The following is a 288,358-nucleotide window of genomic DNA, read 5'->3' as shown; positions in this document are numbered from 1 at the left end:
TTCTTTGTTTAACAGTTTTAACTTGTTCCTCTAATTTGTCCAAATTGGACATAGTTTTTTCGCTTAATTCCTCGAAATCCCTAGTCCCAACCACAGGTTCTAATTTCCTATGTATATCCTTGATATCATTGTCTATTTTAATCAGTGATTCAGATCTACATGCTATCACTATATCCATCATCTCAAAAGCAAACCTCTCCAGGGCATTGTTCCAAATGGTCATATATTTCTGATTGTCCTCATTCTCAAAAGTGGGTGTTTTCATAAATCTAAGCCCACGTGGTGTGATTTTTTCACTTCTATACTTTTCTAAAGTGGCAACCTCCCACTTATACTTAATTTCCTTTGCTAAAAGTTTCTCCAAACTATTGCACACAGTCTCTAGATCATTATCTGTGGATATATTTTCTCTAGTATTAGTCACTTCTATGGTTTCTACCTCTTCCAACTGAAAATGTAATTTATCTCTGTATTCAAACAGAGCCATATTTTTATGTGCAGCCTAGCTCGTGCAGAGCTCAAACAAAATACAATATAACCAAATAACAAGCTAAAATGGCGCAATGTATTTCAAGTGACTAAAAATTGTATATACTAAATAATAGCAGCACCTTATAAGTGTAAAAGCTCATAAAACACTAAGATACAAATGGTTCAAACATAAAGTGCGCTGTGCCTTTAAATAACTGTGCATTCACAAATCTGTGCAAAACACAACACTCATAAAAGTGCTAAAGTGTCAAATGTGCTAAATACCCAATATTGTGACATATATCATATGCACTATCAATTATACAATTTATTAAAGTGCAAAGTAGAAAAATTATTCTGTTTTAAACAATGATTAATAAGTGCTAGTTTGTGAATCAGTATAGCTAATTAGGTATACAAACCCAAATTTGATAAGAATAACTTGATTCTCCACATGTAAAACAAAAAGAGACAAAATGCAATAGTATAATATTGTTTTGATACTAATAAATATTTAAAAAATGTAATGAACACTCACAAACATGGAGCAGGTAAAGAGACTGCTCAGGCTATCCTCGCTTTCTCACTGTTACACAGTGTCTCCAGGAAATGAACTGCTTACAGATTCCAATGGGGAAAAAACGATCGGGCGGCCGTCAAATATAAAATAAATTTTATTGGTAAAATATTCCGCAGACTTTTGTAGGTTAGATTTGAGATCGCTCAGACTTTCATTCAAACAAATCGTTAAACATCCGGACACCGGTATCTCTGGATATCATAAAACTTGTCCCACAGTCTTTCGAGCGTCCAATCTCCCTCACGTCCTGCGTGCTAGCGTGATGACGCGTTTCGCCGTATAGGCTTCCTCAGAGCGTCCAATCTCCCTCACGTCCTGCGTGCTAGCGTGATGACGCGTTTCGCCGTATAGGCTTCCTCAGATCACGTGTTCCTGTGCCGACCATCCCGTTTTTAACAGTCTCAAAAAGTAGGCGTGCTTCTATTCTCGATAGTGCCCAATGTGTTCCTACAGCTGTTAATTCAATTTGTATACCCAGACTATTCCAACTCTTAAAGAGACATACTTAAAACATAATTTAAATTTAAAAATACATTATAAGCTAAAAATATAAATCTATTATAAGTCAAGTCACTTCTTACCAGTTTCATAATAGACAAAATACATCAAGTAAATATAAAAAAAAAAAAAAGCACAACAAAGAGAAGAAACTACATTACATGAAATTAAAAAGGTCAAATTCGATGTTAAGACCAGAGGGTTTTAGGGTATTCAACCTATATACCCATCTCATTTCCACCTTTCCTATTTGTTGTATAAAGTTGCCACCTCTCCATGACTTCTTAACATTCTGAATACCTAAAAACATAAGGCCTTTTGGGTCCATATTGTGAAATCTCTTAAAGTGGGCTGATACACTATGTGCCTCATACCCTCTCCTTATGTTATAAACATGTTCCGCTATTCTTTTATGCAGAGGTCTAATGGTTCTACCCACATATTGCAATCCGCATGGGCATATCAATAAATAGATCACATTTCTCGTAAAGCAGGTAATAAATTCGTTAATCTGGTGTTCCTCATTATTGTACTTATTTTTAAATTTATTAATTCCTTTCAAAGTACTATTGGCGCTACACTTGCAGCCTATACACCTATTACAAGAATAAAAACCATTCTTGTTAGCTAAGAAATTATTAGTTAACCTATTAACACTATGAAAGGATAGGGAACTCAATGTTTTATTACCTGATAAACCCTTCATAACATTTAGAGGAGCTCCCAGTTTTAAAAGTATTCTAACAAATGTTTACCCAAAAGAGGAAAGTGTTAATAGGTTAACTAATAATTTCTTAGCTAACAAGAATGGTTTTTATTCTTGTAATAGGTGTATAGGCTGCAAGTGTAGCGCCAATAGTACTTTGAAAGGAATTAATAAATTTAAAAATAAGTACAATAATGAGGAACACCAGATTAACGAATTTATTACCTGCTTTACGAGAAATGTGATCTATTTATTGATATGCCCATGCGGATTGCAATATGTGGGTAGAACCATTAGACCTCTGCATAAAAGAATAGCGGAACATGTTTATAACATAAGGAGAGGGTATGAGGCACATAGTGTATCAGCCCACTTTAAGAGATTTCACAATATGGACCCAAAAGGCCTTATGTTTTTAGGTATTCAGAATGTTAAGAAGTCATGGAGAGGTGGCAACTTTATACAACAAATAGGAAAGGTGGAAATGAGATGGGTATATAGGTTGAATACCCTAAAACCCTCTGGTCTTAACATCGAATTTGACCTTTTTAATTTCATGTAATGTAGTTTCTTCTCTTTGTTGTGCTTTTTTTTTTTTATATTTACTTGATGTATTTTGTCTATTATGAAACTGGTAAGAAGTGACTTGACTTATAATAGATTTATATTTTTAGCTTATAATGTATTTTTAAATTTAAATTATGTTTTAAGTATGTCTCTTTAAGAGTTGGAATAGTCTGGGTATACAAATTGAATTAACAGCTGTAGGAACACATTGGACACTATCGAGAATAGAAGCACGCCTACTTTTTGAGACTGTTAAAAACGGGATGGTCGGCACAGGAACACGTGATCTGAGGAAGCCTATACGGCGAAACGCGTCATCACGCTAGCACGCAGGACGTGAGGGAGATTGGACGCTCGAAAGACTGTGGGACAAGTTTTATGATATCCAGAGATACCGGTGTCCGGATGTTTAACGATTTGTTTGAATGAAAGTCTGAGCGATCTCAAATCTAACCTACAAAAGTCTGCTGAATATTTTACCAATAAAATTTATTTTATATTTGACGGCCGCCCGATCGTTTTTTCCCCATTGGAATCTGTAAGCAGTTCATTTCCGGGAGACACTGTGTAACAGTGAGAAAGCGAGGATAGCCTGAGCAGTCTCTTTACCTGCTCCATGTTTGTGAGTGTTCATTACATTTTTTAAATATTTATTAGTATCAAAACAATATTATACTATTGCATTTTGTCTCTTTTTGTTTTACATGTGGAGAATCAAGTTATTCTTATCAAATTTGGGTTTGTATACCTAATTAGCTATACTGATTCACAAACTAGCACTTATTAATCATTGTTTAAAACAGAATAATTTTTCTACTTTGCACTTTAATAAATTGTATAATTGATAGTGCATATGATATATGTCACAATATTGGGTATTTAGCACATTTGACACTTTAGCACTTTTATGAGTGTTGTGTTTTGCACAGATTTGTGAATGCACAGTTATTTAAAGGCACAGCGCACTTTATGTTTGAACCATAGTTTTGTTTCAAACAAAATTCAGGTGGGACAATTCTATTTTTAACCTTTCACTAATTTCTGGTCAGTTAGGGTTTTAAAATTGAATCTGCAATGAAAAACTTTTTTTGTTGTTGTTTTGTTTTTAATGACTAACCATGATGAAAAGAACATTTAAGCAAAGAGCAGACATTGGATGGTAAGTAGATTTTCTTTTTACCGGTTCTAGATTTAATGTCCACTCTCACTAAACTTAAAGTGATAGGGATAGGTAGTTTTTAGGACCTCTAGCAATCGATGGGGTTAAAAATGGCACAGTTTTGGTGGTGAACAATGGCCTGTCAACCTCCCTTTCTATATTAAATGAGTAGCCCCAACCTGCTGGCAATAAGGATGGGCAGGGGAAAAATTATTTTGCCATGTGCTTAGAATTAATTTAATAGAGACTCACACACACACACACACATACACAAGCTCACTACATACAGCTTACTACAGACACACATACACAAGTTCACTACACACAAGCTTCCTGGCATATACATGTAAGACCACACAGCTCATTAAAGACAGCTCCCTAACACACACACACACGCTCACTACACATAGATTACTACAGAAAGCTCACTTTAGGTCCCCCTTTCATTATTAAATTGTGAGCACCCACCCATTGCCTATGGGTGGGAACTAGAGTGGAGATTAGATTCCCCTGGGTTATCATAATTATAGACCACACCCACTGTACCATAGGTAGGGGCCGGGGAAAAACGTAGTCTCCCTTTTAACATTTCATTAATGGGCCCCTCTGTGAGGCATGTGGGAGATACAAGAATGCTCCCCCTCCCCACACACTTTTTATTTTATAGTTATTAAATAGACAAATAGCCTTGGTAAAATAACATATTTGTCAGAATCAAAATGTACAAATGTAGTAAATATAATATAAAATACTCAGCAACTGAATTAACCAGTGCCCCAGTCATTATTTTAAGCTAGGTAGATAAAGAAAATATCGTAAAGTCAAAATTAAGCACATTGTTTACAATCAGTGCATACAAAAGCCAAAACACAAAAAGTGTGTGGGTTATTTACCTAATCATAAATGTTTTAGAAATGTAAAACTGCGTATTACAGATGAATGCAAACAAAGGCAATACAAGCATATGAAAGGAATCGTATTTAAGATGTACGCAGTCATACTTCAGTAACGTTAATCAATGCATAATCAATAAATTCCTTTTGGCATGCAGTTCCAAGCATTTCATCCTAAACTTGCTGATGAAGATGTTTAGTCCTATATCAGCTTCTCAAAAGTCAGAGTAAATTATCAAAGGTAATTAATATTACGGATGGGAATTCGAGGCGATATGTAGAAAACTGTTGAAGCATCAGCAGTCTTTTAATGAAAGGCTGCTTTGATTCTCGCCCTTGTAGTTTAAATACCATTTAGTTCAAATACAGTGTGACATAAATAATGTATTTTTGCTGTAGTTTTTACATATATTGCACTTTATTACAGAACTAGACATGCAGATATGCTAAGTAATACTGTGTAAATATCAGAAGTACAGCAATTATTTTTAACATTTTTAGTCCATAGACTAAATTGAATTTTGAAGTGTGCACCAGGGGATTGTAACTTTAAAATGTCATTGTGTTTGTAATACCTTGGAACGTGCAGCAAATTTCAATTTACCGTTGGGAAATCTTTTCTCATTTATTTATACTTCTCAATGTGTCCATTTGGGGAAAGAATTCATATTTGTACTCTAAAGCATAGACTACTGTGGGTTCTTTCTTATCACAGAAATATAGCAATGTTATATTTTCTAGAAGGGTAAACAAAGATTGCTGCCTTTTACATCTGTTCTGCTTACCAAATAGCTAACCTGTCATTTATGTACCTACAATTTACACAGTGTTAGCTAGACCACATGAACAAGATACAAGCCTGGTTATCAATATAAAAACACATATAATAGAATCACAGCTTTTCTTAAAGGAATGCTATCCCTCAGCTGGTGGAATTCATTCTAAAATAAAAATAGTTAAAGGGGATTAATGTAGCATGTCTTTTCAATCTTTACCTATCTTTTCCACATCTGTTATTGGCATCCATCCTCTACCACACTTTTAGTAAATTATGGAAGGTTACTTTTTTTTTCTCTATGTTATATTATACTTTATTTATGACACAAATTTTCTTACATCTAAAATGATAATGCCCAGATACTACAGTCATGACCACCGAAAAAGGTTTCCTGGCATGCCTTGGAAGTACCTTACATATAATTGGATATATTTTAGATATGTAGTGTCAAATAGTAGAGACATTGAGAAATAGTATTTTCAGCAATTTCATCCTATCTCTATCACTGAATGAAGATGTAATGTTAAAGTGACTCTTGTACTTCATGTTATTTATTGTTTCACAAAATCGTTATGCATTGGAATTTAATTGAAATTCCAATGCAATCAAACGATATATAAGACAAAGTTGACGAGAGGCAGATTTCACCCTAAATTTTTAGCAAATCCCACTTCCGTTGCTAGAGATGGCTGTCTCAGGGGATAGTCCATAGACTCTAATGTTAGCTGCTGGAAATTAAACTGAATACAGCATAGTAGTTATGGTGCTTAGAATTTCCATTTAATTAAAAGGGCACATCAAATAGGTATGTATAGCCTCAAATCTTTAAGTCTTGCATTGATTGAATTTAGTTAGAGAAGTTATTGGAATAAATAATACTCTGCACTTATTTTCACAAATGAAATGACTTTTAACAGCATAGATTTGTAAAAGTTACTGTGGTTATAAGACAACCCACAAGATCTGTTAGTCAAACTGCACAATGCTATTCTTGCATGGTATCTGTGTTAGTTACGTACACAAGCCACACACACAACGGGGACTGATTTTTCTCTCTCTGAAAAAAATGATGCACAGTTTTCATCTCTGATGTTTTTTGCACACAGCCCATTCACAAATCTATGAACCAAGCAGTGCTTACATTGAAAGCAGCCACACTATGGTTAGCTGCACAGATAATCAGTAGATACCCATGCATTTATTTGATAGACATGTCTATAAGAATATAACCCATCTCTTTGTCAAAGTTAGTGAAGAGGATTTTATTATTTCTGGTGCAAAAATTGACCACTGCCAAGCATATAGGCAGATATTAATCTTGGTGGACTAGGGTCCCAGCCCAAGCAAAGGATCTACAGTTCTGCGTGATATCAAGGAGCATTCTGTCATGGATGGCTATGGCAATGTTTGAAGTTGCCCAGGGCCATAGGCAGAGTGCTAGATTGGAGTCCCTTCCCAGAGCTCTGGGCTCTGTTTCTGTGAGTGGTATGTGCATGTGTTTGTTTGATTGAGTGTTATGTGTGAGAGTGTGTGCAGTGGCTGTGTGTTGTGTGTGGAGTAGGCTGAGAGCTGTGTGGAGGGGCTGAGTGTGTCAGTGTGTGCTGGTTGAGTATTGTTTTAGTGTTGTTTGTGTGATGGCTGGATTGTGTATGTGTGTGTGTAAGTGTGTAAAGGAATCGGGGGGTGGTTCAGAATTGTTTATAAAAAAGCATATATATATATATTATTTTTTTTTTTCTGAGAATTAAAATGCCCTTTACTATGCATGCCTATATCCTACTGACCTTAGAAACTGCCAATTGACACTGGAAATTGTTCCCTAGTTTCATGTATATAACTATTCCTTAGTCCTTCTCATGTGTTGTTTTACCTAACTCACTGCTATTTAAGGTGGAAGTTGCTTGTGCATTCCTCAACCTAAAATGCATAACTTTGCATTTATCTACATCAAGTTTAATCTACCAGTTTAGTGCTCAGCCCCCTAACCTATCTAAATCCCTAAACCCCTGAGTAGTAATATTCAACCCACAATGTATAGTTTTGTGTAATCTGCAAACACTGACACACAACTTTCAATGCCTATTTCAAGATAAATTATAGGTTGAATAAAGGTGGCCCATAATCTATACTTCTGTGTACTTCTTTGAGAAAATGTGACTAAGTTAGTTTTAATGATCTATGTTTCATAAAACCCTGCTAATTTCTGTGAATTACATTTTTGTTCCCTTTGAATTCCTGAATATTATCCCTTAATAACCGTTCAGATACTTTCCCAGCCACACATGTTTAGCTTACAGGTCTATAATTTCCAGGCAAAGATTTTGAACTGGTTTTGAATACAGAAAACACATCTGCCTTCCTCCACTCCTCCGGTACAATTCCTGAAGAAAATAATCCTGATTAAAATGTATTTGAGAAACCTTTTCTATATTGGCTAATGCTGTTGTAAGCCTGGGCTGTAGATGTAAAAGTACCGTCATTAATTGACTTGGCATGTATTTATCAATGTTCTGTGGTCTGATGTACTGAATGTGGAGAAGTGGAATTTAAACTCATATTACTTAAACAGCCTTCCTAAACACTTCCTGTAAACAGTCATCTAATGTTTAAACTTCCTTTATTGCAAATTCTGTTTCATTCAGAATTTTATGTGTTTTCTTCTGTTAATAACTTGCAGGACCTTGCAGAAGCCTCCTGTATGTAATTATAGTTCCATTTACAGCAGGGGATACAACCTTTTAAAGTAAGTTAACATCTGATTGATAACTGAAACCTTTTTTTTTCCATACAGGCTGTATCAGTCAGAGCTAGGGGAGCTAGGGCTGTATAAACAGAAACAAAAGTGACCTAACTTCTAAATGGCAGAGAAGGAGATGTGAGACGTCAGGGGCTTGATATCTGCACTAAAGCTGCTGTATTAAGCTAAAGTTGTTTTGGTGACTGTAGTGTCCCTTTAATTGCAATGGTCTCCAAATTTGGTAAATTACAGATTTCTTTCTATTTCTCTATTAGTGAATAGGTTTGCAGGATATTTTGCACATTTGTCTTTGAGTCACAATAGTGGTAAACGAGAATTACTTACAATATTACAGATCAATATTGAGTCAAAAGTAAGTAAAGGATATGTCAGAGCTAAAGTGTTCTACCAATGGCTTCTAAGAGGTTGATTTAATAAACAGTTGGTTACAGAAAGTTGACAAGTCCAAATAATCGGTTTAGAGAAAATCTAAAACGCAGATGAGTTAAACATTTTTTTAACTCAACTGTTTTTCCTAAATGTGCTTAGTGATCAAAAAGTAAGGTAAATTATATGTTCGTTTACAACAATCTATAAACAAATTGGTTGTTCTACAAATAGTCTTAAAGCTTTAGACTTTAGTCTAGAAGACAGTCTACAGGATAGATAGAACTATAATTTAGAAGGAGGCTTGAATTATTAGCTCCATATATTAACATACATTTTGTTTCTTTTAAACAAGCTGTAGATAATGATCAGAATAATTCATTTTAATGTGGTTGTAAATTTCTAACAATCTGTGCTCATCACTGCCTTAAAAAAGCAAGCTGTGGGTCACTGTAATCCTTTCCTATTGATTTACATTTCACAGCTAAAATAAAACAAAATAAATCCTTGCCAGTACTGTAAATCACAATAATTGTGGTTAGTTCTTCCATAAACAGTTCATTTGTTTTACAACCATTGAATACTGAATGTACAAATGTTATTTGCTGCACAATACCTTATCTTTCGCATTGCTTAAAACAATCACAATTGTTCCCCCACCATAACCTTTTTGGTTTTTGCTTCCCAAGCACTACCAAGCCTCAATAAGCAAACCAGTAACCAACCTCATGCTGATGATTTGCATTAACAATGAAACAGCTGTCCATTAATGGTTTACTGGCTTTGCATATTTTCCTAAGTTGTGTTTCAAAGCTGTTGTATACAGCAAACACAGACTCAAAGGAATCCATGTTTAACCCCTTAAGGATCAAACTTCTGGACTAAAAAGGAATCATGACATGTCACACATGTCATGTGTCCTTAACCCCTTAAGGACACATGACATGTGTGACATGTCATGACTCCCTTTTATTCCAGAAGTTTGGTCCTTAAGGGGTTAAGGGGTTAAAATGGAATGAGGTAAAAATGTGATTCTTTGTGAAACTAATTTGATATGTCCACCCAGAATCCTTTGCGGTAGTAACATCGCTGCAAATTTGTGATTTATGTGTGCAGATTTTTGTTTAACATTGTATTAACTATCCGCATTGTTTAAAGGTATGCAGGAAACAAAAACTTTGAAACAATGCAAAAAAAAAAAAAAACAAGAAGACACAATACAAAAGGTAAAGCAAACAAAAACAACTATGTATAAGTTAAAGATGTATTTCACAATCAAATATTTCCCAACATATATAAAACTCAGCTTTGGAAAAGGTATATTTAGAAATCGAATTAATTGTTCTTTTTTCCCAATTTATTTATATTGTATTGTCATTTCACAACATACTGGTTAGGTGTGAGAGAATACAAGGGGAACATGATGCTTCTTACATTTTTTCTAAAGGAATGCTTTACCCATGTGTTAGTTTAGTATAACCCCAAAGGCAGGATAATGAATAGTTATTTTGGATTGAGGAACAGAAATCCTTTAAACTAAACCATGATCTTTCAACTTGCACTCATTAAATGTAAGCGGAATAGCTTGGGGGTTTGCTGTAAAAGTAGAGAAGAGCAATAAGATCAAGTACTCTTTTGTAAGACATTTACTAGATACCCGATACTACAAAAAAAATCTGTAGTGTGAGATCTCTCTCTCCCCCCCCCCTCTCTCTCTCTCTCTCTCTCTCTCTCTCTATATATATATATATATATATAGTTAATTGTTATATATATATATATAGTTAATTGTTATATATATATGTATATAACAATTAACTATATATATATATATATAGAGAGAGAGAGAGAGAGAGAGAGGGGGGGGGGGGGAGAGAGATCTCACACTACAGATTTTTTTGTAGTATCGGGTATCTAGTAAATGTCTTAAAAAAGAGTACTTGATCTTATTGCTCTTCTCTACTTTTACAGGCAAAAGTTATTATATCTGTTATAGATATGTAATACTCAAAACATAGGTTTGTTACAAAGTAAATATAAATAGAAAGTAAAATGTTCATTTATGTTTGTGGAACATATATTAATGAAATACTTTTTTTTTTTTACCCATATTGGTGGCATATTTCAGGTTATGCTTAAAAAATAATTAAATTAGGATGTATACTAAACCAAAGTCGTCAGATTACCTGCAGGCTAATATTGTTTTCTTACAATTGTAACGTTTTTGTTTCTATGTATCATATTTATTGAAGCATTTTACAGGTAAAACATGACACATTCTCTTTAACATATAATACTTAAGAATGGTACATACACTGGCGAACATGAGCCACACAGAACTTGATACTGCCATGCACCATGGTAAATTTGAACCACAATCCTTACACACAAACAGTGTGAACTTCGCAAGTGTCCTAGAAACACAATAACAACCAACATTGGTGAAAGGCAGATCCTGGAGTGGATTATAGATTATAGGAGAGAAAGGCTGGGAGAGATAGAGATAGTGAGATGAAGGTTTGGAATGGTGTCTTAGAGTTAGCTAGGAAGCAATTAACAATCAGAGACAACATTTTATTTTAATTATTTCTGATTGGTAATTGCTTCCTAGCTAACTCAAAGACACCATGCAAGGTAAATTTTTTAAATTATCTTTGTTTTGCTTATTTCTTTTCAGTTTTACAGTTCTCATATAGAACTTTACAAAATTATATCAGTTGATCACAGGCATTGTTACAGACAGAGGAAATATAATTAAACATAATGGCACAAAATGAGCAGAGTCTTACTCAGCTCATGAGCTTTCAATCTAAATGGAAATACAATATAGCAGGGTAAAAAAGGATTGAAGAGCATTGCAGAAAAAAAAAGTATTTGCATTTATAATGTTTTCCAGTAGAATCTGATTTTTACTAAATTTCAGATCTGCCTAAATAGTACTTGTTTTCATAAATTAGATTCCAATACATAAAAGTAGTGACTGATCTGTGACAAAGATAACGCATTAGCTTATTTATTATTGGTAGTTGTTGAATAAGTATGTTCTCTGATGATCCATTTTCATGCTTGATGGAAATGGTTAAATTCAATTTTGCACCTTGAAAATGAAGAATAATAATAATTAAAAAAAAAAAATCTGAACCTGTAATGACTGCTTCCTTCACTGATTCCACCAATATTGTTGCAGAACTATTTTTATTCCAGATACCTCTTTACAGAAAAAAATCGATAGACACACAAAAATAAGCCACAGCATGAAACTTTATTAAAGGAACAGAAGAAATATACCTTTACTACCAGAATTGTCTCCTGTGCAGCATGATCAGCTAATGATCTCTAGAAATGCCTCTCCTTACAGAAGCAATCATGCAATCTGCCAAGCCTGTACTTCTCGTAGAGATGAATTAAATCCAATGCTTCTCTATCACAAACACTCACTTCCTTTTTAAACAATACTTTAAAGCAAGTGAACCAGTAAATCGTCGTAGCTGTCTTATTGAGAGCTGGGAGATGTGACAAAGGTGATTTATAAAACTGTCAGCTTCTCTTGAAATCAACACTATTATAAAGGCATCATGTTGAAGTGCTTTAGGTCTTTGCAGTGTTCAGTTAAAGTGTCCCATAAGATTCATTTGCGTTACCTCTTATCCGTTGTGGAATGTTCTGTATAACGTAGCTGATTTCCAGTGAACCTAATTTATTATGTGTATCGGCGTACTGCTACTGGATGCGGTACTTATTGAAATGGATGTCCTAAATAGGAGTCAGGGTCCCAACCTAATCTAATGCAAGGAGTACGGATGTAGAACCGCATTAGAAGTAGTTAGGGGATTATTTAGTAGATCAAGTGTCTTGATTGTCTGGTTTGAATGTTGGCGTGACATAAGTAGTGTCTGTACCTTCTTAAATCTTCCTAGAGGAGACATGACTTGCCAGTCTGATTAGCTGTGATCGTGAAGTTGTAGGGCTCTGGAACCCTTGGAAGGTTAAAGGCACAGAGGTTTAATACAGGGTTGTGTGGTACGGATGCTGTCTAGGGAGTCTGATACTGCCCGGAATTCCCATCTATGGATGTATGTTATTGTGGAGTGATGAACCAGTTATTTATACCTTGATATCTTATGGTAAGCATTTAAGAAAACGGGATATGGTTTGAAAGGCTTGTCAGAATGTGTTGTTGTATGTATGATTGGTATAGTGCGTTAGTGTTGTATGGAGGTTTGAATGCCCCCTTGGCATTTTTCGTATTTTGGTCCCAACCTGGAATTAACATGGATTGTTTGAGGATTTGCATCATTTAATTTACAGAACATGCCCACAGCTTTGAAGATTTTTTTTTTTATTGTGAAGCAAACAACAAATTGGACAAAATAACAGAAAAAGTCAATGTGCATAACTATTCACCCCCCTAAAGTCAATACTTTGTAGAGCCACCTTTTGCGGCAATCACTGCTCCAAGTCGCTTTGGATAAGTCTCTATGAGCTTGTCACATTTTACCACTGGGATTTTTGCCCATTCCTCCTTGCAAAACTGCTCCAGCTCCTTCAAGTTGGATGGCTTGTGCTTGTGAACAGCAATCTTTAAGTCTGACCACAGATTTTCTATTGGATTGAGGTCTGGGCTTTGACTAGGCCATTCCAACACATTTATCTGTTTCCCCTTAAACCACTCAAGTGTTGCTTTAGCAGTGTGTTTGGGGTCATTGTCCTGCTGGAAGATGAACCTCCATCCTAGCCTCAAATCATGCACAGAGTGGTACAGGCTTTGCTCAAGAATATCCCTGTATTTAGCACCATCCATCTTTCCCTCAACTCTGACCAGTTTCCCAGTCCCGGCTGCTGAAAAACATCCCCACAGCATGATGCTGCCACCACCATGTTTCACTGTGGGGATGGTGTTCTTTGGGTTATGTGATGTGTTGGGTTTGCACCAGACAAAGCGTTTTCTTTGATGGCCGAAAAGTTAAATTTTAGTCTCATCAGACCAGAGCACCTTTGTCCATACATTTTGGGAGTCTCCCACACACCTTTTCGCAAACTCAAATGTGCCTTTTTGTTTTTTGCTGAAAAACATAAAGCCCAACTCTATGGAGCGTATGGATTATTGTCCTCCCATGTACAGATACTCCAGTCTCTGCTGTGGAACTCTTCAGCTCCTCCAGGGTTACCTTAGGTCTCTGTGCTGCCTCTCTGATTAATGCCCTCCTTGCCCGGTCCGTGAGTTTTGGTGTGCGGACGTCTCTTGGCAGGTTTGCTGTTGTGCCATGTTCTTTCCATTTGGTTATGATAGATTTGATGGTGCTCCTGGGGATCAAAGATTTGGATATTTTTTATAACCTAACCCTGACTTTTACTTCTCAACAACACTTGTTTGTAGAGTTCCTTGGTCTTCATGGAAGTGCTTGGTTAGTGGTGCCTCTTGCTTAGGTGTTGCAGCCTCTGGGTCCTTTCAAAAAAGGTGTGTATATGTAATGACAGATCATGTAACACTTAGATTGCACACAGGTGGACATCTTTTCACTAATTATGTGACTTCTGAATTGGTTGCACCAGAGCTTTTTATGGGCTTCATAACAAAGGGGGTGAATACATACACACATGCCAATTTTCTGTTTTCTATTTCTAAAAAATAGTTTTATGTATATATTTTTCTCATTTCACTTCACCAGCTTAGACTATTGTGTCCTGATCCATCACATACAATTCAGATTAATACACCATTGAACTTAAGGCTGTAATGTAACAAAATAGATAAAAAGTTTTATCTTTTTCAAGGCACTGTATATAGTTCCTTTGGCTAAACTTTTTACACACAGTGGTGAAGGTGCCAGAGGAAGAGGTTTCCTAATTGAGAAGCTACCTAGGATATCTTATTGGGGGGGTGGGCTGATGGATGTCATCAGGGGAGGCATCCTGATTTTGGGACACACAAAATATATCAATGCCCTAAATATGCACACATATGTAAAGAAATGTCTATATCGTTATGACCTTTACACATGGAAGTCACAAGATTGTTGTTACTGGTTTTACTTTTACTTTTCTTTCATACTCTCTGCTTACAATACAAATGTACCTACACATACTGTGTCTTGCATGCACAATACTTGTTGGAAACCTGGAGAGATTCACCAAGTATTGAATGTAACTGTTAATTTTTCCTAAACAAAACCTCAAGGCGATAGTTATAAACACTGGATTGCAATTTATAATACTTATAATACCTTTGTAATATATGTACTACAAACTACAATAATTATTGTGCACCGTGCAAGGCAATAATCACTGTATAATACAAAATGCTAAGATTAATGGGTACTGTATTCTGAAAGCGTTCTCAATTAAAAATAAAAAAAGGTTTGCAATGTGAGGTGAATGCCAATTAGAGACTTTATTCCAAGGTGGTCTAGCATTGCAAGTGATTCTGGGTGTTAATACAGAAACCAACAATATAATTGAAAAATAAGCTCCTCGTGTTTTAAAGTGGTATAATTAAATGGCTTGAAACTATCCACTTTAAAGTAAGTATGTTACCGGTAATAACATTGAAAAATAGGAATGCAGGGAAGTGTGTGGGTAGATTTGCTACCTTTGATCTATGTAATATGTGAAAGATTGGAAAATAAGCTAAACAAAAATTTTTCATTACCGTAGCTCACACAAAAGACTTTTGGTAATAATGGTAGGAAAGTTATAAGGGAGTGCAACATCTACAAAGAAAATAACTTTCCCTTTTTAAAGTACAGTTCATTTTAAGGAGAGAAGAGAAGGCATTCGATTTATGTGTAAATTCACCATAATAAATTACATTGCTGTCAAACTGTTGGGAGATGTTTGAAAGAGAAGATCACATAATTGAACACAACAAAAAAAGTTATCTCTAGGAGAGGAGCTGATTGCTAAACTGAATACATTTTGTTGAAAGCTCCACTGAAAGAACTGCAGGAGCATGGGCATCCTCAGGAAAGTTTTCGGGGGGGGGGCATAATTTTAATGACATTCATGCTGAAGGGGAGGGGCATATTCGTTATCATATAAAACGCAGGCATGGAAAAGATTTGAGAAACCTGATGTAAAAGCTTAAAGGGACACTCCAGGCACCCAGACCACTTCTGCCCATTGGAGTCGTCTGGGTGCCAACTCCCACTACCCTTAACCCTACAGCTGTAAATATTGCAGTTTTCATAAACTGCAATAATTACATTGCAGGGTTAACTTCTCCTCTAGGGGCTGTCTACTAGACAGCCACTAGAGGGCACTTCCTGGTTTCTAGCACAGTGTGTGTGAAGACCTCCAGCGTCGCTCAATTCCCCATAGGAAAGCATTGAAAGCATTTTCAATGCTTTCCTATGGAGAGGTCTAATGCGTGCGCGCGACATTGCCTCGCATGCGCATTAGGTATTCCCCACCGGCGGCCGCACATGCGCGATCGGTCTCCCCCGCCAGATGACATCAGCGGGGGAGGAGCATGGGCGGACCCGAAACCACCGTTGAGGGACATCGGCGGGGGTCTCAGGTAAGTCATTGAAGGGGTTTTCACCCCTTCAGCAACATGGGATGGGTGGTGGGAGGGAGAGGGTACCTGCAGTGCCAGGAAAACGGTTTGTTTTCCTAGCACTGGAGTGTCCCTTTAATAAAAGGATCAAGTTGCCATTGTCTGATTTGAGTGTTGTAATTTCTAATCTGTTTTAATGTTAACATTATTCAATGCACCACATGACAAGTGCATAGTCGCCATATATATATATATATAATCTTTTTTTATATATATTTTTTATTTTTATTTTTATTTATTTTCATTTTTATTTATTTTTATTTTCATTTTATTTTATTTATTTATTTATTTTATTTTTTTTATTTTCATTCATTTATTTTTATTCTATATTTATTTTCATTTATATATATTTTTATTTTTTTATTATTTATTAAGTTTTCATTATTCATCAAGTTTATTTAATAGTTTGTGTATTCCAATATCGCTCCCTTAATGATCATAAGTCACCTTTATTATTTTATGTGGATCATTATTTTATTCTGTGTTAATCAACCCTGTTTGGATAACTGATATAAATTTTAATATGTTAGTATATTCATTCAATCATTGTGTATGCTGAACCAGTTTTGGGTTTATCAGCATTTTGGGCTCTCTGCACATGCGTTTAAATATTATTAACTGAGATATTTACACATATGTTTTTCTCCGTTTTTATTTTTATTTTATTTCTATCCCTCTTTGGTGCCGCGGCTGGGGTGGAATGCATATGCATATGCGTTCCAGTCGCGGACTGATGACGTTTTTATAGAGACGCGAAACGAAGGTCTCTTCCTGATGGGTGGAGCGCATGTGCGTTTCACGGCGGCCGGACGGAAGTCCATATGTGGACTTGAACTTTAGAGAATACCGAACAGCTGTGGTAAGACACACGGATTGGCGGACATGGCGTGGAAGAGGGCAAGAGGGACATTTAAAAGAAGATAGAAGATCTGGACTTTTATTGAAGTATTTCTATTTGATTGTATCACTTGTATTTTACTATTTCTCCTGATGAAGTCTAACCTTTAGACGAAACGCGTAGAGCTACCTGCAATTCTGTGACCTGCTCCTTCCATTCACCACCTTGGAGAGAGGGACACAGATTTTTGATGAGCATTTTTATTTCCTACTGTTTGTAAGTTTTTCAATTAAAAGCATATTTTTTTACATCATTAAGATTTTACACTATGTCCAGTTCTTCTTTTCTCTGCATGTACCCTTGAGGAATTTCATTGCAAGATCCAAAGATAATCTGATGGGCTTGAATTACTCCTTTATTCTGTGAGTGCAATATTTTTAGCAGGGACATCTCTACTTAATGGTGTTTCCCTATGAGTGTTCTCTGCTTTTGTTTTTTCTAGGTGTATCTTGTTTTGTATACTGGTTTGTGAGGATTTGAGGAATCCTTTTGTTACAGCCTAGATTTAAAGGGAAGTAATTCATCTTTTTTCCTACAATATACTGCTGCACCTGGGTGGTCTTTTTGTCTATTTACACATTACCCCCAAAACACACTGACACTAATGTATGGGTCAATATGTCCACAGCTTTATTAATATTGATAACAATAAATTAAAGTCATTGCCCAGCCCCCATCCCACCATGTAACATCATATGTCCCCAGAACAAAAGGCAATGACCCATTATTTCAGTAAATATAAATAACATAAACAACAGTAATAACAAACATCATAAACATAATATAAGTGCCAAACTTTGTTAAATAACCATGATAGGGTTATACCCAGATACCCCTACCACCCACCAGGTTCTGACCACCACCGAGCTCGAAACCTACCGAAGTTCATAGCGAACCATTTAACCAAACTCTTCACCAGCTGCCTAACTGCCCTATTCTATACACTAGCAAAGATCCTGTTTGTCCCCTAACTTTTCTCTCTCTAGCCCACCACAAGCTCAGACCTTGATCCCTTAAGCCATCTGAGCTCTGCTACCACTAAGGAACAAGGCCCTACTCAATCCTTCTTGGAACCCCAAATTCAAGAGATCCCACCCCACGTCCGCGAGGTGGACCCCAGGGACCAAGTCCGGTTAATGTCCTGCTTCATCCATTTTATCAAGCGTCTTTGGGACACCAGGCCCAAATCATTGCCCCCTGCATGTAACAGCAGGAAATCAGGAGGCCTTCCCCTTTTCCCCTTTCCACTAGCCTAAACATTGCCCCAATAACAACACCCCAACTAGCTCCCCTGTAACCGAACCACTGAATCGTGATCTGGTCCATCGGAAAGCCCAGCTGCGGTCCCTGTAAACGAGCTGCAGCCATCCTCTTTGCCCAGAACACGAACGAATGTCCCATGATCCACGCAACTCGACCTGTGGAAACAAAACAAAACCATCAGCATAGGGGCACCAGCGGAGAATCCCCAAAACCCCACTTCACTCACTCCAGCATCCCTAGCCGCACATAGGAACGAAACCGAACCGATTCCCACCTCCCTATTTTCTTCACCAGCTCATCATCAAGCCCAAGACGCGTGGCCTCCGTAGCTGCCCCAATCCGAAATGAATGCCTACCGAATTGTTCCAGCCTCAGACCCAACCCCTGAAGCCCCAAGAGAAAAACCCTGGCAAACTGGAAGCGCGACAGCACCAAACCATCCTCATGTAAGAAAAAGGCATCCTCACCTGCTGGTCGCAACGCCTGATACCGTGAAATAATGGTAACTGGGCACAACCATGAACCTGGGAGAGAGTGCAACACCACATCCGTCCGTTTGCCCCGCACATCTGTTTTTGACCTATGTGACAGACCCTCTGTCCCTGAATTTTAAAGTTTATACGTTTTGTTCACCTATCCATTCACATTAAATTCAGTCTGCCTTATATTGCCGTTTACCATAGAATTACCGAACGCTCGACCACCCAAAGAGAGAGTGTGGTGCCAATTAACCTCGTTGACCCTCTTAACACCTCTAAACCCCAAACATGCTAGCATTCTAAGCAGTCAACTGAGTGGTCAGCGTTCGCATGCACAAACACATGGTGGCGGACCTCTTGGGAATCGATCTGGGGCCACTCACCTTCGCCTGCACACCTACCGAACCAGCTCCACCAGATCCACCAAGTAGCTTGGGCTTGTCACCAGTGGGGTACCTCAGGGATCTGTATTTGGACCCATTCTCTTTAATATTTTTATTAGTGATATTGCAGAAGGTCTCCAAGATATGTAAAAGGGTTGATGTTCCAGGAGGGATAAGCCAAATGGCAAATGATTTAGGTAAACTAAAAAAATGGTCAGAGTTGTGGCAACTGACATTTAATGTGGATAAGTGCAAGATAATGCATCTTGGACGTAAAAACCCAAGGGCAGAGTACAGAATATTTGATAGAGTCCTAACCTCAACATCTGAGGAAAGGGATTTAGGGGTGATTACTTCTGATGACTTAAAGGTAGGCAGACAATGTAATAGAGCAGCAGGAAATGCTAGCAGAATGCTTGGTTGTATAGGGAGAGGTATTAGCAGTAGAAAGAGGGAAGTGCTCATGCCATTGTACAGAACACTGGTGAGACCTCACTTGGAGTACTGTACACAGTACTGAAGACCATATCTTCAGAAGGATATTGATACCTTAGAGAGAGTTCAAAGAAGGGCTACTAAACTGGTTCATGGATTGCAGGATAAAACTTACCAGGAAAGGTTAAAGGACCTTAACATGTATAGCTTGGAGGAAAGACGAGACAGGGGGGATATGATAGAAACATTTAAATACATAAAGGGAATCAACACAGTAAAGTGTATGTGTCTATGTATGTCAGATTGTGTGTGTACGTGCCAAGGTGTGTATATGTATCAGAGCCTGTATCTGTGTCAAGGTGTGTGGGTGTGTGTGTCAGTGTGTGTGTGCATCTGTGTTTCAAGGTGTGTATATGTCAAAGTGTGTATCTGTGTTTTAGGGCATTTGCATGTGTCAGTGTGTGTGTGCGCATCTGTATGTCAGTGTTTGTATCTGTGTCCCTTTGTGTGTGTATCTGTGTGTCAGGGTGTGCATCTTTATGTATGTGTGTGTCATTGTATGCATGTGTCAGTGTGAGTGTATGCATCGGTGAGTTTGTGTATCTATGTGTCATAGTGTTTATTGATTTTGTGTGTATGTCAGTATATTTATATGTGTCTATCTATATCTGTTAATGTGTATGTATATCTGTGTAAGTATGTATGTATGTGGCACTGTATGTGTACATGTGCAATCAAACACCAACACAACATGCTAATATACTCCTGCAATCTTACACAAATATTACATATAAACACACCTCTGCATTCAAACTCCAAAATTATACACAAACATACCCCTTAATTTAAACACCGATACACACAAATGTTCATCCGCATTTGACAACATGCTAATATACTCCTGCAATCTTACACAAATATTACATCCAAACATCCCCTGCAATCAAACATAAACATTACACACAAACACATCCCTGTATTAAAACACTAAAATTAGATACACACACCCCTTCATCCAAACACCAACACTACACACAAAAGCACACTTTCATTTAAAAAGCCAACACTACATACAAACACACCACTGCATTCAAACGCAAACGCTACAGACAAGTACATCTTGCATTCCAATGGCAACAGTACATACAAACACCCATACATGCACACATATATTTTCTTGCACTTGGGCCCTTTCTACATTAGTTCCGAGACTGTATTTATAACTGTACATATAGTCAAAAATGTAAAATCTTGCACTCTACCTTAAAAAATACATGTATCCAAATGACCACGGTGCTACACAGCATTTTATAAAACAGAAAATTAAGGGATGAGAGCACTCCTTGGATTAAAAAAAAATAAAAATCCAATATTCCAATATATTTTAGCAAGTGATGGCAATGAACATTTCGACCTGCAGGTCTTTATCAAGACACATCTTGATAAAGACCTGTGGGTTAAAATGTCTATTGCCAACACTTGCTAAAATATATTGCATTTTTTTGAAAATTCAATGAATACTCTCATCTCTTCATTTTCCATTAACAATATATATATTTGTGTGTGTGTGTGTATGTGTGTGTATGTGTGCTATACATATCTATTTTTAAATATGTACAGAACAACATTACATATAAATAACAACTAAAATAAATGAACAAAAAAAGATAAAGCTTTTTTCAAAGTTTTGCTTTGCTTATAATAATTTCTACACAATTGGTGCAACTAAAAAAAAGTAACTCAAAATACATTTACTTATTAGTCCAACTCATATATTGAGGATATGACTGTTAGGGTTAAACTTTAGATAGGACAATTTCAGTTTTTGATTTTCCAATTTTCACTGATTAATTTACTGGACTCATGTCTCTTTTTAGGACAAGATAGTAGCCTGCCAACTGCACTTTATCCCCATCATGACATATCGTTTGTAAAACTTGGGCTATTTAACATGAATAATTTGCTGGCTTTTCACTTGGTCATTTTATCACCATTTTCTACTGAATTTAGAGGGAAATGTTGTTTTTATTTTTTTTTCCACAAAGATTTTGAAATGTAATGGTGATGACTAGCATAGGCGTAGGAACCCAAAAAAATCTGGGGGGGATAGCATTTTTACTCGCCGGGTATATTCTTATTCCGTAAACTAGGAGTTGTTTATCCCATTGTACAGCGCTACGGAATTTGCAGTCGCTATATAAATGATTAAATAATAACATTAAAGGGTCACTACAGGGAAGGGGTTTTACTTACGCGGATACAGCGCCGGGATCCTCCTGATTAGAACCACCCCTACCCTTCCCATGAATATTAGAACCACCCCTACCCCTTCCATGCACAAAAGAACCCCACCTACCCCTTCGACGAATATTAACCCCCTACCCCTTCCATGCATATTAGTACCCCCCTAGCCCCTTCCATGCATATTAGTACCCCCTAACCCCTTCCATGCATATTAGAACCCACCCTACCTCTTCCATTCATATTAGTACTCCCCTAACCCCTTCCAATAATTTTTCTACCTCCCCCCTCCTCCCATCCATATTAGTAGCCCCCCTAACCCTTTCCAATTATTTTTCTGCCATGTTAACTAATGCCAGTGCTGGAGTGCCGCCGTGTTTACATTAAAGGCATGCAGGGACAGGCTATAGACACCAGAACCACTACATTAAGCTGCAGTGGTTCTGGGGACTATAGTGTTTCTTTAATGTGAGGTAAATTAGAGATTAGTGCCATGAATAATATGCTAGATTGCCTACTTACAACCAGATGAGGATGATGATGGGCTCTAGCTGCAGTCTGGCTCCACTGGTCTGGTGTAGAACAGGCTCTCTGGAGGCTGTTTGTAACTGTGGTCACAAAAATCAATGTTCTGGGAGAACGGGAAGCAGCTCCATTTTGTGGGGGCCCTTTACACAGCTCAAGGTCTGGGACCCAGGGCCACCTTCATGTTCCACCAATGAGTTTGTTCACAGGGGGTGGAGTGTGTAGGGGATGTCCTGATATGTGTGTAAGGAATGCATTGTGTGAATCTGTGTTTGTATGTGTAAGGGCTGCAAGGTGTGTTTTTGTGTATTTACGGGATGCAGTGTGTGCGTCTGTAAGGGGTGCATTGAGTGTGTGTACGGGGTGCATTGAGTGTGTGTAAGGAATGCATTGTGTGTTTCTGTGTGTGTAAGGGTTGCATGATTGTGTGATCGTGTGTGTGTGTGTGTGTGTGCACGGGGTGCATTGAGTGTGTGAAAGGAATGCATTGTGTGTTTCTGTGTGTGTAAGGGTTGCATGATTGTGTGTGTGTGTGTGTGTGAGAGATGGATGTCAATCTCTCTCCCTCCCTCCCTTGTCACTTTCTTTCTCCCCCTCCCTCCCTTGTCACTCTTTCTCTTTCTCCCCCTCCCTTGTCACTCTTTCTCCCCCTCCCTCCCTCCCTTGTCACTTTCTTACTCCCCCTCCCTTGTCGCTCTCTTTCTCCCCCTCCGTTCCCCCCTTGTCACTCTCTTTCTCCCCCGCCCTCCCTCCCTCCCTTGTCACTCTCTTTCTCCCCCTCCCTCCCTCCCTTGTCACTCTCTTTCTCCCCCTCCCTCCCTCCCTTGTCACTCTCTTTCTCCCCCTCCCTCCCTCTTCACTCTTTCTCCCCCTCCCTCCCTCGTCACTCTTTCTCCCCCTCCCTCCCTCGTCACTCTTTCTCCCCTCCCTCCCTCCCTTGTCACTTTTTCTCCCCCTCCCTCCCTGCCTTGTCACTCTTTCTCCCCCTCCCTCCCTTGTCACTCTTTCTCCCACTCCCTCCCTTGTCACTCTTTCTCCCCCTCCCTCCCTTGTCACTCTTTCTCCCCCTCCCTCCCTTGCCACTCTCTTTTTTCTCCCCCTCCCTCCCTTGCCACTCTCTTTTTTCTCCTCCTCCCTCGTCACTCTCTTTTTTCTCCCCCTCCCTCGTCACTCTCTTTTTTCTCCCCCTCCCTCCCATGTCATTCTCTTCCTCCCCCCTCCCTCCCTTGTCATTCTCTTCCTCCCCCCTCCCCTACCTATGTTGTAGCGTGGCCGAGCTCTGTATGGTCCGCGGGTACAGGGAGCTTTTGTTTCCTGTACCCGGCCAGACTAAAAGGAAGTGCACACTCAGTGTGCACTTCCTGTTAGTCCGGCCGGGTACAGGAGACAGATGCTCCCTGTACCCGCGGACCATACAGGGCTCGGCCACGCTACAGTGAGGGAGTGACAGGAGTGAGCGCTGAGCGCTTCCCTCCTGTCAGCCCCTCTCCTCATGCTGCGCCCGGGGGTGCACCCTCATGGACGCACCAGCCCAGGCAAAGCTGCAGCCGCCTGAGGCTCTCTGCAGAGCGCTCGGGCGGCTGCAGCATGAGGGGGGCCAGGGGAACCAGGGGGGATTTCCCCATAACCTGTCCCCCCTGCATGATTTGCTGGGGGGGATGCGTCACCACCGCCCCCCAGTTCCTACGCCCATGATGACTAGATTTGTAAACTGCTGCGTCTTTCAAGTACAGCAGTTCCTTACATATATACCTTTGCCAGTTGTGGGAGAACTTATTTGAACAAATTAGAGACATGGCCTAATTTTGACATGTATCTTTGTTTGCTTCCTAACACTGTTGATTAAAGTGACATTTGAACATGTGTCATCATACTGACCAGCATCAAAATTGCTGATGTTGTTTTTAACCCTATCTTGTGTAAACTTTAGCTAAACACTATTTAACCCTAAGTGTACCACTTTCTAACTCACATTCTAGCTAACCCTATCAAACCCTAACTTTAGGTAACCCAAAGTTAACCCTAAACCTAGCTAACCCTAACTAAACCTAAAATTCGCTCACACCAAACATAGCTAACCCTAACTCTAGTCATAGCTAAGCCTAAATCTTGCTAAACCTAACCAACCCTAACAATTAAATGTTTAATAGACTAGCCCCAACCTTTACATCAGTTGCCTTAAATGACAGCCCAGGGAAGTGCAAACAGCCTGGGAACCATTCAATATCTGTTGCTAGGCTGCCTCAATGCTGAGGTGACCAGCAATTATCAAATGTCAACATCCTTTAGAATTCAATATAGCAAAGATGTCTGTATTTAATAAAGCCTGTATCCAATTAACCACTGAGTGCCCAATTAACCACTGAGTGCCCTGAATCTTTGCTCTTATTGTACTCTGGATGGAGGTTTGCCACCTTTATCTGTGAGGTACCTTAGGAAGATTCAGGAAAAATATGTGTGCAGCCTGAAAGCTTTGTTTAATCAGCCTCTAGGGTTGGCATAATGCCAACTGGAGTCATATCTCAGTGTCTACTATCACTTGTGTATAACCAGTCTTTATCACCACAAGTAAGTTAGCAGTTTCTAATATGCTGAAACCACAATATACAGAGCGGTCCCATCATGGTAAATATAGCTCGTCACACTCCCATCAGCCTCAGTCAGCATCACCAGGACCCCAAGCAAGCCACTCTCCTGGACAGGATGATGGCTGCAAATATTAAAATTACAACATGTATGTGTCTATGTCAGATTGTGTGTGTGTATTTTTGCATGTCAGTGTGTGTATATATTTGTATGTGTATTTGCCAGTGTGCGTACCTATGTGCCAGTGTGTGTATCTGTGTGTCAGTATGTCTATCTGTGTATGTGTGTCAATGTGTGTATATGCTTGTCAGTGTGTGTATCTCTGTGGATGTGCCAATGTGTGTATCTGTGTCTCAGTGTGTGTTTCTGTGTGTGCCAATGTGTGTCAGTCTGTTTATCTGTGTTTGTGGATGTGCCAGTGTGTATATCTATGTGTATCTGCGTGACTGTGTGTGTATTTATGTGTGTTGATGTGCCAGTGTGTGTATCTGTATGTATCTATGCCAATGTGTGTATATATGTATCTGTGTGTGTATATGTGTGTTGATGTGCCAGTGTGTGTGTATCTGTATGTGTATATGCCAGTGTGGATCTCTGTGTATGTGTGGCAGTGTGTGTATATGTGTGGCCGTCTGTGTGTGGCAGTATGTGTGTATGCATGTGTGTGTGTGTCAGTATGTATCTGAGTGTGTGTATGTGTCAGTGTGTGTATCTGTGTATTTATGTGCCAGTGTGTGTATCTGTGTGTCAAGATGTGTGTATGTGTTAAGGTGTGTGCGTGTGTCCTGGTGTGTGCATGTGTCAGTGTGTTTATATGTGTTTATCTCTGTATTATTCATTCAATTAAGTATAGAAAAAGGAAGGCAGAATCAGAAAATTTCTAACAGTAAAGCAAAATATGTCTAAGACAGATCTTCAAAGGAATAAAGTATACCAAACAGGAGAAATTGACTATAATTAACCTGTCTGACATTACTCTGTCTGAAAAGGCCGATCAAAGTGTTAGACAAACAGTCCAGTTTTTCTCTTTCTTGAAATGGTGATCATTTTTATATATGCTAATAATTTACATCTGCTTGGTAGAACATGCTCCTAAATGTTTTTATTAACCACGAGCTGGATAACAGATGGAAGCAAAGACATTATTTAGGGACCAGGAAATTATTTTCTTATGCATTCATATCCTACATTTTGTCTTTATCTCCAGTTTCACATTGTTAAATGATTTATACCCTAACTTTCAACTTTTTTTTTTTTTTTAAAGAAAAAATCTAACCTTGCGTATCTCGTCTTTTTAGAAATTCTAGGTAAACTTTGAGAAAAAATGGTACAGAAAGTTATTCTGGCTTCATAGTAGTAGAGGCAAGCAAATATTGAATCTAATTTATGAAAATGTCCAAATGGACACATTTATACTTTTCAGTTATAGATAAAGTATAGATAGTTAGATATAAGATATATCTAAGAAAGTTAGATATAAAGTATATTTCATCAATCACAGCAAGACAAGACCTGAATTGGAGAGAGGAATTTCATAATTTAAAGGTCATGCTTCATTAAAATAATATTTTTTTTTACTGTAATTCCATAGGTTTTGATTGGGTATAGATTATATTTTACATTTGAAGCTCTACATATTCTTTAGGTCTATTTTTAGACCCTTTCAGTGGGAAGACATTGACAAACGATTTGATTTGAAAATAGCAAGACAAACAGAATAATTATAAATTTATTGGATTACATTTGTTCTGTGTTCATAACCATTCAGAGAAGTTCTCCTCTACCCTTTCGAATACAAAAATTATTTATATAAATAGTGGGTAGGTTGAAAAACATATTTAATGTTTATATATTTTATTTGTATAGCGTGCACATGGCAAATGATGGTGTGGTTGCAAACTAATAATCTATGCTGTATGTGTAAACTGAATAATGGCTACCTACTAAAACCTCCTAACCTATGCAGTTCTCCTAACAACTCTTCTAGTAGATCACTACACGGATGCATTGAATGGAAAAGACTATGCACCCTAATATTTTAATTGTGGGAGCTAAAAGCCCAATTACAAGAAGAGTGATGATTTGTTTCAAAGTGAAGCGCGTGAACAATACAAAATGAACAATACAAAATAACTAATTAGGCATTGCTAGGTTACAAGGTCTGCTGTTGTATTAGAAAAAAATGTTTTGGATCCCACCTTCAAAGTCACATCTAAGTCTTGTTCCCAATCTCTACCCTTTAACACCTGTGATTCTTTATCTCTCATGTCCAATCCTGAGCTACTCCAACCCTTTTGTGTAATATGCCCTAGTGGGCACTATGAAAAGAAACTCTGTTTGAGCTCCAACAGAGTTTTTTTTTTCAGTTTTTTTTTTTTTTTTACTTAAGAAGCTTTTTATTTACCTGGATTCCAGGAATCTTCCTTCCTAGTAGACCAGCAAAGTTCAAATTCTAACACTTTTCCATGTGACATAAACCAGCTGCTGCTATTATTAGCAAATATAAAATAAGAAAAAAATATAAGAACTACTATCCTGCTGCCTAAAGGGATCTGGTATTAAAGATACACACATAAAAGACTTTAAGCTCTAAAGCCACCCCTAGCTATTCCTACAAAGATAAACAATACATAAGTGGATTAAAGCACAGCAATATGGTTCAGACATAAAGCAAGCATTAAATTACTTAGAATGACATAGACATTGAATAGTCATTAAAAGCCCATGTTTACTTAAGGGAACATTTTGCAGTATCATTTATGTAATTCTGTGATAGTGCTGATTAAACTCAAATATCTAGAAAATAAATCAAACTGACCCAATTGTTACTGTAAAACACGGCACATGCTAGATAAACTTCTGAGGCAACCATACATTTTGTAAAAGTATCACATCATTTGAAAATTTGAGATATTTTTAAAAGCCCTAAACATACACAGGTATCTTTAAACATAAATCATAATACGCTAATGAATAAAGTTCAAAAATGTTGAAACAGTAGGGATGGATACAATTACCTCTCAAAACTGGTAAACATTGAGACATATCCTATTCGTAGTGCATCAATGTATTTATTTTTAAAGTTTATTGGTATACATTGGTGCATAGTATTAGATGAGGGTTGTTACACAATAATATTTCATGAAATCCTTTGCTATACATGCTATTTTATCGAGTTACAAATGAAAGGATATTATTTACATACTAATATATGCGTTGAAAATGGTGTATACACCTCAATTATTATATCTCTCTGTATGTGGTGTGGCACAAATAAACCGTCTTGCAGAGTTTGGTGAAGTAAGTGAAAAGTTTTATATTTTATTTCAATATATGCATTATATTATCATTATTACAAGGGATATTTATATATACCACGACCAGAAAGAGAACTTCGCCAAGCCTTCAGGAATTTAGTTATGTAATCAAATGCAATAAAGTGGGTTTTTTTTCGAACTTCTCTTTGCCCTCTTTTATTTACAGGCCCTCTCGGACGTTGGTTTTGGCACACCACAACCAACTTTTATCTCTGACATTATCCATTACATATTAAATTCCGAGCACAAGTAGAAAGGCCATTAGGCCTGAATTTGTGGGAGGAGTAAGTCCCCTACTTAAACACCCAGCCCCTACTCACCTCTGACCTTCAAGTTCAAGTGTTCCCCACCCACCGGCACCCTTAGTACATACAATTCTCCTTGGTGGGCCCTCTTTTATTTACAGGCCCACTCGGTCGTTGGTTTCGGCACACCACAACCAACTTTTATTGCTGACATTATCCATTACATATTAAATTCAGAGCACAATATATATATATATATATATATATATATATATCTATATATATACACATTATTATTGTTGTCCTTATTTGTCCTTATTTTTGTTTATTTTATCTATATATATATATATATAGATAAAATAAACAAAAATAAGGACAACAATAATAATATAATTACAGTATTATTGCTTAGTTTATATATAACAATGAACCTTTTATGGGGGAGGCTAAAGAAAAATGTGTTTATGAAATTAGTACAAGGAGAAAGAGGAACAGGAAAGGAGGGGATAGGAGGGAAAGAGGGAATGTTGGAACCCTTATTGTTTACATTGTGATATGAGAATTTTTTTTAGTTGTGGTAATCTTTCTATGATAATACCTTTTGGCATCTCATAGGTATGCATGACATTTTTGTAACAACTTCAAAGGTTTTATATCCTATTGACTTGATCAAATCGAAGTATTATCAATGAAAAAAAATGCATAAGAAAAGAAAATGTGGATCCGGTAAAATATAGTAATTTATTTGTAATAAACCTTTTTTCTTTGTTTTTAACCTTTTTTTGTTTACTGTGCATTCCCAATAATCCTAAAGTGCACTCAATTTTGTATGTAAGAGGGATGGCAGTCTGACTGCGAGTTCGTAACTCTTATTTTCACTGATGAATGACAATATTCATAATTAGGATAATCGGATGTTGAGTTCTTCCCACTTTTTAGTGTAGGAAGGTAAGGAATTCCATTTCACTGTTCCTAAGATTTTATACATGTAAGAGTGCATGGGGGATGCACAATTGTGTACACATGTTAAAAGTTCAAAATACCTCTAGGGTAGGAACAAGTGAGGTGCAGAGATTGTCAGAAGTGTTGGTGGTATTTAAACTTGTCAGCAAAGGTTGGTTGCTAGCTAGGCAGTATGTGTGTTACGTCTAATAACCTTTAAAAATATCTTTGAGAAGCAATTTCTTTGTTTCCGGGATTATAGAAGAAATCCATTCTCTCGTCTCTTTTGGTAGCTGAGGGATATCTGACATGGGGAGGAGTGGGGAACTTGGGATCTAGATATTGTTACTGGTTCGTTATTTATGCCATATGGTCAGTGTGGGATAGGTTGTAGGGTGCCAGTGAGCACAATGTAATTAAATATTAATTTCTTTCCAGGGTAGTGTGTGCAAGGATACAGATAGAAAACTTATTTCAAGGGTCTTCCATAACTTTAGAGCATTCTTGTCGACCATTCCTTTATCCTAGTCAACATATTAGCCATATAGTATTGCTGTATGTCCTGATAATCCAACCCACCCATGTTCCTTGATTTAGTTATATCTGTGAAACATATGTGAGGTTCAGTATTATGCCACTGTCACATGTTCATCCTTACCTCGTGGTGTCTGTAATGGTTACTACCTTCCTGGCTTTAATGAAGATACTAATCAGCAGCCCTGTGCCGGTGTATCTGACTCCTCCAGCATGTTGAAAGACGCTGGTGTCAGGATCAGGACAGGGATCCAACACGCAGAGTACAAACAGTAGCCAGATACGTATACCGGACCTTAGAATGGCCGGACTAACGTAAGTAGTACAGTAGAGAATGGTCAAAGACAAGCCGAGGTCGAGGGTAACAGAAGACAGGTAAGCGGTAGACAAGCCGAATCAAGGGTAACAGAGATAAGCAGAGAAGAGCAAACAAGCTGGGTCAAAACCAAAAGGGATAACTAGAAAACACGAGCACTGAGTGACTAGAACAAGCTAGAACCACGACAGGGCAATGAGCTAATGAAAGAAGCACTGTTAAATGCCCTGTTCAGATAAGTAGACACACCTCCGACGAGTCCTGATTGGTCCTGAACCAATTGAGTGACAGGTCGTTCCGGGTTCCTGACGTCAACTTCCGGGCGTCATGCTATAAAAGGGAGTCACTCCCTCGCGGCCGGCTTTGCATGACCGGATGGACCGCGAGAAAGAGGGAAATCAGGCCGTCCGGATGGATGAACGACTAAGTCTCTACCTCTCTCGGAGGTAGAGGCCTCAGGTACCCTGACAGCTGGCCGCTGAAATTCCATACTAATTTGTAACCCCACGTTTACACACGGTATTGACGATGTCAACGTGCATGTGACATCACGCAAATGACACACACGCATGTTCTGGGGTCAAAGGCCGGGTGCGGCCAATCGGATCTAAAGCAAACTTAAACTACTTTTTACTTTTCCTCATTGCCCTGTCGTGGTTTCCCTTTGTATGTTATACGAGAGTGTGTTCCTGAACATTTATTTCTGGTTATTGACTTTGGCTTTGTTTTGACTGTATTCTGGTATCATTGACTTTTGGTTTTCCCTCATCATTGTGTCTTATTCTGTGACCCCAACCTCGGCAAGTATTCTGACTATTCTCTGGTACGTCAAGTCCGGCCATTTTAAGGCCCGGTAAGACGTTACCTTTACTCCTAGGTGTGATACAGATCTGCGTGCTGGATCAACTAGTATCCTGACAACCACACATACTATGAACAATTTGAATTGAGGTCTTTGAAAAATAATTTAGGTACATGGACTGGTTACAGCCATCAACAAATAAAGGAGTCTAGGTCAAGATGTTGGCATCAATTTTATTTATGTATTTATTTAAAAACTTTTATCTCCTGCTTGAAATCCAATGGACTGTGATTAGGAGATCAAGCAAGTAAACAAGTATTCCCCATGTAAAAAAAAAAACAAAACAAATAGCATACTAGATAAAAATATAGTAATCAAATTTGAAATTTCTCACAAACACCCATAGTTTAAAGGAACCTGCAGATGGGTGCCGGTCAAACCGAAACAGTTACTATGGAACTTTTAAGAATACACATTTGTATTGATAGCGCTATCATGTTTCTTTAAATATGTACTCATTATACTACATATTGCATTGCAAAGACTAAAAACTGACTATTGTTGAAAAAGTGATTATTAAAAAAAATTCAGCAAAAATTGAATTTTTATAAATTTATTTGTATAGATTTAGTTGAAGTACATGCAAGAGGCTTTATTTTAGCACATTAGCAAACTGTTTGTTATATAAAGAATACCACATGTGATCCCTCACAATTGGGCATTTCAATGTCTTTCATTATTTTAAATAGTTCAAGGCTTCCGAGTCTGTATTGCTGTCATCAATTTAATCTATAATAAGCTACCACAGAGATGAAATGTGGCAATTATATGCATTTTAACCTTGATGAAGAACATATACTTTTTGATTATATTTTCTTTTATATTCTATTAGTTTTATTAGTTATATTAGTTTTATTTCAAGTTCACCAAATAATGCCTAATGCAAGGAGGTGGTTTTGAAAAGTTTTCTTTTTGTCCTTGATTTTTTTTATAATTAAATGCGGTATATATTGTACCATTTTTTTTTTTAAATACTCATATTTAGCTGAGTAAAACAAAACAGGAACTGACTCTAGTTTAACTTAATATTTTATTTTTAAAGGGACACTATAGGCACCCAGATCACTTCATCTCATTGAAGTGGCCTGGGTGCAGAGTCCTGTAGAGTCCTGCCCCCTTAGTCCTGTAATATAAAAAGTTGCACCTTTAAAGAAACTGCAATGTTTAGATTGCAGTGTTAAGACTGCCTCTAGTGACTGTCTACCAGACAACCACTAGAGGCACTTCCTGTAGTTTCACAGAGATTGACTCTGTGAAATGACGCTGGACATCCTCACAATTTGCATGAGGACATCCATCATCAAGCAAATTCCCATAGGAAGTAATTGAATCAATGTTTCTATGGAAAATCCCTATAGGAAATAATTGATTCAATGTTTTCCTATGGGGGAGAACCTAATAGACATGCAGAAGTAACGGGTACTTCAAGGCTCAGCCGGACAGGGCAAAACCACTACAAAGAAAGACATTTAAAGAAGGTGATTAGGTAACTCTAAATCAGTTTCAGATGGACTTGAGAATGGTGGAGAAGATTTAGTAGGCAAGTGCACATCTTCCGATGTATATGATATTGATGACTGTGGGTTTGTTTTTCATATTAATACATTGGTGATATAAGTTACAACTTAATTCAGCAAAAATAGGTGTTTTTTTTTTTTCAAACTGCGTTGGTGCTTAGTGGATTTACTATTGAAACATTATTTTACTATTGAAAATTTCAACAACTCTATATTGGTATCCTAGTCTCATACTAGCAACTATGGCAAAATTGCAATCTCAAGTGCCCTTGACTGTAGTAAGCTAGCTAGCTATAAACAGCAGCAAACTAAACCTAGTCTCACACTAGAATCATTGGCACAGGCTAGGAAAGAGGAACTTTGTATCTTTTCACTGAAATACACACTCCCACCTAAAAGGGTTTCTTTCATCAGTTAACAAAAACAACAACTTTTAACAGCTGTATATTAGTAACCTAGTCTCGCACTATGATCAATGCCAAAATGGCAGTATTCTAGCTCCCACTAAAAGTTATTTTTAGTGCCCCTGTAGCTAGTTTGCTAGATGGAGCAGTAAGCTAAGCCTAGCCTCACACTAGTCTCCCACTCCCATGCATATACAGTAATGAAAAACACATAATATGATATTCACCTGATAAAGGTGGAGGCAAGAAGAGCTCACTACTGGACCAGAAGGGATTTCATATAGTCTGGTACAGGAGGACATTTATGGGTTGTGACTAGTCTTTCTCCCTCAGTAGCTGGAATTAAAGTGCGTTTCTCTCTTTTGGTCATATGTCAACATTGGACCTCTTAATTTGATGGAAGGTCCAACCCACATGGACTTGCACAAATCATTTCCTCCAAAATTATGAGATGTGGTGACTCTGAAATCTGATTTTCAGTTGATCACCCGATTGGCTCAAATTACAGTTCGGTCCTAAATTAATCTCCAAACCTATTAAACAGTGTAGGAAAGATTTTAAGCAAACTAAAATTCTTCCTGATACCAAGAGACCACACCCTCCTTAGTAGCATTGCATATGTGGAGCTAACACATTAGCATTACCAATGTCAGTTTCATAAAAACTTGGATGTAATTAGTTGGCTGAAAGTCCTGGGATAACCTACCTTTTGCACTCTTAGCCATTCATTGCAGGAAGGATTAAATTGACAAATGGAAAGGTTTTTTTTTTTAGAATTATTAATAAAGCAGAGGAGGGGGGTGGTTTTCAGGCACTAGGTAGCCCGTGTTTATGTTAAACTGCTCCTAAACACTTTGATATTAACCCAGTTGATGATAGCAGGACTACAATGCCATATTATTATTATTATTATTATTGCCATTTATATAGTGCCAACAGATTCCGTAGCGCTTTACAATATTATTAAAGGGGGGATTTAACTATGAATAGGACAATTACAAGAAAACTTACAGGAACGATAGGTTGAAGAGGGCTCTGCTCAAACAAGCTTACAGGCTATAGGACGTGGGGTATAAAACACATTAGGACAGGAAATGGCAATCAAATAAGGTGGGAGTAAAGCAGAGCTGGAGGAGAGAGTAGAGTGCTGCCATTTAGGAGAGAGGTTAGTTTGGGAGGCCATAAGCTTTCCTAAAGAAATGGGTTTTAAGGCACTTCTTAAATGATTGAATACTAGGGGGGAGTCTGATGGCAGTAGGCAGGCTATTCCATAGTAAGGTAGCCACCCGTGAGAAGTCTTGCAAGTGCAAGTTGGCCGTACGGGTGCGAGCAGCGGGCAGGAGAAGGTCATAGGCAGAGTGGAGAGATCGCGAAGGGGCATACCTATGGACCTGTGAGGAGATATAAGAGGGGATAGAATTGTTCAGTGCTTTATAGGTATGGGTTAGCACTTTGGCTTCCTATATCCTATAGGAGTCAATTCAATGTCCTGACAGAGGGGTGAGGTCAACTAGAGAGGAAAATCAGTCTGACGGCGGCATTCATTACAGACTGTAGCGGGGCCATACGGCTATTGGGAAGACCAATTAGGAGAGAGTTACAATAGTCCATGGGAGAGCTTACTAGAGCATGGACAAGCTCTTTAGTAGTATCTTGTGTAAGAAAGGGGAGGATGCAGGCGATGTTTTTAAGGTGGAATTGGCGTGATTTGACAACAGGTACACACACATATCAATGTACATCACATATTAGCCACCCTCCTGTCTCCTTACCTTTTGGGTACAGTAGGGTGGCTTCCCTGGGATCCAGTGGGAGCTGGGTGGCCAAGGCTGATGGGAGTCTGACTTCCTCAGTCCCTCTCCTCCTTCTGTGTATGGCTCCTCCACCTCCCCAGCAGCACTCTGTTACTTGAGAAGAAGTTATCTCACCTCATTTCCTCCCAGCAGGTCGTATGAAAGGGGCTGGTCCTGAGCACTCTTAAAGGGCCTTGGGGCCCCTGATTACAGGGTTTGAACGCAGGCAAGGGGCCCATGGGGAAACTTTGGGCCCCCCAGGAGTAACTGGGCCTGGGGCAACTGCCAAGACAGCCCTGATTATATGACAGGTGGCTAAGTTGTCTTAAAAACATCTCACCGCCTGACCTGACCATGCTGCACCCCATGCCACTGCAGCAGCTACAACAGGATAGAGCTCCAACAGGGCAGATGTGGTAGAAAAACCGAATACATTGTGTACTTCAATAGGCCAAACCCCACATTGCCAATTATTGCAACAAATAGCAGCAAAGCCTGAGGTGGCAGCCGCAGTTGTAAAAATAGTAAGGGAATCAGAGGTAAGTAAAGGGATAAACATGCTTTTCACATTCCATCTCATGAGAAATTCCTGCCACATTCGTAAATCCAAGGTAGCTGGAATGTCCAGTGAAATACGAGAAATATCAGACTGAATGCGGGGAAACAGATTGAACAGTCTAGATTTGTGGAATAATTTTCATGGCAAAGTTGAGGGAGCCTAGTAGAGACTGTAATTCTTTATGATTACAAGATCCCGCAAAGATATATAGATCGATGCTGGATAGAATGTGGCCAATCTTCTCTCTAGGCAAGCTGGCTTGCATATTAACAGAATCTAGTGTGATACCCAGGAAATTTATCAACGTGTCGGGTCCTTCTGTCTTTCTAGGGGAGACTGAGACCCCCAGGTATTGGAAAAGCTGGATCATTGCTCTCAGGCTACTGGGTGGAAATTGTAAATATTTTTTTATATCTTTTCGAGTGACAACACACTCAAGAAATGACACTCTGCTACAATGTAAAGAAATACGTGTACAGCCTGTATAACAGTGTAAATTTGCTGTCCCCTGAAAATAACTCAACACATAGCCATTATGGCAACAAAAGTGAGTACACCCCTAAGTGGAAATTTACAAATTGGGCCAAAAGAGTCAATATTTTGTGTGGCCACCATTATTTTCCAGCACTGCCTGAACCCTAATGGGCACCAGAGCTTCACAGATTGTCACTGGAGTCCTCTTCCACTCCTCCATGACGACACTTTACAGAGTTGGTGGATGTTAGAGACCTTGCTCTCAATAGCACCCCACAGATGCTCAATAGGGTTTAGGTCTGGAGACATACTTAACCAGCCCATCACCTTTACCTTCAGCTTCTTTAGCAAGGCAGTGTCAGGACTTAACATAGAAACATAGAAACATATAATGTGACGGCAGATAAGAACCATTCGGCCCATCTAGTCTGCACAGTTTTCTAAATACTTTCATTAGTCCCTGGCCTTATCTTATAGTTAGGATAGCCTTATGCCTATCCCACACATGCTTAAACTCCTTTACTGTGTTAACCTCTACCACTTCAGCTGGAAGGCTATTCCATGCATCCACTACCCTCTCAGTAAAGTAATACTTCCTGATATTATTTTTTTTTTTTAATTCTTTATTTTAGACGTGCAGGGTTAGATACAAGCTTTGTCGAGATATACTGCACTTTTTTTTTTATAATAACAGAAAATGAGCTTTGCGCAGAAAGCTTAGACATGGTGAGATAATAGAAAGCATGCATATTATCAGTGCATTAGCTTACAGGTATATAAAAGTGAACAATGCAGTCAGCACATGGAGGTCTCAATGTGGTATATTCAAATTACCAGCTAGCCCAAACATTTTCTAGCCGCTCCTCTAGTGTGATAATGGTGGAGTAAACGATACTAGTGAGTGAATTTACACTGTGAGTCCCTGCTTTATGTAACCTTTTCGAGCTAAGCCGTACAGTCAGAACGGTAGGGTGACTATGAGCGTGTGGACAAATAACGCTTATCTACGCTTTGTTTACCATCCCAAGACAGTTGTGGTGTCGCAAGTTAAACATGCTGCTGAAATCCAGGGACATGGCGTTGTAGTTTTCCCCAGTAAGCAAAGGTACGTTTGTACCTACACCGCTGTGGATCTGAGTAAAAGTGATCCCCGCTATTTGGGCAGGCCTGCATATGTATACCCATGTATACTTATCCTGTTCATAACACTTATAGAGACCATTCGCTTTTCACGAGTGTGGGTAGCATTTGTGTAGGTCAATTGCACAAAACATTTGCGTAATAGTTGCATAAAAAAGAAAAAATAACAAAACATATATAGTACATTTGCATAACTTAGTGGCATATAACATATATTGAAAATAGGTGCCTATATCTATTGCTTAGAGCGGCTACCTAAGATATCTGCCCATGTTAATTGAACAGACTCTGTGCATTTAACCTTGGTCTATGTCGACTGCACAGGATGTTAGCCTAAAACGTTTGCATTTATCGGTTGTATAAGATAGTAGCCTGTAGCAATTGCACAGACCGTGTGCACCTACTATTCGCGTAAATGATTGTGTAGGATGTCTGCGTGAGATGGTGGTATATAGTGGTAGCCTACAACTGGTGCATAAAGTGTTCGCCTACAGCAATTGCAGAAGTTATTGGCTCCTACTGATCGCCTACAATAGTAGTGTAGACCGACCCCAGGTGTGGGTTGTGCCCCACTGGTTACCGTGGCGGTCTAGTGCCGCTAGGGTAGGCTGAAATAAAATTAAATGCATGTAATTAAGGGCAGACTGCCCAAGGTTAACCAGATATATATGAAAACTGTAACGGTAAAAACAACAGTAAGTAACCTCTGGATAAGTCCCATAGAGTGATATGCTGTGGAGATTCCTTTGTGGCATACCCAACCTTGTCAGCTTGAGACCGCGCTGGAGTGGAGGCTTAGTCCGCCTGTGGCCTGCGTGTGATGCCGAAGGTCAGGTATGTCCCTGTAGCAAGAGTTCGTTCCAGACCAAGTCCGAAATATTTTGGAAAGGCAACGTGGCGGGCAGTGCCATCCATGTTTGGCGTTGGTGAGTTCCGTGCGGTAGAAGAGTTAAGATGTGGCCGCTGCATAGGCCTCCGTGATTCTCTGTCTGGGCCGGAATTCCGCTGCGTGTACGGGGTCTAGGCCTCTAGAGTTAGTAGGTGCCTCCTGTCCGAGGGAGTCCGAGGGGAGATCTAGGCCTCTGAGAGCTGCTGCCGCTTCTTGTAGGTCATGTATCTCGTGTGTTATATCCCCTTTGGCGACAAACAGGGTGTTGGCTGGGCCCCATCGGTACTGCATTTGATGTGTGCGCAGTAGGGATGAGAATGGTCTCAGCGACCTCCTCCACGCTAGTGTTCCACCAGAGAGGTCCGCATAGAAGGAGAGCTCCATCTCCTCGAAGTGGTAGGTTGGCCGGGCTCTGGTGGCAGCTAGTACTGCAGCTTTGTCTCTGCGGTTTAGAAATTGGACCACCAAGTCCCCAGTGGCAGTAGTCGGTGCCTTGGCTGGTTTCAGCATGCGAAAAATGACCGTTAGTTGGGTCGCTTTGGCCGTCTTGGGGGACAGAAGTGCTGTTAGGAGCCGCCTGGTGAAATGTGGTAGTTCAGCTCCGGTAATACTCAGAGCAACTCCTCTGATTTTTAAGTTGTTCTGACGCCGCTTATCTTCTTGGGCGTTGAGTTTGCGTTCCATGAGGAGATTTTGCTGTTTAAGCTCCGAGACCGCCTGCTGCAGCTCTTTGATTTGGTCTGCCTGGACATTGGACGAGCTTTCAACTACTCCCAGTCTGCTTGACAGACCGCGCAGGTCGTCCCGAATTGTGGCCACCTCCGTTGAGATCTTTTGGTGGTGGTCCGCCATTAGTTTGCTGATTGCCTCCATCGTGACCGGCGTGGACGTCGCTGTGGGTGGTAGGGGTACCTGTCGTGCCGTCGATCGCCTTTGTGGTACCGGTAGGTACTCCCCCTCCGTTTCGTCCAACATCCCGTCGTCGAAGTCGGAACAGCCGCCGTGCAGTGACGCCATGTTGGGGCCTTGTGCGCTCAGGGCCTGCTTCCACATCTCCCCGATGTTCATGCCCGGTCGGGGTATGTCGGGCTTGTGCTTTTTGGATTTGCGACCCATGGGGTACGGGTGAGGTGTATGTTCCCTCCGGTGTATGTTTGGGGTGGGGTATCCCCCTTTTCGTGGGTGCTTTTTGCAATTTCGTCCCGGAGCTCTGCGGCCATGCGTCCGATCGCTTCAGTGGTTCCCTGATATTATTTTTAAACCTTTGTCCCTCTAATTTAAGACTATGTCCTCTTGTTTTGGTAGTTTTTCTTCTTTTAAATATAGTCTCCTCCTTTACTGTGTTGATTCCCTTTATGTATTTAAATGTTTCTATCATATCCCCCCTGTCTCTTTCCTCCAAGCTATACATGTTAAGAGAAAAAAAAAAATAAGGGCTGCGCCTGATAAAACTAGGTACAATAGTCCAAATAAGATAAATGGATAAAAAAAAAGTCTTATCTAAGAACGTCTGTTGAAGTTGTATTGAATGGTAGTATTCAGTCCGGAACAATTATCCTTATTATGTTCTTCCTTATGGATCAGCTCATATGTAAGAGACAAGAAAATATATAGGAAGCCAAATAGTGTAGTATGTTTGTGTTGTGTCTAAGGGTTTTTGAGGGACTCCCTTACAGGGTTGCTGCCATATTGTGTTATCTAGCACTTACTTGTTGTCTTGTTTTTATACATGTTAAGATCCTTTAACCTTTCCTGGTAAGTTTTATCCTGCAATCCATGAACCAGTTTAGTAGTCCTTCTTTGAACTCTCACTAAGGTATCAATATCCTTCTGAAGATATGGTCTCCAGTACTGTGTACTAGTGATGTACCGAACTGTTCGCAGGCGAATAGTTCCTGGCGAACATAGCTGCATTCTTAGATAGAGGACGGAAAGTGTAGCTGCTGCTCATTTGATAGGGAAATGGATAGCTAGGCTAGGGTATTCAGTGTCCACTACAGTCCTGAAGGACTCATCTGATCTCTGCTGACAGGACAGCACCCCAAAAAGCCCTTTTTAGGGCAAGAACATCAGTCTGCTTTTTTTTTTCTGTGTAATGTAATTGCAGTTGCCTGCCTGCCAGCTTCTGTGTTAGGCTCACAGTGGATACTGTGCCCACTTGCCCAGTGCCACCACTCATATCTGGTGTCACAATAGCTTGCATTTAAAAACAATTTTTTTTTTCACTGTAATAGATTGAATAGCAGTTAGTTGTCTGCAAGCGTCTGGGTGTCAGGCCTTCAGCGTCTACTCTGCCAACTTCTGCCAGTCCACTTTGCCACTCATATCTGGTGTCACAATAGCGTGCCTTTAAAAAGAAAAAAATGTTTTCACTGTAAGCTAATAGCAGTCAGTGTCCTTCAAGCGGGTGTCAGGCCTTCAGCGTGTACTCTGCCAACCTCTGCCAGTGTACTTTGCCACTCATATCTGGTGTCACAATAGCGTGCCTTTAAAAAGAAAAAAAGTTTTTCACTGTAAGCTAATAGCAGTCAGTGTCCTTCAAGCGGGTGTCAGGCCTTCAGCGTGTACTCTGCCAACCTCTGCCAGTGTACTTTGCCACTCATATCTGGTGTCACAATAGCGTGCCTTTAAAAAGAAAAAAGTTTTTCACTGTAAGCTAATAGCAGTCAGTGTCCTTCAAGAGGGTGTCAGGCCTTCAGCGTGTACTCTGCCAACCTCTGCCAGTGTACTTTGCCACTCATATCTGGTGTCACAATAGCGTGCCTTTAAAAAGAAAAAAGTTTTTCACTGTAAGCTAATAGCAGTCAGTGTCCTTCAAGCGGGTGTCAGGCCTTCAGCGTGTCCTCTGCCAACCTCTCCCAGTGTACTTTGCCACTTTAATCTGGTGTCACAATAGAGTGTAGTGATGTACCGAACTGTTCGCTGGCGAATAGTTCCTGGTGAACATAGCGTGTTCGCGTTCGCCACGGCGGGCGAACACATGCGCGGTTCGAACCGCCCCCTATTCGTCATCATTGAGCAAACTTTGACCCTGTGCCTCACGGTCAGCAGACACATTCCAGCAAATTAGCAGCAGACCCTCCCTTCCAGACCATCCCACCTCCTGTACAGCATCCATTTTAGATTAATTCTGAAGCTGCATTCTTAGATAGAGGATGGAAAGTGTAGCTGTTGCTCATTAGATAGGGAAATTGATAGCTAGGCTAGGGTATTCAGTGTCCACTACAGTCCTGAGGGACTCATCTGATCTCTGCTCTAAGAAAAGCACCCCAAAAAGCCCTTTTTAGGTCTAGAACATCAGTCTGCTTTTTTCCCTGTGTAATCTAATTACAGTTGCCTGCCTGCCTGCCAGCTTCTGTGTCAGGCTCACAGTGGATACTGTGCCCACTTGCCCAGTGCCACCACTCATATCTGGTGTCACAATAGCTTGCATTTAAAAACAATTTTTTTTTCACTGTAATAGATTGAATAGCAGTTAGTTGTCTGCAAGCTTCTGTGTCAGGCTCACAAAGGATACTGTGCCCACTTGCCCAGTGCCACCTCTGGTATCACAATAGCTTAAGCTTGACATTTAAAAACAAAAGCTTTTTTCACTGTTATAGATTGAATAGCAGTTAGTTGTCTTCAAGCGGGTGTCAGGCCTTCAGCGTGAACTCTGCCAACCTCAGGAAGTGCACTTTGCCACTCATATCTGGTGTGACTATAGCGTGCCTTTAAAAACAAAAAAGTTTTTCACTGTAAGCTAATAAGAGTTAGTTGTCTGCAAGCGTCTTGGTGTCAGGCCTTCAGCGTGTACTCTGCCAACCTTAGCAAGTGTACTTTGCCACTCATATCTGGTGTGACTATAGCGTGCCTTTAGAAACAAAAAAAGTTTTTCACTGTAAGCTAATAGCAGTTAGTTGTCTGCAAGCGTCTGGGTGTCAGGCCTTCAGAATGTACTCTGCCAACCTCAGCAAGTGCACTTTGCCACTCATATCTGGTGTGACTATAGCATGCCTTTAAAAACAAAAAAAAGTTTTTCACTGTAAGCTAATAGCAGTTAGTTGTCTGCAAGCGTCTGGGTGGCAGGGCTTCAGCGTGTACTCTGCCAACCTTAGCAAGTGCACTTTGCCACTCATATCTGGTGTGACTATAGCGTGCCTTTAAAAACAAAAAAAGTTTTTCATTGTAAGCTAATAGCAGTTAGTTGTCTGCAAGCGTCTGGGTGTCAGGCCTTCAGCGTGTACTCTGCCAACCTTAGCAAGTGCACTTTGCCACTCATATCTGGTGTGACTATAGCGTTCCTTTAAAAACAAAAAAAGTTTTTCACTGTAAGCTAATAGCAGTTAGTTGTCTGCAAGCGTCTGGGTGTCCGGCCTTCAGCGTGTACTCTGCCAACCTCAGCAAGTGCACTTTGCCACTCATATCTGGTGTAACTATAGCATGCCTTTGAAAACAAAAAAAAGTTTTTCACTGTAAGCTAATAGCAGTTAATTGTCTGCAAGCGTCTGGGTGGCAGGGCTTCAGCGTGTACTCTGCCAACCTTAGCAAGTGCACTTTGCCACTCATATCTGGTGTGACTATAGCGTGCCTTTAAAAACAAAAAAAGGTTTTCACTGTAAGCTAATAGCAGTTAGTTGTCTGCAAGCGTCTGGGTGTCAGGCCTTCAGCGTTTACTCTGCCAACCTTAGCAAGTGCACTTTGCCACTCATATCTGGTGTGACTATAGCGTGCCTTTAAAAACAAAAAAAGGTTTTCACTGTAAGCTAATAGCAGTTAGTTGTCTGCAAGCGTCTGGGTGTCAGGCCTTCAGCGTGTACTCTGCCAACCTCAGCAAGTGCACTTTGCCACTCATATCTGGTGTGACTATAGCATGCCTTTAAAAACAAAAAAAAAGTTTTTCACTGTAAGCTAATAGCAGTTAGTTGTCTGCAAGCGTCTGGGTGGCAGTGCTTCAGCGTGTACTCTGCCAACCTTAGCAAGTGCACTTTGCCACTCATATCTGGTGTGACTATAGCGTGCCTTTAAAAACAAAAAAAGTTTTTCACTGTAAGCTAATAGCAGTTAGTTGTCTGCAAGCGTCTGGGTGTCAGGCCTTCAGCGTGTACTCTGCCAACCTTAGCAAGTGCACTTTGCCACTCATATCTGGTGTGACTATAGCGTTCCTTTAAAAACAAAAAAAGTTTTTCACTGTAAGCTAATAGCAGTTAGTTGTCTGCAAGCGTCTGGGTGTCCGGCCTTCAGCGTGTACTCTGCCAACCTCAGCAAATGCACTTTGCCACTCATATCTGGTGTGACTATAGCGTGCCTTTAAAAACAAAAAAAGTTTTTCACTGTAAGCTAATAGCAGTTAGTTGTCTGCAAGCGTCTGGGTGTCAGGCCTTCAGCGTGTACTCTGCCAACCTTAGCAAGTGCACTTTGCCACTCATATCTGGTGTGACTATAGCGTTCCTTTAAAAACAAAAAAAGTTTTTCACTGTAAGCTAATAGCAGTTAGTTGTCTGCAAGCGTCTGGGTGTCCGGCCTTCAGCGTGTACTCTGCCAACCTCAGCAAATGCACTATGCCTCTCATATCTGGTGTGACTATAGCGTGCCTTTAAAAACAAAAAAAGTTTTTCATTGTAAGCTAATAGCAGTTAGTTGTCTGCAAGCGTCTGGGTGTCAGGCCTTCAGCGTGTACTCTGCCAACCTCAGCAAGTGCACTTTGCCACTCATATCTGGTGTGACTATAGCGTGCCTTTAAAAACAAAAAAAGTTTTTCACTGTAAGCTAATAGCACTTAGTTGTCTGCAAGCGTCTGGGTGTCTGGCCTTCAGCGTGTACTCTGCCAACCTCAGCAAATGCACTTTGCCACTCATATCTGGTATGACTATAGCGTGCCTTTAAAAAGAAAAACAGTTTTCACTGTAAGCTAATAGCAGTCAGTGTCCTTCAAGCGGTGTCAGGCCTTCAGCGTGTACTCTGCCAAATTCTGCCAGTCCACTTTGCCACTCATATCTGGTGTCACAATAGCTTGCCTTTAAAAAGAAAAAAAGTTTTTCACTGTAAGCTAATAGCAGTTAGTTGTCTGCAAGCGTCTGGGTGTCAGGCCTTCAGCGTGTACTCTGCCAACCTCAGCAAGTGCACTTTGCCACTCATATCTGGTGTGACTATAGCGTGCCTTTAAAAACAAAAAAAGTTTTTCACTGTAAGCTAATAGCACTTAGTTGTCTGCAAGCGTCTGGGTGTCTGGCCTTCAGCGTGTACTCTGCCAACCTCAGCAAATGCACTTTGCCACTCATATCTGGTATGACTATAGCGTGCCTTTAAAAAGAAAAACAGTTTTCACTGTAAGCTAATAGCAGTCAGTGTCCTTCAAGCGGTGTCAGGCCTTCAGCGTGTACTCTGCCAAATTCTGCCAGTCCACTTTGCCACTCATATCTGGTGTCACAATAGCTTGCCTTTAAAAAGAAAAAAAGTTTTTCACTGTAAGCTAATAGCAGTTAGTTGTCTGCAAGCGTCTGGGTGTCAGGCCTTCAGCGTGTACTCTGCCAACCTCAGCAAGTGCACTTTGCCACTCATATCTGGTGTGACTATAGCGTGCCTTTAAAAACAAAAAAAGTTTTTCACTGTAAGCTAATAGCACTTAGTTGTCTGCAAGCGTCTGGGTGTCTGGCCTTCAGCGTGTACTCTGCCAACCTCAGCAAATGCACTTTGCCACTCATATCTGGTATGACTATAGCGTGCCTTTAAAAAGAAAAAAAGTTTTTCACTGTAAGCTAATAGCAGTTAGTTGTCTGCAAGCGTCTGGGTGTCAGGCCTTCAGCGTGTACTCTGCCAACCTCTGCCAGTGTATTTTGCAACTCATATCTGGTGTCACAATAGCGTGCCTTTAAAAAGAAAAACAGTTTTCACTGTAAGCTAATAGCAGTCAGTGTCCTTCAAGCGGTGTCAGGCCTTCAGCGTGTACTCTGCCAAATTCTGCCAGTCCACTTTGCCACTCATATCTGGTGTCACAATAGCTTGCCTTTAAAAAGAAAAAAAGTTTTTCACTGTAAGCTAATAGCAGTTAGTTGTCTGCAAGCGTCTGGGTGTCAGGCCTTCAGCGTGTACTCTGCCAACCTCTGCCATTGTATTTTGCAACTCATATCTGGTGTCACAATAGCGTGCCTTTAAAAAGAAAAACAGTTTTCACTGTAAGCTAATAGCAGTCAGTGTCCTTCAAGCGGTGTCAGGCCTTCAGCGTGTACTCTGCCAACTTCTGCCAGTCCACTTTGCCACTCATATCTGGTGTCACAATAGCTTGCCTTTAAAAAGAAAAAAAGTTTTTCAATGTAAGCTAATAGCAGTCAGTGTCCTTCAACTGGGTGTCAGGCCTTAAGCGTGAACTCTGCCATCCTCTGCCAGTCCACTTTGCCACTCATATCTGGTGTCACAATAGCGTGCCTTTTAAAAGAAAAAACATTTTTCACTGTAAGCTAATAGCAGTTAGTTGTCTGCAAGCGTCTTGGTGTCAGGCCTTCAGCGTGTACTCTGTCAACCTTAGCAAGTGTACTTTGCCACCCATATCTGGTGTGACTATAGCGTGCCATTAAAAACAAAAAAGTTTTTCACTGTAAGCTAATAGCAGTTAGTTGTCTGCAAGCGTCTGGGTGTCAGGCCTTCAGCATGTACTCTCCCAACCTCAGCAAGTGCACTTTGCCACTCATATCTGGTGTGCCTATAGCGTGCCTTTAAAAAGAAAAAAAGTTTTTCACTGTAAGCTATTAGCAGTTAGTTGTCTGCTAGCGTCTGGGTGTCAGGCCTTCAGCGTGTACTCTGCCAACCTCAGCAAGTGCACTTTGCCACTCATATCTAGTGTGACTATAGCATGCCTTTAAAAACAAAAAAAAGTTTTTCACTGTAAGCTAATAGCAGTCAGTTGTCTGCAAGCGTCTGGGTGGCAGGGCTTCAGCGTGTACTCTGCAAACCTTAGCAAGTGCACCTTGCCACTCATATCTGGTGTGACTATAGCGTGCCTTTAAAAACAAAAAAAAAAGTTTTTCACTGTAAGCTAATAGCAGTTAGTTGTCTGCAAGCGTCTGGGTGTCAGGCCTTCAGCGTGTACTCTGCCAACCTTAGCAAGTGCACTTTGCCACTCATATCTGGTGTAACTATAGCGTGCCTTTAAAAACAAAAAATGTTTTTCACTGTAAGCTAATAGCAGTTAGTTGTCTGCAAGCGTCTGGGTGTCAGGCCTTCAGCGTGTACTCTGCCAACCTCAGCAAGTGCACTTTGCCACTCATATCTGGTGTGACTATGGCATGCCTTTAAAAACAAAAAAAAGTTTTTCACTATAAGCTAATAGCAGTTAGTTGTCTGCAAGCGTCTGGGTGGCAGGGCTTCAGCTTGTACTCTGCCAACCTTAGCAAGTGCACTTTGCCACTCATATCTGGTGTGACTATAGCGTGCCTTTAAAAACAAAAAAAGTTTTTCACTGTAAGCTAATAGCAGTTAGTTGTCTGCAAGCGTCTGGGTGTCCGGCCTTCAGCGTGTACTCTGCCAACCTCAGCAAGTGCACTTTGCCACTCATATCTGGTGTGCCTATAGCGTGCCTTTAAATCAAAAAAAAATTTCACTGTAAGCTAATAGCAGTTAGTTGTCTGCAAGCGTCTGGGTGTCAGGCCTTCAGCGTGTACTCTGCCAACCTCAGCAAGTGCACTTTGCCACTCATATCTGGTATAACTATAGCGTGCCTTTAAAAACAAAGCAATTTTCACTGTAAGCTAATAGCAGTCAGTGTCCTTCAAGCGGGTGTCAGGCCTTCAGCGTGTACTCTGCCAACTTCTGCCAGTCCACTTTGCCACTCATATCTGGTGTGACTATAGCGTGCCTTTAAAAACAAAAAAAGTTTTTCACTGTAAGCAAATAGCAGTCAGTGTCCTTCAAGCGGGTGTCAGGCCTTCAGCGTGTACTCTGCCAACTTCTGCCAGTCCACTTTGCCACTCATATCTGGTGTGACTATAGCGTGCCTTTAAAAACAAAAAAAGTTTTTCACTGTAAGCTAATAGCAGTCAGTGTCCTTCAAGCGGGTGTCAGGCCTTCAGCGTGTACTCTGCCAACTTCTGCCAGTCCACTTTGCCACTCATATCTGGTGTCACAATAGCTTGCCTTTAAAAAGAAAAAAAGTTTTTCACTGTAAGCTAATAGCAGTCAGTGTCCTTCAAGCGGGTGTCAGGCCTTCAGCGTGTACTCTGCCAATCTCTGCCAGTGTACTTTGCCACTCATATCTGGTGTCACCATAGCGTGCCTTTAAAAAGAAAAAACGTTTTTCACTGTAAGCTAATATCAGTCAGTGTCCTTCAAACAGGTGTCAGGCCTTCAGCGTGTACTCTGCCAACCTCTGCCAGTCCACTTTGCCACTCATATCTGGTGTCACAATAGCGTGCCTTTAAAAAGAAAAAAGTTTTTCACTGTAAGCTAATAGCAGTTAGTTGTCTGCAAGCATCTGGGTGGCAGGGCTTCAGCGTGTACTCTGCCAACCTTAGCAAGTGCACTTTGCCACTCATATCTGGTGTGACTATAGAGTGCCTTTAAAAACAAAAAAAGTTTTTCACTGTAAGCTAATAGCAGTTAGTTGTCTGCAGGCATCTGGGTGGCAGGGCTTCAGCGTGTACTCTGCCAACCTTAGCAAGTGCACTTTGCCACTCATATCTGGTGTGACTATAGAGTGCCTTTAAAAACAAAAAAAAAGTTTTTCACTATAAGCTAATAGCAGTTAGTTGTCTGCAAGCGTCTGGGTGTCAGGCCTTCAGCGTGTACTCTGCCAACCTCAGCAAGTGCACTTTGCCACTCATATCTGGTGTGACTATAGCATGCCTTTAAAAACAAAAAAAAGTTTTTCACTGTAAGCTAATAGCAGTTAGATGTCTGCAAGCGTCTGGGTGTCAGGCCTTCAGCGTGTACTCTGCCAACCTCAGCAAGTGCACTTTGCCACTTATATCTGGTGTAACTATAGCATGCCTTTAAAAACAATAAAAGTTTTTCACTGTAAGCTAATAGCAGTTAATTGTCTGCAAGCATCTGGGTGGCAGGGCTTCAGCGTGTACTCTGCCAACCTTAGCAAGTGCACTTTGCCACTCATATCTGGTGTGACTATAGCGTGCCTTTAAGAACAAAAAAAGGTTTTCACTGTAACCTAATAGCAGTTAGTTGTCTGCAAGCGTCTGGGTGTCAGGCCTTCAGCGTGTACTCTGCCAACCTTAGCAAGTGCACTTTGCCACTCATATCTGGTGTGACTATAGCGTGCCTTTAAAAACAAAAAAAGGTTTTCACTGTAAGCTAATAGCAGTTAGTTGTCTGCAAGCGTCTGGGTGTCAGGCCTTCAGCGTGTACTCTGCCAACCTTAGCAAGTGCACTTTGCCACTCATATCTGGTGTGACTATAGCGTGCCTTTAAAAACAAAAAAAGTTTTTCATTGTAAGCTAATAGCAGTTAGTTGTCCGCAAGTGTCTGGGTGTCAGGCCTTCAGCGTGTACTCTGCCAACCTTAGCAAGTGCACTTTGCCACTCATATCTGGTGTGACTATAGCGTTCCTTTAAAAACAAAAAAAGTTTTTCACTGTAAGCTAATAGCAGTTAGTTGTCTGCAAGCGTCTGGGTGTCCGGCCTTCAGCGTGTACTCTGCCAACCTCAGCAAGTGCACTTTGCCACTCATATCTGGTGTGCCTATAGCGTGCCTTTAAATCAAAAAAAAATTTCACTGTAAGCTAATAGCAGTTAGTTGTCTGCAAGCGTCTGGGTGTCAGGCCTTCAGCGTGTACTCTGCCAACCTCAGCAAGTGCACTTTGCCACTCATATCTGGTATAACTATAGCGTGCCTTTAAAAACAAAGCAATTTTCACTGTAAGCTAATAGCAGTCAGTGTCCTTCAAGCGGGTGTCAGGCCTTCAGCGTGTACTCTGCCAACTTCTGCCAGTCCACTTTGCCACTCATATCTGGTGTGACTATAGCGTGCCTTTAAAAACAAAAAAAGTTTTTCACTGTAAGCAAATAGCAGTCAGTGTCCTTCAAGCGGGTGTCAGGCCTTCAGCGTGTACTCTGCCAACTTCTGCCAGTCCACTTTGCCACTCATATCTGGTGTGACTATAGCGTGCCTTTAAAAACAAAAAAAGTTTTTCACTGTAAGCTAATAGCAGTCAGTGTCCTTCAAGCGGGTGTCGGGCCTTCAGCGTGTACTCTGCCAACTTCTGCCAGTCCACTTTGCCACTCATATCTGGTGTCACAATAGCTTGCCTTTAAAAAGAAAAAAAGTTTTTCACTGTAAGCTATAAGCAGTCAGTGTCCTTCAAGCGGGTGTCAGGCCTTCAGCGTGTACTCTGCCAATCTCTGCCAGTGTACTTTGCCACTCATATCTGGTGTCACAATAGCGTGCCTTTAAAAAGAAAAAACGTTTTTCACTGTAAGCTAATATCAGTCAGTGTCCTTCAAACAGGTGTCAGGCCTTCAGCGTGTACTCTGCCAACCTCAGCAAGTGCACTTTGCCACTCATATCTAGTGTGACTATAGCATGCCTTTAAAAACAAAAAAAGTTTTTCACTGTAAGCTAATAGCAGTCAGTTGTCTGCAAGCGTCTGGGTGGCAGGGCTTCAGCGTGTACTCTGCCAACCTTAGCAAGTTCACCTTGCCACTCATATCTGGTGTGACTATAGCGTGCCTTTAACCCCTTAAGGACCAAACTTCTGGAATAAAAGGGAATCACGACATGCCACACATGTCATGTGTCCTTAAGGGGTTAAAAACAAAAAAAGTTTTTCACTGTAAGCTAATAGCAGTTAGTTGTCTGCAAGCGTCTGGGTGTCAGGCCTTCAGCGTGTACTCTGCCAACCTTAGCAAGTGCACTTTGCCACTCATATCTGGTGTAACTATAGCGTGCCTTTAAAAACAAAAAAAGTTTTTCACTGTAAGCTAATAGCAGTTAGTTGTCTGCAAGCGTCTGGGTGTCAGGCCTTCAGCGTGTACTCTGCCAACCTCAGCAAGTGCACTTTGCCACTCATATCTGGTGTGACTATAGCGTGCCTTTAAAAACAAAAAAAAAATTCACTGTAAGCTAATAGCAGTTAGTTGTCTGCAAGCGTCTGGGTGTCAGGCCTTCAGCGTGTACTCTGCCAACCTCAGCAAGTGCACTTTGCCACTCATATCTGGTATAACTATAGCGTGCCTTTAAAAACAAAGCAATTTTCACTGTAAGCTAATAGCAGTCAGTGTCCTTCAAGCGGGTGTCAGGCCTTCAGCGTGTACTCTGCCAACTTCTGCCAGTCCACTTTGCCACTCATATCTGGTGTGACTATAGCGTGCCTTTAAAAACAAAAAAAGTTTTTCACTGTAAGCAAATAGCAGTCAGTGTCCTTCAAGCGGGTGTCAGGCCTTCAGCGTGTACTCTGCCAACTTCTGCCAGTCCACTTTGCCACTCATATCTGGTGTGACTATAGCGTGCCTTTAAAAACAAAAAAAAGTTTTTCACTGTAAGCTAATAGCAGTCAGTGTCCTTCAAGCGGGTGTCAGGCCTTCAGCGTGTACTCTGCCAATCTCTGCCAGTGTACTTTGCCACTCATATCTGGTGTCACCATAGCGTGCCTTTAAAAAGAAAAAACGTTTTTCACTGTAAGCTAATATCAGTCAGTGTCCTTCAAACAGGTGTCAGGCCTTCAGCGTGTACTCTGCCAACCTCTGCCAGTCCACTTTGCCACTCATATCTGGTGTCACAATAGCGTGCCTTTAAAAAGAAAAAAGTTTTTCACTGTAAGCTAATAGCAGTTAGTTGTCTGCAAGCATCTGGGTGGCAGGGCTTCAGCGTGTACTCTGCCAACCTTAGCAAGTGCACTTTGCCACTCATATCTGGTGTGACTATAGAGTGCCTTTAAAAACAAAAAAAGTTTTTCACTGTAAGCTAATAGCAGTTAGTTGTCTGCAGGCATCTGGGTGGCAGGGCTTCAGCGTGTACTCTGCCAACCTTAGCAAGTGCACTTTGCCACTCATATCTGGTGTGACTATAGAGTGCCTTTAAAAACAAAAAAAAAGTTTTTCACTATAAGCTAATAGCAGTTAGTTGTCTGCAAGCGTCTGGGTGTCAGGCCTTCAGCGTGTACTCTGCCAACCTCAGCAAGTGCACTTTGCCACTCATATCTGGTGTGACTATAGCATGCCTTTAAAAACAAAAAAAAGTTTTTCACTGTAAGCTAATAGCAGTTAGATGTCTGCAAGCGTCTGGGTGTCAGGCCTTCAGCGTGTACTCTGCCAACCTCAGCAAGTGCACTTTGCCACTTATATCTGGTGTAACTATAGCATGCCTTTAAAAACAATAAAAGTTTTTCACTGTAAGCTAATAGCAGTTAATTGTCTGCAAGCATCTGGGTGGCAGGGCTTCAGCGTGTACTCTGCCAACCTTAGCAAGTGCACTTTGCCACTCATATCTGGTGTGACTATAGCGTGCCTTTAAGAACAAAAAAAGGTTTTCACTGTAACCTAATAGCAGTTAGTTGTCTGCAAGCGTCTGGGTGTCAGGCCTTCAGCGTGTACTCTGCCAACCTTAGCAAGTGCACTTTGCCACTCATATCTGGTGTGACTATAGCGTGCCTTTAAAAACAAAAAAAGGTTTTCACTGTAAGCTAATAGCAGTTAGTTGTCTGCAAGCGTCTGGGTGTCAGGCCTTCAGCGTGTACTCTGCCAACCTTAGCAAGTGCACTTTGCCACTCATATCTGGTGTGACTATAGCGTGCCTTTAAAAACAAAAAAAGTTTTTCATTGTAAGCTAATAGCAGTTAGTTGTCCGCAAGTGTCTGGGTGTCAGGCCTTCAGCGTGTACTCTGCCAACCTTAGCAAGTGCACTTTGCCACTCATATCTGGTGTGACTATAGCGTTCCTTTAAAAACAAAAAAAGTTTTTCACTGTAAGCTAATAGCAGTTAGTTGTCTGCAAGCGTCTGGGTGTCCGCCATTCAGCGTGTACTCTGCCAACCTCAGCAAGTGCACTTTGCCACTTATATCTGGTGTAACTATAGCATGCCTTTAAAAACAAAAAAAGTTTTTCACTGTAAGCTAATAGCAGTTAATTGTCTGCAAGCGTCTGGGTGGCAGGGCTTCAGCGTGTACTCTGCCAACCTTAGCAAGTGCACTTTGCCACTCATATCTGGTGTGACTATAGCGTGCCTTTAAAAACAAAAAAAGGTTTTCACTGTAAGCTAATAGCAGTTAGTTGTCTGCAAGCGTCTGGGTGTCAGGCCTTCAGCGTGTACTCTGCCAACCTTAGCAAGTGCACTTTGCCACTCATATCTGGTGTGACTATAGCATGCCTTTAAAAACAAAAAAAGGTTTTCACTGTAAGCTAATAGCAGTTAGTTGTCTGCAAGCGTCTGGGTGTCAGGCTTCAGCGTGTACTCTGCCAACCTCAGCAAGTGCACTTTGCCACTCACATCTGGTGTGACTATAGCATGCCTTTAAAAAAAAAAAAAAGTTTTTCACTGTAAGCTAATAGCAGTTAGTTGTCTGCAAGCGTCTGAGTGGCAGGGCTTCAGCGTGTACTCTGCCAACCTTAGCAAGTGCACTTTGACACTCATATCTGGTGTGACTATAGCGTGCCTTTAAAAACAAAAAAAGTTTTTCACTGTAAGCTAATAGCAGTTAGTTGTCTGCAAGCGTCTGGGTGTCAGGCCTTCAGTGTGTACTCTGCCAACCTTAGCAAGTGCACTTTGCCACTCATATCTGGTGTGACTATAGCGTTCCTTTAAAAACAAAAAAGTTTTTCACTGTAAGCTAATAGCAGTTAGTTGTCTGCAAGCGTCTGGGTGTCCGGCCTTCAGCGTGTACTCTGCCAACCTCAGCAAGTGCACTTTGCCACTCATATCTGGTATGACTATAGCGTGCCTTTAAAAAGAAAAAAGTTTTTCACTGTAAGCTAATAGCAGTCAGTGTCCTTCAAGCGGGTGTCAGGCCTTCAGCGTGTACTCTGCCAACCTCTGCCAGTCTACTTTGCAACTCATATCTGGTGTCACAATAGCGTGCCTTTAAAAAGAAAAACAGTTTTTCACTGTAAGCTAATAGCAGTCAGTGTCCTTCAAGCGGGTGTCAGGCCTTCAGCGTGTACTCTGCCAACTTCTGCCAGTCCACTTTGCCACTCATATCTGGTGTCACAATAGCTTGCCTTTAAAAACAAAAAAAGTTTTTCAATGTAAGCTAATAGCAGTTAGTTGTCTGCAAGCGTCTGGGTGGCAGGGCTTCAGCGTGTACTCTGCCAACCTTAGCAAGTGCACTTTGCCACTCATATCTGGTGTGACTATAGCGTGCTTTTAAAAACAAAAAAAGTTTTCACTGTAAGCTAATAGCAGTTAGTTGTCTGCAAGCGTCTGGGTGTCAGGCCTTCAGCGTGTACTCTGCCAACCTCAGCAAGTGCACTTTGCCACTCATATCTGGTGTGACTATAGCGTGCCTTTAAAAACAAAAACGTTTTTCACTGTAAGCTAATAGCAGTTAGTTGTCTGCAAGCATCTGGGTGGCAGGGCTTCAGCGTGTACTCTGCCAACCTTAGCAAGTGCACTTTGCCACTCATATCTGGTGTGACTATAGAGTGCCTTTAAAAACAAAAAAAGTTTTTCACTGTAAGCTAATAGCAGTTAGTTGTCTGCAAGCGTCTGGGTGTCAGGCCTTCAGCGTGTACTCTGCCAACCTCTGCCAGTGTATTTTGCAACTCATATCTGGTGTCACAATAGCGTGCCTTTAAAAAGAAAAACAGTTTTCACTGTAAGCTAATAGCAGTCAGTGTCCTTCAAGCGGGTGTCAGGCCTTCAGCGTGTACTCTGCCAACTTCTGCCAGTCCACTTTGCCACTCATATCTGGTGTCACAATAGCTTGCCTTTAAAAAAGAAAAAAAGTTTTTCACTGTAAGCTAATAGCAGTCAGTGTCCTTCAAGCGGTGTCAGGCCTTCAGCGTGTACTCTGCCAACTTCTGCCAGTCCACTTTGCCACTCATATCTGGTGTCACAATAGCTTGCCTTTAAAAAGAAAAAAAGTTTTCACTGTAAGCTAATAGCAGTCAGTGTCCTTCAACTGGGTGTCAGGCCTTAAGCGTGAACTCTGCCATCCTCTGCCAGTCCACTTTGCCACTCATATCTGGTGTCACAATAGCGTGCCTTTTAAAAGAAAAAACATTTTTCACTGTAAGCTAATAGCAGTTAGTTGTCTGCAAGCGTCTTGGTGTCAGGCCTTCAGCGTGTACTCTGTCAACCTTAGCAAGTGTACTTTGCCACCCATATCTGGTGTGACTATAGCGTGCCTTTAAAAACAATAAAGTTTTTCACTGTAAGCTAATAGCAGTTAGTTGTCTGCAAGCGTCTGGGTGTCAGGCCTTCAGCATTTACTCTCCCAACCTCAGCAAGTGCACTTTGCCACTCATATCTGGTGTTACTATAGCGTGCCTTTAAAAACAAAAAAAGTTTTTCACTGTAAGCTAATAGCAGTCAGTTGTCTGCAAGCGTCTGGGTGGCAGGCCTTCAGCGTGTACTCTGCCAACCTCAGCAAGTGCACTTTGCCACTCATATCTGGTGTGACTATAGCATGCCTTTAAAAACAAAAAAAGTTTTTCACTGTAAGCTAATAGCAGTTAGTTGTCTGCAAGCGTCTGGGTGGCAGGGCTTCAGCTTGTACTCTGCCAACCTTAGCAAGTGCACTTTGCCACTCATATCTGGTGTGACTATAGCGTGCCTTTAAAAACAAAAAAAGTTTTCACTGTAAGCTAATAGCAGTTAGTTGTCTGCAAGCGTCTGGGTGTCAGGCCTTCAGCGTGTACTCTGCCAACCTCAGCAAGTGCACTTTGCCACTCATATCTGGTGTGACTATAGCGTGCCTTTAAAAACAAAAAAAAAATCACTGTAAGCTAATAGCAGTTAGTTGTCTGCAAGCGTCTGGGTGTCAGGCCTTCAGCGTGTACTCTGCCAACCTCAGCAAGTGCACTTTGCCACTCATATCTGGTATAACTATAGCGTGCCTTTAAAAACAAAGCAATTTTCACTGTAAGCTAATAGCAGTCAGTGTCCTTCAAGCGGGTGTCAGGCCTTCAGCGTGTACTCTGCCAACTTCTGCCAGTCCACTTTGCCACTCATATCTGGTGTGACTATAGCGTGCCTTTAAAAACAAAAAAAGTTTTTCACTGTAAGCAAATAGCAGTCAGTGTCCTTCAAGCGGGTGTCAGGCCTTCAGCGTGTACTCTGCCAACTTCTGCCAGTCCACTTTGCCACTCATATCTGGTGTGACTATAGCGTGCCTTTAAAAACAAAAAAAGTTTTTCACTGTAAGCTAATAGCAGTCAGTGTCCTTCAAGCGGGTGTCAGGCCTTCAGCGTGTACTCTGCCAATCTCTGCCAGTGTACTTTGCCACTCATATCTGGTGTCACAATAGCGTGCCTTTAAAAAGAAAAACAGTTTTTCACAAGCTGGTGGAGTCTGAGGTGTTCAAAAGATTTGTGGCTATTGGGATACCGCAGTGGAAGGTACCCGGCCGAAATTTCTTTGAACAAAAGGCAATCCCCAACCTGTACTCGATTGTGCAAAAGGAAGTAATGGCATGTCTGGCACACAGTGTTGGGGCAAGGGTCCATCTGACCACTGATACCTGGTCTGCAAAGCATGGTCAGGACAGGTATATCACCTATTCTGTGCATTGGGTAAACCTGCTGACGGCTGCCAAGCATGGAATGCGTGGCTCTGCAGAGGAGATGGTGACACCGCCACGACTTGCAGGCAGGCCTGATGCCACCTCCTCTACTCCTCCTACTCCATCCTCTTCCATAACCTCCTCAGGTGGAAAAGTGGCTGACTCCGCAGCAACTGGATATCGGCAAAGTGGTTTGTGACAACGGAACAAATTTGTTGGCGGCATTGAAGTTGGGCAAGCTGACACATGTGCCGTGCATGGCACATGTGTGTAATCTGATCTACAACGATTTGTGCATAAGTACACAGGCTTACGGGACATCCTAAAGCAGGCCAGGAAGGTGTGTGGCAATTTCAGGCGTTCCTACATGGCCAGGCGCACTTTTCTGATATCCAGCGGCGAAGCAACATGCCAGTGAGGCGCTTGATTTGCGACAGCCCGACACGTTGGAATTCAACACTCCTAATGTTCGACTGCCTGCTCCAACAAGAAAAAGCCGTTAATGAATATTTGTGTGACCGGGGTGCTAGGACAGCCTCTGGGGAGCTGGGAATTTTTTTGCCACGTTACTGGACGCTCATGCGCAATGCCTGTAGGCTCATGCATCCTTTTGAGGAGGTGACAAACCTAGTCAGTCGCACCGAAGGCACCATCAGCAACATCATACCATTTGTTTTCTTCCTGGAGCGTGCCCTGCGAAGAGTGCTGGATCAGGCCATAGATGACCTTGAAGAGGAAGAGGAAGAGTTGTGGTCACCATCACCACCAAAAACAGCCTTATCAGCATCGCTTGCTGGACCTGCGGCAATGCTGGAAGAGGATTGTGAGGAAGAGGAGTTAAAGGAGGAATGTGGCTTTGAGGAGGAGGAGGAAGACCAACCACAACAGGCATCCCAGGGTGCTCGTTGTCACCTATCTGGTACCCGTGGTGTTGTACGTGGCTGGGGGGAAGAACATACCTTCATTGAGATCACTGAGGAGGAGGAAAGGGAAATGAGTAGCTCGGCATCCAACCTTGTGCAAATGGGGTCTTTCATGCTGTCGTACCTGTTGAGGGACCCTCGTATAAAAAGGCTGAAGGAGAACGACCTGTACTTGGTGTCCACGCTACTAGACCCCCGGTATAAGCAGAACGTGGCTGAAATGTTACCAAATTACAACAAGCCGGAAAGGATGCAGCATTTGCAAAATAAATTAAAAAGTATGCTTTACACAGCGTATAAGGTTATGTCACAGCACAACGGGAATCTAACAGGGGAAGAGGTGAAAGTCATCCTCCTCCTCCCACGACCACGCCGGCAAGGACAGGACGCTTTAAAGACGTGTTGTTGATGGAGGACATGCAGAGCTTTTTAAGTCCTACGCATCGCCACAGGCCTTCGGGATCCACCCTCAGAGAACGACTCAACCGACAGGTAGCATACTACCTCGCCTTAACTGCAGACATCGACACTCTGAGGAGCGATGAATCCCTTGACTACTGGGTGTGCAGACTTGACCTGTGGCCTGAGCTATCCCAATTTGCGATAGAACTTCTTGCCTGCCCCGCTTCAAGTGTCCTGTCAGAATGGACCTTCAGTGCAGCAGGAGGTATTGTTACTGAGAAGAGAAGTTGCCTAGGTCAAAAAAGTCTAGATTACCTCACCTTTATTAAGATGAATGAGGGATGGATCCCGAAGGGACTGACAGTGGGCGATACATTCGACTAAAAAAGGCCTGATGCGATGAGCTGCCTTGGGCTCAAAATGGTCCACACGCTGCTGTATTTTAGCTCTGAATGCCGGTTGACTTGCGTGACATATCCGTCACCAACTAGAGTTCAAGCCACAATGTTTTAGGGCACTTTCTGCCTGGGAAACAAACATCAATTTTTCTGGCCGCTGCTACAGCAGCGGCTGCAACAATACCTAATTTTTCAGGCATGTGTACATGCCTAATTTTTCGGGCCTCTGGTGCTGCACTGTGGCTTCAAAAACCAAACCAAAAAAAAGGCACATAACAGGGATTAAACTGATAGGAATAGTACTACTTAACACACCACTCCTATCTGGAGGCACATTGGATTGCATGCGCAGTGACCCAAATTTGAAGTAGGAGGACCGACCAAGCATCTTTTTCCATTTCCCGGTTCCTAAAATCGATGCCATATACACGTCCCCTGATAGGGCGCCAGCTAGTTATTCTCTTGGGCGCCAGCTCGTTATTCTCTTTTTCTCTTCACTAGGGACACTTTACTGCACTATGGGCACTTAGACCCACTCTTTGTCTTGCACAGTGTTATTCTTAGCCAGCATCTGTGATGGGAAATCAGGCAGTCATCTAAACGTTTAGATTGAGCTTTAGCTTAGAACACCCTTGAAGGTGTTTAAGGAGATAAGGGCTAGATTAGAGGATTCTTCTTAGACCTCTCTGAGTCTTTATAGCCCTTCTACCTATCCAGCATTTCTGGAAACTAGCTAAGAGAAAGGGTGGCTATGTGTCTGTGATACATTTAACTTTATATCACCTTATTGACACTTTATCACTCCGGTCTCCATACTCTCTGCCTATACCCATCTATTTAGAGGGAATTGCCTTGCCCCTGCCAATATTATATAATAGGTAATAGTATTACCATTATTACACAATTAGCCACTATAGGGGAATGAGTATAGTATCCCTTTGTTATTTATAAATGATACAATAAAGACTTTTGTCCATTACTCAATTCACTTTAACAAAGGGTACTAACCACGGTATTAGGAAGCATTACTCTGCTTTCCCTTTCTCCCTCTATTATACACCTATGCTCACTAGGATTTGTAGGTATCACTTTATTATAGTTGTCTAACCTTTTCCTATGCCACTTTTAGATCTCCTTCTTGGGAGATTTTTTTATTTTTTCAGTTTATTAGCATACTTTCAGGGACCCTTTCGTGTTGTACGTGGCTGGGTGGAGGAAGAGACCTTCAATGACATCAGTGAGGACAAGGAACGGACATGGCTAGCTTGGTATCCAACCTTGTGCAAATGGGGAGTTTGCAGTTGTGCATATGGACTGTTTGCGGTTGTTTGTGGTGCGTTAAATGGGGAGTTTGGTCTGTCACTGTGAAGCGGGCATAACCCTTACACTACCTGATCGATACAACATCATACAGTAGGTCCCCCCTCATTATTTTTATGGCCCCCACCCACCGCTCACGGGTGGGGGCGGGCGGGAGGACAGTAGGTCCCCCCCATTGTGATTTATGGCCCCCACCCACCGCGCAGGGGTGGGGGCCGGCGGGGAGGACAGTAGGACCCCCCCTTATCCTTATTTACTGAATATTCCCCTGTATAACAATGTTTGGCATTTAGTGAATATTCCCTATTCTGCTCTGTGTCAGTGTGTATCAGGGTCTCTGAGAACAGGTGTCAATCCATATCTGCCAAGTGACCCTATGTAGGGGGAACAGTCCCTATTCTGCTCTGTGTCAGTGTGTATCAGGGTCCTTGAGGACAGGTGTCAATTCATATCTGCCAAGTGACCCTATGTAGGGGGAACAGTCCCTATTCTGCTCTGTGTTAGTGTGTATCCAGGTCCTTGAGGACAGGTGTCAATCCATATCTGCCAAGTGACCCTATGTAGGGGGAACAGTCCCTATTCCTCACGCATTTCAATTACGTGCTCACTTATAGACCTGGTTCTAAGAATTCTAAAGCCGATGCTTTGTCTCGACAATATGAACCTTCTGCGATATCTGAGCCGGTTTTGTCTTCTATAGTACCCAGGTGCAATATTATCGCCAACACGAGTCTTAAGATTCACTCTCCGTTGCTTGGTCAGATCATGAAGTTGCAGCATCTGGCGCCTAGACAGACTCCTGGGGCAAGGCATTTCGTTCCTCCTGAACTCCAACTGGAACTCTTACAGTGTTTTCACAACAGTAAGGCGGCTGGGCATCCGGGTATTCGCAAGACATGTTCCTTGATCTCTAAAGATTTCTGGTGGCCTTCTTTACGGAAGGATATTAGGGATTTCATCGGAGCATGTGAGGTCTGTATGAAGACTAAGCAACCTCATACGCTTCCATGTGGGTTGTTACATCCCTTGAATATTCCAGAGAGACCATGGTCCTGTTTGGCTATGGACTTCATTGTAGATTTGCCTGTTTCTAAAAAACAGACTGTGATCCTCACGGTGGTTGATAGGTTTACTAAGATGGCTCATTTCGTGCCCTTAACTAAACTCCCGACTTCTCCTGAATTGGCGGAGATATTCGCGAGAGAGATTTTTCGCTTACATGGGATACCTTCCGAAATTGTTTCCGATAGAGATTCCCAATTTGTTTCACGTTTTTGGAGATCCTTCTGTTCTCAACTAGGCATCAAATTGAATTTTTCTTCTGCCTATCACCCTCAGTCTAACGAAGCTGCTGAACGTACCAATCAAAAGATTGAACAATATTTGCGTTGTTTTGTTTCTGAACACCAGGACGATTGGGTCGGTTTGATTCCTTGGGCGGAGTTTGCACACAATAATCTCGTTTGTGATTCTACTCGTTCCAGTCCCTTCTTCATGAATTATGGCTTTCATCCTTCCATTCTTCCCTCGGTTTCTCCTTCCCAAGGGGTACCGTCGGTTGATGTTCATGTTGCCAATTTGAGGAAGTTGTGGGATCAGACTCGACAAATTCTCCTACATAATTCCATGTTGTTCAAGAAACACGCTGATAAGCACAGAAGGGCGGCTCCGTTTTTTGTTCCAGGTGATAGGGTATGGTTGAGTACTAGAAACATTCGTTTGAAGGTTCCTTCTATGAAATTCGCTCCTCGTTACATTGGCCCTTACAGGGTTCTGACTCGAATTAACCCAGTTGCGTATCGCCTAGCTCTTCCAGCTGCCTTACGCATTCCTAACTCCTTTCATGTTTCTTTACTGAAACCGCTAGTCTGTAACAGATTTTCCTCCACTATATCCTCTCCTCGCTCTGTTCAGGTTGAGGGTCAGGAGGAGTATGAAACTCCATCATCGATTCTCGAATCTCCCGGGGGAAGTTTCAATATCTTATTGACTGGAAGGGATATGGTCCTGAGGAGAGGACTTGGGTACCTCAGGAGGATGTACATGCTCCTCGCCTCCGCAGGGCTTTTCACTCCCGTTTTCCATCTCGTCCCGGTTCCTTCCGCCCGGTGGGCGTTTCTGAGAGGGGGGGTACTGTCAGGGTACCTGTAGTCTCTACCTCAGAGGAGGTGAGAGACTTAGACGTTTATCCTCCCAGAGGGGTTGTTTCTTCCGTTCCTCGCGGTTCTCTCGGCCATTTACAACCCGACCGCGAGGGATCCACTTCCTTATATGACGCGACCCTCAGTAGTCGACGTCATGACGCCAACCCGGGTCGACCTGTCAGTCAAGTCCCGAGCACTAATCAGGACTCGTCGGGGGCGTGATTACCCTCTAGAATCAAGGTATAAAGTAAGGCTTTTGGCATCTGCTCATTGCCCTGTCGTGGTTCTAGCCTGTCTAGTCACTCAGTGCTCTTGTATTCTAGTTGTCTCTTTGGTTCTGACCCGGCTTGTTTGTACTACCCTGTTTATCTCTGTTACCCTTTGACTCGGCTTGTCTCTCGCTTACCTGTCCTCTCGTTCCCTCGACCTCGGCTTGTTCCTAGACCATTCTCTACTTACTCCTTACGTTAAGTCCGGCCATTTTAAGGTCCGGTATACGTACCTACCACCTGTTTGTACTCTGCGTGTTGGATCCCTGTCCCGATCCTGACAGACAGGTGTCAATCCATATCTGCCAAGTGACCCTATGTAGGGGGAACAGTCCCTATTCTGCTCTGTGTCAGTGTGTATCAGGGATCCTTAGGATAGGTGTCAATCCATATCTGCCAAGTGACCCTATGTAGGGGGAACAGTCCCTATTCTGCTCTGTGTCAGTGTGTATCAGAGATCCTTAGGATAGGTGTCAATCCATATCTGCCAAGTGACCCTATGTAGGGGGAACAGTCCCTATTCTGCTCTGTGTCAGTGTGTATCAGGGATCCTTAGGATAGGTGTCAATCCATATCTGCAAGTGACCCTATGTTGGGGGAACAGTCCATATTCTGCTCTGTGTCAGTGTGTATCAGGGTCTCTAAGGACAGGTGTCAATCCATATGTCAAGGTGTCAATATGTCATATGTCAGGTGTCAATCCATATCCATTGTGATTTAAGAATGTTAGGTGATTTATGCCCTTTATGGATTAAAACCAGACTCTGCATCAACTGTGTAATTTTCCATGGGAGTTTTGCCATGGATCCCCCTCCAGCATGCCACAGTCCAGGTGTTAGTCCCCTTGAAACAACTTTTCCATCACTATTGTGGCCAGAAAGAGTCCCTGTGGGTTTTTAAAATTTGCCTGCCCATTGAAGTCTATGGCGGTTCAAAAATTTTGTGCTCGCGACATCACTACTGTGTACAGTACTCCAAGTGAGGTATCACCAGTGTTCTGTACAATGGCATGAGCACTTCCCTCTTTCTACTGCTAATACCTCTCCCTATACAACCAAGCATTCTGCTAGCATTTCCTGCCTCTCTATTACATTGTCTGCCTACCTTTAAGTCATCGGAAATAATCACCCCTAAATGCCTTTCCTCAGATGTTGAGGTTAATACTCTATCAAATATTCTGTCCTCTGCCCTTGGGTTTTTACGTCCAAGATGCATTATCTTGCACTTACCTGTCAATTCCTCTTCTGTTCCTTTTCTTAACCTTCCAGGTAGGCGGAACAGTCCTCACACTCTTCTCTGAAGCGGCTGTCTCACGCCTTATAAGGAAACCGTGACAGTTTTGAAATTGCTTAGTAATTGTGTTTGGTTACCTCCCTGTTCCTTGTGCTGGCTAAGCTCCTCTTTGTTGTTACACTGTGTACCAAACTCCTGGACTGTCAAACGGATTCTCTGCCTTCTCCACTCCTTGATCTCGGACTGAATATCATTCAACCTGCTCTCTCTAAACCTCAAAGACCCAGACTGCTTTAATGTTTATGCTCCTTCTTGACTACAGTGACCCAGCTTGTGGAAGACTACTCCCATCATACTCTAAGTATAGGCTTTTTCTATATTCTGGGAATTGCATTATTATTGAACTTTATCCTGCTTGCTAACTATCTCTTGCTACAACATTGTTGCTACTGAATCTGCTACATTTGCTTTTGCTTTCATCTAATTGCTTTCAATGTCCAGGAAACCTTAAAGCTACAGTAATTGTGCAAACCTACAGGACTTCTCCCTACCATTAGTTGTATCCTATTAAATAAAGGGAAATAATCTAATCTGCAGTTGTGTTCCTCATCTATTCATTTGTAGCATAACAGGCAGTGGTCATCTAGGAGGTGTGTTTGGGGTCATTATCATGTTGGAATACTGCCCTGTGGTCCAGTCGCCAAAGGGAGGGGATCATGCTCTGCTTCAGTATGTCACAGTATATGTTGGCATTCATGGTTCCCTCAATGAACTGTAGCTCCCCAGTGCCAGCAGCACTCATGCAGGCCCAGACCATGACACTCCTACCACCATGCTTGACTGTAGACAGGACACACTTGTGTTTGTACTCCTCACTTGGTTGCCGCGACACACGCTTGTCACTATCTGAACCAAATCAGTTTATCTTGGTCTCATCAGACCACAGTACATGGTTCCAGTACATGGTTCCATGTCCTTAGTCTGCTTGTCTTCTGCAAACTGTTTGTAGGCTTTCTTGTGCATCATCTTTAGAAGAGGCTTCCATCTGGGATGACAGCCATGCAGACCAACTTGATGCAGTGTGCGGCGTATGGTCTGAGCACTGATAGGCCGATCCCCACCCCTTCAGCCTTTGCAGCAATGCTGGCAGCACTCATACGATTATTTCCCAAAGACAACCTCTGGATATGATGCTGAACATGTGCACTCAATGCCAGGAATTTATTAGTTTATTACTGGCCCTTTAAGATGGCATGGAAGTACACACCCCTTTGGTGATTTAAACTCCAATCTCCAACACCTCAGGGCACAATTAGTGTGTTAATCTGACTGATTGCATCAACTTCCTTGCTAATCATTTGGATCACTCCTAGAGAGACCGTGTGTTCCATCACCGGACCCTTTTCTGAATCTCCTCTTCTTATCCCTATATCTTTGATTACCTGGTTAACTAATTCGGACTGGCCTTGACTCTGCTTTTGGGATTTCCTTCAATACTGCGTGATCTCCTATTGAATGACCTCGGACTGGATAAAGGACATTGCTTATGGACTAACCCTGGACACCACCTAAACTTCTATGTTCAAGGACTGTCAGTTTATCTTTCTGCTTTGCTGCCACATCAGTTTGCCGTGCTGAAACTGCCTCAAAATAAAAAGTGAGTGGTTCTTATATTCTTTGGTCGATGATGTCGAGGCCTGTTCTGAGTGGAACCTGTACTGTGAAACTGCTGTATGGTCTTGCCCACTGTGCTGCCGCTCAGTTTCAGGGTCTTGGCAATCTTCTTATAGCCTAGGCCACCTTTATGTAGAGCAACAATAATTTTCTTTCAGATCCTCAGATAGTTCTTTGCCATGAGGTGCCATATTGAACTTTAGTGACCAGTATGAAAGAGTGTGAGAGCGATAACACCAAATTTAACACACCTGCCCCCCCATTCACACATGAGACCTTGTAACACTAACGAGTCATATGACACCAGGGAGGGAACATGGCTAATTGGGTCCCAATTTGAACATTTCCACTTAGGGGTATAGGAACAAGAAATTATGTATCTAATGTATAGTATGGGATATATATATATATATCCAAGGGATATAGAGATAACCAGCGGAGACTCTGTTAAGTAGACCAATTATTATCAAATAGGTAAAAATAATAAAGTTTTATTAAACATAACAAAAAAAATATAAGGAAAAAACCCCAATCCGTGCTGTAAAATAAATACCCAAGAACTGTGAATTAAAATTCTGGTGCTAGATCAGTGTCACTCTAACTGATAGATGCAAACCAATATAGGCAGCAGGTAACTATCAATAGTGGCAAGTGGGTAATACTGTCACACTAGAGGGAAAAACACCTATCAGGTGGTTTTGTGACTGATTTAGGCAGTCTGTCTTATCAGATGTCAGTAATTTACTGTAAAGACCCTCTAAAGATCGGCAGCATTGGTCCCTTGATAAGTTGACTTAGATGAGATATCCCCAGCATCTGCCTATGAGTGGTTATACTGACGGTTGCATAGAACAAAATTTGTCTCTGTCAGTGATAAATCATCGATAGTGTTGCAAATAGGGTACTGGTCTGACGACTAAATGATTGGTTAGATAGTCTGTCTTATTCACATAGTAGTGTGAAATTTTATATACACCCAGGAAAGTCTCATTGTTCCTTCCTGGAATCCGTAAGCCGGTAACTGCCCGCAAATAGCTGAGCTACCGGTTGAAAAGAAAGGAAAGGAAATTATTATTTGCAGTGGTAAATGGTAGGTGATATAATCAAAATACGGCTCTAATCTAATGACTTAGCGGTCTGTGAAGTGGTCTTGATTCAAAGAGCTCAGTGTATCCTCTATATTCCTGCCACATCTGTGGGTTATCCTTATCTAGTGCTTTGCACGTCTGTTCGAACGTTAGTCTGATCATCTAATGTATCACCTTCCTGCTACTATGTATCGTCATATCTAACCACAGAGCTGATATATGGCAGGAATATAGAGGATGCACTGAGCTCTTTGAATCAAGACAACTTCACAGACTGCTAAGTCATTAGATTAGTGCCCTATTTTGATTATATCACCTACCATTTACCACTGCAAATAATAATTTCCTTTCCTTTCTTTTCAACCGGTAGCTCAGCTATTTGCGGGCAGCTTACGGATTCCAGGAAGGAACAATGAGACTTTCCTGGGTGTATATAAAATTTCACACTACTATGTGAATAAGACAGACTATCTAACCAATCATTTAGTCGTCAGACCAGTACCCTATTTGCAACACTATCGATGGTTTATCACTGACAGAGACAAATTTTGTTCTATGCAACCGTCAGTATAACCACTCATAGGCAGATGCTGGGGATATCTCATCTAAGTCAACTTATCAAGGGACCAATGCTGCCGATCTTTAGAGGGTCTTTACAGTAAATTACTGACATCTGATAAGACAGACTGCCTAAATCAGTCACAAAACCACCTGATAGGTGTTTTTCCCTCTAGTGTGACAGTATTACCCACTTGCCACTATTGATAGTTACCTGCTGCCTATATTGGTTTGCATCTATCAGTTAGAGTGACACTGATCTAGCACCAGAATTTTAATTCACAGTTCTTGGGTATTTATTTTACAGCACGGATTGGGATTTTTCCTTATATTTTTTTTCGTTATGTTTAATAAAACTTTATTATTTTTACCTATTTGATAATAATTGGTCTACTTAACAGAGTCTCCGCTGGTTATCTCTATATCCCCTGGATATATATATATATCCCATACTATACATTAGATACATAATTTCTTGTTCCTTTCATTTTCAATTTGGGGTTACCCCCCACCTTTGTGTGTATCTAATGTGGCTCTACTAGTTCGCTTTTTTTTTCACTTAGGGGTATATTCACTTTTGTTGACAATGGTTTAAACATTAATGGCTGTGCTTTGAGTTATTTTGAGGGGACAGCAAATGTACACTGTTATACAGGCTGTACACTTACTACTTTACATTGTAGCAGAGCGTCATTTCTTCAGTGTTGTCACATAAAAAGATATAATAAAATATTTGCAAACATGTAAGGGGTGTACTCACTTTTGTGAGATAGTGTGTGTGTGTATGTATGTATGTGTGTGTATTTGAATAATGAACACATATTGTAAATACATTGTTTTTGTATATGCAACATGTTCTCCATTTAGAAGTCAGTGAATACATTTTGCATTATTGCTTTGGCCTTGTCCCTTTAATGGTAGCTGTGATAACATCTTCATCTGAGCATGTCTGGGAGGCTCCATCAGCACTGACTGTGCTGTGCACTGCAATAATAACAAGATTGGATGCAAGCTGCTTTCAGCCCTGTGAAGTGCAACCTATTCTGCTTTGCTTCGGTATGGGTAAGAAGATAAAAAAAGGAAATAGCATTCTATGGTTCTTACAAAGCAAAATGCATGTTGTTATACTGGCAGCTTCTCATGTATGAGCTGATAATGGGCTGAACAAGAGATGGTTTAAAGAAGGTATATCAATACTGAATAATGTTTAGGTCATTTAAGTAAACAGCAGGATACCCTTGCAAACCTGCAATCTTGATTTATATTAACAGATATCTCTTCTGATTGTCAAATATAATAGGTATGTGAAATACAATGTGTCAATCACAGTGTGCAGGCAGAATGGAGGTGGTGAGATTATTGCAAAGGCAAATCTGAAAGTTGCTATTTAATAAGAAAATGAAATAGTGTTTACAGGCACATTGTGATTTAGATATTATACACTTAGAATTGAAAACCTTACGTGAGTTTTGCATAAATCTATTGATAGAGTTATGCAGTTTATATGCTTATCTATTGTGTGTTTTCTCTGCATAGTTATATTTTTCGAGAAACTAAGTGGATAGATCATTGGTTGGGTAACAGTGATTGTTGAAAGATTTGTCAAGCAATTTAGAATTTGATGACAAGACAGGAGACTTCATATTTGCTTTACTTCCTTTACTGAATCCTCCCAGCAGCAAATAAATAGTTAAACAGTTTGAACAAAAAACAATCAGAATACATCTAGTTGGTAATATATGGCTGTGAGACTCCTCCCAGCTCCTCTTTCTTTGCTGCTTGCCTCCCAGGTGAGTCAATTCTAATTTACAAGCCTTTGATTATAGGTTTATGTATATTTATATGGTTTTCTGAAACACTTTACACTTTAAATAACTCTTTAATTTTATTATCTCTATATTTTGTTTATATTTTGGCTTATTTTTCTTTATCCCGTTTGTTTACTGGGTCTCTACCCTTGGGGCCGACCTTTGTCGGCCCACAGGGCCTTGGTCCTCACTTTAGGATCCCCACAGCATTCCTTGTGTTACCCACTGTGTGTTGTTCCTACTCCACTATTACCATCCCCTGTCTTTTGCCGACCGCGATTTGGCCGCGGTTTTGTTTCCTAGTTGCTATTCACGCTCTCTCAGATGTATACTGCCATGATCTGTTCACGGGTTTGTTTTTTCCTTTCCCGGCCTTTTCTGTGACGCTCGCGGTTTTGGAGCTCTAGTGACGGTGGCCATCTTAGTGTACGCCAGTTTATCTTGTCGACAGAGCTTATTCTGCCTGTCTTGCACTGGGGACTTAGCGTTTTGGCAGTTATTTACCTATTCCTACTGGTTCCAAGGTAGGTTCTATAATTTCATTATTATTTATTTATTTAGATTTTATTTTATTTAATACAGTTATTCTGAGCACCTCTCTCTCTCTGTTTGCCCCACAGACAGGTTCAGACAACTTGCTTGATAAAAGTGTTTTCTCCTGCAATATCTGTTACCATCATTAATAAATCCAAACAATAAATCTGCCACAAGGGTGACCCCTTTTTTTATAAAAGGTGACCCCTGGTTTTTTTTTTGTTTGTTTTTTTGCTACAGAGGTACATTGGTTTCCGCTTGTTTGCTTCTGCGTCTTATTATTGGTAGGTGACCCCCACTTATTACTGCACTTTGGGTAACCTCCATTTGCCCACTTGACTTCCACTTGCCCACAACCTCCAATCGATGCTGAAGGCTATTGCAGCTTATCACGAACAGGCTAAACCTGTTTCCGGACCACATGTTGCTAGGAATATTTCTGACTCGGAAGAGTCTCATAATGATTCTGATCATGAAGGGGCTGCGCAAATGTTTCTGGAAGGACAACAGTGCCCCAGCCATTAAAGGCAAGGCACCAGTAAAAAAAACCTAGACTGTCTCATTCCTCCACAATCCATGGGTCATACTCTACCCCTTGGAGGGTTCAACATCGCATCACAACCTCCAAGTCGTGGATGAGTACTGCGCAGGGTACTCTGATGAGGAACACCAAAGCAATACTCCCTTTGTCAGGGATTCCTTTGTTAATCATCCCCTGGTGCAGACTTCTACCCTGGATAATCCTTCCCAAAACAAGGATAAATCATCAGACATCCTGTTGGATGCTTGTGGCAAGCCCCAGTTTGATCCAAGGATCATCAAACATCCCCGCTCGGCTTAGTGGGCACCACCGGCCCATATAGCCCAATTCTGCAGAATGTGGCTCTAGAAATCTCTTGTAAAAGAGATTCAAAACAAACTACTGGCAGAATTCCCTCATCCAACGATACTAGATAAGGTGGCTCTTAAGCCTGAGTGTGATCCTCTCCTAATTACATTCCTCAGCAAATCAGGTAAAGAGCCCCACAAGGGCCTGGAACAGGGCCTAAAAATTGTCCAGGATAAGTTATTGGGCATTGTTGGCCCCATTATTCAGATTTGTATTTTGGTGGATGAAGTCATTGCTGAAGGTACCTTGGATCCCCACTTGGTATGTGAATGGGCACAAAGAGCTCTATGTTTACTTAGGAATGGTAATGTGGCTATGTCCACGGAACGAGGAAAAGCTTCTCTCTATAAAATAGATGCTAAACTGGCAGATTTAAGTTCTAAAGAACTCGGTCCGAACGTCCTATTGTTTGGTGATCAGTTCATGCTGGACCTCAACAGGCAAGCCTGTGTTCACCATGTTGAATAAAGCTCAGACCTATCTCCACAGAGTGTTTAGCTCAAATCGTTTTTCTGCCAGGGGTGGGCACCAAAGAGGCCGAGCTACCGGCATATCTGCCTTCATAGGCTACAGGCCTCGCCCTGCTGAGCCTTAGAACTAAGGTTATACCCGCCCCTATCACAGACAACTGTTCACCAATAGAGGATAAATCAGAGGACGTCGGTCTGCTTCTCTCCAGGGTCGCTCTGCTCAAGGTAATGCACCTACCTAATTCTCTAATACATATTAAAAGCCGTCTAACTCTTTTTTTTTTTTTGTGGTCTCTTCTCACTCGGGATCCTTCAGACTGTTTCAGGTTTTCTCATAGACTTCACCACCGACCCTATAAAAGAGTTCCCTCCTTGCCCTCTAAGCTTGTCATAGAAACATAGAAACATGGAATGTGACGGCAGATAAGAACCATTCGGCCTATCTAGTCTGCACAATTTTTAAAAATACTTTCATTAGTCCCTGGCCTTATCTTATAGTTAGGATAACCTTATGCATATCCCAGGCATGCTTAAACTCCTTTACTGTGTTAACCTCTACCACTGGAGAGGTCAGCTGGAAGTCTTTCCCATGCATCCACTACCCTCTCAGTAAAGTAATACTTCCGGATATTATTTTTAAACCTTTGCCCCTCTAATTTAAGACTATGTCCTCTTGTGGAGGATTACTTGATTCCCTTGCATTTAAGTGTTTCTATCATATCCCCCCTTGTCTTGTCTTTCCTCCAAACTATACATGTTAAGTTCCTTTAACCTTTACTTGTAAGTTTTATCATGCAATCCTTGAACCAGTTTAGTAGCACTTCTCTGAACTCTTTCTAAAGTATCAATATCCTTCTCGAGATACGGTCTCCAGTACTGCGTACAATACGCCAAATGAGGTCTCACCAGTGTTCTGTACAATGGCATGAGCACTTATCTCTTTCTACTGCTTATACCTCTCCCTTTACAACCAAGCATTATTCTAGCATTTCCTGCTGCTCTATTACATTGTCTGCCTACCTTTAAGTCATCAGAAATAATCACCCCTAAATCCCTTTCCTCAGATGTTGAGGTTAGGACTCTGTCAAATATTCTGTACTCCAAGATGCATTATCTTGCACTTATTCACATTAAATGTCAGTTGCCACAACTCTGACCATTTTTCTAGTTTACCTAAATCATTTGCCATTTGGCTTATCCCTCCTGGAACAGCAACCCTGTTACATATCTTAGTATCATCAGCAAAAAGACATACCTTGCCATCAAGACCTTCTGCAATATCACTAAAAAAAACATTAAAGAGAATGGGTCCAAGTACAGATCCCTGAGTTGCCCCAATCAAACACCGCCGTACTCCATGCAGAACTCTTCAAGCTCAAAGACAAGTGTGCAGTCGAACCCTCGCCATCCCCTTCCAGGTTTGTAAGGAACATTTTCCTAATTTGGAAGAAGTCAAATGACTTTCGCCCGATCATCAACTTGAGAAGTTTGAATCAGTTCATAGTGTATCGACATTTCAAAATGGAAGGCATACAGCTGCTCTGAGACCTGCTTTGCGAGGGGATGCGAGGAGATCCTGTTTCGATCTCAGGGATGCTTACCTTACAGTGCCCTTAGAGCCCTCTCACCGTCCCTTCCTCCAATTCATATGGCAACAAGAGCTTTGGCAGTTCATTTGCCTTCCTTTAGGTGTCTCGTCCGCCCCTTGATGCTTCACCAAGTTAATTAAACCAGTTATGGCCCTTCTCCGGTCTGAAGGTATCAGGTCCATAATCTACTTAGACAACATATTAATCATGGTGCAGGACCCCCATACTCTTCGGAAACATACAGATATTACCAAATTTCTCCTACAAAACCTTGGTTTTGTAATCAATTTAGAAAAATACACACTAGTACCATCCCAGTTATCATTTTCTGGGGTTTTTAGATCGACTTCATTCTGTCGATCCTTCAACTCCCGATGTCAAAGATAAAAGCCATACATTACAGGGCAATGCAACGCCTCAAGACGTGGTATCTTCGCAGATCCCGGTCTTACCACTAACCAGTTTTCCTTGCAGAGGAGGTCCATCTGGAATTAGATTGATGGCTCCAGAACATGGAGGCCTGGAATGGGAAAGCTATATTTGGGAGCCGACAGGATTTTGTCCTCGAGTGTGATGCCAGCATCCTAGAGTGGGGAGCCACTTGAACTGGCCTTTCTATGGGACGTCTCTGGACCCAGTCAGAGCGCTCGATGCACATCAATTGCCTCGAGCTGATGGCAGGTGCCTTTGCGATTCGCAGTTTTTTGCAGGGACGGTGCTTTGATTCTCAGAATGGACAACGTTCCCGCTGTCCGCTATGTCAATTGTCTTGGAGGCTCTCGATCGAAGCTCCTGTCAGACCTTATGAAAAAACTCTACCAGTTCTGTTTAGGGAGGAATCTCTCTTCTAGCAGAATATCTACCTAAGTCAGACAACCTTGTGGCAGCCTGGTTCTCCAGTTACTGGAGGGATGCCAGCAACTGGCATCTAGAGCCGGGTGTCTTCCATCATCTCCATTGGCTTTGTGGGCCCATCCCGTTCGATCTGTTTGTCTCCAGGCTGAACCATCAGAAAGATTACTTCTTCAGTTGGCTACTGGACCCGATGTCTCAAGCCGTCGACTCCTTTCTACAACCTTGGCCGTCGATGGGAGCTCATGCGTTTCTACCTTTTTCCATGATACCTCACACTCTCCATCACCTCAAGGTTCTGGGAGTTACAGTCCTGTTAATAACTCCTCTCTGGAGAACCCAACATTGGTATCCCAATCTCTTAGAAATGCCCACAGATAACCCTCTGCTTCTGCCTCTGGCTCCGGATCTCCTCCGAGATCACTCCAGAGCTTTCCACCCTCTCGCCATCCAGGGACGTCTTCAGCTGGTGGCCTGGACTGTTTTGGGGGATCCTGGTACATCTTAAAACATCCGGACCCTGCTTGAAGTCTCTTCTGGGATTCATGGGCCCCAGGAACTCGCAGATCTTACCTTTCGGCATGGAAGTTCTGGGTTTGCTGGTGTTTGGAAAGGGATATTGATCCCTTTTCAATGACTCTGGTGAATATCATGAATTTCCTATGATCTCTTTTTGACAATGGCAAGTCTTACCGTACGATAAATGTTTTTTTTGTTCTGCTATTTCAGAGGCTCATTGTCCGATTGATGCGGTTCCTGTCGGACAACACCATCTGTTTGCAGGCTCCTACGGGGTATTCACTTCTCCTGACCTCCAGCCCCTCTTATATCCATTTTTGGGATGTTGCACAGGTCTTGTCCTTCCTGGAAGCTTGGCCTCCTAACTCGGAACTGTCATTACGGCAACTCTCTGCCAAACTAGCCCTACTGCTTTGTTTGGTCTCCTTTCGATTGTTCTCCGACATCAAAGCTTTTGACCTTGATGCTATTGCATTTAGTCCTGAAGGTGTATGTTTCTCTATTGCTCTACGCACTAAGGTCCCATCGTTTTTTTTTTGTTTTTTTTAATCCAGATTTCCCTGACAAGCCATCCTTGTGTTGCCCATTGTTTGCAACGGTATGTCTCCTTTACCACTCCTCTTCGAGCTCCATTGGCTCTTTTTGTGTCCTATGTTCATCCTCATAATCTGGTGTCCTGTCCCACGATTGCTAGGTGGATCTGGTGGCTCCTCTGTGTTGCAGGCGTTGAGGTCTCCTTGAGCACTTATTTGGTGCAGGGCGCAGCTGCCTCCTCTGCCCTTAATGCAGGGATTTCCCTTTTGGACATTTTTGCCTCCACAGATTGGTCAAGGGAATCTACCTTCAGTACCTTCTATTTCCAGCCTTAATCTCATCCGGGTTTTCATTTACTCGCTGGGCGTTAAGATAGCAAATATGAAGTCTCTTGTCTTGCCATAAAATTAGGGATTATTCTAATATCAGTGACCAAATTATCTATTCTAATCTTATTCTAATTCTAAGACAGAATGCAAATATTTTCTCACCCTATGTCTTCTCGGACATCTTTTCATATCGCCCCCCCTCCAGGTTTCATCTATGAAGGGATACTCAGGTAAGGTGTTTGAGAGCTTTATGTGCCTCATTCTTTTCGTATTCAGGTAAGGTATTCAAGAGTTTTGTCTGCCTTATTCTTGTCGTGTTTCAGGTTCTTTGTGTTACTTAAGCACTAACCTGTTTAGGCATTTGATTGTATTTAAACATCTACGTGTATATAGTGATGTATATAACATATCATATCAAGTTTGTCAACCTGCCAGTCAAACTAGACTTGCACGACTTTTCTTCTCTTTCTAGTGTGAAACTATCTTCATACTCTTCATGACATCCTTGATTTGTGGATCTAATGGTTTGACTACCTTTCGTTTATATGTTTGACTACTGCTCTTTGAAGATGATTCATTTTCTAGTTAACACGGTTGACATCACATTCCGGTTGCATCAAGAAAGAGAAGTTGGGAGGAGTCTCACATACATATATTACTGACTAGATGTATTCTGATTGTTTTTTGTCCAAACTGTTTAACTATTTCTTTGCTGCTGGGAGGATTCAGTAAAGGAAGTAAAGCAAATATTTGCCTCCTGTCTTTAATAAAATTTCGATTTTTTTGGTTACAGGCGCTAGAATAATCCCTGATACTTCGTCACACACACAGATCTTCAGATCACACAACAGACTGTTGCTGTAACCCAGTGTCCAAAGACTGAGGGAAATTGCAGCACTCTGTACTTATAAATTTTTTATGGGGCATTTAAGCCAATACACAAGTGGAACAGCAGTCATGATCATGGTATCCAGATAATTGCAAATTGCAAACAGATTGGTCTTATCGGTGGCATCCAGAAGGACATTATGGCTTCACGCATGGGGTGCAGATTATACATCAAAAGCATCCTTATGTTCCTCTTCCATTTCAAAGAGAATTGCTTTTTGGTAAAATTCTAGACCAAGGCATACAGAAAGCTGCAGACCGTAGAGGCCTTTCTCCCTCCAGAACCAACACTTCATCTTGGAAGGACAGATGGTTTAGAGATTGGTCATTTCTAGAAAGCAGAACTTACAGAGGATTGTATTATCTGGGAGATCATACAATAGGTATTCTAACTGGAGAAATGTTTACATCAAATTCAAAATCTACCAGAGATCGAGGATTACGTACACCAAAGAACATATGAAGGTGCAGCCAGGTCTCATCGGTGGAAGTCTACATTTCTTTTGCTCTATGTGGACCCACAGCATTTTAGACTTATGGGCTCTGAATAAAAGAGAAGGCTACAAGCTGGGATTTGAAAAATTCCCATCTTCAAATATATTCAAGGTCTCAAGAAATGCAAATCCTATAATACAAGAAGCCATGCATCAGATTATTTCAAGAGGTCAGAGAAGGCTCCAATAGAGGAAATTCAAAGGTTGGTAATCAAGATTATTTTTGCCACCAAAACCACAGGGGAAACTGAGACTCATTATAGACCTAAGACATAAACCAGGAATTAAAATAAGTTAAAAGGGTAATCCAGATGTGGACCTCATGCTCACTGTGCCTAGTGGGATATCAGCTACACCGCACTTACATGTTCTCTCTGTAATGGCACAAGTGAGCAAAAACTATTTTGAGACCTGAGCGGGTATGTAGCGGAGGGCAGGCTATTAAGCCTCTCTACACTTTTGTCCATGCTCAGAGTTTTCAGTCTTTAATTTTTGCTTTAATGCATTAACTTGGCTTGCCCCAAGTTAAAAGGGTAATCCAGTCGTGGACCCCGTGCTCACTGTGCCTAGAGGGATATTGGCTACACCTCACTGAGGCCCAAAAGAAGGACAAGACTATTGTCTGGGGTTGCTGTATCTCTCGTGCAGAGGGAACTTGCTGGTATTTCTGATCTGGACTGCCCATACTGGTGGGACCAGTCTGATATGCTTCAGATATGTTCTCTCTGTAATGGCACAAGATGAGCTAAAACTATTTTGAGACCTGAGCAGGGATGTAGTGAAAGGCAAGCTATTAAATCTCTCTAAGCTTTTGTCCATTCTGAGTTCTCATTCTTTCTTTTTTGCAGGAATTAAAAAAAAAATCTATCTGTTAAGATGGAATCAATCTCCTCTATTATCCCATCAATAAGCAAAAAGATTGGATTACCTCTAAAGATCTCATGGATGCTTAATATCAGACTCCTGTCCATCAACATTTCGAGTTCCTGAGATTCTATATCTTTGGGAAACACTTCCAATTCAAAGGTCTTCACTTATGTTTAAGTCTGACTCCCAGAACATTTTCAAAAGTTCTGGTGACTGTCATTGCCTTCCTGAGAAAACAAGGAATACGAATATACCAATACTTGAATGGCATCCTTATTGGTTCACCATCCATCAGAGCAGAAAAGCATCCTACAGAGAGAGCTCCAAAATGTCTACAAGACCATGGTTGGGCCATAAACAGGGAAAATAGTAATTTTATTCCTTCTCAGCAGATCATATATTTAGGAGCAGCAATAGACACCATATTTTCTTCAGTAAAAATTTTCAAAATACAGATTCTCATATACAACTAAAGATGATGGAGGAAAAAAAAAGATCCATCACAGCAAGAAATTATGAGTCTCCTGAGATCTCTCACTTCTACGATAGGTCTGGTGTGATGGGCCCAATGGAATTTAAGACCCATTTAGATTAATTTTATCAATCAGTTCAAGTAAAAACAGAATGATTGGGACCAATTGATCATAATTCCTTTTTTAAGTGGGAGCTCATCTGAAATGGTTCATTACTAAACCTTCGGAAAGGATTTTCACTATAATGACCATATTGGCAAGTAAATACCATAGATGCCAGTCTTCAAGGTAGGGGAGCCAATTTGAACTCATGGAGTTTGGTCACTTCAGGAAATTAAACTGCACTGAGCTTAGAGCCATCTTCAAAGCCTTGAATGTTTTCTACTATAATAAACAATTGGGTCCTAATGGGTACAGACAATAGAGCTGTAGCAGCGTATGCCAATCTCCAAGGGTGTACAAGGAGCAAACGACTACTCAAATAGCTGAATCCCTTAATGAAATTTGCCATGAAACATCTTTTGGGTCTAAAAGCACTTTATCTTACAGGCCTGAAAACATCCTGAAAGACTATCTGAACATTCAACAAGGAAAATGGAGCCTACATCCAGAAGTATTTAATATGATGCACAAGTCTCCAGATTTAATTCTCTTACTACAGATACTATGTCAGGATGCTCTTCTCAAACACGGAATTTCAATCTGGGTATGTGTTCTCTCCCCTACCTTTAATACCTTGCCTATTACATAAAATTAAATCAGAAAGGAAGAAAGTAATTGCCATTGTCCCATTATGGCAAAGGAGTATCCCCTTTTGTGCAAGTTGGACATTTTCCATCCTTGGAGTTTACCTCTCAGACCAGATCTCCTAGTTCAAGGCTTGCTGTTCATCAAAATCCTTCTCATTGAAATCTTGGAGCCTGGCTTTTGAAAGTTATTAAATCAAGGACTATCAAACCATAGTGGAAACACTCAGAAAATCCAGAAAAGATTTTACATCTTCTTGTTATTAGAGTGTGTTAAGCATCCCAAGAATGGTCACAACTGAAGTTTTTTGATTTCCTCTATCTCTCTCACCTACAAGTACTGGAGTTTCTTCAATCTGGCCTAGAAAAGGGACTGAGTCTAAGCACTCTTACAGTCCAATCTATGTCTGCCCTCTTTAAAGCTTTAAATCACCCATGAGAATCAAGCCTCTGAATTGAAACACCTCTCCACCACTCATTGATGGATCCACTTAATGCTCCTCTACTGAAAATTAATACTTAATAAATAGTCTTTCTAATTGTAATATCCACAGCTAAATGCAATTCTGTACACCAGTCTATTCATGTCAAGATACTCACACCATGATATTCCATGACAGAGTGGTACTGAAACCATCTCCACATGGTTCAAGAAATTGCCCTACCCTTTTTCCCCAATCCTCACACTCCAGATGAATTTAAAGTTTTATGAATTGGATGTTCAGGATTATCTGTCCAGTACTTGACAGTTATCAAAAGTTTCAGGAAAACTGACACATTAATTTTCCTATCAACAGTTTCCAGGAAAGACAAAGCAGCCTCATCCTCTATACTAAGCTGTTGGATTGCAGCAATCATTTCAGATGCAAACTGCAATAATAACCTTTCTCCTTCAGCAAAGGTTAAAACTCATTCTACTAGATCATTATCTACTTATTGGGCTAATTGGGCAGAGGTTCCTCCTGATGATATATGCAAGACAGCCACTTTGGTTCTCTCCTCTCACATTTATAAAACACTATAAACTGGATCTGGCTTATTCCTCTACATCTTTTAGTAAAAGTGCATTATCTTCTGTTCAGAATTTGTAATAAAATATCTACATTTGCAGCATGTTTGCTATTTTCATTTACTTGGCCCTGTTGGCTTTATCTTAGGGAATACCCATAAGCGATGCTACCATGATTAGCCAGGAAAATAAAAGTATGGTAAGTTTGACTTAAATGTTCCTTATTTCCTTTATTTGCAGGGATTAGTCTATCTCCACCCAATGGGTAATGTTCCAACTGCTGTAAAGCATTGCCTCAGCTACCAGCATCTACTTAAAGACCAAATTTGGATCAGCGATGCTACTTCTCCTCCTGAGCAGGTAAGACTTTAAAACAAAAGGAGAAAGATGAAACAGCAGTTTCTTAAGACCTTAGCATTATATGCTGAAATACCCAAATTTGTTTGTATAACCATCGTGATATCTTATCTTTTGAGCTGTCCTGCTGAAGCTCAGTGATTAAGCTGAATTAGGTTACTTTAATCCAGGCTTCCCCAAACTCTGGCCCTCCAGATGTTGCTGAACTAAAACTCCCATGATACAATGAATGAAATAGGCTGAGAATCATGGGATTTGTAGTTCAGCAACATCTGGAGGGCCAGAGTTTGGGGAAGCCTGCTCTAATCAAATGTGATTGTTTATACAAAAAACACATTTTGTTTCATATGATAAATATCAGTACTAGTGCATATACCAATATACCATGTACCCTTTCTCAGTGATCTTATGTGCTCCCAGCCTGCACTGTTGCAATTTATAATGAATGCGGCAGTGAGGCTCCTCTTACTTTCCAACCGCTCCTCCTAAGCCTCCCCTCTCTGGTGATCCCTACATCGGCTTCCTGTAAGATATAGGGCTCAATTTAAGATTCTGGTGCTTGCTTACATGTCTCCACATAATGCTGCCCCAACCTACCTATCCTCCTTAAAACACAAGTATGTCCCGTTTAGGGCTGTGATCTCTGCTGAAGACCTAAGCCTGTATCCATACTACCTCCTCTGATGTTCACCTTCAAGACTTCTCCAGGGTTGCACCTTTTCTGTGGAACTCCCCTCCCTTCTCCATTAGACTTTCACCCAGTCTCCATTCCTTCAAAAAAATCATTGAAAACTCACTTCTTCAGGAAAGCATGTCCATTAAACCGTTAACAGCATTAAATGCCCACACCCTCCTTCCTCTCCTGCAACTGTCAAAAATAACCTACTAAGCCCTCAGTGAGTATTTTTCTAGCACCCTACTTTTCTACCTTAACCTTTGAGTCACTATACCCCACTCCCTCTAGCATGTAAGCTCACTGAGTAGAGCCCTTAACCCCTCTGCTTCTGTGTGTCCAACTTGTCTGGTTACAAGTATGTGTCTGTTAGTCCACCCATTATACAGCGCTACGGAATTTGATGGCACTTTATAAATAATATACTGCTGCATATACATTTCCTGTGAATTCTGTTTTGCATACCCATAATAAATTATCACATAAAAAGAAGCAAAATAGAATAACACATGCAAAAAAATAAATTAAAAAAATAGTTTAATTTGTATAAAAACATTTAAAAATATGTATATAGTGCACGCACTAAAAAATAAATGTATTATTGTATCTATATCTACTCTTGTACCAAGGAATGCATTTGTTTTATAGTTATATGTGGTCTCCAATATACTTTAGCATATATGCATTGCTTGTAAACTTTCAATTACAATTGCTTATGTCAAGAACATATATTTGTATTGTTCTGATTCACTTTTTAGTTGTTTGTTTGCTTTTTTTTAATTTAGTTTCATCTGTATATTGCCAAAATACTTTGGTACAGCAAAGATTTTACCTGCATCTGTTACCCTTTGAGAGATTGAGATATTCTGTGGAAGCTGTATCTGTATAATTAATTTTAATTATTGTGAATACATTTCTTAAAAATAATTTCAATTTATAAATAGCATAACAAACTCTCTCTCATATTGATCTTCCATGGAATCCTGGAGAACCCAGTAATGCACTGCAAGTTGTCCTTGATACAAGTGGATCAATTGACATGCTGCTATATTTCTTATATTTCTTATATATGCTATTATGTTATATTTCTTATTCTTGAGAGCGCACTATATACTTTTTCTTCTTATTCATAACATGCATTATACACTATGATATTTTTCTGTTTTTTTATTTTTATTTCCCTATTTAGCAGCTTTTTGTGTGATTTTTTTTTAAAGGTAATAGTGAGAAGACCAATACTTTTTTATCACATGCTTGGGTCTAATTGATTTAGAAATGTATTTTCCTTTCCATCAAACAGGCTATATTCTGTTCTCTACAATTGTACCAAAATGATTAATTCAACTGTAGGAAGACTGGTGTCATGCATCTAATGGGAGCCTATAACTCATCCTGCCATGCTTAGCAGTTACTAATAAATATTAAAAAACAGTCTGTTTCGCTCTTATAAACCTGTAACTTTAGCATATATGCATTGGAATCAGAATTTCAATGGCTTCCCAAAGAGTAGTTTCTCTTCAGTCAGAAGCATTTTTTTTGTTTTGTCGCTAACTTATATCACCTAATAAATATCAGGTTGTCCCAACTTCAAAAAACCCAGCACAAGGCTCTAGCAAATCAAACCCAATGTGTGGCATCATATTAAATATTATATACAACAGGTAAATCAGTCATGCTGTTGGTACAGTAGGCATACTAAGATACATTATTTATAACTATTGTACTATTATAGGAATCCTATGCAGCTGGACTCCCTCAACATGTTAAAATAGTAGAAGTGGGACCAAGAGATGGTTTACAAAATGAACAGGTATTTTCTAATCATACTATTTTTTTTCTTTCAAAAAATCAAATCAACAAAGAATATATCACAGTATAATATGTTAACTGTTATTTTTTGTAATCTTTATTTTTTTTTATTTTTTTTCCATTCATCAAGTCCCAGTTATGTTTCATGTATAGTTTAAATTCATATATATAGATATAAAAAAAAATAGCTACTTATAATGGTTAAAATAATGTCAGTAAATGCGCAAGGTTTAAATACCCCAGCTAAACGGCTGATGAATGACAATTCACTTTATTCTGAAAAAATACAAGTGGGTTTCATTCAAGAAACCCACTGGATAAAGTCAAATATCCAGAAATGGGGTGGTAGAAAATTTCCAAATATACTTCAAGCCTCATTAGAAAAAGAAAAAAAAAGAGGAGTTCAATTTTCTCTACACATCAATATTATCTATCAAGATGTTGATATTGAAGCTAGATATATGATTGTGGTGAGTAATATAAACAACATTGTATATACTTTAGTTAATATTTACTCACCAAATATGAATCTTACGGCTCTACTTTCAAAAATTATGGAAAGAGTCCAGAAAATAACCAGTGGCACCTTAACTATAGCTTAATTATAGCTGGGGGTTTTAATTGTGTGTATGACTACAAAATTGATAAAACATCCCAAATACTCCCTAATACAGAAAAATAAGTTATTAAACAATCATTGATATTTAAATAGCACATGTAGAGGGTATGAATTATATGATGCATGGCGCACCATACACCTAGAGGGTAGAGACTATACGCATCTGTCGAAGGTTCACGGATTATACTCAAGAATTGATATGTGTTTGGGCAAAATTATGAGTAATCTCCATAATATCCAAATTAAAGACAATACTTGGTCGGACCACAGTTTTATTATAGTAGAAATTGGCAAACTGATGGTAACTGGCAGATCTACTTGGAGATTAGATGATACAATAATTAAAAATGAAAGAAATAAAGAAGAACTAATAAAGCTATCAAGATTTTTTATGAGGAAAACAATACACTAGATGTAAATGATTCTACAATATGCAGCACATACAAGGTGGTCATGAACGGTTATTTTATTAAATTTGACAAAATAATAAGGATAAAGACCTGGCGGATTTATATATACAATTTTTCAATTTAGCAAGCTTAAATAAACAGAACCCTACAAATCAAAATAAAATAAATCTGAGCAAACTTCAAAACAAAATCATTTTAAAAACAGAGGAAAAAGTTAATATTACTTTAAACAAACTTAGAATAAACAATTACTACACGGGGAACAGAGCAAGTAAAAACCTGACAAAAAACTGCAAAAAAGTAAATCTAAAAATAGAATAGATAAAATAATAGATGGTAAGGAAATATTTTCCCTTTTCCCTTTTCTGAGAAAATAGGCCAAAAATTCAATGCATTTTATAATAAACTACATAATCTCGGTCTGTCAATGGATGAACATAATATAAGAAACTATTTAAACAACTTGAATATTCCCAGCATAACAAACTCTGATCTACAATTATTAACACCCGGTTCACTAATAGTAAAGTGAACAAGGAAATACAAAAATTAAATGTATAAAAAACACCAGGCCCAGATGGATATACTAATTTCTTTTATATAATTTTGAAACCAGAACTTATCCTACCTTTGACCAACTTATATGATGAAATAGTGAATAACTTAAATACACCTAAAGAGTTACTACAGGTTAATATACTCCCGATACTAAAAACAAATAAGAATCCAACAGATGTTTGAAATTATCGACCCATATCACTTATAAATACCAACATTAATATTTACGCCTCTATATTAGCAACCTGATTAAAGATGATAATATAAAAAATTATAAACTTGGATCAGATAGGATTTATCCCGGGTAGATCTGCCAGCCACTCCATAAGAAGAATTATAGATATAATCAATCAAATGAGCAGAAGCCGACGGCCTCTTCTGGTACTCTCATTAGATGCCGAGAAGGTCTTCAACAGGGTCAGTTGGAACTCTCTCAATAATGTGTTAAGATCCTTTGGCTTGGTGGGATGGATTCAAGGTGCTCTAATGGCACTATACTCAAATCCCTTAGCCAGAACCATAGGTGCAAATATATGTGCAGGTTAGTTTGACTTACAAAATGGTACAAGGCATGGTTGCCCCCTGTCTCCATTACTATATACTTTAACAGTCGAACCATTGGCTATCAAGATTAGAGAAAACAAAGAGATAAAAGGTTTTGCTAGTAAAGAACAGGATATTAAAATATTCATATATGCTGATGACCTATTACTTTCATTAACATCACCCGCTACTTCTCTCAGAGGTTTAATGGATGAAATTGACAGATATAGTGTTGTTGCAAACTACAAACTAAATGTGGCTAAATCAACAGCAATGACTATCAACATTGATACAGTAATTATTGAAGATCTAAACAGAAAATTTTATTTTATTTGGACCAAGAAAGAACTAAACTGCTTAGGAATAATTATAACGGCAAATGTAGAATGAACTATGGAAACTAATGTTGAATTATTATTGAAGTACACCAATAAGACACTGAAAGAATGGCGATCTTTGGATGTTTCTTGGCTATGTGGAATCAATACTATAAATTCATATATAGTACCAAAATGGTCCTTTTTATTTTGGATGCTACCACTTAAAATACCTAAGAGTTGGTTAGATATGATCCAACATAGCTTTGTTACATATATCTGGAAGGGAAAAAAAAACAGAATAAATTCATTGCTTTTAGCTAAAAAAAAAAAAACATTGTAAAGGAGGTTTAAATTTCCCTATTATTAAAAGCAGTTTTCCTAACCAGGAGATACGAATGGTCAGATCCTAACGTTACTACACAATGGGTGAAACTGGAGGACTCTATGTTATGAGTACCAATATATACTGCCCCATGGCACAAATCAGGCAGGGCATTAGTACTTCCATAACATGTCACCCATCCGACTATCATTCCTATACTGAGGAGCTCTTTTTCTCACCGGCTCATTTACCATCTTTCCAACAACAATCGAAAACTGTTGGCGTTGCAAACAGGATATTGGTACTCTAGGTCCTATATGGTGGACATGTCCAACCATCCAAAAATTTTGGGAAAACATAAGTAGACTCATTCTAACTGTGGCCGAAGTTCATATCCACCTATTCACACCTCCTGACAGCCGCCAACCTTTTAACTCCCCTAAACTGGAAGACACCATGAGCACCCACTATTCGTGAATGTATCAACAAAGTAGAGTCAATCCAAATCATGGAGGAACTTAGTTTCTCCATTTCACATAATTATTCCCTTTACAAAAAATATGGGACTCATGGCTGAACTTCCTACAGAAAGAACCTAGGTTTTATACTTCCTCCCTACCTCTTTCCTCTTCCCCCTCTCCTTACCACATTCCTGCATACCTCTCACCCTACAGAGGTAACAGAGTGCCAGAGCTCTATAGTCAGCCAGTTAGCTAAGATATCACTGAATAAGTAGGGAATAGCCTTCAATGTATATGAACATTAGTATATAATCCCTCCGCTCTGACAATATACCAGAGGCATTATACAGCCTCTAGTTTTCCGTTAATATATGGAAGTATCTCCTATAGTTCCTTTCTATTTTTTATTTTTGTGTGTTGTTTTTTTCTTATATGGCTATGTTAACTGGATACCTACACTTCCACCGAACCAACCTTGCTACCCAGATACCTCAGTTAATGTTGAAGCATAATAACACAACTTATATACAAGTCGAGTGGACCTCCCAATGATACACCATTTAGGTACAGACCTTTAATACTCAGCACTGATTGCCACTTCTATGATTTGTTTTATAATCTAATGTTATATACTTGTTCTATCCCACTATGTAACCAGATGGATGTATTTTTCTATTGTACCTGCATTTCTTTGCCTTAATAAAGTATTATATAAAAAATTGTCCTCACCCCTGGCACCCACCCCTGAGCGGCGGGTGAGGGCCCTAAATTAGAATAGGGGGGGGGGACCTATTGTCCTCCTACATGAGTGGCAGGTGGGAGCCCTAAATACAAATAGGGGGGGAACCTATTGTAGCCCCCACCCCTGAGCGGCGGGCGGGGGCCCTAACTAAAAACTTTACCCCCCAGGTGACTAGGGGTCCCCAAACCTGTAGACACCCCCTCCCAAAAACAATTAATAAAGCCCTACCTACCCCCCTCACCCTAAAAATAGTGAGGGGGAACAATAACTAAGTACCTGTAAAAAATAAAAGAAATATAACCATTTGATGTCTTCTTTTTTTCTAAAATCTTCTTTTTTCAGCCCTAAAGAAAGGCCAAATAAAAAAAACCATAGCACTATGAAAAAAAAAGCAACCTATAAGAGAGTTATGAGTCAAATTACAGAGCGTTGGAAAATTCCAAAGAACTTTCCCACGCTGTGTAAAATGACACAGCGCAAAAAAAAAATCAGAAAAAATAAATAAACCAGACGCTGAAAATTTAATCCATCTTTAGCCATGGAGGGCACCACACAGGCTAAAAGCCTTTCCCCACCCTGCAATTAGGCTCAGAGCACTCTGATTGGTTGGATTTCAAGCCAATCACTTAGACAGCTGTGACAGGTAAATGTTGAGACTTACCTGTCAGTCTCTTCATTTACCTGTCAGAGCACTCTGATTGGTTGGCTTAAACCAACCAATCAGAGTGCTCTGAGCCTAATTGCAGGGTGGAGCAAGGCTTTATAAGCCTTCCCCTGCCCTGCGGAGTTCAGCCTGTGCGGTGTATTATGTTTTTTATTTTGCCTTTCTTGTGGCTGAAAAGAGAAGATTTTAGAAAAAAGAAGACATCAAAAGGTAAGTTTTATTTCTTTTTTTACAGGTACTTAGTTATTGTTCCCCCTCACTATTTTTAGGGTGAGGGGGTAGGTAGGGGTTTATACATTTTTGGGGGGAGGGGGTGACTAGAGGTTTGGGGACCCCTAGTCACCTGGGGGAGGGGGGTCACATTTTTATTTAGGGCTCCCACCCGCCGCTCAAGGGTGGTGGCTGTGGGGGTAAGGACAATAGATCACCCCCTTATTCTGATTTTGGGCCCCCACTCAGGGGTGAGGGTCAGGGGGGAGACAATAGGTTCCCCCCATTTTCATCCAGGGCCCCCATCTGCTGCTCAGGGGCGGGGGCCAGGGGGAGGCAAAAGGTCCCCCCTTCAGTTTAAAAGCGCCCACTTGCGCGGCACGGGTGGGGCCTCGGGAGGGGGAACACTTGGGCTGTTCACTGGTTACTAGACATGCCCAGAATTTACTAATACTAAGTAATTTTTACTTAGTATTAGTAAATTTGGCTGAAAAACCAATTTAGGTATTTCAGCCTTTTGGTAGATACCTCCCATGGGAATTAGGGAATTAGGGAGATATCTACCGTGGGAATTAGGAAGTTATCTACTTACTCATTCCCATCCATTGACTGGCTAAGTAACTTACATTTATATGAACGTGTTACTTGATTGTTGTAAGTGTTGCAAATGCTTACAGCTGAATCCTGGCTATGTGTGTATACTTTTTATTTAAATTGGTATACAGTGTAACATTCTTCATTCTTCCACTGGGTATATTAGTACTTTGGCAATTTGGATATTCGGCAAATCTGAAATTTGGCACTCTGGCTATTTGGACATTCGGCGCTTCGGCAGTTTGGTTCAGTTCGGCAAATCCGAAATCCGGCACTTCGGAAATTCGGCAACTCAGCTATTCAGACAGTATCCGAATGTCCAGATTGTCTGAAATTCGTCCGAATAGACATTCAGAACAAAACAAATTGCACATGTCTAATATATATATGTACTCTCTCTAGAGTAAAGTGATTTTGTATTTCGGTACCAGGAAAACCTCTAATTAAAACAGAAATACAAAAAAAAAAATAGTGTAATATGTCTTAAATGGTTTTACAGACTGTTAAATATATAGGTGTCTCACTCACACTTTTATGAGCTACTGAGAGCTCTGCTGTTTAGCGCTTTGATGAAGTAAAAGTGTGAGTGAGACACTTCCAAAAATTAGGGACAACCAACCTGCTGGCTTTGTTGGCAGCATGGTATCCTTATTCTCTCAGCATGCAGAAGACACACCATTTTGGCGAATAGCTTTGTGCCAGAGAACAGCAGAACTGCCTATTAGAGGGTTCTTATGTTCTTCTGCCACTTAATAATTGGCATAGTGGTTTATGCTGAGAACTGTTTGACAAGGTAGGAGAGGTATTCTTTAAACTACTAGGGAGAAAGAAAGATGCTGTAAAATAGTAACATGAGAAGAAAAACTCACTGAAAACTCTTTCCACAGACCTTTGTTCCAACTGATGTTAAAATTGAGTTAATTAACCGTCTTTCTGAAGCAGGATTACCAGCCATAGAAGTGACTAGTTTTGTTTCTTCAAGGTGGGTTCCTCAGGTAAGTTTTTTTTTTATATTTCTATATATCTGCATCTTAATCTTTTATAAAAATGTGTGTTTACATAATACAAGTCAAATGTAAGAAGTCATGTTGTAACTTCTACTATGACCAATGAAGGCATGAGAAATTATATTGAGTCAGCATGTAGAGAAGACAATGTAATTTGTAATACAGTATAAATAAATTTCACTTCATCATAATTCTATTATTTTTCTATTTATTACAATTTTGAGAAGCCCCAATGAACAAGATAAGACAAAGTAAGGTTCAAAGTGACTTCTAAAATTTAATGGACTGTGTAACAGGTTATGTTCAAGAGGAAACAGGGGTAGTCTTACAAGCATTATCCAATCCTAATAAAATCATATTTCTTATCTTAACATCTTAACCTATAGCAAACTTGCAGGTGTATCTTCATGCTCGGGCCTTGCTCAAAGCACTATAACTACGCACTTAAAATTAATATGCATGCACACTACGAATTAAAGATATTTACTACTGAGTTCTAAACTACTCAATACTATGCAGTTATGATCAAAGGGAGAAAACATGAAATAAAGCCAACAGCAGAAACATACAGGATATAACACCTGTTACTTGTTACACAATGTTCTACAGCTCTTGTCTAGGTTTATATTCACTAAGCACTGGATATAGATAAAGCATATTATTTCAAATAGCTGACATGTTAGCCAATTTTAAACAGACTGGCCATCCGGTCATCTGTAGCTTAAACCTTGGGTAAATATAGGCAAAGTGTATTATTCCCAACACACCATGAAAAAAAATCATAATGGCCAATGCTGTGCGTGGCAAACACATTAATATAATGGCAGCTTCAAGAGATACATGCTCTTCTCAGTCTAAAGTTATGTGCTGTGAGATCCCAGCAGACAAAAGTAATGTTTAGCTAATCTTCCTCACATGGGGAGGAAAAACCCTTCAGAAATAAATAAATCCACATGGCCTTAAATTCAAAAAGTACCAAAAGACATTTTAATCTAATATATAGTAGCACAGCAGGAGAACATAATTAGGAACATAGTAACACCTAATGCATAGATCACAACATGTACTATGAGAGCATTAATATATACCATAGTGCGCAAAAGAAATAAAGGATTTCTGACAATAAATATTACACTTGGATCCTGTTTAAAAAATACGCTAGGAAACAGGTGCATGCAAATTTTCCTGTCATACAGAAAGGTGCTATAAAAAAATAGGCTGTTTACACTTTGTGTTCTTTATCCTAAACACAATTGGGTAAATTTGCATTCATATGTGTTAAATGAAGAGTAAGTGATGCAATTTCTCCAGAATCAATTCCCTAATTACCATGCTCAATGCTCTAAACCAATAATGAATAACCTTTGACACTGCAGCTGTTATAGGTGATTTGGCTAACAAGAAGTCTTAGGAATCATTGCCCAAGAGTTGATGTTCTGATGATTGGCCATTGCAGCAATAGCACTTTGCTTAATTCATGCATTTATGTCTGATAATAACATGAGAAAAAGACTTAAAATAATATTCCAGGAAACAAAACTTGTACTCATTTTAAATCTTTTGGCCTAAAACAATTGGATGTATTTCATTGCATGCCTAATTTTGTATATTTTTCTTGCAAAGAAAAACATATATATTTCACAGCTTTTGGTGTATAACCATGCCTCTTCATTCACACTACCCTCATTCTAAAATACTAACTTTCCGATGACTGCTGTACTTGAGTACAGTTCTCTTTCTGTCCTACAGTGACGGAAAAAAGTATTTGATCCCCTGCTGATTTTGAACCTTTGCCCACTGACAAAGAAATAATCAGTATATAATTTTAATGCTAGGTGTATTTTAACAGTGAGAGACAGAATAACATAAAGATCCAGAAAAACGCATGTCAAAAAAGTTATAAATTGACTTGCATGTCAATGAGTGAAATAAGTTTTTGACCCCTTCGACTTAGTACTTGGTGGCAAAATCTTTGTTGGCAATCACAGAGGTCAGACGTTCCTTGTAGTTTGCCACCAGGCTTGCACACATCTCAGGAGGGATTTTGTCTCACTCCTCTTTGCAGATCCTCTCCAAGTCATTAAGGTTTTGAGACTGTCGTTTGGCAACTCGAACCTTCAGCTCCCTCCACAGATTTTCTAAAGAAATAATGTCTGGAGACTAGCTAGGCCACTCCAGGACCTTTATGTGCTTCTTCTTGTTGCCTTGGTTGTGTGTTTTGGGTCATTGTCATGCTGGAATACCCATCCACAACCCATTTATAATGCCCTGGATGAGGGAAGGAGGTTCTCACCCAAGATTTGACGGTAGATGGTCCCGTCCATCGTCCGTTTGATGTGGTGCATTTGTCCTGTCCCCTTAGCAGAAAAACACTCCCAAAGCATAATGTTCATGTTTGACGGTGGGGTTGGTGTTCTTGGGGTCATAGGCAGCATTCCTCCTCCTCCAAACACGGCGAGATGAGTTGATGCCAAAGAGCTCGGTTTTAGTCTCACCTGACCACAACACTTTCACCCAGTTCTCCTTTGAATCATTCAGATGTTCATTGTCAAACTTCAGATGGGCCAGATGGGCTTTCTTGAGCAGGGGGACCTTGCGGGCGCTGCAAGATTTCAGATCGGAATCTGATTGATTGATTGATTGCTTCTGTGAACAGGTATCTTTAAGAGAGTGCTCCTAATCTCAGCTTGTTAACTGTATAGAAGACACCTGGGAGCCAGAAATCTTGCTGATTGATAGGGGATCAAATACTTATTTCACTCATTGACATGCAAATCAATTTATAACTTTTTTGACACGCGTTTTTCTGGATTTCTTTTTTTGTTATTCTGTCTCTCACTGTTAAAATACAAAATAAATTATAGACTGATCCTTTCTTTGTCAGTGGACAAACTTTCAAAATCAGCAGGGGATTAAATACTTTTTCCCTTACTGTAAATGCATTATCTATACCAGTGGTTCACGAACTTTTTAAGTTCAAGGCGCCCTTAATATTTCAATAATTTTCCAAAGCACCCCAAGACAAAACATTTCAAGGTAGTATATATGTACACTAGTAGATTTTTTAAAGAAACAATCCAGGCACAATAACCACTAAAGCATGTTGTAGTGGTTATGGTGCCCTCCCAGAGTAAGTAGTCAAACTGTTTAAGAACAGTTTGACAACTTACCTGGCATCTGCCAGGATATAGGTTGTAGTAAGGGATAGGGGCAGTAGTGTGTGTGAGGGGGTGCAATATGTGAGTATGTGTAAGGGGTGCAATATGTGTGTGTGTGAGTCTTGGAGTGTGTGTGTGTGTGTGTAAGGGGTGCAGAGTGCGTGTGTGTGTGCATGGGAGGGGTGCAGTGAGTGTACAGGGGTGCATTGTGTTTGTGAAGGATGTAGTGTGTGTGTGAAGGATGTAGTGTGTGTGAATGTGGGGAAGTTTGTCTGTGAGGGGTACAGTGTGTGTGGGTGTGTGTGTGGGGGAGCAGGTTGTATGAGTGGTACAGAATGTGTGTGTGTGTGGGGGTACAATGTGTGTGGGGGTGCAGTGCGTGTGAGGGCTACAGTTTGTGTGTATGGAGGGGTAATGTGTGTGTATGGGAGGGTATTGTGTCTCTGTGGGGGTAGGAGGGCAAATTCATATATATATATAGTTTTTTTATTATTAAAAATAATTATTTTCAAATCTCCCCTCCCTGTTTACCTTTGCCTGGGAGGGGGGACAATACTAATCCCTGGTGGTCTGGTGGGGAAGCCCTGGTAGTATTGGTGGTAAGAGTAAACTATAGACTGTAGCTCAGGCTAGAGTCCACTCTCGCGAGATTCAGAGCTTTTCCATGGTAACCGCGGCAATGCTCCAAACTCGGGAGAGGAGAACACGGTGGAGCTGCAGGTAAGAGTTTGTTCCTCTCTCCCTCCCTCATCTGTCGGCTGCCAGCATTACAGTGGTAGCGGGCCAGTGAGGGAGATCTCTGATCGCCCCTCCGGTCCTGCAGAGCCAGCAGGGGAGAGGGAGGCAAAGTTCCCGGTGCTATGAAAATATTTTGTGCCAAGGGCGCTGCAACACATAGTTTGGGAACCACTGTGCAATGCATTAAAAACAATTTGGACAGTTCCAGCCTTGAGTGCCCTGTTAAATTGGTTTATTCGTCTAACATTAAATGCAGCATATTTCACTAAAAGGGCATACATTATATCCCAAAATTATTTATTTTCATGATCTTGGTTAATAGAAACCAAATTATAAGAAAGCCTGCTCCCAGGGACATTGCTTGGTTCCAGAAATATCTGGGACTTGCTTGCGTCTGAAAGAAAACTTGATGACCCCTACACTAACAGAGAGGTGGGGATATGTCATGTCTTTCTATGTTATTTCCCTTCCTCCTTACCCATAAACAGTGTGCTGCTAATGCTATCTAGATCTCAGTGAAAGCATAACCAGAAACAAGTGAATGTTGCACAGCCAAGTATTCTATGTGATCCCACGATAATACCTAACTCATAGTGTGCTGCAAAATTCATCCAGGAAGTTCCATAACACTAATCTGTGTAATTATAATAGATGGCTGCTTTGAGAAGCAGTTGCCTCATGTAAAAATAAGAATAAAGAGTAACACTAATATCTCCAAGTCCTCTCTACCAACGCTAGAAATATGGGACTGAAGTACCCATATCCAGGGCTTTAGCTCCCAAAGCTCCCACAAAAACCAAACCTATGCATGCCACACAAATATTACGAGGCTGCAAAATGATACTCCTGTCTAGTGATGTCCCGAACGAACATATGCGCTGTTCGGTCCGCCCCCTATTCGTCATCATTGAGTAAACTTTGACCCTCTACCTCACAGTCAGCAGACACATTCCAGTCAATCAGCAGCAGACCCTCCCTCCCAGATCCTCCCACCTCCTGGACAGCATCCATTTTACATTCATTGTGAAGCTGCATTCTTAGTGAGAGGAGGGGCAGTGTAGCTGCTGCTGATTTGATAGGGAAATTGATAGCTAGGCTAGTGTATTCAGTGTCCACTACAGTCCTGAATGACTCACCTGATCTCTGCTTTAACCTATTAACGACACATGACGGATATATTCCGTCATGATTCCCTTTTATTCCAGAAGTTGTGTCCTTAAGGGGGTAAGGACAGCACCCCAAAAAGCCCTTTTTAGGGATAGAACATCAGTCTGCTTTTTTTTTTCTGTGTAATGTATTTGCAGTTGCCTGCCTGCCAGCCTGTGTGTCAGGCTCACAACATATACTGTGTCCACTTGCCCAGTGCCACCACTCACTCACTGGTGTCACAATAGCTTGCATTTAAAAAAAACACCACTTTTTGGACTGTAATATAATAGCAGTCAGTTTCCTTTACGCGTGTGCGTTTCAAGGCCTGCCCAGTGCCACCAGTCACACACTGGTGTCACAATAGTTTGCATTTAAAAAAAACAAAACAACTTTTTGGACTGTAATATAATAGCAGTCAGTTTCCTTCACGAGTGTGCATTTCAGGGCCTGCCCAGTGCCACCACTCACTCACTGGTGTCCCAATAGCTTGCATTTAAAAAAAACTAAACTTTTTGGACTGTAATATAATAGCAGTCAGTTTCCTTCATGAGTGTGCGTTTCAGGGCCTGCCAGGACACAGTGTCACACCAGTGCAACTCAAATCTGGTGTAACAGTAGTGTACATTTAAAAAAAAAAAAAATTTGACTGTAATAGATTGAATAGCAGTTAGTTGTCTGCCAGCGTGTGTGTCAGGCTCACAGAATATACTGTGCCCACTTGCCCAGTGCCACCACTCATATCTGGTGTCCTAATAGCTTGCATTTAACAACAAAAAAACTTTTTGGACTGTAATATAATAGCAGTCAGTTTCCTTCACGAGTGTGCATTTCAGGGCCTGCCCAGTGCCACCACTCACTCACTGGTGTCCCAATAGCTTGCATTTAAAAAAAACTAAACTTTTTGGACTGTAATATAATAACAGTCAGTTTCCTTCACGAGTGTGCGTTTCAGTACCTGCCAGGGCACAGTGTCACACCAGTGCAACTCATATCTGGTGTAACAGTAGTGTACATTTTTTAAAAAAATAAAATTTTGACTGTAATAGATTGAATAGCAGTTAGTTGTCTGCCAGCGTGTGTGTCAGGCTCACAGCGTATACTGTGCCCACTTGCCCAGTGCCACCACTCATATCTGGTGTCCTAATAGCTTGCATTTAACAACAAAAAAACTTTTTGGACTGTAATATAATAGCAGTCAGTTTCCTTCATGAGTGTGCGTTTCAGGGCCTGCCCAGTGCCACCACTGACTCACTGGTGTCCCAATAGCTTGCATTTAAAAAAAAACCGAAACTTTTTGGACTGTAATATAATAGCAGTCAGTCTAATAGTGTGCGTTTCAGGGCCTGCCAGGGCACAGTGTCACACCAGTGCAACTCATATCTGGTGTAATAGTAGTGTACATTTAAAAAAAAAAATAAAAATTTTTTTGACTGTAATAGATTGAATAGCAGTTAGTTGTCTGCAAGCGTGTATGTCAGGCCTACAGCGTCTACTCTGCCAACTTCTGCCACTGCACAGTGCCACTCATATCTGTTGTCACAGTAGCTTGCTCGCATAGTACCACTAATCGAAAAAAAAAAATGACAGGCAGAGGCAGGCCACCCCGCAGGCGCCATCGTGGTCGTGGTGCTGTGATTCCCTTTGGTCCTATAATAATGCCCAGTGTTCAGAAGCCACGTACCCTGAACTTGAAAAGTTCTGAGGACATAGTTGACTGGCTAACACAGGACACCCAATCTTCTACAGCTTCCGCTCGGAACCTTGACACACCATCCTCCTCCAGCTTAGCTTCGGGCACCTCTCAAGTTACCACTCGCCCGCCTGCCGCCACCACCAACACTAGCACCACAGCCGTTTCACTTGGTATGTCAGAGGAGTTATTTACACATCAGTTGGAAGAAATGAGTGATGCGCAACCATTGTTGCCAGAGGATTAGATAACAGGGATATGTCTCAGTCAGGCAGCATTACACACGTACGGTGTGATGATGATGATGTTGTACCCGCTGCTGCTTCCTTTGCTAAGTTGTCAGATACAAGTGAAGCGGTTGATGATGACGATGCGTCCATGGATGTCACGTGGGTGCCCGCTAGAAGAGAAGAAGAACAGGGGGAAAGTTCAGATGGTGAGACAGAGGGGAGGAGACGAGTTGGAAGCAGGGGGAGGTCGTCGCAAGGAGCTAGTGGCACAGTCAGACAGCAGGCATCGGCACCCGGGGTCAGCCAGACAGCACGCCAATCAATGCATGCTGTTGCCACCACCAGAATGCCGTCATTGCAGAGCTCAGCAGTGTGGCATTTTTTTTGGTGTGTCTGCCTCTGACAACAGCGATGCCATTTGCAACCTGTGCCAAAAGAAACTGAGTCGTGGGAAGTCCAACACCCACCTAGGTACAACTGCTTTGCGAAGGCACATGATCGCACATCACAAACGCCTATGGGATCAACACATGAGTACAAGCAGCACACAAACTCAAAGCCGCCATCCTCCTCCTGGTCCAGCATCTTCAGCCATGTTAACCACTGCTGTCCTCCTTGCCCCCTCTCAACCATCCGCCCCTCCATCTCTCGCCTTGAGCAGTTCTTGCTCATCTGCCCACAGTCAGGTGTCTGTCAAGGACATGTTTGAGCATAAGAAGCCAATGTCACAGTCACCCCCTTGACCGGCGTCGACAGCTGGCTTGACTGAACTCTTAGCCCTCCAGATTTTACCATACAAGCTGGTGGAGTCTGAGGCGTTCAAAAAATTTGTAGCTATTGGGACACCGCAGTGGAAGGTATCCGGCCGAAATTTCTTTGCAGAAAAGGCAATCCCCAACCTGTACTCTATTGTGCAAAAGGAAGTAATGGCATGTCTGGCACACAGTGTTGGGGCAAGGGTCCATCTGACCACTGATACCTGGTCTGCAAAGCATGGTCAGGGCAGGTATATCACCTACACTGCGCATTGGGTAAACCTGCTGACAGCTGCCAAGCATGGAATGCGTGGCTCTGCAGAGGAGTTGGTGACACCGCCACGACTTGCAGGCAGGCCTGCTGCCACCTCCTCTACTCCTCCTACTCCATCCTCTTTGGCTGAGTCCTCTTCTGCTGCTGCGTCTTGCTCCACATCAGCGGCACTCGCCCAGCTCCCCAGGTACTGTTCCACATCCCGGATACGGCAGTGTCACGCCGTCTTGGGGTTGACTTGCCTGAGAGTCACACCGGACCAGCACTCCTGTCTGCCCTGAACGCACAGGTGGATCAGTGGCTGATTCTGCACCAACTGGAGAGCGGCAAAGTGGTTTGTGACAATGGAAGAAATTTGTTGGCGGCATTGCATTTGGGCAAGTTGACACATGTGCCGTGCATGGCACATGTGTGTAATCTGATCGTACAACGCTTTGTGCATAAGTACCCAGGCTTACAGGACGTCCTTAAGCGGTCCAGGAAGGTGTGTGGCCATTTCAGGCATTCCTACACGGCCATGGCGCAGTTTTCCAATATCCAGCAGTGAAACAACATGCCAGTGAGGCGCTTGATTTGCGACAGCCTGACACGTTGGAATTAAACACTCCTAATGTTCGACCGCCTGCTCCAACAAGAAAAAGCTGTTAATGAATATTTGTATGACCGGGGTGCTAGGACAGCCTCTGCGGAGCTGGGAATTTTTTTGCCATGTTACTGGACGCTCATGCGCAATGCCTGTAGGCTCATGCGTCCTTTTGAGGAGGTGACAAACCTAGTCAGTCGCACAGAAGGCACCATCAGCGACATCATACCATTTGTTTTCTTCCTGGAGCGTGCCCTGTGAAGAATGCTGGATCAGGCCGTAGATGAGCATGAAGAGGAAGAGTTGTGGTCACCATCACCACCAGAAACAGCCTTATCAGCATTGCTTGCTGGACCTGCGGCAATGCTGGAAGAGGATTGTGAGGAAGAAGTGTCAAAGGAAGAATGTGGCTTTGAGGAGGAGGAGGAAGACCAACCACAATAGGCATCCCAGGGTTCTCGTTGTCACCTATCTGGTACCCGTGGTGTTGTACATGGCTGGGGGGGAAGAACATACCTTCAGAGAGATCACTGAGGATGAGGAACAGGATATGAGTAGCTCGGCATCCAACCTTGTGCAAATGGGGTCTTTCATGCTGTCGTGCCTGTTGAGGGACCCTCGTATAAAAAGGCTGAAGGAGAACGACCTGTACTGGGTGTCCACGCTACTAGACCCCCGGTATAAGCAGAAAGTGCCTGAAATGTTACTGAATTACGACAAGTCGGAAAGGATGCAGCAGTTCCAAAATCAATTAAAAAGTATGCTTTACACAACGGGAATCTAACAGGGGAAGAGGTGAAAGTAATCCTCCTCCTCCCACGACCACGCCGGCAAGGACAGGACGCTTTACAGACGTGTTGTTGATGGAGGACATGCAGAGCTTTTTAAGTCCTACGCATCCCCACAGCCCTTCGGGGTTCACCCTCAGAGAATGACTCGACTGACAGGTAGCAGACTACCTCGCCTTAACTGCAGATATCGACACTCTGAGGAGCGATGAACCACTTGACTGGTGTGCAATCTTGACCTGTGGCCTGAGCTATCTGGCCTGCCCCGCTTCAAGTGTCCTGTCAGAAAGGACCTTCAGTGCAGCAGGATGTATGGTCACTGAGAAGACAAGTCGCCTAGGTCAAAAAAGTCTAGATTACCTCACCTTTATTAAGATGAATGAGGGATGGATCCCGAAGGGACTGACAGTGGCCGATACATTCGACTAAAAAAGGCCTGATGAGGGGGAAGTAACAGGGTGTCGCGGCTGCCGGCCCGCCGCGTGATATTTAAATCCCTAGCTCACCCCAGTACCTTGCCGTGGTTTCCTGTTCCTGGTTTCCTGAGAGTGCTTTATTATTGTGAATCTGATTTCCTGGTATCCTGATCTTGGCTTTTCCCTGGTTATTCTGAATTCTGGTTTCCCTGACTTGGCTTGTGTAAACGGTATTGTGTATTTTCTGGCTTCCTTGACCTCGGCTTTCCCTTTGACCATTCTCTGTCTCTAGGGTATTAGTCCAGCCATTCTAAGGTCCGGTTTACGCTCTGTCCTTTTATTTTCCTTTTCTTGCCTATGTATATGTTTACAGTTTCTGCGTGCTGGACCACACTAGTAGTCGTGACATTGGTATTAAACTGATAAGAATAGTACTACTTAACACACCACTCCTATCTGGTGGCACATTAGATTGCACGCGCAGTGCCCCAAATACGAAGTAGGAGGACCGACCAAGCATCTTTTTCCATCTCCCAGTTCCTAAAATCGATGCCTTATATACACGTCCCCTGATAGGGGACGTAACAGGGAATAAACTGATAAGAATAGTACTACTTAACACACCACTCCTATCTGGTGGCACATTAGATTGCACGCACAGTGCCCCAAATTTGAAGTAGGAGGACCGACCAAGCATCTTTTTCCATTTCCCGGTTCCTAAAATCGATGCCATTGTAACCCTGTAACCCTTTTTTGCCCTTTTTTGCCCTGCTCCTGGCAACAAGCTGTAACTAGCAGCAGTTACACCTTCTTCTGTGGCTGACAGGGATCCTGAGCCTCCGCTATAGTTGGGAGATCGGGACATCTTGTTCTGACGCAGTGCCTCCACTCAGTGCAACTTCTATTTATGGGGAACCCACCCCACTGAGTAGATGAGTACCCTCCACTTAATACCTCAGAGACATGAAATAAATACAGACATGGGAATAAACACTGTATTGTGGTCAAAGAGATACACATATAACAGCCACATATAACAACGCAGTTACTGGCTAATGTTAAACAGTCACAAGAGTCTTTAGCAGCAGGAATGCAGACAACAAACTTCTCTTATTAACATTAATAATTACATCTGAACAGTTAAACTTCTAGGTACCTGCAGGTAAATTATGTGCACAACGTTGGGGCCCTTAGGTGTAGGTAGCGCTACCCAGGTACAGTTATAAGGGATTATATTTCCAGAGAGATCCAGCAGAATGTAGTGTGGTGGAATCTCGGTAAAAATACATTTAGTAGGCCGAGATTACCACGTGGCATGTGTACGTGCATATGCTGACGTATCGGTCGGTTGGTTGCACGTGGCAAGATACGATCAGTAGTGTACGGAGCATGTGCGAGAATACAGGATGTAGTATTCCCCTCCTCCATTGTGCTGGACAAGCCATGCGGTCGAACAGGAAGTTAATTCTTATTTGTATTGATTGGTTAAGAGAATGTGCGGGTGGAGCTTAATATGGGAGGAGTTATATGCCTATATAAGGAGCCTGCACTATTGTCCGGGGCTCAGAACGTGTTGTATTTTGGTGACATTAGTCCCTCTGAGTCCCGATTGGTGAACCGAATAAAGAATCTCTTCCTTCCTGAAGAAACCTGTGTCCATCTCTCTGTGCTTGGCTTCCGTCAGTTTCTCCGGTATCATTTGGTGCATTGGCCGGGAAGCTCATCGTTCAACGGTAGCTGAGAAGCAGAGGCGTGAGACGGTCTATCTTTGCCCACGTTCTCTACGGCTGCACCCCTGAACTTCTGCGTGGACCTCCCTTCGTCTCGGCGCCACTGGTCTGTTGTCCAGGAGATCATCGGCCTCTACGTAGTAAGTGCTGGGGTGTCCCCGTCGATGAGTGTGAACTCAGGTTCAGGAACGAGGAGGTAAGACGACCGCTGTTTTAGACGGCGGACCCACTAGGGGTGTACAGATTGTGCGTTAGGCCCATAAGGGGTTAATCTGTGTATGGAATCTGCCCCCTCTGTCGGAGGGAAGGAGCGAAGGCGCACCGCTCAATTGAACGCTCTTTAGTAAGACCGTTTGATTTGGTTTGGTGTCAGGCGGGGTTCTGTGTAAATAGCCCTAGCCGGACACCGGTGTCTTGTCTAGACTAGCGTTCTAGGGTGTACAATTTGTTCGCTAGGTCGGAGGGACCGGGAGACTAAGCGGCGTCTGTGTAAATTTGGTCCGCTAGCTCTCAACCTATCTTGGCTAAGTGGGAAGGCGTGTAAATTTGGAACCCACTAGACTATTGATAGAGTAGAAAGACTAAAAGGGTTCTGTTGTAAATTCTGCCCTCTAGTTCGCTATATGTGGTGCTTGGGCAGTGTGGCTAACCAAAACGGATGTAGATAGTTTTAGGTAGTCCATCAAGGTACTGGCCAATAGATTAGTTGGGATTGTATATGTGATGATTGTTTAGTAACGTGTATATCTTGTACTTTGACCTATGCTAACCGTACTGTAACTGCTGTTGGTAAAAGACGATGTTACTGGGGTGTGTTATAGACGGGTAATTCATGTATAGAGAATTATAGCGTGGGTGACGGTATAGTTTCGCCAAAGGGCATAATTTCGATTACTTAATGACTGGTGTAACAGCTGTGTGTGTACGGGAATTCCCTGAGTGTTTTTATTGTGTTACTGTGTACGTTTCACTTGGTAACTGTACCACGTGGTGCTGTTGCCGAAGGAACGGGTGTGACTGTTGCATAGAGTGTGTGTATAGCATTCGTTGTCAACGACGCTCCATTGATAAGTATGGGCGCGTCGGAGTCGACGATTTTGGATCCCTTAGGATGTATGGTAAAGAATTTTAAAAAGGGATTCACAGTATGTGATTTTGGGGTTAAAATGTCTCCTGCCCGTTTGATCACTTTGTGCACTAGGGAATGGCCTACTTTGGTTGCGGCATGGCCGCCACGTGGCAGTTTAGATCCAAATCTGGTACAGCGTGTACACGTGGCTGTATCAGGTAGGCCTGAACTTTACGGACAGTTTCCATACATTGATTGTTGGAGGCAGGCCGTAAACGACTTGCCAAGATGGGTCCGAATATGCCACGAGGAGCAATGTCGCCTCATGGTGGCCAGGACTTGTTTGTCCACTAGGACTACGGTTAAGCCCATTTTGGACACGCCCCCTGAGTCCGAGATCCCTATGCTGCCCCCTTATTTCCCTGTAGGGGGAGGTGATACAAGTACAGGAAGTTCTACACCCCCTCACCCGCTGTCCCCATCCACTTCCACTTCCACTTCCTCCTCTAGTTCAGAATCCACCCCACGCCATAATAAACCTCCACTTCCGACACCAGCCCCCGTTAAGTCCATCTATTCCGATTTGGTGCCATTTCAAGCTTCCGGTCAGGCTTCTTCTAGCCCGGCCCGGAATATTTTATTCACTGGCCTTCCCAATGATAAAGCTTCCCTATCCGCACGTCTTATTACCCCCCGACCGGAACCTCTAACCGACGCCCCTCCACAAAGCCCTATACTAACCCGACAACTGACCGGTACCCAAAAACCTAAACATTACCAGATGCCTCTTCGTTTGAATCCTGGGTCAGCCTATCTTAATGATTTAGGTCAAATGGTGTATGCTGACCCAGTCTTCGTATATGTCCCGTTCACGACTACTGATCTCTTGAATTGGAAGACCCACAATTCCTCGTATACTGAAAAGCCACAAGCCATGACCGACCTGTTCACTTCGATAGTCCAGACGCATAATCCAACTTGGGCTGATTGCCAGCAATTATTAATGACATTGTTTAACAACGAGGAGAGGACTAGGATAAATCAAGCGGCTATTAAAGCACTGGAGGAAGAAGCCCGTACTTTAAACAAAGCAAATCCAGCAGCATGGGCCGCGACTCATTATCCTAATACCGATCCCGCCTGGAATGTTAATGGCGCAGATATGGTTCAACTAAAAGCCTATAGAGACGCTATAATTGCTGGCATGAAAGCCGGAGGGAAGAAAGCCATAAACATGTCGAAGACGGTTGAGGTGATTCAGAAAAGTGATGAAGCGCCTAGTGTCTTTTATGACCGATTATTGGAGGCATACCGTTTGTATACCCCCTTAATCCGGAAGACACTGAGAATTCCCGAATGGTAAACTCTGCCTTTGTCAGCCAAGCTTACGGAGATATCAAGCGCAAGCTACAGAAGTTAGAAGGGTTTGCAGGAATGTCCATCACCCAACTAATGGAGGTAGCAAATAAGGTGTATATGAATAGGGAATCAGAAAGTAAGAAAGAGGAAGAGCGCAAGATGCGTAAAAAGGCGGATATGCTAGCGGTAGCGATCGCAGGCGTAGATAGACGGGGCCCAGATAGAGGCGATAGTAGGTGGAATAGGGAACCCCTGAGTAGGAATCAGTACGCGTATTGTAGAGAAGAAGGGCATTGGAGAAGCGCGTGTCCAAAAAGAGAGCAATACGAGAGAGACCCACCCAGGGCAGGTTATGGAAACTTTAGAGGCAGAGCGAGAGGTAGAGGAGGTCCCGGAGGGAGTAATAGTAATAACAGAGGAAGTGTAAGAGAAGATAGATACTATCCCGCAGCGCAAAGGTCCTGCGAGAGAGAAGATAGGGACTTTGTAGGATTGGCTGACACGGTCATGGAGAGCTATTGATACCGACCGGGCTCCATCCCCCTCGGTCGAGCGGAGCCTATGGTCGATGTATCAATAGGGGGAAAAAGGAGTGCATTCATGATCGACACTGGTGCTGAACATTCGGTGGTGACTGACCTAGTTGCTCCTCCATCTGGAAGAACTATTACCGTAATAGGAGCAACTGGAAGAAGTGCTGCAAAACCGGTTCTTAAAAGTCGACTCTGTACATTGGGAGGCCACGTAGTAAAACATCAATTCCTTTACATGCCTGAATGTCCAGTCCAATTGCTGGGACGTGATATGCTATCCAAATTGCAAGCGCAGATTACGTTCCTACCAAACGGAACAACATCTTTAAAGTTTAATGGACCTTCAGGTATTATGACATTATCCGTACCAAAGGAAGAAGAGTGGCGACTTTATACAGCGTTGACTAGCCAAAACCCTAAGAGTGATGAATCCTTATTCAACATACCAGGAGTTTGGGCAGAGAACAACCCACCAGGACTGGCCCGCAATATTCCACCCATTCGAATTGAACTAAAGCTTGGGGTTTATCCAGTGAGCCTACGGCAATATCACATCCCGCAGAAGGCTAAGAAAAATATTCAATCTTATCTGGATAAGTTCATACGGTATGGTATCCTAAAATTCTGTACTTCCCCCTGGAACACCCCATTGCTGCCTGTTCAAAAGCCCGGTACAGATGAGTATCGTCCTGTGCAGGACTTGAGAGCAGTCAATGATGCGGTTGTTAGTATACACCCAGTTGTGCCCAATCCGTATAACCTGCTTGCTTCAATTCCGGGTGGGGCTACCTATTTTACAGTCTTAGACCTCAAAGATGCCTTCTTTTGCCTCCGAATTGCCGCAGAAAGCCAATTTATCTTCGCTTTCCAATGGGAAAATGCTGTAACGGGCTCGAAACGCCAGATGACTTGGACAAGACTGCCCCAAGGGTTTAAAAACTCACCGAAACTATTTGGTTCAGCTCTGAGTCAAGATCTACTGGATTTCAAGTCCATCCCAGGAGAGTGTGTACTATTACAGTATGTAGACGACTTGTTGATAGCCGCAGTTACAAGAGAAATATGTCAGCAAGCAACACACGATCTACTACACATTCTCTGGAAGGCAGGATACAAGGTGTCTAGGAAGAAGGCTCAGTTGTGTCTGCCAACTGTCAAATATCTGGGATTCCATATCTCTGAAGGTCAAAGAATAATGGGGCCAGAGAGAAAAGAAGCTGTGTGCCAAATACCAACACCCAAGAATAGAAGACAAGTGCGAGAATTCTTGGGGGCAGCAGGCTTCTGTAGGATATTGATTCCCAGTTATGCGATATTGGCGAAACCTCTGTATACAGCTATCAAGGGTACAGAACACGACTCCTTCCTATGGACTCAAGAACAGCAAACGGCATTTGAAGATGTGAAGAGGGCTTTGATGAGTGCCCCAGCATTAGGTCTACCTGATCACACACGACCATTCTACCTGTATGTACACGAGCAAAGAAGAATGGCTGTGGGAGTATTGACACAGTACTTGGGATCATGGCAAAGACATGTTGCCTACATGTCTAAGCAACTGGACGCAGTGGCCAGCGGTCTTCCACCTTGTCTAAGAGCCGTAGCTGCAGCCGCCCTACTGGTAGCCGAAGCTGATAAACTCACTCTGGGTCAAGAACTTTATGTATGAGTTCCACATGCAGTACAGACATTGTTGGATTACAAAGGAAATCATTGGTTTAGTAACAGCCATATGACCAAGTATCAAGCAATGTTGTGTGAAAACCCAAGAGTGCATTTAGAGACTGTAAATGCCTTAAATCCAGCTACCCTTCTGCCGCAACCTACTGAAAGTCAACACGATTGTTTGGAAGTGATGGATGAAGTATTTTCAAGTAGACCAGATCTTCGTGATTTTCCCATCCAGAACCCCGATGTCCAATATTATACAGACAGCAGTAGTTATGTGAAAGAAGGGATTCACTATGCAGGATATGCAGTAACAACGATAGATAAGGTGATAGAAGCTCGGCCACTGTCAAAAGGAACATCAGCACAAAAGGCAGAATTGATAGCACTGACACGAGCGTTACAATTGGCTGAAGGTTTAAGAGTGAACATCTACACGGACTCCAAGTATGCGTTTTTAACCACTCATGCCCACGGAGCTTTGTATAAAGAAAGAGGACTATTGAATTCAGAGGGCAAAGAAATCAAGTACGCAGCTGAAATACTACAACTATTGGAAGCAGTATGGGAACCGAAAGAAGTCGGTATTATACATTGTCGAGCGCATCTGAGAGGAGATGGTGATGTAACCAAAGGAAATTGGATGGCATATAGTGTAGCTAAGCGTGCCGCTGAATCAGGAAGACAGGAATATGTGGAACATATAGCTGCTCTTATTCCAACTCCACTGTCTCAATGGACTCCGGTTTATACAGCTCAAGAAGAGGAGTGGTTAAAGACTGAACCTGGAAAGTATTTGGAGAACAAATGGTATCAGTTAGAAGATGGGAGAATAGTCATTCCAGCATCACTAGCGGTAGAAATCGTCCCAAACTATCATAACGGGACGCATTCTGGAAGAGATAGTACAGAAGAATCTCTCAGAAAACATTTCTACATACCAAGATTGTCCAACTTAACTCAAGCCATTGTACGAAGATGTGTAACGTGTGCTAAAAATAATGCAAGGCAAGGACCAGTAAAGCCACCAGGAGTTCAGTATATGGGGGGACTCCCTATGTCCGATCTACAAATTGACTGACTATACAGTAATGCCTAAATCTGGTGGACATCGCTACCTACTAGTAGTTGTGTGCACCTATTCAGGCTGGGTAGAAGCATGTCCTACTCGTACAGAGAAAGCAGGAGTTGAGAGATTCCTGCTACGAGAAATAATACCCCGATATGGACTACCCTGCTCTATAGGATCGGACAATGGTCCAGCTTTTGTTCATCAGTGCCTACAACAACTGACTCATATGCTTGGTATAAAGTGGAGACTTCATACGGCATATAGACCTCAGAGTTCTGGTAAAGTAGAGAGAATGAATAGAACTATTAAGAATCAGTTGGCAAAGATGTGTCAGGAAACCCAACTTAAGTGGAACGTCCTTTTGCCTATAGCTCTTTTGCGAATTCGCAGTACACCTACCAGAAGGATGGGTTTCTCTCCTTTTAAAATCATGTATGGGCGTCCACCTCCCGTACTTGGTAACTTAAGGGGGGATTTGAGTCAGTTGGGAGAAGGAATTACCCGGCAGCAGGTTGTAGAGTTGGGTAAGACTATGGAGGAGGTACAGAAATGGGTACAAGATAGATTACCTGTGAATATTTATCCCCCTGTTCATAGTTACCACCCAGGAGACCAAGTGTGGATTAAAGAGTGGAATAATTTACCGTTAGGGCCCAAGTGGAGAGGTCCTTATGTTGTTCTTTTGTCTACCCCTACAGCGATAAAAGTGGCTGAAGTGACTCCGTGGATTCATCACTCCAGGGTTAAACCAGCAGCGGTAGATTCTTGGCAAGCTACACCAGATCCAGAGAATCCCTGCAAGATCCGGTTAAAGCGCACGACTCAGTCGGAGTGACGAGGAAACTTGTGGATTACAAATTTTATTGTTTCAGAGATTGGTAAGTGAGTATTTAGATGGCCATAATAAAGCCTGTCCGCTCACCAACGTGTAATTAAAAAGCCAGGAAAGTCTCGAAGGGACGAGCAGAACTCGAGCAGAACTCCATTCCCTGCAGCCCTTACATCCTGGAAGCTGAGGTGCCATCGCACGGACGAAGACTGAGGATGCAGCCGACGAAAGATGTATTTGTGATAATGTTTATTTATATGTATTTTTATATTCAGGAAGGTAGAGGTACCGACACTCCTAGCTGTGAGGTATGCATTAAGACTACAAGAACAGGTAACCATATTTCCCAGACCCTAATTTGGCATTTGCAATATGAATGTAAAGGTGATGTGTCCAGGTGTAGATAATTAAATGTAGAGTATAGTGTATGCCATTTAGGGATAGGAGAACCTAAGTGCTTCAATCCAGAGTATCAACCCCGTACAATTTGGTTGACTCTCAGGAATGGAGATTCTCAGGGGACCCTAATAAATAAAACAGTGTTAGAATCCGTACATTCTTCGGGTGTTCTGCTATTTGATGCATGTAAAGCAATATCAAGTGGTAGAAAGCCGTGGAATGTATGTGGGGATCTTAGATGGGAGAGAACGTATGGGTCTAATGATAAATATATATGTCCCAGTAGTAAAAATAAGTATGTGAGTCCTAGATGCCCAAATAGGGATTATAATTTTTGCCCATATTGGTCTTGTGTGGGGTGGGCAACTTGGGGACAGACAGCAGACAAGGACATGATTGTGACTAAGTTGCCTACCAATCCATACTGTAAGTCTATGGAATGCAATCCAGTCCATATTCTTATAAATAATCCTGACCAATTCTTAGATAGATATGGTAACTTATTTGGGTTTCAAATATATGGGACGGGTTTAGACCCTGGGACAGTATTGTTTATAGGGATAGAGACCGATACGGTAACCTCCCAAACTCATCAGGTATTCCATTCGTTTTATGAAGAGATGAGTATAGATAATAAGATCCCCCATAACGCTAAAAACCTGTTCATATATTTAGCTGAAAGTATTGCCGGTAGTCTTAATGTAACCAACTGCTATGTGTGTGGAGGTACTAACATGGGAGATCAATGGCCTTGGGAAGCAAAGGAGGTAATGTCCGGTTCTGAGGCAGTTGAACAATTAATATCCTCACAAGCCGATTATCAGATGAGTGTTAGAGGTAAATCTGAGTGGAGATTAAAGACCTCCATCATAGGTTATGTTTGCATAGCAAGGAAAGGAATGATGTTTAATACTTCTGTAGGAGAGTTAACTTGTCTAGGGCAAAAAGCTTATGATGATGATACAAAGAATACAACTTGGTGGTCGGCTTCAAATGTCTCAGAACCATCTAACCCGTTTGCAAGATATGCCAATTTAAAGGACATATGGTTTGATTTATCTATCACATTTAGTTGGAAAGCCCCAGCAAATTTGTACTGGATCTGTGGTAAGAAGGCCTATTCGGAGTTGCCACAGGACTGGGAAGGGGCATGTGTGTTGGGTATGCTCAAACCATCCTTCTTCTTGTTACCTATTGAAACAGGTGAGACTTTGGGTGTTAAAGTGTATGATGTGAATCATAGGAAGAAAAGGGGACCCATAGAGATAGGCGCCTGGGAAGTTGATGAATGGCCTCCCCAGCGTATTATAGATTATTATGGGCCAGCCACGTGGGCAGAGGATGGTACTTTCGGGTATAGGACCCCAATTTATATGCTCAACCGCATTATAAGATTACAGGCGGTGGTTGAGATAATTACTAATGAGACCTCACAAGCGCTCAATCTTCTAGCGAAGCATAATACCAGGATGAGGACAGCAGTGTACCAAAATAGATTAGCCTTGGATTACCTATTGGCAGTAGAGGGAGGTGTATGTGGGAAGTTTAATCTGAGCAATTGCTGTCTTCAAATAGATGACGAAGGGCAAGCAATAGCTGAGCTTACTAGCCATATGGTTAAACTAGCGCATGTGCCTACTCAGGTATGGAAAGGGTACAATCCAAGTAGTTGGTTTGGTAACTGGTATGAGCAGTTTGGAGGGCTTAAGGCATTGGTAGGCGGAGTCATACTGATTTTAATGCTGTGTCTACTCCTGCCATGTCTTATTCCTTTGGTAGTTAGGTCTGTGCAGAGCCTGATAGAAAATATAGCAGAAAGGAAGGCTGCAGCACAGATAATGGCCATATATAAGTATGAGGCTCTAAATCAGGGAGAACCAATGCAGGAAGAGGAGTGTTGAGGGATTCACATCATAAGAAAAGTCTGGTCTGGTTCATGGTAACCTGAGGTGTATGCAAACCAAGGTTAAGTGATGCCTCAAGTAATTGTGAAATATCAAGAGGCATCAAAGGGGGGAATGTGGTGGAATCTCGGTAAAAATAAATTTAGTAGGCCGAGATTACCACGTGGCATGTGTACGTGCATATGCTGACGTATCGGTCGGTTGGTTGCACGTGGCAAGATACGATCAGTAGTGTACGGAGCATGTGCGAGAATACAGGATGTAGTATTCCCCTCCTCCATTGTGCTGGACAAGCCATGCGGTCGAACAGGAAGTTAATTCTTATTTGTATTGATTGGTTAAGAGAATGTGCGGGTGGAGCTTAATATAGGAGGAGTTATATGCCTATATAAGGAGCCTGCACTATTGTGTTGTATTTTGGTGACATTAGTCCCTCTGAGTCCCGATTGGTGAACCGAATAAAGAATCTCTTCCTTCCTGAAGAAACCTGTGTCCATCTCTCTGTGCTTGGCTTCCGTCAGTTTCTCCGGTATCAGTAGGACAGCAGCAGAACAGCAATGGCAATCCTTTCTCTTCCTTCTGCTGGCAGGATGCAAGAGCTCATTCACACTCCTGCAGAAAGTTCCAGAATCTGCAGGGAGTTGAACATAAAATGACATTCTTCTAATTCTCCTAGCAGAGCAGTAGACCGTCTCCAACTTCTTGTAGTTGCAGTGCATTAGCCTTCCCCTGTTATTATCTCCCTGTCCCAGCAGTAATAGGCCATATAAACAGGTAGGAACACACTTTCTTTATAGCAGACTCAGAGAACATGGCTTCTCCCCTGTCCTCTTCTTCCTGTCATCCTAGCCCCTCCTCCTCACAAGACAGTGCAAAGGGCAAAGTTCAATATCTTAAAACTTAAAGTAAAAACAGTAAAATATAGCAGTCTTTCAAACAAATAAAAAATCACCCGTGAAACAAAGTGATTAAAAAACGTAACATATAGATACACAGCTTCCCAAGGTTATTTCCCAGCTGATAACCGTATGATAGAACTGTATAAGTGATAGGATGTTGATAGTGATAGGAAGTGATAGGTACATTCTGCTGGTGTACCTAAAATAGAGGATAAAACATAGTGCAAATATTGTTTGGTACTCAAAATAATGTACTGGTATATATGCACTCACAAATTCCAAATTGGTAAAGCGTTTTCAAGGTGTCTCCCCACGATGTAGATGGGGGGTACTGTTCAGTGTCCCTCCTCAAGTGATAGCCAATGGGGTATCAGGGTCAGCAAGATGATCAAAATACTCCGACCAAATGAATCACGTGACCCGTATGCGTTCCACACTCGAGAAAAAACATGGCCGCTTTTATTTACACACATTGATGATACTCGAGAATCTAAACGAGAGGGCTGTTAAATATTGCACACAGAATACCAGTAATAATGAGAGTAATAGTAAGCCAGTATATGTTAGATATAGAGGATATATTAATGATTTTATCATTATTACTGGTATTCTGTGTGAAATATTTAACAGCCCTCTCGTTTAGATTCTCGAGTATCATCAATGTGTGTAAATAAAAGCGGATTCCTTTATTATTACGATGGAACGCACGGCCATGTTTTTTCTCGAGTGTGGAACGCATACGGGTCACGTGATAAGAACGTAACGTGTGACGTATGCGGAAATAGTAGAAAATCATATGGGAGGGATTTGAAATCTCCGGCTAAGAAGCTACACCTGAAGAAAGATACCGGGTAACAAATGAAAACTCAGAAGAGAGAAGACACCCACTATTCCACCAATGACTTGAAGGGATTAGCCCTATATAAGATTGTATGTGGTAGCGTTTTTTAGGATGCCTTGTCAGCCATTGTACATGTCATTGCTGTTTTTACTGAAAGAAGTCCCTGAGGAAGTCCTTTTGCATAAGGACGAAACGTGTAGGACCGGTGACCTGTTTATATTTATATTTGTTTTTATTTTTGTACACCTCCTGATTTTATGAGTGAATAAATTGCCTTGGAAGTATTAATTTGGTCGGAGTATTTTGATCATCTTGCTGACCCTGAAACCCCATTGGCTATCACTTGAGGAGGGACACTGAACAGTACCCCCCATCTACATCATGGGGAGGCACCTTGAAAACGCTTTACCAATTTGGAATTTCTGAGTGCATATATACCAGTACATTATTTTGAGTACCAAACAATATTTGTACTATGTTTCCTCTATTTTAGGTACACCAGCAGAATCCCTAAAACATCCTATCACTTATACAAATATAGCAGTCTGTTACATCCTCCCCTCTGTAGAATCCTTGCCTTGCACTGGCAAGAGCAGTCCATCTGGTTTATAACCGTTTAACAAGATGGTACAATACAATCTAATACAGGGAAATTCTATCACTCAATATTTCAGTCAAAGTATGCAATACATTGATTAACTTAGTGCACGTGTGGGGGTTCTGAGAATATGTGGGTTCCCCAATGTTGTCATAGGTCAAGAATCTTGGGGCCCTCCGATTTCTTCTGCCTCTACCAAGGTTGCTCGGTGGTTGTCCACTAATTTCTTCATTACAGGGTCTTTCGCCCACACCATTGGGAAGGGATCTGGTAGACAGAGGTCCAGATCTTCGTATAGAGTTAGAGTCCCTAACTGGTGAATGAGGGACAAAGCTGGGACTTTCAGGATTCAATCCAGATGAGGGTGAAGAAGGAGAAGGAGCAGAGGTAGAAGGGACCAACTGTGTTTCCGGCGCTGTCCGCCAGTCTCTGTTAGGGCTGAAACCTGTAGCTTCTTCTTTATCATTAGTTGGTGAAATCCCGCTGGGACCTTCTCCAGGGTTGTCTTCTGATAGGGGACATAACAGGGATTAAACTGATTTGAATAGTGCTACTTAACACACCTTATAATAACGCAGAGAGAGGCAATGCAAAGAGAGAAGAGTCTGAAGAAGAGGAGTCAGAGGAGGAAGGTGGCTTTGAGGAGGTGGAAGACCAAACACAGCAGGCGTCCCAGGGGGCTTGTTGTCACCTTTCGGGGACCCTTGGTGTTGTACGTGGCTGGGTGGAGGAAGAGACCTTCAATGACATCAGTGAGGACAAGGAACGGGACATGGCTAGCTTGGTATCCAACCTTGTGCAAATGGGGAGTTTGCGTTTGTGCAAATGGACTGTTTGCGGTGCGTTAAACGGGGAGTTTGGTCTGTCACTGTGAAGCGGGCATAACCCTTACACTACCTGATCGATACAACATCATACCTGATGTTTTAAAGCACGTTATTCCAAACAATTTAGGAATGTTAGGTGATTTATGCCCTTTATGGATTAAAACCAGACTCTGCATCAACTATGTAATTTTCCATGGGAGTTTTGCCATGGATCCCCCTCCGGCATGCCACAGTCCAGGTGTTAGTCCTCTTGAAACAACTTTTCCATCACTATTGTGGCCAGAAAGAGTCTCTGTGGGTTTTAAAATTCGCCTGCCTACTGAAGTCTATGGCGGTTCGCCCGTTCGCGAACATTTGCGGAAGTTCGCGTTCGCCGTTCGCGAACCAAACATTCGCGACATCACTACTCCTGTGCAAACAATAACTCATTGTTCTACAATATTTACATTGTTAAGTGCATTCTGTAAGTTGGATACAAGAATTTTAGGAGAGAGTGCAGGTAACTTTTTCTTTGGTTTTTACTGTCTGTATTTGGGCTGATGTGTACTGTGGTCGTTTCTGCCGCCCAGGAGTGATGGGAGTGAACTCAGGACTTATTTTTTGTTTTTGGATACAAGAATTGTTTGCATGCCAGCCTTTCCTCTGCAGTTCTTGCACAGTAGAGAAGAATACTGTGAATAAACTACACCTTTTGTTTCGTTAACTTTGATTTTCCCTTTTTGGTAGATAAAACTACCGAACACCGACCACCCCCCTGGCTCATTAACGACAAAGCAAACTGCAAATTAAGGGCTCTCCCTGTGTGGCTACTGTTCGTATGGCAGAATGCCACGTGCTGGATAAAATGGCGGCCAGCTTGTCGCACAAAAAGAGGCAGCGGGACTTGGTCGTCGAGTGTCTGGAACTAAAATAGGACACTCGACTTCCCAAACGCCGATAAGTAGGTTTGTTCCCACGAACTAGGGGAACAAATGCTACCCATGAGCGAGGGAAACAGTTTGTGGATTAATTCAGTTTTAGATCTCCCCCAAATAGACCGACCGCTACCCCTGAAACTAGGGAACTGTTTTGGGCATAAGACTTTGTGTGCAGCCGGTCAAAATATGACTTCCATGCAAATCCCGAGCCCCGAACCGATCTGGGTGATATTTTTATATATTGGACCCCCAGAACGGGGCCTCAGGGGATGTGACTGTTGGGGGGGGGGGCGGGGGTCCATGTGTTTTGGGGGTACTTTTTGGGTGTTATTAATATGTATGTTTTTGTGCCTGGATATAATTGAGTTTAGAACAGTTCCTGACTCAATTATCTCACAGGCACAGGGGAGGGATTATCTTGTTTTGTGTGGGAGTATCTTGAGCCTGAGAGCCAATGTAGTTACAGTGTAGTCTACACAATGTAGTCCCCTCTCAGGTCCAGTGGGGAATGCCCCTGGAATATGTCACAGTAAACCCCTCGCATTGGGACTTGCATATAAACCGTCCAGTTGGCCTGAATAAATTCACTCCTGTTGTACCCTTCATCTAGTTTAGGCTGATGTTTGAGTATATGTCTGATTGCTGGGGATATCTACTTGGATGCTGTATTTTTTTCTGGAGATCGTTCGAATCAACACCTGAAGCGAAAACGAATGGGTATCTGAAATACCAGCTTTCGTAACAAATACCTTTTGGTCAAATTATACTTTTTATTTCTATTTTTTTTAGGGACTAGGACAGCACAATGTAGAAATTTTGTTTTTTTTAAAGCCTCTGTTAAGTGTGCTTCAGCAGCGTACAATATAGAACTTAGATTTTATTGACGTTGACGGATGATCAGGGTAAATCATTTGAAAGCACATACAATGCTCTTTAAATTGAGTTTTAAAATGATGAATTGAGCCTACAGATCTCTTAGCTCAAAGGATAATAAAAGGTTAAATCTAAGGTCAAAGTATAACTATCCAGTAACATTAGAACTGATTTACAGAAAAAAGGAATGGTGTGCCCCAAGGTAAAAAAAAAATGTATTCAGTTTGATATTGAGTATTCAGTGAGTGATACTCCTGCTCCTCCCAACACCAGGATAATATTTTAGGAACATATTTTGTATCAGTTCCCAAATAATATATTAAGATCAAGCATGATTAATAACATTACTTTTATCTATAGCCTTCCTTAACTTTAATTTGTAAGTTCACTTATCCATATTGTATACCACCATACACTTTCTTACTTGAGATTTTGCTAATTTGATAACTGTGTAAAAGAAAAGATATATCAAAATATCAGAACTATATATATATAAATATATATATATATATATATATATATATATATATATATATATATATATATATATATATCGTTAATACATTGCTAAACACAAATACACACACCAGTCAAGCCATAAGACTAACTTTTCCCACAGAAATCTCACTTTAACAGTGCTCTCACTACTGCAAGGGATTCTAGGTAGGCGTATGCAAATGAGCTCAACAAAGAAGGATCCAGGAAGGATCTCTTATAGCTATCTGAGGAGTGGCCAGTGAGGTTATCATTAGGCTGTAATGTAAAAACAGCTTTTTCTCTGAAAATACAGTGTTTACAGCAAAAAGCCTGAAGGTAATGATTCTACTCACCAGAACAAATGCAATAAGCTGTAGTTGTTCTGGTGACTATATTGTACCTTTAAAGTCACTGATATAATAATCCAGGGGTAATGGTCCAGGGAATAGTTGTTATGGAACATCTACTTTCCTTCTTTCAATATTATAACATTTGTTCTTCATAAGCTCATGTTTCTCCTTGTCAGAGTAAAAAGAAACAAGAAATGGAGAGAGAGAGAGTTATTGGAAAATCGGGTAGTGAACTGAAAAACATTAAGACAGGAAGGAGATATAGTGTATAACATATAGATAGTGCAGATGATTCAGAAGACTTTCAAAAGCAACAGAGCACTTATTTTATTAAAGTTAGAAACACAACATAACAGCTAACTGAAGTACAACTCTGTAACAGCACATATGTTATGTTGGTACCTGTGCTATTCCTTTAATGATTTGAAATGTTCTTAATTTCAGATGTCAGATCATACAGAAGTTATGCAAAGTATAAAAAAGTACCCTGGTGTACGCTATCCAGTTCTTACACCAAATATACAAGGATTTAATTCTGCAGTAAGTATAGTAAGATTTTATCACACTTAGTAATTGTGTCTTTACATTTACTCATATGTTGGAGGTTGTTTTTTAAATCTACTAATAAATGATCATGCCCCATTTTTCCCTAAAAAAATATTGCATGTGTTCCATGTCTAACAAGTCCACATTTTGCCCTTTTTTGGATGTGCTAGAAATTATTTCACACACTACAATTGGATTTCAGTTGGTGAGTTTTTGTAGTTGTCCAGCATTTGTCATTTATACCACTTAGAATGCTAAAGTAATGGATGACTTGGAATTGTAATTCATGATAGATAAAGAATATCCCTGTGATTGCTCTTTTGATTTGTTACCTGGAAATCAATAAATTCTCAGACGATATAATGATGTATATTAAATATGTAGATTCCAACATAAGATACTGTTTTTTGTAGTAAGTTGAGATGTCTGTATTACCATATATTCTCTATAATGACCCTTATTACTTTACCACCTTTGTATATATCACCCCCCAGTCCCAACCAGTGCTCCTCATGCTCCTCCCCTCATGCAGCGGCTTGAACGCCGGCGGCTGCAAGTCAGAGTATTTTAAGGCTCCTAGTTAATCCCTTAGTCCCTGATCATTGGGAACGTGTGTGTGTGCGTGTGTGTGTGTGATGTCACAATGTCAGATGTCGGCTGCTGCAAGTTAGAGCCGTTAAACATGTTGGGGATTGGCTCTAATCACTTTTGCCTTGTGTCCTTTAGGTGACACACACCTTTAACTCCAGGTAGAATTTATTCCTCAAAAGAAAGAGAAAGAAAACAGGGAAAACTCGCCCTGGTGCTGAAATCCTCAATACAATATTACAGCAACTTAAACACATAGGTGAAGATTGCTTCTCACCTGAAAGAGAGCCTGTGACCTGGCTCAGAGTAAATCAGCATATGAGTCCTTTTAGGGATGACTCCTTCCCTCTTTAGTAGGATGGAAGATGCACCAAATATGTATTCCAAATAAAAAATACTATTTATTACATAGAGCTTAAAATCAAATGATGCATACAATATAAGGTGAATCCGATACGCGTTTCGCCGGTTCCGTCCGGCTTTCTCAATCGGTATCTTCCATCCTGTTCACTTCCTGGTTATAAACCCCACCTTCCGCCCTGATTGGTGGCCGGAAATCGAATGCCATCCAATCACGGGCGTCCATGCGAGGGAGGGTAAAGTGCTCCAGCTGTATTATTTTATCCCTCAATGCTGACGTCATCACGCACGCATGTATGATCGCGCGGACGGCGTCACTTCCGGGAATGTGAAAGGGCAGCATTTCCCCCATTCGTCTTAAAGACCCAATCCTTTTTTTCAAAACAGTGGGCATCACTTCCGGTCTCCCAGATCACTCCTTCAGTCTGTTATAGAAGTCCATGCGTCCATTTTAGGTGATGGCAAAAGTCCTGGAAAACCGGAAAGGCCATCCATAGCAATGTATACACTCTTCAATCCTAAGATAAATATGCTCATATTTGAGCATTTGAGATATAGACAATAAACAAATAAAGTGCATCAGTGGATTGTAAATATACAGAAGAAAATATATATATATACACATAGAGGGGAACATATGTGTTACTAGAAATTAAAAATATGGTACACAAGTGTTAATGATGTTTTATAAGCCACCAAAAATCATATATAGATGATACAATAAAAATATCATTAAAATATCATTAAAATATCACTATAAAAAATATAAAAATATTGCAAGTTTATAATTAGTGTATATATAAAAAATAAATAAATTATATATTTACATTTTTTTATCGTGTGGTGTATAATCACTACGTTTTGCACAGAGTGCACTATATTTTTTCTCTATTTCTCTAATAGATTATGTACCCTTTATACTCTGAAGGATTTCCTGTGGAGTAAGTTTATATAATTTAGCGCTACACACTTTCACTATTTCATACTGGTTATGTAAATTAGTGTATAATTTCACATTGAATCACGACAGGATTGGAGAGTTCCTGTTTTTTTATGTGTGAGCTGCTGCAGTATAAGAGCACTTGTTATAATTTATGTTAAGCGCCTGACAACACAGAACACTTTGTTATATTATCAACCTTTAAACGTGTGTGTGTGTGTGTGTGTGTGTTGTCACACATGCAAGTTTCAATGTCACATGCTCCAGTGTAGCTAATCCTAGAGTTTCTAAGGTTAAAAACGTTTTTGATCATTTCTCAGTGTCCTACTGTGGTTTCCATTGTGGTTATCCAAAAGCACATTTATAGTATTGACTGAGATAATCTTTGCAGAATACTGGGTCCCCCTAAAACAGTAATATTACTGGTATTGATGGAAATAGACTAGTATTGTGCTTTGATATCTCCCAAGTCTACTGGCCTGCATTATCTGCCTGACGATCGTGAAAAAGGTCCAGATTTGTTCTCAATATATTAACAAGTAACAATGCATGCATGTTCTGAGATACAATGCTTAGTAGATATTACTAGAACCCTTGCATACTAACAATGTGAGACCTCAAGGAAATGTATGACCATAGCATTATGGATTTTACAGATATTAGATTAGCATGTAGCAATAAATTGTATTAGCTGTCCAAGGGGTAAAAACAAATAAATCCAAGTTTCTATTATTATCTGAGTAAATAATTAAACCAACATGCAGTTCTGCAATGGGAATTAGCTGGTAATCAATATAGCGTGGTTTATTTTAGATTTGTGTTATCTTTATGTTTAGTTTTTCTCATTAGGATACTAAGATACCCTAGGAATGATACCACCTGCCATTGGTTTTATGGAATCTGGCATATTCAAGATCAGCTCAGAGGAAAGGCACACGCTATAGTATTTTAGAATTACAGGTTTTATTTCTGGCAGAGCAGAGTGGAGAGGCAGTCTTGGAAAGAGACAAAATTTTAGGAAATGGACAGTTATCTATTATGAGAGAATACAGGCAGTTAAGGGTATATTCCAAGAATTCAGGACAGAGGTAAGGGGGAAGATTAATGTGTATGTCAATATTATATAGATCCTCGTGAAATCCAATAAGCTAAAAGATTTTCCAAAAGACGTAGTACTAAAAGAAAACTGAAAAGATTGATAGCTGATCTTCTGGGAATGGTTATAATAAAGGGACATTGGAAGAGGTATAATGAGAAAATGACAAAAAGGAGGATGTTGTTATTACACTCAATGTTGCAAAGGATTTAAAGAAGATCACGTGATCAAGTGTCAAAAGCAGTAGAAAGAGATTGACGATAATTAAAAGAGGAATGGTTATTGGAGAAGGAGTAAATCATTAGTAACTGCGGTTAAAATTGTTTTAGTAGAGTGCATAGAGAGGAAACCAGGAGGGACAATTATAATTTAAAATGTTAGTTAGAAAAGGTTTATACAATATGCAGTTTTGAGATAAAGGGGAGAATCAGAATGGATAATGAGAGGGGGAATGTAATCAAGGGAGCAGGTGATGGGTACCTCTTTTCTGTTGTCAAAATTGCAAATTGAAGTTAGGCAAATTCTGGTGAGATACCTGTTAATAAAAACAACATTGCAATATACCTTTGAAAATAAAGACATTCACATAAAATGTATAATAATTTACTATAAGAGCATTTTATCTTTTTCCTGTAAGAAGCAGTAGATACATACAAGTGTACATGTAAATAAGAGAAAGCATATGCAAGCTATACTAAATTCTACCTTTTATAATAATAATAATAACAACTAAGTCCAGACCGTATAGTAAGTACATTTCCTAGTTCAGTAAGTGCTATTTGACTACCGGTATTTTTTTTTTTTTTTTTAATGAGGTGAAGGCATAGTGCATGAATCAGATTTAGGAGCTTCACATAAAATGCTATTGAATCTGCTTAATAACATATTATGATTTTTGTTCTCTCTGTTGGTATAGAGGACAAGTAGCCAGCAGGCAAATAGTTTAAAAATCCTCAGCAGAGCAAGGTTAAATTATATAGTTATATTGAAAAATACCCCCCTCTGTCTCATTAGAGATTTATTTGCCTGAAGCTCAAGGAAACAAGGTGAGTCAGGACCCACCTAAGAGGTTTGCCTTGACGTGACAGGTGGACTTGCATCTAATGGCCATTGGAAAAAACAATAATGTGGGTTGTAGAGGTTACTGTCCAGTCCAGGGCCGGCCTTAGGGTTGTGCAAGCTGTTCGGCTGCACAGGGCGCCATGGAGCAGGGGGCGCCCTGTGGCCGACACAGCTCACACATGGCCGGAGTGCAGGGGAGCTAAAACAGGTACCCGGGTGGAGGATTAATTATTCTCCATCCGGGTCAATAATAAAAAAAAAAATCGCAGCAGAGGGGCTTACCGAGAGGCGGGGCTTATTGCAAAGCAGAGGTGGGGCTAATACCTCCCAAAGCCCCTGCTGCACAGGAAGAGGGAAGGAGTCCCTGCTTCCCCATCAGCCAACTGCATCCAATGGAAAGAGGTAAGTGTGTGTGTGCATGTGACTGTTTGCCTGTTTGTGTGACTGTCTGTGTGTGTGATTGCCTGCCTGTGTGTGTGACTGTGTGTGTGACTGTCTGTGTGTGACTGTCTGTGTGTGTGTGTGACTGTCTGTCTGTGTGTGTGACTGTCTGTGTGTGTGTGACTGCCTGCCTGTGTGTGTGACTGCCTGCCTGTGGATGTGACTGCCTGCCTGTGTGTGTGACTGCCTGTGTGTTTGACTGCCTGTGTGTGTGTGTGTGTGTATAACTGTCTGTGTGTGTGAATGCCTGTGTGTGTGTGTGTGTGACTGCCTGTGTGTGACTGTCTGCCTGTCTGTGTGTGTGACTGCCTGCCTGCCTGTGTGTGTCTGTCTGTAACTGCCTGTCTGTGTGTGACTGCCTGCCTGTGTGTGTGACTGTCTATCTGTGTGACTGCCTGCCTGTGTGTGTGACTGTCTATCTGTGTGTGTGTGTGTGACTGCCTGTGTGTGTATAACTGTCTGTCTATGTGTGTGTGTGACTGTGTGTCTGTGTGTGTGACTGTGTGTCTGTCTGTGTGTGTGACTGTCTGTCTGTGTGTGTCGCTGTAGCTGTGCCATTGTGTGTGCCTGTGCCTGTATGTGTGACTGCCTTTAACTGAGTGTGTGTGTGTGTGTGTGTACATGCCTGTAACCAAGTTTACATTTCCCCCACCCCTCCATGTCAAGGCCGCACTTTGACTGACAGATGCTCACTCACTGACAGATGCTCACTCACTGACAGGCGCACACTCACTGACAGACACACATATATTTACTGACAAACAATGGCATACACACACACACTATTACTTGGACACACACTGACAGATGCACACTCTCACTGACAGACGCACGCACTCATTGAAAGATGCACGCCCCCACTGACCGACACATACACACTCACTGACGACACATACACACTCACTGACTGACACACACACTCACTGACTCACTGACCGACACACACATTCACTCACAGACACACACACACACACATAAATACTTACAGACACACACACATTCACTTACAGACACACACTGGGAGAGCTGGAGTGGATTTCTTACCTGCAGTCCAGTGTGGCTGCTGGGCGGGCAGGCAGGGGGTGCACAGGCTGAGTAGGTGGCACTTAGTGATACCGGGAGCCGTACTGACGTCATATTCCAGCTCCCGGCTTCATTAAGCGACGCAGAGGGAGCTGAGCAGGATGAGCTCTGGCGACTATGCTCCTTCGCTGCCCGCTGCTTGCCTCGGGGGGCTCAAAAGAGGCCAGCCGGCCAGCTCTTGAGCAGGAAGCGAGGCAAGCAAGGGATCTGCCTGGGGGTTTCGGGTGGCTTTTTTTGCCACCCCCTGCAAAGTGCGCCCAAGGCAGATGCCTTGTTTGCCTCGCGATACACACATCCCTGGTGCCTGTGTGTGTTGCTGTATTCAGGCAATTTGGTGGGGGGTGCGCCGTGAAGACTTTTCACACAGGGCGCATAATTGCCTAAGGCCGGCCCTGGTCCACTCCCATACCCACACCTGTGGCCAGCAGTGGGGCTCTATAAAACGTGACAGGTGGGCTTCCAATATATACATGGGCAATGGGTGGGGTCTCTAAAATTTAACTGGGTGCACTAAACTGTCCTGGGGGCAACTCAAAGAATAACCAGTGGGGACTTCCCACAGTTCCCTGCAAATCCTACCAATCCTACCAATGGGCAGTGGGTGGGTGCTATTTAAATAATCTAGAGGGCAGTGGACATTGATCCCACAAGGAGAGGGTAGGTAGGCCAAAAAAATAAAAACAGTTCCACAAAAAAACAAACCTGTGTGTGCAATACTTTACTAAATATTTCCCATCCGTGACTGAGTGGTGTCAAGGCAGGTTTCCTCCCCAGTTATATTCTATAAGTATTCCCCCACCTGCACCCATCAATGGGGAAACTTTAATATTACTCACCATGTTATTTATCCACACCCTCTGGCCAGTGTCTGTTTCCCACTGTCTCATGGAACTATCATCCTACTTTCCTTTAAATGATAAACAGTTGCTTTCATCTTATTGACAGGAAGCTCTGCTATCATCCATAAGAATAATATGGCTATGTGCACAGGCTAGCGTGCCTATTGCAAAATCACATTAAGTAAAAAACAAAAAAAAGCAAAAATACTAAAAGATGTCATTTTTATTTTTTTTACTCCATGTCAATGGACATATTTCATAAGCTTCTCATATTGCATCTCTATGTAAGGTTTGCAAACCTAAAATGTTGTCGTGTTATAGTACATTTCACATCACAGTGCCAGGTATGTGTTATGATTGAAAAAAAATGTAAATAACAAAAACTGGAAGAAAAAATACTAAACAATTTTTGAACTACTCATTGGATTCAGCCACAGCCGTTTTTGGGACATTTGGGTGACTGTGTCTAAATTATGCTTGATATGTAGTTAATAATAGAAACCTTTACAGGTATGTAATGTAGACGAGTATTATAATGTTTTGCAGTTTTATGGCTTCTATTAAACATGTCAACATAATTAGAAGATTTTATTCACATTATATCCTTATACTTCTCTCAGATTGCAGCTGGGGCAACAGAAGTATCTGTATTTGGAGCAGCTTCACAATCTTTCAGTGAAAGGAACATTAACTGTTCCATTGAAGAAAGCATGAAGAAATTTGAAGATGTTGTTAAAGCTGCTTGCAATCTAAGTCTTCCAGTACGAGGGTATTTATTAAAGATTTTTCAACACTATATTATATTTAGATGCATGTGTTCTATTTTGGTTTTATTTGGAAGAAATATATGCTTGAATTACATATATAAATGTCTGACCTGGGTATTTCTTGTTTCATAAGTGAATAAGCAGTATTCTTATAGTGATATTGCTCATGTTTTAGTTCCACTTTAATCTAAGTTAAAACCACACTCTACTGCTGGAATAAAATAAAATAAAATATAATACATCGAGGAGGAGGGTGAGAGTGCTGCTTTAAACTTACTACCAGAATCGAGTATTTAAATTTTCATGTATTTTGCAGAATGACATTTAGTCCATAAAGCCTCACTCATGAACCCTCATTTATACTCTAGGAATGATTACCAGACTATAAAAGAATGCATTTCTGAGCTAGAAGCCACTGGTGGCTGACTATTGGCATGCAAGTGGGATGAAAATGTAATCTCCCCTTTCAAAAGCAGTTTAAATGCTTTTATTTAATTTCTTTTTCAATTCTTTATTTTTGTCGTGACATATGCGATTGGAAGTGTAACGGACCGTTTCAGCAGACAAGGGGTTAAAATCCGTTTAGGCGATATGTCCCTTTCTGAGAGACAGGCACAGCTACTGCAGAACACCAAACTCCCGAACTGGATACAAAATAGCACTCCAATTCCCGAACTGGAACCTCACGAATAGCTGCTAGCAGACGAACAGGAAAAGCATACATCAGCTTACACTCCTGGCAATCAGTCTCCAACAGCAAACAGTGTCTCCCCCAAGAATGAGACAAGGCTCCGTGTTGAGGGTCAAGCAGTGGTCTGAGGTGCTGGCACACCCAGCCTGGTTTTTATTACAGTTGTTGCAAATACAGGACTGCCCACAGGGAGAGATAAGTGTACTGTCCCGAGACGAGTCCAAAGCCTGTCCTATAGACTGAGACAATGGAGAAACAAATAGAGATTTAGTTTCAACACAATGTAGACTTTTAATGTTTATGTTAATTTGTTTATGTTTATTTCCTCGTAATTTATGTTTATTTCCTCAAAATTAAGTGTACCACTGTGTTACAAGGAGTACCTCACAACTGTAATAATATGTCGAGTTGGGATCCGTTACCAATGTTTACATGTGCATAAATCCGCCGGTACGGAGTGTGGATACCTGAACCCACATGTTCTACATTGACCCCCTAAGGGAACTGGGCGACAGACTCAGTACAGTCAAATCCAATCCTGTTCGCCATAGGGCGAATTAGACTGACTCAATTCGGGACAGCCCCGAGTCAGCCCTGAGTGTTCACCTATTCAACACTCGGCAGGTTACACTTCACTTTCTATCTCTTCTTTGCAGGAGGTACGGCGGGTGAGGAGGGGTGGGAGACACATAGCGATAAGGGTATGTTACCACATCACACCGAACACACATCATGCGTATAGTGTCACATAATGTTAAAAGGTTGAATAACCCCTCAAAACAACATGCTCTATACAAAGGAATAAGACAGCTCCAGGGCGACATTATTTGTTTACACTTTTACAATTTCCGTATCAATTCCATGCTACCTCCGACACAAAATCCCAGGGGGTGCCCACGCTCATCAGAGGTCAGGTATCCTTTTCCTTAATCAAAAAAGTGGCGGACTTCAAGGGACGCTTCTTAATAATTATAGCTTGGATTAATGACGTCACATACACAATAGCCAACATATACGCCCCAAATTTTTGGGGCCAAAATAGATGGTATACATCAAGGCTTCCTTATTTTAGGGGGGGGGGGGGGATTTTAACTGCATCCAGGATATAATACTAGACTCTACCTCTGACAAAACATCCACGAGACTCAAAACATTGTCAAAATTAGCCAGATAATTAACCGCCCTCTTCAAATCTTCCAATTTCTATGACATATGGAGAACTAAAAACCCATCAGACAGGACATACACTTACTACTCATCCGTACACAACTGCTACACTAGAATAGATAGATGCAACGTCAAAGGCACACACTTAACACAGGTCTTGGACTGCAGGACAGGAGACATTGAGTGGTCAGACCACGCTCCAGTCATCCTTACGATCGCAGATAAATTCGCCTTCAAAAATAAACCCCCATGGCGACTTAACGAATCGCTCCTCCAAAATCCCAAATTCACTGAAAGCATGCAGACAGATATAGACCAATACTTCACCGAAAATGCCGCACCCATGATGTTCACGGACACACTGTGGCAAGCCCACAAAGCAGTTGTGCCCAGACCAATTTGGATTCGTAAAGGGTAGACAGGGAACAGAAAAAACTAGGAAGGTGCTAGTCATGTATTCCATGCACAAACAAGGAACGAAGGGGATAATAGTGTCCCATGACGCCGAAAAGGCATTTGATCGCCTTAGCTGGAACTTCCTTGAGGCAGTGTTGAAAAAATACGGATTCCCGGACGAATTCCTGTCCGCGGTGCGAGCGCTATACAACGTACCCACAGCAAAGGTGCTCTATGGAGGCTTCCTCTCCGACTCCTTCACCATCACCAATGGGATGAGGCAGGGTTGCCCGCTGTCTCCCCTCCTGTATGTCTTGCCCCTCGAGCCACTGGCGACCCAAATTCGAGCCCACCCTGGCATACAGGGAATACACATAGGACAAACTGAACACAAACTCAGTCTATTTGCAGATGACGTCCTCCTCAACATCACACAACCTGACATCTCCCTCCCTATTCTGGCAGAATACAGCAAGTTCTCATACTACAAATTAAATATGACCAAAACACAGGCCATGACAATTAACCTGAACCACTACGACTTCGACTGGAGAGACGACAATATAACATACCTGGACTAGTGATGTCGCGAACATTAAATTTTCCGTTCACGAACGGCGAACGCGAACTTCCGCAAATGTTCGCGAACGGGCGAACCGCCATAGACTTCAATAGGCAGGCGAATTTTAAAACCCACAGGGACTCTTTCTGGCCACAATAGTGATGGAAAAGTTGTTTCAAGGGGACTAACACCTGGACTGTGGCATGCCGGAGGAGGATCCATGGCAAAACTCCCATGGAAAATGACATAGTTGATGCAGAGTCTGGTTTTAATCCATAAAGGGCATAAATCACCTAACATTCCTAAATTGTTTGGAATAACGTGCTTTAAAACATCAGGTATGATGTTGTATCGATCAGGTAGTGTAAGGGTTACGCCCGCTTCACAGTGACAGACCAAACTCCCCGTTTAACGCACCGCAAACAACCGCAAACAGTCCATTTGCACAACCGCAAACTCCCCATTTGCACAAGGTTGGATACCAAGCTAGCCATGTCCCGTTCCTTGTCCTCACTGTCATGCCTTAATTACGGTATTCCCTTACTTCCTGGTTCCACGGAGCCTAGCCACACCTCTTTATGACACGGTCTGCCTATTTAATCTGACCGCACCAGCTGATCGAGGCTGGATTATTAAACTACGTTCCGTACCTACCAACCGGTACTACTTCGTTGTGAAAGCCTCTGCTACCAGACCGGACTGAAAGACTCTGCAAAGTTCCCTTCACCTCTCCTCATCCACGGCGAAAGCTTAAACACTCTTCATCCGCCTCTGAGGAGATCTAGGGAACCAGTGTTCTATGTGCCGGAAGCTAAGTAAAACCAATGTGATAAGCGTTGCATCTAAAAGCTGTTATTACCTGTCTCCAAAGTCCTTCGGTAAAATCAACCCCGTTACAGCTAACTTCAACTCATACTGCATATCAGTTATCTGCATCAGTCTTGCTTCAGTTAAAGTTATGGAACAGCTATTGTAACTACTTATCACCTAAACCGTTAATTCTACTAAGAGACTTTATTTGATTCAGTATCTGCAATTTACTATCGTTTACTCCTTAAAGCTACAGTGCCTATAATTGTGGACTTCAGTTATCGTTTACTCCTTAAAGCTACAGTGCCTATAATTGTGGACTTCAGTTATCATTTACTCCTTAAAGCTACAGTGCCTATAATTGTGGACTTCAGTTATCGTTTACTCCTTAAAGCTACAGTGCCTATAATTGTGGACTACAGTTATCGTTTACTCCTTAGAGCTACATTGCTTATAATTGTGGACTTCAGTTATCGTTATTCCTTAAGGCTACAGTGTCTGTAATTGTGGACTTCAGTTATCGTTTATTCCTTAAGGCTACAGTGTCTGTAATTGTGGACTTCAGTTATCGTTTATTCCTTAAGGCTACAGTGTCTGTAATTGTGGACTTCAGTTATCGTTTTCTAATTAAAGTTACAGTACCTGTGAATTGGACTAAAGTCCCATTATCTTTTACCTTTTATAATAAAAACTTCAAACTATACGAAATCTACAGTTGTGTTCCTTCATATCAAATGTTTAGACGTGACAGAATAATCCAGCCCTTGTAATGGATCCAGTAGATTTCGATTCCACGATAACTTCGCTAAATCAAAGAGTTGATACATTAACCCAAGGTGTGCAAGACCTGCAAGTCACTAACGAAAGAATTCTCACTTATGTTAGAGATTTACAAACTCGTACTCCTCATACTACTCTGCTCTCGGCTAGCGATCCTGCTGTATGTAACCCTGAAAAATTCTACGGTGATCATTCCAAATATAAGGAGTTTTTTTATTCCTGCAAACTATTGATTGCTTTAAAACCTAGATCTTATCCCACAGAAAGATCTAAGGTTTTTTCAGTTATTTCCTTTCTAAGAGGTGAACCTATGTTCTGGGCCCATACCTTTTTGGACAATGATGACCCCATCTTAGGCTCACTGGATGAATTTTTTGAAGCCATGTCTCTTCTCTATGAAGATCCTAACAAACAAGCTACAGCTGATTTAACAATCAGAACTTTACAGCAAAGAAATAGACCCGTTGAAGATTATATTGCTGAATTCAAAAGATGGGCTGTTGAAACGCAATGGAATGACATCACATTGCGCAACCAGTTTCGAATTGGTTTATCTGAAGCTGTAAAAGATGAACTCTCTAGAACAGAACTCCCTACTACTTTGAACGCTCTAATTCACTTATCAATTAGCATTGATAGAAGATTAAGAGAAAGAAAGGCCGAAAAAGCCTTCTTACATTCTAAAGACCGCAAACCTTTCACTCCCTCAAAAGCTCCTGAAAAGACTTCCTTGCCAAGTGAACCTATGGAAATAGGGGTAATAAGAAGTCCTCTCACTCCTGAAGAAAAGAACCGAAGACGTCAATTAAACCTATGCATGTATTGTGCTTCTCAAGATCATTTGGTTTTTGATTGTCCCTTATTAAAACGGACAAAGGCCGGCAGACAAGCCTATACCTCTGCGATCTTCAGTGCACTCCCTTCTACACCAATTGCTCAGTTCACTCCTATATCCCTTGTACTACAGTGGGACAAAGTGAGAATTATTACTGAAGCTATCATCGATTCTGGTGCAAATGGAGTATTCATCGATTCAACTCTTGTAGCAAAGAACAGAATTCCTTGTGTTCGAAAATCCTTTTCTGTTCCTATCAAAGTGATTGACGGCTCCCTTATCTCATCGGGACCGATTCTTCATGAAACCATCCCTCTAAAGGTAACCACCAATCATATTCATACTGAATTTCTAGTATTTGATGTTATTCCATCACCTTTATATCCCGTTATAATAGGGATCAACTGGTTAAGGAACCACAACCCTCAAATTTCTTGGTCTCCATTCTCTCTCACCTTTAACTCACATTATTGCAAAGAAACATGTTTACAGCAAATTCCTATTCTTCAGATCTCCAAAGAACCAACTATACCTTCTTGTTATTCCGACTTTTCAGACATATCCAGTAAAAAAGAAGCTGAAACGCTTCCACCTCATCGTTCTTCCGATTGTCCTATAAACCTCATACCTGATGCCTCAAGTATGGATAACTCAAAAGTCGATTGTATTATTAACTGGCCTGTTCCCTCTACAGTAAAAGAGTTACAACGATTTCTTGGGTTCGCCAACTTCTACAGAAAATTTATTAAGAACTACTCTGAGATAGCTCAACCACTCAATTTACTTAACAGTAAAAAACATCCCTTTAATTGGAACGAGAAGGCTCAAACTGCCTTTAATGAACTGAAGAGAAAGTTTACAACAGCTCCTGTTCTTCAACTTCCAAATCCTTCATATTTTTATGTCCTTGAAACGGATGCTTCGGAAATTGCAATTGGAGCTGTCCTCTCTCAACAGAAAAATCCTCAAGAACCTCTTCATCCTGTCGCCTTCTTCTCACGAACATTATCTCCTGCCGAAAAGAATTATCCTGCAAAGGAAAAATAATTACTAAGTATCAAAGTGGCTTTAGAAACCTGGAGACACCTTCTTGAAGGTTCTCAGAACTCTTTAATCGTATATACTGACCATAAATATCTCGAAAACCTTCACTCCAATAAAACACTGTCTGTTCGACAAGTAAAATGGAATCTTTTTTCTTCTCGATTCAATTTCCACATCGTCTTTAGACCTGGGTCTAGAAACAAAAAGGCTTATGCCCTTTCCAGGGTTCATAAGGACACTAAAATTGAACCTCCTTTGCCTCCATTTATTGAATTCTTATCTTCTCGTATTGACGACATTAAGGATCTCAGTGAAAATGCTCTTGAACTTCCAAAATCAATTAAATTATCCAAGAAAAACAATCTCTACTATTTTAAAGACCGGATTTACGTTCCTCCCTCCTTCAGAATCAAAGTACTCGAAACTATTCATGATTCTCCTCTGGCAGGTCATCCAGGTATGGAAAAGACCCTTAAATTGTCTAAAAGATACTATTGGTGGCCTCGTCAAGATCAAACCATTGAATCTTATGTCAAATCTTGTTCTACATGTCAAAAATCGAAACATGTCCATCATCAACCATCAGTTTCTTCATCTAATCTCTTCGAATCGAATCGAATCTCTCAATGTCCTCTTTATTCGAGAAATTGCATGAAAATCTAGAATTGGCCTCCTCCAATCAAAAGAAGTTTTTTGATTCAAAAGACAACCTTCACCCTCATATAAAAACGGTGATCTTGTCTGGCTTTCCTCAAAGAACATCTCTACAAACCATCCATCAAAGAAGCTAAGTTCTCCTTTTCTTGGTCCTTTTCCAATTACAGCGGTTATCAACCGTAATGTTGTTAAATTGAAACTTCCACCTACATTGAAGCTACATCCTGTTTTTCATGTATCCTTGCTGAAGCCTCATCATCCTGACCCTTTCCACAGAAATGCCTCTACTTCTCCTAATCCCATATTGGTCCAGGGTGAAGAAGAATACGAAATTCAAAGTGTACTTGATTCAAGGATCCATCGTGGCTCCTTCCAATACCTCATCAGATGGAAAGGATATGGAATTGATGAAGATACATGGGAAAACTCCTCTGTCGTTCATGCTGACAAATTAAATTCCATAAACGTTACCCTGTTAAACCAAGTCAATAGCACCCAGAGGTTGCTCATTAAGGAGGGGATACTGTCATGCCTTAATTAGGGTATTCCCTTACTTCCTGGTTCCACGGAGCCTAGCCACACCTCTTTATGACACGGTCTGCCTATTTAATCTGACCGCACCAGCTGATCGAGGCTGGATTATTAAACTACGTTCTGTACCTACCAACCGGTACTACTTCGTTGTGAAAGCCTCTGCTACCAGACCGGACTGAAAGACTCTGCAAAGTTCCCTTCACCTCTCCTCATCCACGGCTAAAGCTTAAACACTCTTCATCCGCCTCTGAGGAGATCTAGGGAACCAGTGTTCTATGTGCCGGAAGCTAAGTAAAACCAATGTGATAAGCGTTGCATCTAAAAGCTGTTATTACCTGTCTCCAAAGTCCTTCGGTAAAATCAACCCCGTTACAGCTAACTTCAACTCATACTGCATATCAGTTATCTGCATCAGTCTTGCTTCAGTTAAAGTTATGGAACAGCTATTGTAACTACTTATCACCTAAACCGTTAATTCTACTAAGAGACTTTATTTGATTCAGTATCTGCAATTTACTATCGTTTACTCCTTAAAGCTACAGTGCCTATAATTGTGGACTTCAGTTATCGTTTACTCCTTAAAGTTACAGTGCCTATAATTGTGGACTTCAGTTATCATTTACTCCTTAAAGCTACAGTGCCTATAATTGTGGACTTCAGTTATCGTTTACTCCTTAAAGCTACAGTGCCTATAATTGTGGACTTCAGTTATCGTTTACTCCTTAGAGCTACATTGCTTATAATTGTGGACTTCAGTTATCGTTATTCCTTAAGGCTACAGTGTCTGTAATTGTGGACTTCAGTTATCGTTTATTCCTTAAGGCTACAGTGTCTGTAATTGTGGACTTCAGTTATCGTTTATTCCTTAAGGCTACAGTGTCTGTAATTGTGGACTTCAGTTATCGTTTTCTAATTAAAGTTACAGTACCTGTGAATTGGACTAAAGTCCCATTATCTTTTACCTTTTATAATAAAAACTTAAAACTATACGAAATCTACAGTTGTGTTCCTTCATATCAAATGTTTAGACGTGACACTCACTGATGTCATTGAAGGTCTCTTCCTCCACCCAGCCACGTACAACACCAAGGGTCCCCGAAAGGTGACAACAAGCCCCCTGTATTTTTTTTTAAATGTACACTACTGTTATACCAGATATGAGTTGCACTGGTGTGACACTGTGCCCTGACAGGCCCTGAAACGCACATGTGTGAAGGAAACTGCCCTGGCAGGCCCTGAAACGCACACGTGTGAAGGAAACTGACTGCTATTATATTACAGTCAAAAAAGTTTTTGTTTTTTTTAAATGCAAGCTATTGTGACACCAGATATGAGTGGTGGCACTGGGCAAGTGGGCACAGTATACGCTGTGAGCCTGACACACAGGCTGGCAGGCAGGCAACTGCAATTAGATTACACAGGAAAAAAAAGATTTTATTTGGTTTTGGTTGTTGAGCTGTCTGAGTTTCTCACTCCATTCCTGGAGTTTGTTCTGTAGAGTTATTTTGATGTGGGCAGCCTGTTTTATGAACTTTACCCAATTGCAAAGACATATCGACAGGTTTATCACTGGCCGCCGCAAATCCCGCATTCCAAAGGCCACAGCCACTAGGAAGCTAGGGGACGGGGGAATGGGTAGACCAGACATCCTAGCATACTACACAGCCACACTGCTCAGTCACACCATTGCAGCTCAAGACACACAGAACCAGCCACCGTGGGTAGAAATTGCGTCTCACTGGTCCCTGGCAGAGGGGATCTCTTGCCTATTTTGGACACCAAAGCCCCTGTGACCACAATTGCTTAACATATTGCCCACCACGGCCCTGATGCTAAGGACATGGGATGGCAAAAAAGATAGGTTCTCGTCCTGGAGTCCGATCTCGTAAGCTACACCACTTAAATGCTTCAAATACTACATTCTCACCTTTGACAGCAGGGGATGGGAAAGCAGGGGAATACAGTTTCTCCACCAAATGTGGAGTGGGGAGGGCCTGACACCCTTCCCCCAAATCAGTTCGTCACTGGACCTACCCCACACAGGCTGCATATCATATTTACAGCTGAAATCCCTACTGAAAAGCATTAACCAGGCAGGATCTCTTAACCCGCCAACAGTACAATCCATGACCATTATGGAGAAAATGCGCGTAGGACTGATACCAAAAAAGAAGGTAATAGCGACATTCTGAGAAATGGCAAACTCCCTATACCTAAATATACCACGGACTGGGGAAGAGACCTAGGTCGTACGATACCTGACGCTGCATGGACTGGGGCCTTCAAGATACATAAAAAATACACGAGATGCAATTCCCACGTAGAATTGATAAGGAAAATAGCTAATAGCGGCTTCAAGGGCCATCGCTAATGGTTAGTGATCCTGCCATGTGCAGGGACTCCCCTGTTCAAACGGGAGACCATGCATGCAGTACAGGGATCTATATAATATTCGCTGTGAGGGAGCATCCCTGTGCAGCCAGCATTATAGTAAGGAGACAGTGAAGTGGCACTACCATGTTGGGGTCTCTGGGAGCAGGCAAAACCCTCCCTCCCCTGTTGTAGTGCCTGAGCAGTGTGGGGAATTTCTGCTTGGGTGTGGACCCACATCTCCAGCTCCCCTGCCCCTTCCAGGGTCTGAGCATCCTGGTGGGGCATGCGTCAATACGGGCTGCTTTGGGTGGTCACTGGGGTTCCACGGGACCGTGTAGGTGGCCTGCTCATGGATGACATAAACTCCCGTTATCCCCAGGCTGGCCCGTGCTTAACTGTGAGTCTTTAACTGTGAGTCCAAAAAACTTTATAGGTTGTAAAGAACTGAAAATGTTCATTTGTTGTGTTTGCAGCATATTTACTGAAATCAAAAGCTATTTCAATCAAACTTATACAAATTTTTAACTTTTTAAATATTTTAACAGGTCACGTTACTTTTTAACATAGGACCCCTTATTTGATAGCAGCTTCACAAGTCTTGCATCACTTGAACTTGTGGGTTTTTGGACAGTTTCTGCTTGAATTTGTTTGCAAGATGTAAGAATAGCCTCCCAGAGCTGCTGTTTGGATGTAAACTGCCTCCCACCCTCATAGATATTTTGCTTGAGGATGCTTCAAAGGTTCTCAATAGGATTGAGGTGAGAGGAGGATGGAGGCCACACCATGACTTTCTCTCCTTTTATCCCCATAGCAGCCATTGATGCAGAGGTATTCTTTGCAGCATGAGATGGTGCATTGTCATGCATGAAGATGATTATATTACGGAAAACATAGTTCTGGCTGACCACTTTCTTCTGTACCAGGGAATAAAGTGGTCAGTCAGAAACTCCACATACTTTGCAGAAGTCATCTTTACATGTTTGGGGACCCTAAAGGGGCCGAGCAGCTCTCTTCCCATGATTTCGGCCCAAAACATGACTCCACCACCGCCTTGCTGACGTCGCAGCCTTGTTGGAACAGGGTGGCCGTCCACCAAACATCCACTACTACATCCATCTGGACCATCCAGGGTTGCACGGCACTCATCAGTGAACAGGACTGTTTGAAAATTAGTCTTCATGTATTTTTCTGCCCAATGCAGCCATTTCTGCTTGTGAGCATTGGTAAGTGGTGGCCGAATAGAAGGTTTATGCACAATTACAAGACTCTGAAGGACTCTACACCTTGATGTCCGTGGGAATCCAGAGACACCAGCAGCTTCAATTATCAGTTTGCTGCTATGTAATGGTATTTTAGCAGCTGCTCTCTTGATCCGATGCATGGATCTGGCAGAAATCTTCCTCAATGTGCCTTTATCTGCACAAACCCACCTGCGATGATCACGCTTAAGTTTTCATGAAATATCTAATGTTTTCATACCTCGTCCAAGGGATTGAACTATTTCACTCTTTTCAGCAGCAGATAGATCCTTTTTCTTCCCCATATTGCATGAAAATTGTGCTCTGCTTAATAATGTGGAACACCCTCCTTTGTTAGTTTTTCCTTAAATTGGGCTCACCTGGCAATCTAATTATCACAGGTGTCTGAGATTGTTTTCAGTGATCAAAAGAGCCATGAGACACAATGCCATCCATGAGTTAAACTGAAAAACTAAATATTTAATCTTTGGGACACTTAAATTGAATTTGCATAATAATTTAGAACAGGGTGTATGCTCAAATGCAGGCATTCATTTTACATTATGTGCCAATCAGCCAATAAGTGAACATTTTAGTGTTAGGAATACAAAGATGTATTTCTAACACTAACGTGTTAATCTGGGAAGAAAGTTGTTAGGAAATATATGAGAGACAAGGTTAGGAAAAAAGACATGTCAGCAGAATATCGTGAGAGAAAACTTCAAGCTGTTTATACTGACATGAGGATGAACTATTCATACCACTGGGTTGAGAAACATGAATTAAAGAAAAGAAAACATCATAAGGAAAACATCACAGTGCCATTTAGTATGAAGTGCAGAAAATGTGGTTACTAGTACAAGGCTGTTCAGCCGATGTCCGTAGGTGGGAGGCCATGGACAGTGGGAGTTGAGAATTCTCTGAGACATGGGGACTGCCCCAACAGCTCCAGGTGATGATGCAAACCCGCCATATAGATGAAAATGATGCACGCTGCAGGCCTTGCCAAGTGGGAATCCACTGACAGCACGGGTTACACAGGTGTATTTGGCTTCCTCTTAAGGGCCGTGCAGGGACACGTCTATGGGGCACAGTGGTAGATTTGCTGCATGCAAGTGTCAACTGCGGTCCCCGAGCTCCTCTCATCATCACCCAGCGTCGGTGGTTATTTGGTATCTTGCGCCTCTTTCTTTGCACTATCCAGCGTTGGCCGCATGGGCGATGGCCGGCCATGTGGTGTCGGCCCGTGTACCGGCTCCTGAATGCTCTGCTTTTACTGATAGAAGTGTAGGTAGGTACCTGAGTATTCAGCTTTGCCCAGAATTGGGCACACAGCCTGTCAAACACTTGGAGCAGCAGGTCATCGTGGATGGATGGTTTTGGGTAGGAACCCAGATCTGCAGGGCTAGTCGCGGCGGCCATCTTACTCCATAGGCCTCAGCTTCCTATAATGCTGTATTGCACTGTGCCGTTTGTAGTAATAGACTACTATAGGGTACCAGTGGGAACCAGGATAACCCCCACTGGTCCAGAGAGGGGGAGAACAGGGCTCTTAATCTGATGTTTGCCAGACACAGGCAGAGGATCAGACGCCTCCTCCACCATGAGTACTTGCACCAGCACTGTGGAGAAAGGACATGCATAAGGTACAGATAATGCAGTACACCACTGGACCACCAGAGGATATATTGCCAGTCAGGGAATATAGTAAATAACAATGTCATACATGGGGGCTGCCATATCTTAAATGCGTCCCCTGATGTTGTGAGCTGTGTCAACCACCTGGTGCCCCTAACACCCCTAAGGATGGCTCTACTTGTACTATACTATTCTTTCTTAGTGATCTATTTTCCAAAGAAACAGACATTCTTGTGTCAAAGTATACAGCTCATAATATTCTCATTTATTTCTACTGTTTTAAATAGTAGGGAAATAGTATATTATACCTAGCAGCCAATTTGTCTACATTGCTTCAATCTTCTGAGGTTCTTTCATGAAATACTACATCACCATTTCACATTCCTCTCCCATACCATAGACATAAGTAGTGGGGTGTTGAAATGCATGGGAAAATGCTTATGTAACCCATCCCAAGATAAATTAAAATGAATCAATTTCATATAATGAATCATGTGTTGCCATACTTATCAAAGACTATATTTTCTCAAGCAGCTTTGACTGTAATGTACTACAAAATGCAAGGCTAAAAAGTGGATTTCAAAGTTGACATGAAAAGGTCAAAATAGTTACTTGTCTGGGGAAATAATTCTTGAATGTGAATTGAACAGCGTTAGACATGTTTAATCTAAGGGAAAAAACACTCTGTATAAGTGATTGTTATTTTTATTTTTGTATTGAAAGTTATGTTTCTGCGTTTAGATATCCAACCCACACATTGCATTGATTATTCACTTTTATAAAGTCATGTAGACATTTAGGGCAGTTAGATATATGTATTCTTTGCATTGACAATGCAGATTACTATTATTATTATTATTATTATTATTATTACCCTTATTATTACTATTATCATTTATATAGCACCAACATATTCCACAAGAACACAATGGGAATAGCTGACAAAAAAAGACAAGATATGTAGAATAATGTTGACAAAGCCCAGAGGCGACGAAGTCCCTGCTCAAATGAGTTTACAATCTGTAAGATAAACTTAAAAGCTATGAGAAAGGTGTAAAAAATGCAAGTGAAGAAAAACATGTCAGAGGGGAGGAGGGATTGATGGATATGATGCCTGTTTTGAAATAAGCTTTTAAAACTGTTGTTTAGAAAAAAAGAAGAGTGTAAGGAAAGAAATTACATTAGATTATGGGAGCAAAGGAAGCTGGGAAGACAATGAAATAAGTGTTACCCAGGAAGAAGGTAGGCTTTCTTAAAGAAATTTATTTTCAGCGTCTTGCAGCTAAGGGATAGAGTCTGGTGGCATGGGACGTGGGATGCCATAGTAATGGGGCAGATCTTAAAGCAACACTGTCATGCCGAACTTACCTTCCCCCAATTGATTCCTCTGTTCTCCCTCTGTCAGGATCTGTTCTTCATTTCTTTCTGTCTGCTCTAGTTTTCTTTAAAACATAAGACAAAGTAGGGACTACTTTGTTTTATGTATATTTCCTAAGCCTGACCAGCTATGACCAGCAGAGGAGCAAAGTATGCTCCATTTCCTTTGTCAGAGCAATTCCCACAATTCTCACTTATCCTCCGTGATCTCGTGATGCCTCCTTTCACTATTCCTGAACGTCCTGTCATTTAGACAGAACGCCAGCAAAACTACCGAATTTTGCCCTAACAGAATGAGAACAGTTTTTTCATTCATGTTATGACGACATTCTGTACTTTTAAGTCGTTTCGAAATTTCATTTGAATGAATGACATTTCTAACTGATACGTGCTGCGCTTGCATCTTGCAGCCGCTTAGTAGATAGCTCCCTAATTCCCATGGTATTAGGGAGCTATCTACCAAAAGACTGAAAGACCAAGATTGGTCTTTCAGCCAACTGTACTAAGACTAAGTAAAGATTACTTAGTATTAGTAATTAATCTGCCCCTCAATCAATAACAATATGCAAATTTACAGACCTTTTTCATTATGTCTTTATTGTTTCAAGGAGTATTAGCAATGAGTTAGAGTTTAGAATGTATTCCTTATCTTGACACATTTTAAACAGGTTTAGAAAAAGAAGATTGACAAAGTATAAAAACAATAGGTCTATAATTATAAAAGAAATTTGAAATAACCAAATGCAATAAGTATCTTTAGTTTAAGTAATATGCTGGTATTTTTGGAATCTGCTAAATCTCCTGAGATGAGTCTTTTCATATCATTATCCACATTCACATTTACTGTCTTCTGACCTGATGGTATTCTTTTCATGTTTAAGCATATAAAACACATTTTAATTTAATGAACCTTGATTCTGTGACATAGGTCATAACAGTATATCTACAACATTTCAGGAATTAAATGGGGAGGGGAAAGAGAAAATGAGTGTGCATAACAAGACCACTGGTGTAATTTGTTTGGGGTTTTCTAATTAAAAAATTAACATATACAGAATTCCAGATCATATTAATGTGGAAACAAAAGACTCATATGGAAATATACATCTGTGTAAAGTTTACACGATTGTATGCTTACACTTCCTTTCAAATTAAGTTAGCTGACTACTCAAGTCTCACATTTATTAAACTTAATTTGCAGTGATTCTGTCACGATTCCGTGAACCCAACACGCTAACAGACACACACACACACAGAAAAGGTGCAGTACCGGACCTTAGAGTGGCCGGGCTAAGCACACACAGAATAGTCAGGAGACAAGCCGAGTCAGGGGAACCAGAAAACAGGATAACGATAAACAAGCCGAGGTCAAAGGGTAGGAGAAAGTCAGAAAGTCAGATTAACAAGCCAGAGAGTACGTAACCAGAAATCACAAGTTCAGAATCAATACTATACAGCAAAGACCACAACAGGGCAGGGAGGAACAGGAAAGGTGAGTATAAATACCCTAGGTTAAATTCTGATTGGATAACTTCCAATCAGTATTAACAATCACACGTGGGAGATATCTAAGCCTCCCACTGTGATTGTGGTACTGTTGCTTTAACGCCGGGTCACTCACAAGACCCCGGCGTTTGCATAAATCGACCTTCCAGCGTGCAGCGTTATACATGCTGCCGCTGGGAGGCGTGACGGATGCGAGCGGCGAGCGGCGGAGAGGAGACGCCGCTCGCCGACAGGTAGGAGGAGGGGAGACCGCGGGCGGCGATGGACTGAGGGTGAGTGCTGCGAGCTGCGAGCAGCCTCCCCTACTAGCCGCCCGCGGACCCCTGACATAACCCCCCCCTCGAGGACCGCCCAACGGGCGGGAAGCCGAAGGCTTCAAAGGAAACCGCGCATGAAAGGAGCGGACCAAAGAGGGCGCGTTCACGTCAGAGGCAGAAACCCAGGACCACTCCTCAGGACCGTATCCCTTCCAGTCAATCAGATACGGCAAGCGACCCCGAGAAAAATGAGAATCAAGCAGGGCAGCCACGTCGTACACGTCACTAGAGGCTGCGCGGAGGGAAACTGGACACCTGAGAGGACCAGAGAATCGATTACAGAGCAGGGGCTTCAAAAGGGAGGTGTGAAAGGTGTTAGGAATACGCATGGAAGGAGGTAAGGCCAGGGAGTAGGACACAGGATTGACCCTACGCAATACCTTGAAGGGGCCAAGGAACCTGGGTGCGAATTTCATTGAGGGGACCCTGAGGCGGAGATTCTTAGAGGACAACCAAACCCTATCACCCGGAACATAAGAAGGAGCAGCACCTCTACGGCGATCAGCAAATCTCTTCTGAGCAACAGCCACCCGAGAAAGAGTAGCATGGACCTGATCCCACATCTTCCGTAAGGAGGTTAGGTGCTCGTCCAAAGCGGGTATTCCCTTGTCGGAGAATACGCCGGGAAGGACAGAGGGTTGGAACCCATAAGCAACCAAAAAAGGACTTAAGCCAGTGGACGAATGAGTCACGGTGTTTCTGGCGAATTCAGCCCAGGGAAGGAGGTGAGACCAGTTGTCCTGGTGTGCATTCGTGAAGCAGCGTAAATACAACTCCACAGATTGATTCGCCCGTTCGGCAGCTCCATTGGATTGTGGATGATAGGAGGAGGTAAATGACAAGGAAATCCCCATCTCAGCACAAAAGCCCCTCCAAAACCGAGAGACAAACTGAGGACCCCTGTCGGATACGATATCCTGTGGTATACCATGCAAGCGGAAAACCTCATTGGCAAACACCCGAGCCAACTGAACCGCAGAAGGTAGTTTTTTGAGTGGAATAAAGTGTGTGTCAGGGTACCTGAAGTCTCTACCTCGGAGGAGGTTAGACTTCCCGACGTCCGTTCTCTCAGCGGGGCTGTTTCATCCAATCCTCACTGCTCTCATAGTCATTCCCACGCCGGCCGCGAGAACCCCACTCCCTTTTATGACACGACGCTCAGGAGCCGACGTCATGACGGCAATCACATCCCGACCTGTCAATCTGGTTCGGAACAACGAATCAGGGCTCGGCAAGGGCGGAGCCATGATTTAGAGAACCAGGGTATAAAAGAGGGATGTGTGTAATGGTTCATTGCCCTGTCGTGGTTCTAGCTTGTCTGGTTCCTCAGTGCTCTCATGTTTATCGTTCTATCTGGTTTTGACTCGGCTTGTACTATCGTTCCTGTTTACCTCTCGTGTCCTTTGACCTCGGCTTGTCTATCGCTTACCTGTCCTCTCGTGCCCTCGACCCCGGCTTGTCTCTGACTATTCTCTGCTTTCTCCTTACGTTAGTCTGGCCATTCTAAGGTCCGGTATACGTACATCTCTCCTGTTCGTACTCTGCGTGTTGGATCCCTGTCCCGATCCTGACAGTGTGCCATCTTAGAGAACCTATCAGTCACAGTCAAAATTACTGTCATTCCATCGTATGAAGGAAGATCAACAATAAAGTCCATGGATAGGTGGGTCCATGGTTTCTTGGGTACGGACAAAGGCATCAGGACCCTGGGGTTTAACAGTAGGGGACTTACACTGTGCACAAACACGACAAGCCTGCACATAATCCACTACGTCTTTCTTAAGTGAAGGCCACCAGAATTGTTGAAGGAGACCCTTGTATGTTTTGGTAACCCCTGGGTGACCAGCCGTTTTGGCGGTGTGAAATAAAACCAACAATTTCTTTCTATCTCTTTCTTTCACGTATAATCTATCAACAGGCGTCTCAGAGGGTGCTTGGGTTTGGTATGCCTTGATACCATCCAGGAAAATGGACGAAATAACCAAACGGGTAGCGGCTATTATCTTAGACGTGGGTACAATGGGTTCAGGAGCGGGGGCAATAGACTCCAAAGGTTCGTATTGTCGGGAGATAGCATCAGCCTTGACATTACGGTACCCAGGCCTATATGTGATAATGAACTGAAAGCGTGAAAGAAATAAGGACCATCTGGCTTGACGAGAGGACAATCTTTTAGCATCAGCTATATAGGAGAGATTCTTATGATCAGTTATAACCAGGATTTCGTGTCTGGCTCCTTCTAATAAGTATCTCCACTCTTTAAAAGCCATCACAATAGCTAATAGTTCCCTGTTCCCGACGTCGTAATTTTTCTCCGAATCAGATCGTTTTTTAGAAAAGTAGCAACAGGGATGGAGGGGTTCGTTATAGGATAGTCTTTGTGATAATACAGCTCCCACACCTGATTCTGAAGCGTCTACTTCCATTACAAAGGGAAGGGAAGGATCGGGATGGTGTAACACAGGGGCAGTGGCAAATGCCTTTTTGAGAGTCTCAAAGGCTTTAATGGCTTCAGGAGTCCAAACCCTGGGGTGCAAACCCTTTTTAGTCAGTTTAGTGATAGGAGCAATGACTGATGAAAAGTTTTTAATAAACCTGCGGTAATAATTGGCAAAACCTATAAATCGCTGTATTGCTTTAAGGCCTTGAGGAAGAGGCCAAGACAACATGGCTTCTAATTTTGAAGGATCCATGCTGAACCCCTGTTCAGAAATGATGTACCCTAGAAATTGTACTGATTTCTGGTCGAATAAACATTTCTCCAATTTACAATAAAGACAATTTTGTAGCAATCTCTTAAGTACCTTCCTCACATGGGCATGATGAGACTCCAGATCAGGAGAAAACACAAGTATATCATCGAGATAGACCACGGCACAGACATGTAGTAAATCTCTAAGGACATCATTGATGAGGTCCTGAAAGACAGCAGGAGCATTACACAGTCCGAAAGGCATGACTAGATACTCGTAATGCCCACTGCGTGTATTGAACGCTGTCTTCCATTCATCGTTTTCTTTTATACGAACCAAGTTATAAGCCCCCCTGAGGTCTAGTTTGGTAAAAAATCTAGAACATTTGACACGGTCAAACAACTCAGTAATGAGAGGGATAGGATAAGCATTTTTAACTGTTATATTATTCAGGCCTCTATAGTCTATACATGGCCTTAAATCGCCCTCTTTCTTGGCAACAAAAAAGAAACCAGCACCAGCCGGAGAGGAGGACCTTCTGATAAAACCTTTACGTAAGGATTCCTGTATGTACTCCTCCATGACCTGGTTTTCTTTCTCAGAAAGCGGATAGACCTTGCCCCTAGGAGGCATCTTTCCAGGTAACAAGTTTATGGCACAATCATAATCCCGATGTGGGGGTAGTCTATCAGCTTCCCTTTTTTCAAAGACCAATGCGAGGTCTGCATAGACAAGGGGGACAGAAACAGAAAGGGGTTTAGCTGTAGGCACATTGAGTAAACAAACGGGACGTAAACGGACCATACAGTCTCGTTGACAGGATTCCCCCCAGGAGAGTATATCCAAACAACCCCAATCAAGTACCGGGTTATGCTTAACTAACCAGGGGAAGCCCAGTATGATGGAAGCTGTAGGGGAGTCAATTATTTGGAAGGTTATCCTTTCTTTGTGTAAGGCACCCACGGCCATTACCATTTCTTGGGTCTCATGGGTCACCAGAGGTTTCTCAAGTGGTCTACCATCTATGGCCTCAACGGCCAAGGGTGTGGCCTTTTGGATCAGATTCAAGGCTGCGGTTTTAGCAAAGTTCTCATCGATAAAGTTATCTGCAGCACCTGAATCAATCAAGGCTTTAGTTGTAATCGTGGTTTGATTGACCAAAAGAGTAACCGTAATGAATGGTCTGGAGATGGACACATGAGGGGAAAAAACCATAACACCCGAGGCCGACCCCTCTCTAGGCCTTAGGTGCTGTAGTTTCCCTGCAAACTAGGACAGTTACTTCGGAGATGCCCCCTCTTACCACAATAAAGGCACAAGCCCTCCCTTCTGAGGTATGTCCTTTCAACTTCAGATAAGCCTACAGCACCTAATTGCATGGGTTCGGGAGGTGGTTGAGTAGGGGGAGGTAACGCTAGTAGTGCAGTACTGGGTAAAGCAGGTAACCCCTGTGTATTCATTCTTCTTTGACTACGCCTCTCTCTTATACGGTTGTCAATTAGAATGATATAATCTATTCGATCATCCAGAAGAATAGGCAATTCCCTGGATGCTATTTCGTCTAATATGTAAGCGGCCAAACCCTCCTGAAAAGCTGTTACGAGAGAGTCGTTATTCCAAACCACTTCAGCTGCCAGAGTGCGGAATTCAATGGTATAATCCGCTACTGATCTACTGCCCTGTCGGATCCTGAGCAGAGCTTTGCCAGCAGAAGCAACCCGGCCGGGCTGATCAAACGTACGTTTGAAAGCTGTTAGAAAGTCTGCAAAGGACATTGGGGACGTGTTCTCCCACATGGGGTTGGCCCATGCTAGAGCTTTTCCTGACAAATGGTTGATCAGAAAAGCAATTTTGGCTCTGTCAGTGGGGTATGAGCGCGGATTCATCACCAAATGAATATCAATTTGGTTGAGGAAACCACGGCACGATGCTGGATCACCGCTATAGCGCTGAGGTGGCGTCATGTGAACCACGTGAGCAGGAGCGGTTACCGGATCAGGGCTGGGTTCTGGCCCAGCAGCAACAACTTCTTGAACGGCAGGTTGCAAGTGGGCAGTACGAGCCAGTATGGCTTGTAAAGCCTGGGCAAACTGATCCATACGATGGTCTAAACCATCCATTCTAGCCTCCTGATTAACTAGGAGCTGTGGAATGTCAGCAGGTTCCATAATGGCCCTGTTGTAATGTCACGATTCCGGGAACCCAACACGCTAACAGACACACACACACAGAAAAGGTGCAGTACCGGACCTTAGAGTGGCCGGGCTAAGCACACACAGAATAGTCAGGAGACAAGCCGAGTCAGGGGAACCAGAAAACAGGATAACGATAAACAAGCCGAGGTCAAAGGGTAGGAGAAAGTCAGAAAGTCAGATTAACAAGCCAGAGAGTACGTAACCAGAAATCACAAGTTCAGAATCAATACTATACAGCAAAGACCACAACAGGGCAGGGAGGAACAGGAAAGGTGAGTATAAATACCCTAGGTTAAATTCTGATTGGATAACTTCCAATCAGTATTAACAATCACATGTGGGAGATATCTAAGCCTCCCACTGTGATTGTGGTACTGTTGCTTTAACGCCGGGTCACTCACGTGACCCCGGCGTTTGCATAAATCAACGACCTTCCAGCGTGCAGCGTTATACATGCTGCCGCTGGGAGGCGTGACGGATGCGAGCGGCGGAGAGGAGACACCGCTCGCCGACAGGTAGGAGGAGGGGAGACCGCGGGCGTCGATGGACTGAGTGTGAGTGCTGCGAGCTGCGAGCAGCCTCCCCTACTAGCCGCCCGCGGACCCCTGACAGATTCATGTTTATATTGACTATATAGCATGCTGTGTATCTTCATTTTTGGCTTATTCTAATGCTTTATTGCTAATTTATTTGTGATGTTGTTGACTGTCAGACAGGCCTTGTCGCATATTCTTCCTAGTAATCTTTATTTACATTTCTTATCAAATTCTAATTAAACGTTTTGCATTTGCCTTTTACAATATCAACCCATTTCACAAGTGATATATCGATTTATGATTTGTTCTCTTCTGTCCACAATGCCTGCAGTTTGTCCTTCTGTGGGATTGATTTTACTGATGGATTGAGATTAAATTTGATTGGTAATTGAAACAGAACCTTGCATTAACCTACACCCATTTTCACGTTTTGTCAATTTGACGGCTATCCGTAAGGAAAAGTAGTCCCTTCTTTATGAAAGATAGAGCACTCAGTAAAAATATAAAGTATATATAGATATAAACATATAGCCACATATGAGATTATATATTTATTTTTTTTGTCAATCTTTCTTTTATTGAGGCATGCAAGATGGGGTACAGAAAATAGAAGGGGAAATGTATGAGTAATATACAGCATAGGGATAATACAACGTTAATATCGAAGAGTTAAATTTCCTGGACAATATTGCCTCTTTTTTTTTTTTTGTTATCCGGTGTGTAGCTCAGGTTATGTCTATTGCGGTAGTATGCCGGTGTCACTTGTCACACTAGCTAGTCAAGATGTGAGTGTGTGTTCTGTGTTACAAGAAGTGAATAAAATGTGTCGTCGCTTAGTTAATTGTAAAAGGAGAAGCCTAAATAATCAAGCTGAACAAATATTGAAAGATTACCTAAGCTGTGTTGGTCGCAAGTGTCACGTAACAGTTGGAACAGGCTAAATGTTAAAACATATTATTGGTACACAAATTTAGTCAAAACAAGTAATGCTGCAAACATTGCTAAAGTCAGGCCTAGTATCTGTCGGTCAGGACATAGGCTGCTTACATCACTTGTCTTAGCTGGTAGTCTAGTCTAAATAATATATACTTGTAGACGGAAGCTTAAAACTTATTAGCGGTGTGAACAATGAGAATCTATTAGCAGTATACAAGGAAAAGCAAATACAGAATGCTTAAGCACTATACTGCTCACGAATTGCTAAATGACACATTGCAAGTTGCACGACGGGGTCCAGTCTTGCCTCCGCAGTGAGGTCTGCAGGGTTATCGTAAATTCAGTCCGTTTTGCTCAGCCTATGCCGGCTCTGAGTGCTGGATGGACGGGCCAGACATCGTGGTCGGATGGATGCTTCGGTGAGTTGTCTTCTCCGCCAGATCCTGAGGGAAAACTCTGTCCATGTCTGCTGCCAGTGAGGGGCTGTGTTCGTTGAATGCGGGAGGGGTGCGAGGGCGGACGGGTCTCCCCTTGGCCACGAACTCGGGTGCTTGGCGCCACGAACTCGGGTGCCACGAGAGGTCGAGTTCTTCCCTGTGAGGGTGCTCCGGAGAGCCCTGGTGTTTCGTCGCCGCCAGCGGCGGTTAGGCTTCCGGCGATGTGGCCGATGCTGAGGAGTTAGCCTCCTGGTGACCCCCGGCCCGGGTGGACAGTCGGTGCTCGACTTTAGCGCTAAAGGGTATGTAGTGCCCTTAGTAGGCCCGTTCCGCCCCTGTGTCCCCGGCCACATGCTGTACCTCCATTTTGCACATGGGGTGTTGCGAAGAGTCTGTCCAGCTTTTCCATGAATTGTTGGAAGATTAGATCCAGGCTTGTGGCTTGTACAGGTGCAGGCTCAATAAGGCAAGGGGCTTCTGCAATATTGCTAGGCCCGGAGCGTCCGGGGCCCAAGCCCGGGTGGGCAGATGCCATCCGTATAGCCATGTGTGTCGCTTCGGTGGGGACCGGGATAACCCCCGCCGGTCCATAGGGGGGGAAAGGGGTTTACAGCTTTGCCTTGCCGTGTGTGTCCGCAGTGGGAGAGTGGCCATCTCCCCCACCGCCACCATGCTTGTAGGCCGCAAACCTGCGTGGGTCGGGTCCGGTACATAGAGCCACTTGCGTTCTGTCAACATTATTATTATTATTATTGCAATTTATATAGCGCCAACAGATTCAGTAGCGCTTTACAATATTATGAGAGGGGATTTAACTATAAATAGGACAATTACAAATAAACTTACAGGAACAATAGGTTGAAGAGGACCCTGCTCGATCAAGCTTACATTCTATAGGAGGTGGGGTGCAAAACACATTAGGACAGGAATTTGCAATCAAATAAGGTGGACTGCCCTTTAGGAGAGGGCAAGAGACAGGTATGTGAGGTATTGGTTAGTCTTGGAGGCCATAAGCTTTCCTAAAGAGATGGGTTTTAAGGCACTTCTTAAAAGATGCAAGACTAGGGGAGAGTCTGATGGCAGTAGGCAGGCTATTCCATAGGAAGGGAGCCGCCCGCGAGAAGTCCTGCAAGCGCGAGTTGGCCGTACGAGTGCGGACAACGGACAGGAGGTGGTCACGGGCAGAGCGAAGAGACCGAGAAGGGACATACCTATGGATCTGTGAGGAGATATAAGAGGGGCTAGAGTTGTTCAGTGCTTTATAGGTGTGAGTTAGTACCTTGAATTGACTCCTATAGCATACAGGAAGCCAATGTAAGGACTGGCAGAGGGGTGAGGTGTGAGAGAAACGACTAGAGAGGAAAATCAGTCTAGCAGCAGCGTTCATTACGGACTGTAGGGGTGCAGTATGGCTTTTGGGAAGACCAATCAGGAGAGGGTTACAGTAATCCATGCGGGAAATTACTAGAGCATGGACAAGCTCCTTGGTAGTATCTGGTGCAAGAAAGGGGCGGATGCGGGCTATGTTTTTAAGATGGAATCTACAGGATTTGGCAACATGCTGGATGTGAGGCTCAAAGGTGAGACCAGAGTCAAGTATGACGCCAAGACAGCGCGCTTGCAAGGATGGACTGATGTTGGTACCACAAACTTGAAGGGAGAGCGAAAGAGGAGGATCAGTATTAGGAGGAGGAAAGACAAGGAGCTCAGTTTTTGAGAGATTGAGTTTCAGAAATCGGGAGGACATCCAGTCAGAGATGGAAGAAAGGCAAGCAGAGACACGTTGCAGGACGGCAGGGGAGAGGTCCGGGGAGGAGAGATATAGCTGGGTGTCATCAGCGTACAGGTGGTAGTGGAATCCAAAAGAGGTAATAAGTTTGCCAAGAGAGGCAGTATAAAGAGAAAATAGAAGGGGACCAAGGACGGAGCCTTGGGGGACTCCAACCGAGACAGGGCGAGGGGAGGAGGTATCATTAGAAAAGGAGACACTGAATGAGCGTTGGGAGAGATAAGAGGAAAACCACGAGAGGACAGAGTCACAGAGACCAAGCGATTGAAGAGTTTGAAGAAGGAGAGCATGATCAACGGTGTCAAAGGCTGCTGAGAGGTCAAGAAGAATTAGTATGGAGTAGTGGCCTTTGGATTTAGCTGCGATTAGGTCGTTAGTGACTTTGATAAGGGCAGTCTCTGTAGAGTGGAGAGGGCGGAAGCCAGATTGAAGGGGGTCAAGGAGAGAGTTGGAATTGAGGAAATGAGACACACGGGTAAAGACAAGTCTTTCCAGAAGCTTGGAGGAAAAAGGGAGCAGGGATATGGGACGGTAGTTAGAGAGGGTGGATGTGTCGAGGGATGTTTTTTTTAGTATAGGTACTACAGTGGCATGTTTAAGGTCAGCAGGGACAATGCCAGAAGAGAGCGAGCAGTTGAAGATGTGTGTTAGAGAAGGCACGAGACAAATGGAGAGAGATCTGATAAGGTGAGATGGGACAGGATCGAGCGGGCAAGTGGTGGGGCGAGAGGAGCAAAGAAGAGCAGCCAACTCTTGGTCAGTAGCTGGGGAGAATGTCTGAAGGGTAGGAAAGGCATGATCTATGTGTGATTGAGAAACAGAAAGGCAAGGAGGGGAGAATTCTTTCCTTAGCTGTTCAATCTTGTCAGTGAAGTAACATGCAAAGTTATCAGAAGTAAGGTTAGTTTTGGGGGTGGCCACAGCAGGGCGAAGAAGAGAATTAAAGGTGTCAAAGAGACGCCTGGGGTTGCGGGAACATGAACTAATGAGAGAGGAAAAATAGGACTGTTTGGCAAGGGCAAGGGCTGCACTGTATGAACACAATATGAATCTATAATGGAGAAAGTCTGATTGGGTACGAGACTTCCTCCAGGAGCGTTCAGCACAACGGGAGCATCTTTGCAGGTAGCGCGTTGATTTAGTATGTCATGGTTGGGGGCGGGTCCTCCTTGAGGTGCTTGTTTGGAGTGGCGCTGCTGTGTTCAAGGCAGATGTAAGAGTAGAGTTATATATGGAGATGGCCAGTGAAGGACAGGAGAGGGAAGGGATGGACAGCAGTTGTGAATCAGTCAGCTGACAACTGTTGGAGATCAAGAGAACTAAGGTCCCTCCTGAGTTGAGGGGGGTGAGGCTGAGGTTGTTGGGTGAGGGGGTACGCAAGAGCAAATGATAAGAGGTGGTGATCAGAGAGTGGATATGGAGTATTGCAGATATTAGTTACTGTACATGCATAAGTGAAGATTAGGTCAAGGGTATTGCCAGCTACATGGGTGGGAGAATTTGCCCACTGCGATAGCCCGAGGGAGGAAGTCATTGAAAGTAGTTTAGTGGCTGCAGAGGTCAAAGGTGGGTTTATAGGAATATTGAAGTCCCCGAGAATTAGGGATGGAATGTTAGAAGAGAGGAAATAGGGTAGCCAGGCAGCAAAGTGGTCAAGGAAGAGAAGAGGGGAACCAGGGGGACGGTAAATAACAGCAATGTTAGCAGAGAATGGTTTGAAAAGGCGAATTGAGTGTATTTCAAATGACGGGAAAGAGAGGGAAGGGGGGGTGGGGGGTGGGAAGAGGTTTAAAAAAGCAGTGAGGGGAGAGGAGAAACCCAACACCACCACCTTTACATTCAGAGTTTCTTGGGTTGTGGGTAAGTTGGAGACCACCGAAGGACAAAGATGCAGGGGTGGCAGTGTCAGAGGGGGAGAGCCAGGTTTCTGTTAAGGCTAGTAAATCTATTGAACGAGAGATAAAGAAGTCATGGACAGCAGTGGATTTAGTTATATTGCAAACAGAGCGTACGTTCCAGAGGGCAGTATTGAAGGAGGATCTAGAGGAACATGAGATGGGTATGAGATTAGTGTGGGTCCTTGGGTTAGTATGTGCTGTGTTTGTTGAGAGGGGACCGGGGTTTGGAGAGACATCACCAGCTGCTAGGAGCTGAAGGATAGAAAGGAAGTGAAGGTGGGAGTAGGATTTGAAAGTTTTGTAGGAGGGTATGTATGTAGAGGATTTGGGAGGAGTTGGTGGAGATAGGCTGGAAAGGTATGTGTAGAGTGCATGGGATGAATAGAGAGGGGAGGTCTCGATGTCCCCTATCGCTTGGGAGCACCGGGACGTCAGTTTACTGCCTCCGGTTATCAAGAATCGGCTTAAGGTGAGTTGATACGCGGGAGCAGCAGCGACATGCGTCTGCTCCCCTTCGCAGTCAGGCCCCGCCCCCGATTATATTTATTTTTGTGACAGATCTGCTTTTAAATGAATGTCAAATGTAATGGTTTCATACCAGCAATTAGCAGCAAAATATTTGGTATGGCTACTTTGTTTTAAGAACAATAGCTCAGTCGCTGACTTTAAATAGAACCTTTATAATACAGCCCATGCCACCCTGGCTACAAAAAGTTGGTCATATAAATAACTCTTATTTTACCAGTAAAATTGTTTGTTTTAAATGTAACAGTGAGAAGAAATCACGCAAACCATAAATTAATATGATGTTAATAATATCTTGTTTGAATTAAACAAGCTACAAATATGGTGATAATATTCTAGTACTTCCAAGAGAATGTGATAATTAATACAAGGAGTTTACGAACATTTCTCCTACGCTAGCCTTTTTAGAGTCTAGTTGAAATAGTTTGTTTGAAAAAGTTTGTTTAACTCCTGAGCCTTTTTGAGGGTTATCTCAGTTCAATGTTAAAAAAACATGTAGGACTTTATTTCAGTAAAATACAATTTCAGTATTTCATATACTGTATTTTTTTTTCTACAGCAGGCTTTGTTCTTTCACCATTTTTTTTATGTACTTTTTCTAAACTCTTGAGAAAAGTTTCACAATTTTATATTAGTTCATCTTTACAAAACCCTATCATAGATTATAGAAACATAGAAACATAGAATGTGACGGCAGATAAGAACCATTCGGCCCATCTAGTCTGCCCAGTTTTCTAAATACTTTCATTAGTCCCTGGCCTTATCTTATAGTTAGGATAGCCTTATGCCTATCCCACGCATGCTTAAACTCCTTTACTGTGTTAACCTCTACCACTTCAGCTGGAAGGCTATTCCATGCATCCACTACGCTCTCAGTAAAGTAATACTTCCTGATATTATTTTTAAACCTTTGTCCCTCTAATTTAAGACTATGTCCTCTTGTTGTGGTAGTTTTTCTTCTTTTAAATATAGTCTCTTCCTTTACTGTGTTGATTCCCTTTATGTATTTAAATGTTTCTATCATATCCCCCCTGTCTCGTCTTTCCTCCATGCTATACATGTTAAGATCCTTTAACCTTTCCTGGTAAGTTTTATCCTGCAATCCATGAACCAGTTTAGTAGCCCTTCTTTGAACTCTCTCTAAGGTATCAATATCCTTCTGAAGATAGGGTCTCCAGTACTGTGTACAGTACTCCAAGTGAGGTCTCACCAGTGTTCTGTACAATGGCATGAGCACTTCCCTCTTTCTACTGCTAATACCTCTCCCTATACAACCAAGCATTCTGCTAGCATTTCCTGCTGCTCTATTACATTGTCTGCCTACCTTTAAGTCATCAGAAATAATCACCCCTAAATCCCTTTCCTCAGATGTTGAGGTTAGGACTCTATCAAATATTCTGTACTCTGCCCTTGGGTTTTTACGTCCAAGATGCATTATCTTGCACTTATCCACATTAAATGTCAGTTGCCACAACTCTGACCATTTTTCTAGTCTACCTAAATCATTTTCCATTTGGCTTATCCCTCCTGGAACATCAACCCTGTTACATATCTTAGTATCATCCGCAAAAAGACACACCTTACCATCAAGACCTTCTGCAATATCACTAATAAAAATATTAAAGAGAATGGGTCCAAGTACAGATCCCTGAGGTACCCCACTGGTGACAAGCCCAAGCTTCGAATATACTCCATTGACTACAACCCTCTGTTGCCTGTCACTCAGCCACTGCCTTACCCATTCAACAATATTGGAATCCAAACTCAAAGATTGTAGTTTGTTGATAAGCCTTCTATGTGCAACAGTGTCAAAAGCCTTACTGAAATCGAGGTAAGCAATGTCTACTGCACCACCCTGATTATAGCAGTTTATACTTTGCTAAATATAAACCACTACATTGTTTTTTTAAAAAAAAAATGAAAATATGAAAAACTCTTATTGCCATAAAATTTTAAAACCATAATCACATAAATATATTGTGTGTATTTTATATAACTTTTAACTTTGAATTCATTATAAAAACAAAACGAAACACACATTTGATTGCACAACAAGCTTCAATATCGAACTTTCAAATTTAACTATAACTTGAATTGAAGAAAAATAACAGTCAGACCAGCTACAACAAGCGACAAAATACCAGTAAGGCAGTTTGGCCATGTGTCAATATATTGTGGAAGACACTGATCTAAATTGATAGTTATAAGAGCATGTATTGTGCAATCAACCAGAAAAGCACTGGCTGGTGTCACTGTGCCAAATATTGCAGGTAGCCGGAAATCTCAGTCCATCTCATGAATTTATTTTTCTTATTTCAGTGATTGTAATCACTCACAAACCATCAGCTAACTGAAAGACACACTGTCTCATTGTTATATATAAATAACATGTCAAGCAATGTCATTATTTTTAACAAACTAGCATGCAGGACGTGTTTTCTTCTTGTATTTTACTGCATATTTAGCATTATAAGTGAGTAATTAAAATGTATTCTAGAAAACTAACAACAAATTGCAAAAATAACTTAAAATGCATTACAACTGGCACATCACATTTTGTATTCATCCTATTTATTTTTTAAGCTTCATTTAGCTGACATCCTGTTTTAATTACAAAATGTTATATGAGCTGCATTCATTTTTGGAGTAAATTCAAAGACATACTAATCCTTTTAAGAACATGTCTAAATCATCACAATTGGCACTCAAAAATCACGCCTCATATTTAGGATAAGTGAGTGGAATACATCCATTTCTTTAATCTGCAATGTAACGTTGTATGAGTCTTGCTGTTCGAGTATCACGAAAAGCTGTATGTTTCATCCATCTGGGTTCCTCCTGTATAACAAAATTATGTAGCCATTTTTTATGGAAAATACTTGAAGGAGCACTATAATGCTAGGAAAACAAACTTGTTTTCCTGGCACTATAGGGTTATTACCCCCCCCCCCCCTCTGGGCCCCCCTCCCTCTGGGCCCCCCTCCAGCTGGGCTGAAGGGGTTAAAATCAGGCTCCCTCAGTGCTGGTGACCTCTCCTCCCCCTGCGGACGTCAGCTCCAAAAGCGCATACGCAGCCAGAGCTGCGCGCTCATTCAAACCGCCCATAAGAAAGCATTATTAATTACTCGATTTTCGCATTGAGGATCGCAGAAGCAGCCTCTAGTGGCTGCCACTAGAGGCTGGATTAACCCTTTCTAAAACTGCTATGCTTACAGCAGGCAGGGTTAAAACTAGGGGGACCTGGCACCCAGACCACTTCATTGAGCTGAAGTGGTCTGGGTGCCTATAGTGGTCCTTTAAGTCTGTTTATAATGTTGTGATTAAAGTGGCACTGTCATTTTTTTTCATTTTCTCTTTTCTTATGCCCCCTGTAGTTTAAGGACTGCACTACCACCTTGCAAGAACCTCTATTTATGTTTTTTATCATTTACTCTTTGTGTCAGATCCCAATGTCTTTGTGCAGCCATTTTGTCCATGATGTCTGCCATGTGCCTGTTTGTGCAATTAATTTTATTATTTTTTTCTCTTTTTGTATTTGTATTCACTTTTTGTATCACACAGCTGTGTTACAATGCAGCCGCCCATCCCATGTGTTCTCTATTAAGGGTTAATAAGTATATAGGAGTGTGTATAAAAATACCCCTCTCTGTCTCAGTGGAGATATATTTGCCAGAAGCTCAAGGAAGCAGGATGAAGGGTATAAATACAAGGCTTGATTTTCAGTTTTTTCACATTGAAATTTTCCAGATTGGTTATTTTGACATTGAGAGGAGTATGTTCAGTCTTTTTTAGTAGCCACTTAGTCACAAACACTGGCCAAAGTTAGCATTCGTAATTTTTTTGCATTTTTAACACACAAACAAATATAAAAATTTTCGCCAGTGTTTGTGACTAAATGGCTACTAAAAAAGACTGGACATACCCCATATTAAATACCCTGGGTTGTCTACTATAAAAAATATATACATGTGAGGTGTGATTCAGAGAATTATGACAGGTAACAGTGTTACAATGTCACTATTGATACATTTTAAAAATATATATTTTGAAACAGCAATGTCCTACTTGTACTTATAGCCCTATAACTTGCAAAAAAAAGCTAAGAACATGTTAACATTGGGTATTTTTTAAACTCAGGACAAAATTTTGAAACAATTTAGCATGGGTGTTATTTGACGGTTGTAGATGCGTAACAGATATTGGGTGTCAGTTAGAAAAAGTGTGTTTTTTAAAAAAATGTTTATCATATTTTAGAATTTTTTTTATAGTAAGTTATATGACATGATGAAAATAATGGTATCTTTAGAAAGATCATTTACTGTTGGGAAAAACGGTATATAATATGTGTGGGTATAGTAAATGAGTAAGAAGTAAATTACCGCTAAACACAAACACCACAGAAATGTAAAAACAGCCCTGGTCATTAACAGTAAGAAAATCACTAAGGGGTTAAGTTCTGCCCATTGCCTATTGTCAACTTGACTGCTATGGCTAAGTTAAAGTAGTCCATAGTAATTAATGAATTGTGTATCTTACTTGGGAATGGTCTAGAAAGTCTTTTTAAAAGGTGTCTTCAGGATAGATTTATAAATGCATTAGCTAGTGGTTAGCTGCCAGCAGCAAAATAGTTAAGATAGTTTAAAAATAACACTACAAAAATAAAAAAAAATGAATGAGAATAGTATAGGAGGGAGTTAGGGATTGATTTTGCATTGCTTTATACCCTGGTAGAGGATTAGGGATAAGGTAGCCAGAGTTCTGGTGTAATAACCCCCTCCCCTAATTCAGAAGTTCTACCCATTGTCATGGCTTGGCAAATAGCCCTGTCCAAAACTATGATTACCATGAATATTGCATAAATAGTTTTTTTAATTCCACGAAATTTCATTTTTTTTTTACATGTAAGTATTGAGGAAGCTGTATCAACTTTTAACGTTAATGAGATCTCATACAAAGAATAGTTATTTTTATTACGATTGTTAATGTTTGCAAACTTGTGTGACTGTTTATAACAGTATGTTACTTTTGCTATATATGGAAAATAAGGCACTGAATACCATCATATATGGTTATATCTTGTGAAATGACAGCTGTCACAGTTAAAGTTTAGAATAAACTCAATTTAATTATTATATATAAGTATTCCGGCATCAACAACATTTTCCAGTGAGGTTACTGAATATATTCATAGACGTTATTCTTTTCTTTAGGTTTATATAGTTCAAAAATATGCTTTTCATGGTGTACCAGACTGCACACAATGAAATAGGAAAATAAAGTAAACTTAATAAAGATCTATGTTTAATAGCTGTTTAAAATGCCAGACCTCCCAACAGTCTTGAATCCAGTGAGACTGTCACAATTTTGTACTCCTGTCCCATCATCCTGGGTTGCTTCTTTGGTGTTCCACGGCACTGTCCCCAGGCAACACAGCACAAGCGTACTAATAGATGCACTTGCATCTTAGCTGACAGAACTAGAACCACACAGAGAGCTCTTAATAAGCAGTTTGTACATGGTCTGCCATGTGTGGCTGGGCATGCTAGGATCTTGTTTGAATAAAACAAAAAAATATTATCTAGCTCATCTTCAATACTTCAGTGTCCTTTTGTTAACTTGCACAGCAGACATAGAGCAATGTTAAATGTTTAATAAAGGGACATTGATGTACTGAAGATGTTGAAGTATTGTTTAGAATTTTTCATTGGACTGGCGTATGGGTGGCACTGGACTCCTGGGCACCTCCAGGGTACATGCTATGCCACTATTTTGAATGTTATCTGTATAGCTCACCTTCTTTGGGCACCTCTGCCTCCTTTCTGGATTTGGACATTTCTAGTGACACAACTGGTGTCAGTGGAATGCCACTTTAGGTCCGCTCACCCTCTGTCCCTATTTCTTATGTTGGAATGTATGAAATTGTATGTGAACAGGCTGCTTTGGTTTTAGTCCGAATCTAGTGCACATGTAAAAGCAACAGTTTGTAAAGAAAGTTTGTGTCTTTTCTATTTACCAATAAATAAATACTATAGTGTCAGGAATACAAACATGCAGATGCAAAGATTCTGATTAGGTACCTCTTCCCCTCCTTGCCCAGCGTAAAAAGGTTATTCGCTCACCTTTTTTCCAGTGCCGTGCAGGTCTGTTGCAGCTGGCTCCGCCCCCACTCCGCCTCCTTGGCTAGGATCATCAAATTTGACAATCTCAGCTAATACAATGCTTTCCCATATGAAAACACCAAACTGCACCAGTCAGCATCTCCTTATAGAGATTAATTGAATCACTGCATCTCAATGGAAAATGTGCAGTGTCTCCACGAAGAGCATGGAGTTGCTTAACGTCATGTGCAGCACTGACCCAGGAAGCATCTCTAGTGGCCGTTTGAGTGACTGCCACTAGAGGTGTTCCTAGGCAGCAATGTAAACACCGCCTTTACTTTGTAGGGACAGGCAGTAGACATTAGAACCACTACAGTAAGCTGTAGTTGTTCTGGAGATTACAGTGTCCCTTTAACAAAAAAGCTTAAGATGGTTATTTAGTATTTTGCTGGATGTTGATAGTTGATGTTTTATTGACCATTATAATGAAGCAATGTGATTAATTCTAAAGTTCAAAATTTTGGCAAATGTCAGTTTTAGAATTAAGCCCCAGAAACCCTCAAAATGGTTATTTTCTCATAAGCATTATAAAATGAAAACTGTAAGCAACTTAAGCATAATTCTTCTGGCTCATACTTTGTAGATATCATTGATATACAAGATTGGAAATGATAGACACATACCCAATATGAAAATAATTTAAATAAAACAAAGAAAAAGAATAAAGTCTTATAATTTCCTACACATTTAACTAGAAAATGATAATAAAGTACAGATTATAATATTTTGAAGCACATGGGAAAATCTCAGAAGTCCTACCAGATGTCAATAACAAAACTATTTAACCACTGGGATGTATTAAATGTAATGGAAATATTATGATGATAAGTATTTTGATGTGCCAAAATCATCAGACATCAAAAGTTCCTTGGCTTTCTCAACAGCTGTTAAAGTTAACATGTGCACCTCAATGATCAACAATATCTATGAGATCTAACTATTCAAATAAATTAACATAAGTCTGATGGCAGATAAGCACCGTTTGGCTTTTCTAGTATAGTTTTTGTTCTCATGTCTGTCAAAATGGATTCATAATTCCTACAAATTTGGTAAGTGAGTGAATTAGTTCAACATATTGTTCATTATTTTTCCCACAAGTCTTTCATCAGCTTTACTAACTAATGGATTGCAGCAATATGTATCTTTTTTTCTGTAAGTACAGATGTAGTTCTAAATATAATTTTATGTCTGTGTGAATTCTACTGATGATTACTGATGAATAATAAGTTAAGGCTGACAAATCACATCTACGTTGAAAGGAACATTAAATGTTTGTAGATGTAGACTTTATTATGGTGGTTTTAGTTTTGTCTTTGTATAATAATGAAGAAAGAAATTAGATGGTTTTTTTTTTTAAATGAAATTGCTCCACTTATAATATTAGCTTTGACAATTATTGATATGTTCGCTATAGTTTACCTTGCCTGTAATGTGTGTAAAGGTATTTTAAGTCTTAAATAATTAACGTATTAAAAAAAAAGAGCCAAAATAAAATGAGATGCAAAATTACCTAGAGTTGCTGTAGAAATCTAAAATAAAATAAAAAAAATAAGTGAGTTTGCTACATCTGCAATAACATAACAGTTCAGAGCTAGAGAATGGTGGTTTTTATTAGATATAAACAAAGTTTGTGTGAAATTTGCATGTTTTTTGTAGGTATGATACCTATTTTGCAGAAGACATAAGAGAAATGTAAATGCAAGAAATTGAAGTAGAATTGCCTATGTGGTAAATCTGTTTAAAAATAAATGTTTAGTTTTTTGCACAAAAACATCTAAAATGTTTCTTTTGTATGGAAGCAGAGATTTGTGGCATGCTTTACATGGAAGTATTTAGTAAATAAAAAAAAAAAAAGTAAATAAACCGAATAGTCAAATAACGTAGGCACAGGATTTTTATTACAAGAACACTGCAAACAACATAATCACTGCAGCTTGCTCAAAAAATATCTTGACTCCTAAAATTGGGGTTGAGAAAGCTCTAAGCAAGTTCTATCTCCAAAGCCAGTACAGCAAACTGTAGTGGTTATAGTGATTTGTGTGTTCTATTAATTCTAACACTTATTGACAATTTACAAGCAAACATTCCATTGATGTATGTCTTTCTTTACAATTCAGCCAATCAGTGTAATTAATTTTTTAATCTGTCTACAGGTATGTTTCTTGTGCATTAGGATGTCCTTATGAAGGAGATATTGCTGCTCCTAAGGTGGCAGAGGTAAGGCCACTTTGTAAAGTGCTTATTAGTCTTGGGTACAAATATCTTTCAGTTGCACTGAACGGTGGGCAAACAAATCAATTAGTTAGGGAAATTCAAACAAAAATCGATTAATCTGTCTATAGATTGATGAACATTTGATTCGTTCAGCACAACAGAAAGGTATTCATGCTCGTCTTGTGCTCATCATTTTGAAGTCAATGTAAGATCATTTTAAAAACACCAATTAGATAGAACATGTCTCTATCACCTCTATAAAGTTATGATATACAAACTGAGATATACAAGTTAATTCACTAATGTCGTAAATAGCCATGCTGCCAAATTCAGTTACCTGCACAAGATTGTGTTAAAATCTGTGACACTCGCTATCAAACATCACAGGCTGCCTTGAAGACATATTTGAGTTTCGCTAGCAAATCTGCTTCCCAAAAGTGCTAAGAACCACGGCCGGACTGGGAGAAAAATTCGGCCCGGGCATTTTTTGATCACAGCGGCCCACTAAGAAGGGGGCGGGGCAGAGAAGGGTGTGTTTCGTCATCACTAATGACAAAAATGCCCCCTCTCAAAGTGAGCATGTTGGTTCAATGCTCTTCCAGGGCAGACCATGCGCAGAACTCTGCTAAAGAGCTCTAGCATGAGAAAAAAAGCCCTGTATTTGTTCTGCACAGTGCAGGCAAATTTAATAACATGCTTGCACTGTGTTTCCTTGCAACTTGCCTCTGGTGTCTCTATAAATGGATACCAGGAGACAAAAGGAAAGAGTATTGTGCATGTGTTTGGGACCTGCTTGTGGGTTTGCGTGTGTGTAGAGTGAGCTGATTGTGGTGTGGTATTGTGTAATAAGGTCGGTTTTAGTCGTGTTGTGTTTTTGGTGTAATGTAATGCATATGTGGCTAGGGGCTGTAGAGAATGTGTGTATAGGGGATGTAGTAAGTGTGTGCATACAGGCTATAGTGTGTGTGTGTGTGTGTATATAGGTGATGTAGTGTTTGTAGGGATTGTAGAGAGTGTGTTTAGGGGTGTATTATGTGTTTGTTTACAATGAATCTAGTGTGTTTATAAGGGATCCAGAGTGTGTATTTTAAGAATGTAGTGTGTTTGTGTAGGTGGTGCAGTGTGTGTGTATATAGGAGTCTAGTGTGTGTTTGAAGGACCCAAAATGTGTAGGAGATCTAGTGAGTGTGTGTATGTAACGGATTCAGAGTGTATAAAGGGATCTAGTGTGTGTGTATATGATCCAGAGTTGGGTAAGGGATCTAGTGTGTGTCTGGAACATAATGTGTTTAGGAGTGCAGTATGTGCGTGAGGGGTGATGTTGTGTGTATGTATATGTATATGTATATATATATATATATATATATATATATATATACACAAAAATAGAATAGTCCATGCACTCTTGCTTAAAAATAATAAACTGTATTGATGATACTTGCCGGGTGCCAGTTCCCATGGGGTTGTAGATAGAACAAAAACAGAAGTAACTGGGCTGCACTCTCGGTCTTGAGTAAAAAGTTATAAATTTATTCCATAAGTTGTAGCAAAATCGACGTTTCGGTACTCGCAGGGACCTTCTTCAGGATCAAATGACATTTGATCCTGAGGAAGGTCCCTGCGAGGACCGAAACGTCGATTTTGCTACAACTTATGGAATAAATTTATAACTTTTTACTCAAGACCGAGAGTGCAGCCCAGTTACTTCTGTTTTTGTTATATTTATATATATATATATATATATATATATAAAATATAAATATGTTCGGAAGTATTGTGTGTGTGTGTTTGGTGCAATGTGTATGTGTGAGGGGTGCAGTGGGTGTCTGTGAGGGATGTAGTGTGTATGTGAAGGGTGCAGTATGTGTGTGTGTGATGTGTGATGTGTGTGTGGCTGCTGTGTGTGAGGGTGCTGTTTATTATGTGTGTGAGGGTGATGTGTGTGATGTGTGTGAGGGTGATGTGTGTGATGTGTGTGAGGGTGATGTGTGTGATGTGTGTAAGGGTGCTGTGTGTGATGTGTGAAAGGGTGCTGTGTGTGATGTGTGTAAGGGTGCTGTGTGTGATGGGTGTGAGAGTGCTATGTGTGAAAGTGTTATGTGTGAGAGGGCTGTGTGTGATGTGTGTGAGAGTGCTGTGTTGTGTGATGGGTGTGAGAGTGCTGTGTGTGATGGGTATGAGAGTGCTGTGTTGTGTATGATGGGGTGAGAGTGCTGTTCGTGAGAGTGCTGTGCGTGAGAGTGCTGTGCGTGAGAGGGCTGTGCATGAAAGTGTTGTGTGATGTGTGTGAGAGTGCTGTGTTGTGTGAAAGTGCTGTGTTGTGTGACAGTGCTGTGTGTGATGGGTGTGAGAGTGCTGTGTGTGATGGGTGTGAGAGTGCTGTGTGTGAGAGTGCTGTGTGTGATGTGTGTGAGAGTGCTATGTGTGATGGGTGTGAGAGTGCTCTGGTGTGTGAGAGTGCTATGTGTGATGGGTGTGAGAGTGCTGTGTTGTGTGAAAGTGCTGTGTTGTGTGAGAGTGCTATGTGTGATGGGTGTGAGAGTGCTGTGTTGTGTGAAAGTGCTGTGTTGTGTGACAGTGCTGTGTGTGATGGGTGTGAGAGTGCTGTGTGTTAAAGGGCTGTGTGTGCTGTGTGTGATGGGTGTGCGAGGGCTGTGTGTGATGTGTGTGAGAGTGCTGTGTGTTAAAGGGCTGTGTGTGCTGTGTGTGATGGGTGTGAGAGGGCTGTGTGTGAAAGTGCTGTGTGAAAGTGCTGTGTGTGATGTGTGTGTGAGTGCTGTGTTGTGTGAAAGTGATGTGTGAGTGTAAAAATAAAATAAAATAAAAAGGAAAAAAAAAAGTAGGCATTATGTCCCCCCCTCCCTTCTTACCTTTAGCCTGGGAGGGGGGGACCGGCAAGCTGGTACCTGGGCTGGGAGAGAGGGGGGGGAACGGCAGTCGCACAGAATCCCTGGTGGTCCAGTGGTAAGTGAACTCTAGCCTGCGGGCTAGAGTTCATCTCGCGAGATCCGGTCGTTGCCATGGCAACGCGCCGGATCTCGCGAGAGGAACCGGCAGAGGTGCAAGATTGAGCTCCGCTGGGTCCTCTCCCTCACTCCCCAGCCGCATGTGCCGCAGGTGTCCAAGTGGGCCGGTAAGGGAGAGCTTTGATCTCCCCACCGGCCCGCCATGGAATACAGCGGGGCCGGCGCTCAGATAGTGCTGGCCCTGCATAGACCGGCAGGGGAGATCCTGTGATCTCCCCTGCCGGCCTCGGCCCCACAGCCACCGCGGCCCACCGGGCATTTGCCCGGTGTGCCCGATGGCCAGTCCGGGCCTGCTAAGAACACACAACAGTACTGAAACGGCAAAAAACAACCAACCAACCAGGTCTGGGCATAAGTATAAGGTCAGAAACAATCAACAATTTGGCTCTGTATGAGCCTTTGTTAAGCTAATAATGAAGTACATGAAAACAGTATTTATAACAGTGTACAGTTGTCAAAAAGTACTTGCAAATAGTCTCAAAGAGATGGCATAGCAATTACATCATTATTTAGGGAGAACTATAATTATGAAATAAATAAAAGAACATACAATAAAGGAAATAACAAAATATTTTGTGTGTGTGTATATATATATATATATATATATATACCATATATATATATATATATATATATATATATATATATATATATATATATATATATATATATATATATATATAAAAGAATGGGGGCCATTCTTGCATTTTCTTGTTTTCAATAAAGGGTTTCCCGAGGGATCTCCCTTTTAGGGTTGCTGCTTAATTGAATTAGCGCAGACTCTTCCTCCTTTTTGTTTTACCACATATATATATATATATATATATATATATTCCCCTGCACTCACGTATAATGTATACCGCTGCCGGGCACAAAACCAAGGCTCCAATAGATAGAGAACTCAGTAAGGGAGGCTGCTCTCCGGACTTAAAACTTCAATTTATTATGACAAGTTAAAAATGACGACCGACGTTTTGGTTTTGGTCCCTGCTCGGGACGTTCCTCAGGGTCAAACACAAAAGGACAACAAAATACAATGCACATACAAGCAATATATACCATCAATAATTAGTGAAAAAGCTCACCAGAGTGTTGTACTTGCATATCCCACCGACAACAAGTGTACTTCCGGACGTGCGCACGCACCATATTGCATGCCACGCCTCCCGTCATGTCATCGTGCGTGCTTACCGTGATGGACGGCCGGGAACCCGGTCGTCAGGGCAACCATCAAAACAAATTAGTGTTGTGAACGGGTTTATGTAAAAGACCCAAAAAGGAAATACAATGACATTAGAAAAATAGTGAATATACCATCAGGGGTGATATTATTGTAAGGCAGATTCTTTCTGCCAGTGTAATAGTGCATATATTAATAGAAGCAAAAATATAGATATGAATATACAATTCAAGTAGCAATGTTTAAGTATTCCCACACAATTGGTGAGAATATGTGACCATGTACTATGTGCCATAAAGAGTGCACTATTGATATAACGAATATATATACCTAGTAAGGTGCATACATGCAGAAAAAATGTGCAAATAATTATTAAAGTGAAAATGTGCATCAAATATAAAGTGCATCATAGATATATAAGAAGCTATTCATCTATATATTCAATTGTATCATACACATACTACAAGTCGGACTATTTGTATATAAAAATAAATACTACTAATATAACGCTGAGGATAATACTATCACTAAATTAAAATATTAACAAGCTGAAAATCCCTATAGAAAAGAATGAAAGGCAAAATTTTCATTGAGTCCCCGAGAAGACACCGTATTCAATTGGTGTATCCAAAAAGCCTCTTTTCGGAGCAGCATCTTCCCTCTATTGCCCCCTCTCCAGGGGGAGGGATGTGATCAATGCCCACAAACTTAAGAGATGCCAAAGGGTGTTTTTTGTCCAAGAAATGTTGGGCGACTGGCTTGTCTGACTGTCCATCCCTGTTTGCTAGCATGATACTAGAGCGGTGGCCACGTATTCTATCACACAGGGGCGTTTCCGTCTTCCCCACGTAGTGAAGGCCACACGGGCATACCAATTTATAAACAACAAACAGGGTTTTGCAGGTGATGGTATGTCTTATGTCGTATACTTTATTGGTGTGTGGGTGGTTAAATCTTTTTGCTCAAATCATGTGTCCACAGGTCACACACCCTAAACACCAAATGCATCCCCGTACGTTGTGTTTAGCCACTCTAGAGTAGCTTTCCAAAGGGTCTGTGTGCACCAACATGTCCCTAAGACTTTTGTTCTTCCTGTAACAAATCAATGGACTCTCTTTGAAAATCTTCGGTAATGTATCATCCAAGGCGACCATTTTCCAGTTGTCCTATATCTATATCTCTATATCGTTCCCTGTTACCTTGCCGGTGTTACACACCCACAGATTCATTAGTTTTAAACTCAATTTGAGAGATATTGTGTTTACAGTGTATAAAGTGCTCTGAGATAGGAAGATCCAATAATTGTGTATGTATAGTTGATCTATGTTTAGAAAACTGTGTCTTCAGTTTCTGAGTGATCTACCTGGCCATAAACCCTCCACAAGGGCACTTTAAAATGTAGACAACACAACCCAAATCGCAGATTACATAATCCTTTGTTACATTTTCGTCCCGGAGTGTGAGCGGTAAGCAATTTCCTTTTGATCATAGCATTACACAGATGACAGTGCAAGCAACGGAATTACCTCTTCTGGTAGGACTCATAAATTTTATTTGAGTTGGGGATTTAAAAAGAGGACTATCTTTTTGGACAAGTTTTATAGGTTGGCATAGGCCCTATGCCATAGGGTATTATTATAGGACATTTTATAGGTTAATATAAGGTATTCTTTAAATTCCTTTATAATTGGGCAGCTATTTAGTAGAATAGTCAATGTTTACTTATTAACCTCTATACACTAAAGGATTGGCATCCATAATGAGGCATCCTACTGGAAGATCCAACTATGGCAAATTTTAAGCTTTCTAGCAGAAGCAGTCAGCTGTTCATTTAAAATCTGTTGATATTTGATAGTCATGCATATTAACAAAATATCCAGGTCCCTGGCAGAAAAACAGCACCAAAACATTAAACAGCCACCACCACATGAGATACGTTTTATATGGATACCTCTCTGTGCATATCAAACCCACCTCTGGTGTTTATTGACAAAAAGTTAAATTTTGGTTTCATCTGAACATAGAACGCTATCCCATTTGAAGTTCCAGCCGTGTCTGGCAAACTAAAAAATTCTTGAGTTTGTTTTTGTAAACCCTTCCAAGCAACGTGATGATGTAGGTGACGATAGATTGTAGTTTTGGGGATGCTCTGACCGCAAGATGTAGCTAACTTCTGTAATTCTCCAGCTGTGTGATCCTTTGAGATTTTTTTTGACCACTCAAACCATACTCTTCACAGTCTGTTGAGACAACATAGGTACACATCCTCTTCCAGGTTGATTTATAACACTTCCAGTTAATTCGTAATTGTTGCCCTTAAGGTGGATATGGGCATTTTCAATAATTCTACTATTTTCTTATAGCTATTGGTGAGTATACCATGGACATTCTAGTGACCAGTATCTTTTTAAGCAAAGTATAAGAGTTGACATTTTGAATATATGCATTATGTATTGTAAAATATTTTGACTGATCTTGAAAAGTTAATAGTTTTGCAAAAAAATTATGATGGTCCAGGCACTCAAGTTCAATCCAGTGGGCAGATTTATTGGCGCAAAATCAAAAAAAATGTTTAGCCCACAACAGGTCCTTTGTCAAAGGAAGAAAGACTCCAATGGTACAGTATATAGTGAGGTATGTATACAATACTGTATGGGTTTTATTCTACTCAGCTATATCCAGCTCTGGTGTGTATAGCATGAAGTGGAATGATCCCCACTTCTGGGATATGTGTGGTAGATAGTTTCTCCAGATAATTCCAATGTTAACAAAAATCGGACCGAGAAAGTAAAAAATGGCAAACATAGTGCTAAATGTATCAAATAATTTTAAAAAACAATTTTCAGTAGAGGAGATGTACTCACATTTCTTTGAACAGGCTTATTGCTCGATGAATAGGGCGCTGGTGGTATATTCCCCACCTAGGATTCTTTAGTCCTCGCTTGAGATAGTAAAATCATGATGCCAGTTATAGAGGGTATAAAAAGATTCAATATCTACAACGTGTTTCGCCTTGCCAGGCTTTATCAAGTAGATACAATCAGATAAAATAATCAACCTGGCATCTCCTGGTTTATATAGGGGACTAATGACAGACAAAATATTCGAATTTGGGGCCAAAATTACGTCATGTGGGCGGGTCAATAACAGTATTTTGATAAACAATATAACAAGTATTCAAACATTTCTTTCATAAATAACCTATTTGGTACTCCTATGTAATTGACAATGTATGCAAAAACAAGGCTTATTTTGAAAGTTAGATTGTTTTATAGTGTATCACCTGACGTTCGGCAACATTTCCGCATCACGTGATGCACTTACTAGCAGTAAGCCTGCTCAAAGAAATGTAAGTACATCTCCTCTACTGAAAATTGCTTTTAACATTATTTGATTTCTCGGTCTGGAATTTTTAACATTGGAATTATCTGGAGAAACTATCTACCACACATATCCCAGAAGTGGGGATCATTCCACTTCACGCTATACACACCAGAGCTGGATATAGCTCTAGTAAATGTGAGTAGAATAAAACCCATACAGTATTGTATACATACTATATACTGTACCATTGGAGTCTTTCTTCTTATGTCTTACATGTACCTCTGGAACTACAAGAACCCAACCCTCAAGAACGTCTAATTTCATTCCTTTTAAGACTTTTTCATTCTCTTTTACGATTTTATTTGTATTTTATGTGTTTTATTGGGTATTTTATCCTTGTTAATATTGTGGTGTATTCCAATTTTTGCACCCTTTATTTTCTCTCTCTTTTTTGGTACATTTACACCGGGGTTAACCCCCACTAGGGGGTTATGCAACTTTAGGCTTTTTCTTTTCTTTCTTTCCAATAATGTATTTTATTATATTTGCATTTAGTTTGTCTCATTATATGTGGTTGCACATTCAGTTTGATGTTTAGTTTGGCAATGACAACGAACACATGTTTGAAAGGAAATGCTTGCAGAGTGACCATTCTTATATGTTTTTGGCCATGTTATCTCAGCAGTCATTTTAATGGTGATGTGTTTGATTGTTCAGAACTGAATATATTTTATTCATATTTGCAATTCATTCCCAGGGCTGTAAATTGGGCCTTCATGATAAATGTTTAATGAAAGCACAGTTCAATGACTCATTGATCAACTTAGGCTTATGATTAAATATGAGAGAAAACTTTAGATTTCTACTCATAGAATACAAAAGAGAAAAATAATTTGTAATACTTAAATATATACAAATTTTAGTTCCTTTTCTGGTTTCAGAATATTTGTTTTATATTTATTTATTAGAACAGATAATGCAATATAGTAAACAATATAAAATATTTATGAGTATAATGTCAGTGACATAGTTCAGTTAATTAACTTTCTAGTTTGTTAACTCTTGTTCTTAACTGGCTAAGGATGCCCCAATGCTTTAGGAGATGTTATGGTTCATTATATACAAGCCTTACTCACGCTAATACAGAAATTAGAATTTTTCAAATGCTAAAGGAAATAGATTCTTGTTGCATAAAGATAAACTTTTTGAGTTACATGTCTTGAACATTTCAAGACAGATACCAGGTAGAGTAAACTAATGCAACATGATAGGTACATAAACTTTAGCAATAGACCTCAGAAAACATAATACTTCAGATAGCAGTCTGTATATGATTGTATCCCTATCAGGGAATATGTGTTTAAGTTAAAGCTGAGAAAAGGAAAAGAGTATTATTGTACAAGTAATAGAAAATCAGTAGGAAGAAGAAAAGTGTCCCATAATCTACTAACCCTCATCGAAGGCTGCTCAGCATCTGCTACTGTCCCAAAAAGTATCCATGGTCCTCGATGGAGTGTCTGAAATTCAGTGGTTAATGTAGTCATAATCCAGTATGTCCAGTTAGATATATATGTGTGTGTATGGCCTGAAGCACTTAAAGTGCTAAAAGTGAGGTCTATTATCGCCTTCTCCATCCTTGTGAACCAGAGCTGCATTGAGGGTGTGTCAGGTATGCCCCTTATTAAGGGAATTACATTTTTAGCGGTATTTAATCACTCAACCACTGAGGAAGCTTCAACCTACAATGATACTGGAATGACGCTTATTGAAATGATGGAGGCTAATCCGTAAGTCATTTAATTATGTCATGCATACCTTTCCAGAATGGGGTTATTTGTGGGCAATCCCACCAGATAGGGTGATTAGTGCCCAGTGCATTATGTCACAACCAATATACACCATCCTGAGAGGGATCAAACCTGCAAAGAATAGTCACTTGTATGCAGATCTTTTTCATTCTGCTATACAGGGAACAGATATTCTTCCATTGTGGTTCTGAAAGAGCAGTTTGTAAGGTAATTTCCCAGCTGCCAATAAAGTCGTAGTTTGGAATGTACTTAGGTGCTGAAAGGTGATTTATATAAAATAGATCCCATACTCCAGAGGGTCAGCCCCAGGCATAAATCCTCAAAGCTTGCCAATTCTTGTATGAGACGGGGACACTGTATGTAGCTCTTTAAAATGGCAGCGATCGGACGCAGTCTGCTGCAAAGAGGTAGTGGTTCTGTAATGGCATCCAACACTCTGCTGCAAGGATGTGACTAACCTGAGGCACCTTATGTGAAAATTGGTCCTGGAAGTCCATGGGTTCCAACCCACTAGGGGAGGAGGGATTAGAAACCAAAAGGGGTAGTGGCAAAGGAAATGAAGATAGATTTATGGGTTGTGGAAGTGAGTGTCAAATAGATAAGATCGCTATTATAAATGAACTAGAACATACCAAGTATCTATTCATGGATTTGTCTAACTACAAAAATCCCTGCATGGGCCTATAAACCAGGAAGCCGTCTATCTCTTTCCAGTGTTCCTTCTGTCTCCTCCTTCGCCTGTCAACCACCCTCAGAAGATGAAAAGCTTCATAATACACATGGGCGTCTGCAGGGTGGGATTGCAGGGGTGGGGGGGGGGGCTTGGATTTTTCAGCTTGTTCTGCTATTTTTCACGTGAAATCGAAAATACAGTGCAATACTGGTGCCGGCCAGTAGGTGGCGCTGTGTATGGAGAGAGACAGGGATAGAGAGCTACATCTTATCCCTGCTTCTCTCTGCTGACTGAAACCGCAGTGGAGCAGCACATGCAACCAGCAACTCCCAGACTGCTGAGACAGCCTACAGGTCAGGTAAGTGAGGGATGGGGGGCAGGCAGCCTACAGATCAGGTAAGTGAGGGATGGGGGGCAGGCAGGCTACAGATCATTTAAGTGAGGGATGGGTGGGGCAGCCTACAGTTCAGGTAAGGGAGGGATGGGGGGTATCATTCAGATCAGGTAAGTAAGGCATGGGGGGCAGCCTACATATCAGGGAAGTGAGGCATGGGGGCAGCCTATAGATCAGGTAAGTGAGGCATGGGGGCAGCCTACAGATCAGGTAAGTGAGGGATGGGGGGCAGCCTACAGATCAGGGAAGTGAAGCATGAGGGCAGCCTATAGATCAGGGAAGTGAGGCATGGGGGGCAGCCTATAGATCAGGGAAGTGAGGCATGGGGGAGCAGCCTATAGCTCAGGGAAGTGAAGCATGGGGGGCAGCCTATAGATCTGGGAAGTGAGGCATGGGGGCAGCCTATAGATCAGGGAAGTGAGACATGGGGGGCAGCCTAAAGATCAGGGAAGTGAGGCATGGGGGGCAGCCTAAAGATCAGGGAAGTGAGGCATGGGGGGCAGCCTATAGATCAGGGAAGTGAGGCATGGGGGGCAGCCTATAGATCAGGGAAGTGAGGCATGGGGGTCAGCCTATAGATCAGGGAAGTGAGGCATGGGGGAGCAGCCTATAGCTCAGGGAAGTGAAGCATGGGGGCAGCCTATAGATCTGGGAAGTGAGGCATGGGGGGTGCAGCCTAAAGATCAGGGCAGTGAGGCATGGGGGCAGCCTAAAGATCAGGGAAGTGAGGCATGGGGGGCAGCCTATAGATCAGGGAAGTGAGGCATGGGGGGCAGCCTATAGATCAGGGAAGTGAGACATGGGGGGTGCAGCCTAAAGATCAGGGAAGTGAGGCATGGGGGCAGCCTAAAGATCAGGGAAGTGAGGCATGGGGGGCAGCCTATAGATCAGGGAAGTGAGGAAGGTGGAGGGACGAGATAGCCTGTATATTAGGTAAGTGAGAGATGGGGGAGACAGCCTGTATATTAGGTAAGTGAGAGATGGGGGAGACAGCCTGTATATTAGGTAAGTGAGAGATGGGGGAGACAGCCTGTATATTAGGTAAGTGAGAGATGGGGGAGACAGCCTGTATATTAGGTAAGTGAGAGATGGGGGAGACAGCCTGTATATTAGGTAAGTGAGAGATGGGGGAGACAGCCTGTATATTAGGTAAGTGAGAGATGGGGGAGACAGCCTGTATATTAGGTAAGTGAGAGATGGGGGAGACAGCCTGTATATTAGGTAAGTGAGAGATGGGGGAGACAGCCTGTATATTAGGTAAGTGAGAGATGGGGGAGACAGCCTGTATATTAGGTAAGTGAGAGATGGGGGAGACAGCCTGTATATTAGGTAAGTGAGAGATGGGGGAGACAGCCTGTATATTAGGTAAGTGAGAGATGGGGGAGACAGCCTGTATATTAGGTAAGTGAGAGATGGGGGAGACAGCCTGTATATTAGGTAAGTGAGAGATGGGGGAGACAGCCTGTATATTAGGTAAGTGAGAGATGGGGGAGACAGCCTGTATATTAGGTAAGTGAGAGATGGGGGAGACAGCCTGTATATTAGGTAAGTGAGAGATGGGGGAGACAGCCTGTATATTAGGTAAGTGAGAGATGGGGGAGACAGCCTGTATATTAGGTAAGTGAGAGATGGGGGAGACAGCCTGTATATTAGGTAAGTGAGAGATGGGGGAGACAGCCTGTATATTAGGTAAGTGGGAGATGGGGGAGACAGCCTGTATATTAGGTAAGTGGGAGATGGGGGAGACAGCCTGTATATTAGGTAAGTGGGAGATGGGGGAGACAGCCTGTATATTAGGTAAGTGAGAGATGGGGGAGACAGCCTGTATGTTAGGTAAGTGAGAGATGGGGAGACAGCCTGTAGGAAGGGTCAGCAAGGAGCAGGAAGGTAAAGTAAGAGAAGAAGAAGAAAGGAAAAGGAACAGAAATAGGCAGGAAGGGACTGCAACGAGCTCAAAAAGTAAAGTAGGAGAAGGAGCACAAAGGAACAGGAAGGGTCTGCAAGGAGCAGGGTCAGCAAGAAGCAGGAAGGGTCAGCAAGGAGCTGGAAGGTAAAGCAGCACAAAGGTAAAGTAGAAGGAGCAGAAAGTGTCAGCAAGGAGCTGGAAAGGGCAGCAAGGAGCAGGAAGGGACAGAAGGAGCACAGATATAAAGTAGGAGAAGGAACAGAAATGAGCAGGAAGGGACATCAAGGAGCAGAAAGGGTCAGCAATGAGCTGGAAGGGGCAGAAGGAGCACAAATGTAAAGTAGGAGAAGGAGTAGAAAGGGTTTGCAAGGTGCAGAAAGGGATCAGAAAGAGAAAGGAGCATAAGGGTGTAAAATAAGCAGAAAGTAGCAGAAAGGTGAAGGAGCCAAGGAGGAGAGAAGACAGTGTCAGAAGAAAAAGAAGACTGTGTCATATGAAGGAGAAGAAAAGGAGATTGGAGCAGGAAGGACAAGTGAAGTGAACCCTCCACTTTATTCTGGACACCACATCACAAGGCTTTGGTACCTGGGCCTGGCAGGCAAACTTTGGACCTTCTCATCATCCCAGGTAAAAAAATAATATCAGTGTTAATGTGTTCACTTTTATTTACTGAGTGTCAGGAAGCACAGAGTGCCGCTGGGTAGGGGGGGTCGCTGATTGTCTAGAGCGGTCAGCTGGCACTCTAAGCCAATCAGTAGCTCCCCATTCATAAAAAAGTAAAACATTTTTATGAACCGGGAACTAACGATTGGCTTAGAGCGTCAACTGACCACTCTAGCCAATCAGCGGCACCCATGCCTGACGTCAATCTGCACTTCCTGACACTCCGTTTCAGAAGCCGAATACCACTGAGAGACCTGGAGACCTGGAGCTGGAGGAAGCCTTTGGGGTTAAACCATTTGAGAGTGGTTTAACCCCTTAAAGGAAAGAGAGCACACAGGGGCTTCCTGGCATCTTAGCATTTTCATTTAGATGAAGTTGTTATGGTGACCAAAATGTTTGTTTAATTTGCTTAACGGAACACTATAGTGTCAGGAATACAAACATGTATTCCTGACACCATAGTTGTGAAAACACTATTCACCCTGGCTTTATGTGATAATGACTATGCCCCTTCCCTTTCATGACACTGTCAAAAAGGGACCAAGCATGGATGTCATTACAATTATGCCCCCACCCCCCTTGGAAAAATTCCTGCGGACGCCCATGATAATACAGTTTGGCACCACCAGACTCTCCCTGGACTTTGGCAAACTAAGCTGGAGGAATTTTAGTCTTGGCCTCTCCTTTCTCCAAATGTACCATACAAGCAATGGTCATGATAGGGTCAGGTTACTGTTTCTATATGTCTGTTAATTTACACACAGGAAGGACGTTCTGTATTATTCTCTTTATCTCCCCACTTATTCTCCACTTATTCTCTTTGTGCTGCTTACTGTTTCCAAGTAACAGTTGTTTCTAAATGCTTGCTTTTTTATCTACATAAGTAAATCCTAATTCTGCAGTCTCACAAACTTCCACTGTCTTTTCCTGATACTTAACCAACAATCACACCCTACCTCCTTTTCCCTATTTTGACAGTTCATAGTACAATTATGTTGTTAAGTTGAGTTTTAAATCTATAATATACACTTATACACTTAAGAGCAAGTGCAAACTCATATACTGAAGACCTACTAGCTTCTCATAATATTTGACTGAACATGACAAAAATCACCTCAACCATAACTATCCTCTTTGATGTACATTACAGATGTGATCATTGTATGTATTTACCTAATTGCTCAAATAAAAGTTTACAAAAAGGGCATCATTACATTTTCACAATTTTACCCCCAGGTGTCCAAAAGGTTGTTCAGTATGGGCTGTTATGAGGTTTCTTTAGGAGACACGATTGGAGTTGGAACACCTGGCAGCATGAGGACAATGCTTGATGCCGTTATGAAGGAAGTTCCGGTTAGTTCCCTGGCTGTTCATTGCCATGACACTTACGGCCAGGCTCTTGCCAACATTCTTACAGCTATGGAGGTAATGTATGTATTTTTTCTCCATAACAGTAAAACATCTAACAAAAAAGTCTTAATTTGACAAGCAAGATAGACAAGCTCCATTGACAAGCTCCATTAATGACAAGCAAGATAGACAAGCTTCATTGATATCTGTTCAAACCGCCACAGCGTACTTCCAAGCAGTCATGGGGTGACCAGTGGCGTACATATAGGGGCCGCAGGGGTCACAGCTGCGACCAGGCCCATCACTCCAGGGGGCCTGGGCTCCCTGCAGACCCCTGCAACCGGGTACCCGCCACCATGTTTTGCGGCGCGGTAAACCGCCGGGGCGGCACATTCAAGGGGCCCATAGAGTGGCCCATGCTGCTAGGGCCACCTGATGGGCTTGTCATGTGACCAGGCCCCCTGTGATGAGATCACTGCTGGGAGGAAGTGACTGCCCCGGTCACTCCTCCCAGCTATCAGGGAGCTGCTTGGAAGGAAGGAGAGGGAGTCAGAGTGGGAACTCTGACACCCATCATCCTGAGCCACCACTGGACCCGAGGGAAAGTCACCCTCCTTCACCTAAAATGTAGGAAACAGGAGGGTGACTTAAATATTTTGTATATGTTTGTGTGTGTTTGGTTGTATGTATGTGTGTGTGTGTGTCTGTATGTATGTGTGTGTGTGTGTGTGTGTGTCTGTATGTATGTATGTGTGTATGTGTCTGTGTGTGTTTGTGTGTGTGTCTGTATGTATGAGTCTTTGTATGTGTGTCTTGTGTGTGTCTGTATGTGTGTGTCTCTATGTATGTATGTATGTGTGCATGTGTCTTTGTATGTATGTGTGTCTATGTATGTGTGTGTGTCTATGTATGTATGTGTGTTTGTCTGTCTGTCGGGGGAAAGAAAGGGGGGGAGCATGGAGAGAAAGAGGGAGAGGGAGCGGCCCCGTGGATCAGTTTTGCACCGGGCCCCCATGGATTTTGTGTACGCCACTGGTTGTGACCTTACAGGTTGAGTGCTCCTTCCATCTAGGGTAAATTCCATGAGTTTGCAAAAGCCAGTGAATTGTCTTGAGAAAGCACAGCATGAGCGCATTGCTGGACTAACTCTGTTCTAACACTTCAGCAGTGGTCAGCAAACAATCTGCCCTCAGTGGGCCTGGCACACATTCACATGCATTCACACCAGGGTGACATGACCCTTTCCAGCAGGGACCGCCCATTTTGGATATAACCAGTGATGCAATTGGTGTCACTGGGATGCCGCTATATGGCTGCCCACCTCAAGTGTGTCATTACTGAACCCTCTAATTGTATTATATGCATAAGAATATTAAAAAAGTTAATTCAACCAGATAACACATTTTCACAGTTCATTATATTACAACATTTTTAGAAACTATTAACAAAGTATATATCAGTAAATTTTGCTTCTTTACTCATGAATATCTTGATGATTCTTACTAAAATATAATTTTTTTGTTAATAATCATTGTTTAAAATGTTTATATTTAGTAAACTAAAGAAAAATGTATAGTATAGCTAAGAAATGTGGCTATTTTGTCAGTTTTACTTGAAATGATTTCTTAACCTCTTGAGGAAAGAGTCAATTGTACAAGTTCTGACCAAAACAAAACCGAGAATTTGAGCTATATATTTGTTCAACCATAACATATCTCTTTCATATTAAGTGCACCCACACTTATTATATATAATTTTCTTCAGGAGGGCTTTCATTTCGAATATTTATATATGAAAATAATTTTACAATATATAAATGTGAGAAATTAAAAAATATTGTTATTTTCCAAGTTCTTCATTGCATTTTAAATGTGAATGTCATGTTACTGTTAGCAAATATTGTGATAAAATACACATATGATGTTCCCCAAGTACAAGGATGTCCCCAATGTGCAGGATTTCTAGTGTTTTGGATAGTTACATGGTCAAATATAGGGCTTGCCCTTTTCCATCCTCATAACTGTAAATTTGACAAAGTGATTTTCTGGGCCAATGTCACCTTTGCAAGATTATGGCAGCCTAGGTAATAACATTTCCACCATTATGGCATTTTCAAAAGGGGGGGGGGAGGGTGTAAGGGGGCTTATGGTAAGTCGCATGGCAAAATATATGAAATGCCCTTTTCTACTTGTAAAATTGACAAAGTCATTTTTGGGGCCTATGTTGCCGAGAGAACATGGCATCCTAAGAAAGAAAATTGCCCCATGATGGCATACCATTTTAACACGTTTTGAGTTGTTTGGTGTAGCCACTTTGTATAGGCTGGGCTTAATGTAAACAGAGAGAGGCAAAGGTCAGGAGAATCTAGAAGTCAGAGTAGTCAGTATAACAAGCCAATAAGTCAGTACAGGCAACTAACAAAGAGTAATTAAGTCACAAATCCAGAATAATCAAACAAACTGACAAATTCACATACATAGTGATTCAATAGTTTAGCTCTGTACACTCTGAAACAGTCTGTTATGCAGAGGGCAAGTAGAGATGGGCAGGAAGGGCCTGTACCGGGACTTACATTTTTGGTTTACCAGTTAAGTCTGTATATATTGATCAGCCAAGTCTACTCCCTCCATATACTTGCTGTAGATTTTCCAGCTGCTCAGTTCTTCCTTTGACAGACACTGTCAGATACTGGACATTCATCATGAGTTGTAGACATGTTGTGTATGTACATATCTTTCTTATCTGTGTACCGAAGGGCCAGCATCTAATCTGGGAGTAGAGCTGGAGATAAGCCTCTACTGCTTTTGCTGCATGTCAGGGTTTGGGGGAAACGCACTGTGCCATATGCTAGGGTTTAAATTTTTTTTTTTTTTTAATTAATCAATACTGGTATAATAATTATTAACCCATAAATGATAACCCTTATTTAACAAGGGAAGGATCAGATCCTACACAATCTTGCCATTTGTGTCCAAAGAATTAGGGCATCCTGATGGGTCAAGATGGCTCTCCTTCAGTTGAAAAATCTGAAATGCCCATGTATAGCCAGTAGTAGCTTCACGTATTTGAAAAGCAGTCTACCTTTAAATTGTATAAGGGATTCATCGATACACATTTTTTGGCCTGGGATTTAATTTTGGGTAAATTTGTCAGATTGGAGGTGGATTATGTGCCTTATTTTGTAAAGTCTGTCAAACAATGTGTAATTTCTAGTTAGAATGGAAGAATTGCAGCATTTTCAATGCAGTTTCGCAATGATCTATGTGCCTTTCTTGCCTCAGATCAAATTGAGGAGAAAAGAGGGGCAAAGACAATGTCTCAATTTTACGAAAAAATGTTACAGTGATCACAGCAACAGGCTTATGTGCAGCACTAGTACTGTGCTTGGATGCAGGAGGACTGCCAGGCAGGTCCCCCAAGCGTGATCTATAGCATTGGAAGTGAGGTTGTCCAGAGGGAGGGATAAATCAATAGGATGTGCTATGCCATCCCTAACGATGCAAATGAGTCAACCTAAAGTCAGATTTAGAACAGTTGATGTTCAGCTATTGCAATTTAGATTGCAGTTGTCTAAATTCACCAATAGATGTCACTATTCAAAAAGCAAAGTTACTATATGGACAATACAATTAGAAAATCTTTCATATTACTCAAAAGCACTGCAGGTGCTATCAGTCAGAAGGGTACATTACTAATAACCATGATAACATGCACTTATTATTGCTGTACATCAAAGAAGAGAGCAATAACATAAGTTTTGCAGTTTATTGGAAATACTTTTGGTTCTTACTGTAAAATTAATTTTCGATAGTATACTGCCTTTACTGGCTATTTCTAGTTTTTTTTTCATGTTTCATTTTTATTGAAGGTTTTATGCAACATAACACAAAAGTATATTTGACATATTTCCAAAAGATGACATATACAATTAAAATGTTTTTGTCTTGTTTAACATTGGCAATAACAGCATTGCATCTATACAAAGATATAGTAAACATCTAATTGACTCAGCATTAAAGGGACACTATAGTCACCAGAACAACTACAGCTTATTGAATTTGTTCTGGTGAGTAGAATCATTACCTTCAGGCTGTACCGAGATTTGTCTGTGTACTGGCTGTACATTTCACAGTACGGGCTTGGTGGAGCACAGAGCTTCACTTCATGCACCTATCTCCTTTTGATGCTGACCACATTCCCCCCTTTAGCTAATTTTTTATTTATTATTGTTTTATTTGCTTGGTGTATTAACCATTCATTTTGTGGAATTAGTCAGTGCTTGGTCTAGGGTTATTGTTAATGTAAATGTCAGTTCTATGATTAATATTAATGTACGTGTTATGATAAGTATTATTGTAATGCAAGGCAAAGGAGCAACTCAAAATTCAGCTGGAGGGTCAGTTTTATTAAAATGGCACTGACCATTCATGTATGAGTGTAAACCCAACTAATTTTAGGCAGACAGGGACATGTATGTCCTTGTTTTGCCTGATATTAGAGGCTAATGTTGTTCAATATGGCAAACGATGAATTGTCCTCTGTTTATTATGGGACATAAAGGCACAGATAAAGGATAAAGGAATAAAGGACCCAAAAGGAAGAGTTTTGACTTTTAAAAAAATATTTTATATATAACTTCTTAAACTATAATCTATGAAGAGCATGCATTTTATTGTTCTTTAGTGTCCCTTTACCTATTTGAGCAGATGTGCTTATTAAGGTCAAGAAGTGAATACATTTGTGTAATTTCTATAAACAATTGCGTATTTCATAAATTCTAGCTAAATGTTGTTAGTTTGGTTCAGCAGCATAATACATCATATTTTTTTCACATTCCGTTTTTTATCAGTAAACCCTTATGGAACAAGTTATATTTTATAACTCTTTATCTTTGTTATTCTCTTTAGATGTATTACATTATTTATTGTTTAAATAAAATATATCTATATTCATCTAGTTGGTATCAATAAAATACATTATTACTTCACGAGCATGGGCGTCCGCATGGGGGGCAAGAGGGAGCACTTGCCCCCCCCCCTGGATTTTTCGACATGCCCCCTCCCACAAGCAATTTTCCCTTGGACTGTGACAGCTCAGTGTGAGGGAAAGAAGGAGGGATCTGGGTGCCGCATTAAAGTTGCCAGGCTGCCGGAGGGAGTACTGTGCGTCTCCCTTCCAAATCCCCAGCGATTTGGTGCCTAAATGCTCCGATCCCACATTCAGGGCCCACCTCCCACACTCAAGCCCCACCCCCGCAACCATGCGCCGGAAGGAAGAGGACAGACTTCGCCTCCCAATGCTCCCAGTCTCCCACAGCCTTCTGTGACAGGTAGGCTTCAGCCCAATAACAATGATTAATTTTGTGTGTGTGTCTGATAGTAAGTGAGCTTGTGTGTGTGTGTTTGATAGTGAGTGAGCTTGTGTGTGTGTTTGATAGTGAGTGAGCTTGTGTGTATGAGTGTGCCTGATAGTGAGTGAGCTTGTGTGTGTGTGCCTGATAGTGAGTGAGCTTGTGTGTGTGTGTGTGTCAGTGACTTTGTAGTGACCATGTGTGTGTCAGCAAGCTTGTCTGTAGTGAGCATTGTGTGTGTGTCAGTGAGCGTGTCTGAAGTGAGCATGTGAGCATGTAGTGAGCATGTGTATATGCATCAGTGAGCTTGTGTGTGTCAGTGAGCTTTTCTGTAGTGAGCATTTGTGTGTCAGTGAGCTTGTCTGTAGTGAGTATGTGTGTATATATATATATATATATATATATATGCATCTTTTCCTAAGTTGTGTTCCAAGCTGTTGTATACAGCAAACACAGACTAAAAGGAATCCATGTTTAAAATGAAATGAGACAAAAATGTGATTCTTTGTTAAGCTAATTTACACATGCCCACCCAGAATCCTTTGCGGTAGTAACATCACTGCAGATTTGTGATTTCTGTGGGAAAAGCAAATCTTATGGCTTGACTGGTGTGCAGATTTTTGTTTAACCTTGTATTAACTATATATATTTTTTTGAGCAGTATATATATATATATATATATATATATATATATATATATATATACTGCTCAAAAAAATAAAGGGAACACAAAAATAACACATCCTAGATCTGAATGAATTAAATATTCTTCTGAAATACTTTTTCTTTACATAGTTGAATGTGCTGACAACAAAGTCACACACAAATTAAAAACTGTTTTCAACCCATGGAGGTCTGGATTTGGAGCCACACTGGAAAAACACACTACAGGCTGATCCAACTTTGATGTAATGTCCTTAAAACAAGTCAAAATGAGGCTCAGTAGTGTGTGTCGCCTCCATGTGCCTGTATGACCTCCCTACAACGCCTGTGCATACTCCTGATGAGGTGGCTGATGGTCTCTTGAGGTATCTCCTCCCAGACCTGGACTAAAGCATCTGCCAACTCCTGGACAGTCTGTGGTGCAACGTGACGTTGGTGGATAGAGCAAGACATGATGTCCCAGATGTGCTTAATTGGATTCAGGTCTGGGGAACGGGCGGGCCAGTCCATAGCATCAATGCCTTCATCTTGCAGGAACTGCTGACACACTCCAGCCACATGAGGTCTAGCATTGTCTTGCATTAGGATGAACCCAGGGCCAACTGCATCAGCATATGGTCTCACAAGGGGTCTGAGGATCTCATCTCGGTACCTAATGGCAGTTAGGCTACCTCTGGCGTGCACATGGAGGGCTGTGCGGCCCCCCCAAAGTAATGCCACCCCACACCATTACTGACCCACTGCCAAACCGGTCATGCTGGAGGATGTTGCAGGCAGCAGAACGTTCTCCACAGTGTCTCCAGACTCTGTCACGTCTGTCACATGTGCTCAGTGTGAACCTGCTTTCATCTGTGAAGAGCACAGGGCGCCAGTGGCGAATTTGTCAATCTTGGTGTTCTCTGGCAAATGCCAAAAGTCCTGCATGGTGTTGGGCTGTAAGCACAACCCCCACCTGTGGACATCGGGCCCTCATACCACCCTCATGGAGTCTGTTTCTGACCATTTGAGCAGACACATGCACATTTGTGGCCTGCTGGAGGTCATTTTGCAGGCCTCTGGCAGTGCTCCTCCTGTTCCTCCTTGCACAAAGGCGGAGGTATCGGTCCTGCTGCAAGGTTGTTGCCCTCCTACGGCCTCCTCCACGTCTCCTGATGTACTGGCCTGTCTCCTGGTAGCGCCTCCATGCTCTGGACACTACGCTGACAGACAGAGAAAACCTTCTTGTCAAAGCTCGCATTAATGTGCCATCCTGGATGAGCTGCACTACCTGAGCCACTTGTGTGGGTTGTAGACTCCGTCTCATGCTACCACTATCATCCAGGAAACATAGGAACTGAGAAGTGGTCTGTGATCACCACCTGCCGAACCACTCCTTTATTGGGGGTGTCTTGCTAATCGCCTATAATTTCCACCTGTTTTCAATCCCATTTGCACAACAGCATGTGAAATTGATTGTCTCTCAGTGTTGCTTCCTAAGTGGACAGTTTGATTTCACAGAAGTGTGATTGACTTGGAGTTACATTGTGTTGTTTAAGTGTTCCCTTAATTTTTTTGAGCAGTGTATATTTATATACACACACACTACATGCAAAAATGACTTATGGGGCTGGCATACAATTTGTTCCAGGGCTGCAAAAAGGGTCCGAACATTGAAGTCATTACAATTATAGCCCTCCATGAAACATTTCCTGCGGACGCCCATGTTCACATGTATGAGTATTTTCATTTACACGTCACTGTAAGTTGCCTTTTACATTAACATTTACTGTATTAATATTTTGTAGATTTACATTAAAAATGTTACAAGGTTCTGACAGGGTAATTCACTAAAATCCAAACAAGCAAGATTCTGTAAAAATCGCTAGACCTTCCCTGGATTTGCAATTCATACATTTACTAACAGCAAATTCAGGGAACATTAAGCACATTTAATTTGTTAATTATTACAATAATCAACCTACTGTTAGCAGACAAACATGCTTGAATTCACAAGCAGCCAGTGGGCATCTACTTAAAACAAAGTTAAATTAATAACATAATACAAACTGGGGAACCCCAAACAAAGCAGCAAGAACCTAGGCGCACCCTATCTATATGCAGAGCATTATGTAAGTTTAGCAATTTAGCACGAGCAAACTGTTATTAACCCTCTCACCATAATTCATTTAAATGTGTTCATTTTTTATTTATTTAATTACTGGAGCTTATTGCACTCCCTGTGAGTTAGTTTTTTAAAATGCTGCTAATTATTACTTTTTATAGCTTCTATTTGACTTAATTAGCAACTGAGAATCAGCAAATTCAGAACAACTGGATTTTCATTATTCAGTTGGATGTTTCTATAATTTAATTCTATATTTCCATCATTTGACTGCATATTTTCATCTTGCAGTTCCAGATTTCAAGTGTTGTGAATTTCAGGTATTCTATTCTATTCGATATTCTCTGGACGGCCAACATCAATTCAAAAGCAGTGTGTATTACTTCTTTTAGAGATTGATAAGTGTTATGATTCTTTAGTGGGTTGTCAGTGATTATTTTTGCATTTGTGCCAGATTAAAATGCTTAGAGAATAGTCATTTGAAATAGTGGTGATTTGCAGTATTAAAAAGTAGGTTTTAAAAATTGTTCTACACTCAATTGATGAACTCTTGACTTCTACTATCCATATCATCAGAACGAAAAGGAACACTGTAGGTACCCCTCCCCCCCGGGGGTCAAGTCCTGGGGAAAAAAGTGTGGGAACTCACCCAAGATCCCCCTCCCACACAAAAAAAACCCAACCCAAAACACTTGTATGCATATATAAACGTATGCACACACATACACTCACAGACACACACATACTCAGACACTCACACAGTGGTGTATTTTAATTTTGTGCTGCCCTAGGCATGACTATACCTGAGCACTCCCCTAATCTAAATTTACCGCCCCTTCCTGTCAAGGGTGCACCGCTTCCTGATTAAGACTCCTCTTTAGAATCCACCTTTTCCTGCTCCTTTTAAAGAAACACTATCGTTCCAGGAAAATACCAGCACGGTAGAAACCTGTAAGTGTAGAATATCCCACTAGCTATAGTAAAGCTAGGATTCCCGGTTCCCTACAACACGAGTCGAGGGTAAAACGAACTGGCTTCAATGGCACACAGGCATCACTATTTATGCAAAACCCCAGGTCCAGGGACAACCCCCTCTGGACCTGATGGGATACAGTAACAATACGAGCAGTTGACCAATAGTAATACAATGTTTCCTTTGAAATTGTTACTGTCCAGCTTGGAGATAATGAGTCCAACGGTTGGGACAATGTAATTTTCTCCAAGCGCCCAAAATCCGACGTTTTATTACAACATATAAAACTGTATAAAATTACATAACTTTAATACTTTAACAGACATATTTCCCATTCCACCGTTCATTATGTAGCCCAGTTCTGAGCGCCACCAGGGGCTGGGTGGTCCGTTGTTCATATACATGAATAAAGAGTTATAACTGGTCGGGGAATGTGTTCGCACAGCCTGAATCCCGAACAGGGTATTGGGAAACAAAAGGAAGTACTTCTGCAACAGTTTGTAGGGTTCTTGTAACAAGTTTTTAAACTATTTATGGTTATTGTTAAAATTGTCAATGACAATATGTAAATGCACATTTGCACATTTTCTGAAGTTATGAGGTCACTGACAGAATTTTTGCAATTGTAGCATTCTATAAGTAAGTATAAAACTTAAATGATTCCCTATGATCCATTTTCTTAACCACATTATTCCACACATTTAGTTGAACTGCCTCAATTAGTGGGCTATTTCAAAATAAATATATTCTAAAATCCATTCTTCAGCACAATCACTGGAGCTTTAAATAGGAGCTCTTAAGAAAGAATACCTCACATATCCATATAACTGCGTCAAGAATAAATAATTCAGCACCTAAATACATAAAATGTCCTCACCTATCACAATAGACAAACCTCAAATTCACTCCAAATAATTCAATATCTGTAGCAAGATACAAGTCTTAGACCATTACTACCAAATTACTGCCAAATCTTCTTCTAAGGACATATTTGTAACACATAAATCTCTTGGCACACGTTTACTAACCAACTAACTAGCATTGAATTAATACATCTGCACACCTTATATTTTCTGAAACATCTCATCTCAAAACATGTCTGCAAAAAGCCCCCCAACATGACAAAACAAATATTGAAAAAAAAAAAAAAAAGAACATTTAAATGTTAAACTGTATACATTTTGATTAAAGATTTAAAAAATTACATCAAACTTTAGTTCTAACTTTAGTTTAGTCCAGGTAAAGCTAACCAATCTTGCGAATGAGTTGGAAAAATAGAAGCATTGTTTCTCTGCATACTTTCTCTATGTTGACTGTCAGGAGCAAAGGGTAGAACTTATAAAATAGTGATTGACAGGGAGCTAAAATAGCTGACAGGTGCAGAATACAGAACTTTGTATTTTAGTATATAATTGTATTTTTCACACCTTTCAAATACTTTAAAGACATATGGATAAGTAAACATGATATTTATTTTCCACTAAATAATAATTCTATGAAGCTAATATATGCTGTTTCATTTTGTTAAAGTTACTATATTTACTAGCTATATAATATGAGATCATTCAAATTTATGTAACTATAAACATATATATTTAATTCATTTGTTTACCTTTTACCTAATGCTTGGGCTCAGTAAGGGAAAATTACATGATCTGCAGTATCCTTCAGAGTTTGTTCTGAAACATTAGCGCTCAGCAAGTGTGCCAAAAATAAAACAATAAATAAATATACATGGACAAATATCTGTTTAAGACAACAGGAAAACAGAAATCTATTCAGACTTCTTACATGAATAGAGTGCAAGTACCTAGCTAAAACCATGCTAAAACAGTCATATGTTACCCAAGTAGGGGTAGGCAACCTTTGGCACTCCATTTGTTGTGGACTACATCTCCCATAATGCTCGTATTGCCACAATGCTGTCAAAGCATCAGGGTGTAGTCCACAACATTGCAGGCGCTGAAAGTTGCCACCATGGCAGCCCAGAGATTAGATCCAATCCTTTTCCAGCATCCTTGGTTGCTGGAATATATAACTTTACCTTATACATATTCTTGACTCCTGTACAGTAAGTTCTGTAACCGTAAGAACAATAAGGATGTGGAATTCTCTGCCTGAAGAAGTGGTTTTATCAGAGTCTGTGCAGATGTTTAAACAGCAACTTGATGTATACTTGCAAAAACATAATATTTAATGATATAATTTTTAAACTGTAGGGTAATAGCTACTTAGTCCAAGGATAACTCTGACTGCCATTCAGCTTATGTAACTATGTATGTGGATAATATACAGTAACAAAAATGACATTAATTTCCTTACAAATATCCATGAGCATTGAATTTACAAAATTCTTAGTTTTTTTTTATTCTGTGCACCTTATATTTTCTAAAACATGTCATTTCAAAATATTCTGCAAAGGAAAAACAAATAAACAAATACAAATAAACCTCTGACACTTTTAAAAGTATAGTTTTAGGTATCCATGCACAGTAATATTAAGTGCTAGTAAGAAACATAGAAACATACAATGTGACGGCAGATAAGAACCATTCGGCCCATCTAGTCTGCCCAATATTTCGAAATACTTTTAATTAGTCCCTGGCCTTATCTTAAATCTAGAATAGCCTTATGCCTATCCCACACATGCTTAACCTCTCTCACTGTCTTAACCTCTACCACATCAGCTGGAAGGCTATTCCATACATCCACTACCCTCTCAGTAAGAACAGAAATAACTGCGCAGTTAAAGGGATTCTCTATTGCCCGTTTTCCTGGCACTGTAGAATATTGGAGTGCCCCCTCCTTCCCGCCCCCCATCCTATGTCGCTGAAGGGGTTGAAACTCCTTCAGACACTTACTTGAATCCAGCGCCGATGTCCTTCGGTGCTGGTCAGGCTCCACCCATGCTCCTCCCGCTCCGACATCCACCGGCGGGGGAGACCTAATGCGCCACACGCACACATTAGACGTCTCCATAGGAAACCATTATTCACTGCTTTCCTATGGGGATTCCGGCCATGCTGGAGGTCCTCATGCATAGTGTGAGGATGTCCAGCGTCGGTTAGACGATCAAAAGTTGTCTAAGAAGCAGGAAGTCCCTCTAGTGGCTGTCTGGTAGACAACCACTAAAGGAGGACTTAACCCTGCAAGGTAATTATTGCAGTTTATAAAAACTGCAATAATTACAAGCTCAGGGTTAAGGGTGATGGGAGTTGGCACTCAGACCACTTCAATGAGCTGAAGTGGTCTGGGTTCTTCCAGTGTCCCTTTAAGGCATTAAAATAAATGGTGTTACTTTTGCAATGTGTTATCTTTCCTTTCCTGTTTAACATTTGTGTTATTAACAGAGGATGTTGTCTTGTTTGATGTGAATCAATGTGAGAAGATTACACTGTAAAGAGGCTTATTACAGAACGGATGAGTGCTTTACAATCAAAGCAGATCCATACACTCTGCTAAATACACATTTTCATTTGGGAGCTAAAAATCATTAATACTTTCATGCAACATAAAGTACACTAATGTTCTTCTTTAGTTTCTTCTTAAGTATTAACACTAAATATAGTATCATTTTTTCTATTTGATATGAAGTATTTAATATAAATATATTTTGAACCAAACCCTTATTTGAGTTAATGTAATATAACCTGGAAATTTTAGGCTAGAATTGCAAATACAAATACACAAAAATACACAAAAAAAAGTCCTATGCTCAAACTCCCACTACTCCTGGGCAGCAGCAATGGCCATAGTACAGTCCCAATATATACATTAAAAACCAAACAAAAGAGTTACCTGCGCACTATCCTAAATCTATATGCATATTTAAATAGCTGGAGGTTTTTAGTATCACTCCAATGGCCATTATATTGTAAGCTCATCTACCACATCAAGGCAAACCTCTTAGGGGAGTCCTACACTAACAATTCACTTTGCTTAATTCAGCTTAATGTAAAAAAAAATTGCCATAGTATACATCAGCCCCAATACATACAATAAAATCCAAAGATATTGGTTATTTGTGCACTATCCCAAATACCTAGGCATGTTTACATAATTGGATGCTATTGCAGAGTAATAATCTGGCTAATTTGAGCCTAGAGCAGGGTTAAGCAACTTTGCCAATGTTGTAGGCTACAAATCCCCTGATATTTTGTCAGCATTATGGCTGTAGAAGTATTATGGGAGCTTTAGTTTGTAACATCTGGAGTGCCAAAGGTTCCATACCCCTGACCTAGAGTATACAAGAGAGTGCAATAAGCCCTATGGGCAGCAACGAGTATAACATGCTAACAGTATACAAATCCATTATTATGTTTTATATTTTGCAGACTCTTGTTTTGTATGTTGACATCCTTTCATTTCCCCTCTCTTTAGATGGGGGTTAGTGTCGTTGATTGTGCAGTTGCTGGGTTAGGTGGTTGCCCATATGCAAACGGTGCAACTGGGAATGTTGCTACAGAAGAAGTAATCTACATGCTTAATGGAATGGGCATTCATACAGTAAGTCTGAGATTCTCCTTAACAATTACCATGCCTTAATACTCTCTGTATATGTAATTAATATTAATAGTATTAAAGGAACACTGTAGCATTAGGAATGCAGCATTAAGAACATTGGGTGCATGCGCAGCGCTCACCTCCATGCACCTAGAATTCCTACATAGTGAATCACTGAATACATTGATTCTCTATGGCAGACCATGTGAGAGCCGCAAGTTAGATTAAAGGAGTGACTTGAATCAGGCATCTCAACCTTCTATTTAGTTGAATATTGGGTTTTGGGGGCAGGACAGTGGGGTAAGACTGCAGGCACTATTACAACCTCAATAAGGTGAAGTTGTTAAATTGCTTACACCCTCTTTAATTGTAAAGTGAGAAAAAGTGATACTTAATTGTTCTTGATTGTTCTGTGAAATGTGAAGATGTGTTTATCTATACAGTTACCTAGGAAGGACCTTAATTTAATAAAATCTGGTAAGTAGTGATGTCGCGAACATAAAATTATGATGTAGAAGATGAATTTAGCCGTAGTCAGAGGGATTCAGTGAGAATAGTGGTGAAATGTGTGTGGCATGACTGAGTGTGGGTAAGTAAGAGTCAAGTATTTTAACTGGGCACTAGTTCTAGGTGGGATAAAGTGGTATAGCGGATGGATGAGTAGTTTGGTTCGTTTTAGAGGTTTGTAGAGAAAGTATATAGTGATCATGATTTTTAGCGATATCCAATATTTTTAAGGTGGTCCCAGTGCCACCACTCATATTTGGTTACACAATAGCTTGCATTTAAAAAAATTAAAAAACTTTTTTGACTGTAATATAATAGCAGTCAGTTTCCTTCACACGTGTGCGTTTCAGGGCCTGCCAGGACACAGTGTCACACCAGTGCAACTCATATCTGGTGTAACAGTAGTGTACATTAAAAAAAATAAATAGAAATTTGACTGTGAAATAATAGCAGTCAGTTTCCTTCACACGTGTGCGTTTCAGGGCCTGCCAGGGCACAGTGTCACACCAGTGCCACTCATATCTGGTGTAACAGTAGTGAACATTTAAAAAAAAAATACAGGGGGCTTGTTGTCACCTTTCGGGGACCCTTGGTGTTGTACGTGGCTGGGTGGAGGAAGAGACCTTCAATGACATCAGTGAGGACAAGGAACGGGACATGGCTAGCTTGGTATCCAACCTTGTGCAAATAGGGAGTTTGCGGTTGTGCAAATGGACTGTTTGTGGTTGTTTGCGGTGCGTTAAACGGGGAGTTTGGTCTGTCACTGTGAAGCGGGCGTAACCCTTACACTACCTGATCGATACAACATCATACCTGATGTTTTAAAGCACGTTATTCCAAACAATTTAGGAATGTTAGGTGATTTATGCCCTTTATGGATTAAAACCAGACTCTGCATCAACTATGTAATTTTCCATGGGAGTTTTACCATGGATCCCCCTCCGGCATGCCACAGTCCAGGTGTTAGTCCTCTTGAAACAACTTTTCCATCACTATTGTGGCCAGAAAGAGTCCCTGTGGGTTTTAAAATTTGCCTGCCTATTGAAGTCTATGGCGGTTTGCCGGGTTCGCCTGTTCGCGAACATTTGCGGAAGTTCGCGTTCGTCGTTCGCGAACGAAAAATGTTATGTTCGTGACATCACTAATAATAAGCACAGGTTACTGGCTATGGGAGGATAATGTATAATAAACACAGGTTACTGGCAATGGGAGGATAATGTATAATAAACACAGGTTACTGGCTATAGGGGGGGTAATGTGTAATAAGCACAGGTTACTGGCTATGGGAGGATAATGTATAATAAACACAGGTTACTGGCTATGGGAGGGATAATGTATAATAAACACAGGTTACTGGCTATGGGGGGATAATGTATAATAAACACAGGTTACTGGCTATGGAGGGATAATGTATAATAAACACAGGTTGCTGGCTATGGGGGGATAATGTATAAAACACAGGTTACTGGCTATGGAAGGATAATGTATAATAAACACAGGTTGCTGGCTATGGGGGGATAATGTATAAAACACAGGTTACTGGCTATGGGGAGGATAATGTATTATATACACAGGTTACTGGCTATGGGGGGGATAATGTATAATAAACACAGGTTACTGGCTATGGGAGGGATAATGTATAATAAACACAGGTTACTGGCTATGGGGGATAATGTATAATAAACACAGGTTAGTGGCTATGGAGGGATAATGTATAATAAACACAGGTGACTGGCTATGGGAGGATAATGTATAATAAACACAGGTTACTGGCTATGTGGGGATATTGTATAATAAACACAGGTTACTGGCTATGGGGAGGATAATGTATAATAAACACAGGTTACTGGCTATGGGGGGATAATGTATAATAAACACAGGTTACTCGCTATAGGGGGAATAATGTATAATAAACACAGGTTACTGGCTATGGGGGAGATAATGTATACTAAGCACAGGTTACTGGCTATGGGGGATAATGTATAATAAACACAGGTTACTGGCTATGGAGGATAATGTATAATAAACACAGGTTTCTGGCTATGGGAGGAATAATGTATAATAAACACAGGTTACTAGCTGTGGAGGGTAATGTATCATAAACACAGGTTACTGGCTACGGGGGATAATGTATAATAAACACAGGTTACTGGCTATGGAGGATAATGTATAATAAACACAAACACAAAAAAAAATGAATGCAGCTTCAGAATTAATCTAAATTGTATGCTGTCTAGGAGGTTGGAGGGTCTGGGAGGGAGGGTTTGCTGCTGATTGGCTGGAATGTGTCTGCTGACTGTGAGGTACAGGGTCAAAGTTTACTCAATGATGATGAATAGGGGACGGACCATATGTTCGCCATCCGTGGCGAACGCGAACACGCTATGTTCGCCAGGAACTATTCGCCGGCGAACCGTTCGGGGAATCACTACTAGTAAGCGTGTGCTACTATTACTACTACTAACTCTAGTATTGTTACTACTTGAACTATTATTACTACTTTTACTTCTACAGCTATTACTTACGGAAACTACTATTGCTACACTCCTATTATTGGTAATACTGTTTCTGTTACCACTCCCACTACTAATACTGCTGATAATGCTACTTATGCCAATAATGCTACTGTTGTTGTTTCTACTAATTATATAAACAAGCTTTCAGTACCCCTTTTTTGTTTAAAAAAAAAAAAATCCATTGCCAGGATTACTGATAAGTGTGTATTAGAAAAAACGTGTCTGTCCTGATTATATTTGCAATTCCTATCACCCCTTTTATAAATGACTGTAGATGCAGCTGGTTTTGAACAGTTCATGGCATCTCATGGGGTTAAATGGGTACCGGCCAACAAGTCAGATGGGGCAGTGCGCCACCATCTTTAAACTTCATCAGCCTCCAGTGACTGCAACAGTAAAACTAGTAAATAGGCAAAAGTTAATGTTCTTTAACTTCTTAAGGACACATGACATGTGTGACATGTCATGATTCCCTTTTATTCCAGAAGTTTGGTCCTTAAGGGGTTAACGGATAACTACAGGGTCAGGAACATAAACATGTATTCCTGACCCTATAGTGTTTAACCCACCATTTAGGTGGCCTAATAAAGGGCCCTCCCTTAGCCCTCCTATAAAAGTATAAAACTCACCTTATTTTAAGCGCTTCACAGGTCTGCCGGTGCTGGCTCCACCCCCTTTGTGACATCATCGAAATGGCCGATTTGAATCAATGCATCTCTATGAGGAAAATTCTGCGTCTCCATTAAGAGCAGTGGACTGAGCCAAGAAGCATCTCCAGTGGCCATCTGAGGAGCGGCCACTGGAGGTGTCTGAAAAGGCAGTGTTTACATGAAAATGCCTGAAGGGAGCTATTATACTCACCAGAACAACTACATTAAGCTGTCGTTGTTTTGGTGACAAGTGTCCCTTTAATTTACATAGAAAATTATAAAATACCTTCTGATTTTTAAAAGAACTTTAATATTAGAAAAAAATAATAATAATAGAAAGTTTAAAATTACGATTGGATTCTTAGTGTAACCTTCTGCTTTGCCTCTTAGAACGTATACCTAATTATGTGTGCTTACTACCATGTGTTGAACTGTTGCTTTTGCAAAGATTATTATGAGGCTATTCTGATGACCCTGAACACTCATCTGGTCTACTTTTATATATTTACTTTGACATTATGCTTGGAGTTATCTTTCAAGCGTTTTAATGTGCAGTGTGCAAATAATCCAGGCAGCTCTTTTTGACTTTAATACAACATGTTCCAGTGCACAATACAAACACTGTAAACAGATAGGCACATCATTTATCCTTTTAGTCTTACAATAAGTTACTAAAATGTTATCTGGAGAAAATACAAATGTGCAGTCCAATCAAAGCTTTAATTATTTATTTAGTGAAGGACATTGAAACTGAAATGTATTCAGTATAGAATACAATACTTTAAATTGATGTCTAATTGTGCGTACATGCGTTTAAAAAAATATATATATATACATATACAAAAAAATAAAAAATAAATAAATATATATATATATGTATGTATATATATATATATATATATATATATATATATATATATATATATATTATAATTGTAATATAGTTAAAAATGGAAGGTAAAAGAAGTAAAAACAATATTGTTTATACAATTAAAATGTAGAACTCAGCTTCACTGCAAATCATAGATGCAAATATGTTAGAGTTAAGGTCTGAATGGTCAGTAGATTTTTGCAGGAGTTTCCATTCTAAATCTGCTTGACCACTTACATTGATATAGGAAAGGTACCCATGGTACATTGAACATAACCACTGCAGTGTGCTGTTGTGGTTTATGGTGTGTGGTGTGTTCCAAATCCACCCATGTTTACAGGCTATGTACATGCATACATTTACATAGGAATCAGGAGGGCTGCACTTGCCTAAGAATGCTTGACATATAAGGGTGCTGTTGGGACCAATGGATACAGCATACAGAATCAAAAACACACAACCAGCTGTAAACAAACTTCAAGGTTCACTAAAAGTAAATGTTTTTAAAACTGCAAACATAGTTGGGATTTAATTACAGTATATGCTCATATAGTGCATAAGACTGGCATATTGTCAATGTACTCCATATTTGTCAGGCCCTACTCTTCCAACCAAATGATCACATGTGACTCATTCCATAGCCCTGTTTAACATTGCAGTGCTGAGAGACCCAGGAAGACGGATTTCCAGGTAAGTGGATTCATCTCATAAGAGCTGGAATGAGGGGTCCGCAATTCACCAACACATATTTACCATTACCACCTAGAGTCATCATCATCCCGTTTATTCCTTGGTAAAAAAAATTCTCAATATCTATTCTGTATTCAGAATGTTGTTTTTAAAAACATGTCATATTGGAAAATACCTAGTCCTATATAACAATCATTTTTCATGAATGAACTTCTGGTTAAAATACTAAATATTTATTATTTTTCTCTCAGGGAGTTAACCTGCACAAAGTGATGGAAGCTGGAAATTTCATTTGTTCTGCCTTGAACAAGAAGACAAATTCAAAAGTGGCTCAAGCTTCGTTTGTGCCACAAAATTAAATATATGCCGTGCATGATTAGTCTATACCTACATTAATATCAAGTTAATACAATTATATTATACAACATTTAATATAGTTACAAAATGTAAATGTTTTTTGCATATATATAATTTCGGTATACATGATTCTCCAAAGTATTTTATTTAAGTCCTTAAGAACCAAGGCTGTTTTGAGACTCGACATGTTTGTGGTATAGATAGGCAAAAGTATAGGGTGAACCAATAATGAAATAAACACTAAATAAAAGATATATGAACAATAAAAATCAGAAATAGATATAAAATACAGGTATCTAAATATAAAAGGTGCTATCCAAAAACATAGAATAAACAGGAAAAGTCTCTCAATGTCTGGGTAAGTATAGGTACTTCTTCAATCTTGATATTCACCGAGATGCTCAGGTTCCATAGGTATATGTTAGGAGAAAGAACAAAACTCCGATAGTGCAATAAGTCCAGAATATGTAGTGCAAATCTTAGAAGAAATCCAAATTTGGTACTCACATGTATTAGAATTCAGACCAGCTCTAGTCGAATGCACATATAGTGGTTATAGTCCCCCACTACTAGAGTAGCGCTGGAAGGTACACTCCACGGGTATTGTAGTAGCCGGATATATATATAAAACCAAAAAAGAATAAAAAACATAAAATAGTGCTCACTGTATAAAAAGGTAAACCAGGAGTAATAAAATAAAAATGTACTCAATTAGCATAGGTGGTATAATCCCCACCTGGGATTCTTGGTGAGATACTCACTGGAGATGTAAAACAGGATGCCAGGTAATAAAAAGTAAGGAACATGGCACAATACTGAGATAAAAGTGGGAAATATACCTTTAATGAACAAATAAAACAAATAATAATAGCCCACAGCGTGTTTCTCCCAAAGAGGGCTTTTTCAAGTGGTTATTCAACATGTGAGTACATTTTTATTTTATTACTTCTGACTTACCTTTTTATACAGTGAGCACTATTTGTTGCTTTTTATTATTTTTTGGTTTGCTATATATCCGGCTACTACAATACCCGTGGAGTGTACCTTCCAGTGATACCCTAGTAGTGGGGGACTATAACCACTATATGCACATTACTAGAGCTGGTCTGAGCTCTAATACATTTGAGTACCAAATTTGGATTTCTTCTAAGATTTGCACTACATATTCTGGACATATTGCACTATTGGAGTTTTGTTCTTTCTCATTACATATACCTATGAAACCTGAGCATCTTGGTGAATATCAAGGTTGCAGAAGTACCTATACTTACACAGAGATTGAGAGACTTTTCCTTTTTATTCTATGTTTTTTTGTTAGCTCCTTTTATATTCAGATACCTGTATGTTATATCTATTTCTGATTTTTATTGTTCATATATATTTTACTTAGTGTTTATTTGTTTATTAGCACACCCTATACTTTTGCCTATCTATAGCACAGTTTTAAGGGTTTTTGGAGAGAATTTCCCTTTTAGGTGTGCTGCCATCCCTCTCTTATTTAGCACTGCCCCGTTTTCTCTTTTTTCTCAACATGTTTGTGCGCCAGGAAGTCTTTTTTGGCATTTTTACCATGGTTTCATTCTATTACAATTTCATCCTTTGTGTTTAGGCGCACCCATACATGTTATATATAATTTTTAATGGAGAAATAGGACTTTCATTTGATACCTTATGTGTATACACAACACAATATTAAATAGGAATAATACATTTTAAAAAATTGGAGGAAAAAAAACAAAAAAATTTCATAATATTAATTAATTTTAAAAGTGTATTTCAAAATTCTCAATTATTTTAGTTGTTTATCCAACAATATTAAATCAAGTCCTTGATTTGTTATGGTTTGTTTTATTGATACATCTATTTTTCTAGCTGCTACAATTATAAAATACTATTATCAATGTATGACACATGTTATGTTAATCAAAAACCTATGTGGCCTTTGATGAAATATGCAATAAGTCATTCACTTGTATGGAACCTGTATTTGTCATGACAAAAAAAATGCCTGTGTTGATAAATTCAATAAATAATGGTTCATTTTGAATGTCTAACATATAGTGTTGTCTCTTTTTTATGGAACCTACTCTTACCTCAGCTGTGGGTAAGGGATTTAATATGGTTTTGGTTAGCTTTTAGTTTAGCATAACATGCCATCAGAGAAGGCACTAGAGTATACAAGGACTCAGGATAAACCTGAATCAGAGATCCTGGTTAATACGCTCACAGTGACAGCATGGCTCTAGTAGGGGCATGAGGCAAGGTTACAGCAAGTAACTTTCATATTATAAATCCATAAAATGTAATTATTTAACAAACTGCTATTATATACATGTAAATAGAATTGTTTAGTGTTCCGTATATAACATTTTTCTGTTTGGAAGAAAAAAGACTAGATTTAGTTCAGTCGAGTGTGACACAGAAACTGCCAGAGTCAGGAAGTCCATTTGGCTAAGCCAGCGGTTCCCAAAGTGTGGGTCGCGACCCACTGGTGGGTCGCAGGGCGATTCCCAGTGGGTCGCGCTGACCCACACATCCAGGGCCGCCGGGGAGTCAGGCAGACTGACACCAGGAGGGAGCCCGGCGGCTTGCCCTGTATGCCGCCGGGCTCCCTCCAGTCAGTCTGCCCAGCAGCTCCTGTCTGCAGCTCCGCCCGGTGCAGAGCTGCAGACAGTGTGATAGAAATCTCGCGAGCTCCCAGAGCGTTACCATGGCAACACTCAGGGAGCTCGTGAGATTTTAATTACACTGTCTGCAGCTCAGCACCCGGCGGAGCTGCAGGCCGGAGAGGTAACCTACCGGACCACCAGGGAGACACTGGACCACCAGGGAATTTATTACAGGTAGGACACAGCCCCAGACCATGTCCTCCCTCCCCCCATGTAACCCCTTCACCCCCTGCCCCCCCATGTAACCCCTTCACCCTCTGCCCCCCCATGTAACCACTTCACCCCCTGCCCCCCATGTAACCCCTTCACCCCCTGCCCCCCCATGTAACCCCTTCACCCCCTGCCCCCCATGTAACCCCTTCACCCCCTGCCCCCCATGTAACCCCTTCACCCCCTGCCCCCCCATGTAACCCCTTCACCCCCTGCCCCCCCATGTAACCCCTTCACCCCCTGCCCCCCCATGTAACCACTTCACCCCCTGCCCCCATGTAACCATTTCACCCCCTGCCCCCCCATGTAACCCCTTCTCCCCCTGCCCCCCCATGTAACCCCTTCACCCCCTGCCCTCCCCATGTAACCCCTTCACCCCCTGCCCCCCCATGTAACCACTTCACCCCCTGCCCCCCATGTAACCACTTCACTCCCTGCCCTCCCCATGTAACCCCTTCACCCCCTGCCCCCCCATGTAACCACTTCACCCCCTGCCCCCATGTAACCACTTCACTCCCTGCCCTCCCCATGTAACCCCTTCACCCCCTGCCCCCCATGTAACCATTTCACCCCCTGCCCTCCCCATGTAACCCCTTCACCCCCTGCCCCCCCATGTAACCACTTCACCCCCTGCCCCCCCATGTAACCACTTCACCCCCTGCCCTCCCCATGTAACCCCTTCACCCCCTGCCCTCCCCATGTAACCCCTTCACCCCCTGCCCTCCCCATGTAACCACTTCACCCCCTGCCCTCCCCATGTAACCCCTTCACCCCCTGCCCTCCCCATGTAACCCCTTCACCCCCTGTCCTCCCCATGTAACCCCTTCACCCCCTGTCCTCCCCATGTAACCCCTTCACCCCCTGCCCTCCCCATGTAACCCCTTCACCCCCTGCCCTCCCCATGTAACCCCTTCACCCCCTGCCCTCCCCATGTAACCCCTTCACCCCCTGCCCTCCCCATGTAACCCTTTCACTCCCTGCCCTCCCCATGTAACCCCTACACTCCCTGCCCTCCCCATGTAACCCCTTTACTCCCTGCCCTCCCCATGTAACCCCTTCACTCCCTGCCCTCCCCATGTAACCCCTTCACTCCCTGCCCTCCCCATGTAACCCCGTCACTCCCTGCCTTCCCCAATTTGTCACCCCTTCACTCCCTGCCATCCCCTATGTGTCACCCCTTCACTCCCTGCCCTCCCCCATGTCACCCCCTTCACCCCCACCCCCCGTAACCTTTTCTCCCCCTGCCCCCGCCACTGTAGCCTTTTCTCCCCCTGCCCCCACACTGTAACCCTTTCCCCCCCGCCTGTGCCATCCCTTCTCCCCCTGCCTGCCCACGCCTTCTCCCCCTGCCCGCCCACTGTAATCCTTTCTCACTTTGCCCTCACACTGCCCCCCACACTGTTACCAGCACACTCCCTCCCACACTGTCACCCTCACCTCTCCCACACACGGTCACACTCACCTCCTGTCTCTGCGTGTATATGTATCTGGGTGTCCTTTTGTGTCATTGTCTGTGTATTGTGTGTCAGTGTGTATCTGTGTACATGAGTGTCTGTTTATCTATGTGTGGGAAACTAGGTGTCATTGTGTGTATTGCTGTCAGGGTGTGTATTTGTGTGTCTGTGTGTGTCTCTGTATGTGTGTGTATATGTGTATACACTTCACACATACTCCATACAAAAAACATGCTTACATTCAAACACACATTGTGTATATGTATATTTTATAAACACAATACACACACTGCATCCACTACACACACACACACACACACACACACTGCATCTACTACACACGTACTGCAAACGCAAACATTACATACAAACACACCCCGGCAAATTATCTACAAACACCCCTTCATTCAAACACCAACACTCAAAAAGCACACCTGCATTTCAAGTCCGACACTACATACAAACACCCTTGCATTCAGACGCAAATATTACAAACAAGTACACCACTACATTCCAATGGCAACAGTACATACAAATACACCCATACATGCACACAAAGTTTCTGCCTCTAAAACTGCCATAATATCCCAGAAATATGCCTCTAAAACTGCCATGGTGTGCCAATTTTATGCATCTAAAACTGATTGCCATGGTGTGCCAATTTTATGCTTTTAAAACTTATTGCCATGTTGTGCCAATTTTATGCATCTGACTGTTTGCCATGGTATGCCAATCATATGCCTCTGAAGCTGATTGCCATGATATGCCAAGTTTATGTATTTAAAGCTTATTGCCATGCTGTGCCAAGTTTATGCATCTAAAAGTGATTACCACGATATGCCAAGTTTATGCATCTAAAGCTTATTGCCATGCTGTGCCAAGTTTATGTATTTAAAGCTGCCATGATGTTCCAATTTTATGCATCTAAAACTGATTGCCACGATGTTCTGAATTTATGCCTCTAAAGCTGGTTGCCAAGGTGTGCCAATTGTAAGCCTCTAAAACTGATTGGCATGGTGCGCCAATTGTCTGCACTTAAAGTTGCCATGATGTGATAAGTTTATACATCTACAACTGATGTACCAATTTTATGCATCTAAAGCTGATTGCCATGGTATGCCAGTTGTATGCATCTAAAGCGGATTGCTATAGTGTGCCAATTTTATGCATCTAAAGCTGACATAATGTTCCAATTGTATGCCTGTAAAGCTGATTGCCACGATGTGCCAATTGTATGCATCTAAAGCGGATAGTGTGCCAATTGTATGCATCTAAAGCGGATAGTGTGCCAATTGTATGCATCTAAAGCGGATAGTGTGCCAATTGTATGCATCTAAAGCAGATTGCAATGGTATGCCAATTGTACGCCTCTAAAGCGGATTGCTATGGTGTGCCAATTGTATGCCTCTAAAGTGGATTGCTATGGTGTGCCAATTGTATGCCTCTAAAGCGGATTGCTATGGTGTGCCAATTGTATGCCTCTAAAGCGGATTGCTATGGTGTGCCAATTGTATGCCTCTAAAGCGGATTGCTATGGTGTGCCAATTGTATGCCTCTAAAGCTGATTGCTATGGTGTGCCAATTGTATGCCTCTGAAGCGGATTGCTATGGTGTGCCAATTGTATGCCTCTAAAGCTGATTGCTATGGTGTGCCAATTGTATGCCTCTAAAGCGGATTGCTATGGTGTGCCAATTGTATGCCTCTAAAGCGGATTACTATGGTGTGCCAATTGTATGCCTCTAAAGCGGATTGCTATGGTGTGCCAATTGTATGCCTCTAAAGCGGATTGCTATGGTGTGCCAATTGTATGCCTCTAAAGCTGATTGCTATGGTGTGCCAATTGTATGCCTCTAAAGCGGATTGCTATGGTGTGCCAATTGTATGCCTCTAAAGCTGATTGCTATGGTGTGCCAATTGTATGCCTCTAAAGTGGATTGCTATGGTGTGCCAATTGTATGCCTCTAAAGCTGATTGCTATGGTGTGCCAATTGTATGCCTCTAAAGCGGATTGCTATGGTGTGCCAATTGTATGCATCTAAAGCGGATTGCTATGGTGTGCCAATTGTATGCATATAAAGCGGATTGCTATGGTGTGCCAATTGTATGCCTCTAAAGCGGATTGCTATGGTGTGCCAATTGTATGCCTCTAAAGCTGATTGCTATGGTGTGCCAATTGTATGCCTCTAAAGCGGATTGCTATGGTGTGCCAATTGTATGCCTCTAAAGCGGATTGCTATGGTGTGCCAATTGTATGCCTCTAAAGCGGATTGCTATGGTGTGCCAATTGTATGCCTCTAAAGCTGATTGCTATGGTGTGCCAATTGTATGCCTCTTAAGCGGATTGCTATGGTGTGCCAATTGTATGCCTCTAAAGCGGATTGCTATGGTGTGCCAATTGTATGCCTCTGAAGCTGATTGCTATGGTGTGCCAATTGTATGCCTCTAAAGCGGATTGCTATGGTGTGCCAATTGTATGCCTCTAAAGCGGATTGCTATGGTGTGCCAATTGTATGCCTCTAAAGCGGATTGCTATGGTGTGCCAATTGTATGCCTCTAAAGCGGATTGCTATGGTGTGCCAATTGTATGCCTCTAAAGCTGATTGCTATGGTGTTCACTTTTTAAAATATGCATTAAAAGCAAGTGGGTCTCGAAAAATTACCATTTTGAAAAGTGGGTCTCGGCCCATAAAAGTTTGGGAAGCCCTGGGCTAAGCACATTAGATGATGGCACTGTTGTTTGCCACTAAGCTATTCACAGTGAAGAAATCACTCATTTTCAAAGCACAAAGCATTCTTGTGATTAGCTTTTCATATCAGTGTTTTTAGAGCACTCTCTTTTAAACTTTTCTAACCTCTACCTGGTTTATGTTGAAATATACATCTCAGTCCAGCCCACTATTATACAAGGATGAATGATAGAAATGAAAAACTCTAGCGAACTTTGTAAGTGATGTAAAACTAGCAAATTGCTTTCTAATCTTTTAGGCCATCAAATGACACAGGATATTTTATAATTTTCTTTTTTATACAAATCTGAATGCTGTGAGTGTAGCAATAACCAGTTTCATTAAAGGTACACCGTAGCATTAGAAATACATATGGTAAATGTATTCCTAGAACTATAGTCCTGATGACCCTAGATAGTTTAGACCCCCCATCTGTATATGAATATATATATATATATATATATATATATATATATTTATATATATATATATATAAAAGCAAATTACTCACCTTTGCTCTAGCACAGAGTATCCCTCGGTTCTCGGTTACGTCATCATGGAGGTGTGTCTCCAGGAACAATGGTTAACCCAATGTTTCTCATAGGGGAGCATTAGGGAACATAAACACATGCACAGTTCTCGCTGCAATGCACATACAATTCCTCCATAGAGAATCTTTGAATACAATGATTCTCTTTGGCCGACTGTGACAGCACTGCACATGAGCACATGACGTCATGGTATGAGAGTTGGAAATTCAGCCAACTAGGGCTTTGCGGCATTGCTTGAAGTCACATTCTAATTGGTTTAATATTGAGTTTTTGAGGGTAGGATGGGGGTGAGAAGGATTGGGGGAGGGAGGGCAGGGGGAGGAGAGGTAGGACTACAGGCGTTACAACAACTTCAATAAAATGAAGTTGTAAAGGTGCATACAGTGTCCCTTTAAGGATCTTTTTTTATTATTTAAAGTTTTTGAAGCAGGGCAGAATAGAATAATGCAGAATAAATAGGTATAGTCAGACACAGGAAAAAAGCAACAACATTCAAGACAAGCAGAAAACCAAAATAAACAAATATACTAAATAATCTAAATGTATACATTTAGGGCAGGGGTTCTCAACCCAGTCCTTAGGACCCCCTACCAATCCAGGATTTGGGGATTACCTGGGTGTGTCTAAGGTGTTTAGAAAAAGGGGGGAAAAACACCTTAGACTCTAAGGTGTTTTTTTTTCTTTTTCTAAACACCTTAGACACACCCAGGTAATCCCTAAACCCTGGACTGGTAGGGGGTCCTCGAGGACAAGGTTGAGAACCCCTGATTTAGGGGATAGAAATAGGCAGGATATTAACCTAAAAAGGTGGATGGGAAAAGTTAAGTTAACTAAGTTACAAAGAATGCCTTTCAGGATGCTATGAGCGCTTTGTAATTGGTTAAAGGAACACTATAGTCACCTAAATTACTTTAGCTAAATAAAGCAGTTTTAGTGTATAGCTCATTCCCCTGCAATTTCACTGCTCAATTCACTGTCATTTAGGAGTTCAATCACTTTGTTTCTGTTTATGCAGCCCTAGCCACACCTCCCCTGGCTATGATTGACAGAGCCTGCATGGAAAAAAAAAACTGGTTTCACTTTCAAACAGATGTAATTTACCTTAAATAATTGTATCTCAATCTCTAAATTGAACTTTAATCACATACAGGAGGCTCTTGCAGGGTTTAGCAAGCTATTAACATAGCATGGGATAAGAAAATCTTAATTAAACAGAACTTGCAATAAAGAAAACCTAAATATGGCTCTCTTTACAGGAAGTGTTTATGGAAGGCTGTGCAAGTCACATGCAGGGAGGTGTGACTAGGGTTCGAAAAACAAAGGGATTTAACTCCTAAATGGCAGAGGATTGAGCAGTGAGGCTGCAGGGGCATGTTCTATAAACCAAAACTGCTTCATTAAGCTAAAGTTGTTCAGATGACTATAGTGTCCCTTTAATCTGCATGCACTTCTCGTGTAATTCAGTCTGCAGTTCAGAGAGATGGACTGAATAAGGAACATATTATACCAATAGTAATATTTGTCACATCTGTAACACACCTAGCAACCACTGACCAGTCTGCCATCAGTAATGTGGTGGATAATTCTTGAACCGGTATGTGATTTAGGAAAAAAATGTCTAGCAGGGCTAAGGACATGCTATAAATCTGCATTTTGTTCGGGCTTTAGGTAGGATTGCCACTATGTGTTATAGGGAACTAACTTGTCCACAGCTCTTCCAGCAGGTGGGAACATAATATTAAGGGTGGACATTGAATATGATGTCATGTATTTGTTACTCTTTAAAGTAATTGTCTGGACATCTTGATGGCAAGTAGTGTGAGTCACCTCTTTGAGGTTAGTAAATTCAGCTCCCCATTGTTAGAGGTAAATTGAATGTATAAAGACCTATTGATAGGTCACAATGTGGAACCAACAGGCAACCTAGGACTTAGGACCACCCAATGTGTATTTTCGAACATGGCCCTTTAACAGCAGCATGACCAGCCAAGTGTAGCAGTGGGAGGTAGTGAGAGGTTGTCAAGTCCTCCCAGCTTCATGTAGAGAGTGTGAGAAGAAAGGTTGAGGAGGCAGTGAAACAGCTCCATCAGATTTAGACAGCAGGTAAGTCACTTTCCTGCACATAAAAAGTATGTTAACAGGAGACTGGCTAAATATATAAAACATAGTACATGTATGTATGTGTTTGTGTCTGTGTGTGTATTTGTGTGTCAGTGTGTGTATGTCAGTGTGTGTATATTTGTGTGTCTGGGTGTATCCGTGTGTCAGTGTGTCTGTGTGTATGTGGCAGTGTGTATCTTGTGTGTCATTGTGTATCTCTGCATGTGTGTATCTGCGTGTGTGTATGTGTGTGTGTCTCAATGTGTATCTGTATCTGTTCAATATGTATGTATGAATGGGGTAGTCTATGTGTGAATGTGCATACATACCCATTAAGTCAAACAAAAACATTACATACAAAAACAACCCTGCAGTCAAACGCCAAAATTATATAGAAACACACCCCTTCATCCAAACACCAGCAGTGTACACAAACATATATTTGCATTTAAAAGCCAGCGCTACATACACACACCCCTGCATTCAAACCCAAACATTACATAGAATTCTATGGCAACAGTACATACAAATATACCCTGCATGCACAAGCAGACACATACTTCATAGAAAAACATGATTACATTCAAACACACAAACACTGTTCACAAACACAACCCTGCAAGAATGGGCAAATGGTAGACCACAGCTAAAATAGCTATGTAGGAGTTGTACGACAGATGGGGATCTACCTCTTGCACTAGATGAGGTCCAAAACAATTTCTTGTGCCAGTGTCTCCTCTCAATAAGTTCCACCACTGATAGACAGAGATAGAATGTGAGATGTTATTTCAAGCATCAACTAAATCTCATCCTTTAGGATGGATAATGATGTGACAAAGAGAAGTACTTTAAGGGCAAATAAATATTCCTAATTCTAAATATTTTTATGCTCACAAAGCAAGAGCGATCAGAGTGATCATGCAGTTTTTCTTAAGAAAAGGTAGAAGCCATAGTAGTAGATCTAAGTACTAAGGTGCCTGGTAGATATAAACCACCATTACTATAAAATTATTTAACTAAAGCAGGTGAAGCACCTTTTCCAGGAATTCCCATTTTTAAAAGTTTGACAATTACTTGTGTCGCCTTAACACCTGTGATCCTTCCGGTATCTTAATTTTATTAAGTGGAAGTTTCTATTCTTCCTTTGTTATATCAGTTTTGTGCAGTCGTTGGTTAAAAGTGTCAACTGACATTCTAATTCAATGAATGATGAGAAAAGGTGATAGTTAATAAAATCTGGCATTGTCTAGTAGCTACAAATTTTACCAATCACAATCCCTGGAGGCTAGGAAGTAGGTATAGCAATTTTCCTTACCCCTCGGTGATGACCGTCTTCCGTTCATTGTGTGTGTATGTATATATATATATATATATATATATATATATATATATATATATATATATATATGCGGAAAAGAAGCCAAAAAGAGCCACAATGGATGGGAATTCATGCATTCTTCATATTAATATTCCCCCCTTCTAGCACCATCTTATGCACTGTTCACTTGTTTTTTTCTCTCTCTCTCTCACCCCTCACTATGTGATCTTCACATAAGATATTTACGACCCTCTTTGCAAGAATGGTTTCTGTGTTCTATCAAATCTGTCTTATCTGCACTCATGTTGTTTTAACCCCTGTATCACAACTCAACTTTGAATTCTATGTGACTTCTTGCTCAGAAATGCTTCAGACTTGAGAAAGGTTCTCTCGAAAGCTTGTCACTAAAAAATTCTGTTAGTCAAATAAAAAAAGGTATTACAAGATTCAAATTGTATCTGTTTTTTACATCTACATTACTAGACTCATATGGCGACAATCTCAACTTGAACACTATGGAAGATAATAAATATATATTTATGTATTAATATATATATATATATATATATATATATATATATATATATATATATATATATATATATATATTTATTAATATTATATATATATATATATATATATATATATATATATATATATATATAATAGCTGGGGCTCACCCAGTAACAATAAAACCTCCAGGAGTATATCCAGTAGGGAGGTACAGTGGCACAGACAAAGCGGGCCAATCATAGGAGCTGTAACAGTGATAGACAGATCAAATAGCCAATACCAGGCAAGGTAAGGTAGCTGTATATGTAGCAATTTTATCAGGGGCTCATTCCCAGTAATATCAGTATAGAAAATATTCCAGTAATAGTAGTAAATAGCATAAGTTAGGGTGGCTCAACCCAAAAACACAGAAATAATAATAAATAATTAGTTCAGATGCAAGATGTAAGAAAGAAATAATGTAGGGGCTCACCCCAACTTCAGTTCCAAGCTGATATGAGGCAGTGTAAATTAGAGGGGCTCACTCTCTAATAAGGAAATCAGTATTATGTACTGTAATAAACTGTAACATAAACACACAAACTGACAGAATGCAGTATAAATATCAATATTGTGCTAGCAGTATGAGTGCCCAGACAGCCCCTTTGTGCCTCAGAGTGAAATTCCCGACTTGCGGTGTCAGGCCATGTCAGTTTTAAGACTAACGCGGCTTAAGAAACCTTCCAAATGGCCTTACACAGGTGCGCAGGATCCAAGATGGCTGCCAGCTAACTGAGGGAGAGATGGAGATGTTCTCCGCAGTCCTCGAGAGCCTGGGAAATGGGAAGGGGCCAGACGCAAGCCTCTCGACGTCCCGGACAGGAAGAAAATCCCCAAATAAAGGCACAAAAAACCAAAACACAAATATACAGTTGGAATAAAGGAAAATATATATATATATATACATATATATATATATATATACATTATATATATATATATATATATATATATATATATATATATATAAATATATATATATATATATATATAAGGTATAAAAGGTAAAAGTAATATGACTAAAAGGAAAAAAAAATTAAACCAAATAGAAATATAATAAATAAATATAACCAAAGATATTAGAATATGCAGATAAATGACTGAAGAAAATGCAAAGTAAATACAAAAAAAAGGCCACAGCAATCCACAATAAGCAGGAGGCAGTAGCTGAACTGTGCTGGTGAGGAGCAGAAAAGAAAGAGGATAAGTCATCAGAGGGAGGGAGTCTTATTACCTCTATTGTTTTCTGATTGTATTCTGTTTCTCGTCAAACATGTGCTGCTATGAAGTATTAGTAAAGAAAGTTAAGCAAAATATGAAGCCTCCTGTCATGTAATAAAATTAAAAAAAATGTTTTATACGTTGCTATACAAAAATAGGCTGGTAACAGAATATTAAACAGCAGTTTTTAACTATAAATAAAACAATTTAGAACTTGTTACCATGTAATCATAACAAATTGTATGTGTTTATTACTAGTCATAGAAGAAATATATTGTTTTATTACTCAAATTGTTGTATTGGTTGGGGCTCTTTAGCTCTGAATCTCTTTTACCCCACTGGTACATGCGAATGAGACAAAGATCTGAAAGGAGCGAATGCGTAGACAAAGTACAACTTAAGATTCAGCACTAAATCTTTGGTTGTAATATGTCTATGCATTTGTTCCTTTCTGATCTCTTCTGTGGGTTATGTTACCCCAATTCCATTTTTTTGGTTTATATTTGGAGTTCAGACCAAAATCCTTTTGGAACAAAATAATATATAAGTGGAAAATATAAAAGGAAAATTCCAATATGTAAACACACAGGTAATAAAAATAATAAATACAACCTTATACACAGGATAGAATACAATTCAAAACCTGATGTGCCACTAAGATGTATGCATATGCAGGCCTGTCTCCCCAGAGTTGTAAATTCCATACAGATTCCATACAAAAATGAACACTGTAGTGATCCGAGGACATAAGTTCCCTATGTTTGCAAGTAAATATATACACAAGGTTAAAATCACATTTTATTAGAGAAAATAAGTATAAAAAAAAAAATTAAAAAAAAAAAATCACACCACATCTAAATCCCTAAGGAAAGCTAATGAGCTCAGCAAACCTGATGGGGAGAGGGGGTAGCAGAATATAGGAGGCAGCTGAATGGCAGACAGTGAATGGATTATAAGGTGAAAATCTATATGCTATAACCCTTACCAGCAAGCAAAGAAAATTCTAAATTATATCACTTGCAATGAAGCCAGTCTATAATGCTAAATGCAAATGCAAAGGCAGAATAAGCTATGCAGCCTTGTTACCAGCATCTAGGATCTATCAGATTGCACACACATGCTGTGTTAAAATATTGAAACAATGTCTTGTTGTTGTTGTACAAAAAGATCTAGATAGATGTGACAAGATACAGTAACATAAACAGAATAGCTTTCACTAGACTGATTCAAGGTTGCAATCTAGAGAAATAGAATGAGGGCATACAGAAGTATGATCCACCCGAACAGTCAGTAGATCAAACAGCTAGGCACAATAACCCATAGTGTACGAACTACCTCATAGGTCGCTACCTGAATATATATAGATAGTAATTAGACTGTACAATAAATAGCCATATAAACAAGTCCCTTAGTAATATCCTTCCTGCTAAGAATGCTCTAGGTAACCCCCATCATAGATAATAGTCCCTTGAGGTATGCTATATCAGTCCTCTAAACATAACCAAAGAGTGTCAAACTAAAAAATGCCGTGAAAATAAAATAAAAAATAGTCATAAAGCCTGACGCGCGTTTCGGCGCTACTAAAGCGCCTTCGTCTAAGACTCTGGACTTAATGTCCTCGGATCACTCCAGTGTTCATTTTTAACATTTTTAGGGTTACCCTTTGTCATAAGTTCTCTTGTCACACTACAGGTCCCTTTAGTTTTGGACATTTTCTCTGTAAATTCCATACAGATGAATTTTCAATCTGTAGATATAGATGGTAAACAGAGCAGAGAGAGGCAATAGCGTAATATAGTTAATAGTTAATCGTTAATCTTTATAGTTATAGTTAATCTTTAATACATAAATTGCAAATAGTAGATAGTAGATTGAGGCACATCTCCACCGTAGGTGGACCACATAAAGAAACCAGTCCCAGCTGGGCCAAAACGGAATGGATAGCCAAAAAATAATAAAACCAGTATGACAATAAATAAGTCCCAAATAAAAGCTGAATAATCTAACATGTTTTGTCCAAAATTAGGACTTCTTCAGGGGTTTGAGATATTGCTGATTGTTCTTGTTCCTGTTCCATAACACCATATCCATTGTTGCGTCCAGATATGGTATTACAGAACAAGAAGAAGTACTTGCGTGAGGTATGAAGCAGCTTAGGTTTTTTTTATTTTAAATATTTCAGTGCCATTAAATACAGCTTTTTGTGCAATAATTGTGCATGTTATTCCTAGTAACTCTAGTTGTCTTAGAAATAGTGCTACCATTTTTTACACAATGTACATACTTGCTGTGTTTCATAAACTTTTGCAAAATAAATAAATAAATACATAATATATGAATGATTGATGGAAAAGGAAGTTTGTTGTATAAAGAGAAGAAATAAAGGAAGAATATTCAGAAGCCATTGTAACAAACCACTAGGGTCATATTTAGTCCTGGAACTCAGGTGCAGTATCAGCTCTCCCTTGCAAGCATGATCCACAGAGATCCCAAGGTTAATCACAGGATTCAGTTGGGTCAGTGATGGCATTGGGGCTTTAATAGAAATAACAGAAAAATTCAAGGCAACAGTATCCAAAGTCAGACGGTCAGACAATTAAGAGGTCAGGGCAGGTGGCAATCAGCAGAATTCAAAAAGCAGGCAAGTCAGGAAACCAGCAAAGGCAGGAAACATAGGCAAACAAAGGCTAGGAGTTCTGAGGAAGGCAACAAAACAACCAAGCACTAACTGAAAGGTGTGCTCTGCTTATAAAGGAGTGGCTCCATCACATAACCTGTTCTCATCTGTAGGAGGGGTTACATAAGGTCAATGTGATTGTGGGCCACATCTTGAATGCCTCATATTGTCCTGGCTCCGCCCCTCAGCTACACCTCCTCCAACCTCTGACCTGCAGACCAGTTTCCTCATACAGCAGCTGCCAGTTTGGAATTCTGGTACAATCACGGCGACTTCTCGGGCCGTGAATCGAGGTTCAGAGGATGCAAACTGGGGTGAAGCATCCACAGGCATTATGACTTCCAGGGCATCGCAGGCACCTTGTAACAGATGAGTACTATTGACGAATGTGACAGGCAGAGAGAAAATTAAATAGGTGTTTAAATACCAGCTGAGAAATTAACATAGAGTTAGTAAATTGCACTGAGAAGACAGTCATACTTTTTTTTTACTGGCAATGTTTACAATAAATAATAAATTAGTCTTAAATTGTAGTTTTAGCTGCTAGAACTGTGTGTTTATTATTAAAGGACATATGTTCCTTTCTGTTGAGTTTCTTTAAGACCAATGGAGAATTAATGTGAAGGATATACTGAATCATCTTACTGATGCTAAAAGTTGTATTCCTAACACTATAGTGCCCTCTGGTCCCCACCCTCCTCGTGGCCCTTCCCCCATCACATAAAGGGTTTAAAAACCTTAGTCTTTTACCCCATTCCAGTGCTGATGCCCTTCAGTGCTAGGTCTGTATAACCAATATGAAAATATCAAGCTAAGAAAGAACCAGGAATTAATAACAAGGGTAAAAGACAGATTGGATAAGGTACATATGTGTTTTCTAGAAATCATGAGTTTGACCTTGTGGCGAAATTAACCTCACCACTGGTACTTGGAGAGGCCTGCTTGCCAGCCTCTTGCCCCAGGATTATGGGCCCTGCAAAAAGACATGTTAAAAAGAGACTTCCTTGGAAAAACCAAACCACTGTACCGATCTGGGTGATTTTTGGATATGTTGGTCAACCAGATCAGGGCTATCTTGTGGGGTTTCCATGGATTTTGAGGGTACTTTTGGGGTGTTTGTAAATTGTGTGTTTTTCTGTACCTGGAGATAATTGAGTATGTACAGTTTCTGACTCAATTATCTCTCAGAGTGTATTGCTTGTCTGTGCCTCTTCCCCTCCCACTTTTTTCCTGTCCTATTGTTTCCCCAGCAGGGCGTTGTCCCAGGGACACTGCCAGACCAGTTTAAACTGGCTGCTTTGTCCCTCCTCAATCTCCCAACAGCCCTTGCTATTGTCTGACCCTACCCTTCCTTGTACTATAGTGCTCTATGTAACCTGCTGTATGTAAATGAGGCTCTTGGGGGTTCAAATGTATGTATAAATTGTAAGGGCTTGTTTGCATTAAACAGACTTACTTCACCCTCAATCTAGAGTCTTGCCTCTTATAACTTTTGGATCAACAGCAAAAAAACAAATGTGAGGAAGGCTGAACTTGATGGACGCAAGTCTCTTTTCAGCTATGTAACTATGCAACTATGTAACTACAAGCGATTGCTATGATCATTATACTCACTTGGATTCTCTGATCACTTGTAAGAGCTATTCCTGCTTGACTCTCTGGAGGAATGGAGGTTCACCCACTGGAACCTGGAGCCTTGTCGTAGGTCCAGGGTGGGTAGGAGACGGCGAGACCCCAACCAAGTTGCGGCGGTTGTGGGGTCTGCAGTGCTTATGGTGTCTGGTGGATTGCTTGGAGCCTTCGGTGAGCACTAGGAGCATCGATTGACAGAGGTACCCGGTTGGGGTGCCAGGCAGTCCGTCACAGACCTAGAGAAATCAACTAGTCAATTTAGAACCATTGATGTTGACAATGCATTAGATGCCTGAAACAGATTGTCCACTGGGCCGAGGAAATAAAGTCCCATCATGGATTTCACAGCTTAACAAAGGCATTGCGGCTATTATTTAGTGCAGCATCTAGCTCCTCTATTATGCCTATTTTCTCCACTCGTATCAAGAAAGAACGTGGAATAGTTTGCCTCCACAATGTAAGTATCAACACTTTGTCAATGACTGCTAAATTAGATACCATGTTTCTCTGAAAAAAAGACTTCCCCCTAAAATAAGCCTTAGCTTATTTTTAGGTAATGCCGCACACCAAAAATAAGCCCTAGTTAGATCAGTGCTAGTTTGCTAACAGGGCCGGCGCTACCATAAGGCGGCCCAGGCGGTGTGTCTGCTAGTGTCAGTGAGTGTGTCTGCTAGTGTCAGTGAGGCTGAGGGATTAAATAAAAAAAAAATGTGTTAGTGTGAGTGTTAGTGTGTGTGTCTGCTAGTGAGTGTCAGTGAGTGACAGTGTGTGTGTCTGCTAGTGAGTGTCAGTGTGTGTGTCTGCTAGTGAGTGTCAGTGTGTGTGTCTGCTAGTTAGTGTCAGTGTGTGTGTCTGCTAGTGTCAGTGTGTGTGTTTGCTAGTGAGTGTCAGTGAGTGTGTCTGCTAGTGAGTGTCAGTGAGTGTGTCTGCTAGTGAGTGTCAGTAAGTGTGTTACTGTGTGTATCTTACTGAGTGTGTTTGTGTGTATTAGTGAGTCTGTTTGATGTCTGTTAGTGAGTGTTTGTCAGTGAGAGTGTATGTTTTGTAAGTGAGTGTGTATGTATGTCTGTCGCTGAGTGTGTCTGTCAGTAAATGTGTGTGTCTGTTAGCTGGTGTGTATGCATCTGTTCGTGAGAGTGTGTGTGTGTCTTCAGCACTTACCTTTCTCTAGCGCCGGACTCCCTTGGCGCTGGGGATCCCTCCGCCTCTCAGCTCCGAATGCTCTTGCCACGCATGCATTCAAACCGCCCATAGGAAAGCATTACTCAATGCTTTCCTATGGACGTTCAGTGTTTTCGAATAGCGGAAGCTCCTCTAGCGGCTGTCAGTGAGACATCCACTAGAGGCTGGATTAACCCTCGGTGAAACATAGCAGTTTCTCTGAAACTGCTATGTTTTCAGCTGCAGGGTTAAAACTAGAGGGACCTGACACCCAGACCACTTCATTGAGCTGATGTGATCTGGGTGTCTGTAGTGGTCCTTTAATTGTGTGTGCATCTGCATGCACTGGCGTACATACCGCGGTCGCAGGGGTCACAGCCCTGCAACCCCTGCCACCAGGTGCCCGCCGCCATGTGTTGGAGAGGGCGAGGATATGAATGACATCATATCCCTGCTCCCTGTGTACCACACAGCGCGGCTGGCGCCCTGTGATGGGGCTGGGCTGCAGGACAGGACTCCAAGGAGCCAGACAGCATGCATCCAGGGGACAAGATTGAACTAGTATGTAATTGTGTATGTCTCTGTATGTGTGTATGTCTCTGTATGTATGTATGTAGGTCTCTGTATGCCTGTATGTCTTTGTATGTATGTTTCTGTATGCATGTATGTGTCTGTATGTTTCTGTATGCCTGTATGTCTCTGTATGTACAAATGTATGTGTCCGTATGCCTGTATGTCTCTGTATGTACAAATGTATGTGTCTGTATGCCTGTATGTCTTTGTACGTATGTGTCTGTATGCCTGTATGTCTCTGTATACCTGTATATATGTATGTGTCTGTATGTCTGTATGCGTGTATGTCTTTGTATGCCTGTATGTATGTATGTGTCTGTATGCCTGGATGTCTCTGTATGTATGTTTCTGTATGTCTGTCTATGTATGTATGTATGTGTCTGTATGACGGTATGCCTCTGTATGTATGTCTATATGCCTGCATGTATGTCTCTGTCTGTGTCTGTATGTCTCTGTATGATTATTTCTGTGTTTGTATGAACCTTATTTTAAACGAGGGTGGGGGGCACCAAAATGCATCTTCGCCTGTGTAACTAAAAATCCTAGCACCGGTCCTGTTTGCTAATCTATGTTCGTGGAATTTTCCACGCTGGATTCCATTTGTGAATAAACTAACCTGTTTCCGGGGAAGTTTCCCCAACATAGATTCCATGCACTAGTGAACTGGTCTATGTTCGGGGGAATTCCCCCGAATGTAGACCTGCTTTCTAGCACATGCTTGCTACCGTTATTCCCCGAAATAAGACATCCCAGAAAATAAGCTGTTTTTCGGGGGAAAAAATAATATAAGACCTGGTCTTATTTTTGGGGAAACACAGTTCAACATCTTTTGGGGTAGTGAAAAACATAGAGAAAGAAAATTAAACAAAATTACTTTTTCTTAGAACAATTTTGAAGGTGATCATGCTTATATATGATAAAACCTGATCCCAGAAGTTGTGGATTAGAGGGCAATCCCACCAAATATATTTGATGGTGCATACTGCTTGTTGGTATCTTTTGAATTCATATGGAATGTTTGGATATGAGTTATATAAGTGGTAAGGAGTACAGTACTACCTAGCCATAAATTTGCACTGGAATTCTTCTACAGATAAGGTCTTAAAGGAGCTGTGCACAAGTTGTAAAAGTCCAAGATATTGAATGGAGGAGGTGAAGCAGGCGTCTGCAATGGTACAAAGTATAGTGCGAGACACGGTGAGGCCCATAATGTCACAATTTTCTATAAACTATATATTATGTCCTTGGTGCAAACAAACCATGCTAGTGATGCACACACAGCCCAATGTGAAAGATATTATTAAATTACGTGTTATTAGTAGAAAGTATACATCTAAAAAGAAATAGTCCCAATGTAATAGCAATACACGGGGAGATATTGAAATAGAAATAAGGGAGAGAAAGCAAAAAACTTACAGTGTAGTATGTAATGTGGACAAACACATAACATTTGGCAAAACTGACTCCGGCAGGATAAAATGGCACAAATAAATTTAGTGCAAGATGCAGTTGTAAAGTCTCAGTAAGTTCTGTGAGTCCCACCTCTGTATGGAATATAGCCCAGGCAATTTCAAAGGCTTGTGGGAAGAAGAGATACCTTCACTTAAGCTGACCCAGGAGTCCTTGTATGCAGTGTCAATGAGTAAGAGCTTGATGCATTTCATCCGTATAACAGACTTTCTCAAGAGCTGTCTTTCCTGTTATTCTTCTTGTTTATATACTGTGGCAAACCTAGCCACTTCTGGACACATAGGGTAAATATTTCATTAACTGTTGCTATGCTCTTTTATATGCAGTGTGTGGCATTCGTCTGAATTCGTCTGAATATTATATCAGTTATGTATTTTTATGTAAAACTGTATATTTTGCTGTACGGAGAGATAATGTGATTAACAGTACATTCTTGCACAATTATCTCTCCTGTACAGCAAGGCATGCTGGGAAACAGCCTTGCAGGCTAAGTTCCCCACACAGTCCTCTGTAGTAAAACCCCTGCAATGTCATTCAGGAAACCCCTTGCATGGGGACTTGCATAAATACTGTAACCGTAAAAATGACAGTTGACAGTTGGCTCCCAGACTATGTGTCGTCTAGTCCTTGGGGAAGAGGGATTATTATTACGCTGCCTGTGTTTTACCTGCTTTATGCTGACAACCAGCGGAGATACCGTGGATAATACTGCTACTGCGCTACATATACCTTGTGACTTAGTCTCTCCACCTTCGTCCATTTGTGACCTCCTACGTATGACGTCACCGTGCATATTCATACGTATATTCATTTTTAGGTTATGAAAGTGGGATGCTCATGCATCAGGTTGGGAAAAGAGGCACCGGGTCAGTAATGGTGAAGTTATCCACATAACGAGAGATTTTAAATTATCTAAAGCCAACCTACACTTCATAAATCTTGGTATCCATACAAATCACAGTAAGAAATGGCTCCAATGTAGATATTGTGGGCAGCCCTGACAAGTTTTATGATGAATTGCTTCTGGGGAAGAGACATGTCCCCGAATGGGAGGTCTATAGCTGAATGGGAGGTTTATAGTGACAGAAACCAATTTAACCATTTGGGACAGAAGCCAAGTGTGCAAAGTGTTGTAAAGACTAGGGACCAGTCCACTCTATCAAAAGCATTCTAAGCATCTATGGCTAGTAGGAAAGTAGGTAAAGAGAAGTAAGATCTGTAAGTAAGGTTAATTAATGTGTTTAAATTTTGATTTTAGTTTGGTGCTCAAGTACAAAACCAGCCTGATCAGAGTAGATTTGTCCTGAGAGAATGGGTTGCAATCTAGGAGGTTGGAAAAATATTTACATTAATAAAAGAGATGAGGCAATAGTTATTGTATAGTGTATGGTCTTTCTCTGGCTTGGGAATAAGGATTATGGTTGCTTCCAACAAAGTGGAGGGAAAATCAGTAGAGGCATTAATGAAGTTAAAAGTGTTCAACAAATGAGGAAGAAAGGTTTTGTAAAAAAACATTTGCAAAGCTGTCTGAGCCACTGGCTTTCCCCACTGGTAAATGCTTAATGGCAAGTTGAAGTCCATCTAATGTAAAGGGTTTGTCTTCCATGAAGTTATTAGTAAAGTTGAATGTAAAGAGTTTTCTAGGCAGGAACAAATCGATTCAACCAATGCAACAGAATGATGAAAGTTGTACAAGTCAGAATAGTCATTCTTAAAAACTTTAGCAATTTGTCCTGTGGTGTATCTAGCAGAGCCAGACAGATTTTTTTATGCATGACATATATATGCCTAACTAAAGGCCTAAGTCAGGCGTGTATTACCATAGGCATAGAAAGTGTGTTTAGTTAGATAAGAGATTGTTAGATTTTAAGTTTCAGCAGTTGGTGAAAGCCAAAAATTGTCTACAACTAGTGATGTCGCGAACATAACATTTTTGGTTCGCGAACGGCGAATGCGAACTTCCGCAAATGTTCGCGAACCGGGCAAAACGCCATAGACTTCAATGGGCAGGCGAATTTTAAAACCCACAAGGACTCTTTCTGGCCACAATAGTGATGGAAAAGTTGTTTCAAGGGGACTGACACCTGTCCTCAGAGACCCTGATACACACTGACACAGAGCAGAATAGGGACTGTTCCCCCTACATAGGGTCACTTGGCAGATATGGATTGACACCTATCCTAAGGATCCCTGATACACACTGACACAGAGCAGAATAGGGACTGTTCCCCCTACATAGGGTCACTTGGCAGATATGGATTGACACCTATCCTAAGGATCCCTGATACACACTGACACAGAGCAGAATAGGGACTGTTCCCCCTACATAGGGTCACTTGGCAGATATGGATTGACACCTATCCTAAGGATCCCTGATACACACTGACACAGAGCAGAATAGGGACTGTTCCTCCTACATAGGGTCACTTGGCAGATATGGATTGACACCTATCCTAAGGATCCCTGACACACACTGACACAGAGCAGAATAGGGACTGTTCCCCCTACATAGGGTCACTTGGCAGATATGGATTGACACCTGTCCTCAGAGACCCTGATACCCACTGACACTGAGCAGAATAGGGACTGTTCCCCCTACATAGGGTCACTTGGCAGATAAGGATTGACACCTGTCCTCAGAGACCCTGATACACCATGGGGGGGACCTACTGATCTCCCCCCGCCCCCACCCCTGCGTGGTGGGTGGGGGCCATAAAAATAATGAGGGGGGGCCTACTGTCCTCCCCCCGGCCCCCACCATTGCGCGGTGGGCGGGGGCCATAAATCACATTGGGAGGAGGGCCTACTGTCCTCCCCCTTCCCCCACCCCTGCGTGGTGGGTGGGGGCCATTAAAATAATCAGGGGTTTGACCTACTGTCCTCGCCCCGGCCCCCACCCCTGCGCGGTGGGTGGGGGCCATAAATCACAATGGGGAGGACCTACTGTCCTCCCCCTGCCCCCACCCCTGCGCAATGGGTGGGGGCCATAAAAATAATGAGGGGGGGACCTGCTGTCCTCCCCCCCGGCCCCCACCCCTGCGCAGTGGGTGGGGGCCCTAAATAAACATTCCCCCCCAATCAAGGTGACTAGGGGTCCCCAAGCCCCTAGTCACCCACCCCCCCACACAAAAAAATTACCCCCTACCTACCCCCCTCACCCTAAAAAATAGTGAAGGGGGAATAAAATAACTAACCTGTAAAGAAAAATTCTACTTACCATTTGACGTCTTCTTTTTTCTAAAATCTTATTTTTTCAGCCCCAAAAAAGGCCAAATAAGAAGCCATAAGAACCGACGCAATTTAAAAAAAAAAAAAAAAAAAATGAGCGCAAAAAAAAAACATCTTCACCCATGGAGGACTTCACGTAGACTGAGCTCTGCAGGGTGGGGGAAGGCTTATAAAGCCTTGCCACGCCCTGTAATTAGGCTAAGAACACTCTGATTGGCTAGTTTAAGCCAATCAGAGTGCTCTTTGTCATTTTACACAGCGTGGGAAAATTCCAAAGAACTTTCCCACGCTGTGTAAAATGACACAGAGTACTCTGATTGGTTAGATTCCAAACCCACCAATCAGAGTGCTCTTTGTCATTTTACACAGCGTGTGAAAATTCCAAAGAACTTTCCCACGCTGTGTAAAATGACACTATTTTTAGGGTGAGGGGGGTAGGTAGCGGGTAATTTTTTTGGGGTGGGGGGGTGGGTGACTAGGGGCTTGGGGACCCCTACTCACCTTTGATTGGGGGGATTTTTATTTAGGGCCCCCACCCACCACTCAGGGGTGGGGGCCGGGGGGGACAGTAGGTCCCCCCCTTATTGTTTTTTTAGGGCCCCCACCCACTGCTCAGGGGTGGGGGTCAGAGGGGGAGGACAGTAGGTCCCCCCCTCATTATTTTTATGGCCCCCACCCACCGTGCAGGGGTGGTGGCCAGGGGGGGAGGACAGTAGGTCTCCCCCCTCATTATTTTTATGTCCCCCACACACCGCGCAGGGGTGGGGGCGGGGGGAGGACAGTATATCCTCCCCCCATTGTGATTTATGGCCCCCACCCACGGCGCAGGGGTGGGGGTCAGGGGGGAGGAAAGTAGGTCCCCCCTCATTATTTTTATGGCCCCCACCTGTGGTGTATCACCAAATTAATATAAATATTACACAAGGTTCGTCTACATTAAAAGGTATTTATTTAGAAGGCAACAACACAATACTATAAATGTATCACAAACACACAGCCCAGACCCACGGAGCAACAACCCTTTTAAATCTATCTATCTATATAGTAATCCCCTTCCCCACACGTTTGATCTCACCCACGGTTAGGCCTTCACCATCTAGTAATGGCTCACTGCTGCAAGTTCAACATCACATCCACCAAGGAAGAAAAGGAAGCAACAGAGTATAACATGGTTCACCAAGATAGCACATGGCGTCTGCACATCTGCTTAGTAGCACAGCCAAGAAGGAACAGAGAGGAATGAGGATAGAGGGGGGGGTGGCTATCTTTTTCCTGACTTGTAAATTACTATATCAATTACCATATCAAAGTAAAGCTTATCCCCCTGTAAGAAAGATCTACATTAACTTGATCACATGACCCCTGGTCACCATGCTAGTTTGATGACAGAATGTCACCACATTCCCTCACTTTTTCTTCTCTTATGTTGAGCACATTTAAAAATAATAATATATCCCTCTTATCTATGTAAACTATGAGATCTGAAGTAGGAAAGGGGAGCACATGAATTAGTGTGAGTGAGATGAGTAAGGTAAAAGAAAACAGTCAAATAGGGGTTGCATCACCCCACATTCCCCCACTTTTTCTTCATCTATGTTGCTCCGTTATCTAGTTATCCCTCTAGTACAAGAGAACCTAGTGGGAGCAAAAACCTGATATACAGGAGAAATTCAACCCACCGTCCCTCCGGAATAGTTCCCTCAGCGACATAAGTTCTCCTGTACTTTCCTATGGCTGTCAATTCACATTTTATCACACAAAAAAAAAACAACAGAAATGTAGGTGAATGTGTGTGTGTGTGTTAAATATGTATGTATGTGCAATGTACTAGTGGCAGAGTTTGTAGAGTGTGTAGGACTGGATGTGATATTTGCGGAATTCCATATTCTTAATCCAGTTCCGACTCCTCCCAGAAGGGCTGCAAATATGTCCAGTTTTTCCTGACTCCCTGCTTTGCCTAAACCACTGCCGCCGTTGTTATGGACACCTTGGAAGAATAGAAGGATTATTAAAACTGACTCCCTTCTCTTTAGGTCCCAGTAGTCTATATTCCCTTCTTTATTCCTCCAATTATCCCAGTCCCGTCTATTGGTCTGAGATAGCACATGGCGTCTGCACATCTGCGTAGTAGCACAGCCAAGAAGGAACAGAGAGGAATGAGGATAGAGGGGGGAGTGGCTATCTCTTTCCTGACTTGTAAATTACCATATCAATTACCATATCAAAGTAAAGCTTATCCCCCTGTAAGAAAGATCTACATGAACTTGATCACATGACCCCTGGTCACCATGCTAGTTTGATGCAGGATGTCACCACACCACCCACCACGCAGGGGTGGGGGCAGGGGGAGGACAGTAGGTCCCCCCCCCTGTGTGTATCAGGGTCCCTGAGGACAGGTGTCAATCCATATCTGCCAAGTGACCCTATGTAGGGGGAACAGTCCCTATTCTGCTCTGTGTCAGTGTGTATCAGGGATCCTTAGGATAGGTGCCAATCCATATCTGCCAAGTGACCCTATGTATGGGGAACAGTCCCTATTCTGCTCTGTGTCAGTGTGTATCAGGGTCTCTGAGGACAAGTGTCAATCCATATCTGCCAAGTGGCCCTATGTAGGAGGAACAGTCCCTATTCTGCTCTGTGTCAGTGTGTATCAGGGATCCTTAGGATAGGTGTCAATCCATATCTGCCAAGTGACCCTATGTAGGGGGAACAGTCCCTATTCTGCTCTGTGTCAGTGTGTATCAGGGATCCTTAGGATAGGTGTCAATCCATATCTGCCAAGTGACCCTATGTAGGGGGAACAGTCCCTATTATGCTCTGTGTCAGTGTCTGGGGGGAGTATCTGCAGTAATACAGGGTGTCTGGAGGGAGTATATGCAGTAACACAAGGTGCCTGGAGCGAGTTTCTGCAGTAACACAGAGTTTCTGGAGGGAGTATTTGCAATAACACAGGGTGTCTGGAGGGAGAATCTGCAGTAACACAGAGTGTCTGGAGGGAGTATCTGCAGTAACACAGGGTGTCTGGGGGAGTATCTGCAGTAACACAGGGTGTCTGGAGGGAGTATCTGCAGTAACACAGAGTGTCTGGAGGGCGTATCTGCAGTAATACAGAGTGTCTGGAGGGAGTATCTGCAGTAATACAGAGTGTCTGGAGGGGGTATCTGCAGTAATACAGAGTGTCTGGAGGGAGTATCTGCAGTAACACAGGGTGTCTGGAGGGAGTATCTGCAGTAACACAGAGTGTCTGGAGGGAGTATCTGCAGTAACACAGAGTGTCTGGAGGGAGTATCTGCAGTAACACAGGGTGTCTGGAGGGAGTATCTGCAGTAACACAGAGTGTCTGGGGGAAGTATCTGCAGTAACACAGGGTGTCTGGAGGGAGTATCTGCAGTATCACAGAGTATCTGGAGGGAGTATCTGTAGTAACACAGGTTGTTTGGAGGGAGTATCTGCAGTAACACAGAGTGTCTGGAGGTAGTATCTGCAGTAACACAGAGTGTCTGGAGGGAATATTTGCAGTAACACAGAGTGTCTGGGGGGAGTATCTGCAGTAATACAGAGTGTCTGGGGGAGTATCTGCTTGTAACATTTATATGCACTGAAAAAAAAATTATAAATGGAAAAAAAGAAAATGGTTGCAGCTTCCGAATGAATCTAAAATGGATGCTGTCCAGTAGGTGGGAGGGTCTGCTAGGGCGGGTGTGCTGCTGATTGGCTGGAATGTGTCTGCTGACTGTGAGGTAAAGGGTCAAAGTTTACTCAATGATAAAGAATAGGGGGCGGACCGAACATCGCATGTGTTCGCCCGCGGTGGTGAACGCGAACATGCTATGTTCGCCAGGAACTATTCGCCAGCGAACCGTTCGGGACATCACTATCTACAACCAATTCTTTTTCATAAGAAGCTTGAGCATCAGCCTTATGTATGGTCTCTAAGTGGGGAATCTTAACTGGGAGATACATTCATCCAACGCTCTCTTGATACAGGAGCCTACAGGGAGTGCAGAATTATTAGGCAAGTTGTATTTTTGAGGATTAATTTTATTATTGAACAACAACCATGTTCTCAATGAACCCAAAAAAACTCATTAATATCAAAGCTGAATATTTTTGGAAGTAGTTTTTTAGTTTGTTTTTAGTTATAGCTATTTTAGGGGGATATCTGTGTGTGCAGGTGACTATTACTGTGCATAATTATTAGGCAACTTAACAAAAAACAAATATATACCCATTTCAATTATTTATTTTTACCAGTGAAACCAATATAACATCTCAACATTCACAAATATACATTTCTGACATTCAAAAACATAACAAAAACAAATCCATGACCAATATAGCCACCTTTCTTTGCAAGGACACTCAAAAGCCTGCCATCCATGGATTCTGTCAGTGTTTTGATCTGTTCACCATCAACATTGTGTGCAGCAGCAACCACAGCCTCCCAGACACTGTTCAGAGAGGTGTACTGTTTTCCCTCCTTGTAAATCTCACATTTGATGATGGACCACAGGTTCTCAATGGGGTTCAGATCAGGTGAACAAGGAGGCCATGTCATAAGATTTTCTTCTTTTATACCCTTTCTTGCCAGCCACGTTGTGGAGTACTTGGACGCGTGTGATGGAGCATTGTCCTGCATGAAAATCATGTTTTTCTTGAAGGATGCAGACTTCTTCCTGTACCACTGCTTGAAGAAGGTGTGTTCCAGAAACTGGCAGTAGGACTGGGAGTTGAGCTTGACTCCATCCTCAACCCGAAAAGGCCCCACAAGCTCATCTTTGATGATACCAGCCCAAACCAGTACTCCACCTCCACCTTGCTGGTGTCTGAGTTGGACTGGAGCTCTCTGCCCTTTACCAATCCAGCCACGGGCCCATTCATCTGGCCCATCAAGACTCACTCTCATTTCATCAGTCCATAAAACCTTAGAAAAATCAGTCTTGAGATATTTCTTGGCCCAGTCTTGACGTTTCAGCTTGTGTGTCTTGTTCAGTGGTGGTCGTCTTTCAGCCTTTCTTACCTTGGCCATGTCTCTGAGTATTGCACACCTTGTGCTTTTGGGCACTCCAGTGATGTTGCAGCTCTGAAATATGGCCAAACTGGTGGCAAGTGGCATCTTGGCAGCTGCACGCTTGACTTTTCTCAGTTCATGGGCAGTTATTTTGCACCTTGGTTTCTCCACACGCTTCTTGCGACCCTGTTGACTATTTTGAATGAAACGCTTGATTGTTCGATGATCACGCTTCAGAAGCTTTGCAATTTTAAGAGTGCTGCATCCCTCTGCAAGACATCTCACTATTTTTGACTTTTCTGAGCCTGTCAAGTCCTTCTTTTGACCCATTTTGCCAAAGGAAAGGAAGTTGCCTAATAATTATGCACAACTTATATAGGGTGTTGATGTCATTAGACCACACCCCTTCTCATTACAGAGATGCACATCACCTAATGTGCTTAATTGGTAGTAGGCTTTCGAGCCTATACAGCTTGGAGTAAGACAACATGCATAAAGAGGATGATGTGGTCAAAATACTCATTTGCCTAATAATTCTGCACTCCCTGTAGTTCTATCAACTTGCCTCTGATTATGTGGGAGTTATTTCCAGTGAAGTATTGCATGCGGGTAGAATTCAGTTACTTCAGATTGACCTCACTATGTAGTAGAGGGTGTTTTAGCTTCCAATAAAAGGTTTAAAGCGATATTGAGATCGACATACACTTGAGCATGGTTATACCACAAAATATTCTGTATACGTGTGCTGTAGGAGATGCAGATGTTTGTGAGGGAGGAATAACTTATCAGTACTGGAATATGGTGTTACTACATAAGACTAGATAGTTATTCTGTACTCCAGCATTTCATAATATGCCCGCTGTATAATATCATTTTAAACCAGAAATTGTGAGATAAGATAGGTGAAGTACAAGTGGTTATTTGGGAATCGACAGCATCCAGAGACATATTGCAATACACTAAAAAAAAACAGCACACTTTCTACAAATTGTTAATAATTAGACAGATATGTTTGCAGGCAAGTACAAAGGTTTGCATTATTTTATATATATATATATTGTGATGGGATTCCAGCATGGTCAAATTTTAGTAGGCCGAAATCTCCACATGGCATATGCTAATTAGTATCTGGTTACAAACAGTTGGATGAGTCATCAGTATACTGAGCATGTGTGGAAGTGGATAGTAAAATCCTTTGTCTTCAACAAGCCATGTGGTCTGCCATATAAGGAGATCCTGAATATCCTGTGTGCTGATTGGTCTGAGGAATATAGGAGGGGTTATACTGTATGGGAGGGGATATGCTGGTAACAAAAGTCCTCTGCACCATGCTTTCTGCCTCTCAGATATTTTTGGAACAGGAGTTCATCTGAGACCCGATCGGTATGTAAATAAAGGCCTTTTACTTTCTGAAGACCTGTGTCCATATTTCTACGTGTGGCTTCTGCAGTTTGTTCCTGTTACTTCCCCTGTAACAATATATATATATATAGATAAATGCAAAAATCCTTGCACACAGGCTATATAGAAAAAATAGTAGGTGCCGGGTGCACATCCTGGGACTTTAAATACCCAAATATAAGTAGAAAGGTAGCACTCACGGTCTTCAGGTTAAAAATCTTCTTTTATTAAGCAAGTTTAAAACATGATGCCAGGATTCTGGCATCATGTTTTAAACTTGCTTAATAAAAGAAGATTTTTAACCTGAAGACCGTGAGTGCTACCTTTCTACTTATATTTATATATATATATATATATCAATACACAATAAAGGGCAATATATAAATATATATATATATATATATATATATATATATACATATATTGGAAGGCAGGGCCTGAAGTTGTGGGAGGGGCTCTAGACCTACTTAAGGGACTCCCCCCTTCCCTCACTTACCTTCGTTGGTCTAGACAAACAGCCTGTTACTCGCAGGCCTCCGTTGCTCCCGACTTCCTGGTTCAATTCGTCACTTGCGGCTAGACGCGTCGCCCTCCTCTGACGTCACGCGCCGACTTCCGTCTGCTCCACCGGCTCTCCTAACCCGGCACGAACGGCGGTTTGCAGCCCTCCTCGCCTACCCGGTCCGGTGCGGTAAGCTGGGCTCCCACACGGGCACACAGAACAGAGACTCCATCACCACTTAGGAGTCTCTGTTTTCCGGCCGCCGGGGAAATCATGCTTAAAGGGAAAGGGAGGGGGGGGGGGGGGGGGGAGAAGGGTACTTTTTCTTACGGTCCGGACAGGAACAGGCCACTACCAGTTCAGTATGTCCCTACTCCCAGACGATGGTGAGGATATGTCAGTCCCTAGCACCCCGGCTAGGTCACTTACCTTGACACGTAAGGACGACATAGGAAGTCCCTCGTCCATCAGATCGTGGACTATCCCTCGCATCACAGTGGAATTACGCAAACGCAGTATCCCTTTCCCGGCCACGGCCAGGAAAGCAGAACTGTTCAAATTGCTTAGAACAAACACCCTTATTACGGACGCGGGGGAAGGCACTAGTAGCTCCCAAGACCCGACTCTCCATGCTATGGTTGCCTCCCTAATTTCTTCTATGGGGAAGGTCAATGACAGACTGGAAAGGCTGGAAGCACGCAGCTCCACCATAGAGCCACCTGTGCCTCTCGCAGAAACAGCCCCGGTCATACCCACAGCAATAGCGGGTAATCCTATACCAAACAAGGCAGCGGCACACGTTATTAACCCTGCCCACATGGTTCCGGCTAATGTTAAAAAAGACATCCTGGAGGGCAAGGACGTTAACTTGGTCTCTTTGCTCATTGCCTCCCAGGATGTAGTGGAAAACCGCTCTTACGACTACGGGGACATCTCTGTTGTTTTAAAAGCCAGAGACCCCAGACTCAGTAAGTAATTGACCATTCCCGATTTTGTTGTGTCTTTTGGTATCTTTAGGGATATCCTGTGCACAGTTCATCCGCATAGGAGAGAGGAACTGGACTTATATATGCATAAGTTGGTGGACCTGGGTAACAAATATGGTGGTTACACTTTTTCATCAAAAGTGTCAGCCACATTGTCCCAGTATAGCATCCAGATGGATTGGAGCCAACTGGACAATGAATTGTTCCTCAGACATTTTGTGGGGCTTAGGACACCAGCTTGTGCCATATGTCACCCGCTCACACAGCTTATTTGTGCCCTCTCTGCCCGGACAGCGCTCCCAGCACCCCCTTAAAGCTGAGAAATCGACCAGAGACAAATTGGGTCGTCCGGTAGTGTACCTTGGCAAGTCAAAAATTTGCAATAATTTCAATGAAGGCTCCTGTGGTTACAGCGCTTGCCGCTTATTGCACGTGTGCTCACACTGTTTTCGGGCACATGCGAAATCCATGTGCACAAATAAAATGTTCCAGAAACCTTATTTGTCTCCAGTGAACGTTCCTGTACTTGAACACAGGCTGTCCACTCACCCCTCTAAACACCTGGTGCAATTTTTATGCACAGGTCTCACCCACGGGTTTCACACAGGGCTCATTTACATGCCAACAGGGGTGTTAGAGTGTCACAATTTGCAGTCAGCCACTAATAACCCTACTGCAGTCACTAACTTGCTACAATTGGAAGTAGACCAGGGATTTGTCATCGGTCTTTTTGGTAATCCCCCCTTTTCCAGCTGGAGAACTAACCCTATCGGGCTGGTCTCAAGCAAAAATTCAGATAAACAAAGGCTCATCATTGACCTATCCGCACCCCACTCTTCAGCCATCCCCAGCCTAAACTCATTGATTCCTTCGGAAGAGTTTTCCCTACAGTACTCCACTATTGACCACGCTATTGCAGCTATCAGGTCAGCAGGGGTGGGGGCCTGGCTTAGCAAGACGGATATAGTCAATGCTTTTAAACTGTTACCTATACACCCCTCGTTCTGGCACCTGCATGGAGTTAAGTAGCAAGAAGCCTACTACTTTTTCACAAAACTCACTTTTGGGGCTAAGAGTAGTCCAAGGATTTTGACACGTTCGCAGAAGCTTTGTGTTGGCTCCTCCTTAATACCTGTAGGTGCCAAAATGTGATACACTATCTGGATGATTTTCTGTTCATCTAAGCCAATACCAACCCCCCATGTAGCCTAGACAAAGCTGTCAAACTATTCACCGCACTCGGGGTCCCCGTATCACCCACCAAAACTGAAGGGCCAGACACAGTCATCAACTTTCTAGGTATTCTGCTGGATTCAGCAACTATGATTGATAACATCCTACATGACATTAACCACTACATGCACAGGGGGTCTTGCAACCGTAAGGAACTACAATCACTGTTGGGTTCTCTAAATTTCGCCATGCGCATAATCCCCCAGGGCAGGGCTTTCATTTCCAGGCTCCTCGCCCTGTTCCCCACCTTCACCAACGACTATGCTCGCATATCCTTGGACTGCCCTGCGACTGCCGACCTTCAGATGTGGTACAAATTCCTCTCTGACTGGAATGGTAGGAGCATGTTCCTTCCACAGCTGGATTCTCAGTCACCTGTCATTTGGACAGACGCAGCATCATCCGCGGGATATGCGGCCATTTTCGGCACAAATTGGCTCTGGGGGACATGGCCAACAGAAACACAGGGCATCGAGGGGTTTTACACTAACTCCGCCCTCTTTGAGGTATACCCAATAGTTGCCGCAGCTGTCACTTGGTGTAGGTTGTGGGAAGGTCAGTCAGTACGCTGTTTCTCTGACAACATGGCAATATGCCACATTATCAACAAAGGCCGCTCTTCCTCCTTGATAATTATGAACTTCATTAGGAAACTGACATGGCTGGCAGCTACCCATCACTTCCACATTGTATGCTCTCATGTTCCCGGCATATACAATATGGCAACTGACCAGCTATCTCGCTTTCAATTTCAGGCTTTCAGATGGTCCCTATCCTCGGCAGCTCATATGGCAACCCCAGCGCCAATCTTCCAAGACCTTGTCATGGAGTAGAAGAACTACTTCAGCACAGCCTCACTCTCACTAAATTAGCTTTGTCCACTAGCACTCAACACTCATATCACAGAGCTTTTCACCTATATAAACGATTCATGTCTGACCATCACCTAACCAACTGGTTCAAAGTATCGTCACTAATGGCTTTTGCATCCTTTTGCCACCTTAAATTAAAATTCTCACATAACACCATTAAGCTTTACCTCACGGGGATACAACACCACATGTATTACTCCTTCCCTAACCACAAAGGGTTCTTACCCTCATACCCCATCCACACACTACTGAAGGGTATAGCAAAGGCAGACGGTCCAGCAACACTCAAAAGATTGGCTATTGACATAGAAATTTGTTCAAATCCTTGTCCAACCTACTCGACCAGGCACCATTTGAACCCAATACAAATGCGGTTATTAAAGCTGCCATGTATCTAGCCTTTTATGGGTTTCTTAGACAACGAGAATTCACTGTTAGTGGCCAACTACATAACCAAGGGTGCCTCCTCACGTCACATCTCACGAAACACACAGACTACTACGTCCTGTCTCTACCTAAGACTAAGACAAGTCAGATGGGGGAACCAGTTCACATAAACTACTACCCCACGGGTAACAATTGGTGCCCAGTAAAAGCACTAGACATTTTCTTAGCCACGAAACCATCACAACCCGCAAGGCCGCTACTAATGTTGCACGATACCATTCTCACCACGGCAAAATTCATGCTTTACGTTCGGATGCTTATCACCAGGCTTGGTCTGAACCCTAGTAGCTACTCGGGGCACTCCTTCAGAATTGGAGCGGCCTCCACAGCCTCTAGCCAAAACATTCCCGTTCATGTCATTAAAACACTGGGTCGCTGGAAGTCCTCAGATTACGCCACCTACATCCCGCACCCAGTCCAAGAGATTAGGAGGGCTTTCATTAAGATGTCTACTCAATAATGTATATGTATTTATGTATTTATGTTTACCGAATAAATGGTTATCTTGCTTTTCTCTTTTTGCCCACTTTATTTACCGGCCTACAGCATACATCGGTTTCGGCACACCTCAACCGACTATTTCCTTTTATTATATTACTCTCCACCAGAGTATTCCATATCATATGAGAATGCCCCGAACACAAATTGGAAGGCAGGGCCTGAAGTTGTGGGAGGGGCTATAGACCTACTTAAGGGACTCCCCCCTTCCCTCACTTACCTTCGTTGGTCTAGACGAACAGCCCCACCCTCCACTCCCATTAACTATATTTTCTCTATGTAAGCCCACTTTATTTACCGGCGTACAGCATACATCGGTTTCGGCACACCTCAACCGACTATTTCCTTTTATTATATTACTCTCCACCAGAGTATTCCATATCATATGAGAATGCCCCGAACACAAATATCAAATATATATATATATATATATATATATATATATATATATACCAAATTAATAAACGTGCAGAAAGAATGACCAAGTTTGCCCTTCCCCATTATATAATAACACACAGGGTTCTTTATTGATACAAATATGCGAAAGGGTTGAAGGCAAATAGGACAACTGTGCCTTGGAACTTACTCTTATGGTAATTACTAAAATATCTGAGTGAAAACTTACTATTCCAAAGTGAAGGAACAACTGTTTCTTTAAAATGGGTTTCCTGCAAAAAGACTGTGCTGGCCTGTATTTAAACAAAATCTAGCAGAGCTATAATTCTTCTCTTCAGAAACAAACCACTCCTATTCTAAGATAGGGATAGGCTCAAATGCCCTTTTCTTCTAGCTAAAAATAAATGTGAAAACTCAGTTTATTCTCAGAGAGAAAGGAGAAACCAACCTCACTTATATTTTGCCAAAAATACACTAAAATCCATTTTATTCTCGGACAAAAGAAAAAGAAAAAACATTTTGGGAAACTTAGCACTGCCTAGATATTGGTTCTTTCCTGGGAATCCAGGATCATAAACATATACATGAAATTAAAGGGGGGCGGGGCCTGACCGGGGAGCTGAGCGGACACGCTTTCTGCGAGCTCCCGAGCCTGGGCCCGATTTTCGGCGACAAACAGAGGAAATCTTGCCTGAATCGGTCCTGCCAACACAGCAACCGGCACTATGCAAGCTGGGGCACAGAATGACACCTTACAAGCCTGTACACACGCTGAGAAGCCGGGCCGAGAACTTGGGGCCTATCACGCATGGTGGATGGGAGAGACGGCCGCTCTCCCGACCCACCAAAACAAGCAGCACCCGCAGCATCGGGCCTTCCAACCCCCCCCCCCCAGGACCAGCGGGGGTTATCCTGGTCCACACAAGCGTGTACCCGAAGCCTGAACTAAGCGCAATGGGTGAGAACAGCCGAGAGCGCGAAATGCGAAACCGAGCGACCGCACCTAAGATGGCGACAGCAGGCCCAATTATGGAACAAGCCTTCACCCAGCCTCTACATGAGCGGCTAGACGCACTGCTCAACCGGTTCTGGAAGACGTTGGATAAGCGGATGGCACACCAAACCTCTAAATGCATGGAAGAGGTGAGGCAGCCCCAAACTGCGAGGCAGAGTGGGCAGACCCCAGGAACAACCGCCACGCACCTACGGGCGGTACATCCACCCGGGCAGGGGACATTAGGAGACTCCCTCCTATACACCGACCACATCGCCGGAGAGCCGCCCGCCGCAGGCGGCGGATGACCACCAGGACCCTCCACAGCGCCCACCATGGGAAAGACCCGGCCCCGAGAGGCAACCGAGTCTGTGGACACAAGGTGCCAACCCCACACTATGCCCGGAGGACGGGAGAAGCCCCCTGCAGCAACCACTTCCACTCCTCGCTGACCCATCTGCAGACGCTGCCGGCAATCCTACCCAGAGGGAACCGGTGCGACTCATGCTTACCCGGTCACGCAAGCAGAGCTGCCAGAATGGGCATCGGGTGAGGAACCCCAGGAACCAGCAGGCTGCGGCCCCCATTTAACAATCCAGCCCGCGACGCAGAAACTGCAGTTTGACCAACCAAACTATGGACTTTAAAGCATCTACTAACATATACTAGCATGACACAGTACGTAATCTAGCTCTGTCTTAGCAAACATAGTGGCCATACAACCTGGCATAGAGCAGTGAGCTTTGTTCGTTTTTAAGTGTGATAAAATATGCAGTGGTACTAACGAAACGCACTAAAAGATGATCCAAACCAAACGCACAACAGTAAGGTTATGCTACAGTTATTATATATATTTGCTTGTCTATAACCTAAATGTAACCTTATCGTTTTAGTTTTACACTGTCTCCTGCTACCTAGCATGTACAGCTCTTACTTAGTGGCAGCTCAGAGAGTAAATACTCAGCTAATCGCATACTGTCATATCTCTACTCAGCCGATGCTGATGTAGACAAGCTAGATTAACCTATTGGCATCTTTTATAACTATAATCTGCAAGGAACTCACACAGCATGATGTTTTACCTGTTCTTTACACTATACAAATTAGCCTTACTGTGCTTTTTACATTATAATAAGTGCTTATGGTATTACCTCTTACGTTACCACTATGCATGCCACTCTGCTGTCTCTTATTCTGTAACACTTTTGGGCTCGGATAATTATCCTCATGATGATCCTTAGGATTTTCCTGTTATTAAGCCTGGCGCAAATTCCCAGCGTGTTTTTACCCATGCTTTACTATACCAATTATTCGCCTGTTACTGCCAAGAATCTGCGCTATTAAGCCATGTATATCATCTATAATGTCCATCACCTTGACTTCTTCACTTTATTTTGTACCCTTTAAGTTAAGCTTGTTTATACAATATAAAATGAGGCTGTTGAATATTCTGCAACTGAATAACCGTCTGAAGCAACCTTACTACTATAAACATAAAATGAGGCTTGCACCATCTAGAGATGATTTACCTTGCATTGTATTACTCCCGACTTGTTTGAAACTTTATTGTCTCTCTTCTTACATTCTGTATCCACATACCTTTATGCCTCAATAAAAAATAAATTTACAAAAAAAAAAAAAGAAATTAAAGTTTCCATAAATTCAATGAGGTATGTTCCTAGAAAATATGAATGTGCACTCCTTGTATACCCTGATCCTTCAGTTTGAAGCCATTCTCGATATGTGGAGCAATGCCTAGTATGGAGAGTAGCCAGATGAACTCTACCACTTACATGCAGGTAGGATGTAATAATAAGTAAATCCTCTGCAACCTCGGTTCAATTTAAAGAGTGATTTAATTTTGTTTCATTACATTTTTTCTTTCCTTATGCTACTTGCATTATCATTTCTTCCTTGCACTGGATTTTAGTACCTGTGAGCCTCCATTTTGTCCTTCTCTGTCCAAGATGTCTACAGTTTGTTCTTCTGTGGGATTATTTTGAATGATGGATTGTGGGTAAATTACCTTAGCAACTGATATTGAACTTTGCTTAAACGATGCCATTTGCCAACATTTGACCAATATCACACTTCACAATAGAGGAACAAAAAATAATTGATCTAAAAGCAAAACCTGCACAGTGACAGAGCCACTTTAAATATTACACATGTATCATCTACGCCATCTTGTTAAACATTTGTATATGTTTCCTTTCAGCAAAAAATACCTTTTTGTTCAACAAATCTCCTCCACCAAAAACATGGGAGGGCTGACAAAGGGGATATTGCCCCTTATGCCACTACCATACACAGTTTTTACAATGTAGCCTCGGCTTATGCACCACTTTTCTGCTGATTAAAATCCGTGGGAGGTGGGTTGCAATATATGATAGCAAAGTACTACAGGAGAGAGACACCATGGAAGAATAATGGTGGGCCCTTGCTAGCCTAGCATTGTGTTGGAATTAGTCTTCTATAATCTCATATGGTTATTCACCAAAAAGAGAATTCATAGGGAATTTAAAATCTAAGGCCAGAGTTGCTTAACTAAGAGTTTAGCTGACTGAATGTTTACAGTTTGGCTATTCGACAGGGTTTTTACTAAAGTGAGAATTCAAAGTGAATTCAAAGTAAATAACTCTGCCAATGGTCTCTATGGTTGTACTGGCCCCTTGGGAAATTTCCCTGGAGACTGCAATATCTGAGGTCTCTGCCAGAGCATAGTGAGTATGATGTAGACGTGTAAGCCAGAAGTTTCCGTTTGAGATGAGACATTGGAATCATAGGAAGCAGAGTTGACAACTAAGGGGATCAGAAGATTTCTTTGAGTGCTCACTCACGCTAAGCATATTATACTGATGTAGGTTGCAGTGATATCTGATGTCACACATAGTGACTCCATCTGCTGAACCCATATATCATTTGTGCAGTGTGTATAGGACCATTTATAGATCCATGAGATTAATGTGCAAATAAGTCCTTTAGTTTGTACATGCCCCAAGGCCAAAGGTTTCTGGCCCTCCCCTGAACAAATATCTTTATTACTGTACCACACTTGCCATAACAATTAAACCACAGGAGAGATACAAGTAGAGGACGGTCTCTGTTAAAATACAAATGAATAATAAATACGTGATCATTGTTTATAGATATGTCAAAGGTTTCCAAGTAAAGCAATTGTATCTATTCAATTTGCAACATGTCAATAAAAAGAAAAATGTTCTGTATACAGGCAAAGGGCAAAATTAAAATTAACTAAGTGAAAATCCTGTTTTCTGTTGTGTGAGTATATGTACGTTTTGAATGATGCTGTATGGACCACAAAACAATTGATGATTTAAGCACGACATCATATTTAATTTCTTTAGTATTACTTTTATTTCACAATGTATCACATGATGAACATGTTGTTAAACATATAAGCAGCAGAAATTAGCATTTTATGATTAACCTCATGTATTGATTAATGATGATGCATGTTATGTATTATTTAACATTTTTAACATAGTGAATAATCTTTCAAACATTCTAAACATAATCAATCTGTATTTTATATTTCATTTACATATACTATCCACCACTGATATATATCATATATAAAAATAACATTATATTATATTAATAATAGATTTTATATGTTAACGTGCTATGACATTTTTTATAGTATGTTGGAACAAATCTTTGGTACAAACTAGATACGTCTGTTACATAACAAAGAGTATCAACAAAGGTATAACATATAGGAATTGGAAAATGAATCAAGCACTGTGATTACCTGCAACAACATAGAATTAAAGCAGCAACACTTTTGCTGCAATTGATTATTTTTTTGTCACAGATGTGACATTTACTCAACTCTTTTTATCTTAAAGGGACACTATAGTCACCAGAACAACTACAGCTTAATGTAATTGTTCTGGTGAGTATTGTCAGTCCCTGCAAACTTTTTGCAGTAAACACTGTCTTTTCAGAGGTAAAGCAGTGTTTACATTACAGCCTAGGGACTCCTCCAGTGGCCACTCCTCGGATGGTGTATCCACCCTCTGCATTGAAACACTGAACTTTCCTCATCAATGAATCAATGCACCTCTATGAGAGATACTGACTGCCCAGGATGGCATTTGTATTCTGCCCTCTGCCCCACCTCCTTGGCAATCTCAGCCAATCCAATGCTTAATTATGGAAAGCATTGTAAATGGCTCAGATCATCACTTCTGATGATGTCAGCCAAGGAGGCAGATCAAGGACAGAGCCAGTACCATCAGACTGGAATAAAGGTAACATGTTACTATATTTAGGGGGGTAAGGATGCTAGACAGTGATTTGTACACTATAGGGTCTGGAATACATGTTTGTGTTCCTGACCCTATAGTGATCCTTTAACTTATTTTGTGACTAATGGGGAAATCACATAATGATTAAAGCATCTTGTTGTATTAAAGAAACGATGTAGCGTTAGGAATGCAAATATGTATTCCAAATGCTACAGTGCCCTGGTAACGGTTTTGCACTTAAAGGGCATAACAATTGTTGCTAACTTACCTTATTAATGCACTGCTATCCCACCTTCCTGTCTGAGATCATCGAGATCCATAATCTCATCTGATTTAATGCTTTCCCATAGGAAAGCATTAGGAGGCTAGAGCAAATGCACCGCAAAACACTTCCCTACACCAATAAGATGGTCTCTCTCCGATCATCTGATTAAAATAGCAGATATTTTTTGAGGAAGCATCTGTTGTAGCTCATTTAAACCCTGTAATGAAAACATTGTTGTTCTACAGAATGGCAATGTTTTTACTTGCAAGATTAAAACCAGTGGTTGGGGGAGGGGATATGGCATTCAGACAACTTCATTGAGATTAAATGGTCTGGGTGCCTATAGTGTCACTTTGATAACTATGTTTAAACTCATTGCTGCAACACTTCTGTAATATTCTTCCTATTAATATTCCATAATCGAGTGGATCACTTTGTAATTTGTTAAATGACAATTGTAATACAAATTAACTTGCAAGTAATTCTGTATAAAAAGAAAAAAGAAAATGTACTTTGAGATATCCATCATACAGGATATTATGTATCTGTTGACTCTATTATTATAGACCAGCAATTAAATTTTTAGTGTACTGTTAAAGTTATGCCAAAATTGTATTCACTAGTGTCCATTTCTAATCAATTACACTGAAGAAGAAAACTACAGAGCCTTTAGAGGTGACATGTGAAAGTTATTTTTTAAAATCATGGGAACACTGTTCTATCTCATGCACATGATTTAGTAGATTGTGCCAACCAGAGTGTGAGCATGTGTGAGCACAATATAGTTAACGTGTGGGCGTGATTTACTAACTAGTTCACACAAGTTAACTGTATACTGGCCAGCATTTCCTTTTGGCAAAAGTGATGACAAAGACATCATAGTAGGTAGAAACGTTGCTGTTCTTTTTGTTTCATTTTAACTGCCTGCGGCTTTAACACCTTGAGGGCCTAGATATTTTTTTTATAGCATTTCCTTTAGCACCTACCTACCTAATTGCTGCCTTGGTTGGCTTCAGTGATGTGTATCCCTTCCCCCAAAGCTTTGAAATTTGTGGAACCCAGCCTCTCCTGGGACATGTAGCGGACAGTGCCTGACCCTCTCTCCTCCCACCCTCCTCATAATTTAAAGTATTTAATGGCAGTGGAGAGAAGGGCAAGCCCTGGCAGCTCTATATTACAGGAGAGGATGAGTTCTGACAATTGCAGAGCACCAGGAGAACCTTTCAAGGTAGCCGGGAGGCAGTTTGTGTGGTACCCATAATATAGTTATCTCGTGCACCCAATTAAGTAGATTGTGACCATGAATCAACTATATCATGTCCACACATAGTTCCATAGCTGAAAAGAGACTTGCATCCATCAAGTTCAGCCTTCCTCACATATGTTGTTGCTGTTGATCCAAAAGAAGGCAAAAAACCTAGTCTGAAGCGCTTCCAATTTTGCCACAAAGTAGGAAAAAATGTCTTCTTGACCCCAACATAGCAGTCAGATGTCTCCTTGGATCAAGCAGCTATTACCCCACTAATTAGAAATTATATCCCTGTATGTTATGTTTTTGTAAGTATTTATCCAATTGCAGTTTAAACATCTGTAGTGACTCTGACAAAACCACCTCTTCAGGCAGAGAATTCCATATCCTTATTGCTCTTACTGTAAAAAAAAACCTTTTCTTTGCCTTAGATGAAATCTCCTTTCTTCCAGCCTAAATGTGTGACCTCGTGTCCTATGTATAGCCCTGTTTATGAATAAACACATTAGTTAAACAGTGAGCATGCATTAACTATCCATTAAGTCATACAAGTTGCGAGGTGGGGCCTACATGGATCAAATAGACAACACCTTAAACTCTTTGTCCTGTTCATCAAGCCATTCCAGGACAATTTCTGCTGAAACAGGCCACTGTTATCAGGGTATACCATGGTCATCAAGGGGGTACATGGTGTGCAAACCACGTGAATGCTAGGACCCAATGTTTCCCAGCATAACATTGTCCACAGCATAACATTGCCTCGCCGGTTTGTCTTGTTCTTTGCTGCCATCTCTTCCCCGGGCAAATAACACATGCACATCCACCTTGTCTGAAAGAAAATATGATTCATCAGACCAGGCAACCTTCTTCCATTGCTGCATGTTCCAGCTCTGATACTCACATCCCCATTAAAGGCACTTTTGGCAGTGGATAGCAGTCATCATGGGCACTCTGACTGATCTACGCAGCCCCACTTTGTGTTCAGACACATTTCTGTCATGGCCTGCATTAATCTTTTCAGCAATTTAAGCTACAGTAGCTTTTCTGTGAGATTGTACCACAAGGGCTAGTCTTGGCTCCCATGTGCATCAATGAGCCTTGGGCATCCAGGACGTTGATTCCAGTTCACTGGTTGTCCTTCCATGCACATCTTTTGATAGTTACTAACCACTGTATACCAAGAACACCCCACATGCCTTGCCGTTTTGGAGATGTTCTGATCCAGTCATCTAGCCATCACTATTTGGCCCTTGTCAAAGTCACTAAGATCTCACTTGCCCGTTTTTCCTGCTTCCAACACATGAAATTGAAGAACTGCTCACTTGCTGCCTAATATATTCCAACCTTTGACAGGTCCAATTGTAACAATATAATCAATGTTATTCACTTCACCTGTCAGAGGTTTTAATGTTGTGGCTGATCAGTTCAGAGGTAGAGTTATACTATTTTGATTTTCTATATATTGCAGGTAGGGTAGCCAGGTGTTTAAAAAAAGAAGTATTAAGCCATCTAAAAGCAACCAAGATGTGAATGTACTAAAGTTTTAAGTGCTATGAATTTTGCAGTTTTTACGATATTACTCTCAATAGTTGTTATTTGTTTAAACATACTATCTCATCACTATTTTTGATATCCTTTTAACTCAATTGAGTTGATATTGTAGCTGTAAAAGTTACATTTCTTACTTACATTTTAGTTTTACTTTTGATTACCATTAGAATTTCTAAAATAAAAAAGAGTGCTTTTTATTTCTTTTGTACTGACATGTTTGCCAAGCAATGCCTAACCTGATCCAATCTGATTGGTATACATTTATTGTAATAGATTATTATCTTGAAGACTTTGCTCCAATTTGGCTATTTCACACTGACTGGCAACAAGTTGGGCTAAATTTAGTTTTAAGAAAAGACCTTTGTAGATAGACCCAAGGAAAAGCAGCTTATCAATATAACTAAGAATTCATCAAACTTTCAGATACGTTTCCTTTTGGAAGATTTCTTTTTTTCTGTGCTCTGTAGGCCCTAAAAGACAAAAATGAGATAATTAAAACATAAAAAAATAATGCTTTTTCCCAACACACTATAGTAAATCATTTCTCCTATAATCGGAAAATGTATTTATTTTATTGTTTGTTTGTTTCTTTATTTGCTTAGTGTGTGTGATGGAAGTAAAATGTTTAAAAATTTTAGGTTGAAGAGGTCCATTATCATTGTTATTTTTTTTTAGCTCTTTCAGAGGAACAAAATTTCCAAAAAGTTATTTCCTACAATTATTACTGATTGCCAACAGCTATACACAATAAACAAAGCCTTATTCAAACATTTTTATTTGATGGATGCCTAAGTTTGTGTCGCAAAATAAATACTTTTTTATACCTCGGCAAAAATTGCACAATTTCTGGATATTCATAGGTATAGCAAGAAAGTCACAATATACATAGTATTTCACTCTACTGACTCATTCACTTAGTGAAGTATATCCAAATGCCTTGTGTGAGTTATCATCCAGGTGCCACTACAATAATCATGTACCACTTGTCATTTCAGAAAAGAGCAGTGTTGGCTACACAGCTGATGTTACATGAAGATGCTAATCAGATATATAATTGAAGCTGATTGTGTCCTCAAACAGATATTTAACTGTAAGACTGTTTGTCACTTCATGACATTATCTACTTTGACCACACAGTACTAGGGACAAAACGCTGAATAAAAAAGGCATTTTGAATTGAATGCTTGGTAATATTTACCCAATGCCCTTAGTAAATTATGAGTAATGCATAATTCATGTACATTTGGATAACAATGATTGAAAGTGTTCCATTTTTCTTACAGTTGTATTTAATCATTTTAATTGATCTGTTCCCTGTAGTAATTTCAAATGCATCCAGTTTTGCCAAATGTCAGCCTTTTGACAAATTTACCCCATCATATATCACAGGGCTAGGCACAGGCCCAAAAGTCCCAAGGCTAATGTAATTTGCATAGAAACACTATGTAAAGTATTATTTTTATTATTTAAAAGTATTTTATTCTGTCTAAAACATCAATTAAGCAGTCAAGTAAATTATAGTAATACTTTTATTATCTACTACATTCCAAGGCTCAGACACAGAACATTTTCCCCAACAATTGTTAAAACCAGTAGAGAATAAAAAAAAACAAGAAACTTTTTTATTTGTATATGCCGTTTGTATATTTGTATATGTTGTTAGACATCTATGCCAACATCAATCAAAAGACAGCAATGCAGGTAAACATACTATGGGTGCTTGACAAACCATAGGTGTACTAAATTATAGATATGCTGTAAAACCAAGGCCAGAGCCAAAACAAAACAGAAATTCACCGAAAGCAAGGTATCACACTGAAATAGAAGAGGCAGCCAGGAAGACCACTAAAGGCAACAAAGTACTTTAATCACAGTTTTCAGACTGATGAAGGGACAGAACATAATGATCTAAGGTTTCTGGATATCAGTCGTTTTCAGGTATTCAGTGACAGTTATATTTCTAGCCATAAATTCATTGGGATGTAAGAACCCATAGAATGCTAGGTATATGGCAGTTTTGATTACCATATTGGTCATGTGTTCGAAAGGAGCTGAATCTAATAAGTCGGATAGTGAATGAAAAATGTCGTTGTGGATGGGTAGCCTTTGAGATGGTACGTGTGTATTAATCTTTTTAATTCCTTTCAGTAAGGTTTTTATCTGATATGATGAAAGGAATCCTATATTGTTGGGGTGTGATGTCAGATGCCCATACGGTACAGTTTAATTGTGTTAAATGATAATTTTAAGTAGAGGTGGCAAAAATAAGTGAACCCCAAAATAGATTCCAAAGCAAACATGTCAAGAACTTGAAAAACTCCGCTATAAACTTAGTGAAAATGTGAAAAGCCCTATCGTATGATTTTCTAGTGTTGGCAGAAAGTGCAAGGTGAGACATGAACATGTCTTGGAAGGGTTAGCCAGTCTGGAAGCGGTGGGCAGTGTCTGGATGAAAGCCTGAAAACAAAACCGAGACAAATGGTCAGCTGAGATGTTTGTGAAACCTGTGACGTGAATACATGTGATAAAAAATTGGCAAGTGGCCGCTACCCGTGTGAGTTTCCTCAACAGTCTTATGATGACCAAAAATGAAAATCGGCCTTTATTCACAATGTGGCAAGTGGCTAAGTTATCTGAATAACATCTTACTGAGTGACCGGTCCACTTTGGTCCCCAGGCAATGGCAGCTGCCATGATCGGATACAATTCAAACAAGGCCGAAGCGGAGAGGCTTAACGTCTGTAGGCCATGACCCCCAAAGCCATTGATCTCCCCAGATGGCTGCAAACCCAGAGTTTGCCGCAGCATCTGTCCAAAGGGTGGGTAAAATGTCAGAGAGGGGGTGGAATAAACATGGCTCGCCCATTCCAAGATGTGAAGAAAAAGTGCCACATGAGTAAATCAGAGGTTGAATGAGTGTCTAACGTGATACGTGATGCGTCTGTGGTGAATTGTGGGAATAAAGAGAGTAAACAGGAAATGAAGGATGATTCTCATGGCAAAATTGAGCGACCCCAGCAGCGATTGAAGTTCCTTGCAGTTGCAAGAACCTTGTTGCAAGTAGTGTTCAATGCTTGTTGCAAGTAGTGCTCAATCTTATCCCGGGGAAGGCTAGCATGTGGATTGAGTTCAATTGGATCCCCAGAAATTGCATGCTGGTATCAGGAGACTGGGATAGTCAGGTACTCAAAAAGAGCCAACATGTGTGTATGGCTGTTAAGGGGGAGTGCGTTGTTTTCAAAAATCACTATGGTAGTGAATAACGGATGGACAATCTGCACATATTGAGCAATAACCAACACAAAGTTTCAGCAAAAGGATGAAAGTTTTGGGGCTGCTCTTTGAGCCAAAAGAGAGTCGTGAGAAAAATAATAATGTCCTTGCCACTTAATGCCGTGCAGATGCCATAGTGAAGGGTGAATTGGAAGTAGTTTGAAAGCATTGACAATGTCCGTTTAACTGAGCCATGCCCTTGTTCCAGCCGCAAAATGGCTCAAATGGCACTGTCGATAGTGGCATATTGTAAGGAAAATTTGTCAGACGGTATGATGGAATTAAGGCTGGGAATAGTGGAGAAATGTGGTGCTCTTAAGTCTATGATTAGTCTGGGTTGAAGTGAAGTTTCCCCCGTGATAACCCCTATGGGATTGGTTCTCCAAGATATGGAGGAACCAAAAGGCCCCAACAAAACCCTTGACCTACTTCAGTCCTTATGAGTGTACATGCTAACTCTGGGTCTGTTAAAACGGTTTGCCAATTGTTTCATTCCAGTGTCCCAGTTGGCAAGTGTACTAACCTCGTGTGGAAACCCCTCAGACAGCCCTTCGATGATAAATTTAACTAAACGATGTGAGGGATGTTGTTGTAACAGTGCAGCCAATAATGTGACGTTGATGCAAACGTGGTAAGGTTTAGGAGAAACTTTATTATGGGCACATGGATTTTGCAGAGCCCAGAAACAATGAGAACAAACGTGTAACAACCTACATGAACTAAAACCACAAGTACCCGCATTAAAATTGTTGCAAATTTGTGATTTGCCCAGGAAGACAATTTCCCTACTCCACTTATCCTTCAGGATGCTGGTACGTCTTGCCGAATTTGGGACAGAGTGGCCCTGCTCAACTTCTGCCGTATAAGGGCAAAAGTTTGTACTGTGTGCCGTAGATGCACAAACTGCACAAGCCGGAGTCCTGAGGCCTGCAAAATGTCTGCAGAATAACTCATTGTCCAGCTTACTCCAATTCATGCTGTTATTGAACTGAGTCAGAGCTGCAGCCATTTTTGCAGAGAAAGAATGGTGGTAGGCATAAAAAGCAGTACCACCGTATTTGTGCCCCAGCACATCAGCTCCTTGGCCGGGGGTAGCGGACCTAGCGGGGTTGCTTGGAAGGGACAGCTCCTCAGGAACATCAGGAACTTGAGATATAACTGAAAATATATACATGTAACTTAATTACTATTAGTGAGACAAAGTGACTAGCAGGCTAGCTAGATGCCAAGCAGCGAAGAATTATGCTACCTTTACGTGACAGGTGAGTCCCTAATAGTTGCCAAGCGGCATGAGAGGTGCTAACTATGTATTGGCCTGAGGGGACTTTGAGGCCACCGAAACGTTGTGGCAGGGTGTTGGCCTCTCGGTGGTAACTAAAACATATCATAGAACGGGAGTGACATTGGAGGCCCTCTCTATCTGACAATGAATGGTGGCTAACTATGATTTGGGCCGAGGGATGTATACCTCCGAGTATGAGGATGGGTGTAGGCCTCACGGGATCACTAGCTTATGGATTGAGACCGGAAACAGAAACCTAGTTGAACAACCTAAATCTCAAAAGCCAGTACAACTCTAAAAATAGAAAAGGCACAGGGTTGTGAAATCGTACCTGATAAAGTTTGAGTTTTTATGCAGAAATATAGGAACGAGAGTGTGGCAGTACATAAGTACTGCAACCTATAGATTAAGATGTGATGAGTATCTGTGCATATATATTTATGTGAGTGGGCCAGATTGTGGGCCCGAACAAATAAAAATAAATATACCAGCAACTATAGATGAAATATGACAGAGGCAGATGACGGAATTGTAGTACTTGTAAGGCAACCATCTTGTTTGACCAAGGCACCTAAGGAATGCGAGATTTGTATGCCCACTATAAAAGTAAAACTTCAATGAATACATCAGTGCTGGCCCCAGTACTTAACCAAATGTTTACCTAAAATAACGACATTACGACCAGGACTTGGAACATCCTTAAGCAGACCATTTAATGAAATAAAATGTATCTATGGAATAAGACACCTAAATGTATACCCTAAAAGTATAGGGTATGCTCTATGTGTTACAGATATACTTTGTTGATAAAGCATAGAGATACTGGAAAATGAAACCACGAGGTGGTGAAGCGGGAGATGGTAATGCTGGGCCAAGAAAGGCTCAAATGTGTACATCTAATTTGACAGTACGATACTCTCCCTGTGTTCTTGGGAGCCAATATGGAACTGTAAGTGTACCTCTCCCCCCCCCCCCCCCCAAGTGACAGCAGGTACATCCAAATAAATGTTATCTCTCCATTGCTGAGAAAAGCTCATACCTAGTAGTGGCTGATAATCACAAAGAAATTAGGACTTTTAGACAGGATTAATAATTATTATACTGCATGAAACTGTTTCACATACAATTATCAAAATATATTCACATGGTGTTTGAGAAACACATTAAATGAACGTTCCGTTTGGTGTGCCAGCGAGGAGACTGTGGGTGGTCTCAGCTGACAGATACATGAGTCCAATTGTGTTCCGGCTTCCCCCGGTACAAACCCCGAGTGTTGTGGAGGTGGGAAAAGGGGGCGGATTATAGATTTGTAAACTCACGGTTTTGTTCTCGAAGTAACAGACGAACGCTGGAGACAGGCAATCTGTAAGAACTGTGCACGCAGCCTGAGTATGAACAGCTGTTCGTCTGTTTCTACCGACATAAATCACACGATTCGTATGAATGCATACAAACAAACTAAGCGTCTTTAAATGGAAAAAGAGCAGAACCGAGGAAGGGGGGTCCAGACAGTACGGTAGACAGAAATGGAATATGTTACAGTATTGCTACATTACAAGCATACGTAAGTGTGTATAAAAATGCCGAACACATAATTTTAAACAAAAAGGTAAGGGAAAGAAAGATAGCAAAAAAAGAGAGACACACACCTAAAACGAGCAGTTCTGAGCCGGCCTGAGGAGTAGCGGTACTGTAACGTTTAGCCAGTGGTTCGGATAGGGGAATATAATCTGACACCGGAGCTATAAATCAGGACACGAGGAACTACAGTAGACAGCAAAATGGCGACCGGAAGTAGTCACGTGACTCACCAGACCAACAACGGTAAGATGAGAGCGGATTGGCAACCCTTTTAAAGGGAATTCAAGCCCCTCCCACAACTACAGGGCAAGGCCTTAAAATATATAAATATAAAATATTTTATAAATAAATAAATAATAATATACTGCATTACACTAATGGGAACATTTTCCCACCATTTGATTAACAGATCAAGTGAAAAAAATAACCAACAAATGGAAAACAAGCGGGTCAGTAAAAAAACAAAAAATAAATCCGTATTTACATGAAAAGCAAAATGTGAGAAAAAAATAGGTGCTTAATGATATGGAGTAAACATTGTGATCAGCGGCTTAAATGAAATGTATAGGTAATGAAAAGCATATCCTTTTCCCCTCCAACAGTAAAACTACTGTCATTAAATGTTTTTTTACTAAATAGTGTAAAAATAAGTTTAGAAGTAGCTGTTTTAATCTTTATTTTGATCAACTTTTCTGCCCCTCCTCTGATTGCATGTCATTCTCCCTTTTTCTTTCTTCCTGCTTCCTGTATTTCAGCCAGACTGCCCACATATGCCAATGATCCAGTGATTCTCAATGAAAATCAGCATCTACCACGTCCCCCCTTATGCCATACCTCCGCAACAGGGCATTCATCCCAGGAATGTCAGCCAGGGATTTTAGAAACCTAGAGTGAGCAGGCCTACAGCATATTTGCCACCTATTTCAGGGCACGGAGGTCATTTCATTTGACACCCTGAGACAAAGGGGACACTTTACACCTTCTGACTTTTTTAGGTGTCTGCAAATTAAAGATTTTGCTAAACTACCGCAAATCCATTTGAGCGGCACATAAAACAATGACATTCTTCAAATGCATTTGCCTACAGGAAACCATGCCTAGAGGCCTGATAACGCTCCGATGTGCCAACCTCTGCTCAGAAACCAGGGAATGGGGTAAACTTACATATACAGACCAGTGGGAAAGGTTATATATGAGAGGAACTGGAGGGTATTGAGTGGCAGGAAATTTGGGAAGCAAATAACACCTCCTCTGTGTGTGTCACCCTACACATATTTACACATGTGGTGGGAGTGCCCACAGATTATAAGCTTTTGGAACCAAATTAAGGATCTATTGACCCAAGTATTTTCTAGAGCCACAGACCTAGACCCATGGCTGTAATTACAAAGCATATCCATTGACAGGTGGACCAGGAGTGAACAAAAGCTCATTCACAAAATCACCCTAGCAGCAAGACGAGCTGTAGCATCAGAATGGCTCAAGCAAAGCACTCCTTCCATAGCAGGGGTAATAAACAGGATCAAAAAGGTACACTTAATGGATGATCTAACGGCCAGGATTAGGGCTACCTTAAAAACTTTCCAGAAGATCTGGGAACCATGGGAAAGCTGCCCCCTGGGAACCTAGGTGGATACTCAGACACTTACATACTAGGGACACATTCCTACAGTTTTTTACTACAGGACAAGCACGATCTAGAATCCCCCCTCTTATTCTCCTCCCTTGTTCTTTCTAATCTGTCTCTATTCTATTATCTTCAGCCTCTCCCCAAGGGGAAGATTTAACACATTAAGGTGACAGAAAACTAATCCAATACACCTGTATGGGAGGTAGAAATGGTGCAGACATGAGACCCATAGTGTTTTGAAACACTAATATTTCAGCAAAGTCTCCCATGTATAACAGTACCCCCGATGTACAGGTTTTATAGCATTTTTGAAAGTTACAGGTTTAAATATTTTTACAGTGAAAATTGCCAGGTTGGTTATGTTGCCTTTGAGAGCGTTATGTAGCCCAGGAATGATAATTACCCCCATGATGGCATACCATTTGCAAAAGAAGACAACCCAAGGTATTGCAAATGGGGTATGTCCAGTCTTTTTAGTAGCCACTTAGTCGCAAACACTGGCCAAAATTAGCATTCAATTTATTTTTTATACTTTTTTCACACACAAACAAATATGAACGCTAACTTTGGCCAGTGTTTGTGACTAAGTGGCTACTAAAAAAGACTGGACATACACCTCATATTGAATACCCTGGGTTGTCTACTTTAAAAAAAAATATGTACATGTGGGTGTGATTCAGAGATTTATGACAGATAATAGTGTTACAAAGTCACTATTGATACATTTTAAAAAATATATATTTTGAAACAGCAATTTCCTATTTGTACTTATAGCTCTATAACTTGCAAAAAAAAGCAAAAAAGCACGTAAACACTAGGTGTTATTAAACTCAGGACAACATTTTGAATCTATTTAGCAGTTTTTTTTCATTAGCTTTCGTAGGTAAGTAAAACATTTTTCAAGCAAAAGTCATTTTTCACCATTTTTTTTTTTTCGCACTAGGGCCCTATGGTTTCTCATTACGCCTCTGTTTGAGGGTGGGAATTTGCGAGACTGGGAACATACATCTGTGTGTGTGTATCTCTGGATAAGTATTGGTCTGTATGGGTGTGTGTGCATGCATCTTCTTTCTGCTAGTGTGTGTTGGTGGGGACCAGTCAATGGTATTGTAAGCATGTCCATTTTGTAAAACAAACAGAGGTAAATTGCTCCTATCAGTTCATCTGATTTGGTTCCTGAACCAGTTTTTCAGTAGCAAAATTTGTCTGAGCCGATATGACATTTGTCTTATATTTGGCTGAATTTTCTTGCATTGTGCAAGTCTACATATGCATACATTTATACAATGTTAATGCTTAATCAGTTGATTTTCTCTCCCTATTTTTCTGTTACTATAAAGCTCACTTATTTTTACAGGCATCAGAGAATGCAAGAATGTATGGTTGCTATGTAGTATTTCTGTTAAATGTTTTTCTCACAAAAGCTCTGTTCCAAATGTCAATTCTGTTCATATTTTATGTCTGTTTGGTACACTGCATGCTAGCAACAGACATAATCTTCTTCCGTGCATGCGGGGTGTCTTCAAGGAGAAGATCGCTTTTCCTTCCCTATCACCCTTCCTATGAGTTTGTTTTTTTTTTATTGAAAATCACTCCCTCTTAAAATTCTTCCTCACTACCTCATCTCTCCCTCGCCATCTCAGAGCAAACATATGCACTCTGAGCAAGGCAAAACGAGTTTCACCCAGCAGTGGATAACAGGTAAAAAATATTTTTTGTGTGCTTTTTTTGTTTATTATTTATAAAATGACAACAAATTTTGTAGTGCTGTACTACAGGTGGACTAAGAGACATATATCTCACTAAAAGTAAAAATATAATACTAGGGAACACATTACTCTTCAATTCACAGTAGCAATATTTCCTACTTACCGTGTCTGGAGCAAAGCTAATAGAATGATTCCAGAAACCAATATTATTCCAGATGTATAAGCAACAATGTAAATGATTGGACCTAAAGGAAATGAAAATGTTATATAAAGCAGTTTCATTTTTCTTGTTTTGCTGTTTGGGATAAATCAAGTAATTTAAGAAACATCCAAAACAAAATAAGTTGTTAAAGGAACCCTATAGTGTCAGAAATACAAACATGTATTTCCATAGGAAAGCATTGGGAGGCTATTGCACATGCGTGGCAAAATGCTGCATTACGCCAGTCAGCATTTCCTCATAAAGATGCATCGAATCAGTGCATCACTATAGGGAACGTTCAGCGACTCCATGACGATAAATGCCAGTGCAAAACACTGTGCAGCACTGGACTTGGAAGCATCTCTAGTGGCCATCTGAGTGACAGCAATGTTCCTAGGAAGCAATTTAAATACTGCTATTTGTCCAAAAAGGTAGTGTTTCCATTTAAAAGCTTGTACGGGCAAGCTTTAGACACCAGAACCACTACATTAAGCGGTAATGGTTCTGGTGATCATAGTGTCCCTTTAATAAAAAAATAAAAAAAAAGTACTTGTTAATTGAAATCATACAATAATGATATTGAATTGTGATGGGCAGAATTGATTTTGATTGTTCTTCATACAAGTAACAAAGATGAATCCGGCCTATTCTAGTCTTAGTGTCTGAGAAATCTAATTTTTATGAGGACAAGAGGCAAATATTTGTATGATACTTTTTTACTGACACCTCCAGCAGCAAGGAAACAGTTAACATAAGGTAATAAAAACAACTAAGCAGAACATAAATGGGCATATAAAAGCCCTTACAAGATCCTCCCACGTCCTGTTTCTTTGATTACGCTGAGCAGGAGTAAAACAGCAACAAAGCTCCAAGGAAATCAATAATATCAAAGTAAGTACCACTGGAAACAATACAGGTCCAGATTAAATTGAAAAGAAAGATAAAACACTTGTGAAAGTAAAGTGTAGATGAACAGTGAATCAATAAACATGCTTCAATGCATGTACAAACGTATAACCTCCCCCAAACTCTAATAGTAATTAACCACAGGTAAATGCAAGTAGAAAAAGCGAAACAGCACTAAAAACAAATACATAAAATAAACGCACACAAAGAAAACAATAGGTGTGAAGAAAAACATACACTTCCTGTCTGTAATACAATTTAGATTATTCAGACACCAAGGCTAGAGTAATTGTCAATTTTACAGCAAGACAGAAGGCTTCATATTTGCAATTTTAATGCTGAAACCCAAAAGTAAAGAATGCATGTCAACAAGGCTGAGAGTAAAATGTCTGAAATTTAGACTCAGGGCCGACCTTAGGGGTGTGCAAGCTGTGCGGCCGCACAAGGCGCCATGTTCCTCCATAATGAACAGAGGTAACCATGTGTGATTGTCTGCCTATGTGTGTGTGGCTGTATGTGTGTGTGTGTGTGGCTGTCTGCTTGTGTGTGTGTGTGTGGCTGTCCATGTGTGTGTGTGTGTGTGTGTGTGTGGATGTCTGCCTGTGTATGTGTGGCTGTATGTACGTGACTGTCCGTCTGTACCTGTGCCTGTGACTGTCATTGTATGTGAATGTGTTTATCTGTCTGTAACTGTGTATGTGTGTGACTGCCTGTACCTGTGAGTTTCTGCCTGATCCTGTGTATGTGTATGTGTATCCTAGTACTATCTGCCTGCGACTGTGTGCATGTGGCTGTATTTGACAGTGTATACGTATAACTGTGTGCATCTGACTGTGGGACTGTGTGCATGAGACTCTGCAAAAAATATATACCTGCATTCACACATAGGCCTAAATGCATATTTTTATCTGAATTAAATACCCATCACACACAGCCAATAAACCTAGCACAAATATCACCTACAACCAATACACGCATATCACACACAGTTAATACACCCATTACAAATATCACATAGCCAACACACCTATCACATACACAGACAACACAAACATTACATCATGTTATAGTGAGATGTATTACAGTGAAACTCTGGTATATAAAATGCACATTACTCTGTGTTTTACAATTAGGGAGCTTGGTGATACACTAATAGGCACATTAATTGGAGTTGTATTGTTGTGTAGTGTATGAGCTTGTCACAGAGCTCCACATTACCGTGAGTTTTATTGTTGTGGAGTTCTGTGATAAACTGGAGCACACCACATAGTACTGTGAGGGCTTTTTGTTGCTTTGGAACACAAGATAAATGGAGAAACAGCACATTACTACATATTTGTATTCCAAAGAGATCAAGGTAAATAAGTATAACCTAGAGCTCCAAAGCAAGACAACTCACAGTATTATGTGACATACTTAGTCTGCCCCTTTGTAATGTAGGGAAGGCAGTCTGGCACTTCTAGCTTGGGCCAATCAGAGTTATGTCGCAGATTACCACAGGACACTGCAAGTCCCTGAGTTTGCAAGACAGTTATACATGGTCTGCACTCAGTGGAGGGGGAGACCAGATTCAGATCAGCATGCCTCTCTCCCAACTAGGTAACAACAGGAAAGGAGGAATTAATATTTGTTTTTAAATTACTATTCATCTAATAAACCCCCTATACAATCACTACACTCCTATACACACACACTATACATGAATGACATGGATGGGGGGGGGCGCTGTGAAGATTTTTCGCACAGGGCACCTAAACACCTAAAGCAGGCCCTATGTAGACTAACAGGGCCAAACAGCCTCCTACATGATGTTGAACAAAGCACCACAAAATTCCAACACTGTTAAGGGGGCAGCAACCCAAAACCAATCAGTCCCAAAGGAACCCAAGCTAGATGCAGAATTCAGTGCACTCGTCGGGACACACTGGGAGCAGAAACCGGTTTGAAGGTGCGTACATACAAGATAAACAATTGAGTTGTAGGCGAAGGATGGAGAGTAGACATCATGTCAAGGTACCCACACAGACAGCGAACCACCCTCTGAAGAATTGGACTTAGTTCTACAAGAAATCAAAATTCCTTCCAGGGAGTAAGTAAAGGAATAAACATTGAAAGTATCAGACACTCAATGAAAAGAAACTAGACAAAGAAGAAGAGCCAGCTTGGCAGACAGTTGGCACAGTTACCATAGCTCATTGTTTGTCCACTCCTCCAAAAAAGAAAGTACTTGGTAAAAAATGTTAATGGTCTAAAAGTACTTCCCTTGACAGAATGAGGATTGAAAATCGAAAACGGTCACAACAGGTGCTGTAAAGGAATCCAATTCCCATTTCAGACACTAATTTTGCCACACTCTCCAGGCCTGCAAACAAGATTTTTGCATGTCTGGGAACAAGAGTCCCAGAGCAAATCTCTAAACACTGATCATAGGTCAACATATCCCTGGAACCCCAGAAATGGTCCAAGCCACCAAGGGTAGACAATCCTGGAGAACGAGGGGATGCGGATTCCCCAATGGGGAACTAACCACCAACAGATTTGCTCATACAGGGAAAGCCAACTCATTTAGGTAACGCACGGCGGACACATTGTCCATCCTAAGAACCAAGGAGCAATGACCTTGATCCTTTGTAAAGCTGCAAATTTCAAAGGACCCTGCAGTCAGCTAAAGACATTTTATATGAAGGTCCCTTTCTCTAGCAGTCCAGAATCCTGCCGTCACAACATTACTTCACGACACACCCCAACCCATGGAACTGGTATCTGATTCCAGTACAAAGTCCGGGTGAGAGTTAAAAATTGCCCTGCTGTTCCATACTTCCATGTGACAAAGCCACCAGTGAAGTTCCCCCTGAACATCGTCCAACAGTGAAATCAATTGGTCAGAGGAAGACCTCATCCACAGATGTTGTGCCTTCAGCTGCTGCTTGGCATGGTAGTGAAGGGGAACTGGGATGATTGCCTGGAGGACAGTAGGCCGGTCATCTGCACCAGATCTTGCAGCTTGGTATCCTTTCCATTTGCCGAAACATTGGAGGAAGAATGTTTCAAGACCACCTGCACAGTGTTGATGATGACAACCAGAAACTGAATTGATTGGGTTGGAACCAGAGCTAACTTCTACACGTTGATGACAAAATCCAGATTCTGGAGAAAACAGACTGTAATCTCCATACTCAAGTGTAGTCCAGTGCTGTGCCAACAGCAGAATGTCATCCAAGTAGACAATGGAACAAATCCCATGAGTGCAGTGGAAGCCCCTAAATGGCTTCCTGAATATTGTGATATACCAGGGTGCTGAGCTGAATTCAAATGGAAGACAGGTGAATCACCATAGCCGACCGCCCCAGTGTAACTTCTGTCTGCCAGATGGAGAGGGAATGTGAGGTACATGTCCTTCAAGTTGAGATGGGAGATACAATTGCCCTTGCTAAGGAGGTTTCGAGGAGATGGATGCTCTCCATCTTGAAATGCCGATATGCAACACATGTGTTGAGTAACCAAGGGTTGATGACCAGACAAAAGTTCCCCATTTTCTTCCATACCATAAAATTGTTGCTCACAAAACAAGGGTGGACCCTGTATCAGCTATCAGCTCTATTGTACCTTCAGACCAAAAACTTCCCAATTCCTTATAGTTCATGGTAAAATATATATTGTCCACAGACAAGGAGGAGGGTTTCTACAGGAAATAGATCTAAAAACATGAGACCATCTGTAAGATCCAAGGTAACTGGGAGAGCTCTGACCACTGCTTGAAAAGGAGCGTGTGTCACAACAGCGCCTTCTGAAGAAATGTATTTGTTGGAATTCCCCAAGAGTCAAAACAAGCACTGGACCTATTCAAGGAGGAGGTGGGGATCCGCTGGATACACTTAAAAGGCTGGTTTTGGCTAGAACCCGGGAAGTGAAGTGTTTTTTTTCCAAATCAGAGTAACCCCTACTGAGCGTTGAAGCAGTGGGTTGAGTGGCCCCTTGGACTGCAGTCAATGCCTTGGGTAAAGAGTAAGGCAGCCATGCTTTGAGGCCCTCAGGGACCTGGAACTCTGCGAGCTAGTGAATAAACACAGTAGTGGCTTTGTATTGAGGCCCATGATAATCGTACAGTGTCACTCTCTGGGGAAAAGGCCTGGTCAGAGCTAGTAACTGATACATTCTAGTCGCAGGTGGGGGGTGATCATCCCTGGGACTAAAGCAGAATGGGCCTAGATACCAAGGAGGTTGTAGGGCAGTGCAACCCCCAACTGCATGGAATGGGGCTTACTCACCTAGAGGAAGAGGGGTACAGCATGAACACACAACTCCAGTACAATTAAGAGGAAACCAGACAGAGTAAAAAAGGAGAAGGAGGCCTGCAGCACAGCCGACCTACCAGGAGAAATAGCAGGCCCAGGACAGGAGGCAGGAAGAAAAAACAAGGGGACAGGGATGGCAGCTACATAGCCATCAATCACGTGGCAAAATAATTGCATGTCAGAGTGCGACACTCGCGTAAGGCCAGTGGCATAAGCCGCATTGATCTTTTGAGTGTGGCCATTCAGACTGAAAACAGGAGCATGAGAAGGGAGCAGGCAGGAAGGGGTTTTCCTTGCCTTATTTTAACTGTTTATTTGCTGCAGGAGGTGTCATTGAAGAAGGATTTTGCAAATATGAAGCCTTCTGTCATTTATGTAAAGGTTTACACATTTTGATATTTTTTTAAAACACAATTATCAACCACACCATTTACTGGTGATATACAATTACCTATACATCACTACTTTTATAGTTCATATGATTTCTTTATAGCTTTTTCTTGTTAATGGATGTTTTCCATGGATGTTTTCCATAGAATGGATGGGGAAGAGATGGCAGCAGCATGCACTATGGGAAAAATGCAGGCCCGTGGAGGCAGTATTATGCTCTTGGCAATGTTCTGCTCAAAAATCTTACTATCTACCTAGAGATTGTGGCGGACCATGGCAGTGTTGTTCCCTGATGGCCATGGCCTCTTTCATTAGTATAATGTACCCTAACACAGAGCAAGAAATTGTTCAGGAATAGTTTGAGGAACATGACAAAGAGTTCAAGGTGTTGCCATGGCCTCCAAATTCCCCAAATCTCAATCTGATTGAGCATGTGCTGGAAAAACAAATTTAATTGATGGAGTCCCTACCTTGCAACTTGTCGGACTTATAGGATCTGTTAATGTCTTGGTCCTCATTATAAATGCAACTTATAATAACTTCTCCAGTCTCAAAATTATTCAACCCCTTCATGGCAAGAATATATCCAGCATATATCCATTCACTACACACATATATATATATGGTGCTGCTGGGGTCCATATTATACAATAAACAATACACAAGATCCAGCGCACTCTCCTATCTACTAAACAGCAACTTCAATGTTGACAGATTTTATTAGTTTTTAAAAGTTTTTTTCAAAAACACCTAATCTAGGAAAAAAAAAAATGGGGATTTAGTTACATTATATGATCATACATTGCATAAGCCTGCCACAACGTCAATGTACCCCATCTTTGGCAGGTCCTACTCTCACAGTCTAATGTCTGCTCTTATGAGATTAACCCACTTACTTGGGAAAAAAGTTCCATCTGAGGCTCTCTGCAGTACAAGGCTAAATAGGGACCTGAGATGAGGCACCTGCAACAGGGAGGGGTGCAAAACCAAGGAGTTGGCTAGACTCCCAAATATATATATATATATATATATATATATATATATGAAACATGGGGGGATGGTTGCACTCACCTAAACATGCTTAAATGGGGAGCTGCTGGGGGCCATATTATACAATAAACAATACACAAGATCCAGCGCACTCTCCTATCTACTAAACAGCAACTTCAATGTTGACAGATTTTATTAGTTTTTAAAAGTTTTTTTCAAAAACACCAAATCTAGGCAAAAAAACTAAATCCCCATTATTTTTTTGCCTAGATTAGGTGTTTTTGAAAAAATCTTTTAAAAACTAATAAAATCTGTCAACATTGAAGTTGCTGTTTAGTAGATAGGAGAGTGCGCTGGATCTTGTGTATTGTTTATTGTAATATATATATATATATTGAATGGATATATGTATATGTAGTGAATGGATATTTTATGAATGTATTGTTATTACATTATGTGTACATCCTTGCAGAAGAGGAGCAATCATTTTAGGCAAAATGTGCCTTTTTATTTTTTCAATGTTTTTTTTTTACATTGTGCCCTAAAGTGTTTAGGAGAATTGGCTGTAGAATTTCAATACAAATACACATACACACAAATACAGAAAAAGTACAGTAAACCTGTTCCTGTCTATCCCTATACATTAAGGAGAAAGACATATCCAAAATAGTTTTGTGAAAAAGGCTACAACGATAAACTTTTTGAACAGCATTGAATGAAGCAAATTCCTGTTAATCCATACCTGAACAATTGATCCGTCACATAACTGGAATTTACTTAGTTGGTCACAGGTGATAAGTCTAATGATAACTTATTACTAGAGGGAAATAGTCTGTTTCAATTATTCAGTTTAGTATAAAATCATACTTACCATTTTGAATCTTACCAAAAGAATAAGGATCTGTTATCTGCAGCTTATTAAGGTTATCACTGTATGATGCATGGACATTTCTTAGTGTATGTTTTTCTAAGGAAACAGATCATAAAATGCTTAAATTAACAAAAAATATATATTTTTTTCCCCATAATATAAAATAACATTTCTAAATTTACTTTTATTTTTTACTTTTTAAGAGCTAGCCAAACAAACTTGTAGATAGTGGAACAGAATTGGAAATTGTAAGATATATACGATGATAAGGACATTAAATAATAAACAAATCCTCTGTTAAATATGCAGTATATAAATATACAGTATATGAATCTTTCCAAATTTACTTTCTTAATACACGTATTACAGGAGAATTTTAAGAGACATTGACACGTTTACATATCATCTTGGTAACCTTATTGACCAGAGAACAGAAGGGTTTTTCATAGTGAAGCATTGATTTCAACATTCTTCTATGAGAAACATTGGTGACGATTGCCATGCAAGTGCCTTGTATCTGAATAATTCTCTATGAGTATGCTAAATATCATGCTGGTACTGGATCGGAGGTTATAGGAGGTGAGAACAGCTGGGGAGAGCATTCTACTCAGGTAGGGTGTGAGCTTCCCAGAAAAGCTCTTAGGCACAAGGCCGGAAATATGAAGATTGCGTCAGGATTCCAGTGATAGCCAGATTAGCTCTTTTAACATATCACACTGGTGGGTAAAGTGATTACATTCTAGTACAAAGCAGCAGAACAAATTATATAATGTATTATGTTTATTAAGGTGGGTTTGTGATGCAGGTGCATACACGACATCCCCATAATCAATGACCAGCATTAGCATTTGTTGCACTATCTGTTTGTTTACTGAAGGGCTTAGGCAGGATTTGTTTCTGTACAGGGCACCTAGTTTTGGATAACGTTTTGAAGAGATTTTTTCAATTTGAAGGCCAAATGATAGATTGGACTGCTGTCAGTGTGCTATTTGAATTTGTTCTGATACATAGTTGTTGATTTTGTAGTTTACGTAATTTAGGTACAGTTCCAAAGATCATTGTAACTGTTTTGTCAGTTTAGGAAGTGTTTGTTAACCACTATCCACTTTTCTACCTCTGTGAATTGGTTTTTGAGCACAGCCTCAAACTGCGGTAGATTGGGTTTACTAGCATAAATTACAGTGTCATCTGCATACATGTGTACAGTTGTGGATTTGCAGACGTTAGGCAGATCATTTATAAATAATGGGAATAGTAGGGGGCCGAGCATGGAGACTTGGGAAACACCATGCATGACTGGAAGAGGGAGACACTCAGAAATGCCCACATATTGCAATCGGTCTGAAACATATGATCAAAACCAAGTTAGCGGACGATCACCAATGCCTGAGTTTTTACGTTTTTGCAAAGGAATGCCATGGTCTACTGTGTCAAAGGCCTTGGCAAAATAAAGGAAAATAGCTCCAGTTAAGTCTCCTTGTTCCATGCCAATTTGGATGTCATTGCAAACTTTAAAGAGGGCAGTCAAAGTTGAGTGATTTGGACGAAAGTCTGATCAGGGGACAGATGATTTGATTGTTGATAATATTCACATAGTTGCATGTGGACACATTTTTCCAAGGTTTGTGACAAAAATGGGAGCAATGATATCAGGCAATAGTTGGCTACCAAAGTATTGTCCCAACTTTTATGGATAGGTACTACTTTTGCAGTCTTCCAAAGTTAGGGTACACCAGGGATTCATTGATAAGGGTAGTGACAGGTTTAGCAATTGCTGGCACACTGAGCTTCAGCAACATTGCTGGGATTTGATCTGGTCCACACTGTTTTTTCATTTTTAAGTTATTTAGATGTTGTTTAACGACACTAACAGGCACAGGTCTAAAATTGAATTTCTCTACATAAGGGTTTTGAAGAGAAGTGTCATTTGTTATCTTAGCAATGAGGGTGGTAGCACATCCATAGTGGCCTTTATTTTGTGTATGCAGTACACTAGACAGTGGTCACTGAAACTTTTAGGGAGAACCCCAGCCTCCTGGATTCTGTCAGGACAACTGGAGAGAATCCAATTGGCAAGGTATGGTTCTGGCTTTTATTATTAATGCAAGTTGGGGATGAAATTAATTGTGTTAGCTGCAAAGTCTTAAACCGCGAACATGATTTATTATTTTTAGCATTCAGCCAAGCAATATTAAAATCTCCAAAAAACAACAGTTCACATTTTTGGTTTTGAGCTACAGTTTTTCTAAGGAGTTGGGCTATGTCAGAAAGGGAGTGCACAGGAGAACTAGATGGGTGGTAGATTCCAGCAACAATGATACCTTTTACTGAAAGGGATCTCAGTTGTGGCAGAAAGAAAATCAAAGGCAGAAGGGGAATTATAGGAGTAAATTTTATGGACTTGTCAACATAAATAACAAATGCCACCTCCTCTCTTTGCTCTGACATTTCTAAAACATGAATGCCCCTGTATTGCAATGGCGGAGTCTGGTATTTTAGTTGTTAACCACGATTCTGAGAGCACAATCATTTTTAGTTTGTAATGGGAACACCAGGCTTGCAGTGCATCCAGTGTAGGGAGCAAGCTACGGATGTTGCAGTGCACAAAAGAGAAGCTTTTTTTAGTGAGGAGACTAGAATTGGAATTAGCTGGAGGTGCAGGGTTAGACTCTACATCGTTTGCAAGGGCAACTAACACAAGGAATAGGTATTTGGACATCATTTTTGTTTGGAAATATAGTGATGGGATACTTTATAATTTTGTTAGGTAGGAGGGCTATGTTTTATAATTCTCCACCTTCACTCAGCAGATAAGTTACAGCAACAGAGCAGGCCATGGTATATGATAATTTGTTTTCCAGTTTGAGTTGTGTGCTTATGGCAGTAATGATGTGAACAAAATTGGAGTGAGTAAAGGGTTATCAGGAATAACAGTATGGTCATATTTGGATTAATGTTAGTTGTATGAGGTGTGCAGATGAAAACAAAACACAAATAGTAAAAAATAAAAAATAAATAAAAGTTTATAGTATTGATGTGTGATATATAGCTATTTGTAGGGAGAGAGGGCATGTATTCTAAAGAGTTAAGATATTGGAAGGATGTGTTGATCAGTGTTTGCACCTGTCATTTCAGGAGATTGAAAGTTGTGTGGGAGACTATCTATATATGATGAAATGAGCTTGGGATGGGTGAGCGAGGTGTAGGGTGGGAGGGAAACTGTCCTCCCGAAGGCTACCTGTTGCATAGGGCAATAGAAAAGCTGATAAAGCTCTGTGTTGTTTGCAAGTTTGGGGCTGAATACATTTTAAATCGGTCTTAGGGAGAGAGATATATTAGGGTCAGATGGCCTGCAATTAAGCTTAGGAATGGGGAAGATGCATCTATGGACATTGGAGTTAAGGGTCATTCAAGTGTAACAGACTGCTATATTTTACTGTTTTGCTTTAAGTTTTGAGGTATTGAACTTTTCCCTTTGCTCTGTCATGTGAGGAGGAAGGGCTAGGATGGCAGGAAGAAGAGGACAGGGGAGAAGCCATGTTCTCTGAGTCAGCTTAAAGGACCACTCTAGTGCCAGGAAAACATACTCGTTTTTCTGGCACTAGAGTGCCCTGAGGGTGCCCCCACCCTCAGGATCCCCCTCCCGCCCGGCTCTGGAAAGGGGAAAAGGGGTAAAACTTACCTTTTTCCAGCGCTGGGCGGGGAGCTCTCCTCCTCTCCGCCTCCTCTCCGCCCCGTCGGCTGAATGCGCACGCGCGGCAAGAGCTGCGCGCGCATTCAGTCGGTCGATAGGAAAGCATTTGCAATGCTTTCCTATGGACGCTTGCGTGCTCTCACTGTGATTTTCACAGTGAGAATCACGCAAGCGCCTCTAGCGGCTGTCAATGAGACAGCCACTAGAGGATTAGGGGGAAGGCTTAACCAATTTATAAAAAATTGGGTTAACCCTAGCTGGACCTGGCACCCAGACCACTTCATTAAGCTGGAGTGGTCTGGGTGCCTAGAGTGGTCCTTTAACCCCTTAAAGACCAAACTTCTGGAATAAAAGGGAATTATGACATGTCACACACGTCATGTGTCCTTAAGGGGTTAAAGAAAGTGTCTCCCTACCTGTTTCAATGTTCTATTACTGCTGGGACAGTGAAATAATAACAGTTGAAGGCTAATGCACTGCTACTACAAGAAGTTGGGGACTGTCTACTGCTCTGCCAGGAGAATTAGAAGAGTGTTATTTAAAGTTCAGCTCCCTGCAGATTCTGGGACTTTCTGCAGGAGTGTCAATGAGCTCTTGCATACTGTCAGCAGAAGGAAGAGAGAGGATTGCCATTGCTGTTCTGCTGCTATCCTACATTCTGCTGGATCTCACTGGAAATATCTGCAGTTACAGAAGTCACTCAAAGGTACTGTCTCCAGAGATTGCTTCAGGATTCTCCCTTATAACTGTACCTGGGTAGCGCTACCTACACCTAAGGGCCCCAACGTTGTGCATATAATTTACCTGCAGGTACCTAGGAGTTTAACTGTTCAGATGTAGTTATTGATGTTATTAAGAGAAGTTTGTTGTCTGCATTCCTGTTGCTAAAGACTCTTGTGACTGTATCAGGGACTTTATCATCGTTTAACTTTAACCACAGTGTGTATTTCCATGTCTGTATTTATTTCATGTCTCTGAGTTAAGTGAAGGTTACTCATCTACTCAGTAGGGTGGGTTCCCCATAAATAGAAGTTGCACTGAGTGGAGGCACTGCGTCAGAACAAGATGTCCCGATCTCCCAACTATAGCGGAGGCTCAGGATCCCTGTCAGCGACAGAAGAAGGTGTAAATGCTGCTAGCTACTGGTTGCTGCCAGGAGCAGGGCAAAAAGGGTTACACAAGCAAAAACAAAGGGAAAGATAAAAAAAAATCAGATAAGACAGAGGTAGCTATGCAGGGAAATAAAACAATTAAACAGGTAACAAGAAAGATATATGGTCCTGAGCTGGTTAAAATAACTTTTAACATAATTGACAATACTTAAAGGTGATAAAATATTATTAGAGGTTAAGTAGATATTAGTTTTGATGTTGCAACTCTTGATAGAATATTCCACCACAGATGTGTTAGCTGTAACTGCCCTATATAAAAAAAAAAAAAAACACTGTAGAAGATATGCATACATTTAATTATGTAATTTTTCATTGGGAGTATATCTAAAAACAACCTGCAAAACCTGCAGATCTATTCGGCCTTTGCAAGCTCTCCCCTTGCAGCTCATTGGGATGTATTTTCAAAGCAGGTGCTCTGGGAAATTGCATACATCTTGAGTTTAGCTAAACTGAGCTAAACAACCAGGAAGTAACAAGATCTGTCCGATTGACAGCCATGTCTGAAAAGCGTCAACTGAACACATGTACACAGATTACACTATAATCTACGCTAGCAAAACAAATTCACAGCTGCTTGAGGCTGTGCTCCAAGAACAGTTTGCAGAGGTAGAAAAGTGGATTGTGAATAACATTTTTTTCCTAAACAATGGCAAAACTGCCATTGTTTGGAATGGTGCCTAAATTACAAAATTCAAAGCTATGCAGCAAAACAAAAGAAAATAGTACACTGACTGCAGTTTACTCTTTCAAATATCTAGCTATGTTGCAAGAACCCAGTCTATCGTTTGGCCTTCACATTAAAAAAACGTTATCCAACACAAGGTGCCCTGTAGAGAAACAAATCCTGTACAAACAAATCCTGTACAGAAACAAGCCCAGCGGTAACAAAGCAGATTGTGCAACAAATGCTAATGCCGGTCATTGAATACGGGTATGTAGTGTATGCATCTCTGCCGCAAACCCACATTCATAAACTTTCTATATTAAATAACTCATTCTCCCGCTTTTGCTACAATGTAATTACATGACCCACCATCATGACATGTTCAAAGAGCTAAACTGCCTATCACTGGAATCTAGACGCACCCTTCATCTTTCCAGCCTTTCTGTGAAGCTTCGACCCTACCTGAGTAGAATGCTCTACCGGCCGTTCGCACCTCCTATAATCTCAGAGCCAGTACCAGCACTTTATTTGGTATACCGCATTATGAAAAGAAAGTAGCTCAATCCTAATTTTCCTACAGGGCACCGCAAGTACGGAACAACCTCCTGGATACAATTAAATCTTCCTCATCACTAAAATCCTTTCAGAGATCCCTGTCAACATATCTTCGTACAGAAAACACCTATCATCATGGTTGATTATATTTCTTACTTGTTCTGTGTTAAATGTATATGTGTATTTAAATATTACTTTGTATTTTTAATATTATACTATGCATTCTAATATTATGTTGTATTTTTTATATTATACTGTACCCTTATTGTAACCATACAATGTCTGTGGGCACAGGACATACTTGAAAACGAAAGAAATCTCAATGCATCCTTCCTAGTAAAATATTTTATAAATAAATAAATAATACCAAGGTTATCATTAACATCAGAGCATGCAAAGCCATTTTTGAAATTAGAATTGCAACCTGTCTAAGTGATTTGAAGAACCGAATACTCTGTCTGCTGATATCTCTCATAATGCTGCCAATATTTTATTCCAAATACACTGTAAATTAGAGATTTGTCTCGCACTTCCAGAATGAAAGGTTTGGTATTTTATCTAAATGGTCAAATTGGCCTACACTCTACAAGCCAGGCAAAAAAATCTAAATCCAAACATGTTACAGAACCAACATTTTACAGTACATTGCTTTCACATTTTTGTACAAATATATATATATATATACATTTCCTTACTGATAGCTTGGGTGCCTCTACTATTGCACTATCTCCAGTCTTACAATACATTTGGGGTAGCCTTCTTGTGTTCTCTGTTTTGCTGTTCATGACACTAGAAACATTAAACTGTATAATTGTTTTTTGGGGAAATTACATTGTGTTCATTTTGTGTATATTTTTTATTTTATTTTACATTTTGCCAATTTTTTTTTTTTTAATTCTTTATTTTGTCTTGACACGACATGTTACATACATGAACTTGCACGGATTAAACATGAGTTAGCGTGGTTCTACATGGGTTAACAGAAAATAACATGGTTTAATATAGTCATTCAACGGACCTGTCATGGGATCCCTGGACTCACATTGTGAACACGCTTTCGTGATGTTAGTTATTATATGGCTGTTACACATTGACATACATATCGGTATCTCTGGTCTGTGCTACATTTTGCCAATTTAAACTTAAAATTACATTTAAATTTATGAACTAAACTGATAACATTGATAACACTGTTACTTTTGTTTTTTTTAATGTGTGGCCTGACTAACTTTCCATCTTGGAGATTTTTAAATACTTGCTATGTTCATTGTATTTAAATTGAGTAAAATCTGTTCTATCAAGCCTCATGATTAATGCAATCTCGAATGCCTTGCTGAATGTTATCTTAAGTCATCATTCTTTAACCTCATTACAAAGCTGTCACACTAGGGTTAGTTAAGTTACCTAAAATTACTTGTGATTGTAAAATTCCTCTAGTTCTCACTTACTTTTTCATATCTTCATTCAGTTCTTATCATCCAATAGAAAAATAAAACTGTCCTTCAGTTTCTAAAGGTCCGAGATGGAATTAGTCTATCTTAAGCAGACTTTTACTGGCAGCATTTTTGAGAATATTATGTCCCTTAAGACTGGACTAACTTTGAGTCTTATCAATGTCAAGAAAACAGAAACTTTCTCATCTGCAACTGCAATAGCTATACCAAACTCGTCAAACATGTCAGTGTGAGAGATTAAATTGTCATTGTCTTGAACAGATTTCTGATTTAACACAAAAAAGAGCAGCACCAAGTTTGGTCAGCAGTTCTCATTTGTTCAGTAATTCTCCCCGTTTACAGTTTGCACTACATTTTAGAACAGAGCACTTTGATAAATCCCCCTATTGTAGCAATAGAGCAACTTCAGTAAGTAAGTGACTCATGGAGCAACTTCAGTTTTTTTCCTTTGGACAGCATACTTGACTGGTAATGGTAATAACTGGTAACATGACACCCTAGTGGAACACTATGGATAACAACTTGTTCAGAGATGACAGCAGACAACCCAACCAAATCTACCTAATGTAGTAGTATATATAACATAACATGTTTAGACATATGTAGCAAATACACTTGTTACATTGCAAGTTAATTTCACCTGCATATAGCACATACATCTATAACACTTTTCAGACACTATAGTTACATAATATGTATAGAAATCTGCTACTTTGTACCTATGCGGGATTTGCTGTGCAGTATGTGGTAAAATAAACTGCAGAGATGTTCTTCATTGGTGTGTTGTCCTGCGGGGCATGCACACTGCATTTGTAGTTTTGTTCCAAGAATGGAAATAAATGCAGCTCTACATTCATCATTTTTCGAACATGTGAGGTCTTCCAGGTCCAGAGAGGACAGACACTTTTCGTTGTTATGACATTTGGCTATCTGCTGCCAACATTTTTCCACATACATTTCATATGTTTGCCTGCAAATAAAAATGTTTAGAGCATATGTTAAGTTTTATATGAAATCAAAAACTAATATGTTTAAATTTCATGAAAGCAGCAAACTCTAGTAACAGCTCAACATAAACATTTTCATATTGGCTTTGTAATATATATTGATTAACTGAATAGACGTGATTAACTGAATATTTTAGGGATGACAACCATTGGTACCAGGAGCTAATCCAAATAGAATCCCTATAAGTGAGCCATGATTGATTCACAAACTTTGTTGTTTTAGAAGCTGGAAAGCTCCTTAAACGTCTCTGTATTATTTTTATGCATTTTGAACTATTTGATAAAAAAAAAATCCATTTCATTTTCTTTGTTTAATGATACATCCATAATCATGGCAGTTGTGTCAGCTAATACATGTTCTTAAGTTCCTCAACTGATTTAGCCTATGTGCTGCCTTGTATGTGCAGGTGTTTAACATGCTAGAAGGGTTAATCACTAATGTGAGAATTCAAAGTTAACAGACAAATATGAAAAAATAAACCTTCAATATACAGTATAACTGGAGTATGCAGCTTTTAAAGGGACTATCCAGTGCCAGGAACACATATCCGTTTTCCTGGAACTGCAGGACTCTGCAGTGCCCCTCTCCCTCCCTCCCCAAATCCCATGTTGCTGAAAGGGTTAAAACCCTTTTAGTGACTTACCTGAATGCAGCGCTGATGTCCCTCAGCGCTGGGTGAGGCTCTGCCAATGTTCCTCCCCCACCAAGATCAGCCGGCGGGGGAGACCTAATGCGTATGTGCGGCAATGGCTGCGTGCGCGCACATTAAACCTCCCCATAGGAAAGCATTATTTAATGCTTTCCTATGGGGATTCAGGCGATGCTGGAGGTCCTCATGCATAGCATTGTTTAAAACACTTTTCGTGCTCTTAGAACACGGAAGTCCCTCTAGTGGCTGTCTGATAGACAGCCACTAGAGGAGGACTTAACCCTGCAAGGTAATTATTTCAGTTTATAAGAACTGCAATAATTAGACTTGCAGGGTTAAGGGTGGTAGGAGTTGGCACCCAGACCACTCCAATGGGCAGAAGTGGTCTGGGTGCCTGGAATGTCCCTTTAAATAAACTTTGAATTCCCAGTTTAGTAAATGACCCTGAGAGTATTTATGCTTGCCTGCAGGATTATATTAGGTAATTGGTATTCATACAGTGTATACATAAAAAAGGTATGTAAACAAAAATACTCTCAGTGTCATTTACATCAAAATTAATGCATGAAAATGATACAGAGACTTTTAAGGAACTTTTCAGCTTCCAGAACAACAAAGTCTTCAATCAATCAAAACCCACTTATTGGGCTTCTATTGGGATCCTATTAGTTTCAGTAAGACATGGATCCTGGTACAAATGATTGTCATCCCTAAAATATTCAGTTAATCACATGCAATACAAATCATCTTTAAGACATGCGTTAGAGTTTAAATATCTCAAAATATATTACGCTGTCATTCCCAACCAATTAATGCCCTGAAACGTTGCACAAAATTGGCAAAGTTAAAAGTGTAATAAGAACTGGAACCAGAGAGGGAGCCAGGAGGATCCAAGTGAGCCAAATCACTTACAAATGATTTTATCTCCTACTGGGGATGGCTCTATGGGACTCTAGACAAAGGGACACAAACATCATCCTGTAGTGGTTATAGTGCTTAGAAGGCCCCATTAAGAAGGTAACATCCCATTAAATCATTATGAGAGAAGACAAATGCTGACTCCATTATCCCAATTATTATATATTATACTAGCATAAATCTACTCTATATCTAAACAAACATAAATCTATATTGCACTTAATGGGATGAAGGGACCAATCTACTTCTTGTGAATAGATCATCTTATCATAAAAATATAAATGGGGCAATATTTGACATTTATTTACATGTAAGTTTATATTCAGTTACTGCAAAGTTACATTCAATTTATATATTTACTCATGAAGCCAATGTGCATTGCCCAAAGTAATGGATTCAGTAAAGCTGTTTTAAACAGCGCATCTACATGGCAAGGAAGAGCAAATAAGTAGAAAGTGGGTTGACTTTTCATCTTATCATATATATGTTTGTTTTTTTCCTTAACACCTTTACTTCCAGAATCAAGCAAAAACATTTTTATTTTTGTGTTCTTTGCAGAGCAAAATGTTGTCTATAAAGCCCAATCAAACTCATTTATACTCTATGAATGAATACCAGCCTGTAGAGGAATGGATTTTTAAGCCTGAAACCACTAGTCACTAATATAATGCATTCAAGTGTGTTTAAATTGTTAGCTCACCCTTCCTTCCAAACAGTAAAGGACGTCCAATGAGTCATATAATTCTTACAGTCATGGACTGATAACAATTGCAATAGCACTTGTTAAATATCTTCATGTTAGAAATATATATGTGCTTATTGTATGTAGGCATTATGTTTAAAAGCAGACTTTTGTTTTACATTATGTTGCCATTTTTCAATAAGCTGTACTTCTAGTAATACATCCAGGGTCCTTACAAATATCTTTTGGCAGGTTAATTGACCATTTTAATTACTCTATTTTGTTACACTACTCTATGTGAGAAAAAAAAATGTTTTTTTGCTTTTACACTACAATTTCAGATTGTGTATGATATATTGCAAGATAAGGAACACTGTATACTATCAAAAGCTTTTCATTCCCCAAAAATTTAAATATAGGATGAACAAAGAAATGAAAACTAAAGGTTGTGTAAATTTACATCATTTTTATGTTTGTCTAGAAAGCAATCTATACGCCGATTGTTGTTTTAGTATTAGGCCCACGGGAGAGTGTGCAGCATAGCAGACAAGCGCACATGTATGAGTGTGGGAATGGATGAAACATGATTGGCTGTTTGTTATGTGTGAGAGTGTTGGATGTGAGGAAGTGGGTGGTGACAAATTAAGCTGACCTCAGTGCCACTTAGGATCCGGGCCAGCAACCGTTTCTGTGCATTCCTCCTGTCATTGGGCCTGTTAGTGATTTCGGCCTGTGGCATGGATATTGAAGCAATCCTGTCAGCCCTCAGAGCTGAGGCAGCAGTGGAAGGTGGCCGGCAGCTCTGCGAACAGTTTGCTCACCTACTTCAGCCCCAGTCATCTGGCGGTGCAGTCTCCCCTCCCCGCGGTGTGATCCCCCTGTTCCCCCTACCATGGCACCCACCCTGGGTGGCCACACCAGCGCGGGTTGGCGCACCCGTCCTCCGGCTCGGCTAAGCCCAAGTGCCTCCCCTGGGCCCGGTATAGGAGCCACAGCCAGGGCCTGAGTCAGCACCAGGACCCCGTGCCGGAGCCACGTGACGAGCGGCCTGCATCTCCTCCAGCCTCCCCTGCTGCCTCTCATGGCAGCGACGTTGAGCGCACAGAAAGATACAATATTTATTATAGTTATTATGTTGCGATCTGGTTCCTAAGGAAAGGGATACCAGGCTGGATGTTTTCCCACTGAGTGAAAAGCTGGCTGGTGGGGAGCATTATGGTCGGGTGCCCACCGAACTAAAAGCCAGATGAATTTAGTACGGCGAGGGGGGAGGTGAGAGCCTTTGGGAAGGGATGAGTTAGATTGGCAAGGACATTTTGATTACATTAAGGGCATACTGTATGACATTATGCACTGTTATTTTTATGTTTAGGTATGATCGTTTTAGTTATTTATATGTACAGTTTTATATGAATTGGATGTGTTACACAGTATTTGAATGTTTTAATAAATGCTGTGGCTAAATCATTATATCCAATGATTTAGTGTCTGTCGTTATTTGGGGTGGGGGGAGTTCATGGTTGGTTTAAGGAGGATATCTCATCCAATGCCCAGTATGTACATACATGTTTATTTACTAGCTAAATGTCCCTTGCTTTAAATAGCTGTTATGCTAAAAGTTTAGTTCCCCCAACAAAAAGTGCTTGACAGTACTACTAAATTGATTTAAAAAAATCCATTAGAATGTTCCTTAAGGATAGCTACCGTATATCAGTTAGTTTAATTCATAGTCATTTACATTTTATTTTGTTATTTTTATATTTTCTTCATGTATTTGTTCATGCAAGCTGTTTGTAATTATATTACCAATGAAAATATACTTAATTTTCAATTCAATTTAAATTACTCTAACATTATGCTAAATCTCAATGATAAGGATATATTTTTTTACAAACCTGCATGCTTCATCTTCAAGGCATCTACGAAATACACTTAAGCAGGAAGTGGAAACATCTGTCTGCACGGCACATGGTTTACTATGAAGAACTGCTTCTGAATTTGTGCAGTTGTTGTCAGATGGAGGACAATAACAAAAAGCCAGCATTTGAGAGATATTAAAAGGCATTTTTTCATAAAATGCCCTTATGGTTCTCTGGCAGTCATTCACATTACACGATTTTCCAGGAACTGTGCAAACTTTCATAAGTGCACCCAAGTATCTATTGCATACTGAATCCCCGAGGCAAAGTGTCGCTACTTTAAAACAAGTCATTGGGTGCCTGTACTCTAAAAGAGAAAAATAAACTGCAAATTAATTTGTATGGTAGGTTTAAAATTCAAACACAAATTATCATTAAAAGCATACATATTTTAGATCTATTTTATCCTGTTTAGTGATCATACTGGGAACATCAACAATGTAATTTAATTGACTTGTTTCACTGTGCCTAATTTGTTGTTTGTATCAAGAATTCACTGCATGGCAAAATATGTAAAATCATTGGTAGTCTCCAGAGCTATGTAAAGGGTTTCCTTACATTTATGTCAGACGTTTTCTTTTCTTTTTTAACCAAAGCATTGTATTTTGACAGAGAGTTGAAACTTTTCCACTAGGTCCCTGAAGCAATATATTGGCTTTGTACCAAGGACAGATTTGAAGTCAGTCTTTGGAGGGGTACATATAAATGTTAGTTGCCACTACAAGCTTACTCCTTGAATGTGACTGTTGGGAATAGACAGGTAAGCAGCACACGTGAGCACCGTGCCCACAAATAACTTGAGCAGCATTTGGCAATTCCTAGTATGCTACACAGCTCAGAGCCAGATTAAAGTTGTCATATTGGGCTACCTCCAAGAGCCATGGGCTTTCTTTCCATAAGTGATGTGTGTGTGTGGTGGTTGATTGTTGTGTGTGTGTGTGAGAATGTCTGAAGAATCTGTGTGCATCTATGTGTGCTGGTTAAAATTTGTGTGTAGGTAAGTCTGTGTGTTGTGTATATGCTCCCCCCCCCCACACACACTTATCTTCACTCGTGATCCACTGGAGTGTGAAATGGATCCCTGATAGTCAGGTGAGCTTTATGATTTGCTCCAATATTGGGTGTAGATCGCTTTAAGAGTGCCATCATGGTTCTGGTGCTCTGAATCAGCAAGAAGTGCTGGTGGATTGCAAAAGCGACCTTAAAGTGGTCTGTATCTGATATTGGCATAGGTCACAATACTTAATCTGTGAAGTGATGGAGTGCAGGGTCAAGCAGAGAGGTCTTTTGATATCCCTGCCAGCTATGGGTGGGCCAACTCAGAGCCGGAGCTCCAGATCCATGTCTGGCCCTTGGTGGCCACTTTGCAGATATCATGCCAGTGAGAAAGTAGAAAGTTTGAGCCCTGGCATACTAGATGAGCATGTGCCATAGTTAATAAATATATACAAACCTATACATATTAATGTTTATGGGTTTATTTATTAGGTAATAAAAAAAGTTATTTTGCCTTGAGGACCAACAAAATTTATACCAAAACAGCAGAGAAGAAAAAACAAACTTATTCTTTTCTGAATCATACATTTTGCCAGTTGTCTTTTTCTTTTTAAAGTCTCTACAACTCGCTATTTAAATTTGATAGTGTTCGACATTTGCACTATGCCACAGTACTACAAATATTTTTAAAGTATTACCCATTTTTTGAGATTCAGTATAAGAGCAGATAACAATTTTGTTTTTCACATTTTAAAATTAAAATCAAATGATTGCATCAAATGACTAAAATAAATACATTCTCTAATTCTTTGCTAAAAAGGTGAACTACTTTACCGATTCCGGCTAGTGAGCTTGTTTCCCATTCTAACGTGATGACAGAATTTGTGGAATCTAGGAAATATAATATAAATAGCTAAATAAGTAAAATGACAATAAGGCCAAATATGTAAAAGAATATATAATATATAATTTTGACTATGAAGCATTGTTAAAAATAGTGAATTATAGTCTATCCAAATACCTCATTGTAGGTTAGTAAAACAGAAGAAAACCGTTAATTTAATCAGATCGCTTAGCAATGTTACTTTTAGCAGGTGTATTGGCATTTTGTAAACATAGTATATCAAAAGGTTTATATATATATATATATATATATATATATATATATATATATATATATATATATATATATATATATATATATATATATATATATAATGTTATAGAATGAATACTAATATATATATATATATATATATATATATATATATATATATATATATATATATATATATATATATGTATATATATATATATATATATATATATATATATATATATATATATGTATATATATATATGTTCTAGAATGAAACTAATATATACCTGGTGTGTAATATACATTTTTAACTTACACGTAAATATTTTTGACATCGTTACTTAGAGCTTCTACTTATTTATTTAAAGAAAACTGTACAAGATTTTGTTTTAAATGCTTTTGTGCTTTGGGCAACTTTCCGTTTTCCATATTTTTCTTTACTCCTGTATATAGATTTATTTATAATTCTCTTTTAATACCTACCCTTTTGCTTGCAAATTTTTTTTAACTTATTATGTATTGACAGGCAGAAGAATACAAGTTGTATTGTTGTTTTCAAGTTTTTGTATATGTGCCAGCATTAAAATATACAGTGCTTTCCAACCATGTTTGAACATATGTTTAACACCTGGTACTGTCTCCCTGATCTTCTCTACCATTATGCTGATGTGATCAATAATTAGCATTATTGAGGGTTTGAATTTTATTTGCTGTCCCTTTGTTTTTCTGGTAGGCATGATGAGTCTAGCAATGTGGCTGAATCTAGCTCTTGATTATTATTATTGCATTTATTTAGTGCCAACAGATTCCATAGCACTTTACAATATTATGAGAGGGAGGATGTAACTATAAATAGGACAATTACAAAAAACTTACAGGAGCAATAGGTTGAAGAGGACCCCGCTGAAACAAGCTTACAGTCTATAGGAGGTGGGGTATAAGGACAGGATATATCAATCAAATAGGGTGGGAGTGAAGCAGAGCTGGAGGAGAGAGTAAAGCACTGCCCTATAGGAAAGAGCAAGAGACAGGTATGTAAGGTAGAGGTTACTCTGGGAGGCCATAAGCTTTCCTAAAGAGATGGGTTTTAAGGTACTTCTTAAAGGATTGAAGAACATGGGACAGTCTGATGGGGGTAGGCAGACTATTCCATAGGAAAGGAGCCGCCCGCGAGAAGTCCTGCAAGCGCGAGTTGGCCGTACGGGTGCGAGCAGCAGTCACGATGTGGTCACGGGCAGAGCGGAGGGAACGAGGAGGGGCCTACCTTTGGATCTGTGAAGAGATATAAGAGGGGCTAGAATTGTTCAGTGCTTGAAATGTATGGGTTAGCACTTTGAATTGACTCCTATAGGATACAGGGAGCTGGGTTTTAAGGCACTTCTTAAAGGATTGAAGAACATGGGACAGTCTGATGGGGGTAGGCAGACTATTCCATAGGAAAGGAGCCGCCCGCGAGAAGTCCTGCAAGCGCGAGTTGGCCGTACGGGTGCGAGCAGCAGTCAGGATGTGGTCACGGGCAGAGCGGAGGGAACGAGGAGGGGCCTACCTTTGGATCTGTGAAGAGATATAAGAGGGGCTAGAATTGTTCAGTGCTTGAAATGTATGGGTTAGTACTTTGAATTGACTCCTATAGGATACAGGGAGCCAATGTAAGGACTGGCAGAGGGGTGAGGTGTGAGAGGACCGACTAGAGAGGAAAATAAGTCTGGCGGCGGCATTCATTACAGATTGTAGCAGGGCAATATGGCTTTTGGGGAGACCAATCAGGAGAGGGTTACAATAATCCATGTGGTAAATTACTAGAGCATGGACAAGCTTCTTGGTAGCATCTTGCGTAAGAAAGGGGCGGATGCATGCTATGTCCACCCATGGAAAGCTATACTGACCCCCTGTGAATAGTAGGTGAGACCACTGAACCTGCGGGTACACCTAGCAACTCATCAATCATGGCGAATGCCACGCGGCACCCTGATGCCGTTAACACCAAAATATGAGAAAGATAGTAAAAGATATAATAAAATAAGAAGGTAAAGCTAACAAAAAAAAAAAAACAGAAAACATATAAAAGTCATGAAAAATTATATATGCATGATAATGTGCTTTATAGGACTGAAGTAAACTATTACTGAAATAAATGTAGCTGGGCAGGGCAAGATTATATTGACAACAAGTAAGCTTTACAATAAATGCTAGCAATTCACCAATAATTATATATGAAGTGTGTCAGAGATAAAAAAAATAAAAAAGACAAACTCAATTATAACAATCACAACACTATGTACTATTTTGTTCAAAATATAACATACTTAAAAATGCCATCCAGTATATGCTTATTGAAGGTGTACGGATAAATAAAGGTGTCTGCAGGCACAGTTCTCCAATATATTTATTAGGCAGTAAATTGGATTTCCTGAGAAAATGCTGTAAGGTTAGGATTGATTCAACATCTTCTCAAAGTATGTGCAGATACATCAGTCTGGTTGTATTAATGTATCAAGGACTAGTTTAGGAACACTATAACACAGATAGCAAGCTTACTGTGTCTCCGTATTTACTGTATCTACTGTATCTTACTGTATCTACTGTTTCTCCGTATCATCCCCAGAAGAATGCACTATGTGAATGTTTTAATGGTACGCTGAAACAGATGCTAAAAACTTTCACAGCCTCCTGTCTGCACTGGGAAAGGTTCCTTCCCCATCTCCTGTTTGCCTACGGCAAAGTGCCAAGAGAGTCCACAGGGTTCTCCCCCGTCAAACTCGTATACAGGAGAAAAGTACAGGGACGCCTGGATCTCATACAGGAGCACTGGGAGGGTGACACAGGAGAGGGAGATCCCTATTGTACCCTACATCCTGGAGTTAAGGGATCACCTGCAGGCTCTCACTGACTGTGTTAGGGAGAATCTGTAGGCGGCCCAGTAAAGCCAGAAGAGGTGGTATGATAGAGGAGCCCGAGGTAGGGTCCTCAAAATAGGACAGAAGGTGTTAGTGCTGAAGCCAACCATAAAGGACAAGTTTTAGTCCGCCTTGCGGGGACCCTTCCGAGTAGTGGAGCGCATAAGCGACACTACCTACATCGAAGGGAAATGTTCAATTGAAAGGATACGACGATCCTTTCATGTGAACATGTTAAAACCCTATTTCAAGAGGACAGAGAACATGGCTGCTGTATAAGCCCCCTCTTTCGAGGATAGTAAGAACCTTCCCTTACCATTCTGTTTTTATGGCCTGTACTGCATGTTAAAAGTGTAGGGTTGAATGGCCAGGCTCCAGCGCAGAAGGCGGGGGTTATCCCTGGCTACCTGAAAATGGGATGAGCAGGTCAGTCTAGGAGAAGATCTGAGTCCACCCAGCTGCTCCAGGGATACAGGAAAACGTTCTCTGCCCTAACCGGGTACACTTCCGCTGCAGTCCACTGAGTAGAGGAGAAACCCCATTACGGCAGCAGCCTTACCGTATCCCTGAAGCAGTAAGGGAGAACATGCTGAAAGAGATTCAAGACATGTTAAAGATAGGGTCACAGAGCCATCTCAGAGTCCCTGGGCTTCCCCGGTAGTGCTGGTACCTAAGTGAGATGGTACAACTCGCTTCTATATCGACTACTGGAAACTTAATGACAGGATAGTCACGGATGCCTACCCCTTGCCCCGAATAGACAAGCTGCTAGATCGTATAGCTGGGGGGGGAATTACTTAACTACCAGTGGCCATCCCTAAGTCGGCATTTGTCACTCCGTTGGGGCTATACCAGTTTAACATTATGCCTTTTGGGATGAAGAATGCCCTGGCTACCTTTCAGCGGATGGCCGACAGACTCTTGGAGGGATTTCAGGACTTTGCATGTGCATATTTAGATGACATAGCCATCTACAGTCGCACATGGGAGGACCACCTGCAACACTTATCTAGGGTACTTTACAGAATTCAGGCAGCGTGACTCACATTGAAGCCCGACAAGTGCCATGTCGGTATGACCAAAGTGCAGTATCTCGCCCATAGAGTGGGTTCTGACCATCAGCGGCCTGAACCCACCATAGTAGAGGATTTTGACAACTGGCTCCAGCCATGCACTAAAATGCAGGTACTAACGTTTCTAGAGATAGCGGGCTACTACTGCAAGTTTGTTCCCAAGTATAGTGCCCTCGCCAAGCCCCTCACTGACCTTACCAAAAAGTCCCATCCCAGACAGATAGTGTGATCCCCACAGTGCGAGGACGCCTTTCAGAGATTGAAAACAGCACTAAGCATGGCACCTGTGTTGGCCACCCCAAATCATAATAAGAAATTTCTCGTTCACACAGATGCCTCCATGTTTGGGCTGGTAGCTATGCTAAGCCAAGTGGGGAGCGACAGAATGCAGCACCCGGTGGCATATCTCAAGCCAAAAAACTGTTACCTCAAGAAGTCAGCTATGCCACCGTGGAGAAAGAATGCTTGGCTCTTTTATGGGCATTGAAGAAGTTGCAACCCTATCTCTATGGCCGTCCCTTCACTTTGATGACTGACCACAATCCCCTCATCTGGTTGAACAGGGTAGCCGGGATAACCCTCACCTTCTGCGCTGGAGCTTAGCCATTCAGCCCTACAATTTTACCATGCAGTACAGGCTAGGCAAACAGAATGGCAATGCGGATGGATTATCCCGGCAAACAGACTTGAAGCCTTAAATTATCCTCCCGGACATCCCAAAGCCAACCCGTTGGGGTCTAGGTGGGTATGCCACACCATGGAACTGGGGGGGAGCAATGTGACCAAACCCTGTATTTCCTTGTCCCGGTTATTTTCACTGCATTAGGTAGAATAATCTACCACAACTGACCACAACCCCCTCATCTGGTTGAACAGGATAGCTGGGGATAACCCCCGCCTTCTGAGCTGGAGCCTGGTCCTTCAACCCTACAATTCTACCATGCAGTACAGGCCAGACAAACAGAATGGCAATGCGGATGGATTATCCCGGAAAACAGATTTGGAGCCTTGATTTATCCTCCCGGATATCCCCAAGCATATCCTTAAGCATTGTATATACTGGATTACACTATTGGTGGTTTCTTTTGTGTTTTATGTTATATGAGAAACCAACAACAGACTTCCTCATCTGCACTAAAGTTTTGTCTCCTTGAGTATCAAGGAGGATAACAGACTGACCTCCAAAAGAGCACTATTTCCAACAGGTTCTTATTTCTAAAAAAAAAAATATTCATTTTTTTTTGCTGGGGCTTCCTAATATTTTATACTTTTATATTTTCATCATACATTGATAATATTGTACATGTATACTTATTTCTGTTTTTCCAGTATTTTTCATTTGGTGTAGTCTGTTTCATCTGCATTTATATTTGTTCCTCTAGGTCATTAGGGTATCCAATTAACAGATCCTATTCTGCTGCCTTTGGAGTTAGCGCTGTATCTCCCCCCCCCTTTTTTTTGTTTGTTATATATTGTTTACTGTTTCTCCTTTCTCCCTCTATTGGTTACTTCTTCTCACTTAATATGTAAACTAAATGGTAGGAAAATGTGCCTCTTGGTGAACTGCTAAATATATTCATAATTTGTATAAGTATATATTTTGCAGTACACTGATTTTCCCAAAACAACTGCATGGTCAGAATTTATCTGAATCATAAAACCAGATTGACAAGTCCAAATTAACCTACACAATTTTTTTAAGACGAATGGATTCGGCTGAAATTATTTTTTTTTACCATGCACATGTCTTGTAAATAGGTCCCTGTCTTCCCTGAGCTAATACAATGCTCAATATTAGTGATGTCCCGAACGGTTCGCTGGCGAATAATTCCTGGTGAACATATGCGATGTTCGGTCCGCCCCCTATTCGTCATCATTGAGTAAACTTTGACCCTGTACCTCACAGTCAGCAGACACATTCCAGCCAATCAGCAGCAGACCCTCCCTCCCAGACCCTCCCACCTCCTAGACAGCATACAATTTAGATTAATTCTGAAGCTGCATTCATTTTTTTTTTGTGTTTGTGTTTATTATACATTATCCTCCATAGCCAGTAACCTGTGTTTATTATACATTATCCTCCCCATAGCCAGTAACCTGTGTTTAATATACATTATCCTCCCCATAGCCAGTAACCTGTGTTTATTATACATTATCCCCTCATAGCCAGTAACCTGTGTTTATTATACATTACCCCTCCCATAGCCAGTAACCCGTGTTTATTATACATTATCCCCCTCATAGCCAGTAACCTGTGTTTATTATACATTATCCCCCCCATAGCCAGTAACTTGTGTTTATTATACATTATGCCCCATAGTCATTTATCATTGGACGTAGGCTGCATGATGACTTAGGCCGGCCCAGAGAGTGAGTGAGTGAGTGAATAATATAATATATATGTTCAGAAACATATTAGTAATATATGTAAATCGGGTTCATGCAAAGAGGGTGAAAACGTATTAAAGAAAAACACACTTATTGCATCAAATTTACAAAGCCAAACTTTTAAAAGCTTTCCTCATTTCTTTCTCGGGATGAGGAATATATCGGTTGTAGACTGAGGATTTCCATCTGCCCAATCTTTTAATAATATGCACTGGAGTGTCAGTGTTGAAGGAGACCGAAGCTGCCCCTATTCTAAATGAAAGACCCGAGACATGGATACAACCCAATCTTAGGAGTAGTGTTCTGATGTAGAAGATGAATTTAGCCGTAGTCAGAGGGATTCAGTGAGAGTAGTGGTGAAATGTGTGTGGCATGACTGAGTGTGGGTAAGTAAGAGTCAAGTATTTTAACTGGGCAGTAGTTATAGGTGGGATAAAGTGGTATAGCGGATGGATGAGTAGTTTGGTTCGTTTTAGAGGTTTGTAGAGAAAGTATATAGTGATCATGATTTTTTTGCGATATCCAATATTTTTAAGGTGGTCCCAGTGCCACCACTCATATCTGGTGTCACAATAGCTTGCATTTAAAAAAAAAATCAAAAAACTTTTTTGACTGTAATATAATAGCAGTCAGTTTCCTTCACACGTGTGCGTTTCGAGGCCTGCCAGGGCACAGTGTCACACCAGTGCAACTCATATCTGGTGTAACAGTAGTGTACATTTAAAAAAAAAAAACTAGAAATTCGACTGTGAAATAATAGCAGTCAGTTTCCTTCACACGTGTGCGTTTCAGGGCCTGCCAGGGAGCAGTGTCACACCAGTGCAACTCATATCTGGTGTAACAGTAGTGTACATTTAAAAAAAAATACAGGGGGCTTGTTGTCACCTTTCGGGGACCCTTGGTGTTGTACGTGGCTGGGTGGAGGAAGAGACCTTCAATGACATCAGTGAGGACAAGGAACGGGACATGGCTAGCTTGGTATCCAACCTTGTGCAAATGGGAGTTTGCGGTTGTGCAAATGGACTGTTTGCAGTTGTTTGCGGTGCGTTAAACGGGGAGTTTGGTCTGTCACTGTGAAGCGGGCGTAACCCTTACACTACCTGATCGATACAACATCATACCTGATGTTTTAAAGCACGCTATTCCAAACAATTTAGGAATGTTAGGTGATTTATGCCCTTTATGGATTAAAACCAGACTCTGCATCAACTATGTAATTTTTCCATGGGAGTTTTGCCATAGATCCCCCTCCGGCATGCCACAGTCCAGTTGTTAGTCCCCTTGAAACAACTTTTCCATCACTATTGTGGCCAGAAAGAGTCCCTGTGGGTTTTAAAATTCGCCTGCCTATTGAAGTCTATGGCGGTTCACTGGGTTCGCCCATTGGCGAACATTTGCGGAAGTTCGCGTTCGCAGTTCGCGAACGGAAAATTTCATGTTCGTGACATCACTACTCAATATTAAATATGTGCATTACAGACATTCTGTACCATTTTTTTAAATTTAATATAATGTACTATCTCATTATGTTGTCTGTTTGTCTTCTTGTGTTTGAAACATTTACATGTAGTTTAATTTTTTTTTCTCATATTTTTCAATAGGTTGCAAATTCTAGTAAGCAGCGGGGCTTTTCCACATTTTGTTTCAGGTTGTGTGTTTTATATCTTGACATTTAAATGCAAAATTAACTTATTGAAAAAAACTCTGAATATTTATGATTATGGTACAATGCACATAGCTATTTAAAAAAATATATACTCTTAAGTCTATCTCTCAGCATGTGTTTATTGTTACAGAGTACATGCTGGGATTTTTGTATAAAGAAGGCATTGCAAAATATCTAGCTTTTCTTTCTTATCCGATAAACAAGAACAGCAGGAGCATGTGAAAGATGCAACTATATTTTTTATTTCAACATAAATTACCATCATATTATCTAAATTTCCATTTAATGACTAATTTTAAGTAGTCTTTGAAAACTGAAAATTATTTATAATTATTCTCGATATTCCAAATTGGTGCACGTTGAGGAGTTTTGTTCTTTTCTAGGCAATAAAATCAGTTCATTGTAGTCTGCGTATGCATAAAGTTTCTATTAATGGGTGTTCAATATATTCATATAACACTGATATTAGAGATGTCGCGAACATAAAATTTTCCGTTCGCAAAGGGCGAACGCGAATTTCCGCAAATGTTCGTGAACGGGCGAACCGCCATAGACTTCAATAGGCAGGCGAATTTTAAAACCCACAGGGACTCTTTCTGGCCACAATAGTGATGGAAAAGTTGTTTCAAGGGGACTAACACCTGGACTGTGGCATGCCGGAGGGGGATCCATGGCAAAACTCCCATGGAAAATTACATAGTTGATGCAGAGTCTGGTTTTAATGCATAAAGGGCATAAATCACCTAACATTCCTAAATTGTTTGGAATTACATGCTTTAAAACATCAGGTATGATGTTGTATCGATCAGGTAGTGTAAGGGTTACGCCCACTTCACAGTGACAGACCAAACTCCCCGTTTAACGCACCGCAAACAACCGCAAATAGTCCATTTGCACAACCGCAAACTCCCCATTTGCACAAGGTTGGATACCAAGCTAGCCATGTCCCGTTCCTTGTCCTCACTGATGTCATTGAAGGTCTCTTCCTCCACCCAGCCACGTACAACACCAAGGGTCCCCGAAAGGTGACAACAAGTCCCCTGGGACGCCTGCTGTGTTTGGTCTTCCATCTCCTCAAAGCCACCTTCCTCCTCTGACTCCTCTTCTTCTGACTCCTCTCTCTGCGTTATTATAAGGTGTGTTAAGTAGTACTATTCCTATCAGTTTAATCCCTGTTACGTCCCCCTCATCAGGCCTTTTTTAGTCGAATGTATCGCCCACTGTCAGTCCCTTTTGGATACATCCCTCATTCATCTTAATACAGGTGAGGTAATCTAGACTTTTTTTACCTAGGCGACTTCTCTTCTCAGTGACAATACCTCGTGCTGCACTGAAGGTCCTTTCTGACAGGACACTTGAAGCGGGGCAGGCCAGAAGTTCTATCGCAAATTGGGATAGCTCAGGCCACAGGTCAAGCCTGCACACCCAGTAGTCAAGGGGTTCATCGCTCCTCAGAGTGTCGATATCTGCAGTTAAGGCAGAGGATGGTGCGTCAAGGTTCCGAGCGGAAGCTATAGAAGATTGGGTGTCCTGTGTTAGCCAGTCAACTATGTCCTCAGAACTTTTCGAGTTCAAGGTACGTGGCCTCTGAACACTGGGCCTTATTCTAGGGCCAAAGGGAATCACAGCACCATGACCACGACGGCCCCTGTGGGGTGGCCTGCCTCTGCCTGTCATTTTTTTTTCGATTAGTGGTACTATGCGTGCAAGCTACTGTGACAACAGATATGAGTGGCACTGTGCACTGGCAGAAGTTTGCAGAGTAGACGCTGTAGGCCTGACACACACGCTTGCAGACAACCAACTGTTATTCAATCTATTACAGTCAACATTTATTTTTATTTTTAAATGTACACTACTGTTACACCAGATATGAGTTGCACTGGTGTGACACTGTGCCCTGGCAGGCCCTGATACGCACACGCATGAAGGAAACTGACTGCTATTATTTCACAGTCAAATTTCTAGGTTTTTTTAAATGTACACTACTGTTACACCATATATGAGTTGCACTGGTGTGACACTGTGCCCTGGCAGGCCCTGAAACGCACACGTGTGACGGAAACTGACTGCTATTATATTACAGTCAAAAAAGTTTTTTTTTTGTTTTTTTAAATGCAAGCTATTGTGACACCAGATATGAGTGGTGGCACTGGGCAAGTGGGCACAGTATACGCTGTGAGCCTGACACACACGCTGGCAGGCAGGCAGGCAGGCAACTGAAATTAGATTACACAGGAAAAAAAAAAGCAGACTGATGTTCTAGCCCTAAAAAGGGCTTTTTGGGGTGCTGTTCTTACAGCAGAGATCAGATGAGTCCTTCAGGACTTTAGTGGACACTGAATACACTAGCCTAGCTATAGATTTCCCTATTAAATCAGCAGCAGCTACACTGTCCCTCCTCTCATTAAGAATGCAGCTTCCGAATTAATCTAAAATGGATGCTGTCCAGAAGGTGGGAGGGAGGGTCTGCTGCTGATTGGCTGGAATGTGTCTGCTGACTGTGAGGTACAGGGTCAAAGTTTACTCAATGATGACGAATAGGGGGCGGACCGAACATCGCTATGTTCGCCCGCCGTGGCCAACGCGAACAAGCTATGTTCGTCAGGAACTATTCGCCAGCCAACTATTCGGGACATCTCTAATTGACATTAGTGTCTGCACATCATGTATGTTGATCTGCTATTTTCTCTAGCAAAATTCAATATATATTTATTAATAATGAAATAATACCAATGTTTTTAATTAAATGTACCTTAAGCTTGTCGCTAGTTCCCAAATCCACCCTACTGTCTAGATATTATTATATTAATCATATGGTGCAGTTTGTTCTTTAGGAGTAATTTAAAAAATATATATTATTTTCATACAGTTTGTACAAGTGTAAGATTATAGCTGCTTTATTTAATTTGCTGGATCTAGTTTTGCACAATCCATATTAAGTGTTTTAAATCACAGCAAGTTCCAGTGTAAGGGTATATTCTTCTTTCGAGGGAGAAGTTGTTGGTATGCATGCCTCCCAACAGTCACAATTTCAGACTCCTGTCCTATATCAGGTTGGTTCTCTGGTGTGCTGCACCAAGGGACAACAAGAAACTCTTGCCAGTAAGTACTATGTGAGTGCATCATTTGATGTGCCTGTGATGTGTGCTGGGTACTAGGACCATACAGAGAGCACTTCACCAGCGCTGTGCGCACTGTATGTTTTGAGTGGTGTTTGCCAGAGAGACTATCAGTTAGCCTGGAGTTAATTCACACCAGATTGACTTGCGCCTTCTTGCAGGCCTGAAACCTTCTGTATGGAAACGGCAATTTAAGGCATCATTCAATATGCAAATACCATGCCACTTTGAGCCTACTCACCTCCTGATCTGAATTTAGAATTCACAGTGATAGGAAGTATGATTATCTGAATTTTACTGACCAAAGTGAAGTCATGAGATTGAGCTCTGTTTTTGCAAGTACATTAAACGACATGCAGAAATGTTCTGGGTTATTTTCTTAAGATCATAGTCAAAGGCAAAGGACAAATCATTGCAGAAAGAATCTCTATGCTTCTGTAATTAGGCTAGAGTAATGCCTCATTATCTGTGAATAACTTGGGAAACTCTTAATAATTTGTGGAGCAATTAGCTTTGTTAAGCCTGGCAATCTTGAGTAGCTTTCAGTGTCATTTTGGATAGGCTATTGCTTACTATTTAAGCCATTAAATCCTGTTTGTTTTCTCTATATAAATGACTTCAGGAAAATACAGATTCTACACATAGAGTGTTTAATAGCAGGAAATATAGTCATATCTCACACCGATCCATCATTCATTGTTTAAAAATTGTATAAGAGAGATACATCTTAGTGATATTGAATACAGTTCATAAGAGATGCCTCAAATATAAAGTGTAGCTCTCAATAGGCATTTTTTATGTACCGCATCATACATTGAGGCAATTGGAAGGATATAGAGGAATGCATGCACTGAGAAGAAGTGACATGCTATTCCGTTATAAATTGGCCTTTTGTATGTTTCTAAATATATTTATTCATATGTTTCTAAATGTACTTATTCCATTACATAGGACAGACTAACTAGGCATTTTGATCATAATACTAAAGTGAAACAAACACATTATTTGAACAGCTTTGGGACCTAAGAGAGCTAGTTCTGTAGAAATCTTAGTTAGGTAGAAAATGTTATGTTGAATGTTTATGGTACTTAGAATGCCTCTTTACATAAACATTACAATTGTATGTGTTTACCACATCATAAAGATTATAAATATCAAGCAATTAATATTAGAAACAAAGGAATACATAATTACCAGCCAAGTGTCTCTATTTTGGGCCAAACTCTCTTTGTCCCTCTTTTACTGGTAGTTCCATATTGTGTGTCTGAGTTTATACTAGAGCTCCACAACAATAATACTCACAGTAATGTGTACTGTCACCTTCGGCAGACTTTGCAGAATTTACAAAAATAATTTTAACCACCTACTAGCAGCAGTACTTCCTCCACTACCACCTTAAAGCAAAGCAGAGTGTATGTCTAGCATAGTGCTAGTAGTTGACAGAGGCAGGTTGGACAGGAACTAGTTGGACTAGTCATCATCCTAGGGAGGCATCCACCAACCCACTCATGAATATTTTGTTGGATTTCATTCCAGGACCATGTGTGTCACGGACAACCTATTTATACAGAGATAGAATGTATTACCAGACCTTAGAGTGGCTAGGCTTAATGTATAAGAAAAGTATAGAATACAAACTATAGAGATATAAGAATAAACAAATGCAGGCCAAGGACAAGGATTGGTGAATATTGGATAAAAGAGTAAAACAGACCCTGAAACATTATTGAGTAGCACACCTTTTTTTGACTATCTACACCAATATTCCCCTAAAGGGGAATGTGACGTTGATAATCTTTAACACTGTCAAATGGACATTCTGTAAGAAGTTGGAAGGCTTTTTAACCTTGGATCAAAACTGTAGTGGAGCTCCCTGTACCCCCACTGGGTACCTCCGCCAAGGACCGCTTCCTAGCTGGAACAGGGGAAAAATGCAGCGCATCTGCCCCAGTCGCAGTGACTTGACTGGGGTCCTCCTGGAGCCTCTCCGTCCTGGAACAGCATAAGGGGCTTGCTCTATTTTCTCCCAGGGACCGGACAACACACAGCCATGTGAGCTCTAGTCCTTACAAGGACTTTCCCCGCTGAATCCTCCACAAGCTGGAACTGTGCTTAGCAGTGATTAGCCCTTTCCCCTCCCAGTAACTAGACGACACATAGTTCTGGGCGTACAACTGATTTTAACACGCCAAACTCAGCCTTTTATGCACAGACCCCAGCAGGGGGTCTCCATTGTATTCAGCAAAAGCCCCTCCCAGGAACCTCTGGGCCTGGGAGATAATTGAGTTAAAGACATGTAAGATAATTATCTCCCAGGGACACAAGGAGCCAAACACAAACATGTAAAAACATAATAAAACATAAAATAACCCCACAAGTAATGTATCCCCAAATAGCCTAGATTTGAGGGCCCAATCTCTCCAAATAGCGCTCAGATCAATGCAGTGTAGGGGAAACGCCACCGTGTTAAAGTTCTGACCGGAAGCACACAAGGTAAAAAATAGTTCCAGGGCATTTGGTGCTCCGCCTGGGTATTAGGTAGCGTTTTTGTTCACCTTAGTCTCAGGCACCTTCCCTCCAAAAAGTGCTCTCCTGGCTAATTTCAAAGTGGCATGAGGTGACCGTGCGGTTCCTGGCCAAATGGAACTAATTTTGGCATGAGGACTTTGTCGGTTCCCGGTCACCTCAGCGGGACTTTGTCACGAATGTTATGGAATTGTTTTCGGCATGAGGTGACCGTGCGGTTCCTGGCCACGGTCACCTCATGCCGAAAACAATTCCATAACATTCGTGACAAAGTCCCGCTGAGGTGACCGGGAACCGACAAAGTCCTCATGCCAAAATTAGTTCCATAGCGTTCGCGGCTAAGTACCGCTGAGGACTATTTGTGGGTTTGTTTGAAGCGAACGGCTGCCAGAAAGATAGCGTTTGGTTCCATTCACATGAAGGGAAAGTGCTGAACCAGGACCACCCAGGGAAAGGTACTAATGGCGGCTGGGCCGGGTAACTCCCAAACAGTGTCCCAGACCTGGACCATAGTCAGAAGGCAGGAGGTGGGCTTCCACACTCATCCAGGAGTCCATGGAAAATGAAAATGGAAGTAGCGTTTGTCACAAAAACGTATCCCAGGTAAGTATCATATTTGATATTTGTCTTTTCAGTTACAGATTGAGGTACCACCCTAAACGATATACGGGTCCATAGTAGGTGTATAAAAGACATCACTTCCTTCTCCTCACTTTCCATGTCCACCCAACTCACTTTGTTGTGTGCATTTTGATAATTTGACAACAAGACTGCTTTATAATATGAGTAAATATACGGGAGTCCCATCCCCCCTTTCTCCACAGGTTGACATAGATGATTTCCCTTCATGTAACTGAGAGGAGAAGTTATTGAATTGATTTAAAAAAAGGACAGGGGTAACTTTATGGCTAACATCCTAAAAAGTATAGGATTTTGGTAGAAGAACCATTTTTACAACATGTATGTGCCCTCCACAAGTAAGCCATACATCTTTCTATCCATGTGTCTCTTTAATCAACTGTTTTATCAGTGGGATGTGGTTGTGCTTATACAGGGCTTCAAAAGAGTCTGATAGTTTAACCCCTAAATATTTTATACTGTCTGATTTCCTTTCAAGTCTAAGGGATGCTCAGAGGGATTGAGTTACATCACTCATAAGGCTAATGGGCACGGCCTGTATCATAGATCCATTTAATTTATAAAAAGATACTCCACCAAAGCATTTCATTATTCCAATTAAGAATGGAAACAACTGGATTTGTTAACAACAGCCATACATTATCGGCGAAGAGCAAAATCCTGTATTTCACAGGACCCACACTAACACCTTTAATGTTGGGTTGAGCTCTTTAGCCAATACTAAATATTAGTGCTGACAGAGGGCATCCCTGTGATGTCCCACTGGTTATCTGGAAGGTGTCTCGGAAGGGAGAACCCTGCATGATATACCATTGCTGTAGGAGCTGCATACAGCACCATAGTACCCATAGCTACTTCTTGTGGAAATGCAAATTTTAACACCAGTTTTATTTGTAGCCAATTCACATGGTCAAATGCTTTTTGAAGGTCTAAAGCTAGTAAGAGCCGAGGTGTAGGGTGAGTCATGAAGTAATTTTTTAAAATTATATATTTCTGTGTGTTGTCAGCCCCCTGGGGAGTGCGCACAAATTATATCTGGTCACAGTGGACCATATTAGGTAGTATTATTGCCAATTGATTAGCTATCAGTTTTACATATAGTTTAGTGTCTGGATTTAAAAGGGAGATGGGGCAAAAGTTAGGACATATTGTAATGTTTTTCCTGATTTGGGTAGGGTTATTTTATGACTTTTAAACACTTCAGGAGGTAAGGATCCCTTCTGATAACTTATCCAGAAAAGCTTGGTAAGGGAAGGAGAAACTCTTGAAAAAATAAGGTAATATATATTAGGTAGCTCACCAGAATCTGGGGATGTGTGCAGCAGTAAGTTAGCAATGACTTTTTGTCCTCAGTCAAATGGGGTCAGCAAATTGCTAATTCTGTCTGCTCCAAATGTATGTGGGAGATGTACTAAATCTAAAAACATCTGAATAGCTAAAGGCAGGGCCAGCACTATCATAAGGCAGCACAGATGGCCACCTTAGGGCCCACTGTCCCTGGGGGCACAATGTCAGAGTGACCAGCGGGAGAAAAGCGCACTGTGAACCTCTCCAGTCAGTTACTTCTTAAAGTGTGGGGGAGTGCAAGCACATCCTACCCACTGTGCAGCCCAGCCTTCTACCCTCTGCACAGCCCAGCTCTTACCTCCTACCCTGGTGTATGCCAAAGGCTGTGGAGAGGGCAGGGATATGAATTATATCATGTCCCTGATCCCTGTGTACCACACGGTGTGGCTGATGACTCAGTGATGAGACTGGGCTGCAGGACGGACAGGTTGCTCCCCAGGGACCTGATTGTACAGATGTAAGTATGTAATGGTGACACTCTGTGTCTGTATGACTGAGTATGTATGTATGTATGTGCATGCATGTATGTCTCTGTATGCCTGTATGTCTGTGTATCTATCTCTCTGTATGTATGTATGTATGTATGTCTCTGTATACCTGTATGTCTATGGCTATAGGTCTATGTATGTATTTCTCTTTAAATCTATTTATGCATGTCTCTGCATGTCTGTATGTCTCTGTATGCCTGTAAGTCTCTGTATGTATGCATGAATGTATGTCTCGCCAGTAGGGAAGCAAAATGCAGCTAGAAATCCTTTCACTGGGGCGGCCTAACACTCAAGATGGCTGGACATGCTTTCCTTCAACTCGTTCAGATCTAAGCTAAAATTACACCTAAAGAGTGTCCAATGCCCTCAGAAACAACAGTGAACCAGCAACAGAATGTCCTGTCAAAAGCCTGCAACAGTATTGTCTCGATTTGATTTGTTTCTTTGAGTACTTACTTCACCCATACATGTCTAGCATGTCTGGCGGCCGGGAAGTTGGGAGAAGCAGATGATCTCCAAGCTCTGGGTGTGCGAATTACTGAGGCAACTGGACAGCACCGTTACCACCCCCCTCCCCCCTATCTGGACCAGTGGGAGTTATCCCGGTCCCACTGGGGAAAGCCTGTAAGGCAGCCTGACCAGAGCAGCTGTCTCGCATTCCACGGACCTCGTGGTGCATAACATGACAGCCTTGTCGGAGCCATTGCTTCCTTATGTGGACTCGAAGGGTCAAGGATGGAGGGAGTCCTTCGATTATCGGTTTGAGAATTTGTGCACGCTGTTCGACCATGCTAATACAGCTGCAGTGACCGTTGATCACAGCTGCGTGATCCAAAGTGCAGCCTCAACTCACTGCTTTCATTCCAGGCTGGGAGTCCCCATGAAGCAACAGTCATCCCATAGTCCACACGTAGGATGTCTCCGCAAGTTGGAGTTCGCACAAGCCCAAAAAATAACTGCTGGAGAATCCATGGATGTTGGGAGTGAGATCCTATTAAAGCTGGTCTACCTGACAGTCTGCTGCTGACAAGATGCACTGCTATGCGGGGTGGTGGTGACAGTGAGACACAGGAGTGCATCGCTGCTAGTGGCTGTTGGGACCACCGCGTAAAGCTAGATGGATTTCCGCCCTTATGTACCTGCAGCCTCGCATCCATCGGTATCGGCTGATCAGCCATGGGACGAGACCTCAGAACCTCTGTAGCAAGTTTTCCTTAATTAATATGTTATGTTATTCATGTTATATGTAGGGCTATTATTATACTGACCTGGAGTTCACCCTTCTTAATTTTCTTTCTTCCTGCTCTTAAGTCCTAAGACTTTTCTGTGCAAACAAGTGGTTATCTCAATGTCCATTTCTACTATTTTATTGTATTAAAATTTGTTTGATAGAGATGGGTATGTTCCAGCTTTTATTATACTCTAGTTAACCTTGACCATGTCTTATACCTCATGTCTTCTTACCAGCCACATTTTTAGATATGGGAGTTAGCCTGTAAAGTTTAATTCCTATCTAACAAAACAAAATAATGCAGAATTCTGTACATGTTATACATCTGTCAATTTCTCCATGTTTTCTTACATTGTGCTGACTGCCCCATGAATCTGTATGTTTATCAATGCATGTCATAAATAAAGAATGTACAAAAAAATATTTTCACTGGCCCTGGCTGCAGGTGAAATCGATGGAACAGAGCCCTCGTCTTTCAAGTTATGTAAGCTTGAGTAATACTGGCATAACCTCCACAGGCAAGGCAATATTCCAAGTAACAGGTGTCTGCCTTCCTTGGACATCATGTTGTGGACTAACTAGACTACCAACTAAAAACAGTGATACCAGGGGCGTATTTGCCGCGAGGCAAACAAGGCATTTGCCTTGGGCGGCATTTTCCAGGGGGCGGCAAAAAAAGCCGCCCCCAAACGCCCAGGGCAAATGCCTTGTTAACCTTGTGGCTAACAGACATCCTGGGCGGGTGGCTGGCGAGGGAGCACTTCCTCTGAGCTGTCTGCTCAGCTCCCTCGCGCGCCGCAGAGTGAGGCTGGGAGCCGGAATATGACGTCATATTCCGGCTCCGCCTCCCAGCCTCACTCTGCGGCGCGCGAGGGAGCTGAGCAGACAGCTCAGAGGAAGTGCTCCCTCGCCAGCCGCCCGCCCGCCCAGCAACCCGACCGGCAGCCCCACTAGACCCCAGGGAGAGGGAGAACCCCCCCAGCATTCCCAAAGGTAAGGAGGCTGCGGGGGTAAATTAAAAAAAAAATGAGTTAATGTGAGTGAGTGTGTCTGTTAGTGTGTGTCTGTTAATGAGTGTGTCTGTTAGTGTGTGTGTGTGTGTCTGTTAGTGTGTGTGTGTGTGTGTCTGTTAGTGTGTGTGTGTGTGAGTGTGTCTGTTAGTGTGTGTCTGTTAGTGAGTGTGAGTGTGTCTGACTGTGTGTGTCTGTTAGTGTGTGTGAGTGTGTCTGTTAGTGTGTGTGAGTGTGTCTGTTAGTGTGTGTGAGTGTGTCTGTTAGTGTGTGTCTGTTAGTGAGTGTGAGTGTGTCTGTTTGTCTGTTAGAGTGTGTGTGTGTGAGAGTGTGTCTGTTAGAGTGTGTGTGTGTGTCTGACTGTGTGTGTCTGTTAGTGTGTGTATGTCAGTGTGTGTGAGTGTGTCTGTTAGTGAGTGTGTGAGTGTGTCTGTTAGCAGCTAACAGACACACTCACACACTCACTAACAGACACTCACACACACACTGACAGACACACACACTAACAGACACACACACTAACAGACACACACACTAACAGACACACTCACACTCACTAACAGACACACTCACACTCACTAACAGACACACTCATACACTCACACACACACACTGACAGATACGCATCCATTAGCTAACAGTTAGCTAATGGATGCGTATCTGTCAGTGTGTGTGTATTTAGAAGGCGGGGGAAGGGTTGGGTGGGGGTGGCGGGGCGGGAGGGGTGGGGGTGAGGGGGGCGCCTGAGTTTTGTCCTGCCTAGGGCAGCACAAAACCAGGATACACCACTGAGTGATACACCAAGATGTATACAAAATAGATAGTTAACAAAAAAGCGCGTTAAGAAGTCTGTAAAAATATAGAGAGACAAATAATAGTGCATGCTACGTCCCACACATCATCACTCCTCCCCTGACTCCAAAATGCAACAATTTTTTTTAAGTAAACACAATATTTTACAAAAGTAAGGAGAGAAAAAATATAATAAATTTGTGTAACTATTACACAACATATGTTGTATATTTCTCCATATTTCATTAATACATGCAATTAGGTTTGATTTCCAATGTGGGTGTGAGACGCTGAATCATACCACCAGCAGAATATATTTATCTTTATATCTAGATTTTGAATATGTTCTACAGTTGTAATTTCCCTAAATTGGCACTGTAAGCACCATAAACACTATAGCCCATAATAAACATTATTGTCCATTATACCCCATCACCGTCACCTTGTTATGTCAAAATGTTTTTCATTGAATTTGAACAAGCCAAGAATTCCTTGGGCACTTGTAGCCCAGCCTCACATAATACATATTGCTAATGCAGAAGTCCCACTTCCACATTAGCAAAATACATTTTTGTCCAAGCTTGTAAGGCAATAATTGACTCAGTTCATTGAGAAACACTCCAATGAATATCATCTACATATGCACAGAATTTGTACTGCTAATACAGAAGTGTAAAATTTGAAGATACGAGTGCCCTCCAAAGTAGTAGCATTTCTAATAAATTAATATAATCATAATAATAATAATACTAATCATAATAATAATAATAATAATAATAATAATAATATTTAATAATAATAATATAAAAAATATATATATTTTGCTTACATGAATCAATGTATTCCTCTGGAAATGCATCTTTGCTTGTATGTTTTTTCTTTTCTCTTGTGTGGTGAAAGCAGGAATTATTATTTATGGTATTCCAAATTTTTAAACATTTTTCCTTGGTTGGATTTGAACATGCACAGTTTCCCAGAATGGTTGCTTTTAGCATGCTCCGTGCTGACAGACATTTTTGTCTTCCATCAGGCAGGAAGCATTGTTCACCGATACAACTATGTCTAAAGTTTTCATACAAGGAAAAGCAATTTTGGTTCTCTTTGCATAAATGTTTTGCCAGATTGCAGTCATTTGTTTTTCTGATGGGAATGACACCCATTATTTTTGGATATTGTAGCGAGTTTTTCTGTAGTACAGATATTGCTGGCTTGGCAGGTTGTGTTGGAATTATATGTGCTGTGAGGAACATAAAAATATAAGTGGTACATTACACATTTTCTAAAATATAACAAAGTGGTACTATTACCTACTTGGAAAATCATTAACCATGTTACTTAAAAAACAATCAACTGTAGCAGGACAACTATTTACACATTTAAGCATACATTTTGTATTTATTTAAGTCATAACCAAAACAAATGAATAAAAAAAAAAATTCCATCATGAAAAAAATCTACAGCTTGCCCACTTATTCAGTATAATAACAAAAAGTAAGAGGCCAAAGGAGTAAAGGAATCACAAAATCCCTCACTACAGATGAAAGTATAATGATGTTCTGATGTGCCAGATGTTAAGGAACTAAATCTTTAAAAACTGCTATTTAGGGACCAATTCAGAAAATCACACCAAACGTGCCAACCCACTGCTGCCCAAATGCCTGGACTGTGGGATATGGATTTAAAAATTAAATTTTGGAAAAAAAATGGCAATATATTGTGTTAAAAAATCCTATTATTTATTTTGTTATCTTTATTTTATTTATAGCAAAAACAAATATATATATACACAATATCTGTAAACATATCTCCCAGACAAACATAAAATATGCAATTACTTGATCAAAATATATTGGACTCATTACCAAATACATACATACAATACAAAAACAAACATATGTTGGCTTCGGTACAGGACTAATACCAACGTGGAACTCTTGAAATAGCAGATATCTACAACTGTATATTTCTATAGTTTATCCAGGGTAACCACCATATTCATAGTAAGAAACATAATTAGATTTTTTTTTTTTTTTTTTTGGTTTGTTTCAAGACCTTGTTTTGGGAAGGAAAATTAATATAAAATAAAACAAGTTGGGGAGAAATGGATCCAATCTCTGGAAACAAGGTATTAACTTTCACAAGTAGTTGATTCTTTACAGCACATACGCGCTCACATTCCCACCACATGTGGTAGGTAGTTCCTACTGCTCCACGACATGTCCACCAATTGGATGAATGATTGTCCTATAGAGTCTAGCAGGAACCATATACCACCTAGATATTTTTAAATGTAACTCAAATGTAGCAACACAATGAATGCACTGCTTTAAAAGAGGGTGACCTGATACCAGTCAGAATGTGGGAAAGACATTTTAATATCTCTCTCCCATTTTGTAAAAGGGTTCAATTTAATTATGGGCTCATTCTTTTCCAATAATCTAATAGACCTGGAAATCAATCCTTTAGATCCAATTTTATTTAATTAGGGGTCTATACAATGATTAAAAAGGATTGTTTTAGAATTCATATAAATTTTATTCTTAAATAAAATAATTTCTTTAGTGATGTTATGTTCAGTTTGTGAGAAAAATAAATATGTTTGTTCTCAATAATATCAGACTTTTAAAAAAAATGCCTGGATACTGTATTCCTGGCACCGCTCCCCCTGCCTCACCCTTCCCTCTTGCACCCTCCCCCCCCCCACCCCCCCCAGTAAATAAAGGATTAAAAACCTTTCATTTACTTACCAGAACCCAGCGGTGATGTCCCTCGGCACTGGGTTGATGCAAACGTCCACCAACAAGTGGTCTCTAATGCGTATGCGCCGTAAATGCCGCACATGCATTAGATCTCCCCATAAGAAAGCATTAGATCAATGCTTTCCTATGGGGAAAAATCTGGTGCTGAATGACCTCATTCAGTGCGCGAGGAAGTCCAGCATCAGATACTGAACCAAAGGTCCATTTCAATCCAGGAAGCCCTATAGTGGCTGTCTGGTAGACAGCCATGGGAGGCAGACTTAGAGCTGCAATGTAAACAATACAGTTTATCTTGAACTGCAATGTTCAACATGGCAGCACTAAGTGCATAAGGGACAGTGCACCCAGACTACTTCAATTAGCTGAAGTAGTCTGGGTGCCTTTAGTGTCTCTTTAAGTAGTCAATATAGGTCAAATTCCAATCAAACTGGTAGCGACTTTTAAGAGTATCATAATTATTTCATGTCAAACAAGATGCAAAAATATGTGATTTTTTTCAAGATAGATCTTATAATAAGAGAAATTGCTGAAAATCTCCGAAGTGTTTAATACTGCAGGAATTGAAATCAATGGGTTCCTCAGGGTAAGGAGCACATTGTCCGCAAAGAGAGATATTTTAAAAGTAAGCTTTCTTTAAACCCTGAATTCTATAATTCTTTCTTTTTTTTCAAATGTATTTATTTTAACACAACATATAGCCAGTTTTGTAAGAGTAAACAATTACATACCAAGATTTTTTTTTAGATGACAGTAAGTAACACTTTAAGAGTACTAATTTCAATGAAAGACAAACATTTAAAGACCTGAAGGTGCTAGGATATACATTTTTAATATAGGCGTGCAAGTAAGAGCGAGAACCTTGGCATATAAGTTGTGACATGATGGCTCAAATAAAAAGGACACAGTTTTAGCGTAATGAAGCAGTTTGGTTGTATAGGTCATGGTGCACAATTCACTGCGACTTAGGAGTCAAATCACTTCTGTGTCTGTTTATGCAGCCCTAGCCACACCTCCCTGGGTGTGACTGACACAGACTGCATGAAAACAAAATTGTTTTATTTTCAATCAGATGTAACTTACTTTAAAATGTTATCTCCTGCTCGGTAAATTAAGATTTAATCACACAGAGAATGCTCCTTCAGGGTCCAGCAAGCTATTAACAGAGCAGGAGGTAACCAACTCTAAATTAAACAGAATTTGCAATAAAGGAAGTGTAACATTAGATGACTCACAACAGGCTTCCCTAAACTCTGGATGTTGCTGAACTGCAACTCCCATGATTCTCAGCCTATCTATTTCATTCATAAAATCATGGGAGTTGTAGTTCAGCAACATCTGGAGGGCTGGAGTTTGGGAAGCATGCTTTACAGGAAATGTTTAGGAAGGATGTGCAAGTCACATGCAGGGAGATGTGACTAGGGCTGCATAAGCAATGTGACTTAACTCCTAAATGGCAGAGGATTGAGCAGTGAGACTACAGGGGCATGATCTCTAACCAACACATTATTAAGCTAAAGTTGTTTTAGTGCT

At 41.1% G+C, this 288,358-nt stretch overlaps 1 protein-coding gene across 3 annotated transcripts; it reads left to right on the top strand.

Moving 5' to 3' along the window:
- The first annotated feature begins 66,782 nt into the window (after positions 1-66,782).
- HMGCLL1 (3-hydroxy-3-methylglutaryl-CoA lyase like 1) lies at positions 66,783-189,741 on the top strand. 3 transcript variants are annotated; one of them, XM_063442938.1, is made up of 10 exons: positions 66,783-66,842; positions 78,022-78,141; positions 80,544-80,621; positions 86,951-87,058; positions 113,641-113,736; positions 120,772-120,920; positions 156,164-156,227; positions 170,435-170,623; positions 184,016-184,141; positions 189,624-189,741. In XM_063442938.1, the coding sequence occupies exons 1-10, from the start codon at positions 66,786-66,788 to the stop codon at positions 189,729-189,731; spliced, it is 1,095 nt and encodes a 364-aa protein (XP_063299008.1). In that variant the 5' UTR covers positions 66,783-66,785; the 3' UTR covers positions 189,732-189,741. The 3 variants fall into 3 exon arrangements, with proteins under 3 accessions (XP_063299008.1, XP_063299009.1, XP_063299010.1); XM_063442939.1 differs by having other exon boundaries at positions 66,796-66,836; XM_063442940.1 differs by lacking the exon at positions 66,783-66,842 and adding an exon at positions 74,826-74,889.
- The last annotated feature ends 98,617 nt before the right edge of the window (positions 189,742-288,358 follow it).

This window comes from Pelobates fuscus, chromosome 2 (genome assembly GCF_036172605.1).
Source record: "Pelobates fuscus isolate aPelFus1 chromosome 2, aPelFus1.pri, whole genome shotgun sequence".
Taxonomy (NCBI): domain Eukaryota; kingdom Metazoa; phylum Chordata; class Amphibia; order Anura; family Pelobatidae; genus Pelobates; species Pelobates fuscus.
Note: the sequence above shows the minus strand (reverse complement) of the source record. Positions and strands in the feature narration are given on the sequence as shown.

Bases quoted from the DNA above. Each gene is read 5' to 3' on its own strand.
- HMGCLL1 (XM_063442938.1), top strand. From the start codon at position 66,786: ATGCAAGCTGCTTTCAGCCCTGTGAAGTGCAACCTATTCTGCTTTGCT. The intron at 87,059-113,640 runs GTAAGTTTTTTT...TCTTAATTTCAG, and splicing joins CTTCAAGGTGGGTTCCTCAG to ATGTCAGATCATACAGAAGT. The intron at 156,228-170,434 runs GTAAGGCCACTT...TTTTACCCCCAG, and splicing joins CTGCTCCTAAGGTGGCAGAG to GTGTCCAAAAGGTTGTTCAG.